We start from the raw sequence: 247532 nt of genomic DNA on the forward strand, positions 1-247532 counted from the left end.
TGAAATACTCAATCCCCCAGCAGTACTTTCGATTTATTGCCCGTTCGTAGATGTAACCGTGCCCTGGAGGAGCCAGGAGTGCTGACGAACACACACCTTGTGATAGTCGTTGTCCAGCATCCACCAAGACCAAGCCGAAAATCAACACCTGCCCGTAAAAATGTGGCGTAGTGCCGGTTGACTGCAGCTGCTTGAGGTGCCTGACTTTGTATTTGCAGCGAAACGGACAATTTTTATAGCAACGCGATTACAACACTCTCAGTATCAAAATAACTGCTTGTACATTTTACATTCGATAGTAAACTGTAGTATGGTGACAGCGCAGCGCATACGGTGACATATTGTTTCTATAAAATACATTTTTGCTGTTCTGCCTGCTGCTATTCTGATCATGGCCAATGTATCTATTCGCGTGTGATCGTTAGTTCATGTCCTAATATGCTGTAGGCTAATGTAATTTGAAAATATGTGATGTGTGTATCATTTGTAAATCCTCACTCAAGTGACAAACGCCTGTTTGGCCTCCTGCCATAATTTGTCCCCGGCTTCTGTTCAAAACTACTTAGCCATAAGAAAAATGAAAATAAATGTTCATACGATGGCGCAATTATTTGGGTTCCCAACTTCCTACATAGAACATTTTAGGTATAAGCGACCGGATATGTACAGTAACTGCCTTCGTAAACAAATACAGTACAACTCAACCTCTGGTGAGCAATATGTACTGTATAGCTCAACCTCTGGCGAGCAATATGCTTTTGATGATGATTTGATTACAGCATAATCATTCAGATTGTTCAAATTGTTACAGTTGCACTCATCTGTATCATTCATTTCCTAAAAATAAGACAAACTGTTACGATTTCCCCTTCCTAAAAAGAAAAAGATTGAAACTGTTGATGTTTCATTTTAAATCCCATGAATTGTGTTCCAGTGTGCACAAAAGCTAAAAAAAGGTTTTCGGATTTTGTTACTTTATAAACAAGGCACATACCAAACCGTGATTTTTGGCACACCGTTACATCCTAGAATTTAAACAATTACAACTGTTATAGCCGGCCCCCTGAGAACACCCAGTGGGATCCTATGATGTGTTTCATAATGAAGACAAGTAGTTTGACAACCCAGTATGCCCTGACATTTAAGTTTGAACATCCTGAGACGCAACAGTTGATGGTGACAGGACCTCTTATGTTGTTAAGGTAACAGTGATGGCAGAATTAAGGATGTCTCTGCCACTGGCTGTCATGGTGGTGGTTTCTGTGCTGGAGCTCGGAGCGATGCACGCTGGACCAGAGCTGGACCCATATAAAACCTTGGGCGTCACTAGAGGTGCAAGCCAGGTTGAGATTAAGAAAGTTTACAAGCGTCTCGCTAGAGAATGGTGAGTGTCTTTGACACAAAATCAGCATTCGCTTGCTGACAGCTGTCTAATAAATATGTTCTTTTCCAGGCATCCTGACAAAAATAAAAACCCGGGAGCTGAGGATATGTTTATCAGGATTACCAAATCATATGAGGTTAGTGGGGTTGGGAAATTGAAGGGAAAAAGTCAATCTACAATATTCCCCCGCTATATCACAGTTCATCATTTATGTCCCTGCTGTATCGCTTTTTTTCAATAATTTTTTATGCCTTTTTATAGTATTATAGTACTGTAATGCTTTGCATGTGGAAAATGAGAGCCACAGTTGCTGATGTACTAATCAGCCGGGTGAACACTAAAATATCCGAACACAAACACTTAGACAGACTCGGCTCACTTCCAAACACACACAAGCAGACTCATAAACATCACACGCCACCCCACCAGGCACCGCCTCTTAAAGGAACATGCATGTACACAGACACACGGACACTGTACAGTATCTTCTACACATTTTATGCTTGCACTTTTTTTGTGCTGAAATATATTTACAATTTGTTTTGAAAGTGTGTTTGAATGAGTTTAAATGTGTTTAAAGCAAGGGAGGGGTAAAATTGTAAAACAAAACGATTTTTATGTCGTCTCTCTATGTCATGTATTTTCACCTACTAGGGGTTAGGTTTGGAACGTACACTTGCGATAAATAGGTGGTCATAGCATGTTGTAATCTGGGAATGACAAGGCAATGTGACCACACACGTTCATGGGGATTTTTGAACAAACACATCCATGTGTGTTTCGAGAGTCATCGTCCTACTTCTGAGAGTTCTTCCAATAGTCACAGAAACCAATGAACAAAAAAACATGTTTCACGCACTAGATTCTATCCAGCGAGGACAAACGTGCCAACTATGACCGCTACGGACAGACGGACGACACCCAGCCGTATGGCAGCGGCCGCTACAGTGGTCACCGCCACGACAACTTCAACTTCGAAGAGTCCTTCTTTAACTTCCCATTCAACAGCAAGAACCACCGGGACTTTTCCGACAGCAAGTACTCGCTGCACTTTAACCAGTATGTCAACGACGTGGTGCCTGACAGCTTCAGGAAACCGTACCTGATCAAGATCACCTCCGACTGGTGCTTCAACTGCATTCACATCGAGCCTGTGTGGAAAGAGGTGGTGCAGGAAATGGAGACAATAGGTTTGGAATCGACATGTTATTGAGCAGCTGTGAGAATTTGAGGTAGATTGTGAAAGCCAAAGGGCGTGCATCTCATCCGCGCAGGTGTCGGAATCGGTGTGGTGGATGTTGGCTACGAGAGACGGTTAGCCAATCACCTCGGCGCTCATCGCACGCCATCCATACTGGGAGTCATTAATGGCAAAGTGACATTCTTCCATTACGCTGTAGCTAAGGAGCACTTGAGGCAGTTTGTGGAAGACCTTCTTCCACAAAGACTCGTGGAGTGGGTAAGTATCTCCATTTTGACTATACTCATGGATAACAATGTGTATGTAGATGGCAGCGTTCATATCAAATCCTAATTTTATTTTGTCAGGTCAGCGACAAGAACGACAAGCAGTTCTTGAACAGCTGGCATGAAGTCAACAAGCCACACGTGCTCCTGTTTGACCAAGTGCCTGTTGTTCCCTTACTTTATAAAGTGAGCCTAGGACTGATGTCACAATTGCCTTCACAGCGCAAATGTCTTCATTGGTTTTAATCTCTCGCTTTTCATAGCTGACGGCTTTCGCGTACAAGGACCACATGCAGTTTGGCTACGTGGACCAGGGCCTTTCAGACACGGTCAATCTGCAGAGACGGTTTAATATCAACAGCTACGCCCCGACCATGCTGGTTTTCAAAGAGAACACAGACAACCCGGCTGACATCTTACAGGTGAATGACTAATCAGGCGCCTAACGAAAGGAACAAGCTGAGTCTTTTTGTAATCAAGCAAGCGATAAAACATGGCTGTCGTTGTTGTTTGCAGACTAAAGGAATGAAAAAGCAGATTATCGACGAGTTCATGTCAAACAACAAATTCCTCCTGGCACCGAGGCTGGTGAATCAGAAGCTCTTTGATGAGCTATGTCCTGCCAAGCAGTTCCATCGACGAAGGAAGTAAGACAGCGTCTACACCCTCAAGTCCCAAACGGTATGCTTCATCACTGCCTTTTATCCTCCCGTCAGATACTGCGTGCTGCTGATTACAGGCAACGACGAGAGCTTTTCTTCAGGGAACCAAGCCTTTCTGTCTTTCGCCTCGAGCAACACGAAGGAAGTTGTGAGATTTGCTTATGTTTACCACCAACGACAGCAACCGCTTTGTAACATCCTGATGACCAGCAAGGACAGCACAAAGACACCACTGCCACCGCAGGTATGTCACTCTACTTAGCCGTCCATTCATGCATCTTTCCAATCCTTCCATGATTTTTTTTTTTTTTACTTTGAGATTGACCTTTGCACGTGCGCATGTGCCTGTGGGTTTACCTATTCTCCAGGTGGTGATCCTGGAGAGACGCAACGCTGCCGGGAAGGCCTTTTTCAAGCCAGTGACTCCTTGGAATGGCAGTGAAGAAGACAAGCAGCGCCTTGTGGAGGACTTGGAGCGACTCCAGAAGGACCCGTCCATTCTGATCCATGATGCCATGTTGCCTGAGCTCAACAATGAGTTTGCATCTGTATGCTATTTGGCTGCCCAAATCAGCCAAGAATGTGAAATTTGTTGGAAGCATTTTTGCTAATTAACTGAGGACTGTCTATTGTCTCTCTGCAGATGTTTGTTATCCAATGGATCTATGCATTTTATGATTACCTCTCTGAAGTCATCGATGACATTCTACACAACAACTGGTGGGTACAAGTTTTTACAATCTTTTACGAGATGGGAGTGCACGCTTTGGCACACTGTGGCACTGTAACCCTGATTTGCAGGCGTGAGATGATGCCTTTGCTGTCCCTCATCTTTTCTGCCTTATTCATCCTGTTTGGAACCGTGGTCGTCCAAGCATTCAGGTGAGCTTGGTTGTGCTCCAAAATCTGCTTTACCTCGATGCGTCCCTAAAGAATCACACCTTGGATTATATTCACTGTTGTCTTCAGTGACTCAAGTGATGAAAACTCCCCCAAAACAAAGGCAAAAGATGGGTCTAAAACAGAAAATGGATCACCGGGGAGTGGGGGTCCGTCAAGGTAATATGTATTCATTTGGATTTACTAATATTTGCAGCGAGTGCAAGATCACCATTAACTATGATTTACTAATTTAGTCGGCCTCCCAAGAAGAACTTTGTGGAGGTGACCGAGTTGACAGACATCACCTACATAAGCAACCTGGTGAGGCTGAGGCCAGGACACATGAACATAGTTCTTGTGCTCACGGATGCCTCGAAGAACATTCTGCTTAGCAAGTTTGCCAAAGAGGTCTACTCTTTCACGGGGTATGTTGCAATGGTCATTTTTCATCCGTGGAACTTGATTTGGCCCACGTATTGGTCATTTCTTTCTTTCCATCTTCCTTTCTTTCTTTCAATTATTTCCAGACATGTCAAAAACCACTTAAAACTTAGAAACAATATACTGTAGGCATACACACCTATTAATAAACACCATACCAGGAACAATATACCGGTAGTGTAGGTATACACACCTATTCATACATCACATACACATTGTCCTTTTCAACCATCTAAATGTAATTCCACATCCACTAGAAGGTGGCAGTGGTGCTCTCATTGTCAGAGTGCACAGGGAATATTAACCCTTAAGTGTAGTTGGTTTTTTTTTCTTGCACTTAGCATAATGCAAATACAGCACAGAGCAGGTGATATGAAATGCACTGAACAAACCCTTAAGAGACAACTTGGAAAATGATGAAATGATGAAAAGAAAGGTAGAGAGGCTAAAAAACAATGCTAAAAAGTTATTTGTGAATAATATTTGTAAAGCGCATTCCATAATTGTATTATTCCTTCTAAATGGTATGGTGGCTTCATTCATAAGAAGTACTGATGACATATACACTACTCCCAAACAGCGATATTCAGCTTCTTTCAGGATGAATATAAGACGCACTATAACTTTTACATGTTAACCTAATTTGACCTTCACTAAACATTTGGATGCACATGTTCAATTGTTCAGTGTTTTAGTACTTTTTACACAAATAACTGTTCTCTAACAAGGAACTGAATGGCAAAACATGCTAAAAAAAGATACAGAGAGACTGGGAGGGTCACAGAAAAGCAAAGAAGTGTGCGTCCTTTGAAGTTTTTCCTCATTCTTTACCTTAACTCGGAAAGGGCCAATAACAGCAGGAATGTATGTATTAAACACAGATGGCACATTTTCTTCTTTATAGTTTATTTTAATTGAGTTGTCACAATCAGTTTGAAAACATTGAAAAGAAACAATATTGTCCTCGATACATGAAACACATTTAGATTGTCATTACCATTAGTTCCTAAACCTAATTTAAATAAATAAGGAAAAGTACAGGTATTGATCCTACCAAACAAAATAACCATATGGCAGAAACAGAAGCTTAGCTAGGATAGACTAAAGTTAGGCTAACTCAGATGTTACACTAGCATGAAGACAGGCCATTACATTTGCAAGCCACATGGTACTTAAGCACTGAGTTAGCAATTAGCATTTAGTATTAGCATGCCAAGATAACTGCTTAGCTAATAGCTAGAGTATCATGAAACTATCAACTAATTCCAGAACTACTGAAAAATCACAAGAGTTTAGCATGTTAGCAGTAGCATGATGGCTAAGCTAGTAGCTAGGTTACAATTTTTGGCTAGTGTAACATTCAACAAACATTTGGAAATAAAGCATTGGGCTTTTGCATAATAAGATGAGCATGTAGACAGTTAGTCAAACTGAAACCCACCAATGGTATTCCTGCAGTTTGTTCAATGAGGTTCATCTTTTTACACTTGGGTAACAATTTAGTTTCTTTGGGTTTCTTGAACCAGTGACTCATACAGTAGCCTGTCTGTTTCATTTCGTTACCTGGATTGCCACTTCCTCTTCATTTTGTCTCTTCCTGAGAGATCTACTTCCTGTCATTTCAAAATAAGAGCTCATACCTATCGAGCAGTTCGCAGCAGCTTGAACTTGACAGCACAGCCGTTCAGCTCCTTGTTGGAAAACAGCAAGTTGTGTAAAAGATATCATTGAACAAACAGTTGGACACGTGCATTCGAACATTTTGAGAGGGTCACATTACACTAAGTTCCCCTGTAAACGTTTTAGTGCATTTTGGGTTCATCCTGAAATTTCACCTAAAAACCCAATATCACTAACTTGTTGTTAGTAATCTAGTGTAAACTTTAAGAGCATGTGACCTTATTTAAAGTCATTGTTTTTCAGAAGGGCTTGCTGTGCTACATTATTGTAATAGGCAGCAGTTCTTGTGTACACAACAATCCTTGTTTTCCATTTGTTTTACATATTTATTTAAGAAAAGTACCTTAGTAAAATTTTCTTCTATTTAGATAATGATGATGAAATAAGACCTGTTGGCACTTTTTTTGCTCTGTTTGTTGAAATACCCTTACTTGGGAGATGAAACAGAATATGTTCTGTTTTTATAAGTCTAGGTTCACGCCGCAAGTCTTAATGCTCAATTCAGATTTTTTGAAAAAAAAAAAAAAATCAGATTTTTTTTGTTTAAGCGTTCATATTACATTATAAATGCGACCTCGGTCTCTGGCATGTGAACACATGTGTCTCCAAAGTGACTCGCATGTTCTGAAGAAAAGACGACGTCGCTCACGACTTAGTGTTTACAGAAGTAAATGTACATCGTATCGGGGCATTTCTACAGTGAAGCGATTCAGTCTGAGGTAGAAATACAGTATTTGGGGGAAATTATTTCATGGAGACGTCACTAAAGATGATGTCATGTCACAACCGTGCGTAAAAAATGAATTAATCTGAACCGTGGCTAAATTACTGCTATCACCCTAAATGGCCACTTTACGATTCGTGTTTTAAGTGGGATTAAATTAAAGTAAAATCTAAAGTTGATACTGTTGCTCAAAATCAACATTGCAAATTCGATCTCCCGCTGCCAGCACTTCCCCTCTGCCCGCGCGGAGCACAGTTTGAGCTCCGGATGACATCACTGTCAGATATATGCGACCACAAATGAAAGTGGCCCACGTCGCATTTGAATAAATCAGAATTGAGCCGTTCAGACTGTCATTAAAATAATCTGACACGGGTCGCATTTTCATGCTGATTGAACCTAGCCTAAGTGAGTTTGTAAAAACGTTGACTAGTGTCTTTACATCTAACTGATCGTGGAATGGGATTCTTTGAAATGTTCTAGGAGCCTGACACTGCATTTCTCCTTCCTGAATACGGACAAGCACAGCGAGTGGATGCGCACGCTGCTAGAAAACGCACAGGACGCCGCACAGGTCTACGCATGCGAGGACGACGAAGCCAACGGCAGTATGGACTACACTGGCTACGTGCTGGCACTCAACGGCCACAAAAAGTACTTCTGTCTGTTTAAGCCCGTCTACACCGGGGAAGACCCGGACAGCAAAACGCCCGAGGACGAATCAGCCGCATCGGTGAGGAGGTCGAGGGCGGCGTCACGTGACGATCACCCGCCACGCAAATCGGCTCGCTCTCGCAGCACGTCCACCCTCCAGATCCACCACAAGCTGGACCGCTTGGGCTTGTGGATGGAAAGGCTCATGGAGGGCACCTTGCCTCGTTACTACATCCTCGCCTGGCCAGGACTCCAAAAAATCACCTCCAGTAAATAGACGGAGGCGGGTTGGGATTAGTTGAAGAGGTCACGTTGAAAAGGCTGTTTGAATGTCATTTTGTTTTGTCTTGCACTTTTTGCGTTACAGCAGGGGTGTCCAAACCTTTTCATCTTTGGACCGCATCGAGAAAAATCCAAAGATGCAAGGGCCACTTTGACTTTGCATCTTTAGTATTTTTTAACATGCAAAAAACAATCTATTAGTGCAGGAAAAGACTGGCAATATATATTATTCAGTGTGTATAAAAGGTCTACACACCCCTTTTCAAATGCCATGTTTTTGTGATATAAAAATATGAACCCAAGGGAAATAATTTCATTTCAACCTTTTCCACCATTATTTTGACCTACAACTTACACAATTCAATTAGAGGAAAAAAAAATTCAAGTGAGGAAGTGGAAAATAAACAACTGGGATAATGTGGCTGCACAAGTGTACACACCCGCTTATAACAGGGATATGGCTGTAAAGAATTAACCAATTGCAAAGATTTATCTTGGTCTCATTTTTTAATGTAACAAAAACACGGCTTTTGGGGTATTAAGATTTTTTTTAATGTCCATTTGAGCCTGGTGATGAAGCAAAAAGTCAAGTTCTTCTTCATCCTCTTGTCTTCTTATGAAGATCAATTTTTCCAAATGAAATGAATGGAAATGTAATTAATCCATTACAAAAAAAATCCCAAAGGTTTTAATGTGTCTTTTTATAAGAAAAAATGCAATCTACAGTATTGCACTGTAAGACATTATAAAATAGAAATTAAAAGAAATACCTGCACAGAAACACAAAAAATGTAAGCACAAACACAACCTGCTATACTGCTTAATTTCGTTTGTATAGTATAGTTTTATTTTTTTTCTAATCTGTTTTTTATTTATTTATTATTCTCGATAACACAAACCTAGAGTTAAAACCCAAATCTGTTTTATCCGTACCATTAGAATTACTTTTAGGCAAGGCAAGTTTATTTGTAATTTAAGGCGCCACGATATATTTTATAGGCTGCTAAAAAATACAGTGGGCCTGAAATGGCTCCCAGGCTGGAGTTTGGACACCCCTGCGTTACAGGCATGTTATTTTATTCAGCCACATGCTCTTCCTGCTGCTACTACTGCTGCTCCGACCTTGTGAATAGAACCAGAATATTGAGACCAGGTAAGTCTTGACCGGTCATCTTAAAGAATTCATACTGGCACACTATGAATATTAATGCATGTTTTGTCTTTTGTTGAAAGATTATTACTCTGGATGCTGACTGGCTCGTGGAGTATTGTGTACTACTGTTGTCTTGTGACAGCGTAGTTTTCCTTTGAGATAGAAAGACTGGTTTTGTTTCATGGAGTCCGAATTGGTTAGGAGTCAGCTGTGTTAGCCAATGTAGCAATCAAAACCCACAAGTAGCTTCATGTAGCCCAATGACATTTTGTAGTTCGTTACGTTGTGCTTGCTTGTTTGATTTTTTTCTGGCACTGTGAATAATGTCAAGATTTAACTGTGAACAAGATCTTTGGTGTATGTTTACAAGTTTTAGTGTACTATATAGACTTCATCACAATTGCACATTACAGTCAAACAATGTTTGCTTCTGTAAGTTCACCAGTGGAGGTATCTATTCGTTGGGGGGAAATAAAATAATTTATGTTTTTTAAATAGTGTCTTTTCAGCGGTCTGTTTCTCATTTAATGGGAAAAGCACGGTGACAAATTTCTGGTGGTCTCAAAAAGCAGGGACATGTAGTAAGCTATACCTTTGATAAGACTATTGCATTGTGATTACTGTTGTGAACCTTGATTTAACTGTCAACCCAATGAGAGAGAAAAAAGCAGTCAAGACTTTGCTGTGCATGCTAATGATTATTTATAGTTATGAAGACAACAGAATTGATAACAGAGTTGTTAGTAGATCTTTCAGCCCCAATCACTGTTTACAAATAAAAGGCCTGTCTTCTCTGCAATCCTGGTCATTGAAACGTTCTGTGAAAAAATATCAGGGCACTTTGTGATTATTTCTCGCTCTCAAAGGCTTACATCTTCAGGGTTTGCATGGATCAGTCAGTAGGCTAATATATTCTACAAACTAAAAAGAAATACATTTTACATGTGATTAAATCTAGTTTCCCACATCACCTCAACCTCAAGATGAATGTGAAATCAATATTTACCCATAAAGTTTATCTCCATACCATTTTCTCCATCTGGCTGGTTGTCTGCCCAATCAAGTTCAACAAATTTAGCACCGTCTGTCCATAGCCAAACATCCTCCTAAAATCAAAGTGGATTAGTTCAAACTTACAAAAAAAAACAAACAAACCAACAAACAAAAAAAAGACTTCAAAAAGAACCTCATGATATGCTGTGACAAAAACCCCAAATAATAATTAATGAACAGTATATGTTAAGCAGTGGTGTTTTGCTAGCTAGACAGTAATGCTAGCATCAACATTCGTGCTAATACAACATAAGAAGTGTCCTGGCTGGTTGCCATGGCAATGAGAGACATTGCTCTTCCCATGGTATGTCGGTCATGTTATTTGAACAGCATCTCAATAACAAATAACTGCGTGAATGACAAAATCACCCACCCTTGCATGATCATGGGCCCCAACCCAAGTACATGGATGATCAGTAGTTGCATCATAGATGAGCTGCTGTAGCCATTTCAGCTCACTTACGTCATGAAATGAGGCCAAGTTGCCACCTTGGCTAATGCAGAATAGCTAATAAGCAAAGCGGAAGATGCATTTTACAGTCAGAAATATACAAGAGTATGAGAACGCATACAGCAGAAGTGACTTTTAAACTGGTGATGATCTCATTCATCCTGTTAACTGTTGAAAGGTTACAGGCTGAGCTCTTTAAATAAATGTCTATGTTGGACGGCATGCTTGCATTAATTAATGTCATAATGATTCCTGTATTTACATTTGAGTTCAGTTAGAATTTAGAATGAAAAAGGCATCTCAGAGTCAAGCCAATCCTTTTTATCTGCAAAGAATCTGTAACAGTCATCACCAAACTTTGTTCATCCTGAAGTGCAAGATTCTTGGAGAAATGTGAAAGAAAAATGGATAGACAGACAAATTGCTTGTCAATGCATGAATAAGACAGGTAATGAAAACACATTTTGAAAATCAAATGATAATCTGTGATTCTTTTGGCATACCAACCTGTGGCCTGGACCTGTGAATGTTAAACAACAACAACAACAACAACATGATTACCATCCATCTAGGGCTGTTCGATTTTGCCTAATATGAAAATCACGATTATTTTCTCTCAAACCCGATTTTACGATTCCGATTATTACGACGTATTTCGAGAGCGAAGAAGAAACGAGAGAGAGAGGTGAATTAGAGCGAGGCTGTTCATGTCTGAATAAAGGCTTAACCAAATTCTGTCCTGCCGTGCCGGTTGTCTTTAGCAAGGAAGACGCCAGAAGAAATACATAAAGTCAAATTTATATTGTAACCCACCAAACCACGGCCATCGAAGATAAGGAAGAACAACATTTAAGGGTTACATTACCAACAACGTATGTCACAACTATTACCGGGGCGGGGGGACTCAGCCGTGTGTGAGCCGAGCAATTCGTCCTCTTCGTCAATATTTTGAAGCAGATGAAACGCCTCCTCTACTCTAAAGCTTTTTTTATTTTATTTTTTTAATATACATGTATAGATCATCGTGACCAGCAGCCTTTATCTATATTGCATGGAGACTCAACTTGAATGTTCTTCAGGGAAAGATGAAAGAGGCAATCAAAGAGGAAATCTTGCTATATTTGTCCGAAAATGATAATAGGGAAGTATCCCCAACTATGTCGTGGGACGCAGGCAAGGAAGTTTTGAGTGGGAAAATTATTGCAAAATTGGCCTTACAAAAGAAGCTCGGACGGGAAAAAAATTGAAAACCTAAAAAATTACATCAGTTAGAAAGCCAACATAAGAAAAATGCTCAACCGCATGTTGTTCAAGAAAATATGGAAATTAAAAGTCAGATAAAAGATGTTTATGATATGGACGTTCAGAAAAAAGTTACTTTCTTAAAACAGAGTTATTATGAGGCGGCTAGCAAAGCGAGACGAAAATTAGCGTATAAATTAAGGAAGCAACAAGCAGAGAGGGTGGTACATAAAATGAAGGACCCGATTACCAAACAAATGAAACATGACTTTAAAGATATTCAAAGTTGTTTTGAAAGATATTACAAGGATCTCTATTCTCAAAGGGTCCCTGAAAGCGGGGGAAGACCTGATGCTTTGCTAGCGTCGCTCAATCTCCCAATGGTCTCTGGAGACCAGAATGAAGTTTTAATGGCTGAGGTGACGATGGGTGAATTACGGCAGGCAATCTCTCGACTAAAGCCGAACAAACGCCCGGGCACAGATGGTTACCCATCAAGAGTGGTACAAGACTTATAGTGACATTTTATCTGCACTATTATTGAGATTTTTAATTGGATCAGTGAATGGAGTAATCTCTGATATCAAAGGGTTTCAGGGAAAAGGGAGCATACAACCCTTCAATCTGGATATGTTTTTCAGGCTGGATAGTCTCGGCTCATGCTGACCTCGTCTCAATTAGTCCACATCAGGTTAGGCTACAACATAATTCCACACTTTTGGGAGAAGAGTACAAAGATATCACAAATGAAGTAACTTATTGTATCGAAAAAGAAATGCTACCAATAAGCACGGTTGAAAATAAGGGAATCAAGTGGTTGATAAAATCAAGTTTGGACTCACGTTACCATGTACCAGGCCTTGAATAGGAATTGGAAAACCTAAAAGCGTTTGCCTGGTCACATTAAGGATTTTATTTCATTTAAAATAAGTATTTTAGGGTATCCTGAAAAGTACTACACAAGCGTCATTGTTAGTAAAACCTGCAGCATTTCATGACCTTTCCAACAATTGGAACAGATTATTATTATTTATTTACACAATTTCAAATGAAATGAAACAAAACAAAACAAAGATTCTAAATTCCAACAAATAGGAGGTCGCCCGGCGTTTGATTGCATTCCACCACAGAGGTTCCACTCTGTATTTGCAAATATAAAGGTGGTCCAAGTTGCATATTAAGAACTGGGTGGGTATTTAAAAATGTAAGTAAATGAGTGTGGACTTTTCTAACCTCTGTTGACACATGCAGTCAGACATGATTTCCATATTGGCAAGGACATTTAAAAGAAAGAAGACAAAGCTTGAAGAAAATGAAAGCATGTGAAAATCCAAACATTTATTTGTGAATTCTATGACAAAACACAGTGGGCAGTTACAATACAAGCTACATTGGGTCTAAAAAATACAGAGAAAAAAAAGACATTTTAAAAGCCCTCCTGGGATGACTATGTCTATATTTTTATTATTTTGTGTGCGTGTGTTTTTCATCCGCTTCAAAATACACATACACTATGTACAGAGGAAATGCTCAAGTGTGGTCAGTAAAGGGAGACAGCTACATATTTCCACAGCGACCTGCATCTACTGTAGATCATCTGTTGACATTCAGCTTTTCTCAAAAACAACAAAATAACCTATTGAATCTACAATATACTGGAATTGGTTTCCTTTTTTTTCTTTAATGTAGCTTTCATTGCATTCTCCTTTTTCATGAAGTATCACTTTAAAAAGTCAAGCTTATGGTCCATAAAATTTCTAGCTAATTTACAATCAGTGTTTCAGGTATATGCCTAAATATTAGCTAATATTATGAGCAGCTAAGAAGTTATTGTACATATTGCCAATAAATGTGATGAAGACAAAAAGTTTAGGTCGTTTTCTCAACAGCTGGCAAATGAAAAATTATGACACTTGATTGAACAACGAGACAGTTGACCTATCCATAACCACTTCCAAAATACTGGGAATGGATAGAAATGGCTTGGAGGATGTAATGGAACAATTGATGCCCACACTTCACGTTGTCGCATTTATTAGAATAAAGTAAAGGAAGATAAGGAAGATAAAAATATTTCTAACATGCATTTTTTTTTTTGCCATTTTATGTTCCTGTCTTCGCGCAACAACATTGCGATGGTGTGTAATAAGGCAAAATGTGCTTCATAGGGATGCGATGCAATTGAAGCGCAGACAAAAAAACACACATACTTGACATTGCGTAATTATTAATTATTAGCAACAATCCCACTAAATAGTATTTTAATTGTACTTAAATGAGGTCTTTATCCAAGCAACGTCATTTGCTATGGTGGCATGTGATATGTAACTTTCCTTTTAAGAATAATGGCCAATTACAAAAAATTGGATAAATAGTGTATATAAAGAACCAGGTAGTATACCAGACCCCCCCCCAAATAACCGTATATATAGATAATATATATATTAAAAACAAAAACCTAAATAAAAATAATTTATTTCCAGAAATAACATTAGTATAAAACGTGTACTAGACATTCGTTCCTATCCTAATCCTTTGTTTGTTGTCCCTCTACTGTGGTGCATACAGTACTTAAGTGTAGCTTTTTGTGCATAAAAACAATCTCAGTCATTGAAATAAAAGGCCTGCTGTGTTTGTTTCAACATAAGAGTCCGCAGCCAATGTGACAGGCACTTCAATTATACTGTATTATCAGCTGATCTTCATAATGGAGACGATGCAATGAACAGCAAAGTATTTTGTAGCAATGCATTTTCAGTTATTCATCATAATTTGATGACAATGATCTGCACCCTTTTTGAAGAGGAAAAAAAATGAATATGAAGAGAAATAAAATGACAGTATGAGTAAATGAGTGCCTCAACACATGAAAGTTTTTGATAAATTTTTTTGACGGTAAGGCCTTTTCAGTGAAGTCGAAATACAGTAATTTTTTTTTATGGAGGCTTATTCTAATTTTAGTATTTTAAATGTTCTTGATCTTAAAGAAAAACGATGCAGGTTTAATATTTCATTTTGCAATTTTGTTTTTTTTTCAAATTTTAAATGTTTTCTTTTTTTAAACCAAATTTAGAGACTTTCCCAGTGTCACATCCTCACTTTACCTTTATACTACTATTACTAATACGAAGTAAAAAAAAAAAAAAAATACTGTTTTTCTCAATTAGTAACCAAATTATTAAATACCCTTATAGGTAGTAGTAAGGTCGTTGTGAACAGTTGCGCATAAGGTAGTTATGCACTTGTTAGTGATTTAATAAAAGGGACAAATTATGCTTCCCCCTCCCCAAGGGCGGAGCGTCAGTATCAGCACAGAGGGGGCGGAGCATTCTCGATGGGCCCTTATGAGAGTAAAACAAACAGACGTATCGGGCACCACTCGCAGCGAGTCTGCTACTGCTCCTCGTCCCCCACAACAATTTAAAGCATTTCCCAGGTGTCTTAAAAAAAAAAAAAGGTCTCTTAAACATCTTACTTAAACACACAGGATACATGGAAAAAGAATTACGCTTAATATCCACTCTGGTTGAAACGACTCAGTTTTGTGGAGGGTTTTGTCAAATGAGCCTAAGCTCTCCCTACCCCCTGTATTGCTGGGCCACTGCAGAGCACGGCTTTCGTTACCATGACGACAAGGGGTGGAGCTACAGACTTGCAGCGAGACAAGCGCTTACTATACTAGCCCAGAGTGTGAAGGAAAAAAGGCAAGCGCACATTCGAAGATGGACTGTATTTTCATTCATGGAGGCAGCACTTCACCAAGCCGCCAAAGACAGTACACTTATCAATTTGTAAACCGTGCATGTGTCATCATGATTGAGAAATGGTGAGAGCGACTTGTTTACGGACACTTATTGGGAAATATGCAGGAAAAACCTAAAATTTTGTCAGTTGTTTAATTTCACACTTAATGTGTTGGCAGGCTGTCCAGAGACACACATTATTTGTTGGCAGTCTATTAAAAAGTATTTTTTTTCCATAATATGTCCCCTTTAATTTAACAAACAGCAAATAGCTTTGCTCTGAGAAAAAAAAAATGCAGCAGAGATTGTCTGACATCATGTGAAAAAAGGCATAATGTTTGCATTCCAATTAACTTTTATCGGCCTTGCGTCAAATCACTGCAGTGGTTATCTGAGCGCATTTTCCAATGAATGTCTCACGAGGATGCACTTAAGCCACAGTTGGCATAACCAGCCGCATTACTACCATTTCTTGGCTCGAGTTTTGACATCAGCGGAGAAATCAAACAGGCACTTCACCTGTTGTGGACACATTCAACAAAAAAAAAACAAAAAAAATCTCTTGCAGTTAACAGATGGTGTTGTGTTCCTTTACAATCTACAAAGACTTTGTTTTTACATAACACAATAATGGTCCCATGTTTGACGGAAAGAGTCCCAGGATTCCAAGTATTTCTGAGGTCTTCAACGGTAGCAATTTTTTAAAACGGGTCGCCTTACTTAAGTAGTGAGAACAATGTCTTTGGGGCATAAAAAGGGTTTCCTCTGTGTGTTTACTGTACAAAAGCAGCACATGCGGGTGGGGGTGAGATAGTTGGGGGTACTACATACTTTCGTTTCGGCCCCCCCCCCCCCCGAGACTGCTGTAATAGCTCAGTGGTGTTAACATGACACGTGAAACTATTGAGGGTGAGGGGTTCATTAGGCCCATAGTGGTATTTATCAGAATGTCCTGCTGGTAGTATTGAGATTGTACAAACGGGTATGATGGCCTAAGGACTACTGACACTGAAAAATGTGACCTGAATGTATGCGTTTGTGCGTGTAACATGAAGGTGTGCCGAGCAGCGCGTGTCATGTTTGGCAGTGCACGTATGCGGCGTGGTTAGGTGATGGGGAGCGAATGCGTTGGCGGTGTTAGAGAGGAATCGTGCGTGTGTGCATGTGTCCGTGTGTGTGGACAGAAGCGGTGAAGTCACTCCGTCAAAGAGTCTCCCTTCTCCTCGACGGAGGCCGAAGACTCGTGCGGCCGGTGTTTGCAATGCCCTGGCGAGGCGCGAGAGCCTCGAGAAGGTCGGGCGGGACAACTGGACGGGGCGATGCAGTCACAGGGTCCATCCTGAGACATAAAAACATCATCTGTCATTCGCTCGCTAATGCAAGGGAAGAGTTTACCATTAGCTACGGTGAGAGGGATTTTTTTTTTTTTTTTAAATGAAGATATTGTACAACTACGGTTTCTGTTATTGTGCTGCCCCCTGTTGGTTTGGTTTGGTATAACAGCAGCTTGTACACATAGCTTGTACTCATTGTTATTAAATCACACTAACATTTTTATCAAACTGTCATGGTCTGTACTGCAAAATGCTGTTAACTCACTTTAAAAGTGACCAAAGATTCATCCACTTACACACTGTAGCATGCTTTGAGCAACTATTGAAAAAGTTCAAGTGCTTGAAACCAAAGTTTTTTACCTCTGTCCCGGGCCCTGCTGAGCCGGAGCTGCCGATCCCGTCCTTCCCTCCTCCTCCCATGATACTGACCATCTCGTCGCCGGCCGTCTGTCTCATGAACCGCTTGTTAACAATCCTGGTCACATTGTCGTTGCCTCCGCACAGTCCGGCCAAGGCGCCGAGACCTCCCACGGCAGCAGGCAGACATTCAGTCTTGAGCTCATCCACGCAGTTGAAGCCTCCGCCAACAAGGGAGTCTCTTTGCATTCTCTCAGTCGGCAGGGCGACGCCTCCCTGGCTCCGGCCGCTGCACACATTCTGTAAGAACTCCTGGACGAGGCCTCCGAAGCGCTGAGTGCTTGGGTCAGATGCACAGACTGATTTACCCGCGCCATGAGGGAGTCGCGTTGAACTGGCACCTAAACACACATTGATCTTCATGAGTTATGATTGATTGACAGGTTAGCTGAAAATGAATATGTGTTGTTTTACTCTGGTAATTTATTTGATGATGCTTCAACTCTCTACGAGAAAGTTCGATTTCAAGGTTTTGCTATTTACCTACAAAATACAACATGGCTTAGCACCTTCCTAGCTCGTCGACTTAATGATACCATATGTTCCGTCCCAAAACCTTCGGTCACAAAATGCCGGCCTCTTAGTGATCCCGAGAGCCAAAGAGAAGTCCGCAGGTTCTAGAGCGTTTTCTATTAGAGGCACCACCTTAGTAGAAATGTTCAAAACAATAATAAAGACTTATTTGTACGCTTCTGCATTTAGTTGAACTGTTTGTTTTGGCCTCTTGACTGTCGCTTCTATTCCTTTCCCTGCCCCCTTTTCCCAGACTCGGGAATTCTGTGATGACGACCGAATTGGAGGTTATTTTTTCCGTCCCACAGCAACTGACCGCTACAAGATCGGAGGTCGACCACATCCTCGGAGGCGCCGCTATGCCGACTGGGCAGGGACCCACTTCACCGAACTCATCTACCTGCAAGCACTTCATTTGATTAACTTTCACGTTATTTTAACTAACACTGTATAGTATCATAATATGTGTTCAATGTTGCCCACTCGGCATCCATTGCAGCCTGATCATCCTGGAAGGGGGATTCCCTCATCTGTGGTCCCTTCTCAAGGTTTCTTATTTTTCCCCAGATGGTTTTATTTGAGTTTTTTTTGCCCTCCTCAGCAGATGTCGTTGAGATGTTGTCAGCTATGGGCATGTGAAGCCCTTTGAGAATTTCCTGTGATTAAGGGCTACATAGATAAATTTGACTGGACTTGACTCTATTCTTCTCTTCCTTTTGGTTAGATTGTTCTTGAACGACATTTTTTTTACCTCCGCCAAGAGTGGTTACATTTAAAATTTTACCTGTGAGCAGGATTTGATAAAAAAAAAAAAAAAAAAAAAAAAAAAAAAAAGACAAGATGTACAATTTGGTACAAAAGTATCATTTGGCCTTGGCAGAGGTCCGCACTCTTTTTCCGTCTATTTAATTAGATGAATTATTTGTAGTTTGTAAGTCATGGATGAAGAGCGTACGAGCTCTCACAACACATCCTTGTGGAACACAACTTTCTTTTTAGAGCAATTGCTTATGCATATCACTGTGTTTGGAGTCCAAAAGGTGTAGCTGACCTGCGTCCCCCCTCCAGAGTGTCTCAGTGCTTCCCGAATGTTCCACCACGCTGAAGAGGCTGGAGAGGCCGTCGGTGAGTCCGCTCAGCACGGGGCTGTCCCTGGTGGTGGTTGAGCGGGCCCAGGCCGAGCCTCCACCCCCACCGACGGCTCTCTGCTGGAGGCTCCACAGGCTGCGCTCTCGAGACGTAGGAGTCCCATCCAGTCTGGAGGTGGAGCCTGAAGATGAAAACAAGATGGATCGCACTTTTTTTTTAAAGTTGATAACCACAGGAATCATGACAACGGTCTACTACGCGTACCCGAGGACACGCGGCGCTGGAGCTTCGGGGATCCAAACTTGGGTGAGCAACAGGGTCTGTCGATTCGGCTGTGAACTTTGTCCAGAGACGTTGATATTTGCCTCGTTCGGGCTGACGCTAGCGGGGAAGTGGTTGTAGACGAGGGCCGGGGTGACCAGGCTTTGGCGTGCAAACCTGCGCCCCTGCTGCCGGTGAGGTTGTCAGTTTGAAGCCCGATGCTGACGCATTGTGCAGCTGTTTGCGTGGACCTGGTGGACATGCCCACCGCCTGCAAAAGGAAGGCAAAAAGTAAAATGGGATTTGAAAATCTTAATCCCGTTTTATTTGTCATTAGAATTGTCTGATCTAAGGCTGCCCCTAATGATTTTTTGATAATTGATTATTCTGTCAATTATTTTGTTTAATAATAAATGAATAGATTTCAATAATTTTTAATTGCCATTCTTATATTAAAAAATAGGCCACAATTGAAATTGTCATATATTGTCACGTAATTACGGTTCAGTAACTGGTGATGTTTTATTTTTATTTTGATTCAACACAAAGATAATAATTCTGCTTTCATAGAGGGCTACAGAAATCTGAGAATATTTACTGCTGAGATGCTGAAATTTGATTATTTCCTGATCAATCGATCAATTGTTACATCTCTAGTCTGATCACTTGTATAGAATGGATCAATATTTTTTTATTTACATAAAACAATGAAAGAGAATATTGCTCAACAAACTAGTCTTATAAAGGGCACTTATGGTACATATTGTAGTATTCGTGTTGAACGTGTGCAGGATTTACTTTCACTTTTGTCCACTAGGTGGCAGCAAACAAAACTTGAACGAATAAGAGAAAACAGGAAATGTTTGAAGATCAGCCTACTTTTTGATGACGAGATTAGGGATTATTGAATGTCTCACTCCTCTCCTGTCGTGAATTTTACACCAACAGAAAGCACTGGCTATGGGTTCATTTTATAATGTGCATCTTCATCAAGCATGATTATTGATGTATTGTGAGATGATAAATTAAGTCTGTTAGTTTGGAAAAAAACGATTTTTTGACTGTAAGCATAGAGGAGTAAGTACACTGTTTTGTGCAATATTTTTGTCTTATCCATTGCTCTTTTTGATCTTTCTCAATATGTTGAATGTGTTTGTATGACGTATGTTTAGAAACCTTAAAATGTACAGTAAGTGTCAGAAATGCTTTAAAAACACGCCTAGGTAGTATTTAAATAGGGTACCAATGAGTTGACTTACATGTTCCTTGCCAGACTTCCTCTCCAGAGATGAGGAGCGAATGGCTTGGCGCACACAGTTGGTCATCTCTTTCATGTCATCGCTCAAGTTTGCTGAAATCTCCCCTATTTCCAAGTCGTGGAAGGCAGATGAGGTCATCCCGTCAACCGCGCCGTTAGCCGAGCCATTGCTGGCCAAAGCGGTGACAGAAGCCGAAGCGCTCCTGCTCTCCAGCAGCTCTCGATGCTGCTTGGACAGCGAGCTCAGCCACTGCTCGTACGATGACGAAAAGCAGGACGAGGGCTGCTGGAGCTCAGCCGGGCCTGCCTCGGAGACGCTCAGCCCGAGGGCAGAGCTCCCGTTGGGGTTCCCGCGCATCTCGTTGGCCTCACGCTTATTCCGTTGGTGTTCTTTGCGTCGGACGGCGGGGGGGCTGTAGTACATCCGGATTCCGGTGCTTTCTGGGGCTGTGTGGCTCCGCTGGATGGATTCCAGATCCAGCTGTGACCCCACTAAGTTGCCGCAGGAGACACTAGCGCTGGGGCCATCCCACGTTTTACAGCTTTCCCCGACATCTGGAGTCTGAGAAGATCCATATCAGAGAAAGTGATTAGAAAGACCTCCACACTTGCATCCTTCAATTCACATACCACAATATATTTTTTAATGAGCTAATCTGCTCAAAGTGCTCTCTTTCTGGTCTACTTTAGATCAAGCGACCCCAAAGAAGATCTCAACTGGGTTTACATGCGCCAAATTGTGACAAATGGACCGTTTGTACCGCTGAAAGAGACTGGGGGTATTTTCAACAAACTGAACTGACAAGTAAAGCAACAGAAAAACAGGCTTCTTTTTAGATTCATCATGTAACAGGTTCATTTCAAAATGTTCAAGTTTTATTCACATCCGATGAAGTCATCCTCACCCATTTGGTGTTAACATTTCACTGGTTCGAGCCTTTTAGCTCATTTTGTTTATAAACCCCATCAACAGAGAAAGCAACCTGCAGATGTGGAAGCCCCATGCCTCAGATTGATTTATTATTCACATATACACAAAAATGGTGTTATTATGAACCTCATCAGTCAGACAGGTCCAATTCTTCTTGTTGGAGTCACTCAGCTGTGGACAAATCAAGGGAGGTGCGGCTTCGAAGTGGATCAAGCCCCTCAGGTCAGCTGTAGTCCGAAACTCTGGGCCATCGAGGTCTGGTGCGGATTTGGTCCTTTACATAAAACCAGATTGTGATTCAAATATATATTGCTCATAAACTCTCTCGGCGTATTGATACTGCCGCGTGTTTACCTTGGTGTTCCTGTTCCGTTGGTGACAAGCGTGTCTGCAGAGGACTCAGCGCCTGAAGACTTTGACTGTGGAGATAGAATAAAAGACAGGCAACCCGTTTACGGTGTACCCCTCCTCTAATCCAAAATCAGCAGAAACTGGAAGAATGAATATTTAAATGAGCTCCATAACTGTGTACACCTTTTGGGAAGCAGTTATTTGTACAATATTTGTACTCTTGTATCCCTACACATGGGCACCCTCTATACTTTTTTTGTCATGAGCAAATTTTTTCCCTCTTTTATGATCGGTGAAATACACATATATAAACAAACATCAACAATATATTACATATGCACATAATCCCCCCGCAAACCACCCCTTGGAACTCAACAATTACTGTAAATATAGTAAATAAATAAATAAAGACATGCAATTTGCAGCAAATCATGTTAATGTAAAGACCTCTTCCAAGTTTGGTTCTAATTTGCTCAGCTGCCAGAGTCCATAAGGATTTTTTTTTCTGTTTTGCATTATGGAGCTGGGCCATAGATAAACAATATCAAGAAAAGTTAAATACCAATGAGAAATACAAAGTGTATGTGTAGGCTTTCATCGCACTGTACAAATGATTATTTTTTTGCTGCTACATGTGAGACCAGCCAATAACCATCGTTTTTACATTGTGATTTAATAATATTTAAAATAAACATTTGAGGACTTAAAGCGGAAGTCAAGACAAACATATTTTTTTCAATAATATGTTCCCAGCAATCCCACTAGTTGAAACACTGCATTCTGATTAATTTTGCGTTTGTGAAATATAAGTTAAGCAGCAAAATGCACACGTTTTTAGCCATCTCTGGGGGCGGCCATTTTGTCTTTTGTCGACTGAAAATGACATCACAACTGCTCACAACGACCAATCACGGTTGACCTGTTGTCTGAATCTGAGCCGTGATGTTGTCATGTCATTTTCAGTCGACAGAAGACAAAATGGCCGCCCCCAGAGATGGCTAAAAACGTGTGGATTAACATTTATTCCACAAACGCAATATTTATCAGAAGGCCCTGTTTCAACTCGTGGGCTTGCATAGAACATATTCTTGAAAAAAATGTTTTCGTTGACTTACGCTTTAATGGGATAGTCTGTGATAGTATTCATGATAATTCCGAAGCAACCTGCTGCCCAAAATTGGCCACAGGTTTGTAATCCCAAACCATATGTAGAAAGGTCCCTGCTTTTTTCGGACATAGTGTGCATAAAGCAGTGTTTCTCAACCTTTATTGAGCGAAGGCACATATTTCACATCGGAAAAAAATTCACGGCACACCACTTAGCACAACGATTCACAAAAAGTGGATATACAGGTTTAACTCTAGTGGAAGAGCATTTAATTGTTCTTCCCGGTTGCTATACTTTTTTGGCATTATGAATGAAATAATTACCCCCCGCAAAATTAGAAAATTATGTATTTTTGTCCACATAACTGACGTTGGATAATTTCCCGCAGCACAGCTGACGATCTCTCACAGCACAATGGTTGAAAATCATTGATAACCTGAAGGGTTATCAAGAATCTTCATACGATAAAGCTTGCAAGGTGTTAAATAAGTTCCGTGCACAAATTGATAATGAATAAGACGATGATGTGGGTTTCTCAAAGGTGATATTGACATTTTCAAATTCTAGCCTGGCTTGGTGTAGAATCTGTACTCGTGCTTAGCAAGTCTACTGCAAATTAGATATTGTGATATTTTCACAACTGCCTTCTGGGGGTTATGGCTGATGTCATGAACAATTGCTTTGGGGGCTTCATTAGCTCTCAAAATGTTTTTGGCTTCAACGGCTGCTGTTTTCCTCTACCTTTCCGACCTTGCTTAACACACCAGCGGTTTCGCTCTTTCTTTCTTTCGGATTCATTTTTCACCTGCTTAAATCGACACATCATCAAAACGTATTGTTTGAGCAATGACGGCAACGGGACACACCTTGGAAGCAAAACACACCTGTAAGGCACATGCACCCATTCTTTTGCACACATGAATTATTCGATTGAATCGTGTTTCCCATCCAAATGTAAATGCCTTGAAATTAGAGGTGAAATCTTTTGTTGTCAAACTTAAAGGTTTTGAGTCACACTACTTTATTTCTATTGAGTGCTCAGCACCTAAACTTGTGTCAAGGACAGCAGGATTGGCAGGAATACAAGTCTGCAACTTGGCAACCGTTTTTCAAGTCGCTTTTCTTTGCGAGCAAGCCAATCAAGGTGTGCCGTTAAGATCACTGAAAATGAAATACATTACAAACATTACATTAAACTGATGCAGCTGACCCGTGAGTTTTAACGGTGCAGCCTCTCGGTATTCCTAGTGTACATCCACGGGGCTTTGGTAGGCTTGAATAGAAAAGGGGTTTTCCCGAACCGTTCCCAATAAATCGGTTCACACAATTGACAGAATTATAAACCATTAATTAATTGTCGAGTTGAAAATTCCTGTGTAAGGATGAAAGCTGAAAGAAGTAATGACTCAATGCGAGGCTTATTCAGGAGTCTAAGGACTCTCCAATGGTGTCTTTTTCTGAATCTTCACTAAATCATCAAATATATATATCCGGGGAACTGATGTGAACCATGACAGAAACGCATCTGATGAAAGGACTGCCAAGAAACTCTTATCACCGATGCACGCCATCCATCCACTTCCATCATTTCAAGGCACTCACCCTTCATGTCTTTAACTTTTTCTTCCTACACACACACATACACACATGCAAACGCACACATACCTTGGTCTCTCTCAGCCTCTGCTCCCACTGCGCTCGCTCCTGGCTGAACCGCTCTAACATCTCCAGCTTCTCCCTGCCCCAATTCCTCTCTCCGATCTGAAGCTGTCATGGCAGAGAGACAACATTTTTTTTTTTTTTTTTTAAAAAGGATCATGGAGCGACATGCCCTCTAAGTCGTCTGTCGTTCATCTAAGTAACACCCCAATGCATCTACCTGTTTGGTCAAGTCCATCACGGCTGCGTAGGACTCAGCCAGAAGGTGCTGGTGCTCCTCACGCTCCCTCTTCAGTGCCACCTTCAGGTCAGGCGGGTCCATTGCGTCGGCAGAGGACAGAGAGGCTGCTTTGGCTGATTTGGTCTCAAGCTAGTAAAAAAATAAATAAAAACGAAATAAATCACAGAATTGTAAAGATGTGGTAATCCATCCATTTTCTTTGGCCAAGAAGTGGGTTACACCCTGGACTGCTCGCCAGCAAATCACGGGCAACATGTAGACAAACAGCCATCTTCTTCTATGAACCCAACATACATATTTTTGAGTGTGGGAGAAAGCCAGAGAAATCCAACACAAACACAGGGAGAACATGCAAACTCCGCCCAGCAAGGCCAGAGAGTCAAACCCCGAACCTCAGAACTGTGAGGAAAACATGCCAACCACTCGAGCTCCATGTTGCCGTCACAGTAATCACGAAGAAGAAATCCCGAACTTTCTTGACAAGCCTACTTTAGCTTCTTGAAGTTTAGGGAAGGCCCTTCTGTGTTACCAGTGCACAAAAAAAAAATGCCACGATTTTTTTTCTGGTACCCACCCAGAGGAGGGTACTGAAAGTAGCGACTGCACCATATGCATTTCCTGTTTTGTACAGTCCTAATGCATAAAACGTGTCATGCTGCCTCTGGTGTTCCCTTTCCCTCTCTTTCTCTCGGGGAATATGACATGCGTGTTTAGCCCGGATTCTCTCCCCTGTGGGGACAGAGTGATATTTGTTGATGTTGAAGGCTGCCTAATGAAGCACCTCATCCAAACACTGCCGACCCGTAAACAAGAGAGGCTATTTAAATGAACAACTCGAATTTTCCCATTTATGAGAAGCAACTCGCTACACGCCATTTAGCTCAAATTCAATTTGTGCTACCTACTCAACTAAAGCTCACACGCAAGGGTGAAGAACAGCAGCAGCAACAGCAACAACGGAGTGTTGTAATAAAACCCAGCAAGATTCAGGTTCATCTTTTGATAATCTGTTGAAGTGGTGTTCATTTATTTGAAGTGGCATTTTGGAAGCAGTAATTTGAGACTGCAATGCTTCAATAATGTATCAATCAGCCATCCTGACTGGTTACAATGTTCTTAAGATATTTCTTTTTAACTGGGGTTTCTTTTTACCAAATAGTGCCGCTTTTAGATATACATTAGCCCGTTTTGAAGCGTTTTTTCCCACGGCTTTTTTGTAACACCCTTTCGAAGGGTTAGCACTTCCGATTGCCCACCTGGGTGATGAGGCTTTTAAGTTCGGTCCTCTCCACTTCCCATGACGCCTTGGCCTTGGCAAACTGCTGGGTGAGTTCCTGGGAGCCTTGCCGCTCCTGCCGTAGCTCGCCGCTCAGGTCCTGCAGCGCTACCTTCAGGTCCGCCAGAGTGCTGCTCACAGCGCTCAACTGAAGAGTGGAAAACCCATGTTGAGAGTGTGTGTTGACAAAAAAAGGTTAGCACGTGTTTTATGCATATGTGCCGCCAACCTTGATTGCTGGGCCAAGCGCTTGTTCGTCTCCTTCGGCCTTTTTGCCGCTCAAGTGCACGGGGCTTGTCAGGTTATCTTCCTCCAATAAAAGGTAGAGGTCCTTTAGGTTGTTCATCTAGATGACCAAACACAGAGCAGGATTGTAAATCTTTTCATCTGATACTCCACATTACAATCTCATGCCTGAAAAAAGTGCTCAGAGATCTGCTATTTTTTTCCCTTCCAAATCTAATATCGATGGAGCAATGGCGCTGTAATGGCGTTGCCAGGAGAAGTTTGTACCTCCAGGATGTCTTTCCACTCAGTGTCCTTCTTGCAGCCCAGCCTCCAGTGTTTGAGGAAGCAGCGTAGCTTGAGGCTGAGCAGCAACAGCGCTTGTTTGAGGTGCTGCGACTCCTGCACCAGCAGTGTCCTCTCTTGGCCCCATAACTTGTGCTGGAGCCGAGCCTGGAGGCCTAAACTCTGCAGCTGGAAGTCCCGGCGGAGAAGAGCCTTCTGCTGCTCATCGTGGAGCTGAGGGATTGACAGAGTCGGAAAGCTACCGGACCGTGTCCCATGCTCGGAAGAATCTGATTCTCTAGTTAACTGACCTTCATTTCTCGCAATAGTAGAACATATTTGCAAAATGCATGCAAAATGAATTTCGGTCAATAAGGCATGTACATTAGGATTCAAATTCAGTGACGACGAATCATATAATGCCGATGCATATTAGGATTATTTGATCTTGATGGAGGTCTGAGTGCCATTTTAGTTTTTCAGTGAATTATTTACCTGTGTGTGACACATGACTGACCTGTGAGAATTTCAGTGTCATTTCTCTCTGCGCCTTCGTCTCCTTCTCCGGCTCCGCTTGAGCGGAACCATCTGCTTGGCACGGCTTGGCGCTGGAATCACTGAACTGGACAGGTTCGGGGTAGAAGGAGTTTGGATGCGGTGGTGGGAAAGGAAAAAAAAGAATGATGCACGATGGGGGTTGACAAAGAAGCAAACAAGTTGGCAGGTAAGCAAAGTTGGGGAATAAATAGAAGAGTGGAGGAGAGTGTGAGAAACACATAATGATCCCTTTAAACGTGGCATGCCACTCTTATGATTACACACATGCATTATTCGTAAATACTACTACTCGGCACTCATGAGTAGTTAGCATGTCTACCCCAAGGTGCTAATTTTAGCACTTGGCTCTTGCATGGGTTTTTTCCCGGTAATCCATCTTTCTCCCACGTTCCAAAAACATGAATGTTAGGGTAATTGAAGACTCTCAATTGTCCTTAGGTGCGAATGTGAGTGTGAATAGTTGTTCATCTGTATGTGCCATGCCATTGGCTAGCGATTAGTCCAGGGTGGACTCAAAATAACCAATGAGCTCAAAGCCAAGGGTACATGTTTTCTTGCTCACTCACTCAAGTGCATGCCATGACACCTGTCTTGGTCTCCCCACACACTAAAGGAACTGAACCTCTTGACATCTTTCCAGTACATGTAGTAGTGAAAAAGAAAGCGCCATCTGCCTGATCTAGTCGGGTACTGCTGGCTTTGCCCCTCGCTATTTCAAGTAGTACTGTACTGTGTCTGAGAGTACAATGTACATAAATTGCTATCAAAAGCCACTTTCAGACTACCCATCAAAGCTGGGTGAAAGACAAAAATGTCCGCGCGATTCAGAATTTGTCAAGCCGCTTGTATTTGTGCATTTCTCTCTGATGTGGCGAGTTGAATTGTTGGCTACAATAGGCAGTCAACTTCTGAATTGGCGGGTAAAGATATCTGGATAACTCAGCTTTTAAAACATCACATTCCTAGAATATGATACATTGATTTAACTTTAGCCAAATACTCCATTCATAAATTATGATGGCTTAACGTACAACTAATGAATTATGCATCTGTTTTCTAAAGCGCTTGTTCAAGTGGGGGAGTTCCCAAGTCCCCGGTTTGCGTTTTCACGACGATCAGTGCCAAATGAGTTGAAGTTCCACTCACCATCAATAAAGTGTGCAGTCACCCCCAAATAACCGTGTTTGCGAGTTGAGGTCCAGTGTTCTGTGGTTATAGAAATGCATTTGTCCGAATGCCCCACCAAAACATCAGGCTTGCTTTTCTTTTCAGCGTCATAAATCTTACTGATTTTAGTCATCACTGCAGTCCTGCACGGTGGTTTGTATGATGGGTCATTGGACGCTGGTTGAAACACCGCAATGAATCCCTTGTCTTCAACTATGTTGATCGACCTGCAGTTTATCACTATTCACTTGGCAAGAACTTTCATCAGCCCGTCGGTCGCAGACTTGCTCATACGCTGGCTGTTCTCAAGTTTAGTTTGGCGAAGAGCTTTGCAATGGGCCGTTTTTTTCGCGGATGGTTACTTTGCATTTATGTGGTACGCTTGAACTGCTTCTTTGGTCAGCAAAGTCCTTCTTACAAAGAAGGCATATCACTTTGCCTTTATCAATAGTGCCGTCAGGGCATTTTAAAAAAAAATTACCATTCATCAGACTAACAACTTTCCCACGCTCCTCCATTTTCACGTCTTATCTCTGCCCTCCCACCTACAATAGGAGCCTAGCAGGTTATACCAAACACAATAACAGCCAATGAGCGTCCACTTCAGGGTGTGACATTGACCATTGTTTTTTACACCCGCAACAACTCAAACACAAGTCCCACACATCAAAACGGATCTCATCATCATGCAGAAACAGCAAAGTTAGAGATGAAAAATTAGATTAATGTGATTAAAAAAATGAACGCTTTAACTCGGACTGTAATTAATTGATCGCAATGAATGCACTAATTTGACACCCCTAGTGAAAATAGAGCCCTATTTTTCCCGGCTGGCCTGGGAATGCCTCTGGGAATTCTAGAAATAGTTCAGCGCTATTTCACTCAATGTGAAAGTCAGACCATCTGTACCGTTATGCCTCTAAAGCAAAAATTTTGCAAAAAGGCAGTGTGAAAGAGGCTAAAGTACCGAAACAACAAGCATCCTGTTTAGCACAGGATGCTTGTTGTTGTGTTACTTACCGGTGCATCTTGTGTTGCTTCCTCATCCTCCTCCGCTTGCTCAGTGTGCTTTTTTCTTTTCTCGTCGTCGTCCGCATGACCGTTTGCCGCTGTTTCGCCTTTGAACCCTGGCTGCAACTGGTCCCTACAATCAGGCTGCTGCATTCATGCGTGGGCAAGTCAATGAAGAAAGAAATGAAAAACAAACATATGAACAAAGAAATCATGGAGAACAAAAAGCGAGGGGAGGTGGAAAAGCAAGCCAAAACACAAAATTAAAAAATAAATAAATAAAAAATACAAATAAAAACAATGGGACAAATGCAAAAAAATAAAATGAAATAAAAACAATTGCATATACTCAACAAACGCATACAAAAATAACAATTGGTGGTTTTCACATGACAAAAAAAAGGATATAGAGGAAAAAGAGCTTGGTCAGAGAAGAGAAGGAGAGAGTGGAGAAAAAAAAGAAAAGCAAAACAGAGGAAATAATGAAAGGCTGATGGGGAGGATATCGACGCAGAGGAGCAGACAAGAGAGCAGAAAGGGGAAGGACGGGGAGAGAAAGGACAGCAAGAGAAGGAGTACGAGTGAAAGGTCAGAGCGAGGGACACAACACAAAGCGTTGGAACAAGACAGGGAAAAGAGATGTGAGGTGTGATAAAGATGGGAAGGGCATGAAAAATGGCAGAGGGGGCAGGGGGGGGGGTTAAAAAGAGGGCAATGGTGGGTGAAAGACGAAGTGTTATGGTGCCCGTGCAGAGAAAAGGACAACAGGAAGAGGGGGAAAAGGGAAGAAAAAGGAGGGCAGGGGTGTTTGGACTCAGAATTGGCCTCTAATGGAGTCTAAAAATTATTTCACATAGCTGGAAAATCACAAGTGAGTTGAAGGGAAAAAGGTGAAATGTGTTTATCTGAAGGGCATTTAAGGCAAATTGTATGAATTTTCCCCCCCACCAAGGTACTGTATTTCGAAAACGGCTGAAAATACTACATAATAAATATAAAAACAAAATACCGGTAGTTGTACAAAAATGGGATATTTCTGTACTGTTCTGATGTCAGAGAGAAAAACATGGCATGATGTTTTTTTTCATGGATCTGGTGATTACTCGATTTGGATTTTATTATTACCATCGTCAGCTGAATGCATCACTTAATGCATTTTACGATAATGCTACTAGATAATAAATAGTAGATAGAGAATTGGCGTCGGGCCGAAACCTCCCATGTCCAAATTCAGTGAATTTAATATTTTTCCACAATTAAATACTATTGCTTACTATTAAATACTATTATTTAAAAAAAAAAATATTGATCAATCTAAATTGTTGAAAATTGCTTGCTCTCATTGATGATGCAATATTAATGACTCAACATGGTGTTTTTTGGAGTTTCCTCAAAAGTGATGGTTTTGGATTTCGCCCAACACCAGCGATATGTAGTAATCATAGAGAAACACCTGTAAATGTGATTTAAAAAGAAAAACTTCCTACACATAAAACTATTTCAATTTAGATATATTTTAAAGTCGCATTCAAGAGCTACAGATTAAATTCACAATAGGATGCTTTAAAATAAATCGGGTATTGTCTATTTATGAAGTGCCACATGCAGTACATAAGTGAATTGTATATAATATGCTATATTACTATGATTACGGTATAATGGAAATCCAAAGTCCCAATTCAGACTATGAAATAAATCTGAAAACAATTTCATGCAACAACAACCAGGCTCCATTTGAGGCCCACAGCAGTCAGTGTCTACAATTGGGTTAGGAGGTTGATCCAACTGCATGCAGAGGCCACAGAGGGAGGCTTACATTAGCAGCTCAATTCTGACTTTTTCCAACACATCTGATCCATACAAACCCTTTTTTTAGGACATTGGTATATCCTAAAAAAATGTTATTACGATCATGAGTCAGATTTGAATATGCATAGTAAATCCAGTACAAGAACGATAGGATTGGGAATGGTAAAATCAGCCCAGAAAGTAGGATTAGCAGAGTGCAGGAAAAAGAAAATTAAAAAAAAAAAAAAAAAAAAAACATTTAAAAAAATAAATAAAGAAAATAAACTGAATGAAAACGAATGACGACGAGGAGTGAACGTCATGTGTTTTACCTTCTCTTCCGCAGTCTTGAGTGCATCATGCTCGTCTTCGGCGCAGGATAATACGTTGACCGATGAGGTCAAGGAAGACTGACCCTGACCAAGCGAGGATTTACCCAGGCTGTCGACACGCTCCACAAAGACCTGCAGCTGGCTGTGCAGGGCCTGGAGCCTGCTGGTCAGAGCGCCAACCAGAGGCCTGTCAGCCAAGTGGGAAAGCTCGGAGATCTATTGGAAACACAGACGGTAAATGACACTACTTGTTATGCAAGTCAAGTCAGATATGTCACTTGAGAATCTGAGAGGCCGGTCGTGTGGGCGCTGGAGGAAAAAAAACAATCATTCATCATGCTTCTGTGTGAAAAAAGTGCACCTTTTTTTTTTTAATTTAATAAGTGCGGTTCAAAAGATGGAATTATACAGATGTATGTGCAAAGCTCAAAATGTTGCCATTCAAAAGACATATTTCTGGAAATAAAGTGTTACAGATTCCATTTTTAATGGCCTTATGTTTCACTGTGGGCATGGTAAATTTGACAGTGGCAATTAACGGTGACATCATGACAGTGTGAAGCTATTATTGTAGTATAAAAAGGACAATAATGAAGCATATCGAGCATTTTGTATTATTTATTTGACTCAAAGATAAGCTTTGTTGTCTATTGAGTACTATTCGTGTCATTACTTTGGTCACATAATTGTGCAAAGTGTTTAGATCCACCCCAAATTTAGGGTGCCAAAAGTGATGTGGAAATGATTAGTGATTTTTGTACCACTGTGAAAATGTAACTATGGTTTTGTATTCTCAGTTGCACTGCTTGGAGGAAATGTTTTTTTTTTTTTTTTTTGCTGTTGGATTTAAAAGGGAAAAAAAAAAAGACCCGGACCTGGCAGTGAGATTGCGCTTTCTCCAGGTCACAAGATTCTGCCTCCTCGTTGCTGCAAACGTTGTGATAGATGGACGGCGAGGACGGTAGGCAGTTGGACTCGGGGGCGGTGAGGAGCTGTATCGCCGTGGAAATCAGGCGAGCCTGGTCCCTCATTGTGAGCAAAGCATCATGGTCCTTGAGCCCAAGGAGGCCGAACGGTGGCCGGGCAGCTTTGTCCACCTTGTTTTGTTCAATGCTCTCCAGTGGGGCGTTCTCCACCCCTAACGGCTCTTTGCGTTGTGGTGAACTGATGGAAAAAGAAAGACAGGATCTCCATAATATAGTACTTTCTGAGAACTGTGAACTCGGCGTGTTGTCTTTGTCTTTTTTACAGAAAGGTGAAACGGTGAAAACGACTAATAATACGGCAACCTGCCCAATAAAGGGCTACAAAAAAATGATGAGCAACTACTGCTAATACTTAAAGTACACGGCACTTTGCACTACCTGGTAGGGAGACACTCGGCCGAATCCCCAGCCTCTTCGTCCGTCTCTAGGGCCACTCGTAAAGATGAGGAGGAGGACGGAGGCTGGTAGGAAGCAAGGTCACACCGCTGCAAGTTGGACAAGAGCACTCTGTTCTCGTACTGCAGCTTTTTCACCTTCCCCCCCAGCTCTCCAATCTGAAGACGTGCTACTCGAAGTTCTTCCTCCTGGGGGGACACATCGGGGCTGATGAGCACAGCTCCCTCCTGCACGGAGTGAAGCGATCCATCGCGAAGCAGCCTTTCCGACAGAGACGTCACAGAGCCGGCAGTGAGGGGCGCCGTGGGTGGCGGCAGTTCGGATTTATAGCGGTTGATTTCATTCATCAGGAGCTTGTTCTGTTCTTCCATCTCGATCAGGGACCTCCGCAGGAGCTCCGCCTCCTCCTCCACAAACTGGAGGTGTCTCTGAAGCTCCATGACGCTTTCGGATGAAGCGCTTACGCAACCGACTGGCCCTGCCCCCGGACCACCTCCAACGCCACTAAGTTCTTGAGGCCCATCTAAAGAAGAGCAGGAATGATATTACAAAACAGTGGGGGAGCCAAAATAGTCCAAGTTAGAAGATGGGTGTTATCAGATATCATTCAAAAAGAGAGTTCTTACTTGGACATAAAGATAGACGAACGACCACAATGTATTCTGTTAATAATAGCACGAATATAGTAATGCATCATATACTGTATATATTATTCATGTTCTAGTATAGTGGTAGTATTCATGATTTTTTTCAATTCAATGTTGATAGCATTGCTGGTAGCCATTAGCTTAGCTGCGAATATATGGAGAAACAGAAGATGTGTTGTTACAATTCTGCAGAATATTCTGGATGCGGTTCCCATTCGCTTCTGAATATAGTAGAGATTAATACATTTACAGTTTGACACTAAACGTCTGCATAAAGTACAAAGTATTAAGTATAAGTACTTATTACTCCCCTCTAATCTTCTAATGAAAAAAAGTAGGCTACAGGAAGTGATGAAATGTTTTACAAAGACAATATAGCATTGTTGTTTATTGTGTCTACGCTATTTGTTTGGACCTCTGAACAACGGACTTATGGATCGTGTGTCAGTTTTAAAAAAATGATTGCTGCTTTCATTTTGGAAATCGAATTTAAGAGCTTATAAATGAAATGACAAAAATAATGTGGGACAAAGCGCTACCTTGTGGCCCTTTCATATCATCCATCTCAGCTCGGAGGCCTCTGTTCTCCACCTCCAGCTCCACAATTCGCCGACTCAGCAGGTTGGCCTCCTCTTCCACAAGCTTCAGGTGAACTCTGACCTCTGCCTCACGGGTGTGGGGGGAGTCAGCAACCTGACCAGAGTCAAATAAAATGAACTGACCTTTTAAGATAATGAACTGACCTTTTAAGATCTTGTTGAAGGGTTATGTTGTATTTTTTTCAAACATGAACATCTCTCTCTCTTTCTCTCTCTCTCTCTCTCTCTCTCTCTCTCTCTCTCTCTCTCTCTCAATAATGAATACCTCTTCTACAGTGATGGAGGCGTCAACGTCCCCGTAAAGGGACCTGTATTTGGCCAGCTCCTCCTTCATGGCCTCGCTGTCCTTCACCAATTTGGTCAGCTTCTTGCACATCAGGGCCGATTCCTCTTTGGCGAAGTGGAGCTGACACTTCAGGTCTGAGCTGTCCTCCTGTGGTGATGGAATAAAAGACAGGGAAACAACATAGTGAGCACTCAATCCCAGTGGCACAGCTGCTTGTTGCAGTTTTTTTCGTTATCGAACAAACACTTGCAGTTTTTTTCGTTATCGAACAAACACTTGGAAAGATTCCTATACCAATTCTTTTGAAAGTCTTAAGAGACTCCCTTTAATTAGGATGACTATAACATCACCTAAATCACTCACAGATGGCATTCTTTTCACAAAGTGCAGTTCTACAAAGAGTTCATGTGAAGGTCATTTAGGAAATAATGGTTTTGGAGCTGGAGCATATTTACTTGGCAGTTTGGAGAAGATTTTCAGCTGTACATGAATATGTTTTCATGGCAGGTTATGACATGAAGAAAGAAAATAGCACAGATCCTAAGCCATATACAATGTGTATATATATATATATATATATATATATATATATATATATATATATATATATATATATATATATATATGGCTTAGGATTCATTTTGGTGAATTTCATATTTCACCACATTTCATCAAAGATTTATATACTCTTGGTCAGTCCAGACGCATGGGTGTTATTTTTACACATATTCGACCAATCTAAAGTGTTGAAAATGGCTTGCTCTCTTTCACGATGCATTGCTAATAGTTGGGTTTTGGCCCAACACCAGTGAGATACTATATATGTATACGACACAGCAAGTTTTGTGGACCTTGAATTGTATCATGATGTGAATTTCAGTCCTATTCCCAATATAATTGATGAAATTTAATTTGGAAAGTGGACCAAAGGGAACTTTGAAGCACCACTGTGGTGCAGACAAACATTTTCATATGACTTGGTACTTACCCAAGGTGGCCCAGTTCAACCACACCCCCCTGGCAACTAAGTGGGAGTATTTGCTTTACCGCCTCTGAAGCGTTTCCAAACACATAAAAGTGAGATAAAGTGGGGCAGCACATTTGCGACCATTTATGGTACGCACTTTGGACAGGAAGCCTACGAGAACAACCAATGAGAGGATCATCTCCTTCTAGTCTTGACATGTAAAGTCTGTATCTCGGTTAAACGCTGGTTTTATCTCCGCAATACAAAGAATGTAAAACAATGAGTTGGGCAAAAATGTGCACAAATACCTACACAGACAAGATGAAGGGCAGGAAATTGGCAGTGATTCAGTAAACACAATAAAGAAAACAGGAGACATTGATTCATCTGCTCGGGCAGAATGGGTCACTTGAAGGACAAAACATGCACATTTCCTCATAAAGAACTTGACGGCTTCCGTGTTACAGTGCGTGGTGGACTTGCTCATGTGTCGGCTTAAAAATGGTGCAAAACAAGAGCGCAATGATTCCCACTGTATAATGCAAAGTACACTCATCATCTCATATGACCTTAACTGCAATCAATGAAAGGATACACAACTACTTTGCAAGTATGGTGCACTGTATATGTGAATCTGTTCCCACAAGAATTTAGTAGGATTTGGGATAAAAAGTTTTACGCTGTTTTTGTAGCAGTTTTGGGGGTAATGATCTGATTACTATGGAAATAAGACGTGTCAACTAACATTGATCTGTTTTGAAATGAAGGCAAAATGGCACATTTTCAGTACAGCTTGTCCACCATATTTTGTGGAGTATTTCATTCACCCTAGAACACTAACGTCGGGGGATTTTGTTTTAATTTGATATTCTGCAGTGGGAAATTAAAGAGGCCAACTTCCAATTTGGCATATAGTGTTGTACTTTTATATAAATCGATGAAAACTGTATTTTATCCGGGATATTATATCATGTTAAATGTACTCAACGTTAGTGATGGTGTTACTAATTTTAACATTAGTGTTCTAGGGTTAATCACGCCAAGGGTATGCAAATTTCAACTTAAAAGCAGCCTCCTGCGCTATTTTCATCCACATGCTACTGGGAAATAGTCCAGTCGAAATGTAAGTTTTTTTGTATGATGCCGTACTATTTTTCCGACTACTTGATGCCACAGTTTCTTTTACAAAGTGATTACATTCCACAGTGTTCAATTTTAGGACCACCACTTACTTTTATATATAAATGACACGAATAAAGTGATAAATCAAATCACTCCCAGTATCACATTCGTGCTGATGATACAGTTTTGCATTCCTTTGCTCCCTCTCTTGAGGCTGTGGTTTCAAACTTTCAGTCTGATTTAGTTTCCTTGCAGCAAGCACTATCATTATTATTACATGAATGGTAGGAAAACCTAAGCAATGTCACTGCAATCGAGGTCAAATGTCTCTATCCCCTCAATTTCCACCCTTGATAGTACTCATATTGGGTTTGTTGAGGCGAACAAATACATCTCGGCATCTGGCTTGACAACAATCTAGATTTGAAATATCATGTCAATGCATTAATCAAGAAATTCAAGTTCAGTGTTGGTTTTTTTTGTAGGGAAATATCAGGCTTTTCTCCTTCTTTTCCTTCTTTCTGTCACAAACGGATTATCATGAAATTGTTTATAGATTTCATTGTTCCACTGCTAGCTAAACTTCATCCACTCTATCAAGCAGCTCTGAGATTTTTGACAAACCCAGCATATAGGATACATCACTGTAATGCTTGAGGGTTGACTTTTGTTATCGTTTTTCATCTTTAGTCTTGTGTGCCCTTTTTATTGATTCTGTCTATTTGTGTGTTTTCTTGGATTTGCGGACAGCTCTCTGGTTGACTGGGTTGTTCTTATATTGCTTTATAAATAAGGTTGGATTGGCTTGGTAATATTTCCTCTTTTGTTGGTTGGGCATCACTTGGCTGCAACACTTCTACTTTTATATGCAGTGTAAGGATATTCCCGATAAGCTTTCTTGTTATATCTGCTCCAAGTTTGTGATTGAAAATTCCACAAATCTCCGATTCAGCGCCTGGTCGTGGCATCTGTGTGGACTCAGGCCAGTAAGAGAAAGCCAATTTTACTTTTGGCCCTCGGTCCTGAAATGACCTTCAGAGTCGACTCAAAGTGGCCTGGTTGGTCTCTTTGGATTGTTTTCAACTAAAGGTTGCTGAATGTCTTGACACATACCAGTTGACACACAGACAGACAGTTTTCTGGTTGTAATTGAACTGTTTTATTGTTATGACGTGAATTGTGCTCCGCCTCCTTGGCCAGATCGCCCTTGAAAAAGAGACCTCAGCCCCAATGGGTTTTATTTTCTGGTTAAATAAAGGCTTTGAATGACTGATTGACATTCTATGCCTTCTCAGGCCAGGCCAATAAATCAGCTTGTCTTCCTGCTCCATTTATTTTATTGAGTGTTTGAACACTGTGTGTGTGTTTGTGTATGCTACCTGTGGGGAGAGCTTCTTGTCAGGCTTGTTGTTGGGTCGCGCTCCTCTTTTCTTCTGGGAGTTCTGAAACACCAAAGACCCACGTTAGTGAGAGTGGCAAAATGATATTCAGACTTTCAGCATTATATTTTATGTTTTCACATGTTCAGCAAAGCATTTTTTGTACATCCGACTCGTTTAATTGAAAAGTCATAGTGTGAACTGCATAATGAATACAATACTGTTCCACTCCAGTCCTGTAGGTGGTGGTAATGCATAACACAGAACAGGGTGCCTTTGTCCCTGCAGCCCCATCTGGTTGACTGGCCCACTTTGCTTCAATGCATGCAAACACTAAATGACCAATTCAACCACGTAACTTATCAAATTGAATATTTTACTCAAAGATAACCAACAAATTTAACAATTTTAAACTTTAAAAAATAATTTCAAAAATACTGTTACCAAAAAGCCATTTATTGTGTTTTCAATTCATGTTAAAAGTCAAACACGCAGCCACGAAAACACACACCGTGCCGACCTTCAGTTCTACTGCCGTCATTGCTATGCATATAATCATCGCCACGGTGGTGTTTATCACCAGGGCAACACTGTTAGGAGCAATAACATGACACCGTAGAGGCAGGAGGAACCGCAGCTGTATTGCAGTCTCCCTCAGGATCACTGCTTCAATACAGTTTGAAGTGGAGGGAGGAGAGAAGATTAAAAACAACAACAACAAAGAACGCATATCAAAGCCAGATGAAATCCTGCAAAAAGCTGGTTCACGTTGCTAATGAACTAAGAGAGACACCAGCCTGCTCAGCATACACACTCATAAATCATCATCTCGCATTCACTCCAGCACACACACACACACTGCCAAGCAAGCTTATCATGGCTCTGTGTGTTTCCATGGAAACAAGCTACTCTGCAGTGGACAACAACAAAAGAAAAAAAATGGGTGGAGGGAAGGAAGGGGAGGACAGAAAAAAAATGAGGTTTTTTTTTTCAACCTTATGCGTTTTCCCAAATGATTTGCTCCAAGTAAACGTTAGACGAGTGTAACTTTAAAAACCTTCAGCCTTTAAGGCATTGCCTCATTTTTCTTTTTTTGTCTGATGAGCCCCTGCCTTCCCTCTTTGCTGCTCATTCTCTGCCCTTGCCAAAGGTTCATTTCTCCTTAACCCTTCATTGTTGTTTTGGCAACATGCTGACCTTTTCATTTTTCACATTGCACTGTTCTTCCCTTCTAAAGCTTTCCCCAAATTTTCCCTTGTCTTCTGTGCCCCCAAACCTACTTTACGATATATTTATCACGGCGCTGGCAGTCTATGGCTCTTAAATGGCTCATCAATAAGCCTGCCTGTTAATGGAATCATCGATTCTGGCTAGGAGTCGAACTGACGTCGGAACTACAGTACTTGATCAGGCTTTTGGCTGAGCAGCGTTAGGGCACATTACTCCACACAAGAGTGGCATCACAGAATGTCACACACCAGTTTTGGACTTTCAAACATCAAGTCCAGTTGGCTGAGCTCTTTTAGTTTGTGCAACACAAAAGAAATTCAAGCAAATGCAGATCACGATACTCACTATTGGTACTGTGGATAGCAACTTTGAGAGGCTGCAAGAATACCTGCTTGTTCAGCAGTGGCAACATTTGAAAGGGGAATTTCCATGCACTTGAATGGATTATGCAATGTATATATAGAACATCTTCAAAGGATGTGCAAATCATGTAATATTCATATCTTGGGGCAGCAGTAAAAACTAGAGCGTATGTGCATATAAAGCGTAATATTTCCATGGCAAATTTAATTGAAGTTAGTCCATCATTTAAAATGTAATTAAATGATACATTTTAATGGGATGCTTTAAGAGACTGGACACCTTTGAATTCTATATGGAATGTTCTATGGCACATCTTTCACCATATAAAAAAATATATATGAATATCTTCACATTCGCTGTATTGCATGTGCTGTATTTGAATACACCCGTCCCATTCCTTCATCTTTTACTCACTTGCATTCTATATTTAGTCCACGTAGTTCTCACTTTTGTAAATTAGTCTTATTTTTCCCATCTCATTCAAGATCATTTTCAGTTTTGTGTGTTGATCTTCACATTTTTTTTATCTACCAATGAAGGCGTATTCATGTCTTTTCACAGTCCAGCCATTCAATCCAAGGAATTTATTTATATATTTTTTCAATTTTTTTCAAACGTTAGGGTAAAAGGGGGTCTAAAAATGTCTGGTACTGAATGAGTTAATTATTCATCACAGAAACACACAAACACATTTTCAGTAGGTGGTGACAACATGCTGGTTCTTGCTTTGCCTCTACAAGTGATGAAGACAGCTGGATTTACATGCTACTTGATAAGGTCTTTTCCTTTTTTTTTTAAATTCTCAGCAGTGCCCGAATGCCCTCTTGTGCTATTTGGCAATATGTCATCACAGTACAACTGTTTATGGTTTGTTTATAGTTGTGATTGAGTATCCCACTGGACCGACAGTCCTGTAATAGTAGGAGAGGACCACCATTAGTCGTGTGGATGACTAAGCAGAAATGTTGCTTCTGTTGAGAGATATTTAGAGCTGTTCATGGTTTTATTTTGGTAGGTTACTATTTTTTGTCCAGGGCGTAGTCCGCCTCTGTCAGTCTCTGTAGTCAGCTGGGGTAGGCTTTGGCTCCTTAATGAGGATTAGCAGTATATGAAATGGCTGGATGGAATTGAGACTTCTTACACTGTACTTAACTACAGTTTGGGAGTATTTCATATGGTGATTTTTTTTTTCACTCAGTTTAATACAAGGATCAGATGGGAAGGAGGAAAATAAGGAGTGAAGGTGTGTAGATTTATGTCAGAAAAATGTATGCCAGGTGTCATACCTCGTCTCTGCACAGGCTGCACAGCATGTCTCACAACACATTGCATAACCAATTGTGCGGGAACTGTGTCACCATCGTTTTGTGTGTCTGTGCGCAGTATGGATGGGATGCAAGCACAGAGAAAGGCAGGGGCAATGAGAGAGGTGAAGAACTTAATTAGTTTGTACCAGGGCTGCGGACAAAGGACAAACGATTTGTGAATCATTTCATTAACGAGGGCAGACAAACAATGAATATTTATATCGTATTTTTGTTCCCTTATTGCTTCATTATTCCTCTCATGAGATGAAGAAACAATACTCATCTATATTATCATTGACTTTCCTCCATTTGCTGTCTACAGCAACGGAAGCAGTATGTGATATCATTTTAATGTCATCTTTTTACATGAAATTTATACTATGTTTCCAAAGTCAAATATTTAAGCATTTTTTCAGGCACCTTCAAGGTCAGTTTTTAAGGCTTCAAAGTAACTTACATCCGTGGTAAATTTGATATTTTGTGATTATATGTAATGTCCGCTGATAGTGTAGTGGTACACACGCCTGAGTTGTGTGCGGGCAGCGTGGGATCAATTCCCGCTCAGTGACAGCGCTCCACCTGGGGACTCCATCGTTCTGCTGGGGGACTTCAATGCTCACGTGGGCAATGACAGTGAGACCTGGAGAGGTGTGATTGGGAGGAACTGCCCCCCCGATCTGAACCCGAGCGGTGTTCGGTTACTGGACTTCTGTGCTCATCACGGATTGTCCATAACGAACACCATGTTCAAGCATAAGGGTGTCCATATGTGCACTTGGCACCAGGATACCCTAGGCCGCAGTTCGATGATCGACTTTGTAGTCGTATCATCGGACTTGCGGCCGCATGTTTTGGACACTCGGGTGAAGAGAGGGGCGGAGCTGTCAACTGATCACCATCTGGTGGTGAGTTGGCTCCGATGGTGGGGGAAGATGCCGGTCCGACCTGGCAGACCCAAACGTATTGTGAGGGTTTGCTGGGAACGTCTGGCAGAATCCCCTGTCAGAAGGAGTTTCAACTCCCACCTCCGGCAGAACTTTTCCCACGTCCCGGGGGAGGCGGGGGACATCGAGTCCGAGTGGACCATGTTTCGTGCCTCCATTGTTGAGGCGGCCGATCGGAGCTGCGGCCGCAAGGTGGTCGGTGCCTGTCGTGGCGGCAATCCCCGAACCCGCTGGTGGACACCAGCGGTAAGGGATGCTGTCCAGCTGAAGAAGGAGTCCTATCGGGCCTTTTTGGCCTGCGGGACCCCGGAGGCAGCTGACGGGTACCGGCAGGCCAAGCGGAATGCGGCTCTGGCGGTTGCTGAGGCAAAAACCCGGGTGTGGGAGGAGTTCGGGGAGGCCATGGAAAATGACTTCCGGACGGCTTCGAGGAAATTCTGGTCCACCATCCGGCGTCTCAGGAGGGGGAAGCAGTGCACCATTAACACTGTTTATAGTGGAGATGGGGTGCTGCTGACCTCAACTCGGGACGTTGTGGGTCGGTGGGGAGAGTACTTCGAAGACCTCCTCAATTCCACCGACACGCCTTCCACTGAGGAAGCAGAGCCTGGAGACTCTGAGGTGGGCTCTCCTATCTCTGGGGTTGAAGTCACCGAGGTAGTCAAAAAGCTCCTCGGTGGCAGAGCCCCGGGGGTGGATGAGATCCGCCCGGAGTTCATAAAGGCTCTGGATGTTGAGGGGCTGTCATGGTTGACACGTCTCTTCAACATCGCGTGGACATCGGGGACAGTGCCTCTGGATTGGCAGACCGGGGTGGTGGTCCCCCTTTTTAAGAAGGGGGACCGGAGGGTGTGCTCCAATTACAGAGGGATCACACTCCTCAGCCTCCCCGGCAAGGTCTATTCAGGGGTGCTGGAGAGGAGGGTCCGTCGGAAGGTCGAATCCCGGATTCAGGAGGAGCAATGTGGTTTTCGTCCTGGCCGTGGAACAGTGGACCAGCTCTACACCCTCAGCAGGGTCCTCGAGGGTGCATGGGAGTTTGCCCAACCGGTCTACATGTGTTTTGTGGACTTGGAGAAGGCGTTCGACCGTGTCCCTCGGGGAGTTCTGTGGGGGGTGCTTCGGGAGTACGGGGTACCGAGCCCCCTGATAAGGGCTGTCCGGTCCCTGTACCACCGATGCCAGAGTTTGGTCCGAATTGCCGGCAGTAAGTCGGATTCGTTTCCTGTGGGCGTTGGACTCCGCCAAGGCTGCCCTTTGTCACCGATTCTGTTCATAACCTTTATGGACAGAATTTCTAGGCGCAGCCGAGGTGTCGAGGGGGTCCGGTTTGGTGGCCTCAGTATTGCATCTCTGCTTTTTGCAGATGATGTAGTACTGTTGGCTTCTTCAAGCCGCGATCTCCAACTCTCGCTGGAGCGGTTCGCAGCCGAGTGTGAAACGGTCGGAATGAAGATCAGCACCTCCAAATCTGAGACCATGGTCCTCAGTCGGAAAAGGGTGGCGTGCCCTCTCCAGGTCGGGGATGAGATTCTGCCCCAAGTGGAGGAGTTCAAGTATCTTGGGGTCTTGTTCACGAGTGAGGGTAAGATGGAACGGGAGATCGACAGGCGGATCGGTGCAGCGTCTGCTGTGATGCGGACCCTGTATCGGTCTGTCGTGGTGAAGAAGGAGCTTAGCCGAAAGGCGAAGCTCTCAATTTACCGGTCGATCTACGTTCCTACTCTCACCTATGGTCATGAGCTGTGGGTCATGACCGAAAGAACAAGATCTCGGATACAAGCGGCCGAAATGGGTTTCCTTCGCAGGGTGTCTGGGCTCTCCCTTAGAGATAGGGTGAGAAGTTCGGCCATCCGGGAGGGTCTCAGAGTCGAGCCGCTGCTCCTCCGCGTCGAGAGGAGCCAGTTGAGGTGGCTCGGGCATCTGATTAGGATGCCTCCTGGACGCCTCCCTGGTGAGGTGTTCCGGGCATGTCCCACCGGCAGGAGACCCCGAGGACGACCCAGAACACGCTGGAGAGACTATGTCTCCCGGCTTGCCTGGGAACGCCTTGGGATCCTTCCGGAAGAGCTGGAGGATGTTGCTGGGGAGAGGGAAGTCTGGGCTTCCCTGCTGAAGCTGCTGCCTCCGCGACCCGACTTCGGATAAGCGGGAGATAATGGATGGATGGATGACAGTGTCTATGTGTGCCCTGCGATTGGCTGGCGACCAGTTCGGGGTGTAGTCTGCCTTCGCCCATTGACGGCTGGGATAGGCTCCAGCAACTCCCCGCGACCCTGTATAGGATAAGCGGTTTGGAAGATGACATGACATGATTATATGTACGTACTCAAAATGACTAGGGATGTTCGATACCACGTTTATTCCCCAGACCACTAGCAGTACGAGCATTCAACTTGAGTACTCACCGATACCAAGTAACTGATACAACTAGTACTTTTGATAAATTACATTTCTATGTATTAAACCAATGACATATAATTAAAAAAAAAAGACCTTTCTATCCCATTGTTTTTTTTTTCCTTTCTGGCAATTTTGTATTATATTTTTTCCCATTTGCTCATTAAATACATATTTTCTAGAGAACACACAAAAAATGAATTTGAATAAATAAATAAATAAATAAACTGAAGAACAAATACCCAGTGACCCAAGTCTGAATCAAAATATATTCATTTCAAGGGGAAGTCAATGCAAAAATGTTTTTTTTCAAGAATGTGTTCTATGCAGGGTGGCACTGTGGTCGACTGGTTAGCACGTCCGCCTCACAGTTCAGAGGTCGTGGGTTCGATCCCGGCTCCGGCCTCCCTGTGTGGAGTTTGCATGTTCTCCCCGTGCCTGCGTGGGTTTTCACCGGGTCCTCCGGCTTCCTCCCACATTCCAAAAACATGCATGGTAAGTTGATTGGACATTCTAAATTGCCCCTAGGTGTGATTGTGAGTGCGGATGTTTGTCTTTGTGTGCCTTGCGATTGGCTGGCAACCAATTCAGGGTGTCCCCCGCCTACTGCCCGAAGACAGCTTGGATAGGCTCCAGCATGCCCCGCGACCCTTGTGAGGATAAGCGGTATAGATAATGGATGGATGGATGGTGTTCTATGCAAGCCCACTAGTTGAAACAGCGCATTCTGATAAATATTGTGTTTGTGGAATAAGTGTTAATTCACTCGTTTTTAGCCATCTCCTTTAACATCGCCGTAGGCATGGGCATGCATGTCTACCCATTGTTCATATCTATGACAGTAAAGCCACTCGGTGAATGTATTGCGTTTGAGTTATAAGGACGTTGATCCTTGTCACATATGTGTATGTGTTACTAGTAGTTGAAATGTGTGTCATATTTAACCGTGACATTTGTTTGATTTATGCTGCACAGTTTTTATTTTATTTTATTTTTAAACAAACCATGACTTTAGGTTTTGTGTAAATTAGTGTATATACATATATATATATATATATATATATATATATATATATATATATATATATATATATATATATATATATATATATATATATATATATATACATATATATATATATATATATATATATATATATATATATATATATATATATATATATATATATATATATATATATATATATATATATATGTATATACAGAGCTGGGCCCGGCCGGATGCCCATTTTTGGGGCGGAGGGGTGGGGGGTGCCAAATTTAAAAAATGGCTGGACTAAGCATGGCCGGAAGTGGATTTTAGTCCGGCCCAATAATTGACCCTCATGCGTGTGACGTGCTCACGAGGCCGCCAAATTTCATCTCAGCCTACTCTGTGAAAGGCTTCTTTTTAGGCTTCTTTCAAAACAACTTGTGTCCGGGAGTATGTTCAAGCTGCGCGCAGCACTCAAGTATGGCACATCATGCACTTTCCTACTTCCGGAAATACGCCGTAACAAAACTGTTGTGTAGTGGTTTGCTGGTATGCTTTTATTTTGAAGGCGGGGAAGTGTGAAGGAGGGGAAGTGTGGAAAATAAGTAACTTGTTGAATGCTTGCAGACTTGTCGTCTGTTGGAGCCAAATAATAAAAACAATACGACAAAACCAACCCCAGGGCTCGCAATGGAAGTAAGTACACGCAGCTAGGTAAGTACGTGAGTAAGAGGCATGGCCACAGCGGGTTTGAATAGTAAGTTAGCCAGCTAATTTACCTTAAATAAACCTCTTCCGTTAGCATCTCTCTCGCTTGAGAGAAAATGGAATAAGAATAAGAAGGCCTTTATTTATCCCACAGTGGGGGGATTTTCAGTGCTACAGCAGCAAAGATATAGGTCACACAGGGACGGCGGCATAATGTAGCCATTAATGCATAACATTAACGGCAAACTATCAGGATCAAACCTATGTAAATATACGCAGTAACTATGTGTATATACACATGTATATACACACCAACATACATCTACATAAAAAGTATGAGGAACACTCACTTTAGCCTGTACATAGTACAGAGGAAAAATACTCTTAAGTAAGTGACAGTGCTGCAGTGCTGCAGTGAAATGTAAGGAACAGCATTGGATAAAAATAAAACTAGACTAACAGTAGTGGGGAAATTGGAAGCACTTTTCAAGACATGTGAAATGTAAAGACTTTAAAGCATCTGTGGGTAGCCTGTCAGTAACATTACATTTCCTCACCTGCATGCAAATTCAGCGTCATGCTTGTTGCCTCTGCTGTAACCTGCTAAGCAACAGCAGCACTGTTAACTACAAATCCCGTTGGTTCTGCTTAGTAGTGTGCATGCATGCCGCTTACACACAGTGGGAAAACAACCACTAGTGCTGAAGTGGGAAATAAATAGTTTTTTTTTTAATACTGGCAACAAAGTCTGATTGTCTCCTGGAACATTGTAATTCTTGCAGATGCAGTTCCAAGCCAAAATGCCAGAGACAATTTAAGGAGTATATTGCTACTCAATAGATAATGAGTCACCTTGCATTTCTCTTAGTTTTTCTCAGCTTTGGTACATTTTTTTGATCAGAATAAAAATTTGCAAAACAGGATGTGCATTTCTCAAAACAATTTCAACAAATAGCAAAACATTGTGGTTCCCATGCAAAAGCCATTTTCTTTCTCAAAATCTCAAAAGTAAATATGTCACCGAACATGTCAATGCCATCAGAATGACAAGTCTTTGTGTCATTGTGTATGAATAAGACAGTCAAATTACTTTGTCATGTTGTCAATATAACAGTGCAAGGGATGTTCAGATGTTAACTACGGCTCAAGTTTTGATGACTATTATTCTACATTGTAAGTAAGTTACACCTTAGTGTAGATGGAAGACTCACTGTAAGAGACCGGGAAGATTCACATTTCACTTTTACTTTCCACTGTAAAGTTTTTGACAAACCATCTCATTGTGATACAGAAAGCAAAGTTTTTGACAAACCATCTCATTGTGATACAGAAAGCAAAATACAACATTGCATATGGGTAAAAAAATATTTAAAGAAGTAGAAATGTGAAGAGGGCGGCACGGTGGTCGACTGGTTAGCACGTCCGCCTCACAGTTCAGAGGTCGTGGGTTCAATCCCGGCCCCGGCCTCCCTGTGTGGAGTTTGCATGTTCTCCCCGTGCCTGTATGGGTTTTCTCCGGGTACTCCGGTTTCCTCCCACATTCCAAAAACATGCATGGTAGGTTGACTGGTCTCTCTAAATTGCCCTTAGGTGTGATTGTGAGTGCGGATGTTTGTCTGTGTGTGCCCTGCGATTGGCTGGCAACCAATTCAGGGTGTCTCCCGCCTACTGCCCGAAGCCGGCTGGGATAGGCTACAGCACGCCCGCGACCCTTGTGAGGATAAGCGGTATCGATAATGGATGGATGGACGGATGTTAGTGGAAGACAAACACACACTTTACTAAGTTCCAGAAAAGAAATCTATTGCTCTGATAATATTGGAGAGGCCACCAAAAACAACAAAAAAACAAAAAACAAAACGTTTGGTGAATTTTCACTCCACTTCCTCTTGTGATTGGCTCCAAGTCAGCCCTTAGATCATTTGAGGCTTTAAAACTGCATTGCATCAATACACTATACAGTATGTTGTGTTATGTTGTGCTAAAACTGGTTTCAAGAGCAGAAGAGATCTGTTTCTCCCTGCATGGACTCCATGCATCTCCAACTTTCTGCTTCCCCAATGTCAAAGATTCTATGTGCCTCTCCGGCACTGAATTTAAAGGGAATGAGAGAAGTCGCTTCCATTGGCCAGGAAGAAAGCTGGCTGTGTTCACTCCCACAATAGCGCAAACGTCCCTTTTTAACTGCGCCCATCTGCAGATATACGCACAGCGCACAGCGCACAGCATTGCGCTTGACTTGCACTTGGCATGAAAATAGGGCCCTTGTGTTACGCAGCAGTGCCAAGAAAACACTGCGTTTCTGTCTCATCATTTTGCAGAAAAAGTCCATGACGCAATTACATTTGTAAGAAACTAAATTCATGGCAATGAAAATACACTTACAATATCACTGGAAACTGTAACCATGTAGGAATAACGACCACACTCTATATTTAGTAGAAGTAAGAAACCCTTAGACCCCAAGATAGTAGCTTTTTGAGGTGGCCGTATATCAACTGAATACCCAAACGTTTTCATCACGCTCACTGAGATGGATTTTCCTTTCGAAGATCTAGTGCAACACCAATGAAATGCCGATGCTTTGCAATACAAATCATTTTCCTGCAGGCCCTAGTAGGAGCTATACTAATATGCAGACTCGCATTACAGTCCTGTTGAAGAATGTAAAACTACGGTCTCCACCTACAATAGTGCAAATGCTGCGATGATACAGTATAGCACATTGATTACATGCTGCCTCCACATCTCTTAAGCAAAGTCATGGCCACCCTACACTCAGCATGATATGCACGCTACCACACGCATAGCATCCCTCCGATGTTTGCTTTAGTTTCTCTTTAAGCGTCCCCTTTCGCTTTCCGCCATCGATAATTATCACAGTTGTATTTTTCAATCGTGCTCTTTCACAACAACTACAGCACACAAATATGAACAAAAGACACAAGCGGGAGTCAACGGAGAGTGAGACAGAACAAAGGAAGCAAGGGGTTGGGGCCAAAAGAAAGGATAAGGAGGGAGTACTGTAGTTGCAGTTCTTTGTTAGCATAGCTCGGCTCACTTTCAACCACTTCCATTAGAGACAAGCTTGTGTGTGTGTGTGTGTGTGTGTGTGTGCCTCCAGACACTGCTTAATAAGGCACTGTGTTAGTAAGTGACCTTGCACAAATGAACAGTCATTCCTACAACACCGACGTAGCATATTGATCGGAATTCTCTCCGTCTTTCATAACTTGTCTCTCACTTGTTTTAATGTGAATGATTTTTGCTTTCTTGTGTGCATGACCCCTACTGTACACCTATAAATGCAACAAAACAAAAATGAGCAATGAGGAGTCAGTATGCCCCGCCTTTCTTCTTTCAACCTCAGGGTCCTATTACACCTTAATGATCACTGCAGGGAAGATAGTCCACTAATGCAAAACATTTTGGTTTGTTTGCTTGTTTCTGCAAAGAGTTACACTTTGGGTCTCAGTGGCCTAATGACTTTGGATTTAATCCAGTGTTGGCCTAAATATCATATTCGATGTTTTGCAATGTAGACACAGCCTTAAAATTCATTCAATTCCAATTCAGACGAACACTACCGCCAAGGCTTGTTGTTTTATAGAAAAATCACGGTATACCATTAGATACTATTCCACTCCAGCCCCGGAGCCACTACACATTACAAAGTAATATACCACACACTTCTGGCTTTAAACTAACTGTACATCATAAGGTGTTCATTCAGTTCTTGTCTACCTATTTATAATTTTCTCATCAAATGACATTTTTTGGATGATCTTATCTCAATCTTAAAAGTTATCACCACTAATTTGAACAAGCAGAGCATAATGCATTATTATGCCAAAATACCATTATTGGACAAGACGTGGGGGTGATTTGTTACATTTAATGTATTCCATTTGTCCTTTTCTATATTTTCTGATACACTAAATATAGATCATTTTAAGAATGTGATCAAGAAAATGAATTGAAATGAAAGAGTGAGGAGGAAGTGTGAAACAGCGTCCATTTAAATTCCCAGCAGCCGTGCACCCAATACGTTGCCATGGTGATGGCATCAGAAACCTGTCACCAAGCCACCCGACAGCAGCATATTAATGAAACAACACAGAGGGACAATAAGGAAGAGGCAATGAGATGGGAGAAGAAGGCCGTGGAAATGATGCAAGATAGGAGGATCAAAGGGGCGGGATTAGTAGGCTCCAGCTTGTTGTGCCCTTCAGAAAACACGATATGAAGAACTTCAAATAACCAAGCCCTCATAAAGTAATCCAGTACATAAATTGGGAAGGATGTCCTTTTATGGGCATACATGTCAAAAATCTATACCTGCCAAATTAGTATGATTATGGAGAAAAAAAAACAAAACAATTAACTACCCTATTATAACATAACACTTTCAAGTTATGGCGAATTAAATATTTTCACAGTAGTTTTGTGTAGTGATGCTCATCTTGCTGTAAAATTGTCCACATGCAAAGATAATATAACACTTGAGCTTTTATATGATTTCCTCCTAAATTCTGATGGGAAATATAACATTGTTTTGCAATGCTCTCCATCATTCTTCACTCCCACTCTTGTCACGGCAGATGCATGAGCTGCCAATAAACTAGATGTGAGGGACGACATCGGAACACAACAAAAGCTTTTCCAACAACATAGAATCTCCATCTGCCCGATGTGGATACGAGTGTGTCTGTGGTTGAGCCCGCTCTGATATTCATCACTTGATTGAGGGCAATGCTCTCACACAGCGCCCCTGCTGGTTGCAGTATAGTAATGCACTCCATTTTGCATCAGTTGTTTCAGGTACAATTAATTAATAATCAATTTCTATTAAATTGAACGTATTACCCACATTATGATAAGACGTAATAGCTCACATTTTCCCCCCTTTTGCTAATTGATGTTTTTTTGTGTGAGCAATTGCATTCACTCAATTCATCCATGACATTGCAATTTAACAACAGTTCCATTTAACTTTACACGACAATCTGTAAAGACGCTGCTCCTGTCAGACGTTAATGACGTGAGAGCAGAACAAAGGGCAGCTCCGGACGGACCTGACAGGCTACTGGCAACCTTTGGGTGAACGTTTGATCTGTGCGTGGGGCGTGCACCTCTGCCTCATTCAGAGGGTCCTTCAGCAGCTTTATGGGAAACGATGGGAAGATCTCGCTGTTCCTTCCTATGCTAATTAAGCTGAAGCGACGGGCTTAACAGCGAGAATCCAGTTGTTTTTCTACAGGGTGTAGAATATAAATCGTAGTATAATTTCCCGCAGTAGACAATGCAAGGGAGCTCTGGCAGGTTTATTCCGAGTAGCAAGACAAATATGGAGGAATAAAAGGCCAACTCCCTGCCTTGGCATTTATGAGGTATGAGACTTAATTGAAACGGACACCAGCAATCAACATATCATCCCGTTATTTGAATTACTGTATCACAGTGTGTGATTACCTGAACCAACTCAAAATAAGCACTTGCTGATGCCTGATGGTCTCATCATTGACTGATGGGCTAATACATTTGTTAAGCACTTTTTGTTAGATACTCTACAGTAAATGTCTCACAATTTGATATTATTATGACACTTTGCCAACAATATCAACTGCACGTGCAATAATCGACATATGCTAATGAGTCATTGCAGCTCTGTTGCTGGGAGGTCCTCTAATTGTGTTTAAGTATCAGTTGCTTGAATGTTTATATGTAATTACCACAGCATTGGTGCTACTTGTTGCTAGTCCGTGTTTCAGATTATATGTCAGCATTGAGCAAACAGACTTTATGTCATTATATGGTTTGGCTGAAGATTTTGGTGTTTGATGTGTCATGTGTCATCTTTCACACCGCTTATCCTGTACAGGGTCGCGGGAAGCTGCTGGAGCCTATCCCAGCTGACAATGGGCAAAAGGCAGACTACACCCCGAACTGGTCGCCAGCCAGTTGCAGGGTACACACACACACACACTGAGCGGGAACCGATCCCACAACTCAGGTATGTGGTACCACTACACCATCAGCGACCCTGGTGTTTAATGTACATTGTTTAATTCTTTTTGTTTTAGTATTCGGTTTGCGAGGTGTAGTGTATCGTGGATTTGACTTTAGTCTTCCATTGCTGCCTCAGGTGGTGTCCCTCCACACTTGCTTGGGCCGATGAGGTGTTCCAAATTTCGCTGAAAATGTGGTATTGTTGCATTTTTGACGGTGTCGATACATTGTCCGGCACTGAGTAATTTTATTAGCGGGAATCTATCTGACTTTGTCTTAATACGTTCCTGCCGATTCTTCCTGCACTGTCTTTGCTGTGTGTGGCAGTGGCTACCACTGCCCCAGGTTGTCAAGGAAACAGCAAAGTAAGCAAGACTAGCCTTCCTTATTGCTCCTCAGTGGTGGGCATTTGTCTTACTTTCCTTCTTTCCTTTACTTTATTTCACATTTCGCAGCATGTCTTGAGTCTGATTGGATGTTTGAGAGTTGCTTTAGAACTGAATGAAAAAGAAAATGACAACTCATCTTTTGGCACGTATTTTACCTATTATTGAAAATGACATCAAAATTGTGAGCCAAAACAAACATAGCACACCCAACTTACTGTGACCTGAACCGACCTACTTACAGTCTAGCTGTGGCCCAATTGCAGGGAGTCAAAATAACACAGATGCTGGCCCGCAACCACACGCAACTCAACACTGGCCCATGTGTGTGTAAATCAACTTAATGTGCTTTAAACAGGCCAGAGTATTGACATGCTGTCTGCTTAAAAGACTGCGAAAGTGGGAGACGTAAAACATCACCAATTAAATACAAACAACACTAACAAACATGTTATGTGGCTGTTAATGGGTGTGAAAGTGGGAGACGTCCACAATTCTTCAAAAGGGAAAAAAAAGGTGATTTTAATGACTGTGAATTTTTAAAGAGATTAGATGCATGGTCAGCTACAAACACGATGCATCTCACCTTACAGCTTCTGAATACATAAGCAGCACTAGTAAGCACATGGAAACTTGTCATCTGTCTACTTGGTAGGGAAGTTGGCGAATAATGAATAATAAAATAATGAATAATTAAAAATGGCAAAATACATACATTTTCAAAGTAGAAGAAGGAGCAACCGTTTGGGCTTAAGATGAAGCAAGCAAAAAAGTATAATACAAAGTAGCGCTGCACAATACATTGAAAAAATATCGATATCGCAATATTGGCCCATGCAATATGCATATCGCAAAGACTCACAATAATTTGTCTCATGGAATTGTATGCTTTTATCTGAATTTGACCGTCAGACGCAAGCTCAAAGCTGGATCGCCATTGAACCTTATCTAGGGTAATTAATTCCAATGAATTAGCTAACAATACAGTGAGCTTGCTTATTCTGCTGCATGAAAAAAATTGTAATTCTTTCACTAGTACATTTTAAATATTGCAATAATATCGATATGGTTATATTCAACAACCATATTGCATATCGCAAGTTTTTCCAATAATTGTGCAGCCCTAATAAAAAGCAAGCAAAAAAATAAAAATGATAATTAAATGATAAAATTTAAACATTGGTCTCAACTTCTTGTGGGGATAATAGAATGTCTTTCAGAAAAGGAAAAGCGGTATTTAGCAATCAAGACATATTTTTCCGCCATAAATAGGCCCAATTACAACTCATGAGCACCACTTGTGTCAATACAGCAGTTTTTGAAAGACACCATTTTAATTTGGGACTTTCAAGTTTTCCTCTCATGATCACTTAGGTCCAGCTAGAAAAAAAAAAAAACTTAAGAGTGGGAATACTAATTCTCAGTGCGTCTCACTATTAATAATGTGATCCCTATGGAATTGACCTGTTGTCATGGTCCAGTAGTGTCCTCTAACAGCATTTGAAAGGATATAAATCTCTTTTACCTCAGGATTAGCGAGTCATCCACTCAACTGAGCACATCGGCAACGCACCTCACACACTCTCTCTGTATACTGTAAATTGCAATTGTGATGACAAGAACCCCTTTTCAAGAACATTGAACTGCTGGAATATATTTTATTTAATGTTCCTGCCTTGCTAGGATAAAACCTTTTTTAACAAAATATAGAGAGTTCAAAAAATGTGTTGTATCATATTAGATCCTTTTCAAATTTTGTGACTAGGGACCCAAAAAGAGACAAGCAAACGTCCAGGAACATTTGGGATTTTCTGATGAGTAATGCCGAATCCTAACAGAAAAATCAGTGTACATAAATGTTCCAGTTAAGCGGTGCATTCGCTCTTCCTCCTGATCCAATCAGAGCAGACTGTCGGCACCAGTCAGCATCTTTCATATAATCTGGTCATCCGTGAGATGAGAGTTAGAGCACAGAAATAGAGGACGAGGGGCATGGAGAGAACAGTGCTTTTCTTTCGGTCGTTTTTTTCCCTTTTACATAATTTAACAATTAGGTAACAAATGGAAGCCTGTACGGTAGAGAGACACATTTAGGCCATCGATAGGCTGTTGGATGAGAAATGTGAAATTGAAAAAAATTTGGACACAACTTTGGGACCTTCAAAAATAGGCACTAGGCCTTTCACAACAAGACATTTTTCAGGATGATATATTTTCCCAGAAACTATCATGATAAACGATAGTTTTGTTTACTTTTTTTTCTTTTATTCCACTGTGATGATATTAGAGCAAAAATAATGAAACAGGATGTCAAGTCCAAACTGATCTTTACAGTAAAGTGTTCTACTGAACACTGTATTTTGATTACTATTGCGTTTGTGGCACAAGAACAAAGTAGAAAAATCCACCTGTTTTATGTCTGTTTTAAAATCCACCTGATGTCCAAAGATGCAAATGAGAGGTGAATATAATAAGAAATGGACCTCTTTCAAGATCAAACAATCCTGATATGAACAATGTAGATACTGTTTGTGGAGGGAGAATAATTCCTGGGTGCGCACCGTTTATCTGGACTCACACCAACATTTTGTGCGTTCTTCATTGGTCCATCATCCATCCCGCTAAGTAACAAACAAAAATCAATAAGCACATCTCGTTTGGGGTGAAAAATATCCAAAGGAGAAACACACCGCCAAAACAACATCAATCCAATCTACTAAACCACCACAGAAAAGATAAAGAGGTTGTTGAATTATGCAATATTGCATTGAATTAGAAATTATTCATGGCGAACCCATGTGAGCTCACGAGCGACTGGGCTGCCCTTTGCTGTTCTATAAATCCCGCCTTTAAACCGAGCCTATGGTACCAATACAAACCGAATTAACTTCACTAAAAAGTACACTCAAGATCCTATATGACATCACTTAAAATCTGATCTGAACTTCATACCAAAGCAGCATAAACAATCATTTCCCAGTGCCAGAGCGGTTCCCCTGCCAGCTGCTGTGGGACATCACACTGCAAGGTAACCATAGCAACACACGACACCGTCGGTGTAGTCTTAGTAACTGGGCAGCTGCCATACTAGCCTTAGCCGGAGGTGCCAGCGCCTCTATTTCCACGTCTCCACTTCCTCTTGCCGACAAGAGACGGCCGCGTATTGATGATGTCACAAAGCTTCCTTTAGAAGCCAGGAAGAGGGCAGCAGTGAGGGGAGGCGATGGATGCAAAATAAAAGAGGGGGAGGGGTGAAGGGAGAGTTGGGGAAAGAAGACAAGAGCAAGTGAGGGAGGGCAAGGAGAGAGACTGGAAACAAAAGGGGAGCAGAAGATCGAAAAGGGAGCAAAACGAATGCAGTGTAGAAAGTACATTTTAAAAATCTATATAGCACTAAAACAAGAGTGTTCATCCATTAACAGTGCATCTTCATCAATCATTGGAATAAAATCTTTTCATCAAGAGTCAATAACACACATGCTGTAATGATAAATAATGATTGGGATGTATCAGATTACTAAACACTGGATACGTTTACATGGACACATTTATTCAGATTAAAAGCCTGATTGAAAAAAAAATGCTTCATGTACAGACCCCATTTGGAATATTCTGACCCGATCAAACCCATTCGGATCAAGATTTTATTCTGAACGAGAGGGGTGGTTTATGTTGTCTGATAATCCGATCAACGCGCATGAAAACTCGTATTCAGAAATTTCGTAACAAACCGTCTTTACCGCCCATGTCTGTGACGTCGGTATACGCGTTTCTGTTCTTCCCGGAAGCTAGTAGAAGCAGAGCGAACGAAAGACGTGAACTGGTACTTTTGCAGCTCCATTAGGAAGTGTTAACTCGACATGACAGCGCAAACGGGAAAGACACGCTAAATAACACTAACGTGTAAAGCAGAAAGTCATCTTTTGTTGACACGGAAGTCACTACGGCTCCTTCTTCTACAATTTCCGGTGTATTTGGTCAATCTGTGCCCGATCGAAAGTGTGATGCATGAGTATGCAAATCCTAACCAGATCAATATTTTTAGTGTCCATGAAAACAGTGCATTTGATCAGAATTTTAATCCGAATTTTGATCGGATTAAACAAATTTTGTCCATGTAAACATAGCCAGTGTCGACATTTTTCACCTCCACCAAATTGTACCTTTTCCATTGCATGTGATCTTCTCAGCTTGGTAGGCTTAGCACAAGGTTTACTCCACAGGAACTTTCTTATATTGCTAATTGATAATGATCAATTAGGCGCATCACATGCACAGCCCCCACTTTAGCCTAAGAACAACACGAGTTGTGAATCCATTACATTTAAGAGCGTGCTTTCCTTTTAAATACTGCAAATGTAGTTGCCGATTTGGCTCTATCGTCCTTAGTTTATTGTCACAGAGAAAGCAGCAGTAGAACCACAGATGGCTGAAGCATCTTATGGACAAATCAGCCTCTGGCGTTAAACACCAACAGTGATGATGTAAAGCTATTGAGTAAAAGTAATAACGTATCAATGCAATAAAACAAGTCTATTCACATGCATACTACAGTATCATGTTCCTTCTGGATCATGACATTTACAGCACATGCAGGCCACCCATCCCGTCGGCGAATGTGATGTGCAAATAGCAGCAGCACACATTATCACACGTGCATTCGAGTCGAGTGCTGACTGGCAAATTTTCAAAAAACCCAAAAGACAAAATTTCATGCACAATACTAAGGCACATTATGAAGTCTTAAGGGGAACAAATTGGATCTGTACTGGCTATAATTATCCCAATCAATAAACCGTCACTTTATTCACCCACGGGGGGTGTACTGTAAAGTGTGCTAAACCCATTTTAGTGTGTTTGTGTGCGTGCGCTCAGCACACACAATAGGTCCATAAGGAGACCAGTGTGGAACCTTTTAAGTGAGTCCATCTGTCCTCCCACAGGTGAGGTAATCTGCACTCCAATCATATCTTAATGGCTACATTATCAAGCGCGTGTGTGTGTGAGTGTGTGTGTGTGTGGGCGTGTTTTTGGGTGTCTGTCCACATATCTGTGTGTGTCTTGTTGCAAAATATCTCAATATCATACAGTATATCACTACACAACATTTACATTTCTATCATCGCATGTGACAGGCCTTGATAGTTTAGCCCTCAAACTAAAAACAAAAACAAAAACTAGGGCACAACCGATTAAACGGCCACTCGATTAAATCGGCCGATGATGGACCTTCAAACATCGGCCAAAATAATCGGCCGGATTGTCGATGTTTCCAAATTGTTTTTACCTTTATGTACTCTAATCATTTACAGCAATTGTACATAAGTAACACTGGTCTCATTATTATTTATTACACATACATCTATACCACAACCTTGAATGCATCCTAAAATGTATATGAATGAATGAATTTTGATGATAAGGTCATTCTATGGATTTGTCATCCAAAACAAAGCAAATCTTCATTTTTTTTTACAAGCAATGCTTAGGTGAGCAATGCAAGTTGTGCAAGGAATTGAACTGGATGCCACATATGTCATGTTTAACACAACCTAAACTCAGTTGGTTAAAAAAAGAGAAAGAAAAAAGCAACATAACATGTGCAACATAAATCAAACATAAATGTGTTAAATATGAAAATAGGTCCAAGGCCAGCCCGCGAATAGCGAAAATTTGTGGATAAGTATTGAAAGGCGTTGGGGGAAAAAAGATAATGTGACCTTATGCATTGTATATTTTTTTCTTAATTGGCTGATTAATCAGTAGTCAGTATTTTTATCTGTCAAAAACTGGCATCGGCCTCAAAAAATCAGTTGGCCTGTGGAAAAAAAACCTTCATGTGATCTATAGTTCTCTTGGTGGGAAGTAGACTACTTTGAAGCCACATTCCTCTGTTCTGCTTGGACCTTCTTTAATCTAATCAATCACTCACTCTAATCCAGTTTAAGTTCAGCTGCTTTGATGCGCTGACCCATTTAACAACACGCGTGCCTCTGGAGGGAACGCAAGCACAGATTTCATTGCGGGTCATGAGAAAATATCACTTGTGTCATGACCTGCATGCCGCAGACCCAATAATATAAGGGAAAAAAGACGAGAAAACAACCAAGTGAGCCGAATATTTAATAATATCTATTCAATCAACACAATCATTACGTAAAAGCACACAACAAAGTCTGTAGCTCTCTTCTCCCTACATCCCTCTACTCGCTCCGAAACAATAGGCAACACTTCCTGAGCCACAGAAATACCAAGGAGCAGTTTCCTTCTGGAATAAGTAAGTTGCCGAGATGCACTTTCAATAAATTGATGTAGAAAAGCATACACTTGAAATTTGGCTAGCGCTAAGGAAATCTAGCTAATCAGAGCAGCGTAGAAAAGGTTTTCATAGAGGTTCAATGCTTTCCGAGTGACACTCTGGTTTAAAGGGTACTTGTGGTTAAACGACTTACCCAAGTGACACATTAATCCAGTGAGGTTGAAGGGAAATATTTCCAAAACACAAAGCTAACTAACCCATGTACAGTACATGTGGTCAACATTACAGATCGAAGCACACGATATGAGAAGACCCCATTACAGCGCATCCAAGGATGAACACGGAGACTGTTTTTTTGTACCACATACTGAACATTTGTTTTAAATGGCGTCGCATGGTTGTAATGCATAATGCCAGCGTGCCATATTATTCATCCATCCATTTTCTAGGGTTTCTTTTGTAGGTTTGCGGGTGAGCTGGAACAAATCTCGCCTGACTGGGCAAGAGGCGGGGTGCACCCTGGACTGGTCACCAGCCAATCGCAGGGCATTCACACTCACGTTCACACCTGAGGACAATTTTGAGTCTTCAATGAACCGAACATGCATGTTTTTGAACGTGGGGGGAAGCTGTCGTACCCAGAGAAAAAACTCACAAGCATGGTTAGAACCTCAGAATTGTGAGTGGAACAAAAACGACAACAACCAATTAAAAAGTGTGCCGTATTTGTTCGCATTTAAGACAGTTTCAAAGATTTAACCGCACAAGTGGTTTTATTTTTCTTTCGCTTTTTGTGTCTCACTTAGCCTAGTGATAGAAGGTCACATGTATCAATGAAAACTGCTCTTGGCAGTTACGTTATTGGGATATGGTGAAAGAATGCAGCATTACCATGATATACTCAAAGATGACCTCATCGTCAATGGATTTATCTTAAATCAACATACTCTCTCTCTCTCACACACACACATGAACTCATTCACCTATTGCAAGGGCACACACACACACACACACACACACAGGACGACACTTCTTCAACGACCTTCAGCTGAGTTATGGTGATCATATGCAGAGAGGTAGCGTGAAAGAGCGGATGCATGAAAACGAAATCCTTAAATGACACGTAGCATTTTCTCTCTAATCATCATGGATTATTTTTCCAATTAAAATCACCCAGCCCTCCTGCCAAGACCCCACCTGCTACAGCCCCCTTTTGTCTCCCTTCTCCTTGCCCTGTACAAAGCAATGCCCTTGTCTTTGTTTACAACCTTGTCTCAATTTTCTTCCCCTCTCCTACCTGGGCGAACTCTTGCACTTCACACAGCCAATAAAGGAGCTGTGCATTGTGTTTGGTTACCTTGAGGCTGAGGGGCGGCTGCAGAAAAAAGGGAAAGGTTTCGATGGAATTATGTATATAGAAAAAGTTTCACTACACGTGACACTACACAGGTTCGCCCGATAAATTGTCCAGAACTGATTGCTGAGCAAACCTATTGAATGGCGCACAGCATATTAACTCATGACATTGAAAAAATGAGGGCTGGAAGTAATGATTATTTAATAATTGAATAATATGGGCATTATTTTGTCAATTAATCAAGGAATCAAATTTTTTAAATGATCGTTTTCCATCCCTTCATTCAAAAACATAATATTTCAAATTAACAGTGCAGAAAATCCACAAACATAAATGAAGATTAAAGTCACTAGTTTGGTCCGTAACATGTCAGAAAATTCTCAAAAATGTAATTGCTTACCAAAGTAGAAGCATTTTTTTTTTATTTTGATTCAACACAGATATCAGTCTACTATAATAGAAGACAACAGAAATCAAAGATTTACTGTAGAGAAGCTGAAATCTTGAGCATTTGTACCATTTAAAATTTTAAAAAGCATCTAAATGATTATGTAATTGATTATCAAATATAATTATCGATTAATTTGATTGTTGATTTGTTGGCAATAAACTGATTAATTATTGCATCTCTTACAACAACAGAATGAAAAAAAAAACCTGAAATGAATTTCTCTATTAATCAAATCTTCATCACAAGTTAATTTAATTCCCATGTGTCTTCAATCAATTTTCTCAGATTGAAATTGATTTCCAAGGTCCTCTGCATTCGGAATAAACAGTCCTGATTGTTTCCCCCTAGTGTTGGTGACGCACGTGAAAAGTCATTTCCTTGCCGAATCACCCTACATGTCTACTATTGCAAATCCCCCAAACCCAGCCTCATTATCTCCCCAGCAACCATCTTTTTCTCCTCTACACCTTCAATCAATCTTTTACTTCAGTCAAGCTGCTTCACCTTCAAATGATGAAACATTCTCAGAAGATGCAATCCCCTGCAGCCTCTTTATCCTCCAAAAATTGCAGACACCCTCTTTGTCTCGTCTCTCCTCCCAAACCAGCAGCCTTCACTCTATAACCCTCCCTCAATCAAATGTGACCTTGCTGCCTTCCGATGTCAAACAGCTGGAATGGATCGAACATTTTGGAGACAGGTGAAGACAGAGATTTGAGAGGTGGGAGCATGAGGGAGCTGGGAAAAGAAAAGAGAGGGACAGCAAGAGTAAGAGAAGTGAAAGAAGGGAGCGTGGAAAGAAATGCTCACATCAGCATGACTTTCAAAAGCCAAATCAGGACACATGAAATCAAACTAGAGGGAAAAAAATGCACGTGGGGGCGAACCACTCACGACTATGATACAGTGTATGCCGTTTGTCTTGGTCAAATATTATTGTGAAATTAGATATGAATAGTTTTAGATATTCTGCTACAGGAATCACTATTATACTTTAAGCATTCGGGCAAAAACTGTAATAGTACCATGACCATAGTGGACCATAACCCGGTCTTGAATTCCATTCATACCACCCAAGGTGAGATACAGATGGGCGAGACATTCCAGTGTGAGTAAGTGCAAACACAAAGTTGCCTAAATCATATCAGCAATGTGAAGAATTTTCTGCGGGGTTGGCATAGCTCATCACAGCACAGCCAAACATGAAGCCAGGTCAGCAAGTCAGAGGGCTGTCAAATAGCCAAAAAACCTTCAACAGCCTCACGTGTGCTGAGAAAATCACACCTCACAACAAATGGTCTTGCTCCTGCACTAAAGGGAATCGTTAATAAATTGACTACCGGTAAAATAGAGCACCACAGAAAGGACGCAGGCATGCACTGGAATAAACTTTAACTACAGTGCATAAACTGAATAAAAATGCCAACCACAGTAAATCACTACTTCTGGAGACAAAATTGCATGGTGGTATAAAAAAATGGCACAAATCAGGTTTGAACCCAATTCAAACACCAGCGTTATCTGGAACTCAATGAAAGCATTTTGGGGTGACCCTGTGGAACAAGACCATGTTTAAGAACAAAAACAAGGGGAAACAAATGTTTGTTTTTACTCTGCACTGTGGTCCCATCACATAACATTCTTATTCATTCGTAATTAGTTCAATAAATGAGCAGATATTGTGTGATAAATTGCACTGTATACAAAATGATCCCAATAGAATATTGGATAATTTTCCTAAAAGTATACCAATTTTTAACACAAGTACTCTGTACCATGTACTTTGCCTAACAGTAAATGACCGGGCAGTGGCTTATCATGTTCGACGAGAAAAAAAAAACAAATCTAATTTTGCTGAGCTACAAGTACATGATCTCTGGCGCTGGCCTTCTTGTGTGGAGTTTGCATGATTAATGTGATGGTTGATGTAATGATTTGTATGATTAATTCAAGACTTTAAATTGCCCATAGATGTGAATGGTTGTTTGTCGATTTGAGCCCTGCGATTGCTTGGCGGCCAGTTCCGGGTGTAATCCTGCCCAAAAGTCAGCTGGGATCGGCTCCAGGCCACCCGTGAGCCTCGTGACTATAAGTGGGAAAATGGCTGGAAGGACGGTTGTTAAAATTGTACTTCAATGTGAAGTCATAAAATATAATCCATCAATTATTCTGTTGTCTCTTTTTTTCATACCACAGCAATTGGAAGATCAATCGCAATTTAAGACAGCAAGAAAGAGAACTGGTATGTTGCCAACAAATGTAAAACCACCACTGTACCGACCCATAAAAACCAAGAAAACATTTCGATAATATGTCAAAAACTAGCCAGGAGGTTGCAAACAAACACAAAAATAAAACAAAACATGTCTATTTGCATCAGAGAAAAGACACTTGCATTCACTTGAACGGCCTCCCGGGGCATGAAGGCAAAGTGATTCAATCAGCAGTAAAGCCTCATTAAAGTCAAGTGTCCACCTACAAGTGGACATGCAGTGGGGAATGCAGTATTTTGGTCAGCATCATCTATTAACAAAAGAGCGCAAGTAAAATTGAATAACTTGTCAAGTAGAATACAAGCACCCCCGCAGGTCTATGTAATTAGTGAAGGAGGAGGACACCAAGGGAGCTTTCTGTCTCCTCTCCAAATGCACAGCCATATCAGGCAAGCGGTCAATCGATAGTTGGCCAGGAGAGGCATGAAAAACACTGAGACCCCCTCTCAGACATCCCCAAACCAGCAATTTTATTGAGGGAACGTAGGCCAGATCCCCTACATCGGGTCTTGGGCCGGCACCAGAACTCTGAGAGCCCGATCAAACATGGCGGAAAAAAGACAAAGATCAGCCTGATCAGCATGCTCACTGCGAGGCCTGGCCAGATGACACTTTTTAGCACTGAAAACATTTGGCGATTTCATTTGTTTGCCCAGTTTCATTTTCGCTTCGCTTGGCCAGGGGATCAAATTGTGCCTTACTGTCCTTTCAAAGCTTTACTTGCTCTCTTGTGAGGCATCGAAAATGAAAGAAAAGAGGGTCAACAAGAAAAGTGTACAGTGGCTGCCCAAAGACTTTCTTTTATGGACGCCGCAGTTATGTTAGCCGCCAGTGTGGTGTCACATATCTGCTTTTAGCATTGCCTTGTTAGCGCTCAGAGAAATCGAGGCCTACCTTGTCAACCTCCTGCTGCAGGACCTGCTTGGCAACCTCCAGATCCTGGAGTCGGACTCTGAGCTCCTCATTCTCCTCCTCCAAACGGGCCCTCTTTTTCTCCCCGCTGTCCAGCTGACTGTGGAGACGGATGGAGACGTCTTTTGCCACCTGGAAGCAGGAGGAGTCGGATGCACAACTCAGTCGTGTGATTTTGGTCTTTCTTGGCTATTTGTCCATTCATGTATTCATCACAGACTGCAGGTCTAAAGGAAGCAATAGATATCTCTGGGTTCCGTTCATTCTTGCAGATATTGGACCCGCTACGTTGTGCCAATTCACATTTTTTGGGGGGAATACTCAATTCATGAAAGGTATCTGGAATAAAAAAATCCTTCATTCAAATAAGCTCCACAGTGAATATTTATAACATTTTCCCTGGGGTTAAAACCGTTTGTAGATTCAAATATTGAAGCAAATTATTTAGGCCAACTAACTGATGATGTCGGATAAGAAACAAGCACAACTGGACCGAGAAAGTTGAGAGAGAGCGGAAATATCTCTAGTGAGTCAGTCAGTTACGGCAGGTTGCCTGATGTTTTATGTGACCGGATATTGAAGTGAAAGACATTCAAGCACATCACTTTGTTCAATAACATTCAAAGCCATATATATGCACACAAAAAGAGAGAGCAACGTTAGTCTAATTTGATACAACTCTTTGAATATTGCAAAACAAAACAGCCCAACATTTATTGAAATCCTTGATTCATGAAAAAATGACTCGCGTAAGACTGTGTACAAGTCATTAGCTTTAAATATGAATCTGACAACCCTGTTTTCAGTTTGAGTACTGTTTACTTAGTGCTCGACATGAATAAGGATGTCGACAAATGGCCAAAAAATAAACGTTTTAAAATTCGTACTGAGTGAACTGTATTGCATTGTTTTTGTTTGTGCATATGTGTGCCTATTTGACAATTATTTTGTGTGTCAATAACAGCCACAATAACTAACTGTGTGTTGAATGTACATGTGTCACTGTATGAATGTTTCGAAACCGGTGCAAGTGTGCAGCTGCGTGCCACAATACTCCAATTGACCACCCACACCACACAATAGCCCCCTGAATCCTCCATCACAGACAGTCCTGTTGTGTGCGCACGCAGGCTTCTCCGTCGTTCCTTGCGTAAGCCTGTGAGCGCTGATTGAATTTGAGAGTGACAGTGAGCTCGTTTAGTTTTAAGGTGAAGCTGAGGTCACCGAGGCCCACCGCACACTGAGCCATGCGGCCGAGCATTACTGAACTATTGCGGAATGTGCAGGTTCTACAACTAATTCCCATAAGTGGCCGGACGACGGCCACTAGTTTTGCTACAATTGGAAATTGTAATTGCAGGTGAAGCAAGTGTTTCCGGGTATTAAGATGACCCCATATAATATACAGTATACAGCACGGATAGAGAACCGGCCCCTTGATTCATTCGAACAAAACAACAATAAAAATAAAACATGGAAAAGAAAAAGTTTACATTTTCTTTTCATTTACAAACTCCCCAAATTCTTCAAAAAATGCTGATAAACATATACATTTTCCAAAAATGGGGTAAGTGCGTGTTGGGGGATCCTGGAATAAACGTGAAAAATCCAAAAGATGAAAAAAAGAAAAAGAGGATCCATGATCCTTGTACCTGTTGCTAAAAGGTGAAGTGTAGAGAGTCTCTGCCGCCAAACTACAGCCGTATGCCCCCAAGCTGTACCAATACTTACGGTTTGGCACCCACTGATGTATTCACAGATTTTTTCAATATTCTTTTTACATTTTTCATTGTTTTGGGGGGGGCGTTTTTTCCCCCCAATGCATTCATTATTGGTCTCAACTATACACAGATTTTCACTCTTTGCGAGATGGTACTCTCCCTTTTCCGCCAGGGCTCTACTTTATACATGTTGCTGAAAATAGTAAAGGTCAGAAAGAAGCAGCCAGAGGGCAGTCAACGCACAGGTACGCACAAAACAAAAAAACGAGATGTAAGCGACAGACGGTGGAGTAAAGGTGAACCACCACCACCACATCGGCTCGCAATTGGGATAGTGAAGAACGAAATGCAACACTGTCCTTGTAAAGGTGGCTAGGTGTACATCATTAAAAAGCAAAAAGAAACTTTAAGTGTTGTAACCAATAGCACATACAGTAGCTAGCTTCGTTAGCTTAGCCGGATAAGATTGTCATCAATAACAGCTGTTCTGTGCTGCACTGTGATTACCCAGGTTGCATTACTGGTGCATGGCTCAGTGACAAGGTTTACAGCCTTTTGGCAGACAAATGTCCTTTCTCTGGTTATTGCTCAAGGTGTATGTGTGTGTTTCGAGTGTGTGTGTATGTGTGTGGGTGTTTCAGAGGACACACATCTATAAACACAATACAACTGAGAACAGATGGGTACCCATAGGCCATGGTGGCATAATTCATGAAGGTCCTTGGTGATGGAGGGGACCTTTTCAAGTTGAATGTAAGGCCAGGCCAAGATAAATGTCTCTTATGATGGAAGCATCAATGCGTGTGGTGGTGTGTGTTAAAATACTAAACATGCTTAGTATTCATAGTCTCTCTTAATTTAATTTGTTATGCTTCAATTGTTATGTAGCAATGCAGAGTATGCACATATTAGCGGTCATATTATGACCTTCAAATAACAGCTAGCTATTTCTAATTTTCAAAAGTATCGTGGTTATTAAACTGTGTTGCCATTGCAAGCAGCCATTGCTGTTTTCCTCATAAATCTTCATTGAAGAGTACAAGAATAAGTCGGACAACAAATTGTTAACTAACATTGTAAACTACTCTCTTCTGTGCTTTTTTATTATTACTATTATCATCCCTTAAATTACTATACTATACAGTGTATTATATAATGTATTTTATGACTGTGTTTTTTTAGACAACTGGTATTATATGCTTTTTGTTGTTGTTGTTGTTGTTGTTGTTGTTGTTGTGTGTAGGATGTCTACAGTGGACCAACCTGGACCCCTTTTGTGAGAATGAAATGAATAAATATACAGTGGCTTGCGAAAGCATTTGGCTCCCTTGAACTTTCTGAAATGTTGCCACATTTTAAGCTTCAAACATAAAGGGGTAAAAGGTGATTTTTTTTGCGAAGAATCAACACCAAGTGGGACACAATCCTGAAGTGGCACAACATTCACATGATATTTAAAACTTTTTTTAAAATAACAAAACTGAACATTGAGGTATGCAAAATCATTTTGCCCCCGAGTTAATAATTTGTAGAAGGCCCTTTTAATAATAATAATAATAATAATAATAATAATAATAATAATAATAATAATAATAATAATAATAATAATAATAATGTATCAGATTTATATAAAGATTTTCTGGACACTATTGTTGTGATTACAGCTTTTGGGGCATGTCTCTATCAGTTTTGCACATGTTGAGATTGAACATATTGCAAATTCTTCCTTCCAAGTTCCAGTTTCAGTTCAAGTTCAGTAAGGTTAGATGGAGAGCATTTGTGAACAGGAGTTTTCAGATCTTTCCACATATTCTCAATTGGATTCAGTTCTGGACGGACTTGACCATTCTAAAACCTGGATATGTTTAGTTCTGAACCATTCCATTGTAGATTTTTCTTTATGTTTCAGATCATGGTCTTGTTTTGTTGGAAGGTAAATAGGTGTTTTTCAGACCCCAACAGGTTTTCTTCCCCCTGTATTTGGCTCCATTCATCTTCCCATCAACTCAAACTATCTTCCCTGTCCCTGATGAAGAAAAGCAGCTCCGGACCATGATGCTGCCGCCACCATGTTTGACAGTATGGATGGTGCGATCAGGGTGATGTGCAGTGTTACTTTTAAGCCACGCATAACGTTTTGCATTTAGCCCAAAAGGTTTAATTTGGGTCTCATCTGAGGGAAGCACGGTCTTCCACATGCTTGTTGTGTCTCCCAAGTGGTTCAGCAAACCTCAAATAGGATTTTTGGAGTTGTCTTTGAGAAACAGATTTATTCTTGCCAATTTGTGCAGAGTGCGACTAGTAGTTTTCCTCCAGACAGATTCTCCCACCTTAGCCGTGGATCTCTGCAGTTCATCCACAATGATCATGGCCGTCTTGGCTGCATCTTTGATCAGTGCTCTTGTGAAGCTTCTGAAATCTTTTCATATCCGAATCCTGCTTTAAACTTCTGCAAAGATTTATCCCGGACCTGCCTGGTGTCTACCTTGGTCTTCATGATGCTGTTTGCTCCCAAATATTCTTTTAACAGACCTTCAGGTTAAGTTAAGGGGACATCGCACTTCTCACTTTTTTTATCCCCCCAAAAATTCAATATATTGTATGAGTTTCATTCCACTTCACGACTGTGTCCTACTTGATATTTTTTCTTCACCCCCCCCAACAGATCCAATTATATATTTTTATGTTTCAAGCCTGAAATGTGGCAAAAGGTCAAACAGTTCAAGGGGGCCAAATACATTCGCAAGCCACAATACGTAATGCAGTATTGTTATTCTTTGTGTATTTATACACTCAATAGCATCAAAGACAAATTGGCAACATTCCTAATGACACTTTAAGTGAAGTTTTATGTATTTATCACACTGGTGCCTTCATTGGCTTTTCCATTGTTCTATTTTCTTCCTCCTCCCTTCACTTGGAGAATTTTCTCTTTTGTGAGCCATTCAGTGTGTAAATGCTGTTTTGTCCCTCTACGTTCAAGAGTATGTGATGGAATTTACATCCATTGGAGATTCACTATAGGATTTAATTAGCATTCACTAAAGGCTGCTGGTGAGAGAGGAGCATGTTGAATTTAGTAATTTAGTGTGTGTGCGTGGGGGGGGTGCGTGTGTGTGTGTGTCTGAAGTCAAGAGGGAAGGGAAAATAAACTGACAATAGCAGGCAGAGCAAGTTCTGTCTCAACACACACACACACACACACACACACCCACACACCCACACACCCACTCACACCCAAAAATAATTGTACCAGAACTAGAAGGATGACTGGTGGGGGGTGACATAGGAACAATACTTTTGTTAGTTGGGCACACACAATTCACAACCACAGAGTGTTGTGTCAACTACAAGATTACTAACTGCCATTTGTTGACCGAGAAATCTGTTTGCCCTGTGGGCGTGTGTGTCTGTGTTTTTGTATATGTGCGTGTCTGGAACTACCGGTAGGTTGTTTTTTGGTTCTTGGGGACTGGCAATAGATAGAAAGATGTAAAAAAAAAAAAAAAAAAAAAGTCTAGTTTTAATGTGTTGCAGGGAGGAAAATTGATTGAGCTGACAAAATAAAAAACATCAACAATAATTCTACCACAAAAATCTAAGAAGGCTTAAGTGTAGGCCTCGCCCCGAAAAGATGATGAAACATTAATGATCCGTGTGAAATAATGACAGCTTGGAGGATGGATGTGGATATTTTTGTTTTTTGATGGGCTGACAGGGTACATATTTTCCCTTGGTTTCGGTTCAAGTAATTCTGTTTACAGTATGAGCCATGTGTTGCATCATTGTTGTTTTTGTGCTATGACTACTATAAAGCAGAGCTGGGCATTGCCTCACCGTCACGAAGATCCCGTCTGCATATTGAGCCGACCCACGTGGGCCCAGTCGGTCCGAGTCAGACAAACGGCATGGAGAATGGACTTAACCGGTACCGCATCACACGCAGGTGCTGCACTCCTGACATGCTGCCAAATAAATAAACAATAAAAGTGTTCTATACCTTTGGGTCCCACAGATGCAATGACATGTGCACCATATTGTTTTGACTTCACCGATCAGCTGCTGTGCGTGTGTGTGTCTCTGTTGTTTTTATTTGCTATTTTTACTTTGGCGACGGTAGTCCGCTGATAGTGTAGTGGTACACACGCCCGAGTTGTGTGCGGGCAGCGTGGGATCGATTCCCGCTCAGTGACAGTGTCTATGTGTGCCCTGCGACTGGCTGGCGACCAGTCCGGGGTGTAGTCTGCCTTCGCCCGTTGACGGCTGGGATAGGCTCCAGCAACTCCCCGCGACCCTGTAAAGGATAAGCGGTTTGGAAAATGACATGACATGACTTTGGCGACGTGTCTGCTTGTGCGGTGCCTGCGTGTGACGTGTACATTAAGTTCTTGACGCCGATTGGCCGTCGCCGCCGAGGGATGGACTGGGACCACGTGGGTCGGCTAAATATGCAGACGGGAACTTGCTGACGGTTGATGCCCAGCAGTTTTGTAGCTCAAAAAATCATTTTTCTGGTGGAAATGGACGTGCACACTGTTATGTGCAACTCTGTCTTTAAAATCTTAATCAATCTTTAAAACAGGGGTGTCAAACTCATTTTTGTCACCATAATTGTGGTCGTTACGACTGTGAACCCATACAAATGTATGATCGCCTTTAAATCAGAAGGCAGTAAATAGTTTGTTCAACTGTTTTTCAATGTATTTCAAAGGAGGGATTTGTAACAAATGCTTGCAATATCCCGTATGTTGTGTTAACAGTGAAGACAATTTCAAAGAAACACAAGTAAATATACATGATTCGCCTTCGTGGGCCACATAAAAAGATGTCGCGGGCCGGATCTGGCCCCCGTGCCTTGAGTTTGACACCTGTGCTTTAAAACAACCACTTTAAGAGAGGTTTGTTTGTAAGATTAATTTTGCAATTGAGAAACAGGAAAAACAGAAAACTAGATATTTTCACAGAATTGCACCTGCCATTATCATAACAAATAAAGGCAAGTGCAAAGTAAAACTTGCCTAGTAAATTTCGATCCACAAGACTCTACTGTGGGTTTTACAGGCAGGTTTCATGGGCAGCCCTGGTGTTTATGTTCACTGGTGACGGTCGTTGACCTTTTTGACATCCGGCTAACACAAAGTCCTCTCGTCGCCCATTTACAGGATGTTACATCATGACTAATCTGCCGCAAGTCTATATATAAAACCATTATGTGTGAAAGAGAGAGTGAGACGCTGGCACGACAGCTGTTCCTCTGACCCATCTAGCTTTGGATAGGATGCAGAGGGATGACGATGAATACTGAAAACCAATGCATGTTTTGCTACATCCCAAACGGCAAGTAATACTTGACTATTTTGAGAGATGCTAGTAGATGCAATTCAGTATCGACTTGAACCATATTTCCTACTGTCAGAAGGTCTGACACTCATGTTGAAGATTTACTTCCTGCATTGGGAAACTTGCAAACACCCACAAAGTAAAAACATAACGAGCTGAGGCTGTTCAGATAGAACTGTCTTCAATTTATGAATTATTCATCGACAGATCTGCGGTCCTCGCACTCCGACAAAGGACCAGTAATGTTAGACATTGAAGTGAGGACATGAAGGGGTTTAAGACCTTTAGCTGACTCTCGGTTTTCTTAACGGTAAAATAAGGATTTTCAAGAGAGTGGATTTAAGGAAAGGTGATGAGTATCAAAGGATGGAAGTGTGTGTGTGCATGTGTGTGAGAGTTTGAGCTGCACAGAAGGTCCTTTTAGCGCGCTCATTTTTAAGCAAATAAAGTAGTCACATAAATGAGGAGGAAGTGGATAGGGAAACCATGTAAATGAGTCTCAGTAAGAAAAGTGTGACTTCATTTATAATGATTTGCATACTCAATGGTGACAACATTACAGGCACCAACATTAAGCCTTTCATACAAATCAACTTTTTAAAAAGGCACCCCTTTCAAGAGTTTTGAGTGACAAAAGTAAAAATAAATAACTTTTTAAAAAAAAATACATATTTTTTTTTTCCAGTTTTAATGTTTAATTTATTCCTTACGATGTCTTGGCATATTTTCACTATTGTAACCAACAATAATGTAGTGGCAGTTTTATTTACAGAATGAGACATTACAAGAAATATCGGTTTTAGTGATATTTAACCGAGTTACTCAAAAAGATTTCCAAGTCAGCGAAAACATGATGCTCCAATTAAATTATAATATAGTTTCTTGCATAGATTTAGCCCAGACCATTTTCTTTTCTGCAGCAGCCTCGACAGCAAAATATATTTGCCTGATAAATCTAGGGGTGTATGCCTACTCAGGCTGATGCCTGAGGAATGTTAACATGACAAGCGTGAAAAGGTATAATGGCTTAATCGATTTAGATGGATATAATTCAAAATATTTCTGGTAAAAAGCAAGAAGGTGTTGAATTCATAATATTGTATTGATCATGAAATTTGTACTGGGCCAGTCAGGGCAAGATAAGTGGTGGCCCAACACCGTGCCATATTAGCCTTGGGCCAGCGGGCTAGCATTAATGTCGGACCCTAAATTAGGTACACCTACACACGAAAATGTCCTTGAGAGTTTTAAAGGGACCGGAGAATATCTATTAGTAGTATTTTAGTCTGTGTTGTTTTGAGTCGAATGTTGCTTGGAGGAGTTAACATTGAATTGAATGTAGCTCAACTTAGAGCATTATGGTATAATTACTTCAATTCAAACACGCTTTTATAACAGTTAAATAAATAATGTTAAAACCTTACCTAACATTACCAACAGTTAAAAAAGATTTTAGTATGTCAACCACACTGTGGCACAGAAGATTGTGCAATCAGCAGAGGGTGCTCTGTCAAGAACAAGGCAGCAATGTGGCGCTACAAACAAACATAAAATACCGATGGGGAAATACCATGTTTTGATCGTGGGCAGAGGGACCACTTGCATCATTTCCAAGACTTTAGGATTAGCCAAGCGTAGGTGACTCATGCTAGCTGTACTTTAAGTCTGATTGGCACCAATAATAAATGGGATTTTGGTTGTGCTGTTATTTTGGAATGCTCGAAAACAAACTAGGATGACCAAAACAATACAGTACCTTTGACCTACACATTTTCACACCTGACAGAGGTAATCAAGCTGAGTTTTGACTCTGTATAATAGTCAGTTGAGCCAGTAAACATTCTTACTCTAATTTGAATGCTCTGTGCCTGCAACACGTCATACTACAACAACAGCAATAAATATAGTGGTCAATTCTGCAAATTATTATGAATGCATTTGTTCATAATCTTGCGGGTGGAGAGTGTAAGCAGCACACGTATTACGTTATGTTACATCATAAAGGAGTCTCGCTTTTAGGTCACTGCTAAAGTAGGCTGCATTCTCTCCTTATTTGGCACTAACTTTGAATTTTTGCATTGCCTCCAGTTAGTGCTGAGCAACAGTCACTAGTGGAGCATGCACTTAACTGTACTTTGTTACTTCCTCCAAAATGGGCTAAAATAGATAGACAGACAGATTTCTAACAAGGGAAAAAAATTCTACTCTCTGAAACGTTGCTCTGCGTTGACTTCATGGGCAGCGTAACTAGCTACATCCTGTGTCTACATGCGTCGATGTGTCCAGATGGGTGCAGCTGTCTGTGGGAATGAGAGCAGTGTGTGAGTGGGACAGGAAATGATGTCAGGCGTCCTCAAGGAGATTCTGCTTTGTTCTGGGAACACACTTGCCGAGTCACATGGCTGACACTCACACACATTAGAAAACAAACAGACATGTGATGTGTTTAAAAATAACAGTCGCCTGACTACAACATCTACAGTACGCCTTTCATCTATAGAGTAGTTTTCACACTTTGCCAGGCTCAAGAAACGAAGAATAAGATGGAGGAAGGGAGCGCGTTTGTGTGCGTGCGCCTTGAAGCATAAGCAGGAGTTAAGCCAATTTGGTAAAGCAGATCAGCTCAATTTTGTGGAGTTCAAGAAGTTAAGGTCAAGTCACGAAGCAAAATGCTGACTTGACTGGACAACAGAACCAATATTGTCCAACAAGAATTTGGAGCCCTGCCTATATCCGCGGTTCGGTACCAGTGGATTTGCATGTTGTTTAAATAATTTTCAAGATATTGGAGGGAACATTAAAAGCCCTACACTGAATGTACAGTATAGAGAATGCTTATGATGGAAACAGAAGCATGTGGGAAAAAAAAAAAACAGCCTACAGTACACTCTGCCTGGCTGGATTAACGTAGGCTACTGCCCATTTATAATATAATAATCAAAATTAAATATTACAAACTTTAATGAATTTAGTAAATAAAAATGCAATTCCAATTCTTGATGGACATTAATATCTTAGCTGACCGTTTTGCAGCAGTTGAATTAGTGTGGCCAATTTTCCAGTTACAGAGTCTGTGATGAGAGTGTCTGCCTGTAAAGACAACACTACCTGAAGAGTGAGTAAGCGGTGTGTGCACGCACACACCCACACACACACACAAGCAGGGACAGACACACATAACACAATGTGGCGTAACTTGACCCCGGCCAGTGTTTGCCCCTGGCAGCAAGGCGACAATCACTCATATGTTGTGTTGAGGGACACACAGCGATGTCAGCTTGTATCTCCCACCAGTGTCGTTTTTCACCCATGCTGTGTATGTTCTACTGCGGCCAACTGCTGCTCTAACTAAAGCCGTCTACATGTTTCTTTTTTAAAGAAAGAGTTCCCACACATCAGTCCACACCCATGCATTACATTTTTTTATCCACTTTCACGGGGTGTTAAGTCGGACGCTTTCACGCCCTATTGGCCATTTCAGTCAATGAAGAAATTCATTTGTAGAAAAGGCACAATGACAACAGAACAATGATAAATTGTGGAAGAGGGGATTCATACACAGTTTAGGAAAGTATTCACCCTGGCCCGTTTTCCAAAAATGTCTGTTTTACTGTTTTGCAGGTTGCACACACATGAAGAGTTAAGAGCACATACAAATCATACTACTTTTATGGTCTTGGTATGAACAAGCCTTGTCTTTTTCTTTAGCATTTTTTAATTAGCATTTAAACTTTTCTAATTCAAATTCAAGTCAGCTCTTATTTCAAATCAACTCTATTAAAGTCACGTAATCCCTCTACGTAGTCTTGTCCTCTTTTTAGTTTCCCCCGCCTCGCTGCTTCATCGCTCACTCTGAGTGGCTAATTTGAATTTTCAAACAGTCACCAGTTGCCCCCAGCTTTTCCCCCTCACACACAGGATGTACACTCATCCCTTCCACTTCCTCTTTCCATCCTTCCTTTTTTCAGGACAACCAAATGGTGAGACAGCAGCTGAGCCACAGACAGAAAAGGCAAGCGGGGGGAGTTTGAAGTGATATCACACATACACACAAATAGCCTACACACATATACACACGAACTATCTCTCAGGGTATAACACTTTCTTTTGTTCTCCATTACTTGGAAAATTTTGAGGGGAATCTGATGATGTCTATCCACATTCCAGGGACAGACACACACACAAACACCGCCCCCCCACCCCCCGGCCTGACATCCCCCCCACCACACACACACATATCCTTGCGTTGTACAATGGTACATCTCCTTAGGAAATTACCGATAATTGGTTCTGCAAGAAATTTCTTAAGTAGAACATTTTGTAAGTAGGGACACGTTTTCCATCTAAATGCAATAATCCGTTCCAAGCCCCCCAATAATCAGACATAAATGTTTTATAAAGCATAAAAATGCATGAAAACATGTAACACATGTTACAATTAGATTATTGCTCAATAAATGAGAGTTGTGCATAATGTAAAAAAAACAAAGAATAGAGTAAAGAATAAAAAAGATGGTTGTTTACCTTTTAATTGCCTAATCGCTTTTTGCCCTCTTTGGTTCATGTTCTCTCTCAGAAGTGGTTTTTGCCTGGCGTTTTGTAAAGAACTGATTTAATAACGTGGCGACTGTCGATACATTACGGTCATATTCTTTGGCGAGATCAAACAAACGCATCCCCCTTTCATACTTTTCTATTATCTCTTGCTTTGTTTGTATGGACAAAAAGAACGATTTTCTCCTTTTTTTCTTTTCCTCGTTTCTAATTCGGAACACCTCATGGCCTGAGGGGCGAATGACGAGCATGGACCTATCTATCACATATATATCTATCTACCTGTCTATCTACACACATAGACACATGCGGTAGAGGTCCCTCTTAGCCAATGGGATGCCAGGAAGATGCTAGGCTAGCCAATGGCAGAGCAGCTATGAGTATGTTGCATTCAGGAAACTCCGGAGGTGCGACTGGCAGCCCGTACTGTATTTTTACCTTTCGTATCCTGAAATTTCTTTCGTAACGAGAGGCAATATTTTCCTGTTGAGGCGTTTCGTAACTTGAAAATTTCGTATGAAGAGACGTTCGTAAGTAGAGGTACCACTGTACTGTTATGTCTGCAGGCGCGCATGCATATGCAAGTGTTCGTGACAGTGTGCATGTGAATGTCATTGAGGTCAGTTTAACAGAAGTGTGGTTCACTGTCCTTAAAGTGACAGTGTGTAGAATGTTTTGATTTTTCAATGACCATTCATTTTAGAAACCCACTACTCATTTCAACAATATGCAAAAAATATGCTCTATCACATCAACTTAATTATTTCTATATAATCATAGGTGAAGTAATCCATCCATCCATTATCTATACCGCTATATCCTCACGAGGGTGCTGGAACCTATCCCAGCTGTCTTCGGGCAGTAGGCGGGGTACACCCTGATCTGGTTGCCAGCAAATCACAGGACACACAGAAACAAACAAACATACACGCACACAAAATCACACCTAGGGGCAATTTAGAGTGTCCAAATAACCTACCATGCATGTTTTTGGAATGTGGGAGGAAACCGGAGTACCCGGAGAAAACCCACGCAGGCACGGGGGGATCATGCAAACTCCACACAGGAAGGCCGGAGCCGGAATCGAACCCACGACCTCTGCACTGTGAGGCAGACGTGCTAACCAGTCGACCACCGTGCCGCCCTAGGTAAAGTAATCTCAAATTATATTACATAGGGCACGCCTCCCCTACAGGAGGCTGCCATGTCCTGCCGCCATCTTTCTGCTACGGGTACCGAAGGAGACAAACTTAGCGAACGTAATTCCTCCACATCATGACTACGGCATGTGTAACAAATGCATTGCACTTACTTTGTCACTTGAGGGAATACTAGAAGTCATTTGTGATCAAATTTTGCTTGTACCTCTGCTGAAGAAATTGGTGGTAGGCTTGCGACGTGTGGTCTCTCAGCGGCACCGTAGTGCATACGCTTTAAAATGCACGCACTTCGAGCTTAGGTTGTTGCATTCTGTTAGTTTGCAACTGGATGGATGAAAATGCATTACAGTCTGTTCACAAGTTTGATGTCCCTTGGATGTATGCTTGATGGGTTATCAAAATTCACCATTCACCAAAGTTCATATCTTAATTTCATATCAGTAGACAACGGTTCTTAGCAACATAACTCTTGAATTTGGGGAGAAGCTCTTAAGGCCTTCTTTCAGTTCATTTGGTTCTGTTGGATACCCAATAATGCATTTCCATTGACAAAAGTTGCGAAGGATAACTTGTATTGCTGAACTGAATTGGAACACTACTGGGCGACGATTAGTGAGGTTATCAAAAATTGGAAGCAAACACTTACTTTGACATCTTGCTCCAGTGTTCGGATCAGTTCGCCATCCACTTGCCCAGTTTGGGCCACTCGGATGGAGCGCCGCTCTGACTTCCTCAGCCGGTACTGCAAAATGCGGCAGGTCTTGTTCGCCTGTACATCAAAGACACACTCAGAATCAAAACATTTTTCAAAGAAATCATTTCAAAAAGTTGTGAGTGGATTACGATGGAATTTCAAGCAGAACTTCATTATGAAGGACAAATCGAATGTAGTCAAATACTTATGAGGTTGAACAACTTTTGAGAACTAGAACTTCAAAAATCACAATAAGTGCCACTGTCATAATGTCATACATATTGTACTTTAGAGGCATTTTTTTTCCCTGAAAATCTTGAATCCGAATTAGAGGTTCCACTGTATTCTCACTCACACGGCTTAAAAACATTCTGCAGCACTCTCTGATTCACCCCTTTGTTTTTAAAGTAAGTGAACAAAGAAAATGAGGTTCAGCGAGAGGCTGAGCTCCCATTTAGTCATGCCTCCCTGCACACACGCAGATAGACACACACGCGCATACACACCTGTTCCAGCTGTTGGCGCAGTTCCTGCAGCTGGTAAACGTCGTCCTCCATATACATGTCCCTCATCTCCAGCATCTCGGATCGCAACTCTTCCATCTCATCCTGGAAACACAGCAGAATACACGGGAGTGAATCATCCATCCGTTTTCTACTGTTTAGCCTTTTCCGGGTCACAATTGATCTGGAGCCACATATTTGAGGCTATCAGAGGGCACACGGAGACAAAGACCCATTCCCACTCACATTTACACCTATGGGCAATTTAGCCTTGGTTTCCACTACAATGCAATATCCCCTGTTGTCATATAAAAGAGGTCATTTAATGTAGAGAACAAGTTTTGAGTAAGGAATAAAAAGTGCACTGAATAGTATGATAAGATCTTGTATTGATTCTTCCATCCCTCCAGTAAGGAGGTAAAGGGTCAGTGAAAGTTTATTGGATTCTCTTTTGGAATACTCGTACAGTCACTGTAGGGAAATGTAATCGTTGCAGCATCATTTAAGAGCAAAGCAAAGGAGAGTGCTCCACTGAAAACTAGATACAAAATAAAATGTGACAGAGGGGGGACAAGTCGAGTACATTCTTCTACATAATAGGAATGAATTATTCATTGCAGTGGCGGAGCATAAATTATATCAGGCCACCGAGTTTACAATTGCGTGCCTGGCTCTAACAGAGATTGGGTCGCTTGCTTTTGTGGGACACCGTTAAAAACAAGTAGAGTGATTCCCACAGTCTGTATGTAGCCAAAAAAAAAGTGTCTGCAGTAGTAAAAGTGCTGTCATCATTTACTACACTGGAATATGTGGGTCAGCAGCTACTGCTGAAATCCAACCGTAGCAACAAACACTCTGCGTGCGTGTATAATAAGACATAAAGGCGGAGCAGCTGTGGGCAGGGTGTGTCTGCACTTTTAGAATATAAACAATGAGCGTGAGGGACGATAGCTCAACACCAATAAAGATACCTTGAATTCAAGCTACTGTAACAAATTAAAATATCATCCAAGATATTGTCTAGACACGTTTAGATTTTGATTGGTTTGAGTTTTAGACTCTTGTGACAGCATCAATATGCAGATTTGATGGGATCACCCTGGGAAGTATAGCCTGACATCATAAAAACATCTGGGTTGTGCATGTCTTAGGCCGCCATTTCATTTTGTTTTTAGAACACACAGGAAAAGTAGAAAACAATATGGACCAAAATATTCTCTGATCTTACGTTGCGAATAAATAGTGCAACCACTGGTGTTACTTTTCCACTGCACAGTACCAACTTGAATCAGCTGAGTTGTACTCTTTGCTGTGCGGGGCATGCCACTTCAAAACATTATGATGGAAAATGACAAATTCCACGGCACATGGAATAAAGACGTAGGCTCGAGACATGCTCACAAACAACAATTAAGCGGGAGAACAAAGCTCTACTTCTCAGCATATGCCATCTAGCTATGGTAAGGAGGCACGTTTTATAAGAAAGGAGACTGAGGGTAGCTCAAAATACAACCTGCTGGAGATTGTGAAATGTGGAGAACGATACTTCTGCGTCCAAAGCTAAACTAACGTTAGCATGTGTGTTTTTTGTTGTTGTCATCATTAGCCTTGCATCCTCAAGTCTTGGTGGCCTCAGACTTTTTGAAAGTGCTGCATATCTAACACTGTAAAGAGGAAGTCACTGGAATATAAAATGAATGATTAAACTCAAGCATATGGAAACATACTGACGTCAGTGTAGGAGCGTGTTGAGGGAAGACGGGTGCTATTGTGAATCAATTGGCGCCACACTGTCTTGGGAAGAACAGAGAGGAAGAAGTGAATTAAAGGCAAAAACAGGAAATAGTAGGCCGAAAAGACCGGAAAGGTGGGGAATAGGAAGGATAAACAGTAACGGTAAGGGGGAAAGGTGAGGAAAACAGAGCATGAAACACGTGCAGACGGTGAGGCGGAGAAAACATGACCGCGGGGAACGAAGATGAGGTCACGGAGCTGGGGAATCACAAGTTAATGTGCGGAGAGAGAAATGCTCCACTGACCCGCTTTTCACAGCTAACTAGGAAGAACAACAGGGAGGAGGTTTTCTCAGTCATGTGATCAGCGAGTAAGTCAGGAGAAGGAGATGAACCAATCAAAGACCTGATTGCAGTCTCATGTTCAAAATTAGAGCTGTGCAACATTTGCTCTAATTGTCCTGCTGGTACACAGTACACACTGAGAGGAAAATAAAATCTCATTAAGTCATTTCCCAAATTTAGGATTGGATGAGTTTGAGCTTCTTCTTGTAGACACTTTTTTAATACTGTTTCAAACTCAAAAGGGGAAATGTTGTTTTCATGTTGCTGTATTATGTTTATGTTGAATGCATTACACTGCAAAAAGAACCAATTCACAAGCAAGGTATTAGACATGGCACACCTTTGTGCAGTCAGTTATTAAGTGAAAATGGAGAAAAGACAATTTAGATATTCTTTGTTGGTAGGAGATTTTTGAACTTGCATCAGTCCACTTTATGCAAAATATCGACACAGTAAAAAATTTTAGGACGGGCAGGTGAGGATGATGTTAATAATATGATTGTCAAAATGTATCTTAATATACTGATACTTATGATTACATTCATAAATGAAAGATTTAGTCATGACAACATGTTGAATATAGCTATATATTAGCAAGACATGTTTTTAATGGGATAGCAATACATAAATATTCTATATAAATCTTCTGGTTTTGGTGCTCAGTTCATTTGCACCAAGCAGGTGTTCTCACAGCTGCAACAACAGTCGCCATGAGGCTTTTTGGCGGGGTGGGGCGGCTCATGTAATCAGTAATCGCATATTGTGTCCAAGATCTAGGTTGGTTTTTAAAAAGTCGAGCAATAATGCAATTACACTATAAATAATTTTAGCCGCACTGACAATCAAACCACATTGGGTGTATAAATGTGTGTGTGAAAGGGTGAATGTGAGCCTGCGTAAAGCGCTTTGGGCACTGTGATGATGTAGATTAAGTGCTATATAAATGCAGTCCAGTTACCATTCAACTGACAGAATTCATCGGATTACACGAGGGAACACAACTTTGTTGAGTTAGGTCGAATAGCTCTTTTTAACTAACTTTTGTTTGCGGAATCAAATTGATTTGTTTTTCTCTATCACATCAGGTTTTTCAGCTAGGATCTCCATTTTCTTGAAAAAAATCTGAAATAAATGTGTATGTATACAAATAAAACACAAAGATGGAATAGTTACAAGCTTTGAAAACAATACCAAAAAAAAACAGCATAAAATGATATAGAATTTACAATGTATGCCCATGGTTACAAGGTGAAGAGAAGAGCCAGCACTAATCCGCTTAATACCTGTACCTGCTATGCAAGCTTTCTATTTACAGATATTGATAGGACTGACCTATTAGGAGCTGCGCACGCCTCTCATCGCACTGTCTCAATTGTGACTGCACAAACAAGTTCCCAAATACTGTAGCTGTAGATGAGTCCAGTGTAATCAGATCTTCTTTCCTATAGTCTTACAATAGCTAATCAGTAGAATTCTGCTTTTTCTGGAGGGTAAGATTTGGAGAAAAACACAATGACGACGTTCTAGAAAAAAACTAACTGCAATTTTGGAATTAGCATGCCAATTTTAGTTTAAATCAGCATCAAAATCTAACTCAACAGAACAGTTTTTTAATTGTTCCCCAGTATTACAATGCCAATACCAATGTGGCATGGATTAAGTGCAATTATGCACTCAAAACTAGGGCCCGACCGAGTAATCGGCCAGCCATTTAAATCCGATGATTATGGCCCTTCAAACATGGTCTAAAATAATCGGCCAATGTTTGTCAATAATTTTTATCTTTACCTGTATGTGCTAAACATTTACAGTAGTTGTACACAAGTGACACTGGCTTCATTATTAATTACACACAAATCTATACCATAACCTTTTGTCCTTAAATCACAGATGTCAAACTCAGGACTGAGGGGCCAGATCCTGCCCGCGACATCTTTTTATGTGGCCCGCGAAGGCGAATCATGTGTATTGACTTGATGTGCTTCTTTCAAATTGTCTTCACTGTTAACAGAATATATGAGATATTGCAAGCATTTGGTACAAATTCCTCCTTTAAAATACATTGGAAAACAGATGAACAAACTATTTACTGCCTTCTGAATTTTAAAACTAGTTATCCATCAATTTGTTGGGTATATGTGAAAGGCGATCATACATTTGTATGGTTTGTAATGGCCCTTGGAGGGACACCACAACTATTATGTGACCCGCGACAAAAATGAGTTTGATACCCCTGCCTTAAATATACTTATAATGTAATGAAATTTGTAGATAACGTCATTCTATAAAACTGTCATTAAAAACAAAGCAAATCTATATTTTTACAAGCAATGCTTAGGTGAGCGATGCAAGTTGTGCAAGGAGTTGAATTGGATGTCACTATTTTAAACACAACGTAAAGTCTGTTTGACAGTATATATATATATATATATATATATATATATATATATATATATATATATATATATATATATATATATATATATATATATATATATAGTACTTACAGAAATTGCATCTTATTGAGTAAATGAGAGGATTGACATGGATACAGTTTAATTGGAAAAACGTTCCATCAGCCATGCATGCAATTTAGTTCCTGATAATGATACAGCCACAAGATGGTGCCTTGGTATCGGCCACCTTCGTGAGAACCTGGTACCTTGAAATAAGGTCGGTACTCGCACACCCATAAAAATGACTGTTGCTCTTTATCATGTTAAGAAGATGTTAGGCGATAAACAACAATTTAATTTAGAAGAACAGAAGGACATCACAACACTCTAACAATCTAACAAGCAAACATGTTCACGGAGATTGCTCTTTGTTTCAGGCAAATACTTCACTTCATAATTTCAAAAGCACAAATTGGAAGACTTGAAATGTAATGACACACATTCAACTACGGTAACACAAATGCACATATATGGCAAGTAGTCCTTAAAACGTCATCAATTAAATAACATTGCACCACGCAATGCATTTTGGGAACTGAAGAGGATTTTTTTTAAACAATATGTTTACAGTTGACACCGCCTATTCGTAGGGAATAGGAAGCAGGCTGGCTTTCGCATTGAGAAGATTTGCATATAATTGACGCGTACTGAAATGCATTGAGGTGAGGAATTTTTTTTTTATTTTATGCATTATTTTTTCTGCCAAAGTCATCATTGGCCTCAAAAACTCCATGTCAGTCGAGCCCTACAGAAAGCTCAATGATTTACCACACAAGCTACAAGATAAATCAATCGCGTTCTTTCCCATTACATTCAAATTTAAAATGGTACCACAAAAACACTGTTTCCATCACTTTCATCCGATCAGACACAGCAGATACCTGATGTGTCTCACTGTTGTTGTGTCTCAACAATACTGTAAAGTATTACTGATGTTGAATTTTTGCCATTGTCGATATCTGGAAATTTCAGACATCTGTTGAATGAGACTGCACAAAAGCATGATGCCCTTAAAATGTTATTATGAGTAAATTTTACTTTAAATGTGATGCTTGATTTAACATCCAATGCTGATAAAATAATATAGAATTGAGTGGAAATGAAGGCATTGAGCAAATCACTACTTTTGAGGGATAAAAGAAATGTTCTTCAAACTGGATGCATTAATACAGCATTCATAGCAGCTCTTTATCTGCAACAGCTGCTGATGTGCTACTATTCAAAACATGCCAATGCCGTGCTACTTGTAGTCATCAGCCTTGGGTTGCATCCAAACAGAAGACGCATGTCAGAGTCAACTGTGCCGTAAACCCTAAAGGCACATTAGGGAGCTTCCCTGAAAGCTAGTAGCTTTTTGGCTTCCTTGTAACAGACAGATCAATAATATTAAATGGTCAGTGTTGTGATATTAATGGGCGCAAATACTGTAACTCTAGCAGCTCCCTTGTGTGGCTGGCTCAGGCTCAATAATGGGAATTGTTCTAATTAGCTGTATGCCGCTCTTTAAGATCATATGCTAAAATCAACCAGAGCAGCAACATTAAGCAATTCAGATATCAACAAATGACAAAACCCATTCAGATAAACAGTATGTGACTTACTTTGAGGTAATCATTCTCAGATCGGAGCTCCTCGATTTCCCTCACAAACTCCTCATGCATACCGTCCACAAACTCCTCAGTGAGGTCAGAGAAGGCCAGAGATGTGCTGGCTGGCATCCGGCTGTCTAACGAGGTGACCGAACGTTCCTCAGCCGCAGACGCGCTCTCCTCGCCGGCCTCAACACCAATGGATAGTCGGTCCTTCTCGCCCTTCTGCGTGGAGCTTTTAGCAGCGGCTCGGTGTTGGCTTGTTCCATTCCCGAGCGGGTTGTCCCCGCCACCTCGGCTGCTCCTCGATTCGGTGTCACTGCTGGGGGCGTCTGAGGAGAGTTTGTGCTCCTCGGAGGCGCAGTCAGACAATTCGGAGCTGCTGTCGGTGGGAGAAAGCTTCCCAGGGGCGCAGCCGGAATCCTTGGACAGGTCATCCGAGCCTATGCTGGCGTCTGACACCCTCCTCCGTGCAACGCTGCTACTTTTGGCCATCTTGGCGCCCGAGTTTTTGGACGACGCGTTGGCAGAGGAAGAAGGCGACCTGCCCGCGGGTTTCACACCACTTTTATCGGCTTTAACGTCTTTTCCACTCAAACCTCCGATGGGGCTCCGCCTGGAAATGCGGCTCCCCAGATGAATTGCTCCCGGCTTCACGCTCAGACTGGGGGCTCCGATACCACCGCGGATCTTCGTGAGGGACCACCCGGGTACATCCTTGGGTCTGGCCGGTGACGGAGCGCGATTAATTTTCTTCTTCCCGCCCTGGGCTAATAGTAGAGCAGGCAGCTCCGCGTGCTGCGCTTGCCCGCTGTCCGAGCTCTCTCTCTCGCCTCCGCTTTCCATCTTCTGCCGGAGATGGAGTCTCCGTTCCTTAGGCGAGGCGAAGGAAAGGTGAGCCGGACTGCTGTGGACATCAACCTCCTTTGACTTTGTCATTCATTCCTTTGGAACCGAACCCGGGAAACAGAAATGAAAGCTTTTGTTGTTGTAGGGTTGTTTTCCACCGTGGGATGTAGAAGTTCAACTGAAATGAATAAACAACAGCGCACAGACAAAAGGAGCGAGATCCTCGCTCTGGCTACAATGAACAGCTCACGATGCAGAAAATATACGCGAAAGGATCCGATGAAGAAAAAAAAGTGCAATCTTCACCGTGTTTAGTAATGCCTAAAATAACCTAAAGGCTTTACACATATAAAGATACATTTCCACCCGAAACCGCAGCGGTTGTCGTCCTCCGGCGTCTGCCTTCCAGGGCGAGTTACGCGTGAAGAATAGGAGGCGGAGAATTCGCCTTCTCTCCCCGCCCACATAACGGGTCGTGCGGCAGGAGCAGGGAAAGACGCGCTTCAATAACAACAATGTATGTAGTTGTGAAAATAAAAATAAAACAACAACAAAAAAAACATCGTATCCAAAACGAAAACATATTGGCCTCGTGGTCCTCAACATATCAATTAGGGCCTGAGCAGCGAAAGCTGCAAGGACCCTATTGTTTTCGGTTGTTCTTGTTTTTGTGGTTGTTATTTTTAACAAAAAACAAAATTGTAATAACAACAATTCACAAAACAATTCAGAACAATTTCACCATCAAATAATTGGTCAACACATTCTTATTTGGACCTTGTATTATGCCTACTTAAAAAATGGAGTATTTTATAAATAAACTAATAAATGTTTATGTCAGTCATAATCATTTAGAAACAGGCAAATATTTAAAAGAGATGAAAAGGGGCCCTTATCGTTTACATAAACCTTCATGTTTTATTTTGTCAATAAAAAAGACAAAAAAGAAAATAATAATTATAATAATACAGGAATAATAATAATAATAATAATAATAATAATAATAATAATAATAATAACAACATGTTGTTATTGTTTTATTTAGAAAAGAATTTCCCCCCCAAAAAACAACAACTCAAACTCCTTTTAGCATTAGAAATGCAAATACTTTTGTGGGTAACGTAATGAGCTGCGACTCATTGGACATTTCTGCAGCTCTATTTCGCCACCTGGAGAAGATTATGAGACGTTACAGAAGAAATAGTAGAACTAGATAGATAGATAGATAGATAGATAGATAGATAGATAGATAGATAGATAGATAGATAGATAGATAGATAGATAGATAGATAGATAGATAGATATATAGATAGATAGATAGATAGATAGATAGATAGATAGATAGATAGATAGATAGATAGATAGATAGATAGATAGATAGATAGATAGACATTATAGTAGTCCGTGGGGGCAGTTCTCTTTCTAAGACATATCATCACACCGATGAGAACAAAAGTATTGTGGCACACAACACAATAAGCAGGGCAACATCTTGGCCTACTGTATTTTGTCTTGAGTTGCCAATTTTCACCAACACTTTACACAACATGAGATGAAAAAAATGTGAATGACTGCTACCAAGATGTCTATATGAGATGCAATAACACGGCATTGGACCGTGCAAACCAATATCTTGACCTCCTATACGAAAGCAGGGGGAAACGATTTTGTTCTAAATGCAGTGTAATGATAGATTCATAGTTTATAAAAGAAAGTCATCCATTGACAAGCATTACATGACTGTAACGTTCCAATTACATGTGAAAAGTTTTGGAAGAAACATGCACTCTCTACAAATACAGAGGGAGCACAGAACGAATTAAGGTGATAAACTTAGTTATATAAAATGTGTATGTGAAACAGTGAATAATGTGCTAAGCCTAGTCTTGGGTAATATGCTGACATAAAACAATCATTAAACCTCTTTAAATGTGTTAGTTGAAGTTTCATCATCAGTGAAATTTTAAATATGTGCAAAATTATCCACTGAAGAAGTAGCACTAACTCCCTTGAGTACAAAATGTTACTTGTGTACAAAATCATACTTTATTATAACCACACTAAAAATTATTGCAATGATTGTATTACATGTTTTCACATGCTCCTAACAACATTCACAAATTGTTTTGAAAATTTGAGATTTTGCCCACCTGTAGTTATTTCACAGTACAGGCTGATAATGTGATATTACATTTTATCAAGGCACACAGTTGGGGAAAAAAAGTCTAAGAGTGCTAAAAGTTTTCACTTTCTTGTCAGATCTGTGAAGCCATCAACATCCCACTGTCTGTTAGTGACCACCAAGCTATGAGAAGATCCCTGAAAGACAAAGTCATCAACAGAGGAGCCATTCTGGCTTATCATCATCTTAAAAAGTATATACATTTAGCTGCAGTCTAACAGGAAGAAGAGGAAGCACTGAGGAGTCACATTGAGCAAAAGCCTCTTGCCATCATGTTTGATTAAACTTTAGATGCTGAGAGATCTGTGCCAAATATCCTTTTTCAATAAAGAATATACACATTTGTAAATAGTTGTTGCTTTGTCAAACATCTTTTGTAAAAATCCACTTAAAATTATAAACAAACGAGATTTTGAGCCCCCCAAAATTGCAACTTTTATTGCAACTTTTAGGAAAATTGCCCGCGAAGTCAGGCATTTTAGAGCGCAACAATCACAAAAAATGCCAGCGAAATCCTGGAGGGTCTGGTAAAGTTCACAAACAGTAAGAAGTTTATTAAATTAAACATATAATTTTATAAAGAAATAGCTCCCTTTATTTTATTGTATTTTTTTTAAAGAATCAGCATCGAGAATCCTTAGGAACTGGAATCGAATCGAAGAACCGGAATTTGAATTGGAATCATTCAAATTCAACCGATGCCCAACCCTAATGCTGTGTATTTTTTCTAGATTCTATTTGACTGTGTGTCTGCTTGCGCTGCATCGGCGTGTGTCGTAGTAAGTAGTACATTCTCAACGGTGATTCGCTGCTCTAAAATAGTGTTGATGAACTGTAATTTAGCGATGATGGAAGCATGGTTAAAACCGATGACGGAATGACAGACTAATGATGACAGATTGTCGGGCCGGCAGCTGGCGACTGACGAATGATGGACTGCGTTCTGAATGAGCTGCAGCTGTGTGATGCTCTTTGAGGGAGTCTAATGAGAAGACCATTACAATAATAAAGTCTACTGGAGATCAAAGAATTGTTATGTTTGCCCTGGTCTGCTAGCAGAATGAAACACTTCAATTCGGTTATGTTTTTCAGACGGTAAAAGGTTGCTTTAGTGATTGATTTGATATAATTGCTGAAAGTCAGGTCCGTGCCTATCGGCATCCTATGATTTCAGGCTTGGGGCCCTATTTTCATGCCGAGTTCAAGTCTGGAGCAAAAAGCAGTTTAACTGTGCACAAGGGTGGAATTTTTCTTTTGGTATTTTCTTGGACTTTTTGCAAAGGTAGACTTGGGCGTAAGGGGGTGTTTTCGCCATTGTGCACCTTTGGGGGATGGAATGGAGCCGACTCCCGGCCAATCGAAGCTTGTCTCCTCATTTCCATTCGAATCAGGGCGGTCAAAGTACAAGCAGTGCTTGACATTGCGGAAGAAGAGATAGACACTGGCACGCAAAGTGCGTTTAGACAGATAAACTGCAAGATAAGGGGCAGAAAAAGAATATAAGCAACAGTAAAGCGGACAAAACAAACATTTCAACTAAATGCACAATCGTACAAATAAGTCTTAGGTTGTGTTTTAAACATTTCTACTGAGGTAGTGCTTCTAATATCCGCAGGTAGGGCATTCCAAAGCATCGGTGCCTGAATAGAAAACGCTCTGGAGCCTGCGAACATCTTCTTGGCTCTAGGGATCACTGATAGGCCGGCACTTTGTGACCGAAGGTTTCTGCTCGTAACATATTGTATCACTAAGTCGACGAGATAGGAAAGTGCTAAGCCGTGCAGTATTTTGTAGGTAAGTAGTAAAACCTTGAAATAGCATCTCAAGTGGACTGGGAGCTAATGCAAATTGGCTAATATCGGAGTAATATTGTCCAACTTTCTCGTCCTTGTCAAGAGTCTTGCTCCAGCATTTTGGACTAACTGCAGACTTTTAATACTAGACATGGGAAGACCAGAGAGCAAAACATTACAATAATCGAGGCGAGACGTAACAAACGCGTGGATTAAAATTTCTGCATCACTGATCGACAGAATTGAACGAATTTTAGCAACGCAGTTCTAGTAAAATTCTTAATGTGCATTTGAAAAGACAGAGTTGGGTCAAATGTAACACCAAGATTTTTTGTTGAATCACTTTGGGTAATAGTACATTTATCGAGCCTCAAAGTGGTGTTTTTAAATAGGTGCCGATGACGAGCAGGGCCAATAATCAACATTTCGGTTTTATCGGAGTTAAAAGAGCAAAAAATTGAGAGACATCCATTGTTTAATCTTGGCAAGGCAAGCCTGTAAATTACAGCAATTAGCCGGGTTTGTTATCTCGAGCGGCATACATAATTGAGTATTGTCAGCATAACAATGAAAACTAATGTTATATTTACTTATAATATCACCAAGTGGAGGCATGTAGATGCTAAACAATAGGGGTCCTAGTACGGATCCCTGCGGGACTCCACATGTAACTTTACAAAACTCAGAAGTCGTATTGCCATGAATTACACGGTGCGTCCTTTCTGAGAGTTAGGAATTAAACAAAGAAAGTGCTTGGTGACGATGAGCTGCATCAGCAATGCTGCTGCTGCCACAATAAATGCAGCTGAATACACTTTCCCCTCCCTCATTGCCATAATTAGTTTTTCTTTGAATGTATTTTTCTATAATCTTTGTTTATAAAATATGAATTATTAAGCCGTTCCTCTAATTCCTCCAAGAGTAAAAAAGACAAAATATGAACATTTCAGAAGTTTACATTTTACTATTAAACATATGACTTATATGACCCGGAAATCCCTCAGGTTTACAATGCCTCTTGGCAATTTGCAACTTTGATGTATTAATTATTGCTGCCTGTTAAAATAATATAATAATTTTCCCCTTTAATTGCGTTGTTTTTGGAGCAGATTGAACATCTGTGCATTTTTCCTCTGAGAAAGATCCATGGGGTTCTGTAGCTGTCTGTGTGACTCATAGAGAATTGTTTCCCACAAGATGAATAAGTCTCATGTGGCCTGCTTTATCTGGAAACACAAGTTTGTACTCAGTGCTCCATCCCTTAGTGATCCAGATGATAGCCTATATACTGTAGTAATGATAAAATATATACTGGAGGGATTCAGTCCGATTACAGAGGAACACCAGTTGGACTATACAGTATAGGTTCGATTAGGGTTAGACCTTGGGTAAGGGTTTTATGATTCCCAGGTTATAATATGAAAACAAGATCTTAAGAGCTTCCACACAAATGACATTTGCAAACCTATAATAGAAAATACACCCGTTTTGGCCGGGCAGCTAGTAAAAAATTACATGTATTCTCAGATTTTTCTGCTAGAGTACAGAGGAGTGCCACTTTCCCACATGAAAGCTAAGCAACTGAAAGTGTAGCTATCTCGCATTTTAGCCACTAACTTTGTAAACAAATATAGTGCAGCTCAGCATCTGGCTAACGGACGTAGTGGCGATTGAAATGCTTTTGGCCGAACACCAAACAGCTTTGAAACTGTTCAATCCTTCATACGTGTCAAGCTAATTTTAATCAAAACATGTTCTTTCTTATTGATAATGTCTATAAAAGTGGTTGCAGTCCCAGGCTGACAACAGTTGAGAAACACTGGTATAATACGCTATATGATTACGGCGTTAAGGTCTTCATGGGTTGGGTTTAGCCAGGGTTGATGGGTTTGGGTCAACATACCTCTGATTTAATATTCACAGTATTATTGAAGAATTATATTGGCCGTTACTTGCAGTTAAGATTGGAAGAGGGTGCGGATGCTGCATCCCAAGAAGCCCCTCTTCATGCTGTGAATTATCTGCCTATCGTGCTATATGCAAAGTCTATAAAATTAGAGGAATTGTCATTTTTTTGGTCCAAACTACTTTTGCTTCTGGAAAAGGTTTCACTTGTGTAATAGTCCATGTGTGTCTGTGACTTCGGATGTTGGTCTCATTAAAGTCAAGTTCTTTAAATGTACAACTGTAATCGTATCCCTCCAGCCAAAAAATCAACCGAATGTGTATCAACAGTCACCATGACAGTAATGAAAGTATTGTTTTTTGTACTAAAATTCACTTTGTGGCGCAACCGGGAAATCTTCCGTGATGCAACTAAGCTCCTGGGATGTTTCACAATAATTTCAGACACACCTTGGTGACCCAGCTGGCTGTGATCAGGATGACTTGCATCAAGGTAGCACACTATGCCACTCATCCCCCTTCTCAGCCAGAGCCAACATCTTTTTCAATAGCTTCCATGCTGTCCTTTTCAATATCATAATTCCAGAAAATCCAGATAACAGTAGTAAAAAAGTGTCTTAAGAGCATGAAGCGAGTATGGCCTCCTCCCAATGAGTCATGAAAATATTGGCATGCACAGTTGCAAATTCAAGAGTTCAAGGGTTTGGGGGGATAACTAACTGGCTTTTGTGTTGGTGGCAGTGTTGCAAGATCCTGCAAGCGGTGCCGTTGGTCCAGTCCTGTGTGGAATAGGTCATTCGGCCTTTGTTGCGGGCAATGAAGTTGTTAAACTCTGTTCTCTCCTTAAGAGGGTGATCCAAATCTCCGCCTATCAGAACTCACTCTCCCTCTCTCTCTTCTCTTCCCCCTCTCTCTCTCATTTTAGTCATTCACAATATTTTAGTCATTCACAATATTTTTTGCATTAAAAGTACAGGGTTGGTGTTAGCATCAGGGCGGATTAGGCAGGATCCTTTCAGGTTTCGAATTAGGGTTTAAATCCATCTCTTTTTCCTAAACCAACATAGTTCATAAAGATATTCATACGTCCATAAAAGTAGAATATAGTACTTAGTTTTCCTGATTGTAGTCCTGTACCAATTCCAAGGTCGAGTTGCCTATTGTGTCCCAATGTTATTATTATTGTCTTGTTGGCCTTGCAGCGGCTTGCTAGATAGAATATTATTGTCTGGAGCAGTCTTTCCCAACATTTATTGAGCCAGAGCACATATTTTACAATCGGAAAATCTCACAGCCCCCAATGTAAAAATGTCGAAAAAAAGTACACATAGCTACTGAAATAATAACAATCTTGCATCAATTTACTTACAAATCTACTTACTCATTGATAGTAGGCTAAGTTGAAAAAAAAGCTATTATTCTGTTGAATGATTGACAACAGGTGGCTGCACAAGTTACCTTTTAGCATCTAATGGAAGAACAATTGATTGTTTTTCTCAAACAAATGTACAAATACAAATTATTTGTGGTAACAAAATAGTAATATTTTTTTCTGTGGCACCCGTGATGACCTCTCATGGCAAACTAACAGTCTGGCACAGTAGTTGGGGAATCACTGGTCTAGAGCCAGTGTTGTCCCCTGTGGTTCCATCTTGTGGTGACTATTGGATCTTCAGTATTAACAGTGAGTAAATGAACTTCGTATAAACTTCTTTGTATAATACAGATGGAAGTATATGCTTTTCAAATCTATTACTCAAGAGGCATACTGTTGCACATTGAAACATGTATGTAAAGACAGATGCTTAAAACCTACTAATCACTCGTAATGATCCTCACGATGCAAAGAATACAGTATTTGTCATTTCTGAGCATGTTTTTGTATTATGCATGCTTGTGTGAGCATCTGCAAGTAATGTGTGTGACTGCCTCTTTGTCTCTGTGAGTCTATGCATGATTCTGAATGGAGACCATTTATTCCTCTGCTGTCGCCTAATGTTCTGTCCATCACATTCTCTGTTCTCTTTTCATGTCTTCTCATCACACTGTAATGGTTATTATATAACAGTTGTTGAAAGAAAAACACAGTTTGTATTTCCAATGCTGCCTACAACAACATTAAAGCATTACATTAAACAGCAAACTCACTTAGATAGCACGAGGTACAATGTAGTATATTTATTCAACCATACAACTGCAGCACCAACAATTTAAAAACATGGATGAGTCCATAAACGTGATCAACCCGTCAACATAAAGTTTTTAGCTCTAATCTTATAAAGTAAAAAAATATCAATGAGATTTGTTTTAAAGCAGGACTTTATGGATATATTAAAGACTTAAAATAAGTAATGTTGGTCTACCATCCATCCATAGTCCTAAGTGTGCGAGTAGTCAGTTCAATTAGAAAGTGAAGGCATTTCAAACCACTGCTAAAAAACATCACAAAATGTATGTGGTTCTACAGTATGTAAATCAACTTGTCATTTAAAAAAATAATTCCCCAGGCAGAAGAACAATTTAGAGAAGGAAGGCAGAAAATAAACTGACGCCAAGTTACCTAGTATATTGTAAAATACAAAATTAAAGATCCCATTTCAGTAGGCCATACCCAGTTTTTAATATACATGTGCTTCATGTCCAGTCCCTGTCAGGCTTTTATTGCTAATGATAGGTTAAAAACAAATTAATATCCTAGTTGTTCATAAGAAGTAAGCCTCTGCGAAGTACAAATGCCACAAATACTTGCTTACATGCAGTCTTGTATAAGTTCCATAATATCAATACTTGAGTAAAAGTAAAATAAGATTAACAGAAAATAACTGGTGGAAGTTAATGTCACCTATTAGAGTATTACTTTAGGTAAATTCTTAAAGTATGATACTGTCTCTGATATTTGCTTTAATATTTTCATAATTTATTTATTTATTTAAGTAAAATGAAAGTTCACACAAGAATAAATAACAAAGTACAGTACATGAACATTTTACTCAAGTACAGTAACGAAGTACATTCCGTACAAGACTGCGTGTATCAATAATATCAACGAGAAAGGGTAGCGCACATGTTCCACTTTTTATTTAGTGATAAAAAGCTTTTGGAGTAAGGTTTATCACCTTCTACAGAACGTCTTGGAGCTTGTCAGTACCCCTTGACCTGCATACTGTCCAAGGGTGTCAAACTCATTTTTGTCGCGGGCCACATCATCGTTGTGGTGTCCCTCGGAGGGCCATTACGACTGTGAACCCATACAAATGTATGACCGCCTTATCACATATACCGTACAAATTGATGGATAACTACTTTTGAAGTCAGAAGTCAGTAAATGGTTTGTTCAACGGTTTTTCACTGTATTTTAAAGGAGGGATTTGTAACAAATGCTTGCAATATCTCGTATATTCTGTTTAACAGTGAAGACAATTTGAAAGAAACACATCAAGTCAATACTCATGATTTGCCTTCGCGGGCCACATAAAAAGATGTCGTTGGTCGGATCTGGCCCCCGGGCTTTGAGTTTGACACCCGTGCTGTATACATTCCATATACGGTGCCTCCCCTACCCCTTCATTATGTTCTTGCCGACGACTTGCATTGTCATTGGACAATGTACTCCCACCCTCACACTTGATTGGCTGTCAATTATGTTAGTCATTCTTCCATTCCCGTCCCTTCGGCTAGCCACTTCCGCTTCTGTGTCAAACCCAAAAGCTCAACTGCAAGTTCCTTTTCTGGACTTGTCACAACATACACAGTGCCCACGCTATCCAGGTAATACATGTTTTCATGACGTCTCTTTTCTGTGTTTCTATTTTCATAATGGGTGTAATGGCTGAGCATTTTAATGGCTATTTTGTCACATGGAAGGGCTTCTGTGCTAGGTAGCTCTGCTGACTGTTAGCCGCAACGCTATCATGAAGGCTAGCTGTCAGTAGGATGTCCTGTCACTATTGGATCGGACATCTGGGTGTCCCATTATCGTTATGACGAACAATAAAGCTCCAGGTTGTTCGCCGGAATTAAATTTAACGTAGACGACTGCAGTTTGCTCAGAGTGATGTGTGTTAGCCAGATCAATTGTTGTACAATACGTGCTAATGATAGCAGCCAACTCAGCATTTGGGACAGTGCCCCTTTTTTTTTTTCTTTGGCAACACTGAATGAGGGTAGTTGCCTGCTGTTAATAAATCGAATGATGATACACACACACACACATCGGCAGATCCCAACTCCTATAAGTTTCCGTTTTGATCCGTTCAACGTCGAGTTTGAGATAAACCCGTGGACCACAGCCAAGTTGGAAATGGGACAGAATGTACTATTGATTTATGTAGATTTGCGGGAATCGCGCAGATCCCCGTGAGAATATCTCTGTTATCATCACAAAGCTCCGTGTTGGTTAAAGTTCCCTCCCGTGGAATTTAACTTCCTCAGCAATGCCCCCATGCCTGTTCAACTTGTGAATGTCTCCATCCAAATCTACATCTGACCCTCAGGAAACACATTGTTTTGCTCTCTTAGGTGGGTCATTATGGGTCATTGGCACTGAGGTCCATCAAGGTACATTGGGAAGCTATTTTACCGTACCTAGAAATTTGCTAATGCTACCGCAAAGCATTATTGGCTAGTGTGGAAAGGGTCATATAGGCAGGCACTGGCGTAGTTAGCTCCGAATCCTTTTTTTTTTTTAAACAACAAAGCAACTTTTTTTTTTTTTAAACAACAAAGCAACAACGCGAGTTGCTTTGTACTGCACTATGGCATATTTCTTCATGTAGTCTGTAAGTTAATACAGGGTCTGTGGCATCTAGGGCAGTCATTTATTCTTACAAATGCAGTTTTACAAACATTTGAATGCTTATTTATAATTTATATGATTTATATTATATTCAAAAGAAGTTCCGGATATGAACCTTATTGTTTGGGCTGGGCGATGTGGCCTAAAAAAATTACATCATGGTATAAATGAAATCCCTCTACGATATATATTTCACAGTATTAAGTGGCAATGTATATACTGTATGTTTAAGAATTTTAATGGGAGTATTTGTGAATGAGTAATAGGTTTAAATTTAACTCATTCACTGCCAGACATTTTCAGACTCCCTTTTACCCTAACGTTTGAAAAAATCTGAAAAAAATATAAATAAATTCCTGGAATTGAATGGCTGGACTGTGAAAAGACAAATAAATACGTCAATGGCAATGAATGAGTTAATTAATGTTTAAATTATAATTGTAAGAGCATTTATCGGACAGATCTCAAAACTCACTATTAAAACACAGTACTCTATGGTGCAAGATAGAATAAACACAAATACCACTGCTGTTATTCTAAACATTTAATATACTGAACCTGAAACCAACGGACAGAAAATAGTGTTCAGTCCAATCAAAAAGCCCATTTGTACAGTAGCTAATAAAGTCTGTTAGTTCCAGAATTGGCTGCAATAGGCTACAATGCCAGGAAATGACTTATTCTTTTGGATTAACAGCAACAGTTGGATACACCGGTTGATTGTGCATTTTGGCAATAGAAGAACATTTCATTTTTTTGCCTGTCAGTAAACGCCACTGGAATTGGAAAAATATATATTTCAGATTAGGGGTGGGTGATATGGCAAAAATACCATATCACAATTTTTAAAAAATAAAATCAAGATCACGATTTTATCATGATTCTTTTTTTACATCGTTTTTTAACATTTCTGACCATTTTCCTCATGTTAAACATATAAAGCATATTTAAAATGTATATAAAACTCTAAAGAACAAAAATGTCATTTTAAGACAGCTAAGCTTTCTGAACAGGTTTTAATTTGAACAGTGACAATTTTTTATCAAAATGTGCAGTGAATGTAAGGTAACAACATAAACATAAAAACACAGCTCGTAATGCAGGTCTAGTATTTTGAAGAGTCTTTAAAAGCCCTCGTTTTCCACTGTTTTAATGCGAATCATGTCTTCAGCAAGGTAATAAGTCACTGCCTCAATTACTTCTTTACACTACTTGCTTGTTTTTTCATATGGAGTGCGCTTGCTAAATGACTGTGTTACTGTGGGTTGCGTTAGCTTGGAGCTAGCGGCTGCCTCTGGCTACCATGTCTGATCTCCGTTTGCTTTGGCTGTCGGCGCTGACGTCCGAACAGAGTCCCTGCAAACTTTGCAAATAACTGGTTTGCGCTTTCTCCTCCGAGGAAAAGCCAAACCAAATCGACACTTCGTGGTGACTTTCTGCTGTAGCCTCCCGCTATACAAATAAACAGGGAGGCGGGGAGTGTCACGTACGGTGCACTGTGCGTGCTGTGATCGGTTGGTCGGGTATACGCGTCAGCTTTGCGCCGCTATAGAGCTAAACTGTTTGGAATGTGCCATGTAGGCGATCAAACGATCTTTCGGCTTTATGAGATCGTGAACACGTTAAACCGCTTAACGATCTAATATCGTCATCCCTATTTCAGATTAATTAAAAAATATCGAAAAAACACTAGCAATGATTAATAACGCTGTGAACTTAGTTCCTCTGTCTATCCTTTAACTTTTAACCAAAATTCGGACTTTTGAAAGGCCGTATCAATTGCCAAACAAGAAAACAAAACAGATTTCGCAAACAGCCTTGTACAACGGCACATTCTGACAGACGTAAAAGACATCTCATTTTTCTCTGCCACTTCAGATATGTGGTTGAAGGTGTTGTTAATATTTGTTGAAGTGCATTTTTTGTCTTGAGTCTTTTATTTATATTTTTGTCATCAAGATATCTTTATTCTACATTTCAATGTTCTATATTAATGAGAAATTGAGAATTAAAAGTTAATTTCTCTTAAAAAGAATCTACTTCAATTATTTTTGCTCTAATATTATCACTCCATCAGTGGCATAAAAATCATCACTACTATCGCTGCAGGCCTAGCCATATGTCACACAGTGCCTAGTGCCTACAGTAAGCAAACTTTCCAAGTAAGCGACGTTTCCAGCCGGCTAACATACTCATAGTTTAATTAGCGGCTCATACATTGATGTAGAAGGCAGCTAGTAGCCGCGAGAACTAATGTAAATGGCATGAGGTATTGACCATCAACACTGCATATTTACGGTTATGAGGGGACCCACTGGCTGCTGCGCTCCCTGCCTCCCAAGTTCCCCTCTTGGTGCTAAATTGAAGTATTTTACGTGATGGAGGGAAAAGTAAAGCCCTTCGTATCGGGACAACTCTGTTTTAAAACAACAACAAAAAAAAATCTGGAATATTCAGCGTTATGGGCATACCGAGTTGGCATTCAATGATTTCCGTGACATTCGGCAGCCCTGCATTATGCCACATAAATGGCCATTTGCACTTTTCCTTTTTTAATGTGTTGGATTGAAGTGCAAAATGTGAATTATTTTTGACTGACAAATTGTGATTCGAATGTCCTCCATGTCCTCAAGGCCACATTTCGACAGATTTGAGAGGAATGTTGCAGTGCCTAATGGCCATGTGTGTGACAGAAGTCTCTGCCATATATTATGAAATAAAATTTATTCAGCCAGTCAACTTATGAATGGCATATGTGATTGAAGGGTGCCTGGCTTGAATGCCAGGAAAAAATGCCTTGAAAAAATGAAATTTGCTTTCCGAAACAATTTTATAAAAACTAAAAGCACATTTTCACGAGCATTCTGCGTGTTTCATAAAATTGTCGCTGAGCTACATTGTACTATTTGAATACAAATGATCAGAGAGTCGCATAATGTATTGAATAATATCTCTCCATTCTTCTCAAATCCTATTACTACTGTACTACAAATCATCCTTTCAACCTTTGAGCAGGTATAGTTGGTATGCGCCAACTCGTTCTGAAGTTTGTGTGTTTTGTTAGTGTACAAGTGTGTGCGCATGTGTAAGCACCCTTTTCTCAATGAATTGATATCCTTCTGAGTAAGACTCATGACTTGAGTCGAAGGAAGCAACATTAAGTAACTTTGACTAAACCCCCGAGCTGCTTTTTAGCATTTAGTTATACACTGTAAAAAGCTCGTCTCGAAGTAATTAGTCTGTTTCCTGGAACAGTACTTAAAAAGGGACTACAAAACCTGATTATTATTTTTGTTTCAGCCTTCTTCGATCCTGAGCAAAATTAGTTTGTTGTTCAATGCATGGTTCCTTCCGGAGGGACAGGATGTGCTTGGAGTTTTATGTCGGTTTGTTTGAAGCTTACCTAACAGTCCAACTCTACCATGTGAGTTTTAACTCTTAAATTGTAAATGTGCTTTTGTCTGACACTGATGAGCGATCACAAATTTATAAGATTTTGTTGTTTTTAAAAAGGGGGTGAAGCTAAAAAAAGCCCCTAGCTTTTATTTCCATACATGCAAATTGATAAGAAACACTGCAAAATCAAAACATAATGGGGCCAAAAAAAACATTTTTAAAAAGAATATTCAGCTTTTCAAACAATAGCAGCTTATCATTTTTTTTCAAAAGTCAAGTCAACCCCAATATTTTCTTTACAACCATATGTTCTATGTGCCTCCACTTGTCTAAACATGGTATTCATATTAATATTGCATTTGTGGAATATGAGTTGAGCAGCAAAATCCACCCGTTTTTAGCCATCTCGGGGGGGGGGCGGCCATTTTGCTACCGTCCTGTTGCCTGAAAATGACAGCACAGTTGCTCATGGCTCAGATAACAACTATAACAGGTGAAGCTGAGCCATGTAGTGTTTCCGCGATACCAAAATTTTGAATTCGATACTATAACTGCAGAAAGTACCTCGATACCGGCACCAACCGGCTTTTCAACGAGGAGCGGAGGGGCAGCCAGCGCTTCTCTGCTTGAGGCCATCTTCCTTTTGCACGCATGCAGGAGGCATGCCACTTTCGGCGTTTCCCACATGTCGGAAGACAGGCGCTTTTGCGTGAATGTACACTTGCCTTTAAGACGGAGTTGGTGAGCGTGTATGTGTGGTTTTTTTTATTTTTATTTTTTTATTTTATTACCGGTGTTTTAAAAAAAAATTGGCATTGAACTGTTTTTGATGCCGAAAAGTCACGGTACGGTACTGGTATCCTGTGTAACACTAGAACCATGATTGGTTGTTACCTGATCCCTGAGCAACTGTGATGTCATTTTCAGTTGACAGTAATTGACAACATGGCCGCCCCTGAGATGGACAAAAATGGGTGTGCACATGAGGTGCCGTCGGCTCTGAGGGTGGTTAGCTTCCAAGAGCAGATGGTGCTGTTCTCCCCAAATGAAGCGCCATTGGCCTAGCTGCTTAAAGTTGTTGATCACGTGTTTGGGATCAGATCATGTGACCATTGAAGACGGCGACCTCTGAGTTAGATTCAAGTAATCTCGAAGCAGAAGAGTTGATGCATGGCCTTGTCGTGTTTGCGCTTCTCCTTTTAATTTGGGGACCTGAAATAGTAAAGGCAGGTGTAATCTTGCCAAAGATCAACTAATTTAACCTCCTGGAGAGCCTCCAAAATGTACTGACGCGGTGCCGGCATATTCGGTGTATGAAAAGCACATGTGCCATGGATAATAGCTGCTGTGCCACGCACACCTAGTGGCGATGGCACCTCAGTGCCGAAATTATCAAACATGTTTGATACTCGGCGCCGATGGCGCAGCTCCATCTGTGCTAAAAAAAAATGCGTGCGGATGGTGAAATATCGAGCGCGGATGGCTACGAGTACCGATGTACCGCTCCATGTGGCTTATCAAATATTCGACAACTGCTTCACATCTGTTTTGCATGGAGTCGACCAACTTCTGTTGCCCGTGAACTGGTGTTCCAAGACATTGGAATATGTCCCACACTTCCCCTTTAACACTAGGACTGACAGGATTTTCAAACTATTAGAACTACAAGAGCCGTCATTTTGACGAGTTGCGCTCTGACAATGACGTCATCGCCTATAATGATTATTACATGCTGCTGGAGTGCCTAATTAGGGTGTTTTGTTTATTACAATTCTGTTGTGTGTATCTTTTAATGGAAATTCTGTCATATAAATGAATCAGAAACAGTTGGAGTGCCTATATTGTGCCGTGGCCCTCTCGCATGTGTCAGCTGGTTTGGAGCTAAAGGAAAAGAGAGGCGTTGCAGAATTTACTGCACTTCTCTTCGAAAAACAAGAAATAAATCGGAAGTACGGCACACATGACAACTCCGTCCCGAGTGCAACGCACCACTCTTTTTCCATGGGGGAATTATGTCAACGAGCATCACAAAAGCTCATTATTTTATTTATTTTGACTTTCTGACATGCACTACCCACAATGTCATGACTAACACATTTAACAGCCTATTTTACCTCACGTAACACACGGCTTCTCTTGGCCGGGGCACATTCACTCTTTTACTTGGACTTACTTGTGTGTCAACAGAGCAATTCATTCTCAGACTCGTCAGTATTTTGAAGCAGCTGTAATGCCTTCTCTCCTTTTTTTTTTTAAAATAGATCATAATGACCAACAGTGTTTCTCAATCCAGCCACTGGTTGCTATGGAAACATGGTGGCATCCTCCCAGTGCAACGTGCGTAAGATTAAATTTGCAACATGCATGTTGCATAGGCTATTATCGCTATATCGATATTTTTCTCAATATATTCTGCTATCCTTACTTGCTTACTAGTTTAGCTTTGTTGGAGCTCTATGATAAACACCTCGCCTTCTAGTTATATAGGATCATAACATTGCTAAAACAACAAATCTGGTGGCCCAAGACTTTTGTGTATGCAGGTAGGTATAGTATCAAAGTGAAATTTTGGTATTGTTGTATGGCAAGTTGTAGAACGGATTATTATAATAATGATGCATCAAATTTATATAGAGCTTTACTTACTTACTGTTGCTATTATTCAGAACAAAACTGTAGGTACCAGTCTATTTCTCTTTCCATTTGAGTAACTCTCGATTGTAGGGGTCTTCCAAAATCATAAACTTAATCTTATGATAGTGGGTTCAAGACCTGAGGTCGCACTGCCTGGCACACTTGAGCTGTGGGCTACTGACATTTAAATTGTCTCCTTACAACTCTTGTGATTTTGCTGCTCATGGGAAATGGACTTGTGGTATGTTTCTCCATTTGTAAGTGTGTATGCGTGTGTGTGTGCGTGCTTTAATGTGAGGAAAGATGCGCGCATGTAGTGTCGTTAGTCAGTATTGATTGGCCCGAGTATGTATTTTAGTTCTTAGCCTCTTGATTGTTTCTTCTTGTTGCTGTCTTTTTTAACAGCACAGAGAGAAGCTTAGTTTGGTCTATACTAGATTTGTTGGAATTTGTATTATCCTTGGTAAGTTTGGCAATGGGGTTGCCATAGTGACCAATCTCTGTATTACTAGAAGGAAATGAGTAGGTGAGGCCCACAGAGTCAGGGGAATGTTCGGTGATGATGATAACAATAATGCTGATTATTTGAATGACTGTTATAATGATATTTATCAGAGCTGGGCACTTGACCCTTGACCTGGGTACCCTTCCGGCCGCGACCCCCCCGCCCTTATTCATAAAAATTATCACCCCCCTGGCCCCAAAAGAAAAAAAAAAAAAAAAGTGTTCGTGATTGACGCCGCCGCAAGAGAGATGCTAACGGCAGAGGCTTTTTAAGGATCATTAGCTGGCTAATTTACTATTCAAACCCGCTGTGGGAACGCTTCAAATACACTTGCGCCACTAGTACTTAACTACTTACCCTACTGCGTGTGCTTACTTCCATTGCGAGCCCCGGGGTTGGTTTTGTCATATTGTATAATTATTTGGGTCCAACAGACGGCCAGAAGTCGCAGTCAACAAGTTACTTTTTTATTTTACACACTTCCCCCCCCTTCACGACCTTCAAAATAAAAGCATACCAGCAGACCACTATACACAGCAGGTTTGCTACGGCGTATTTCCGGAAGTAGGAAAGACGCCAGAAGAAGTGCATGAACTCCACCTTGATGTGCCAGCGTCATCCTTGAGTGCTGCGCGCAGCTTAATATACTCCCGGACACAAGTTGTTTTGAAACAGTTGAATTCCAAGTCTGGGTGGCGTCGCTTCAAAAAGACAGTGACAACAATGGATATCGTGCCTGCTACAACCATTAAGGGACCGAGATGACTAGACTATGTATTTAATGTTATTGCCAAACTAGTTTGCTTTGCAGCAGCAACATGCTGCATGCTCTCCTCTCCGTGTGGGAAAATGTATGTCATCGCAACATGTGACATAATGGACCGATCAGAGCAGCAACAATTCCTGATGTGTGCGTGGCATGTGTCGCAGACCTGTCGCCAACAGCGCAATGCGTCGGTCATGTGAATCAATGTGGCAGTTGCCGCCGACGCGGGAGTAGAAAGAAGCCTAAAAGAAGCCTTTCACCGAGTAGGCTGGGATTAAATGCATTAGGGCCGATTAGTGGGCCGGACTAAAATCCATTTACGGCCATGCTTAATCCAGCCATTTTTAAAAATTTGTTAGCACCCACCCCCCGCCCCAAAAATGCTGCGCGTACCCTGACGACTGCCACGACGGCAAATTCCCTCTGACAATATTTACTTTACGGCGGCGCCGTCATGACGTGAGAATGCGTTTCCAATAGAAGAGCGTCTGGCAAGCGATTAACTGCTATTTTGGCGGATTTATTTACCAGTAATAGCATGAAGACAATGGGGGAAGCCTTGCTAAATAAAGTTCATTTACTGGGTTCTTACGGGGTCTCCTCTTTTTAACTTTTTAAAATGAGCAAAGACTGGGCTTTCTTTTGTAACAATTAAAGATGCATTTTGTAAACCAGTGAGAAAAGCCTCACTTTTTACTTCCTGGTCAGCTGCTATGTCAGCATTTCCAAATATGGGCACGCTGTTGCGTTGCTCGTATGATTAAGGGCTTGTCCGAACGTGGCGATTGAACAGATTACACTCGGCAAGTGAGGTACCAGGTACGGTTCGTGCATCTCACCCATACACTTTTTTGCAAATGAGATCCAGAGAAAAAACGTTGAATAGTGTTGCCTACCAAGTTCACTTTCAAAATTGGAGGGAAAAAAATCAGAGCATAACAAAAATGTGAAGTTCATCACAGGACGTTTTAACACCGTTTCTGTTGAATGTAATGGCAACACCACTAAAAAAACAAACAACAAAAACAAAGCTACAGCTACACGAGCACAATTACACAGCAAAACTAGCATATATTGTGAGCTCATATGCTGGTCAATGCTTGGAGGTTTTTTGCAGGGTCATTCTGCCTCATATGTTTGCCATCATTTCAGCAAGGCTACATATCTTCAGCAGTACTTCAGTTCCTGAACTTCGCAAGCACAAGTTGCTCTCTTTGAAAGGTCAGGCACTAAAGTAGACACATTTGTTCCCCAAATTATGAATTTGTTTCAACTTGTGTTCACGTTTGAACACTGCATAGGCCTAAAAAGCAATAGAAGGAAGGAGATGTTGTCAAAATATGCAACAGAGCTAGGGAGTGAGGGGACGGCATGGGCCAGTTAATGTGCGCCCTTATGCATAATGCAGCTCTTTGTAGTAACACTTTAAAAATGGTGTCTCTAGTTTTAATAAATATATTGATAAAATATGCAGTTAATAAAGGCAGCTCCGTGGTATCGCAGAAGAGAACAGTGGTGTTACTTTTTAAAAGAATCCAACAGTCAGTCGGTACTTGATCCAGTTAGGGAGAATCACAGAGATGGATGAAAACCCACTTTCTTGCTGAGTCTGTACTTTTTAAAAAAACTTATTGTCCTCCATCCTACGTCCCCAAAATGACGATGCGTTCCATCCCTGAGACCGAACGCCCATCTCTGGTTACAATGTTACATCAAGCTTAGGCCTGCTTGCAGACACGACCGTCCCTATATCCGTAATGGGACCAAGCATCAGCCACAATGGGCTTGCCTTTTCTTTCACCGTCATGCTGCCATGAAGACAGGTTTGCATCACATTAAGTATATTTTGTGAAATGCCCTCAAACTTTCTGACTCTGTTGCTAACTCCAGTTAGGCATGACACGAACCACAGTGCTTCTGGCTACACGACCCGGATTGCCACTACTTTGCATATGCGTCACAGACGGCAGATGTCCAGCAGCAATAGTGGGAGACGAGACAGTTGAGACAGTCTCTTGAGGGTTCTCTTTTGAGGTCAAACGGTATTTAATTTTTCACTCTAGGAAGTGTTTTACAAAACAATCATTCACACTGTTTATTGATTTCATAAAGGAGGAAACATACTGCTCTCGTTGTTTTCCCTTGGACATGGTCATTTAGGGTAGAAGTCAACTGCCAAGAATTTTTTTTTTTTTTTTTTTTTTGTCCTTCTGATAACTTTTTGTGCCCACCTTTACAACAGTATTGACGTCATCATACAGTCACCATAACTTGTGGTCAGAATGGTTGTGTAAGGAGTTTCTCTGTGAGAGTTTCATTGGACATACAGTATTTGAATGAAGATCTCTCATCATTTAAAGTGAAAAGGAAGTGTCGTATTGCTTAAAAATACAGATTCTTGAGTGCCACCACTGCCATTGCGTTATGTGATAAATGATGAGTCACTATCAGTAAACGTTCCTTGTATTTACCGTGTAGGCTGTGTCACAATAAAAATGTCATGCCACCTGTTTTGTTTTGTTCCTTTGAGCATTAGGGAGGGAGCAGAATGTTTTCTTTAGATTGTATTGTGTGGTTTGACTTGTGAACACCTGTGATTGAGCCACGATGACCATTGAATCCCATTGTCAGTTTAGACGGTTGCAGTTGGAGATGAAACGTAACAGTTAATATATCCTGACTATAGTGACCAAAATAGCACCGTTATCAAAATGATGATGATTGCGAAAATAAATGTACACCGAAAGTGTTGTGCTGCACCTAAAGCATTAAAGCAAGTTTTTAGTTCTACCATAAAGCATCAGTAACTATATGCACTGTTTGCACGTTTGAACATGTAAATAGCAGCAACCAGAGTGAATTTTAATGAACACGAAAACCGAAGAAAGTGAGTCTAGTAGTTCACTTTCACTGTCTGGTCCAAATCCATTGACAAATTTGTAAACTGTTTCTGTGTCCATTTTGGTTTGGTTTGTACTAATGCAAAAATTTGAAGTGTACCAAAGTGTGTCACAACAAACCATATGCCATGACACCCTTTACTTACTGATGCACTTTACAACTACGATTCAAGCACATCATCCTTGTTTGAGTTGTAAAAAGTGCTACTATTGCTATCACGTGTCTAAAAAAGGAGAGGCAGCCAGTATGGAGCATGTATGAGGATGCTAACAGTGAAATCAAAGATGTAATGCAACCCAAATCCAACCAGATTACCTATTAAAAATCACTGGAACATTTGGGGTTAATATAAAAAATATTGAGAATCACTAGTTATTTTTTTCCTCCTGTGAAATTAGTCAAGTCAGACAATTTGTTTTGTCATGTTGCTTTTGAACAAATTCTTGTGTCTCCACGTATTTCTAATTTGAATCATCAAAAAGAGAAACAATGTGTCCAATAACAGGGCATCAACTAACATCCAGCTTTGTCTATTTGTCAAACAGCATTTGCTGGGGTCCTTCTTCTTCCTCCGTAACATCCAACCTAAGCATTTTGTGGACACCAAGCACAAATACTGTGCTGTTGCTGTGGTGACGATCCAGTGGGGGAACCCTGTCCAGGTTTCTGTCCAGAAGAACACTTTGAGGTTGTCATCAGAGGGAACATGTATTAGAGGTTGACCAGTCAACGGTCAGATTTGTCAGTGTTGACTTCAGAAGATGAGCAATGAGGATGAGTTCTACGATGCCGTTACAGGTTAGTGCTCGATGTTTTTATTTACACGTCACAGCAAAACTGCATCACATGCTCTGTTTCATAGGCCTGGATTCGGACGAGTCATACGAAGGGGTGTCAGAGTCCAGTTACAAAGATGCACTGGTGTTTGATAGCAGCAAGAACAATGGATCAAAGCCACAGGAGAACGGTGTCAAGAAACACAGGTGATGCTGCATTCCTGAAACACCTTTCACACACTGCTTGTTTACATTCCACCAGAAATGATTCACACTCTGAAACAAGCTTTACTTTTTCTTTTGGGCATGATTAGAGTTGCCAAATATATACATTAAGATGTCACCATAAGAACAGTTTTTAAGAAAGTAATAGTTCATTCACTTTCACTGGATAATGCAGAATAGATGGATAGATGGAGATGCCTGTTGTTTCATATTTTGTGTTTCTAGTCTGTCTCAGTCCAGTGATACCAAGATACAGTAGCAGGTAAAAGTTATGGTACACAGTTTCATGTTGTTTCCCGCCTAACAGACAAATAATCTTCCTTTTTCTGATAGCAGACTAGTTGGACAACATGTTCTGCTTATCTACAAAATATGTACTGATGCGTTCTTCAGACTTGAGAGTGCTCAATCAGATACATTTGCAGGAATACACTAATCCAACGCCTGTACACATTTTGTTGTTGTTTTTGAACCTATCCACTTGTTGTGCACTTCCTATAACTCTCAAGATGCCACCAAAACCCTGTCTGTGTCGGAATTGGTCTCAGGGCAGTATGTGAAAGTGATGCACTTGGACGTCAGAGACAAGCTTCGATTGGGGGATTATTTTTAGGAGCATCTTTCAGGGCAACGTGCATGGAAACATGCACTTCAGGTGCTTTTTTTTTTTTTTAAAGAAATCAGAACCGTTAACCATTCTTTTTTTTATGGTAGGATAAGTTGACACTTTTTTTTTGTCTCAGACTTGACTCGGACTTGGCCTTTGGACTGGCAAAATATTTTTATGGACTGGACCGTGTACATCCTGTGTTTTTATTCCTGACAATAATTAATGTTGTCCTTATTATGCCATAAGAGATTGCATTACTGGTACTTGTTTATTATATATTCACAATATCTAGGTGGGAATCGGGGACCGCAAACTCTGCTGCAGCGACACGAGCATGTTCGTTCATTCAATAGCTTTGAGTTCAGTTCAGTTTGCTGCTCCCCAGCGCCCAATCTCCTCCTCGTCTCTCCCCTAAGGTCAACCACCATTAATGAAGTAACATTGTTTTTGAAATTGTTTTAGTTTATATGCACACACGGTTAATAAACCAAAGGGCACCACGCCGTATAAGCAGAGTTTTGAGCAAAATGAATTTCCTCTAATTTGGTGGTCGCGAAAATAGTATTTTTCTGTGTTAAAGTTTACTCTTGATCTCATCTGGACTTGAACTTGGACTCGGACCTTTGTGACTCGAACTTCACCTGGACTTGATAAAGGTGGACTTGGCTGCAGCCCTTGTCCCTTGCAACGATAGCAACAGTTTGGGGTGAAAGGTAGTTGCACAACGTGTATTGCTTAAAGCGGGAGTCTACAATCCTGTTCCTCCAGGGCCGGTGTGCTGCCAGTTTTCCATCTCTCTCCCTGCTACAATACACATCTGATTCAAATGATCAGGATCGTCATCCAGCTTCGGCAGACCTTGCTGATTATCTTTTTATATGGTTGTGTTATAACTTTGGTTAATGCTAATTGCTATCTTGGTTGACAGTTCAACAGCTGTGAATAAATCAATAGACTCACTATTATCCAACCTTTTTTGCTTGGTCCCAGCAGCTATTGGAAGCTGGCTGTGTCGTTTACCTCGCACAGCTGGAAGTGCCTAGCTTGTTTGGTGTGACCGCAGCATTAGGCTAGTAGGACTACATCTCCCATAATCCTTAGACACAGAAGCAGGAAGTAATTCCAGTATGATGAAAACAGACACCTGCTAGCAGTTAGATGCGGCTCAGAATGAGAACGCGAACATAATAGAAAGGATTTTGAAATAAAGACGACAGCTGAAAAGCTGATGTCTATTCACAAGGTGTGCTGTATTACAAGGTGCACTGTAGATTTTGGAGAAAATTAAAAGTCTTAAAATGTGGCTTATGGTCCAAAAAATACGGTAGTCTACTAGTCTTGTCCACGTTTCGCTCAGTATCTGGTTGAATGTACAAAATGGGTACAGCTGTAGAAAATAACACTCCTCCAAAGCTTGGGGGTGGACTTCATTAGTGTATTTTGTGGTAACTACCTGGAAAAGTCCCGGGAAGTGCTGGAAACTAATTTCAAGAAAGGAGTGGGAACCCTGATCCAGCCGTTGGGCAATCAGTGAGCATATATGGGACACGCATTTTGGGTAGGGGGCTTTCAATTGCTCACAGTTTTCACTATTTCCGATAGGGCAATACAATATATTCCAACAATGCTGTTCACGGAAGCTGTGGTATGTCCCAGCTGATTCAGTGTAAAAGCCTGCGTCAGAGGCCCAACACTTGAAAACCCTTCAACTTGGTGTGTTTATCCCTAATTTAAATTGTGAGCTACTATATGATACTTAGATTAGCTGTAACATTCTATAGATGATCTGCCTCCTTTTTATTCTGTTTTCTCTCCACTCACCTATGGTCTTTCCATTTCTTTTTTTTTTTTCACTCCAGGACGTCATTACCTGCACCAATGTTTTCCAGAAACACTATTAGTGTCTGGAGTATCCTAAAGAAATGCATCGGAATGGTAAGGATGCAAATTTATCCTATCTTACTCATTTACTTTTTCTACTGTATATGCTAGTCATTGCCAAAGTTTTGTTGTTGCTGGTTCCCCCCCCCCTTTTTTTTTTGTATATAAAACTTGTGCACACCTGCCCCGACCGACTCCCTGCCCCCTAAACCTGTTGACTAATCCAGCCCACCCCCCAAAGTCCCACCGCTAAACCACACAGCACATTATAAACCCTCCCCAATTTGCAAATCACTATTTGCGAACTCAGCCTCTCGTGTCTATGTATCTTTGTGCTCTTTCTGTAATGCCCTAAGGTGCTGCCCAAATACCCTCCTCCTTCTAAGTCGCCATTTTGGCAAAGTTAGAGCTAGCATTGGTCACCAGTTATAAGCATTTGTGGCGAGTCTTGGTCCCTAGCCCCTGCTAATGGCAAGGCTTCACGTGTGGGGTTGTGTATAAAATCATTTATTGGACAAATTAAATGAACTAAACTAAAACTGTAAATAATATACACAGTATTCCCTATTGATAATGAAATAAACAAACAGCAAATTACATGCGCAGATTTATTTTTAAAATCCTGACTGCACAAGAATGAACTTTCTGACGTTCAACCCAGTTAGAGGCAATTGACTTCACACATGCTTTTGCACTCACAGCTTGTAGGTAGCAAATAAGCCCTTGTCATCTGTCAATGTGAAGAAGAGGGGGAAGAAGTATTCTAAATGTGAGTTGCTAAAACCTATAGCAACAGCAAAGCAACGTATTTACCCATATTGTAAACCTTGGGAAATGATATGATGATGATTTCATCATTGACATGATTGTGCTTTCTATTTGACAATGCAACACTGGTAGTTGTAGCAATAAACCGAGTGGTTTACAAACTTCATGTCTTCTACTTTTTCAGGAACTCTCCAAGATCACAATGCCTGTTGTCTTCAACGAGCCCCTCAGCTTCCTGCAGAGAATCACAGAATACATGGAACACACTTACCTCATCAACAGAGCTTGCTCGCTGTCTGACTCCATCGAGCGCATGCAGGTCAGACACTGAGACTGCCTTAGACAGTGAATTGACTGCGTCAACAATAACACATTACAACCCCTTTTCTCATCTGCATGAGACGGTACGGCCCGGTTGCTTTTAACAGGACTTTTTAAATGGGTGACAAGTGTGCTGTAATTCTTGACCCATGTTTTTGCTGTTGTTGATTGTTTATACTACAGCATGTCACAGACATACTGGGTTTTAATTTGTGGTAAGAAAAAACAAAAAAACGCCACACATTGTTCCCTCGCCACTTTGTGGCCATAATTTCATGTATTGCAGTTTTGCCTCGCTATTTTGCAGGTTTTCTCAATGGCATTTTTCTTCCTTCTAAATCGGACCAGTCAAGAAATGTCCTTTTTTTTTTTTTCTTTTTAAGGGGAATTTGTTTTACAAAAACCAAGATCATGAACATTAGGAATTCACTCTTATGCCATGTCATTGTTAACGCACAGCGAAAACTACAATTACAACAAAAACAACAACAAAAGTCAGCTATCAGCTAGACCAGTGGTCAGCAACTATAATTACTTAAAGGGCCATTTGGACCATCTCCAACAAAACCAAAACACTGAGCGCCACAAAACCCCTTTGACATTGAAAGTGAGGATAAGACTGCATAAATTTGAAATATTTATTTATTTATTTTGCCTGTGTGTTTAAAACCTATAGTGTGTTGAATTTATGAAATCAATTAACTGCTACGGAGAACACAAATCGTTTTGTTGTGGGTGGGGTGTGCAGTCAGCTGTCAACATGAATTAAAAAAGACAGTTTCACTGAACAAAGTCAGATATATATTTGCAAAAAAGTAGCCAGGTACGAATATTTCTTACCTGCTTAAAGTGATTTTTGCACGTGAACCTCGTTACATCAGGGCTGTAGTCGTCACCTTCACATTTACACAACATTGTAAACTGTCATCTGTGAGGTTTGAGTGATGTTTGTTTTTAACAAATGTGTATAGCATGTAATATTTAACTTTCTATTTCCTTCAGAAACTTTTCTTCCCTTGGGTGTTTACCCACCGGCTCTCAAGCGGCTCAATAAAACTTGGTGCCAGGAGTCTCACATTGGCAATTGTGATGCAAATTAAAAAGTTGTATTTTAATGTTACGAGAGCACCATGATCTTAAAATTGAAACATCATTTGAAAAACAAAGTAACTTTTAACCTAAACACTCATCTGTTTTCCAAAGTCACATCCGCGGGATGAAAGAGCCACGGTTTGCAGAGCCCTTAGCTTGGCAAAATACTGAAAGCTGTGAGAGAAATGCCTTTGAAAAAGCATTTACGTGAGTGACGTGAACATGAAAAATAAAACACACTCATGCTGTCCGTAATTGTTCCTTCAGGCCGTCGCTGCCTTTGCTGTGTCAGCAGTTGCGTCTCAGTGGGAGCGAACTGGAAAACCCTTCAACCCTCTACTCGGGGAGACTTATGAACTCATCAGGTACACACTCGTACATCTCCACATACTGTATGTCTTTTGAACATGAATGCGTTCACCCTTGACGCTCCTGCGCGTGGAGACAGAGAGGATCAGGGCTTCCGGCTGATTGCAGAGCAGGTCTCCCATCATCCACCGGTGAGTGCCTTCCATGCTGAGAGCCTGGCAGGAGACTTTGTATTCCATGGCTCCATATACCCCAAACTCAAATTCTGGGGGAAGAGTGTTGAGGCAGAGCCCAAAGGGACCATCACTCTCGAGCTACTTAAGTAAGTCAAACAAATGCGATGGTTACTTTTGCCATTCGAATGCAAAGGTGATTCCTGATTCACGGTTGTCTGTTGTATCTTCTCATCATGTCTTTTCCTTCTCTTCTATCCAAGGCACAATGAGGCATACACATGGAGTAACCCTCACTGTTGTGTGCACAACATCATCTTGGGCAAACTTTGGATCGAGCAGTATGGCTTAGTAGAAATACTCAACCACAGGTAAAGTCTTCTCACCTTTAACGCACTCGATGTAGTCGTCCTGCTCCTTCGTCCTCGTTGGTATGACTGCTGATGCGCTCAGTGCAGCGTGGTTGTCGCTGTTACCCCTCCCTCAATACGATACAGAACTGGAAAAACGACGTGCAAACGTCTCATCCAAAATGCTTCTCAAAACAATCTCAGTCAATGCAAGTGCTTCTAATCGAACATTTGTAATCCCTGGATTGCGTTAGGAGGCTTTTGTTATCCCTGAAAAACTCGCAAACAATTTCATATTCACAGCCTGCATGTTTTTTTTTATTATTGGTGACGTACTAGGTTTGATTTCTGTGTGTGTAATACTTAGGTCGCATACAGTTCGTCATAGTTTAGGAAGAGATGTTAAGTGCTTACACTCTTGTCTACACAGCACTGGAGACAAGTGTGTGTTGAATTTCAAGCCTTGTGGGATGTTTGGCAAAGAGCTGCACAAAGTGGAGGGATACATCCAGGATAAGAGGTTAGCCTTCATAATTGTCTTTGTCAGCCGTGATATGATTTCTCATGTATTGTATCAAGTTTTCCGACTAATCTGCCTTTGTAATCGAATCCTTCTCTCGTGCCGTATTTGTCATTGGGCAGTAAGAAGAAGCTGTGTGTCATCTATGGGAAGTGGACTGAGTGCATGTGGAGTATTGATCCTCAGTCTTACGAGGCTCACAAGAAGGCTGAGAAGAAAGGAGACAACAAGAAGCACAAACATGTAAATGGATTAATCCAGTCAGAATCCCGCAAGTCTCTTGTGTTGTGTTGACGCAGCCTTCCTCATTAGCACATTCTTGGTAGAACGTGTCATGTGAGTTCTCAATCCATTTTAATCCCCCTCCCCCAGGAGGAGCCAGTAGGATCGGAGAACGATGATGCCGATGACATGCCAGAGGTCCAAGAGACGGTATCGGTCATACCAGGAAGTACTCTGCTGTGGAGGATAGATCCTAGACCAGCTCACTCTGCTCAGGTATAGGAAAAAAAAAAAAAGAAAAAAAACCATCTCCTCACACATTGTACAAAGGCAGCAATGTGCACAAACTCTGAACAGATTCTTGTCTGTGTTCAGATGTACAACTTCACCAACTTTGCAATGTCTCTCAATGAGCTGGAGCCAGGCTTCGAGGCCATTCTGGCCCCGACGGACTGTCGCTTCAGACCTGACATCAGAGCCATGGAGAATGGCAAAATGGGTAATGGCAGTGTCTACCACCAGTGCTTTGGGGCGCCCTGTAAAATAAATACGTCTGGGTTGGAAACCCTGCTCCAGCCTTCCTGTGTGGAGTTTGCATGTTCTCCCTGTGCTTAACGTGGCTCCCTCCCGCGTTTTAAAAACATTCATGCTATCTTAATTCAAGACGTCCATATGCCACTTGCAGATCACTGGTGACCACTTAGCATTATTTACACATTATTCTTACACCAGTCGGGGGTGGTCACTGCCCCTGCCATAAATCAGCTGGGATAGGCTCCAGCTCTCCTGCCACGCTCGCAGACACGCTCTGGTTTAGATAATGAACCGCTGTCGCCATCTGCTGTTTGTCTCTGTAACTGCCTCATGTGAAAGACCCAAACGGCGTCCATTGTGCCTGCTGTGGTTTTGCAGAGGAAGCAAGCCAGGAGAAGGAGAGGCTGGAAGAGAAACAGCGAGCAGCCAGAAAGCAGAGAGCCAAGCACGAGGAGGAGTGGTCGACAAGGTTCGGAAGAGCTCTCACTGGATTTCGCTTTCACTCAGTCGCTCTTTCTCTAACACTCAGTCTTTCTCTCACTTTTTCTCTCACACCGGAGATGGGAAGTAACGAAGCACAAATACTTTGCTACTCTACTTGAGTAGGTTTTTCCCAGTACTTTGTAATTGACTGAGTATTTATTTACTTTTTTCCGTTACATTTTAACACCAGTATCTGTACTTTTTACTCGATACATTTTCAAAACAGGGTCGTTACTTTTGTTCTACATGACGCATGATGATTAGAAAATAGATTAGACCAATGTTCGTTGGCTCCGCCAATCATATGGAGGGTTACACCCGGTCCTGGACATCCCAGCTGTGATTGGCTCTATCTCAAGCTATAACATCACCCGAGAAGACGCTATGCAACCCACTACAGATAATTTAATTGGAAGGTGAAAAGTAAAATGATCGACGGCGTGGAGTGCGTCGTCAAACAATTCTTGGCAAATGTATAGTGCCTTGTGTGTAAACCTAAAGTCCACAAGCTTGCCGCCTACAAGAATTCCCCGTCCGATCTGAGAAAACATGTCGTAGTAAAGCTAAATGATTATCCTTTCATTAACTTGGCCCTGGTTAATGACGTTAGTTTAGCATGACATGCTGTATTAGCGTGGTACACCATTTTGTTCCATTTGTTTGATCTCAGGAAACCTTGAAATTTTGAAGTTTGAGAACTAAAAAAACAGTCCAGACATTTAAGGGGTGTTAAGTGACGACCTTTTAAATTTAATAGCCTTCAAATTATATGACATGAAGAGGAAACATCTGGTAAACGTACTTTTCACTTTTACTCACAAGTACATTTCAGAGCCTGTACTTTTTTACTTTTACTTGAGTAATTAATTGAAAGTAATTCTACTTGTACTCAAGTACAGAATGTCAATACTTTTCCCATCTCTGCCTCACACTAACTCACTCTAGCTAGCAACATGACATGTGGCCACCATCTTTGTGGAATTTTCTACAAAAAAACATGTAACGCCAGTGTGCCCATATTTGAAAGTGCTGACTAGGGTTGGCCGATGTCTCATTTTTTGATCGAAATCGCAATGCCAGACAATACCAAAAGCTTTGTTTTTTGGCGCAGAAGCAGCATGTTACTTGTTGACCATTCATGCACACCACTCGCGAGCTGGGGGAATGAAAGTATTCTTTTTCTCCAGCTCTGCAGCGCTTCCCTTGAAGTCAAATTCTGTTCTAGCATTGTTTTATTTTATTTTAAAGGTGGTTCCAAATGGGCACCAACCCAAGCACTGGCTCCCAGGACTGGAACTACTCTGGTGGTTACTTCAGTAGGAACTACCAAGACCTGCCTGACATCTACTGATGAGACTGCTTGCCTTCACCCTGTTCCCCTTCCAGCTCTTCCACACACCTTGTCATAACTTGGAGGGACGCACTTAAAAATGTAACCCCTTCACCATTGCACACATCCAGCGCAGATAGGAAAGACTTACACAGAGGCCTCTCTTGAACAGTTGCTTCATCTTGACTTGCTCGCTTCTTTCTTCCCCATCAAGGGCTTGACGTCAACTTTATTTGTGTGACCTGTAAATGTTTTGCCATCGCTTATTGTTTCTTCCATATGTCACTATTTGAATGGCCCGTGATGGAATGTGTGTAGTATTAGTCATTAATGCAACATTCTGTATAAATGGGTTTGAGCAACAGAATGATGAATTTAAAGTGTTGGTAAAATATGTCCTTTCCTACCATGCTGTCAAGAAAATACACCTGACTGAATGTTTAAGATGCTGAAGATTTGCAAAATCCCAGATTGATTGGTAAAATATGTCCTTTCCTACCATGCTGTCAAGAAAACACACCTGACTGAATGTTTAAAATGCTGAAGATTTGCAAAATCCCAGATTGATTCCAATCCAGTGTCAAAAAATTGTGACTGTATTGGTATGTAAAGACACGTATGACTGTCATCGTAACACGACTAAGAGAAACACCTCAGTCAGGTGAGGGTAATATAACATTCCATGTTTAATATTCTTTACATTTAGATCAGTTTTGCAGCAGACCACCAGCACACTGAGTTTTTATTTTACTTGTCTTGATTGTTGCAAAAATTAAACAAAAAATACCTCAGCTATTGTGCTGACTGTGGTTGTAATAGTGCAGAAATTCCAAATATCTCAACCAAGAAAATATATGGACTGCGATTGTTTTTGTTTCAGGATTACAGATTGTAAAAAACAAACGTATGAATTCTGTTGAATCGTGGCCAAACTCCATTCCCCCCCCTTCCCCAATAACCTTCTGTATGTTTTTTTTAAAGCACTTAACCACATACACCCATTAGACTTATTTGTACATGTTGTCTCTGTGCCTGTTACATCTGCCAACTTTTTTTTTTTTTTTGCAAAGACCTATCTATGTGATGTGTAGACAAAACACTAAAGTGGGGCGCAGTGTTGGGATGCACAAGATTTGTATGAAACACAAAACGGTACAACGCTGTCATCTATTAACAATTCCAACAAACGGGCCATCGAGGTCAAATCCTGTGTGTTTGTTTTTGTTATTTCTCCAACAAGTCTTCTGTTGAATTTTAGCCTCCTCCTCTTGGACTATCAATGTGGTTGTTGTTGTTTGTGTACAAGTGTTACACAGAGGTAATCACATGCAAAATGAATGACACATTATTTTGTGCAATTGATTTATTTTTATAGTATTTAAAGCATTTTCTTTGGTGAGACCGTACCACCAGATGTTTTATTTTTTGGTGGGGGACTGTATAATAGGCATAGGCTACTGCGAACAGCTTGATAGACTCTTGGACAGGAGAATGTCTACTAATAAAATCCTTAATTTCAGTTTTGGATGGTTCCTTTTTTTTTTTTTTTTTTTTTTCAAAACAAAATTTAAATAAAAGAGCAAAGAATATTTATTTTTCATGTTTAAACTGACATTTTGCATCTAATTGAATAGATGCAGACATTCTTCTTTATAGATTGATTTTCAGATACTCAAACAAATTTCTACACAGTATATAGGCCTACATGTTATAAGAATCATTGGTCAAGTATTGGTGACAAAATACAGCATTCTTTTTTTTAATCCTACTATTAACTTTTGTTGAACATGTTCAGACTGAGCTAATGAACTAGAATAAAATTGTGAAATTTTCAGGTTTGGGTAAATGTCGTTTTTCTTACAACAATCAAAATTGATTTAATGTGTTTTGCAGAGCTCTTCATAGTTGTCCTTCACTTACATCTTACAATGATACTGTTGTGATATTTCATAACAGTGTTTTTCAAACTGCCGCGAAATATTGTCAGGTGTGCCGTGGGAAATGATCTAATTTGTGTGCCTGTGCGGTCTAGCGCCTGGCAGCGTAATCATGTCTTTACTACATTATAGTACTCTTCCATACCAGCAGGTGGCAGCAGCAGGTAGCCAATTGTCTTTGTTTAGAGACAAGCGAATTAGTGACGCATGTTTATCCAAACAGGCCCATGTTTCACATTATCAATATGAAACGTTATAAAATACTTTGTTCTTTGTGTTTATTTGATTCCTATTCAAGGCGTTATAATATTACGTCACACTTCAATGTTAAAAATGCTTATATATAACATCTTGTTAAACTAAGCTTTTTTTTCACAATTTCAGCTGCTGGTGTGCCGCGGGATTTTTTTAATGAAATAAATGTGCCTTGACTCAAAAACGTTTGTAAACCATTGTTTCATAAGTTAATTAAAACTATTAAATGCTCCATAAGAACCCTTAAAAGTGGTCCAATAAAGCAATACAATATTATATGGTAAACTAACATAACGTGGCTGTCCTGTGAAAAACACTTATGCCCAAATTTGGAAAAAAATTTAATTTTCACATTAACGCGATGTCTGTAAACACCATTCACGTAAAAATAATAAAATTGAAAAAAATGGACATGAGTGTTTTTCACACGATAGCGACGATAAGAGCTGAATGGACTGCAAGAGTATGATAGATACAAAGTCAAAACAGTTTTTTCGTTTCCTGAAGCCCCAAATTCAGAGGGGTACATGTGAATGATGGGTCAACTTGGGCGGACGTCCACGTTTAACGCCAGCAAGGTGAAGCTTTTTACCTTCATATGTAGTAAACATTTCGTTAGGGGCCATATGGTGGTACAGATGACAATCCGACCGATCCCTTGCTACTTCCCACTATATCGAAGAGATAAGCCATCATTTCCATCATTTTCTTTTTTTTCCCTGCCTGATGTCAATGAATGACGCGGAAAAATATAAATGCAGACTGTTTTGTACTACTGAGATGCTCCAGTGAACTCCCCAAAATTCCCATACAGTGCTAGTTCTCCGCAACAGTGCACAATCTGTTCAACTATGACATGTTTTTTGGGGGGATTAGTGGGTGGTTAAGTGCGTTTAAAATGCTAGATGGACCGACTGATAGGCGTTTACTATTTGGTCCGGCCGGACAAAATGACGGACCGCAAATTTTTAGTAAAATGCCCAGCTCTGTTTTTTTCTGTTAGTGTAGCCCCCACCTTTTTTTCCATGTTATTGCCCTGGGCGTTTTCATGGGCTACCATGGCTCATTCTATGGGAATATTAGAATTACAGTGATGTGGATTAAGCCCGGATCCTGCCCAGTCTGATGTAGACTTGAGATGAGAAGCTAATGTGAAGGAACCGCCATTTTGCCTTTGCTATACATTCTCACAGTACAATGCATGCCAATTAAAATGTCCACTGCAGTTTCGTATGCATTTGTATTTTATTTTTCCTGATTGAAATGTATTTTAAAGTCATAATTTGTCATTCATCACATTACATGGCATGATGCACCAGGTCTACTACACCCATTTACAGGAGGAACACACGGAAACATACACAAGGTTTTACAATGGGGAGAACAGGAAGTTTAGCTCATTGCACTTACAACAGTGAACGTTGTTGTTATTATTAGGCTCTTTTTTCATCTCCACCTTCATCACTTTTTTTTTTCAATATATAATTATGATTTTGACACTTATTGTCCATTTCCCCTCCAAATGTCATCTGCCCACCCCAAATTTACATGGAAGCCAGAAAAAAGTAACCCACCTTTTGTTTTGAATGGCATCTCATTTTACAAACACAACATTTATAGAAACTCTACACAGACCAATATGTTATGTTTTTCCATATCAGATTCCAAGTTTTTTTCTCAAATGATAATAAAACAATCGGCACGAGCCAGCCACACACACAACGCGAATGTATGTCCTTTAGACATTTAACTGATCTTCAGCTCTCTTTGTTGAAGTTGTTTTTATACACAATTAAAGCACACGTTTGGCTATAAGGAGGCTCAGGCTTGCATACGCTCCAGCTTTTGTTGCCATGTGGTGTCCAAAGGTCCCCCACTCGTGCCTGCTTGTGTTCATCATTGCTGACATTTACATGTTGAAAAGAACATGTCATGAACAGCCACGATTGTGTCGAGTGGACTGGCTCTCATTTGCTATTTACACCGGGAACAAACCAAAAAAATACGGCAGCTCGTGAGGTGGAATGTCGACGAGGCTCAAAAAGTCAAGGGAATTGGTTGGGTGGACTCTTTTTGGATTGCTGGGGCAGGTGTCAATTCATGCATGCCATTTTACTTAGGATTCTTTATGTGGACAAACAAACATAAACACTCCCATAAAATTTTATAGCTTGTCTTAGTTCCTCTCCTTTCGACTCCTGCTCACCTAAAACATCTCTTCATAAATATCTTTATTTATAATACGCAGTATATTTTAATATCTTTCTCTTGTCATGCTTCCCTATGTACTACTGTAAAAACGTTTTGACCACTCACACAGACTGGGGAAAAAAAAAATCTCTGAGCGACATTTAAAACATCTGTATTTTTTCACGGCTGCAAACATATCGGTAAAAATTGTTAAATGCAGAACTTTTACATTAGTCTTTTTCATGGCTGTAAAATCATGAAAATAAAAGGTAATTAAAAAAATGGAATAATGTAAACATCGTTTTAAAATGCATTCTAGGTAAAACTGGTCACTTATTGCTGAGGCTAGCCAGAGACAATATTACAAATGAAACAAAAGTTTTAGTGACCGCTCACGACTTCAAAGTATAATAAACACTCCGAACGATTTTCGGTTTTATTTTTTCCTTTTGCGCATAAAGCAGAGTTGACGTGGTCGTAGAGATTTTTTTTTTTTTTAATCCTTTTCATGTCCAAAGGATATTTAATGTCAAAATGTGAATCAACTGCAATATATGTGTATTGTTGTCTACATTTGTGCTTCAAACATGCCGTGGACTGGTGATTTTCACTCTCAAGTTGAGTCTATTAGATTCCTACAAATAGACAAGACACCGACAGAGTGCAGACAAAGACTGCAGAGCTGCTTCAATGGCTTTCTTCGATGACTAGTATTATACTGGAGAATAAAAGCCCTTGCTGCGATGCATATTTAAGTCACCTTGAGTGGCTGATTGAGACAAGCAAATGTGAACTCTTAATGGTGGCGAAATTAGGAACTATAGATTCTTTAGAAGCCATGTGAAGATCCTATCCGTGTTGTAAAATGTTGAGAATGTAGGTTGATGACTTTTGACATGACAAATTGAATGAAGTCATCATAACTGAGATTCTCACATTCCGATTTGAATATTGAAAGTTTTGCCTTCATTCAGCTGTATATGAAATATTACGTTCAACTCGATCACATTTTTTTAACATTAGTGTTCAACGTCCTCCTGTCTGAAATCCCCAACCGTACAACGTCCAATTCAATTATCATAAAATAAATTCTTAAATAATCTCATTCATATTTCACAAAATATAGACCTCTTTAAGATGACTGATTTGTACTCTAAACAAAAATAGCAAATGCGTTGTCTCCCCCAGCGCCCACCCCCTCATTCTTGACCTAATACATTTAAACCTCCTGTTATGTTATGGGTCAAATTGACTCATTTTGAAGTTAAAATGTTTTGGTATGAAACTTCTGCTCATGTGAAAACAACACACTGAATTTAACTGCCAGTCGAGTTAATATAACTAGATACTAACCAATGTTTATTGGGATTATTCTATTCATTCATTATCTGAACCGCTTAAGGAACATTATTGCTGTTCCTGAGAAACCACATAACAAGTATAACGTATAATCTCTCTCATGTGCCTTTGATCTGATTTTTTTTTTTAACAATCCCTCGTAAACATTTCTGGTATCATCAAGTTTTGTCATCAGAAAAGAACAAAACAAATGCGATGAACCTTTCTGTTTCACCTCTGAGCAGCCATGAAGCACATTTGGGAATAGACGGTAATCTTTATAGAATCTCTCTCAATATATATGAATTTCTTGATACAGTATATCTCTTGAGAAAACCTCTCAATGTTTCTACTTTTTCTGCTCATGCTCACTGCATGTTCTGCTGTCAGCTTTGCCTTTCTAGCTCTATTTATCTTTCTACTTCAACCATACCAGCTACCCTTTCTGAAAAGCAGATTTCTGCCAAGTTAACCAAGACTTGAAGAAATCTGGGATCCACTGCTAATGCCTGTACGTGTTCGGCTATCTCTTTTTTTTGTTTACCTCATCACTTGTTTTAACCCTGCTGTTACCTTTAAATTCACTAACATTTGGTATCCTTAGGGTCAATTTGACCATAGCAAACAATTTTGAAGCTTGTTTAATTCCTAAATAGCCCTAAGTATATCTTACAGGTGCATCTCAAAAAACAAAAAATATCATGGAAAACAAGCAATTTATAAGTGAAACTCAAACATTATATACACACCGAATGAAATATTTCTTTGTTTAGTCATAATTTTGACGATTATAGCTTCATGTCTAATACAAACCGAAATCGTACCTCTCAAGAAATTAGAACATTATATAAGAAAACAAAGATAAAGAGGTTAAGGAGAAATTGGCCTTTAGAGGTTTTTTGGGGGTTTTATGACTGTGTATAAGGAGTTCGACCGTTTGAATTAAACTAGTACAAAAAATGTATTGAGATGCACCTGTATTTCTAACAGCCCAAGCTAAAACTAACACATGAGGCGTACAGGTACATCATGTGCGCACATAAATATACTGCTGTCAATTTGACCCAGTTGTCCTCTTTGAAGTGCATGGGGTTAAATTGTCCCCGCAACTATTATGAGGGTTAAGAGCTTCCTTAAATGCCACAAAACGCTCATCCCAGCTCAACACACTTTAAGTAAAATAAGCCTTGTTGGTATTATTCAATGACAGTGGCAAAACCCTAGCGTTTGGCAACAAATGGTGTCCCCCCCCCCCCCCCCCCCCCCCACTTGTCTTGCTCATATTGGTACCGTTTCCAAATGGGATTCATTGCATAGAACGAGTGGAGATGAGAGGTCGTCTTTCCTTTTAGCCCCGTACCGTACCTGTGACGTTTGAACGTTTTTTCTTTTTATGTTCATCACTGGCGGATACATATGAACACAACTGCCACACTCACACACACATACGTACAAATTTTAGGAACAGAACAATATAGAGGTGACTTTGAGGTTAGTCTTTCTTTTCCTTTTGTTTTTGTCAACACCGGGCAGCATGCGAATGTCCCCGGCGAGCGTTCACACGGACAATATACAACACAAGTGTCGGTTTCTGCTCGCCGCGTTTTGCCTCGACAGTACGTTTGTTGTTGCTGTCATGTGGCGGATAGGCAAAGCACGGATCCCACAATGCACTGCAGGAGCGTCATCAGCAGGAGGGAGAGCACTGACCTGAGTAGTTTCCATGACAACTGAGAGGTTGTAGGTCAGGGTGTGATAGAAAATGAAAAATAAAAAAAGTGATTTTTGGTTCCTTTTTTTTTTTTTTCTCTCCACTTTTGACACCATTTTGAAATGTGCTTTCATGTCCGCCGTACACATTCGACTTGAGTGAAGACACATGCTGATGCATACTGATCACGTGCGAGGTCTGGGCTCGGGAGGAGGTGGAAGTGTGTGTGTGTGTGTGGAAGGGGGAGGGCGGGGGCGCGGCTTGTCCCAAAGTGACTCCAAGACCCAGGTTACGATGCCAAGTCCGGGGTCTGCTTTTTCACTGCCTCCCTGCTGGCCTGCAGTGCTCTCTGCCGCATCGGTGAATCGTGACAAGAGATGTGCCCCCCCCCCCCCCACCCCCGTGATCGGTTGCAGGTCGTTGCACCGTATTAGCGTGCCACAGCTGTAGCACAACATTGAGAGGTTGAGGTTAATGGATGGGGATGGGGGGGTGTTACGTTTCCGCATAGGATGATTGGTGAGCATCGCATCACTAATAATTTAGACAGACGGAGGCAACACATATGTACTTTTTCAAATGACACACCTTTGTGCTCTTGACCGTCCGTCTCAGCTCTCTTGATTCTATTGCTTTGATATAGTTCAAAACTCTGTGAGTGCTAAAAAAAAAAAAAAAAAAGATAACAAAGGGAGCTTGGCAATATGAATAGAAAAAAAGTGACAATAACAAAGAAAAATTTATACACGCGAATAAAGTGTGTTCTCATTATGTTGTAAATAAAAAAATAGTACGCTTTCACATCAAAATAAAATATAAATAAATAAGGCTGTGCTGGCAACTGAACAAAATAAAAACTCAAACGTGGGAAATGTAGAACAGCACTGACGGAAAATGTCTTAATGGCTTCCAAATGGCTGAATCCAAGCGGCTTCCCTCTGAATACCAGATGATTTTTAGTATCCCATTTCCATTTTGTTCCTGTTTGTGTAGTCGAGCTCCGATACATTTGCCAGTGTCTTGATGGCCTCTGCTTAATGATGACCGACAGTGTAAAGGTCTTGGATATGAAGTTCCATGCGTTCCAAATTCTTCTTCTCACCCCCTCCACTATACACTTCTTGAAAGACAAATTGACGAGCGTTGGGGTGGGAATTATAAAACAGAATTGGACGAAGTGCGGAAGAGGAGTCACAATCTGGAATGTAGATAGAAAGAGATCGCCCGCATAACGTCGTCGTTGACATTTGTCAACGATGCGTTTCCGTGAACTGGGCAGGTGAAGAAACAAAGAGGTGGTCGGTACCAGAAAAACCTGCGCAGCAATTTTTCCACATCCCATTCTCTTCCTAATTCTTCAGAAGAGAGGACGAGGAAGAGGAGCCAAGCTGCTTTGTTGGATGAGAACCAAGCATGCCAAAGTCCCCCAGTAGCACAGGATGGAGTCGTCTGCATACTTTGCATCATTCATGTTTGCTGCTGTGTTGGATCCACACGATGGTTGTACGTGATCCTTCTCCCCTACTCGTTCTTCAGGATTGTTCTTGATGTTGGGCCACCGGTTCGCTGTTTTGTCTTGAAGCCAAGGCGAACTGTTGCATTCAAGTTTAAACCACTGGAATGACCTGTGGAAAAGCACAAGTCATTTAGGCAAAGGGCAGCAGTGGATAGCACTTCTGCCTCACACTTTTCAGGTTCAGGGTTCAAATCGAAGCTCCGGCCTTCATGTGTGGATTTGTATGTTCTCCCCGTGTTTTCATGGGTTTTCGCCGCGTACTCCGGTTTCCTCCCCAATTCCAAAAACATGCACATTAGGTTCATTGAAGACTTAAAGCGGAAGTTAACCCAAATATATATATTTTTTTCAAGAATATTTGCCCTGTGATAGGCTTGTGACCATGCAGTCAGCTGGGATCGGCTCCAGTTCCCTCATGACCTGATGACATGGATAATGGATTCTGTTTCTTTAAAAACCTTTTTTTACTGTAGAATTGACTGCTAGTAGTTGGCATTTTGTTACAGTAGTTTCATTTGAAATGTTTCACATAAAAGAGCAGCAGTTTTGTTTTCTTACTCAACCGCATGCGAGCTTAACCATGACCCTAAAACCAACCTGTATGTAGTGTACTGTGATTTTTGGCATGACGTAAATACCTTTTCATTCTATAACATCTTTGTTATCATTACTTTTGCATTGATGGACTTGGAAAAACCCCACATGATTCGGCTGCCTTATAGTAATGGATATGGCATTTATTTTACTTCATATTATCAAATATCCAAATGTTAATCCTTATTTATGGTGCTATATATGTCATACAGTGAATGTAAACATTCTACACACCAGTGGACATCCTTCCAAAACTGATGAAAAGCCTACTAGAACCTCTGAACTTGCATGTAAAAATGACATCGGTATTAAAATGCCTAAAAAGGTGTGTAGACATGTGCAACCGCATTATTTCAGTTGAATATTTATACTTTTGCTTTTTTATACCACTAAAATCTGGTATTTGAAGAGTGGTTTGTACAGTACACTTTAATATCCACTGCACATACTATTCTGATTAGAAAATCACATTGTATTCTCACAAATGGACACATTTCACATTTGTGCCCAAAATGTTGGCCACTAGATGGTATGTGAGTTGAAAACATGATGTTGTAACTAACAAGTGCAGTCAATACGGAATGAAATCAACTCAACTGAATGATTCCTGCAATTGCACTTGCACGTGGCAAAATTCACACTCAGCTTCAAACACAGTAACTTGATGAGGTTACAATTTCTCACTCACACAATCAAGTGAGGTCCAACATAAATGCTGCATTACAAAAACTGCCTTTCCGGAGCTGTTTGATTGACAAGGAAGTATGAATTCAAGAATATGTTCACGATGGTGCTTGTTGTGGATGGTGAGGGTTCAAAACAACTCTAACGAAGGTATGGTCCTCAAACATGCACTTAAACTCGTTCTACTTCAAGTTGCATTTGATTCTGTAAAAAATGTAAGAAATTATGTCTACTGGAAGTTGGAGCCCATTGTATAAAGTATGCTTCAGCTTTTTTTCTTCTAAGTAGTTATGTTTTCCACAGGATAATAGATCAGGACAGTTTGAGGCCGCCTATCTTTGTCGCAAGCTAGGAATAGCTATCATCCTTTTAAGAATCTAAAAATAAGCCTTGATTGTGTTTTTAACTCGAAAAGGCACTGACTGATGTCCAAAGGCATCACATTTCAAACAAGAGTGGCTCAAAGTGACCCATTGGGACCAACTTCATTTAAAAGCAGCATGTTATCGAAAATTGAAATGATTAAAATCTCTGCCTGCCTGCTCATTCATTAAGTGTGAAATTAAACAACCAAGTAAATCTTTTGTTAGCTCTCCATTTTGGAAAATGTGTCTGTAAACGAACTGTTCAGAATTGTGATGTCAGAATGTGGCCGATATACAGTAGATAATAACTCGCCCCAACACCAAATTTTTTCCTAGGTTTCGGTATCCTGGGTAGGTGAATATCCGTCACTCTTAGGTGACAGCCAGAGTCTGCAGAATAAAATGGACCAGTGGTGACATCACATAAGCACCATTCGGTTGCAGTTTTTGGAGGGGTGAATATCTCCTGCTCTGGAGAGAGTCACAAAGTTTCCAGAAGTCTCCAATAACACCACAAAAAGTCACTAGATTTTTTGCTTGGCACTTCAAAAAAACCTTAGTGAGAGGGGTCGCAGAAAATGCTAGGTTGCCAATACTGACTACCGGTAGATGCTCGCTTTGTCACACACTCTAGCTCCGCCTTCCCAGCTTGCTAATAAAAGATGTACTCAGCATTTACGCTGCCCTCCATAATTATTGGCACTCCTGGTTAAGATGTTTTCTTTAACGTCTAATAAATTATATTCTTCTGAATAAATAAATAACAACATTTCACATTAATAAATAATTCTTTTACTCCTGATGTTAATACTTTGAACAAGCCCCTTTTGCCAACAAAACAACACCTCCTATGTTTGACAAGATGAGGAAATACAGAAGGAGGCGACTTTGACCACTCCTCTTTGCACAATCCCTCTCAATCATACAGCATCCTGGGTCCTCCCCTCTGCCCTTTCCTCTTTAGCTCACTCCACATGTTCTCAATGGGGTTGAGGTCTGGGGACTGAGGTGGCCATGGGAGGAGCTTGATTCTGTGTCTGGTGAACCATTTCTACATTTTTCAATATGGGAGAATGCTTCTGCAATAAACACTGATTTTATTTGAAAACTTTTAACACGTCTTAACCAGGGGTGCCAATAATCAGAACCACCACTCCCAAAACCGAGTGATTTCAAACAGAGTGTGAAGTGAATATTTAATGTCTTTCCCTTTTTGTATCTTGACAGAAGAATGTAGACAACTGGGAACTGCTTTAAACCTAGCGAACCTTGCGCCCTCATCATATGTATTATCCCTAAAAGCCTGGATGCAGCTTTGATAAACTCAAGTACTCACTTGCATGCTTGAGTCTCCACTTTGCCCGCTCCTTCTCTTTCTCTCTCCCAGGGAATGAAAAACAAGAGGAACGTTGCAGGTTTGTCTGGTATGAGGTCTCATGGCTTTGAGTTTTTACATAGTCCTGCAAAGGCACACATGCGTTATGTCAATTTTCTTATGTCAGAATTTGTTAGCCTAAGTATCGGTGGCTGGTATCAGCAGACTCCATGAGTACAGATACCTTAAAATCGGGCTGGTATCGGCACCAATAATAACTGGGATCGGTACTCGCCCGTACCTATCTATAAATCTCTAAAAGTGTTCTTCTACAACATTCCTAGGAAAACAAAAATGCACCATCCCCGGTAAACGGTTTTAGAGGAGGCGACTGTAGGCCCTGCTCATTTGGTCCCTTGTGCCTCAGAGTACGGGCATGTGGATCATGGTGGGCAAAGTTATGTGCAAAGGAGCCACATTAGATTTTTAAAATTAACAAATGGGCCAGATCATTTGTAGATTAAGTTAAAAAAAAGAAAATCCATATGTAAAACAAGTACATTTGTTTCTACAGTATTTACAATAATTAATGAGAGTGGATTGTATGTGACCGTATTTTGGCCACCTTGACCACTGGAGGCATTAGTAAAAAAGGTCAAAATAATTCCAGGCTGACTTGCTTGACTGCGCCCCCACTCGCCCCCTCACGACAGTTAATGTTTAACTAAGACAATTACAGTGGTACCTTGAATTTGAGGAAGCCATCAGTGCACCTCACTCTAACTCCCCGACCAGAATGAAAGGAGTCATTTATGTATATGGCGGGTTTTTTTTTGGGGGGGGGGGAGTGGGGGGTTATCATGACAGTAAAGAAACCGTTCTCCGTGCGTGAGGCACAATGACACTGGAGAACAAGCGCACGCCATCGCCACAATGAGACAGCGCTCACACACTCCTTCGGGAGAACACTGTCTAAAACTGTCTCAATATCCTCTGCTGTCGATGAAGGAAGCATCCACAAAACACTGCAGCTGTCAGACAACACCCCACGAGACCTCCAGCCAACAGAAGTTTATTTTTTTGAGCTACTGATGTCCAATTTTGTTCTTGGTACACAATTCAGACTCGCATAATGGCAGTCATGCATCTTCTAATAATGTTATGCACAGTTTAAGAGTCGTTTCTGTCATTTCAATTATATCTCAGTTGCTGCTACAGGAACTGTTTAACACTTTTTATTTTGTTTTCTGCTGTACTTTACTTTGACTGCTGAAAGCAGAGTTTCCTAAACTGACACATATTTTATATTGGATGCCAATTATCGTCCTGCATGTCCTCTTCCAACTGTTTTTTTTTTTCAATGGTTCAGTCCAAGCTTGGTTGGAACTCATGGCGGGCGTAGAGCGGGCCGCGCATTCTTGAAAAACAACTGCACAAGGTACGAAGATGAAGAAACACAAATGCTATTCTCTTTGTATTACCATTTCGTTCCTCGAATTTCTATTTTGTAATTCTTCATTTATTGTTTGTATAATTTAGACTTGATTATAAAATGTTATACGTTTATATTCACTCTATCCTCTGAGGCTCTTTTGGTCTAAATTCATTATGTTGTTTTGCTATTAGTCCAAGTTTCTAAATTGGGAAAACAAAAATTAAACTGAAAATGTGATTATTAAATACATTTCCATTTTTTTTTTTTTTTTTTTTACAACAAACACACACAAAGTAGAGAAAATTGGTACTGCTGAGAACCAGTATCGATTCCCATGAATGGAATCGAAACTGAACCAGTTCAAATGTGAAAGGTACCTATCTTTAATTATTTGTAGTAAATAAATGATAATGTTGGACCAATTAAGTTAAATTGGATAATTTCCTGCAGCATACATGATGGTCTCTCACAACTTACTTACTATAATATGCTATGGCAGAGAGGTTGGGAATTCCTGACTCAGATTAATGTAGTAATATTGCATGTGGGTAAATTTAATTCATTTTATCTATTTATTTTTTTATTCATTAAGATTTGCAGAAGGAAACCGATGATCCTAGATAACAGGACTAAAAGAGTAGCTTGCTTTAACACCGTTTACAGTGCATGCGCAAGAAATTAGGAAAACAAAAACACACACCTTCAATTTAGCACTTTAGAAGAAAGAGGTGAACTTCTTGCCAAATCCGGATATAGCTGGGAATAATAAAAGACAATATAGGTTACATTTGAAGAACGCTGTGATTACATCAAATCGAATGCTTGTGAATGTGCTGTAGTGCAATGACTTGTTAAGGACACCTTCTCCTAGTTTTCCAGCCTGCTCGGCAGCCCCGCCTGGCAGGATCTTGGACAACACGCTGTCTCCCTCCATGCCCGGCTGACCTGCTGCCGCACTGCCTATGCCGCCGGGTCTCGGAGCAGCTTTGGAGCCTGCCGGAAGATGGTGATTGAGAAGATGAGAAAGAAAGGAACTGATGGATGAAGATGAGTCAATGAGCAGCAGAAAAATCTAATGTGTCTTTATTATGTTTGGCTCAGGGTTTTAGCTGCCTTGACCCAGTATGCGGATTAGATCAGTTTCACTGCATAAACCACTCCAGTTTGATGTAAATGATATCGTATCTTACCTACAACTTATTTGTATACTTCAACTATTTGTTTTGGCCTCTTTACTGTCGCTTTCATTCCTTTCTCTGCCCCCTTTTCCCAGGCTTGGGAATTAGGTGATGGCGACCGAATTGGAGGTTGCTGTTTCGATCGCACAGCAACTAATCGTTACAGTATCGGAGGTTGACCACATCCTCGGAAGCGCTGCTATGGAGATTTCTACATTGACCAACTGGGCAGGGATCAATAAACAGATGTCATCTTCCTACATTCATTTGATTAATTTTGACATTATTTTTAACTAACACTGTACAGTTTCATAATGTGTGTTAATGTTGCCCACTCGGCATCCACTGCAGCCTGATCATCCTGGAAGGGAGATTCCCCTATCTGTGGTCCCTTCTCAAGGTTTTTCATTGGATGTTTGTATACCGTGTTTCGTCATGTTATCCACCACGATAAAAATAACAAGGAAAAGAGTTTGCAACAGTAAACAATACATTTTTAACACACCGTTTGCCGAGATTCTTAAATTTCTACTTTTTCTGTGCTTTTGTATTTCCTGGCAGCCTTGATGCCTTGTGGCACTCGGTTTGGGGAAGGAAGCTGATCATGATCTGAGGGTGATGGCAAATCCAGGTCCAGAAAGTAAAAACCCTGTCACAGTTTTATCTTTAGCCAACAGGTGCTTCCACGCAACTGGCAGGTAAACGAGCTCATTTGAGTAGAAGCACCTGTGGCTCAAGACAAAGTGTTGCAGGGTTTTTACTTTCAGGACCTGAATTTCCCATCTCTGTGATCTGATCCATTTTGTGTGAGTGGTGTGTTGTGCACCACACACTACAAGAGCAGTAAACATCATTCCTCATCAAAGGTGGGGTCTCTAATGTTTTAAAAATCCCTTCAGATGTTAAAAATTGGCATGCATGCACCTGGCTTTAGGTAAAGAGTTCTCCTATTTTACTTTACATTGTGTGTGCAGTTAAAGGAGAAGTCAAGGCAAACATATTTTTTTCAAGAATATGTTCTATGCAAGGGTGGCACGGTGGTCGACTGGTTAGCACGTCCGCCTCACTGTTCAGAGGTCGTGGGTTCGATCCCGGCTCCGGCCTCCCTGTGTGGAGTTTGCATGTTCTCCCCGTGTCTGCGTGGGTTTTCTCCGGGTACTCCGGTTTCCTCCCACATTCCAAAAACATGCATGGTAAGTTGATTGGACTGTCTAAATTGCCCCTAGGTGTGATTGTGAGTGTGGATGTTTGTCTCTGTGTGCCCTGCGATTGGCTGGCAACCAATTCAGGGTGTCCCCCGCCTACTGCCCAAAGACAGCTGGGATAGGCTCCAGCACGCCCGCGATCCTTGTGAGGATAAGCGGTATGGATAATGAATGAATGAATGAATGTTCTATGCAAGCCCACTAGTTGAAACAAGGCATTCTGATTAATATTGCGTTTGTGGAATAAGAGTTAATCCACTCGTTTTTAGCCATCTCTGGGGGCGGCCATTTTGTCACTTCTGTCGACTGAAAATGACATCACAACTACCCAGGGCTCGGGTAACGACCAATCACGGCTCAGCTTTAGAAAACAGGCGTGCTATGATTGGTCATGGCAATGACAAAATGGCCGCCCCCTGAGATAGCTAAGAACAGGTGGATTTAGCTGCTTAACTCATATTGCACAAACACAATATTAATCAGAATGCCGTTTTTCAACTAATGGGCCTGCTGGGAACATATTCTTGAAAAATATGTCTGAGTTGATTTTCACTTTAAGAAAGGCTTCATGATGGGGGCAGTTTGACATGGAATAGAATATTTCTTTTTCAGTGATTTGTCATGCGAAGATTTGTTTCCAAATCAGAGGTAAACCAGCTCCCCAGAATTCCGCTTTATACAGAATAACAATAAACTAACTACATTAATTACACAAATAGCATTAGAGCGGTTGATTGATACATGCAGAGAAGATATGAACGACACTATTCGCACATTGTTCTCGACCCCAGTAATCTGCAGCATGTAAAAATGTGTTTGCGTGTGTGCGTGTGTACATCACCTATGCCTGTGAGTGGCGGTTGAGCGCCTTTTGAGGCAATGATGGGTGCCGCCTTTGCTCCGATGGCTGTCGCCGGAGGTGTCTCAATCTTGGTCTGCAGAGAGAGAACGAGAGAAAGAGCTCATCACTTAGCAACATCGCCAAAAACAACAGGGGACAAATACCGTCCGCCATATGGACCCAAGTACTGTCCGAATACTACAGCCACAGGAAGTGAAAACTGAAGCTATTAACAGCTCTTTGTTCATTCGTCCAGAGCAGGGGTGCCCACACTTTTTCAGCATGCAAGACTTATAAAATGACCAAGTCTAAATGATCTACCTACTTTACTTACAAAGTATTTATTTATTTAAAATATACTTAGAATCCTTTATATGCATTTGCATAACTGCACATTGAACCCATATATAGACGTGGTGAGGCATGCAAGAGGCGAATAATTGGCTGCCCTGTATGTCAATCAAGTGACACGTTTCACAACAGATGACAGGTGAGAGGCTATACTGTTTTTTTTTTTTTTCATCATACAAAGTCATTCACTGCCATTGACAGGTGGCTATATTAATACCATACAGCTGGGAGGGTTGGCAATGATTGAGCTAATGCCACGAGAGCTACCCACAGTGCCTTCACGAGCTACAGGTAACTCATGTTTTTCTTCCTCTGAATGGCGCCATTTGATGGGATTAAAGGTCAGGGCTCAAGTCAAGTTCTTCTACACTAAACTCATCCATGCAGGCCCTCACTTCATGCACTGGGGTGGGAACGATCTTGCCCATATGGACGATGGACGCATATCCAAAATGACTGCATTGAATAAAAACATTCAAACTCAAGGGGTACATATGTGATTTCCGACTTCTATTTAATTAACTAATCGGTTTAAAGTGTATCAAGACTTTGGTCTATATAGTGCAGCTCCCATACGCACCATGCTGGCATGGAGCAACAACGTTCAATTCTATCGATTTCTTGAAACACAAGGGATGGAGCAGAGAGATAAGGGAAGAGGAGGGATGCAAACACAAACAAAGAAGATACAATTCTTTAGAGAAGAAGATACTTGAGGGAGACAGACGGAAGATGACAGAGTCAAAGCTGCTTCTTTGCTCTTGTGTTGTGACAGCTCGCTAAAGCGGACAGAAGGTGAAGTCAAAGCAGCAAAATGTCTGCTGAGTCATGAGAGCTGTTTGGTGTTGTGTATTGTCACAATTTCCAGGCTGCTTTTTCACAGCATTTTAACGCAGATCTTCTAATATCCTATTTCCCTGTACTACACTAATATTTTACAATATTAAAAACTGCACTACTGGGGCTGCAGTTTTCTGACTTTGAAACCGGAGGGTCACGATTCAATTTCCACTAAATGCAGAAATGGCAACTAGTTGTTGGGAAGATGCGAGCCTGCTTCCTGGCTACTGTCAAGGTACCCTTGAGCAAGACACCATCCCAGCACCGCCCTCCCCCACCCCGCTCAAGAGGTGCAACATTTATTGTGTCTTTTTCACTCTGACATCGCTCCCTGCATGGAATTTGGTTTTATATGTGTGGTGTACAACACTAAATATAGATGTAAGTTCAATTTTCGCTTATTAGAATCAAGGTTGAAGATTCTAAATAGGCGTCTAGAAGCCATTGGCTGGTAACCAATCCAGTGTGCACCACACCTCTTGCCCAAAGTCAGCTGCGTGGCGAGGCTCCAAGATAATAATAAGCACTGTAGAAAATAGATGGATGGTTATTTACATGTTCAGGAGACTCACTGTGCTTTTCTGTAGCTGCTGTCTGTCACTGGTTTCACCTTGTCTCGTCAACTGACTTTGCACCGCCCTTTCGCGAGACAGCCAATTAGCTCTTTACCCTTTTAACAGCTGCATCGTTAGCTTGGGTATGTTTGAACCCCAGGCTAGGGTTCAGTTCTTTTTGATTCTTGTTTCAGTTTTTTTCTTGTGTAACCATCTTGTGGTGAATTAATCCATTTTCATCTTAACTATATTTGTAGAGCACTTTATCAACTGTAGCTGTAGCAAAGTATTGTACTTAAAAGTAAAATAATACATAAGACTAATTAATAATTCATTTTCTAACCACGCACATTGACCAAAATGTTGTCAGTGTTGTTTTGTTCCTGTCCAATTTTTTATTTATTTATCCATTTAAATTGTTGGTCTTTTGATTTTTTTTTTTTTCCTTCCACATTTGTGGGCCTAATTAGCTTCACTTGACACTAGAGAATCTTGACCAACAGAATAGTGGCTAAATATTTTAAAGGAAAACCCATCCAACATCAACAACTTACAACTTATTAAAATACTGTCCTCTGTAAAATGCAGACAAGTTTTCTTTTGTTAGCGTATTTGTTATACATTTGTCTAAAATGGGTTGTTTATTATTTTGTGCCAAATGTTTTAGTGATAAGTGATCAGCTATGAGTCTTGATTGCTTTGTCAGTGATTGAGTGCTTTGGTCTCATTCCAACAAATCATTGTGGGATGGATCACTTGCATGTTTATTTTTTTGTCCTATAATTCAGATCAGTCTCACATTAAAAAAAAGTGTTGTATTGGGTGTTTGTCATGCTATTGTTACATTGAGTGACTTACAGTGAATATAAATTCTTTTTTTTTGAAAGAGGCCTGCTAGTAAATCAAAATGAGATCAAATCTGGCTTCTGAGTAACCCAATAATGTGTTAATAATCTAATAAAGGTAAACGTGTGTGACAAAAGGCTCTGTAATGTGAATATTATAGAGGGTGGAATAATGACATCGAATCAACTAATATAATGTATTAATTTAGGTCTGACTTCAGGTCAGCTACAACACAATAGAAGGTATCACTATAGATTACTCAAAGCACCTCAGTCGATGCTTTTAATTACACCATGGACCTTGCATGAGGTTAAATAAACGATACTGCATGTGCAATAAAATTATTTTACTTAAACCTTTCCTGCCAGATGCACTGTACTGCATAGAGTATTCCACAATACTTGTGTAAGTCATACGACAGTTTTTCATTTTGCTATCTTGTTGATATAGGGAGATGGAAGGAAATGTGTTGTTGAATTGTTGGTGGGACATACAATGCAAGTTAAAAGGCGTTTAAAAGAGTATTATTTATTTCAAAAAAAGAAATGTAAATATTCTCACCATGGGGGCAGTTGTTGTTCCAGTGGGACCTGTCTGCCTGGCCTGTCCCATAGGTCCACCCGCTGCTCCCATTGGCCCAGGTTTGGCTTGGCCCTGCCCCACCCCCATGCTTTGTCCTTGGGCCGGGGGCTGTTGCTGAGCACCAGTGGTAGTTGGGGGCCCTTGCTGCCCCGGCCTTGCTGTTGAAGTCTGGGCTTGCTGCTGGAGCTGCGTCCTCTGTCCTGGGACACCGTCGTTCTGGGAAACCTGGCCAACCTGCCGCCCTGATCCTGTAGGACCACCTGCAGGGCCCTGCCCCCTTGAAGAAGAGCCAGACCTGGAAGTACCTAGATGTTTTTTTATGGAGAAAAAAATGATAAGCCCCATGTTTAATTTGAATCTATATGTTTCACTGAAGCCGATTCCTGATTGATTTGAAGTGAAGTTTGTTTTTAGACTGTTAACAACTGTAACGAACACATGAAGCAGATGTGGAAGACAAAAGTATATAAAAAATGAGATTGAGCAAAAATCCAAGATTTAATGAGTACATGACTAAGAACACAGCCTCACTGATGCCATCAGGGAACACATTCCTCCAAGAGGTTACGGTTGATAGATTTAATTAAAAACTGTTGATCCCTGTGGGGACATTTGATTTTAAAAGACAGCCAAACTGCATCCGAACAAAAGATATTAAACATTTTTGTCTGTTTATTAAAATAAAAGAAGTTTAACTTTCACTTAGTTTTAAAGTTTTAATTATTGATGTTACTGATTTGTGAGATTAAAAACATACAAAATATCCAAATTCAGATTTTGGGGAACTATCTCACTGGGATTGTCATAGATAGAGTTTTTTCTGGCTCAAATTGAGGCAGAGATGGTACCACCTTGACCATGCGCCATGGCGTGCGTGTATTCTGTAATTGATTCACTTTCTTTTACAAGCAACATTTTTTATTTACAAGCAACATACTTTAAGAGTTCCAATAAGAATGACTATTATTACATTAAAGCATTCATTTATTAAAACTAGAGCCACAATTTTTAAAGTGCTACTGCAAAGAGGAACATTATACATATGGGCAAACTTTTTTGCCGGTCAGACCCCAGCCCTCCGGCAGCGACCTGGGTACCCTTCCGGCCTGGACCATCCGGCCTTATTCATAAAAATTATCAGCCCCGACCCCGTTCCGCAGTTAAAATACGTTGCTGCTCCAGAGGGACATCAATCGTTCAATCAACACAGCAGGAGCTTTACGCTGTGTTGAGCAATATCATTTGCTGTGGCTGGGGGCGGTATTGGCTGGAGGCGGCCGCCTCGCAATTTTGAATGCCGGAAAAACCCTGATAGAGTATGTGAGCATAAATCAAATGTATGTTGGACCATTTTATATTTGCTTGTATAGATTTGTTGTTTCAAAAATGTGTTGTTTGGAGTATATTTTATCATTGCCTATAAAGCCACACAGGTTTGTGAAATAATGCATCCATTCAGTGGGTGAAAAAGTCTAGCAACCTGGCAGGTAAAGAGTTCTCGAGTCATTGTAATCAACTGACAAATATAAATCAATTCAACAATATGAGCTGACCAAAACTAAAAGATAAATCCATCCATCTATTTTCTATATTTAAACTATTAAAGGTTACAGGTGAGCTGTAGTCTATTACACTTTGGCCTGGTTACCAGTCATTCACAGGACACAAGTAGAAAAAGAATGATTCACACTCACGTTTACACCTATGGACAATTTATAGATTCTTCTATTAACCTAAGTAACTGCAATACCTGGAGAAAATCTACACAAGCACAGGGCATAACATGCAAATTCCACACTGAATGTTTCAAGCCATGACTGCAACCCAGAACCTTTTTGAGAGGGACCTGTTGGCGAACATTTCATCCAGAAAATTATGCCGTGAAATATTCTTAGAAATTACTTTTAATTTCAGAAAACTTTTAAAGTAAAAGGTACAAAATTCCCCCCAATGTACCTGGTGGCTGGCCTTGCATGTCGACTTGTTGCTGAGACTTGCTGCGTGACGAGCGATGCGGATCCCCTTGCCTAGAAGATCTCTGACTATGATGGTGGCTAGACGGATCCCGAGAGTAGTCCGACGAGTGGTAGGCTCCAGACCGTGAATCACCACGTCTTCCCGATGATGAAGACCTCCCTGAAGGGTCGTGCCGTATGGACGGGTCTTTTGGGTGGCCCTTAGATGACCTCGAGGACCTTGGTTCATCTGAATGACGCGAAGAGGATGAGTGCCGACTTGAGCTGCCATGATGCCGGTGGTCACGGGTGGACGAAGAGTGCCGTCCTCCATGGCCGTACTCATCCTGAGGCCACAGGTCCTCCTCAGGAGGCTCATCATAATCGTGATAGGTGTGTTTGACACCATGGCGACTCCTTCCAGACGAGTGGCTGCTGCCGTAGTGTCGAGAACTGGAACGTGGCTTCTCAAACCAGTCTGTCTCTTCCTGGCCCAGATGGTAGGCTTTGGAAACCGAAAGCAGATCACAGTCAATCTCCATGTCGTTCGGAGACAGCGGCATGCAGGCTGAGAAAAAGAAGGAAGACCACGCACATGCCAAAGAAAAGTATAAGAAGGAGAAGACACAGTAAATCAAAATACTACATTTATACCCATGCAGAGTACAATTTACTTCACTTTCACGATACAAGAATGTAACTACAGTAGATAAAATGAACACTGCAAAAATGTCCACTGTGAAAACTATATAGGTGTTATCTTTTCATTACCAAGGATAAGCCAATCATGTTCAGTAAAATCAGGTCCTGAGTATGTAACATTTACATTTGGCTGAGGTTGTCCTTCCAACAAGATAATTAGACTATTTTGCAGTGCAACCAGAATTCAGAAATGAAAACATATATAAAATATCAATGCAAAAGACAAGACTAGATTACGATAAAACCCTGTAAAACAATTTGCATTGGTGACGTGCAAAGAAGACCTTCCAAGGGAATCAGAGTGGTGCGAACGAAGAAAACGACCACGCCGGAGAACCATGCGTGTACTGGACAAACAGATGACCAGACGAACAGGCGGAGGGACGGACAGGCAGGCAGACAGACAGACAGCAGTCCACTGAAATGAGAGCTCCAAGTGACTCTCGGGAAGAAGAAAACATTGGCATGCAACAGCTAGCTCTGCCTCATTTTCTTCTCTTTCTCGTTTCTAAGCCTATCCATTGGGTGGGTGGGGGACGTTTAGATAAATGGTGGGGGCAGTAGTAGGTAGTGAGACCGAGGGCATTCAGCTCCCACAATTACCTTCACTGTCTGACACAGCACAATGATAATCGTCTATTATGTATGTATCATCCGACTTGTAGACATGGGTCCGGGGTAGGTCCCTTATGTGGTCTTGCACATCTGGCAGAGAGTGACTGGAACCATATTGGCCATAATAGTAATGGTATTTACTGCTGCGACTGTCATATGGGTCGGGACCTAAGCTTGATGATCGGCCAGAGCCCATGAATCTCCCCAGGGGACTGAGCGGGCTTTCCTCTTCAGAGTACTGCCTGGTTGGTTGGCGTCCCCGACTATAGCCAGATCGGTAGGAGCGGTCATCCCTTTCATAGGATCTGCTGCGGTACCCAGAGTAGTCTCTGGCTGTGATCTTGTCCATGCCATAGCCGGTGGAACGTGAGCGGCCAGTGGAAGTGTAGTAAATCCGGTCGTCCTCCTCTCCCATGGAGCCAAAATATCGACTACCATGGGTGATGCCACTGCCAGTGTCGTAAGTATTCCTCTTGAAGCCGTAGTCCTCTATCAGCTGACGCCCGCGGATGTGGGCGGAGGAGTAACCTCCAGCAGCTGCTGAAGCATAGGAAGCCAGGTCTGCCTCTACATCCCGAGCCTCCTCAATGGGAGAGAATTTGGAGATTTTCTGCTCCATACTGCCCAGTTTCCTGTGCTTGCTGCGTTTGGTGGACATGACAGCAGGAGCCAAAAGGCTTCTGGGGGATGACGATTTCTGCACCCCAGATCGGAAGCTGCCATGTTTGTAGTCGTAGTCATAGTAAAAGGGGGATCCCCCACCCATGCTAGTGCTCACGCTGCTGCTGCCCCCTAGAGGTCCGTGTCTGTAGCTGCTCTTACCCCTGCCATGGTGGTCGTACAATTCTTCCTGCATCGCTGCCTCCTCCTCGGGTGCCCTGCCGTACATGGCGCTGCCAGTTCCCCCACGCGTCGTGCTGCCAATGGTGCTGCTGTGACCATGGGTGTCGCCAGGGTAACGTCCCGTGCCGCTGTGATGCATCATGTCGCTTGTTGTCGTGCCCAGCCCGTTTTTTGCCGTCAGCTCACTTACATCATCAATCATCATGTAGTTCCTTGGGATGCTTTGTTCTAAACCAGGTGGCCCATACATGCCATCTGCTGTACTGTAGGTGGAGGGGCTATCCACACCATGGCCGTAAGCATTGGAAACTGTCGACGTGTACTGTCCATATGAGCTGGCTGTTGTTGCTGTGTAGCCATATGCATTCGCAGTGGTTGTGGTATACTGACCATACGAACTAACTGTGGTTGCTGTATACTGTCCATAAGTGCTAGGTGGAATGGTAGAAAACCCACCGTAACTACTGGACACCGTTGCTGAGCCGTAGGGTCCATAGTTGGCCATGGTTGTTGTTCCAGTGTATTGACCAAATGAGGCCGCTGAACTGGAATAGGTGCCGTCTTGTGCCGTGGTGGTAACCACGACTGTAGGGTTGCTGATTGTCTCGTAATTGGTGGGCATCTTGTGCTCCAGATCAGCCAGCGAAGTTTGCCTGGGCCTTCCTTGATGTACTGTTAAAATATCAGTTTGAGGTTGCCCAGGGTAAGGGCCACTCTGGCTGGGGTAAGAGGACACAGCACTCGGGTAAGGTGAGCTGTGGGTGGGGTAAGGGGGCTGACCGGGTGGTGCAGGCCCAAAACCTGTGTGCCCTGGTTGGGGCTGAGGTTGCGGTGCACCTGGCAACCCTATGTCTGTTTGGGGATAGGGGGGTTGATTTTGGGGGTAGCTGTGGGAAGAGTATGAGGTTTGAGATTGGTAGGATGGTCCCGAAGGGTGAACATGGCTCTGGAGGGGAGCTGGCTGTGGTAAGGCCTGGGACTGAGACACTGAGGGATAAGGAGTCTGGTTGAATGTTGAGGACTGGAAGGGTAAACTTGATTGAGCTGGTGCTGCTGGTTGGCTCTGGGGGTACTGAGAGTGGAAAGATGATGTAGGCGTGTACTGAGCTGCTGTGTTCAGATCGTTGCTGAACTGGCTAAGAGGAGCAGTACTTGGTCTTGTTGTCAATAGTCCATTGGTCTCATGTGATGCAGCTGCAGCTGCCAGTCGTAGGTTGTTTAACTCGCTATCAGACATATAGTCCCGAGCATCACCCATACACCTCAGATAAGCAATATCCCTCCTCTCTCTCTCCTTGACCAGTGTCTCTTTCCTTTGGTGGATCCCTAGCTCAAGGTATCTCAGCTTAGCATCAATCTCCTTCTCCTCCTCCTCCAGTTCAGCTTGCTGCTTTCTCAGCTTTGTTGATTCTTGCTCCACTGCCTTTAGCTCATGGGTGAGGTCTTTCAGAAGGCTGGCTTTGGCGGCTAGGCCAGACCTGGAGCTGGGCTTGAGGCTGGGCACGGATGGCAAGTAGACCTGTTGGAGGGCAGGTGTCATCAGGGGCAGATGAACTGATGTAGTCGTCTCTTCTGGAGGAGGGCTGGGCAGGGTTCTCTTGACCTTACGGAGCAGCGAGCTCTGATGAAGGGCTGCCAGCTGTAGGACGAGAGAAAGGTTGGGGTGGAAGAGCAGTACAATATGGGGTGGACAAAGGCAAAATATGAAAAGAAGGAGTAAAAGAAGAATAAAATGGTGTCATTAGGATGACAGGTAAGTTGTTTGGCATTTGGTAAGAGATAAAATGTCAAGAACATAATAGGGTAAAAGCATGTAGGAACATCAAAAGAATCAAATTGGAAGCAGAAAATAAACAATGTGAAGTAGTTCAGTGTTGTAGGAGCATGCCAAGGGAAAGAAAAAGGACAATTAATAAAAGTGGGGCGTTAGAGGAAAATTGATTACAGTGGTAAAATAAATTAGAATAATGGAAACAAATGTACATCACATGTACAGGGAGAAGGGAAACTCGAAGAAAAGTTTAGGGAAATAAATAGAAGGAGACAAGGGAGACGTATAGACAAGAAGATGACAAGGACAACAAGAAAAAACAAGGGGGTTGCGTTAGAAGACATGAGAAATGACCTAATATTACCAGAATAAAGGCATATTTGTAAAAGAAAAAGCTTGAACGTTATAATGACAATGAAGTAGTGACGAGCAGCAGCAGCCATATCGCACTACAATTCAATTTTAGAGTGGCTGCTAATTTATTAGGATTATCAAGATAACTAAAGCATTTTGTAAGATGCTGTCAGAACCTTGTACTGTAATTTGTCCTCTGTCAAAGATTAGCTCCAGTTTCTTAGGCTTGCTTGCTTCTCTCAGGGAAATTAAGGGTTCTAAAGACTTTCTCATATAAAGTGCCTTTTCCCTGGTCGACATTATAAGACTTACTGCAATGAAGTATCATCCGAACAATGCTTTGGATGGTGAAGTAACATCAATTGTCAATGCTTAATTTGCTTCTCATCCAATGAGACAAAGCTGGTTCTAAATTAGTATTTTCTTTTTGCATCATAAGCATTAGATCAAGACATATGGATTAAAACTATATCAAAACACACAAACCTCTTCAAATCAAAGACTTTTAAAAATCTGAAAAAGTGTGATATTTGGCCTAATCTGTTCCATTTGAATTGTGCATGCATTGAAAAGAAAGAAAGAAAGAAAGAAAGAAAGAAAGAAAGAAAGAAAGAAAGAAAGAAAGAAAGAAATAATAAAAGAAAGAAAGAAAGAAAGAATAAAAGAAAGAAAGAAAGAAAGAAAGAAAGAAAAAGAAAGAAAGAAAGAAAGAAAGAAAGAAAGAAAGAAAGAAACTGGCAAACATGTAAAATACATTATACTTCATTGTCTGTAATTCTGACATTATTTTCACCTTAAATTGAACAACTTTACCTGGTTCTGGAGTGCTTGTTGTTGATAGAGGGACAGCCTGGCCTTAGTGTGCTCATCAGTAGTAGGACTAAGAGATTTGGGGTCTGACATGGACCTTTGGGTGGTCTTGATTGGTCTGGGCATGGAGGGATGTCGCTGGGGGGACTCTGCAGTGTATGCTTTCTGCTGAGGTGTGACATGGGCCTTGTTCAGCCTCTCACTTGACAGTGAATTTTCCAACAGGCGATGAGGTGACACCGGGGAGACAGGTGAGTAGAGGACCTGTGGGGATTTTGGGACTGTCTGCTGCTGCCGGATGATGCTGGAGAGGGACTCATTGTGCAGGTGGTTGTGGGGCTGGTAGTTTATGTCAAGCGGGTCAGGGCGTCGGCGCTCAAACTTGGCTGCATTTGCTGTGATATGCTGCTGCTGGCGCTGCTGTGTCGAAATGTCAGCGGAACCAGATTGTTGAGTTCCGCTGCTGGTGGAGGAAGAATATGGGCTCACTGTGGTTGGTATGCTGAGCTGGGGAGCGACAACACCTTGTGACTGGGCTTCTGGGTCAGTCTGGCATGCTAGCGACTGTCCCTTTTTTGTCCGTTCAGGTCCTGAGATGTAGTGCACGATCTCTACTTTATTCGGGTCTGGCATTGTCACATGGATTGCAGGGGAAACTCTTCCCAGATGCTCCACTTCGGTTTGACAGGACATTTCCCTGATGGTTTGGATGGCTATGCTGGAGGAAACCATTTTAGAGGTGCTGGTTTTTGTGTCAGAAGCAGCCGTGCTCGAGGCAGTTCCGCTGCCAGTGGCGCTGGATTCGGAATGTCGAGAGTAACGAGAGCGTCTTCGGCGGACAGGCTGCCCTGTTTCAGCCTTGTCCTCATCATCATCTGTCTGAACAGAGCAGTCCACGCTGCGACCGCGCCGCCTGGTTCGATGACGCATCATATACCTTGTGATGGAGAGAAGAATTCAACAATGTTAATTATATTTTATAGGAGGCATTTTTAAAATGGTTCCCAAGTGTCTTGTCATCAAAATACCTGTAGGATCAAGACTAACGCAATGCTTTACAACCCTTTTTTTTTTCTTTTAATTTTCTTAGCTCACCCTGTTTTACTTATCTTGTCTTGCCACACGCAAATGAGCCACTGCTTACCTAGCCCTACTCTACTGCTGGGCTAACTTTAGATACCATGACAACTGGGGCAGTGTTAGGGCGATGTGACGAGGCTGCTACTATCGGTACTATGCCATTGTGAGTGAAAAAAGACAAGCATTTATCATCATAACTGTAGTTGTGAGAAACAGTTGGAGTTAGGTAATATTCCACCTATGTTTCCAATGAAAACATAAAAATTGTTTTAATTATACATATTTGCCCTGCTCGGCTTCATTGTTATGAAGAATAGTGGATCTGTTTGTCTTTTTATTCTGGAGCAGTTTTTCTGTGCAACAATTGAGTTTGAAATATTTCCTCTGTGGTTGTTCATATTGAGGTATTATCGGAAAAATGGGGTATGAAGAGAAATGAGAGAGCAGGACAGAAATGAAAAGAAAAAAAAAACAACAGAAAAACACCATGCAAGAATAAAAGGGTATAAGGCTACGAAAATGTTACATAGACGTCACAATCTTATCCTTTCCTTCACAGATAAGATTGTGACTTCTATGTACTCCCTGTTTATATATTTATGATTATTAAGTTTTAAACAATAAAATACAACCACACCCCTATTCAGACACACAGAAACATTCCTAAATGTATATACCTCTCTTCCCCATCTTCATCATCTGTCTGCACACAACTATCCACATTCCTGCGAGGCGAAACATGGAAGACCACGCCTTCTCCGTCCAAGCTGTCTCTGCTCAGCCTGGTCATGGAGCTGTGTTTCCTCATGTTGCTCTGGTTCTCGACTTGCTCCTCATGGCTCCTCAGACACATCTCTGAGGAGGAGTTGGGGAGGGAGCGGGATCCAATTTGATGGTCAGTATAAGGATGCAGAGGCTGTCCATTCACATCCATCTGCAACAGAAGATCAACGGTGGTCATTTGCCATCACTTGATGCAAATTTTACAATGGCCACAGACTTTCCTCACAATGTCAGACATGTAGTGTAGTGTAGCTTTATAAGTGAGAATTCTCATTGACCTTTCTTTAAGTACCTCTTCAAAGTTGCTGCTGACCCTCACCTGCAAGTTCTGGACCGCAGCGGCTGTTTTCTGTCTTTTCTGTTCTACAAGCTGCTGCTGGAGCTGTTGCTGTAAAGACTGGATCTGGTCAAGCTGGGACTTTTGCTGGGCTAGCTGTTCCCTCTGGACAACAAGTTGCTTCTCTCGTTCTTGCTGCTGCTGTTGTAGAACCTAAATTGTAGAAACAGCAGCAATCATACACGGGTAGGAAGTAGAAGTTTTTGACAAGTACTTATGAACGAGAGTTGTATGATAATGAGGTTAAGGGGAGAGGTTAATCAGAAAAGAATGAACTAAAATAATATAAGAAAAAGAGTATAGCGAAAAGCAGTCAGGGTTTCTTTCATCTGCACATCTGGTTGAATAAATGATGATTTTAAAAAAACACACATCACAAGCCTCCTGAAACATACTATGGCATGGAGTTAATTTGGATGGGGTACAATTGGCCTAAACTTTTATGTATTGCCAGAAAACAAGAATGCAAGTACAACACAAAGTACAAAATCTGCAGGATTGTTCGAGTGCCAGTCATGTAATGCTTGTAAGAAAATATTTAATGGAGTTTCTTCAGTGCATAAATGACAGGCTGTTGCAAATAAAAGTGCTCAGGATTTTGCTGCTACTGGAGGCTATGGGATGCAGAAACATTCTCTTGCTGATTTTTGTATCAAGCAAAGCTTCCACACCTGTTTAACAGAGTTAACTTGAAAGATTTTCAACTGCTTGTTCTATCGAAAAAGAAGACAATTATGTTAGCGCTTCTGTTAACTCAAAGCAAAGCAATAAGCTTAGTGAGAGGTAATAAAGGCAGTTATTTAGTGACAATCTAAGACATTCTACTATTTCACCAGTGTCAATTTTTATTAACATGCTGAAAATTAATATTATATTATAGCACATGGACCACTTTAAAAACCAAAAAATCAACATCCATTTCGCATCACACGTTATATAGACATGCATGATCCTGTATAAGCATTGACACATTCAGAGGAAAATTGTAAATCATACAGTGGATATGACATTTCAACAATGTAAGTTATGACCCCAAAAAACAACACTAATATGATTGTTGGTTTACTATATGCAGTTGCAAACGTATGCAATCACATAAGTTTGGATAAATATTAATTCTACTGACATTTTCCCCCAGTAAAAATAAAACAAATCAGGGCGGGCGGTTAAAAAAAAAAAAAAAAGAATACGGGACATTACATTTTCCCTATTCCATGCAAACATTGTTACAGTACCGTACAATGCAATGGAGTACTGTGACAGGGACTGAATGAACTTAATTAAAAAAACAAAACAAAACCTTTCAATTACAAAACACCTTCACTCAATATATTCTGCTTCCTGTTTTTCCTTATACCTGTTCCTTGATGTTCTGCAGCTCCTGTAATTCTCTCTGCACCAGAATATGCTCCTTCTCTCTGTGCAGCTTCAACTCAATCCTTTCTCGTTCCAGCTCTTCCTGGAGGCGCAGTTGCCGGAGTTTCTCCAGCTCTACGCGCTCCCTTTCCATCTGCAGTAGCTGCTCCTGCTGCCGGTGCAGCCTCTCTGCCTCAGTTTCACCCTCTTTGCGCACAGCACCAGGTGGGGGGAAGGGCGGTAGACCCCCTGCTATTGGTAAACTGGTAGAGGAATCTGGAGGGCCGGCTGATGTGTAACATTGAGCAGTTGTTGCTTGTGTTTGTTGTTGTTGTTGACTGTTCAGGTGCGCTTGGGACATGTTTAGTGGTTGATGCTGTGTGTCAGCTGATGTGACCTCTAAGGATGAAGAGGATACAACAGCCCCTTTACCAAGGTAAACTGGTTCATCTTGGGCTGTAGAGGGGGTAGCAGTCATGGGAACAGATACTGGGGCACTCGCTGGTGCTAAGGTTGTTATTGTATCAGCAGTAGGGACAGAGGTTGATGTCGTTTGGAGAAGACCTGGTCCAGGATAACGGATTGGAGCTTGTCCAGATAAAGACATTCTGGGAGTCACTGGTAATTTGGTGAGGTTAGACAGGGGCACAGGTGTCATGTTTGGGGATGGGTAAGGCCTGTAAACCCCTCTCAGTAGTGGTCGAAGAACAGAAGCAGGCTGAGTTGTAATTGGTAAGGTAGAGACAATGGGTGTCTGAATGGTGGAGTAGATCATCCCATCCGAGGAGCGAATGGCTCCAGGGTACATGGCTCTAAGACTGGCCTGTCTAGCATTGATGAGGTTAGTGAGTGCTTGGTTGTGGGATAATGGCTTCCCATCCAATCCAAAAAGCAGATTTTGTCTCAAGCCAAGGCCAGCTGATAGTCTAGACGTTGCCGGGCCGGTTCCTCTCCCCAAACTCCCAAACTGCATCAGGTCTGGGTTGCTTCCATAGCGATCAATTGAATTGAGTGCAGCACACATTCTACTGATCTCTCTGGCAGTTGTGGCGCTGTACTGAGCTAAATTAGCTTCCTGGAAATTGGCAATGTCGCGAGCAGAGTAGCCATAGTCTGAATTGATGTTAGACAAGGAATTGTATCGCCGTATAGGCAATGTTGGGGCAGGAAGTTCTCCTCCATGACGCAAATCCGTGTATGAGCCATACTGCATCCCAATATAACCCCCATAGCCATGTTTTACAGCATTTACATCCATTGCAATTTCGCCTTGGGCTTGAAGATGCGGTTCTAGTTTAGAATGGTAGGATTGTAGGCCTGCCTCAGCCAGGTTTGTATCAGACATTGAAGGCTGAAGCCTTCCAGGATAGGGCAATGTGTAGGACTTGTGTCCTTCCACTGGATATTCACGATATCTTCCAGACTGTCTCTCTTGATCAGAATCATAGGAAAGAGGTGGTGTGGAAGGAGGCCTTATGCCCTCTTTCTCGGAAGCACCAACGCAGCTTCCGCCAAAAGGAAGTCTGTATACAACATCACAGCAAGCTGGTTGGTTGTCGGGTTTTATCTGGCCTCCTGACAGATCTGCAGCATCCTGTCCTTCCTCTACTTTTATAAGCTGGGTCACTGCCCTGACCTGCTCTTGCCCACCCTCTATCTGTACTACCATACTATGTGGTGTTTTCCCGCCTGTAATCATACCAGGAGGACTGGGCTTTCCTATCAGCTCAATAGGGCCAGTACCGTACATCTCGGCGTTAATGACTGGTGATACAGCACTGACAACAGCGGAGGCAGTGCTGGTCTGGCTGACCATCAAGTCTTTTTTCAGCAAGGGTGAAACCTGGCCAGGAAGGTTGTACCTAGCTAAAACAGATGCCTGTTGCTGTTGTTGTTGCATATGGTGATGTTGCTGTAACTGCTGCTCGAGAAGCTCTTGCTGCATTTGTAACTTCTCTTGCTGTTTTTGTAGCTCTTTCTGTTGAATACTAAGGTCTTCAAGTTTTGCATCAATTTTTGGTATTGATGGATCCAGTGGAGGTGATAGAGGGGGTTTGTTCTGGGAAAAACACACAGCTGAACCCATGCCCTGACCTAAGTCTACTCTATTTTGATAGGGATCGCCATAGACCATTGGTTGTTTGGGCTGGGACATGAACATGGAAGCCGCCACAGTCACACTCACAGTGGTTGGTGTGATGGTTTCCTGGGCGTTCAGATTCATAATCAGAGGTTGTACAATTGTTGACTGTCTGCTCCCCTCTGATCCACCATGGTATTTTCTGCTTTCAGTGGCTAGAGAGGTGAGATCCATTCCTTGATCAGTCATGATGAATGGAGCAGGTTTGGTGGCTGTTCTGAGGTCCACAACACTTCCACCTTGGATCATATGGCCCTGTTCTACCCTAGAAGTGCCTGGGACTGTAGATATGCGGCAGAGGGAGATATTATCCATAGAAATGGAACCTCTTGTATAAATGCTGGCTGTGGTAACCATGCTTGTTCCAACATTGACCTTTTCTATTCTTTGTGTTCTGTAGAAGCTCCGTGTAGGTGAATGTTGGTAAGGTGGCGTATCTGGAGGGCTGCCACATGGTGAATAAGAATCAAATGTAGATTGGCGGCTAAATCGTGTGGGTGAAGACAGAGGGGATGTAGCCGTGTTGACAGTCATTGGACGAGCTGGACTTGGAGGTGGAGAGTATGGCACATCCTGGGATGACTGCTGCCGGTAGAGCCGTGGGGAGACCGATCTATGTGAAGTTTGGGTTCCCTGCGCCATCACTGGAGATGTAGGCCCAGAACCTCCAGAGTCCATTCGTAGTGCTGAATTGAACGTCTGTGTGGAGAACTCAGCTGTAGCCCTCCTGGAGGGGGAGCGCGTAGGACTTTGTGGTGGTGGGGATGGAGAAAGGGGAGGGCTGGTGCTCCTGTAATAAGTTGTATACTTAGGAGAGCGTGGCTCATTGATTCGCTCATTAGCAGTTGTTGGGCTATCTCGAACCGTGACACCTCGAGTGTCACCTACTCTTCTGGTGATGACCTCTCTTTGACTATAGGCTTGGGTAATCTCCGCAATCTTGCTGCATACACTTGAGACTGTAGCTGAAGACGTGGCAGGACTTGTGTGTCTGCTATACATAGAAGACTGTGTGGATGTTATAGTGTTGCCTGTACTTGTTTGAGAAATTGTTACAGCATCTCTAGCATAAACTCCATAAGCTGCTATTGTAGTGGCAGCTACTGTTGGGGTAATTCCATTTTTCCCCGCTTGGTTTTTTAATCTGTCTTTGTGTCGGTCCTTTGAAGCAAAATGTTGAGTTACTTTAACATCAGGGATGCGTCCTCCTGTTTCAGCAAATGAGACAGGAGCGGAGATCTGGGTGGGGCTGGTTCCTGGAGTTAAAAGGGCATTGCTTTGCTCCAGTAGTTTTGCAAAGGCAGACCCTGTGTCGAGAAATTGCTTGTCTGGGTAGGAGCTCTCAAGCTCTACTTGATCATCAGTGGCCTGCTGCATCTTTGTGATGTTCTGAGATGTTTGCCGAATCTCCTCGTAAATATCAGCTTCCATCTCAACTGTGTCATTGTCATATCCTGTTTGATCTTGTTCATAGTCATACTCGTCATCATAACCTTGTCCGTTAATGTCTTCTTCGTAGTACTGACCGTGTCTTACTGGAGACTGCTGCTGCTGTTTCTGTTGCTTTTGAAGCAGCTCTGCCTTCCTCATCATCTCTTCATAAACTTCCTCAGCACTCTTTAATGGCTTGGAAGTGCTTGATGGCGCTATTGTGGTTGTTATTGATGATTTCTCAATTGGTGAGTAAAGGGACATGAAGGTAGGAAGGTTGTACTCACTGCCTGACTTATAAAGTTTTGACTCATAGCCCTCAGCTTCTGAATCCAGACTTTGAGGGGAGTATTCAGAGGCAGAGGAACGATGGAGTTCTTCCATTTCGGCAGCTTGCCTCAGCTCCTCGGTCGGAGAAGCATCTTCAATGGGTGAAAGATTACTGGGTGGTGTCTTGGACCTTTCTCTACGTCGTTGAGCCCTTAGCTCCTCTTTATCCCTCTTGGTCTTGCGTGCTGTGCTTCTGATTCTTTGTTGTTCAACCTCTCTCATCTTCTCCTGTTCTCTGAGTAGTTCCTCTTCCTCTCTCAGTTCATCTTCTTCTGAAGAGTCTTCAATTGTAGGAAGTAGAGGGCCGTGAGAACGATGCCGTGCTTTTCTCTGTTGCTTAGCTTCTTCCAACCTTTGTCTCCTGCTAGGGCTACTGTCACTGTCCTCTTCCATTGATGAGATAGATGTAGGAGACTGACCTGACCCGTAAGAGGATGCGGAAGTTGGTGGAAGAGTGGAAGAGTAGTCTCCACGAGAGCGCTCTTCAGGAGAGCCAGTCAGACTTTCCATCTCCAGTTCAGGTTCTCGATCAAGGCTCAAGTCATTTTCGTTACTGAGCTCAATATCTCGGCTGTAGCTGTTGGTGTTATTGAGTTCAATGGTTTTAAAGCGCCTTAGACCACCTTGTGATGCCATCAGGTCTTCCTCACCCTCTTCCACTGAGCTTTTGTAAACATCAGTGGAACTTTTCGTTTCCTCCTCAAAACTGCTAGAGTGATGCTGTAAGCGGCGTTTCTCTTTTGCTGTGTCAGATATGATGTGCTTATGGTGGCTTTTCTTTCGCTCATAGCCATAGCCTTCATCTTCCTCATCTTCATCTTCCTCCATGTCGTCCTCCTCATCATTTCCCTCATCAGCACTCATCTCCATTATCTGTCTCCTCATGAACTCTTCATCGGTCATCTCTGTGGGCTCAACTTCCTTTTCCTTCTTCTTCTTTTCCTTCTTCTCCTCCTTTCCTTCTTTCCGTTTACCCTCCCAGTCTCCTCCATCTTCTTCTTCTTCCATTATGTCTTCAAGTTCCTCATCTGAGTCATATGCATCTGGCGGGATAGACAAAGAGCGTGGGCGCTGCTTCCCTCTGTCATCCATGTCTCTATCCCTGTGCTTCCTTCCTCTTCTGTCCACTTTGTCTTCGGAAAGGCTCTTCTCTAGCAAAGGCCTCATGGAGCTTTCCAACTTGGTAATTTCCGAAGGGCTTGGTGGGGAGCCCCGCCCGCTGATGCCCCTCTCACTCAGTTTCATCTCCTCCTCTTGAATTAGTCCTGTGATTTCACTGTGGGAGCTGGAGATGCCGTCAGAGGAGTAACCAGTATCACTGAGGCTCTGTGGGCTGCGTGACAAGTCATGTGTGCTGTTTTTTGTTTCCTATAGAGAGAGACAAAAAAAGAAGATTTTAAGGTCTCAACGGGCTACACTTTGCATGCAATATATGTCACCTCCCATCCATCCATTTCCTCAACCACTTATCATCACTAGGGTGGCAATATTCACTAATCTTATTGGATCCAATTCTAAAACTCCTCTACAAATACAAGTATAATCTACGTCATGTTTATCAAGAGTTTGCAATTATATTAATCACATACACTTGCATCACAACTTGCATCACATGACCAAGATTTATTGTCATTTATGACAAGATCTTAGCGATATTATTTGATGGCCTCAAAAATAGCTAGCATAGCTAGGAAAGAGGATTGCTACGGTTGGACAGCATTCTTACAGACCCCCCCCCCCCCAAAAAAAAAAACATCAACACCCCCACCTATTGCTTTTTTAACCATTAACATTGAATTGAAAAAGTATTTTCAAAGAGAGCAAGACATTTTAAACACTTTAGATTGGTCAAGAATAAAAAAAAAAAACATGTGAGGACTGGCCACTGTTATAGATTTGTGTGAAACTATGAAATTACCACCCAACAGTGACAATATAATGCTTTGGAACATAAATAGGAGCTATAAATTATTCATTTCAAATTCATATTTTCAATATACATATTTAACAGAAGCATGCATTCTTTAGTTATTAATTGTAGCTTTTCAGTAATAATCAAGATTTATTCATGAGCTCTATGTACAGTATGTGGCTAGTGCTGAATTCTTCATAACTGATCTATATAACGTAATATTGCAATTGAACAAGAAAAATAAAGTGAATTTTGATTTACCAGTAGATAAATGTAAGGTCTAAATAAGACTGCAATGTTAAAAATGCAACATAATAATTACTACAAAATTCACTAGTGGCTGACTAACTCCATGCAAATCAAAGATGTCTGGCAGCAACTAACATGGTGTAATGAAATTGAAAATGATTGAAACAATGCAAAATACAGAATGAAGGATTATGCAAATCTTAGCAAATGATGCAAATCTATTAACAATTACATTGCGTGAATCCCATGATTGTGAATCACATATATTTTGTCCTTTTATAATGTGTCAACACATTATAGTAATATACTACTGTAGTGTTTAATGGACACCATCACCATCCACTGTTTCCAGAAAATACAAAGGTCTGGAAAAGTCAAGTCATGAAGGAAAAACAGATTTGAAGTTGTTGACCAGTTTACCAACAGAAATGCCATACAGGAGATGTGCACTTCTAGTCGTTCTACCTATTTATTGTTAATAATGTTGAAATAACTCTTAACAGTGCATTAGAGAAGCTCTCACTTGACCTGATTTCTAACACTAATGTGCATGTTCCTTGCATTTCAAAAGCTCACAGAGCTGCATTATTTCAGTGAACTGCCTTATTGATTTAATGTTGTACGTACATGTTAAAGAATATCAAATAAACATATATCTGCAGCCAAGTAAGAAGAGTCCCCATCCAAAACCCATGACTGCTTTTAGTGTGTTTGGCAACGTCAGCATTCTGCCAGAAGGAAATCCATAGCTTGCTTTATAAGCAGCTTCAGACCCTCAATATTGGAGGATGAAGTAACTGTTCCAACCTTCACTTCACACAAAGAAAATTACTATCAAGAATTGTGATAGTTTATATTGAGAGTTCAAAGTCTTCTTGGGTGTGGAAACAAATGCTACAGTTTTTAAATGAAAAATACAGGATTCCTTGACTGTCCGCAACATGACATCGATGAACAGGCCAAAGATGCGTTGTTGGTGAAGATATGGGCCCGATTTTGGTCGACTGGCGCATGTGCGCTCGGCATAAAAACGGGCATAACTTGATTTTCGCTAAGTCTAGTCCACCATGTTTGGGGCCGTGTTGCATCTCACGGTCGTGCTTCGCCCGACAATTTGGTAACAGAAAGTAATCTGCCCTTGACATAAATACGGGCGCATTGTCATTTTGGTGCCAGGGCAATGATCTACTTCAGCATGTTTGTGAATTTGGTATATGATAATGTTATCATAATCATAATGATTCATTTAATTTATGACAGAATTTAGATTTCGGCAACAAATCTCAAGGTGCACAAGCGTGACCCATGCCGACAAGAGTTATAAGTCCTGGAAGGAGAAGCAGTTTATGTGTATGTTGATCTGGTAACAATACGGACATACATACAGTGTACTCTGTCATTAGGTAATCAGGTCCATTTGAACAGGGATCGTTATGACAACAAATGCATGCGTAAACTTAGCTGCAATGTAAAAAATAGAATAAAATATGGCCTTGCTTATTAAGTACCAACGTACCCTTAAAGGTACTTCTGGAGACTTCCTATAGTCAGAATAAAAGGCTTGATCCTGAAGTCATTGCTTCACTTTGATTCAAAGTGACAAAGAAACACAATGTAATATTGACGCTGTCATTTTGCATTGGGTAGATGTCAAGAAATGACAATGAGGAAGGACTACGAATAGTACAGTTGCTTACGTCATAATGCCTTGTCTTCTTAATTTCCTTGATTGGTGTTATTTGATCTCCTTTCTTGAGTGTGGTTTTGCTGTCTTTGGCAGTTTGGCATTCTGGCTCCATCTTGAGCTTTTCATCTGTGGTTTTCACCTTCTTCTGGATTTCTGCTGTTGGTCCAGTTGATGTAGCTGGTATCGTGTTCTTGGGGTCTGTTGGTAGCTTGGCAGTATTCGGCCCAAACTGTTCGCTACCTCCAGTTCCCGACTGCGGTTTCTGTGTCTGAGGCTGGGCTGGCTTGGACCCTTGCTGATTGGTGGCTTTATGGAAAGGACTTTGTTGACTAGCTGGAGCCTGGTGGCGTGGTGAGCCAGAGGGCTGATGTTTTGGGGACGGGTGAGGAACTGGGAGAGGAGGTTCATCGAGACCTCCTCCGGACATCAGCCGCTGGGTTTGGCAGTTGAGACATAGCCACTCTTTTTTCTGAAAGACAGCACAAATCATGACAATTGTAGTAAACAACATTTGAAATGATTGCCGTAATATGTTTGGTGAAATATGTCTGCCGGTATTGCGGTACTATCTTCCATTCATATTTTCTGCATTATATGCCACAAGAAATTTGGGCAGCCTGCTACTGAATGTTTGGAATCAGGAAAGTCAGTTTGATTCTCGGACCTAGAGTGACTCCACTATATTGATCACTATCTCATGCAATATAAGAATGACGATCGTCCAAATTTGAAATGTCGTATGACCTTTTTTACTCATTTGACTATAGAGGTTAAATTTAATTTGTAACATCACTCATGTCAAGCCATTAGTATACATTGTAGGTATGGATTCCATCTAAAAATACAGTGCTGCTCTTTGTTACATTTGCTTCGTTTGTGACCAGTTTCTATGCTAAATAACTTCATTAGAACTCAGCAAGCTATTTCCTTCGTCTTTCGCACTTGTGAGCATGATCACTGCTTTCATTGCATCCTCAGCTTTCTCTCTTCAAGTGCTCTCACACTCTCTGCTCCCCTTTTTTCCTTTGACAGTGAGAGCTATTTTTACCCAGAATTGCATTGTTCTGCTTGAGCATACATCTCCCCCATCCTAGCTGTTGCTTTAGGCTGCACTCTCCTGCACTGTACACTCATACTTACTTGCACACACACATGTTCACCCGTGCACATTTCTCATCAATGCAAAATGGAGGAAGCCTGTCAAGTTGAATGCTAACCAAGAAGTGAGTGATGACAAGCAGAGGGAGGCTGGGGAGGAAGGATTGGAGAAGAGGAGGAGGCCAAAGGGTGCAATGAGGGTCGAGTGAGTGATAGCACACGTACATGTGAGGCATGTAGACACACACGGGCATGCACACACACACACATTAATTGAACACTTGCCTCAAAGTATGTGCCTCCCCGCTGAGGCTGAAGCAAGTGGAGGAAGAAACTAGAGCTGCAGTTAAAGTGGGCATCAGGAAGCCACTGATTATTACGGTGCCAAAGGTGCTTCAAGACAGTTTGAACTCACAATAGGGGTATCAAGGGGTATGCGCATGTGTGTGTATGGAGTTCACTTTTAAAGGCTGACTTGACGAGCATGGAGAATTTGCACCCTTATGTTTTTTCTTCACAGCAAAACCTTTCCCCTTCTAGTGTATAATTCTGTATGTGGTTTTAATGCTAAAGCACTACCACTAAGGAAAACCTTATGAGGCTTTTATTACATATACTCAATATTAGTTACACCTCCATAAGCTCATAAAGCAGCAAACCCCCCGCCCCCCCCTAAAGAAACCCCGCAAATTTATGTCACACCATTTCAAACTACACCCACATTAATAAGCATATTGTTAGTTTAATACCACTGACAGGATTCATGAAAACTGAACATATATTTGAAAAGGCAGAATTCTCATGAAGTCACACAGATGCCCCTAATATTACGGCTGTTAAGTCATATCGTGCCAGTATTAGTTTTTGGTTGAATTGAAAATGGTAATAAATCCGTTGGGTTCGTTTTTCATACTGTAATGCACAGAATTGAAAGGCTGCTGCTTTTGAAGTGGAAGTACAGGTCATGGCACAGAAGAAGATAACAGCAGTGTGAGTGAAGTGTACAGTGTTGGGAGCCCAACTTTAATACTAGCGCTGAGGGGGAAAAGCCTTCATGACTACAATTTAAGATCTTGGGGAAGTCAAGAGCACACACTTGTGTGTTCGGGTAATGCAAATCAGGGCATACATCTGGTAACTTTACACAATGAAGAATATCCATTTTTGTGATATGCTTTCATGTTAAGAGTGCAAACATCAGTGATGAGCCGGGGAGGCCAGTTAGGCCCTCTCAACCTGCCTAAAACACTTTCAGAAGCACTGACCTACACTTTCAACCTAAATTCCGCAAAATTTCATTCATCTGTTGCCAACAGCCCACCTCCACAAAATATGCCGGTAAACAATTTTAGTTTTGAAATGGAGTTTCTCCCAAAATTGAAGCAGTTTATTCCTCAACTCCTCTGAAGTTGGACGGTGCAATCATTGATCTTTTCACATTAAACAGGTGCTTTGTCCCATCACCTATTTATTCTGACTTGAGAAGGCGTGTGGCAACCGCGAAGTTGACAGGTACTTGAATAGTGAGTGACAAATCTGTCACAGTGATGCCAAAATCAAATCCAATTGTTTTTGCAGTCCTTTGCCTGTCAAAGGCTATTTGCACGCAAACTCTAAATCACAAAGGCATCAAACTTAAACCATGTCCCAGACTCATTTTGACCAATGTTATGCATAAAACAGTGGGAAAAAATAGATTCTGATTGCATGTGACCTTATAAGGCCTAGATAGACCAGACCGACATCAGAGGTCGTGAAGTGTCATAGAGTCTGAAAGCGCCGTCTGATTGGTGGAGTGACCACCGTCGTAGTGTCATAACTCGTCAGGAAGCATCTGGTGGGCGTTTACGCATGTTGAATCGGCGTCGCCAGTGGGGACATTTGGTCACTCTGATTGGCTGTTAGCTAGCAAATCAACGCTCGGAGCACCAATGGGAAGTGACAAATCGGATAAACAGTGAGCACGCCTTCACTGCCTTAATCTTCTTACAAGTACAAGAGCGAGGGTTGACAATTTAAGTATTTCACCAACACTGTGTCAAGAATGTGATGATTTACTTCGCATGGGAGTTCATCGTGAGCAAAGAACATAGCTGAATGCATTGTTAACGTTTTTATAATCCGCCCCCAGCCAATAGCTTTTTTTTTGGATTTTTCTAACAATGAGAAATAGTGACTACCGCCGCCGATGGTATGGAAAGGTATTACATCTCACGCATGCGCAGATGGTACTTTAATGGTCAGCGTCGCTGTCTGTCGTTGCAGTGTATTTTTCCAGCATGACGTGCCGACAGCCGGCCTGACGCCACAGGGGGTAAGCGTCTGTCTGTTGGCCAACATCGGCTTGGTCTATCTAAGCCTTTAGGCTAGGTTCACACCGCAGGTCTTTATGCTCAATTCTAATTTTTTGAAAAAAATCAGATTTTTTGTGTGTAAGCGTTCATATTGCATTATAAATCCGACCTCGGTCTTGTCTGCTGTATGAACACATGCGTCGTCAAAGTGGCCCGCATGCGGCAGAAGAAGAGACGACGTCACACCCGACGTTGTGTTTGGGGAAGTAAATGTGGTCCAGCGTGTCGGGGCATTTATACAGTCAAGCAATTCGGAAGAAGGTAGAAAATAAATACAGTATTTGGGGGAAGTTATGAGGAGAGGCTTTAATATCTCATTTCATGGAGACATCACTAACGATGACGTCACGTCTTAACCGTGCGTAAAAAATGAATCTATCTGAGCCGTGGCTGAATTACTACGATCGCCATAAATGTCCACTTTATGCTTCATTTTTCAAGTGGGATTAAATTAAAGTAAAATATAAAGTCTATAGTGTTACGCAAAACAACTTTGCAGATTCGATCCCCTGCTGCCAGCAGTTTCCCTCTGCCTGCGCGGAGCGCATTTTGGGCTCCGGATGATGTCAATGTCGGATTTATGCAACCTGGCCGTTCAGACCGCGAACGCATTGGAAAAGGTCGGATACGTAGCCGATCTAGGACCACATATGAAAGCGACCCAGGTCGCATTTGAAAAAAAATCGGAATTGAGTCGTTCAACCTGTCATAAAAAAATCAGATACAGGTCGCATACGGGCAAAAAAAATCCGATCTGGGTCGCATTTGCCTGCGGTGTGAACCTAGCCTTAGTCCCACTGATTTCAATCTACAGTGGGTACGGAAAGTATTCAGACTCCTTGAATATATGCGCAGCCATTTGCCAAAATAAAAAAGTTATGTTTATTCCTCAATATAAACCCAGCACCTCATTTTGACAGAAAAAATCTGAAATTTACAGAAGAAAATTTATTACAAAAGCAAAACTGAAATATCATATGGTCGTAAGTATTTACACCTCGATGCAATCTATTGAGTAGAAGCACTCTTTGGAGCTCGTACTGCCATGAGTCTTCTTGGGAATGATGCAATAAGTTTTTCACACCTGAATTTGGCCATCCTCTGCCATTCTTCCTTGCAGACCTTCTCCAGTTCTGTCAGGTTGGATGGTGAACGTTTTCGGGTCCCTCTAGAGATGCTCAATCAGGTTTAGGTCAGGGCTCTGGCTTGGCCAGTCAAGAACAGTCACAGTCTGAGGTCCCGAGCACTGTGGAAGACGTTTTCCTCCAGGATATCTCTCTACTTGGCCGCATTCATCCTTCCTTCAATTGCAACCAGTCATCCTGTCCCTGCAGCTGTAAAACACCCCTACAACATGATGCTCCCCACCACCATGTTTCACTGTAGGGATTGTATTGGGCAGATGATGAGCAGTGTCTGGGTTTCCCCACACATACTTAGAATTAACACCAAAAAGTTCAATCTTGGTCTCATTTGCCCAGAGAATCTTATTTCTGATAGTCTGGGTGTCCTTCATGTGTTTTGCGGGCAAGGCTTCCGTCGGTCCACTCTGCCATAAAGCCCCAACCAGTGGTGGGCTGCAGTGATAGTTGACTTTGTGGAAATTTCTCCCACCTCCTTACTGCATCTCTGGAGCTCAGCCACAGTGATCTTTGGCTTCTTCTTTACCTCTCTCACAAAGGCTCTTCTCCCACGAATGCTCAGTTTGGCTGGACAGCCAGATCGAGCAAGAGTTGTGGTTGTCCCAAACTTCTTTTATTTGAGGATTATGGAGTCCACTTTGCGCTTAGGAACTTTGAGTGCTTCAGAAATTATTTTGTAACATTTGCCAGATTTGTGCCTTGCCACAATTCTGTCTCTGATCACCTTGGGCAGTTCCTTCGACCTCATGATTCTCAATTTCTCTGACGTGCATTGTGAGCTGTAAGGTCTTATATGGACAGGTGTGTGCCTTTCCTCATCAAGTCCAGTCAGTTTAATTAAACACAGCTGGACTCCAATAAAGGAGCAGAACCATCTCAAGGAGGATCAGAAGCAATGGCTAGCATGTGAGTTAAATATGAAGGTCGCTGCAAGGGGTCTGAATGCTCATGACCAGATGATATTTCAGTTTTTCTTTTTTAACAAATTTGCCCAAATTTCTACATTTCTGATTTTTTTTTCGTCAAGATGGGGAGCTGAGTCTACATGAATGAGAAATAAAATGAAGTTTTTTTTATTTTGGCAAATGGCTGCAATGACACAGAAAGTGTCACAGAAAGTTTCTGTACTCACTGTATTAGGAAGTGCGTGTGTATGTGTGTGGGGGAGGGGGTATACATGTGTATCCATTGTTTCGATAATTGTAAGTACAGACTAGTGTCACACTTGTTGCTCAGTTGAGGACCCAAAAGCAGGGGAACAAGGCAGGAGTGCAGAGATCGAATGGTTTAATTTAAAGTAAAGGCAAATGATGTTCTGGGATGGGCAAAAATACTAAAGTCCAAAAACAACAAGGATCAAATGAAACAAAACGCTACGCCTTGAATTTGATAACCGACAGCAGACCATTGACAACAAACCGAGAAGGACTGAAAGAAAGCAGGGAACTAAATACAGGCAAATTGACAAGACAACGAAGAACACTTGGACAAGACACAAAGGGTTGGAGGGAGCTGATTGGCTAACACAAGGGACTGGAATGACAAGCACAGATGGACTCAATATCCTAATGAGAGACAGACCAAGGAACACAAGGGAAAAACATGAAACTCATTTCAAAACCCAAACTCAAAAGACAGACTATGACAGACAAAAGTCCAAAATAATCAGCTACAGACACTAACTTGTAATCAAGCAATAAGACATGGAGTGTAAATCCTGAAAAGCTTGAATAATGTCCTGTACTTTCGACACAAAATGTAACAACGACTTCGCCAGAATTCTTGCAGCTGCTCTCTTGTCTTGAAATCAGTCCAATGTTATTCTATTTATCCACAGAGCTGCCCCCAAATGAGCTCTGCTGGGATAGCAACAGAAAAAAAGTTGACCAAATTGAAGTTCTTGCCTTGCCGCATATACCCTGCTGGGTATTAGAGTATTAGCCTTGGTGTAAGGCTGTGAGAGACGGCAGCCTTTGAAGTGCTGAAGTGTGGACTTTGAAGAACAGGAAGCATTACTGCTGCTACTCCCCTTTGAGGCTAGGAAGTGATCAGACAGACGAGAGGAGGGAGGCTGGAAAAATCGAAATGAAGTTGTGATTGATGACTGACATCAGTCAAGATGGAGATACAGTACTTCTCTCTTGTCTAGCATATGGAGAACTTCCAATTGTGAATCTTAGATGGGATGATGGCTTGTTGTTGTATCTTTCTAATCCTATTCATTCTATAGAAAATGCTTGGGAAGAAAGAGCGTGTATTAAAACTACACTACTCCACTTATTTCACACAATTTTGTGGACAGCTGGTGCAAGTGCCTAGGAGAAGCTGTAAATTCTCAGGTAAAGGTGTGGATCCAGGAATTTATTTACTCTGTGAGTCCCAAATGGCCTTCTCACAAACAAAGAACAAAATATGATGATTCACATTGCTTTCCCACGCCTTTGTTCACACGTTCACTCTGCTGAGTAATATTCACATTTTTCTTATTTCACTCTTGGTATGAAATATATCAAATGAAGACGCATAACAACTATAAATACCAGAAGCTTTGTCGTCAACACAAAACTGCACAACACAGTTCAATGAAACGGGAAGAATAAAAATAACCCATGTGTATGTGTAACACTTTTTATTACAACATATATAGCATAACATATTTTTCCTGCATTGGAGGATGCGTGCACTTAATTGCTGCTATTCTTTTTTCTATTCTATTTTCCTGTGGTGTGTGGCCATTTTGGGCAAATGCTCCTCCAGTACTTGCAGATGAGGAGAAAAGGAAGAAGTTCACACAGCAGCCACGGAGGGATTGGATAAGAGAACGAAGCTGTGGAGGTCAGGCGTCGGGGGTCAATTTGAGGCGGATGGCGAACGTAGAATATTGGGCGAGGAGTGTGAAGGAAGTGTGAGCGGAGGAGAACAGCATAGACGATAAGGACATTAGTGAATTAGTGGAGAGAAAAGATGTGAACAGTGGAGGGAAGAACAGAGAGGAGGCGGAGGAACAAAAATGAGCAGTGAATTAGTTCTGCTTCATGAAACGGGCACTTCTAGCTGAGAAGCTGCTTTGGGGCCCTTTGTGTGTGAGCGTGAGGAAACCCTGCACTATTTCCACTGAGTGGGAATGGCTGTCTGTCTCAGTGTGTCAAGCGTTCTAATTGACAGGGCGTCTTTCCAAGATAGCTCTTCCTCTAACTCGATGTTTGACCTTTTTTAGCCACTATACTATTATCAGAATGGGGCAGCAACAATATCGTTGTTAGATTATCCTGCTGTCACTTTGTCTGTACTCTTCCCATGGCAGTATTTTTTTAATAGTACTCAACATATGTATGATCCACTTTCACTTGAAACGCTGATATGAATGTCTGTGTAGACATATTTATTAGTCAGACGTCCTCATCTGACTCCATCAAGCAGTGGCATCTGCCCTTCACAGCGCGACTCATGTCACCAGTGTTTTGCTGCTAGGTCGGAGCTCCCTCGCTCTCTTCTGTAAGCGAGCATGTGTGTGTGCACTCCCACACCCAATTTTTGGACTGTTTGTGTTGGGTCAAAATTCTGTGTTATTTCTTAAAAATCAAATTAACTATATGTTGGGTTATATACCAGTAATGTTTGGTCAAAAATCAACCTTACAGGCCCTTACACAGGTGCCAGATGTACAATTTAATTAAGTACGACTGCCGGCCATGACAGCCACAGACATACTGTTCATATGTCTACACACGCAGCATCATGGTCAAGTCAACGACACTTTTGACATTTGGATTTCTTCAGTTATCACACTGTTTTGGTAAGTACTTCACACATTGTAATCTTTTGAAAACGACTTGCCTTGTAAATGAGCGTGTGTGTGTTGGACAGGACGAGTGCTGCAATCGTTTAAAAAAAAAAAAAAAGGCATTCGTCTGCCGCCATTGTTGGATGTGACATCTCACAAGAACTGTGCGTTCTCCAAATAATGTTCCATATTAACTTTATGTGTTTACTGTAATTGTAATTTAAAAATGTAAAACTGCCCATCATCCCCGACTGTTATTGTTGCTGAAATTATGTCAACATGAAGAATGAAGTGCTTGAAGATAAAGGCACATTTTTTTTAACTTTCACTTGTTGTTATTAGTGCATTTTTGGGGAAGGGGCAGTATCCTTAGCATTATAAATAAAATAAATAAATAAATAAAATAGTGGAATAACCCAAGTATTTGCATTGTTTTGACCCAATTTCTTGTGTTCATTATCCCTTAATTTTGGGTCAAAATGGAATAATGAAAATGGAAGGGATGGTTCCTTTCCAAATATCTAATAATGGTTTCCAATATCTGGGCATTAATATCACAAGGAGCATGCAAAAACTACCAGGAAAATTTCTTTGCACTACTTGGTGAAGTTGAATCAGACTTGAAAAAATGGAGACCACTTCAACTTTCCTTAGCAGGAAGGGTGAATTGTGTTAAAATGAATGTGCTCCCGAAATGTCTTTACCTATTTCAATGTATCCCTATTTACCTTCCTAAATCGTTTTTTAGAACGATCGACAAAGCCCTCACTTCATTTATATGGGATGGGAAAAGACCTAGACTACGTTTGGATCTACTACAGAGGCCTAGACTAAAACGCGGCTTGGCACTTCCAAATTTTTGTTCTTGTTCCGGTACTTCCAGGTCCGCCACTTCCTTCAATATAACTACCCTCATTTTCCTAATTATACCTTCAATGTCCGTTTTGGACAAACTATTGGAAAGCACACTGGACCCAAATAAACTAATCTAAAAAAATTAAAGTTTGTATATCCTCACTCAAAGATATATCTGTTCAAAAGGTTATAACGGACTGGGAGAATGAATTGGGAATAAATTTGGAGGGAATATGGAACACTACGCTGCGGTTGGTGAACAGAGGTACTTCATGTGCAAAATTAAATGTAATAGAATTTAAGGTCTTGCACCGCAGTCACTACTCGAAGGCAAGACTGGCAAAAATATATCCGAATACGGACGCAAGTTGCGATCGGTGTCATTCCAGCCCTGACTTCCTACTGGTCTGAGATTTTTGGCATGATATCTGAGGCACTTTGCATCGATTTCCAACCCGTTGCGGCGACGGCCATATTTGGTGTGGCAGATGGGAATTGCCCAATGAATAGAAAAAAACACAAAACCATAATTGCCTTTGCGACACTGCTTGCACATACAAGGATATTGCTTCATTGGAAATCCAAACACCCGCCAAAATCATCTTTATGGGTGTGTGATCTAATGCAGTTTATCCAACTGGAAAAGATAAAATACTCACTCAGGGGATCTCGGGACAAATTCTTTTCTGTATGGAACCCAATACTGTAACACTTGAATGGACTCAGAACTATGCCTACTTGATGAACGGAGCGGTCAATATTGTTGTGTTACCTTAAGACACGTGAATCAGTACAGATTATACAGCTATGTAATGTATATATGATATTTGTTTCACTGTCATTGTATTTCAAATCTCTGAGTATTTTGATTTGTTTTTTTCCTTTTTTTTTCTTATAGTCAAATGTCTCCTCGTGTTCGTGGGTCGGGGGGAGGTTTAGCTATATTGTAAAATATGGGCATTATTCTTTGTATTGTTGTTGTTTTTTTCTCTCTCTTTGTATTTGTTTACAAAGATACAAGACATTGTTTGTGTCATATAAATGATGCTCAATAAAAATAAAAAAATTTTAAAAATGGAATAACCCAATTTGTTGTATTCATTCAACCCTAAAACTGAATAACCCAATTTTTTGGTTCAAATTGACCCAAGTCTGGGTCGGTCCTTTTTTAACACAACAGTTGGGTCAAATTTAACCCAAAAATTGTTATTTTTGACCCAACTGTTTTTAGAGTGTGTGTGTGTGTGTGTGTGTGTGCGTACATTAACCCTGACACCCAACTCTGTGTGCTGATTCAGCCTCCACACATGTGCCCACTTTCTTTATGCAACCACTGCAGCCAAATGACATCTGGGTCATTCGGCATTCACTATTCAGTGGTTTCATTTGCTTGTTTAGGGTAGTTTGGCAGTACCCAGTTGTTCAAGAAATGGATTACAGTTCTTGTCGTGTGACTCAAGTTATAGTTTGGTGTAGTACACTTTGTAGTATTGTATCGTCAGAGCTGGGCACTTGACCCTTTTTTGCCGGTCCCAGCTCTGCCCAGCTCTGCGTATCGTATTGTACAATAGTGTAAAAGAACATGAATTGCTGTAATATCAAAACAGTTATAAGGGGACAAATACAGTGTTTTCATGAATGCAAATGTAAAGTTAAGCAATTACCAAAATGTAACTTTGATGAAAATTTCCGTGCATTCTATAAAAAAATCACTCAAAATGCTCAAGAAAACAGGCTGTCTTGGTATACAAAGTGTCATCATCGATGTATTTTGTTATTGTTTGTTAATTTGATAACTATGCCCCACACAGCGATGCATACACGTGTGCCTTAAGATAGAGCAGCATGTGGCTCAAAATAAAGATTTTACTCGCTAGTATGAAGCACACATACAGTAGGGCTCTATCTTTTCATACCTCATGGAAGAGCGGCACAAGGTGCGGCCAAAATTTGCGCATGGGCGGGAAAAACAAAGTATTTTTGCAGACCCGTACAAGCGGGCGTAGTGTGGCACATTTTAAAAAGGCTGTTTGCGTCGTTGTGGCCGTGAACACAGCTGACTTGATTCGCTGCCAGTCGAAGCAGCTCCTCTCAATGCCTTGAAATGTGTCACATGAGAGGAGAGTTGATAGTCCAGAAGAATAAACTGATTTGCTTGTGTCCTGTGACAGGTCAAGGTGCATAAATGACATTTATACGGAACTGCAAGCAGATCTTCTCGGTTCTAACACAGATCTGTGAAGAGGACACTTGGATTCACCTATCACCCGGATCAAATATTTCTGAGTGGACCCCTAAGAATGCTTATGTCAAGGGTGTGTATGAATGAACTGATAAAAAACAATGATACTCAACATATTGAAGAGAATGAATATAAATCATATAAATAACAGGATATTGACTGAATTCAGTCGCTTTGGCAACCCTTAGAAAGAGCAAATATTATTACATGGGTATTTCCTCAGGTCATAGCATGTGAAAATGACAAAACCATTGCTCAGCCTTTTTTCATCATCCAAACGTAGAAAAGCTGCTGGAGAGATTTAGCTGCAGCAGCAAATCCGCAAGGTAGTTGCCCTGAGGCCATGGACCGGTGTGTATACAATCACATCGAACATCATTCATGGTTTGTGACAACACAGCTGGGAAATGAGGTGAGCGGTCAAAGGTGAAATGAAATAAAATGATGTACATCACGGGAAAAGATGCAGTGACATTAAAAAACGCTGAAAACTGTAGATGTGGATGTACATACAAACATACTTAATCTGCACGGCACTATAGAGTAGTTCTCTCTACTTCTCTTGACTCTGTCCATTGGGGCAAGAAAACTATCATCAAATCTTCTGGAGATTTACTGCAGCTAAACACCACACATACACACACTTTATTGATTAGTGCCCACAGGAGCACCCTCATTTTGAGATGGAATCCAAGACGGCTGGAACAAATAACAAATGGTTTCTACTACTAGTGGTGTACTGTAAGTATTTTTGCAGGGTAAACAAAAGAACTCTGTTGAAAGTATTTTTACAGATGAGTAGCACAACAGTAAAGAAATCAAGACTGCATCCTTTTTTGCAAGTACAGATAACTTAAATTCTAGAATTGTGAAGACTTTTTATGAAGACAACAACCACAATAGAATATGACGCAGACCATCAGTGGTCATCAAAATTAGTAGCTAGTAAAAAAGTAAACACGTACTTGGGCTCGGATTGATTTCTATAAAAGTGGCTCACAACATCATGACCATGACAACATGTTGCAAACCTCTGACCTTGACCTCTTTGTTTCGTGAGTCTGAATCTATGCATCATGGGCAAAAACGTTGACCCCTTAGACAAGACAAGCTTTTTGAGAATAATGAGATATATCATAAAAATTTGCATGCAAAGAGACGGTAGAAATACAAACGGGATGGCTGCGACAAAGAAGTGTCTTACTATTCCTCCTTGTGTGTATATATAGCCGTCCATCCATCCATCCATTATCAATACCGCTTATCCTCACAAGGGTCACAGGGAGCGCTGGAGCTAGGGTTGCCAACTCTCGGAAAAATAAATAAGGGACACCTCATCGGCAGGGACTGCCGACCTGACTGCCTTCAACTAGGGATGGGCAGATTGATACCAAAATATTGATATTCCCATCCAGAGTGCTCAATTTTAAGTATGGATCCTCAAGCTAAAGTATTGATATCTGCAATTAATTCATATATAATATTTATTAATCCATAATTTAGAAGGTTGTATTGTCATCCAATCTGAATTTTTGCTATGTGTTGCCAAGGGCAAAGAGCTTTCTGCCTTGGCAGAACCAGACTGCTGGCTCTGGTCCCGCCCACCAGAGCTTTGTAAACAAATTTGATTGGATGAAGAACGATCATAAAAGCAAAATAAAACATTTTTTTACTGTTTTTCTACTATATTTATAATTAAAGTGTAGTATATAGACTGCCTGTACAGTAAAAAATATGCATATCTGTTTGAACTTGGAATTAATGTAAGGCTGTGTGTGTGTGTGTGAGTGTGGGGGTGTGTGTGTGTGTGTGTGTGGGGGTGTGTGTGTGTGTGTGTGTGTGTATTCTTTAGCTATTATTCATCAGTGTCAATCAATCAATTAATTACCTGTCTGTTCAATGTACTTGTTTATTCCACCACAAAATCATTATGTTTGTTATTATTATGTTACACAATGCTGACATTAATTGCACATTCCCATATTAACCTTGATCAGAGGGTTAAAAAAAATAATGATTTACGTACCGTACATACCATATCTAGCTCTGGCGTTACCTGGTGGACAACAAATTTGTCTCGGGTTCCCCTAGTTTTGTTGAGCCTTCCGTATGTCTCCACCGCTGAAAGCATGTTTGTTTGAGGTCAGTCAGTCCACCATGGACTATGGAAAAAGTGGGCCGACAAACAATGCAGTGCACTTGATACATATTTTCTCTCACTTTTTCGACCCATGTGTTTTCTCTGTATTTTTGCAATCATTTCTGCGGAGGACTAGTGGCAGGGGGGACTCAGCCGTCCATGTGTCAGCCGATCAATTCATCCTCATCGTCAATATTTTGAAGCAGATGTAATGTAACGCCTCTTCTACTCTAAAGCTTTTTTTAAATATTTATGTATAGATCATGGTGACCAGCAGACTTTATCATTGCAGAATGCAGCCACTAATTGCTCTGGAAACCTTAATCATACGATCCAAAAAATTTACGATGTCAAATGGGGGTTGGCTTAATGCAGAAAATAATGCGCGAAACTGACACCTCTAATATATATATATATATATATATATATATATATATATATATATATATATATATATATATATATATATATATATATATATATATATATATATATATATATGATTCCACTTTTAAAAACAGCCTTTTGGGGGCAATTGTTAACCATGCTTTGTAAATAAATGCTCTGCTCCTGACAGCATTAAAATAATAAAGTGGAAATCTGTGCACAGTCCAGAATATGATCATTTGAGCAATGGACGAGAAGTGTGCTGCTGTCTCTAAATATAGCGCTTCACAATGGATACTGTAGGACGCTCAAGCCACACTTTGACAGGTGCAGCGGCTCCTGTTGTGATACGCTTTTCATGTTCCGTCCGAAATTTCTGTTTCACTTCTCCGGAACAAACACACTGACAGTCAGTCTGAGTTGGGGAAATGCATGCAATGTTTATTTGATTAGACAGTCAGCGAATTGTTTGCTAAAAAAGATGATGGATTTACTTTGATGCAGCTGGAGTCATTAGCTCACTTGCAGCTCAAGACATCACTCACTTATAGCAAATTGGTGTTTGTTCAAAGCAAAACCAAGTGACACTATGCAAGACTTTCTCTTTATCCAAATCCTAGATTGACGGAATGGATTCAGTGAAAATGCCCAAGCAACTGCAACCTGTTCCTTTTGCAATTTACAAAATAAATATTCCACCATAATTGTGGTAATGTGAGATTGCAGAATTACAGTTTTCAAAAATCCTTTGGGATCAGTAAAGAATATCCTTAAACCTAAAAATGACCATTTAGAAAAGTACATGCAAGTGGTAATTTAGTTTATTGTTTGCATACAACGTGGTTTGTATTAATTGCAAATTAAATCTTGTTGATTGAGATCTCCATCTTTCCATGTTCTTTCGTGCTATACTTATTAGGGTCGCATGTGAGCAGGACGCTATCCCAGGTGATGTTGAGCGAGAAGACTGGATACCAGCCAATTGCAGGGACATACAGACAAACAACCATTCACGCAGTACGCTGAGAACACCCACCCAAGCACGACAGGACATACAAACCCTACACAAGAAGGCCTGAGCCAAAATTCAACCCCCCAGCTGCTCCCACTCTGCTGTAATTATGATTAAATTAAAAAAATAAATGTTCATTAGTTTTTATATAAAGTCTAGTTTGAACACATGACACTCAAATGTACTTTTGATTTCCAATCAAAATTAGTATGCTATGAAAGTTCCTACACCTGTATAGAGTACATAGAATTTAATGTAGTACGTTAGCTCACATCAGCACCATGGAGAGAGGCAATACACTGCCTTAGCTACCACATCTCAGCAGCAGGGGGACAGCTGCCCTGTTCTTAGATTGGACTCTAGTTTGGGATTGGACCAGTGAGCATAGAACATACATGGAGGAAACAATTTCACAGTCGCATGTGTGAATGTGTGTGCGTGCGTGTATGAGGCAGGAAGTAAAATCTAAATAAGGAGGTGCAGAGAGAGAGAGAGAGAAAGTGAGAGCTACAGTACTGAGATATGGTGAGAACAGCAGCCGAATACAAACCCCTGCCGGCTTCTGGTTGCAGCTGGATTTTTCTAGTTCTACACGTATACTTACGCGCATGCACACACACACGCCACCCCCCAGGGGGGGCAGGAAAACACCAATGAGAGTCAAACCAATTAGGTCTGTGTGATCGTGCATAGTCATCAGTTGTATGTCCCTGTGTATATCCCGTGTTGATGTACTTATAGTTGCATCTAATGCAAGCTATATCCTTCAATTAAATACATACATGTTCACTTAAGTCAGACATGCACCAACGAATGAATTAATGAAAGTCAAATAGCTGAAGTCGGTTCAACTTATCATCAACACTCTCCCCCTGCATCATGGTAAGGTCCAATTCAAACATTTTTGCCCCCTCCTATTTCGAGCTCTCTCAGCATCAATCACCGCAACACTTCTCTCCTTTCGGCTTCTTTCAACCTTTCTCTCTTGGGGTGCTCGTAAAGATCGCTATTGCTCCAATTTGTCCACATGAATAACAGTGTGGAAAGACGTGTCTGCATATGCTACAGTAGGTCATACAGTTTGCTCCTATTTATTTCACTTCCGTCTACCATGCTGCTTGTATATATTGCAGGACATGTTATTAGTGAGATTTGTCGCATGTTTCAAATGAATTGCGGTGCCATCAAACCAGAAGGGACGTTTTTGTTGGTGTTTTTTTTTTTAAATTTCGCCACATTTGCCACCTATAGAGAGATGCAGGAAGCCCAAATATTTGTTATCAAGATGCTAATGATTTGATGGGCCTGCTTTTACTCTAAAGTTTAGATTGTAGTATCCTACTGTATGTGGGCTGGGCACCTCATTGCTGCAACTTTATTGACACCCTAGGGGAAACATGTTGAATTTAGCGCTGCTTTGTCAAGAGCAGATTAATCATTTGTCTGTTGGGGATGTTACAGTTGGTTGAAAATGTATTGATCAAGTTAAATGTCCATTTCAATAACTTTCAAATGAAATAATGGTCAAATTATAATCATAGATGTCCCTATTCCAAAATTAAAATGGCACCCAGTAAAGTGTCAACCTCTACCAAGATGAAAATGTATATCAGTATGACATATTTTCAGTTAATTTGTTATTGATAGTTCCCCCACAGGAGTCTATTTTCAAAGACAATGCATTTGGTCGGAGGATTCAGGTTTTCATATCAGCACAAGGCTTTCTGAGCATGTGTTTACCAATTTGGTCGTTCTCTGGGCAGGCTGGCGCAGCAGAAGGAGTGTCTTGGATCTGTGCTTTTTGGAGTGACTATGTCATGTTTCTGTGTTCTGTAGCTGGTTTGGGTGTTTTTCCAGTCCTTGTGCGTGGCATATGGGGGAAAGGAGACGTTTTGGTTGGCCATGATTGAAGTAAGCTGTGACCACTCCCAAAGCTGCGCAGCACTCCCTCTCTTAGGCTAGGTTTCCACAGGGAAAAGCGACCCAGATCGGATTTTTTTGCCCATATGCGACCTGTAACTGATTTTTTTATGACAGTCCGAACGGCTCGATTCCGATTTTTTCAAATGCGACCTGGGTCGCTTTCATATGTGGTCCTAGATCGGATACGTATCTGATCTTTTCCAATGCGACGGCGAACTGATCGGCCAGGTCGCATATATCCGACATTGACGTCATCCGGAGCCCAAAATGCTCCACTGTAGAAATGCCCCGTCATGCTGGACCAAATTTACTTCCGCAAACACAACGTCTGGAGTGAGGTCTCCTCTTCTGCGCATGCGTGTCACTTTGGTGACACATGTGTTCATACAGCAGACAAGACCGAGGTCGTATTTATAATGTAATATGAACGCTTACACCCAAAAATCGGATGTTTAAAAAAAATCAGAACCTAGCAATAGATCCGCCGTCCTGCGCTCGTCTGTGAATTTGCCAACATCGTGTCTAACACCTTGGTGCAGAGTGGCGCTGTGCGTCACGCAGAATTTACACCAGTCACAAAAATACAGACAATTATGTTTAATTTGGATGATGACACATAGAAAAGTAGTTCCTATTTACTAATTACAATTAACTATCATAAAAAAAAAAAAAAAAAGGAAGACTTTTTGAGGAGTCAATCAATGAGGTATCAATATACAATTACACCATTTGGTTTAAATATGTGCAAATGGGAGAAAGAGAAAATTGATTTCCCATTCCACATTTACTTTAAATTTTCTCCAAAATGCAATGGGCTTTTTTGCTTGGCCAGTTAATCAGTCCTCCACAAGGGTTCCCGGAATTTGGTTGAGTTTTTTGCACAAATAACAAACCAATCAACCAACTAAGACTAAAAATCTTTCACCGTGTTCCCTCACTTGGCAGGTAACTATAAAGTCAATGCTCTGTGTGATGTATGTTCGGTTTGATCTTCTCTTTTTTTCTGAATTAACAGTACTGTATGCAATAATTTGACTTCAAAATAACAGTTCAAAGTCAGTGGGATGGTACACGGCATTGTCATTTTCTTCTATTGCTATGGCAAACTCTGGATCACCAACTGGCTTCTAATTTTGGTGAACCAGCCAGGACACCACACGCTGTGGAAACACTCAGAGCTGGCCATTCCGCTTATGTGATGGACCGGTCTCGGTCTGTCTATCTGCCTATGACGGACACCCATTTTGTAGGGGATAAACGATAGATGGGCAACTTAAAAGTTGGACTAAGCATAGTCGGAGGCTCATTTTTTTCCGTCTACGTAATCGTCTATCGTGTATTTTAGAGGTGAGGCTTCAATGGCTGCGGCAAGGCTGTTTTTGTATAAAGAGACACAAGACAGTAGTGTGCGTTCAGTAGACTGCCTCTCTTTTCTCATTCTGACTTCACATACAAGCTGCCTTCCTGCAAACATAGACCACTTTTAAATCTAGCAATACGTATAAAATCTAAGTCAGGTATCTTCAAAGGATGAGTAGTTTTACTCAAATTGAGTTTTGTATTACAGTTGGGCAGATGTCAACATTTTACTTTAAACATTGCCTGTGCAGGTCATAAACTTTATATGCAGGAAATGGATGACTTTGCTTCTTTGTTATGAGAATTTAATGGAAATCGAAACTTGGAGGTCAGAGGAACAGCTTGTCGATAAGATGTGGTAGTGCAGTGGTTCACTCGACTGACTTCTATTCATTCCCCACTCGGTGACTGATTGGGAGTGTGAATGGTGAATTGCTAGATTTCTTGCATATTTTCGTGGTCACGCTAGAGATTTTAATGTAATGTGTAATGTACTCATATCGCCATACGTTATACCGTATGTCAACGGACGTCAACGAGACTGAAGCAACAGTTAAGAGCGCTGTGGTAAACAAGCAAGGAATGCATAGGAATCATCCACTCAATAAGCAGCAGCGCAGCTAGACGAAGACACAGGAAATAGATCCAGCCGGCTACACCCCTCAAGTTAATCTTTCTCACTCTCTCTCTCTCTCTCTCTTTCTCTCTCTCTCATGAGTGATCCCTCGCTGCCAGACCTCTGAACTTTTCTCTGACGCTCACTCACTGCCTAAGTAATTAAGCTCACTCTATCAGATTTGCTCTGTGTCGAGTCATCGTGTGAGTCATCCGCTTGATTTCTCTTTTTTCTTATTCCTGCACTTTCAATCTCATCCCCCTCCATGGCCGCCAGCTGCCGCCAAATTTAGTGATGGACGAAACAAATGGGTGTCATTTTCACCCAGTAGAAACATAGCGCAGTGCTATACTCCTAAAAGTTTCAAAACCTACACTGTTAAAAAGAGTTGGGTTAAAAATAAAACCATTTTAGGTCAAAAATGGACCAATCCACTACTTGGGTCAACTTGATCCAACTCTCTGCGTAGTAAAAAAAAAAAGGTAGTTTTCTATAAAACAACCCCAAAAAGTGGACTGTTTTGTACAAAGCAACGCAGGAAAGTGGGTCAAATTGACCCAAATAGTGGATTGGTCCATTTTTCACCCAAAATTGTGTTATTTTTAACCCAACTGTTTTTGGAGTGTAGGTTTTGAAACTTTTTATACCAAGTACCACCTCAAAAATTACTTGGCTCTACAAGTACAACTATAATGACCAACAATAAAATAAGGGTAGCATATTAGGGCCAAGAGTTCATCAAAATCGAGACACATGTATTACACCTAAAAAGTGTATTTAATATTATTTTTAGCCCTGGTAACAATATACACAGTTCGAACATTAACACAGTGTTATATAGGAAAATGAAAAACTTTACTGAAAAAAATTATTCAATTATAATGTTGGATAAAAGCAGAGTTATTGAAAGTTAAATACAAATGGGTACACTTAAACAAATGTGTTCCAAAAAATTAAATGCAAATATACAGTACTTAAAGCGAAAATCAACGCCAACACCTTTTTTTCAAGAATATGTTCCCAGCAGGCCCCCTAGTTGAAACACTGCATTCTGATTTATATTGCCTTTGTGGAATATGAGTTAAGCAGCAAAATACACCCCTTTTTAGACATCTCCGGTGGCGGCCATTTTGTCACTTCTGTCGACTGAAAATGACATCACAACTGCTCAGGGCTCAGGTAACCACCAATCACAGCTCATCTTAAGAAAACAGGTCAGCCATGATTGGCTGAGATGGACAAACGGGCGGATTAACCTCTTATTCCACAAACGCAATATTTATCAGAATTTCTTGTTTCAACTAGTGGGCTTGCGTAGAACATATTCTTGAAAAAAATATGTTTGGATTGACTTGCCCTTTCAAAGTTAAGCACAACTGAAATATTCTTAACAAATATAATGTACTGGATTAAAAAAAATGTTTAAGCCACTATAATACTATGCAGAGTTTGTAATTCTTTTGTAATTCAGTGATTGTTTTGCATACCACTAGAACACAGGTGTCAAACGCAATGCCCGGGGGCCATTTCTGGCCCGCGAAATCATTTTATGTGGCCCGCGAAGGCAAATCATGTGTGTTGACTTGACATGTTTCTATGAAATTGTCTTCACTGACAACACAACATATGAGATATTGTACGCATTTGTTACCAATCCCTCCTTTAAAATACATTGAAAAATAGTTGAACCAACTATTTACTAGCTTCTGATTTCGAAACTAGTTATCCATCAATTTGTTTGGTAATGTGATATGGCGATCATATATTTATATGGGTTCACAGTCGAAACGGCCCTCCGAGGGACACCACAACTATAATGTGGCCTGTGACAAAAATGAGTTTGACACCCCTGCACTAGAAGGAGCCCACATACTACTCACAGTGATTCACACTTTGAGATACACTGATGGATAAAGGGACAGAATACAATTTGTCACAAGTGTAGGTGTGTGTGTGTGCGTGCGTGCGTGAGCCAATTCTGCATGTTAGTTTTCTCTACGTGAACATATGCTTTCCTCTTGCAGTGTGTATGTGTGTGTGCGTGCAACAGTTTATTAGCTGTCAGCAATGTCAGGGATGGCCAGTATACAAGGATCTGACAGGTGATTGGCAGACAGTCTGGCAGCATTCGTCCTGGCAACCACTGGCGACATTGTCAGACTGTCAGTGTGAGTCCATTCAGCCTGACACACCAATGCGGTACAAGCAGGTCATGCGGTTTATAAACTACTTCAAAACAGTAAGACAAAAATCCTTGTGGAACTATATTTGTATTAATTGTATTATTGTTATTATGTATTAAATGTTGTTCGTACTGAACCATGCACACCCCCGTGAGGAAGTGCAAGAAGCAAGCTGGCAGATAAACATAATTAGCTTGGCAGATTAAAGGGACAGTGTGTAGAATTGAGTGCCATCTAGTGGTGATCTAATAGAATGCAATGACCTATGTTCGAAGCGCATGACAGACAATTGATTTTCGTGACTTTTCAAAGAATTTGACTTTGGGACATATGTCTCCAAATAATTAGGTCTCTGGTGTGCCCACCTATATATGTGTGAATGTGTCGCACATACCATTGGACACACCGGCACAACAAAACACGAACAGGTCTGTGGTCATTGGTCTCGGCTCACGCACACTGACGCGCTTTCCTTTGACGGCGACAGTGACAGCAAATGGGCTTGGTGGTCGGAAACCAGGAAAGATATATGGACATACTTTCTGTACAAGCCAGCAGAAGGAACAACATGATTTATGGTAGACAGCGGTAACGGTGAATGTGGCCACAAACTAGGTGGAAAGAATACGACAAATCTCAAGTGACATCTGAGGGCTCACCACGCTGATATTTTTTCGCAGGTACGTCCCAATTCGTATAAAGATCTGAAACGTTTTTATTTTGTTTACCTATGTTGCTTTAAGTTAAATAATGCCATAACAGTTGCCAAATAAAATGGTTTTGGTTCTCGGCTTATTTTGGAGCAATGAGCATTGATTCCACTGTTACCACTTTATCTGTTTGTAATGCATAATCCTTAGTAGTCGATCAATAAGTCTTTGCTATTGGGTGGAAACCTTGTATGCCTATCTTTAACTAAAATGGACTAAAACCGTTTTGAATTTTCGTCGACTAAATTTACAAAAAATAGACTAAAATTTTATTTGAGTTCTCGTCGACTAAAACTAGACATAAAACTATCATAATATGAATGATTAAAGGTCAGGGTACAAACAATTTTCAGATTCTGTTAAAATTCATATTCTCATTGGTAATAGGTTTTATAATATATACAAGTCACTTCCTGCAAGTTGTCAACCACAGATTGATTAGAAAATAGGTTTTACTTATTCATTCTGAGTGTTCCCGAACCTCATGGAAGCTCGAGAAATTGTGGCTCTAGTCACCGGAAGTGACGTAGACATAGCTAAACCGCTCGCTACACCATAGACGGTACAATTTCCCTGCGCTACAAACACAGCACATTCAGTGGCGAGCAATGTTTTTGGAAAGAGAGGATTTTGAAACACACGAGCCGGCAGAAGGGGGCATTATTAGACCGTTCATGATCACTGAATCTTCCGGCTACTGTGACGTCACATCTCCGGAAAAAGCCGAAGATGGGGGGGAGCGAGATTCAAACGGCAGACGACACATTCTGAATTGTATTTAGTAGTTAAACTGCTGTCTACCAACGACATAATCACATTTTAATTACAGTTATGAATTATAAAGGGGGTTCTAGAGGGCTACAGAAAAGTTTTCAATGTTTGCACCCTGACCTTTAAATGTGACGAAAACCAATAAGCATTTTTGTCCAAAAGACTAAGACTAAATCTAAAATGCCTGCCAAAAACAACACTGGTACTGAGTGAGTTAACATCCACATATTTTGCCTATTTACGAAAATGTGCAGCCACATTGAATTTTTCTGCCCATGACTTGGCAGCTGGACCGGAATATGATGCACTGTTTTCAAAAGCAATGCTGGAGTCCATGCCAGTGGACTCTACGGACAGAAGCACTATCAATTCAAAGTCAAAAGGTAAGCAGAGTTTCAGGTTACTTTCGCTAAAATTAGTTTGCACTTCACTCGGCTCGGCTCTGTGATGAAGTTCTCAATCCATTAGTGAACATACCATCTTTGTTTTTTCCTTTATAGGAGCTTGCTTCTCTCGTCAGTCGCAGGGCTTCTTTTGGACAAATAGCTGTCCACTGATTTCAACGAGCCACATTAGGGGGTGAAACGTGTACTGTAATTCTTGATCCTTGGTTTATTTTGACGAAAGCATTTCGCAGACATGTGAAGACACCTGGGAACTGTTTTCAATTGGTAAAATGCATCTTCTTTGATATTATATTTTCCGGGAGGGGTATTGTGTTGATCAGCGTTTGTTGGTTTGACTGCCTGCCATGCATGCAAGCATAAATTTGACAGTATTAATCTGAGACAAGTGGTGGAAGCAGATCAGTTATAGCTGCACTTACAGAACTGGATTAGCACAGTATGAACATGAATGTCAAGATTTTTTATGTTTACAAGGGGGAGAGGTCTGCACTCAGCTATTATGCTTTGTTATAATTTTCATCATCGTGGCACTTTTCTTTCATGGAGAAATTACAAATCTACAACAGAGGTATGTAAATTCCACTTTAAACTTCCATTTCTCACCAGAAAGGGTTAAACATTTACGTTGTTTGCCAGATTAGATGAGTCATTTACCGTTTTCATTCAGTGTTCTGAGTCACCACTGTGAGTGCGTTTTCATTTAAAGATCAGGCTTCCTATTTGTGGCATGACGTACGACATGGGTGAAACCTTTTAGATACACGCACGCAAAATTCCAGTTATGACTCATTAATTCATCTGACTTTCAATACTGCTTTGAGAAGAAGAAAGACAGATCAGTGTGTTGGCTCTTTGCTATGAACACCCGCAGGGAGACAGGAAGAGGCTGTGTGGGGGCAGAGACACAAAAGACCACGGCAGCTTTTGCTTTTTTTTTTAAAAAAGCACAATTTAGTTCAGTGCTGTGGCGCAGCGAAGCGCTTGAAGTCAATCCAGCTGCTGAATTTCCCACTGAGCCGCCACAAAATGTCTGCTGCGCTCAGATAGAGAACTTTCTTGAAACATTTTTATTTTGTCTAACCTGCTGACGGAGTACATAAGAAGTTCAAGGGGTTCCATACACCAAACTAGGTGTATGACTGGTATGAATAACACCAATGTTTAACTGAGCCATATTATGCCATTTCCCATTAGCTTTTGCGTTACCATGATGACCACTGGCGGCGTTAGGACGTGGCTACTACTTGCAAGTCATGGACTAAGGCCCTAATTTGAGGGTTCTGCTTTCAAACAAAAAAAAAACACTGCAATGCACCTCAGAGTAAAACTACGGGTATGTATTAGGTGGTGGTTGTTTATTACCACTTCACATCCGTCCATGTTGTACACGTCACCAAACGGCAAGACCAAATCAACGTCATCGTTATAGAATCTCATACATGTTGGTTTAAACACTCGTACCTAATGTATATGTGCGTGCAACCAGTGTTGTCACAATTACCTTGAAAAAGTACTTGATTATTAAAAGGGTTGGTAAATTACATTACAAGTTCATTTCTTAGTTCATTTCAGCAGACGCCGACAATCCCGCTTAACAAAAAATGATAGCTGGTTTTACCAATATAAATTTATGGTATGTAGAGGAGATCAGCCCGCACAAAGTACATTTAAAAGGAACTGCATGAACATCTCTACTTGCGGATGATGTAGTGTTGGCCGCTGTGGAGCGAGTGCTGCCTTCTAGCCACGATCACGCGTTCATGTGTGACACCACCTAACCCCGCCCATAGGTGTGCCACGGTCAGGGGGGTGCTTTCAGAAATATTCTTAAAATGGTTCTAATAATAATTTGCTGAGTGAACTGATTTTTCCAGTGATTGGAAGGGATTGTCCCACGCTGCTCTTGGTGCTCAGAATCTGTTTGCCTCTTCCTTGATCATATGCACCAAAATCGGGTTACACCACCTGTACCACAACTTAGACCATCTCATAGCTGGTCCATTTCTAGTCTGCCCTGTCACCAAATTGTCAGGTGCGCCGGGGGCGTGTAATGAAAAACGCCCTCAGTCCAGAGAGGCACAATGCGGTCTGGCAAACTCTCAACGCTGCCAGGCACTAGACCGCACAGGCACACAAATTAGATCATTTCCCACGGCACACCTGACAATATCTCGCGGCACTGGCACACAGTTTGAAAAACAATGGTATAGGATATACAGTAAGTTACTTTCTTACTCTGTTTCCTTTTCATTTTATTCAATAACTTTGGCGATGGATGAACCTTTGTTTGTATTTATTCATCTCTGCTTAGGTTTGGGTTTTGACATGATAATGATGTCTTCCAACCGTCCCTTGAAACCGTCCCTTCGCCCAGGCAGGAAGCTGCCGAGTCACTGATGCAGAACGTCGTATGTCGCGTCATAACCAGTTAGACCAACATCTGAGCGGCTCGCTTTACATTATTTTGGCATACGCAGCTCACAAAAGGAATTATTTGGCCACACTTGGTGCGAGGACAGGTGCTCCAGAGAGCTATTTGTATACAAGAAAAGCGAATATGTCTCCTTGACTTTCAAACTCAGCTTATCGTAAACGAGATCATGCACGCTGTTTGAGTCATTTCACCTGAATCACCATTGTTATTATCATCAGGTCATGTCATGTCTTCTCTGCAAATGACGTTCTGCCACAGCCAGGGAACCTGTTTAAGGTTATGGTTCTAGTCATACTACACACTGAACATGTGTTTTCATTCTCCTGCATTCAGTTTTAAGATGTTTGCCTGAAGGTATGCTAATACTGTGTACAGTGCCTGATGTTGCGGTAAATGTGATGAATGAGAACCATGATACGTCTTTCTGATTTGTCCTCATTTATTTTCACTCATGTGGGGTTTGAACCACAAACTACTATTTGATCATATGGAAATGTCAAATCTCCCAATGTGATATATTATGGATTATCTCCACTATTATTATTATATTTTTTAAGTCCTTTCTTTTGAACCTGCTCATCATCCATTGTGGCAGTTACCTATTTTGGGTCACTTAATGCTCTTCCAGCAGGATTTGCAGTTGCAGTTACAGGACGCTGTTAGTCTAAAGCCAATAAACAGGAGATTAATGAAGCATCCTGAATCAGCATTTATTGGATGAAGTCAAGGCTACTCAACAGCTGCAGCCATTCAAAAACAATAGAAAAACTGTGTTTATCCCCTGAGTTAATTTACTTCAGAATTCCCATCAAGAGAATTCCCTACATTCCTCGGCAGCATCGTCTTTTCACCTTTACGATTCAACTGTCTCAGAATCACACATGGTGTTCCTGTGGGGATCTGCCATTCCTTAGAGTGTGGTTGGGGCGGGTGCGGGGGGGGGGGGTGCATTTAATCATCTACATAGCCCAGGGCATCTCTCCTCCATGACCCACTTAAAGTCAAAATGACGAGGAGAGTGAGAAATGGGGAAAAGTGGGACATTAAAAGTAGACATCTTCGAGGTACTGCACGCACACACTTGTCATCACACATCGTGTTCACAGTAAGTGCATTATGGGCCTTAAGTGATCATGAACTCTTTATTTACCTTTTAGAGCTGTTTGCGATGTCTCCTGGGGTCTATTTCACAAAGCAGGTTCATCAAACTCTCCAGTCTAATCCTGAAGGCTGAGTTGATCTACTCCGGTTCCAGAATAGCTGATTTGAATCATTTTTTCCAACTCAGAGTACCTTCACCTGGAGTTAAGCGCATGCACCACAACTATGAAAAGACAGCATGAATGGAGCCCGATTCGCTGAGTCACCATGGCAACGAGGGAAGGGTGTGGGAGAACATTGCTGCTCAGGTCAATATATGCGGAAGTTTCAAAACCTTTGCAATCACAATAATATAAGAGAGGAAAACTGCTTGCTTCTGCCTATTTAATTCATTTAGGTGCAATCTCACGGGGGAGAAGTGCACTTAACAGGTGATGAAATATAAAAACATTGTTCAAACAGTTAAGACCTCAGTATAATCTCATGGGGGTCCACTGAAGAAAACGATGGTTGAATTTACTCAATTATATTTCGTAAAGTGGTTGCACAAAATGAAATCATCCCGAGCCAGATAGTAGCCTAATCATCTACTTAAAAAATGTATATGGATTCAGATGATTATATTTCGTGTAAGCACGTTGAAGAAATAAAATAGAGTAAATGCTCAAAGTAAACTTATTTCAGTGTGTGTAGATGATGGATTGTCACGTGAAACGGTACTGCTCAAAATGATAATTTTCTGGAAATGCTAAAACATCACTGAACAGTCTGATCCCCCAACGAATATTTAATTCTGCACCTTCATCCACATATGGGATCATTTTCAAAAGGACATGTCACATTTGTCTCCACTTACACTGAAAAAAATGGTGTTGAATGTACTCACTTTTATTTCGGCAAGTGGTTGCACAAAATAGAATTATTTGGATCCAGATATATTTATTTAGTCTACTTTGAAAATGTGAAATTTAAATTGATCTTGATCCAGATGACTATATTTCGTGCAACCACTTTACAAAACAAAATTGAGTAAATTCAACTGAAAGTTTTTTCAGTGATACTGTGCCTCATGGACTTCTCATATACTGACTCCGATGTTTTTAATGACAGACAGCAGAACTACGCTACCACAAAACGGGCGAACTGAAGGAATGAGGAAATGAAAAGGAGTGTGTGGCCCAGAAAGGGGGCGGAGACAGAGCAAAACCTGAGGTTCATTGAGATAACCCTGGTCCTGACCAGGTTAGGTTCAGAGAGTCTGTTACTGCGGTAAGTGACCGAGAGCTTACGTTACCACTCTTTCTGAAACCGGCTAGAGTTACCCCTCTTTCTCTGGTTTGAGTTAGTAATATTTTTTAAATGATTATACAAAAAATAATGAATATGTATAATAGCTTTTATTTTTCAAATGACTGTTCACATGAAAATACATTTAGAGGCTGTGTATACCCCCCAAAAAAGTGAGACAAACGTTCCACTAACTAAAGTAAGGCAGCCATTTTAAGCTATCAGAAGCCAGAAGAAAGTCATTTTTATAAAAGGCATGACATGGCATGATGACAATAATGATGGTGATTCATGTGAACCTAATCAAACATGACTGATGATCAAGGGAAAGAGAGAATCATTTGTGTGATGTGACAGTGAAGGTACTCCTGAATATATGACATACAAGTGAAAGTCCAAACGGGTTAATGTGAGGAGATAATAGTGAATACTGTGGTGTCCAAAAAAATATATACAATATACTATGTTAAAGGGCAGCGCTCAGTAAACCGCATACCCGTTGTCTCTGCCAATAACAGAAAAATAAGTGCACATGTGAGGGGGATTTGTTTTTTCTAAATATAAAAATGCCCTTCAGATGTGGAGTCACAAAAAGAGCAGAAATACTGCTTGAATAGTAAAAGTAAGTGTAGGAGAATGATGATGACACTTTAGAGAGCTCAGAATTTATGTAGAGATAGAAACAATTTAAGTAGAATAGTTAAAAGTACTTCAAGGCTTATAAATAAATAAATGGTGCATTTAAAACAAATCCAAATAATGCTTGTTTTAACCAGATTTGTGTCTCATTTGAGCAACCTGAAATGACATTTTGTACTGAGCACTAAAGTTAAATAAATTAAGTGCATCTTCTATGCACATGTCATCTGCAGAAGCTGGTTTGAGATGTAGACTTGGCACGCGATTTCAGATGTCAAACACATGCTAAATATTTGAACTTAACAGTGCAACGGATCTGAGACGGTGGAAAGAAATTTAGAAAAGTGACTTGAGAGATTGAGGTTAGCAGTACCAAATTGTCATTCTCTGTTTCCCTAAACTAACACGAAACAGCATTCAACAGCATTAAATTATTTGATCTTTCATCTGAAATGGCCACTGGTGTGTTGGGTCTTTGTTGTGTCACTGCTGGAATTGTATCGACACCTCACATGTAGCATACAACAACAACAACAAAATCCTGCCAGCTTCCAAGTAGCTATTGTATAAGTTCTTAAAGGGAAAAAGGAATGTGCTGACTGAGTAAGCGAACAGAGAACATAGCAACAACTGAAAGGAAGAATTTTCTTGAAAAATGTGGAATAAAAAACGGAAAACCTCAACTTTAAACGCCTTGAAGACACAGCGGAGGCACTGCAGGAGTGTTTACACGTCACACATTGGATTTGTTTTTAACATTTTTTTATACAACACGATTTTATATATGCACTGTATGTATGTATATATGTATGTATGTATGTATGTAGTATTACTATTATTATCTTATCATTGCGTTATGATTTATGTTCAATCTTTCTACAGTACTTTAAGTTATGATTGTTTTTTTTTTCTTTTTTTAAGTATTCTATAAATAAAGTTGCGTTGTGTTGAGTTGCATGGAAGGAGAAGAAAGAATGTGGAGTCGTTGTATTATTAATTGTAGCGAGATGTCCTGAAGTAGTGGAGCGAAGCGTTGGTCCATTAGGAACGGGTTCCTGCTCTTGCTCCCGTTCGCTGTTTTCTTTTTTTTTGTTCTGGTTTCTTTCTAAATGTAGGTGCGTGATTCACCGCATTCTGACTTGATCTATGTACCTCTATTTAAAAACGAAAATGATGCTTTCTTTTTTAGTTAATTCCCACAACACTTTTCAAAAGTTTTTTCCACTTGATCCATGTCTATGTTGCACATCAGTTGCTATATGCTTGTATGTCATCCCAAATACTGCCACTCACTCTTCAGCTGTTTTAAATTCAAAGCAATGTCCTCAAAAACCAAGACGCAAGTCCAGAAGTGCAGCATAAGGAAGGAATATCCTTTTTAATAATGCCTTTCTTTGTCTTTTGACATTTATTTGTCATTCAAAGACTTAATTGAGTGTGTGTTCATGCAGTATTGTCAGGAAGCGGAAAACATGTTGGGACTTGGTGGATGTATGCAGGAGAAGTTTAATGAATTATTTAATTGTAATGTCAAAATTTCAGTGGTGCTTTAAGGAACCGTATGCATTTCCAGGACGGTGGTTGGTGATTGGGGGAGAACCAGGAAATAAACCTTGTGCATGATTGCAAATGTAGCAAGCACTAGCAAGAAAAAGATCGTGTTTTGGTTTTGCCGCACATGGAAGCGTGGAACTGCCAATGTGGAGTAAACAGTTTTGATTGGGATATGTTGTTGGAATGTACTGCAAAGTGGTTCATACATCTTTATCAAGACGTATGAACATATTGGTAAAATGTAGGCCAACAAATGCTAAAAAAAAGCATTCCAACCACCCCCCATAATGTTACAGGGTATTGACATGTGCAATTGTGCACCACAGGCACTCATGGCGTTCACAGTTGGACAGGAGTTGTGTGCGCAAACCAATACCTCATGGCATTATGGGAAAAAAAATGTGATGTTTTTTGTTTGTTTAAGGAGTACGTTCGAACGCACTCCAAAGTGGTAGCCCAGTCAAAACTGTTTCCTCCACATTGACAGTTCCACGCTTCCGTAGCCACAAATAACGGACAATGCTAACTTTTTATACACATTTTTTCAAAAAAAAAAATTTTTTTTTTTTCATAATTATCTATTTGCAGGTTGTGCAACAGGTTGCACATCTTATTTCTGGGTCAGTTGGAGGTGCCAAAGGGTCAGTGTTTGAGCATGGCAGATGCACTATTGAATATCGATCGGCAGGCAAGGGCAGCAAAGGATCTTAAATTTGACCCATGCAGGACTCTTCCACAGCCTCCCGCATGCTCTTCATTTTTGCCCATTTCATTGAGCAGCCATACCTAATTGATAAGATGATATGCCACATACAGTTCACATGCATTGAGAAAACATCCAGGTAGAGCTGGTACAGGCATCATTGGTAAGACGGCACCAGCAGCAGCTGTGAAAGCTGGAGTGACAGACTGGCCCATACAAATGGCCTCATTCAGTCAGTCACCAGTTACCTGCTTATGCATCGTTTGTGTGTGCGCCGGGCACATGCATGCGTGTGCATCATCATTTATATTCATCTTTCCATTGACATCTGTACATCTTCTACGATTGCGCTGAATTGTGCCATTAAAGGTCATGCATTATTTACTGGGAATGTTTTTTTGTAGTGCTTTGTTTACAAAAGTGAAATGATTCCTGGATTCTTTCTTGGCTCATGCACACCACCCCTCCATAAAGTTAGTGGAAGTTTTTTTATTTCCTTGTTTGCATAAAACTGCTAAAACATTCTAAAGTCAGAAATAAGGTCTTGAAAGCCGGCCAAAGGAACCACAGTAAACCCGGTGACTCTGCACTTTGCTGTTTCAGGAGACACAGCCACCTTTTAAATATTTAGTCTTTCCCACTATTTATATTTTAAAAACTGCGATCAATTATTGAGAAACCAAGTGCAACCCTTCGTGTTTGGCTGTCACAGTGTTCTTGTCTTTTGCAAACCGCCAGTCATCTGAACTGTCATCTTAGAGAGTTATATTTTTTACCTATGCCCAATAATGTGGACAGCAAGATACTGTGTAGGTTTATCACAACTATCATTTATTTTTTTAATTGGCGCAAATAATCTTCCCTCCTTTCCATCTAGCTACTGGCTGTCTAATCGAGCTTTGACTACCATGTGTAGATTTGTGTCTTAAATATCCATCCATCCATCACCGAAAACAAATCCGTCTCAATGCGGACCAAACTCTGACATCGGTGGTACAGGGACCGAACAGCCCTTATCAGAGGGCTCGGTACCCCGTACCCCCGAAGCAGCCCCCACAGAATTCCCCGAGAGACACAGTCAAACGCCTTCTCCAAGTCCACAAAACACATGTAGACTGGTTGGGCGAACTCCCATTCAGTCTCGAGGAGCCGATAGAGGGTGTAGCGCTGGTACACTGTTCCACGGCCGGAAAACCACATCGCTCCTCCTGAATCCGAGATTCGACCTCCCAATGGACCCTCCTCTCTGGCACCCCTGAATAGACCTTACCAGGGAGGCTGAGGAGTGTGATTCCTCTGGAATTGGAACACACCCTCCGGTCCCCTTTTTTAAAAATAGTGACCACCACGGTCTGCCAATCCAGAGGCACTGTCCCCGATGTCCACAGAGGAGCTTTTTAACTACCTTGGTTACTTCAACCCCAGAGATAGGAGAGCCCACCTCGGAGTCTCCAGGCTCAGTGGAAGGCGTGTCGGTGGAATTGTGGAGGTCTTCGAAGTATTCTCCCCACCGCCCCACGACGTCCCGAGTCGAGGTCAGCAGCACCCCATCTCCACTATACACAGTGTTAATGGTGCACTGCTTTCCTCTCCTGAGGCGCCGGATAGAGGACCAGAATTTCCTCAAAGCCGCCCGGAAGTCATTATACATGGCCTCACCCAACTCCTCCCACACCTGAGTTTTTGCCTCAGCAACCGCCGAAGCTGCATTCCGCTTACCTGTCAGCTGCCTCCAGAGTCCCGCAGGCCAAAAAGGCCCAATAGGACTCAATGTCCCCCGCCTCCCCCGGGACGTCGGCAAAGTTCTGCCGGAAGTGGGAGTTGACCCTCCTTCTGACAAGGGGATTCTGCCAGACATTCCCAGCAAACCCTCACAATACGTTTGGGTCTGCCGGATCGGGCCGGCATCTTCATCCAACATCGGAGCCAACACACCACCAGGTGGTAATCAGTTGACAGCTTCACCCCTCTCTTTACCCGAGTGTCCAAAACATGCGGCTGCAAATCCAATGATACGACTACAAAGTCGATCATCGAACTGCGGTCTGGGGTGTCCTGGACAATCCGTGATGAGTACAGAAGTCCAGTGACAGAACATCACTCAGAGCGGAGGGTGCCGTTCCTCCCAATCACGCCCTTCTAGGTCTCACTGTCGTTTCCCATGTGAGCATTGAAGTCCCCCACAGCAGAAGGATAGAGTCCCGAGGGGGAGCGCTCTCTAGCACACCCTCCAAGGACTCCAAAAAGGGTGGGTACTCTGCACTGCTGTTTGGTGCATAGGCACAAACAACAGTCAGGACCCTTCCGCCCACCCTAAGGCGGAGGGAGGTTACCCTCTCGTCCACCAGGGTAAACCCGAAGGCGCCATGCCGGGGGGCAATAAGTATGTCCACACCTGCTCGGCGCCTCTCTCCCTGGGCAACTCCAGAGTGGAAGAGTATCCAACCCCTCTCAAGAGGACTGGTATCAGAGTCCAAGCTGTGTGTGGAGGTGAGCACGAATATATCTAGTCGGAACTTCTCTGCCTCACACACCAGCTCCGGCTCCTTCCCTGCCAGAGTTGTGACATTCCATGTCCCAAGAGCTAATTTCTGTTGCCGGGGATCGGACCGCCAAGGTCCCCGCTTTTTACCGCTGCCCAGCTCACAGGGCACCTGACCCCTTTGGCCCCTCCCACAGGCGGTGAGCCCATGGGAAGTAGGAGTGTGACAAAATCTCGATATGGTGATACATCATGATGTTTTGTCTTCCGATCGATTATCGATACGCCTCCACCAAGTATTGATATTTTAAATTAATATACTGCCGCTGTAAAGACTCCTTTATTGTTCATGCTTACTGGGCAATTACTTGGCAGTCCATTAGGGGCGCGCCGCAGAGGAGCGGCGGGGAAGTGGGCGGAAGTCGTCAGCCGAAGAAGACAAACAAACAATGGGAGGGAACATGGCTGAAGCAAGCGAAAGACTTAATTTAAAAGATGCGCCGGCATCATACAAAAGGTGTGGCTGCATTTCGGACTTTACAGTAGTGCGAATGGAACTATGCTGGCGAAAGAATTTACCATGTACAAGGACTGTCTCACAAAAACGTAAGGTGCGCTGAAACACGGCGAATATGCACAGCCACTTACAGCGGCATCGCCCAGCACCAGTCGCAAGCAAAAAAGCCACCCAAAGACTGTTAGATTTGCCTCCTGGCCAGACCAATGTGGGTTCTCTACTGCAAACAAAACTCGCTTTTAATTCTCCCGGGACAAAGTCGATCACGCACAGCATCTGTGAGTATATTTGCAAGGATCTGCGCCCGTATAGCGTAGTTGAGAATGATGGTATTTGCTACATGATGCGCACTGGAGAGCCACGCTATGGAATACTAAGTTGAAAACGTTTCACTGAGAAAACAATTACAACGACCAGGGTTCAGGCATTGAATGGGAGGGACACACTGTCTTTTATTGCCACCACCACGCATTTTATCAGCGATTGGGAACTCAAATCAGACGTGCTTGAAACCCGTGAATTGCATGAAATCCACAATGATGCTCACATTGCAAAAGTTTGTGTGGATTTTACATTCCTTATTAAAGTTATTCTTTGATTTTCTTTTTTCCCTGTAAATCTGCAGGTAGAGGCTATGCAGTAGATTTGCATTTTACAGCAATGTTACATAACAATTGACACCATTTATAAATAGAACAGAATGGGAATGTTCCTGACATGTTGCACTATTGTACAATAGTGCCATGCCATCTTCCAAACCGCTTATCCTATACAGGGTCGCGGGGAGTTGCTGGAGCCTATCCCAGCCGTCAATGGGCGAAGGCAGACTGCACCCCGAACTGGTCGCCAGCCAGTCGCAGGGCACATTGTACAATAGTGTCTAACTCATTTTTTCAGACCCACTGTGAAATGAAATATAAATATGTCATTGGGATAGAATGAGTTAAGACACTGATTTTGTTTGCAAAACTGTTGTAATAATAAAGTGTAAGGAAGATTTATTTATAAAAAATTCCACTTGAATACTATTATTCAGTAATGGTACAAAAAAGATTATTTTCTTTTAAAAACATCCATTTTTGAATAGTAGTATCGTATATTATCGTGGATTGTTTTCCTGACCAATATATCGATAATCACTGTATCATCATATCGTGAGATAATCGTGAGCCTTGTATCGCAAATCGTATCGTATAGTGAGGTATCCAGAGGTTCCCACCTCTAATGGGAAGTGTCTTGAATATCATTTATCTAATTATCAACAGCAGGGGTCACCAACATGGTGCCCACGGGCACACATAGTCCGTAATCTAAATTAAAGAGGGGGAAAATGCACTGATTGCCAGTGAGCTTTTTGTTACTTTTCTTTTTGGAATAACATTTGCATCTGTGTAAATAATCAAGAAGAAATACAGAGAAGCATAGAACTAATATTAAAAATAGTGCAAAAGAAGCGTGGCAATAATAATTGTATATTTCAAAGGTCAGTATTGCAGATGACCAAGCCACAGCGTTTGTGGAAACGAGTGTGAGTGCAATGTCAATGAGGAGAGGATTTACTCTAAAATAATTTGCGAGTTTAATTCTGTGACATACAGCTTCTGTCTGCCTTCCCTTTTTACTTCTGTAGCTATACAACACACAAACACAAGCACACACACACGCACAAACACGCACATTGAAAATGCACACATTTTTTCTCGGTCTAAATAACATTAGCAGCCAGCAGTAGTAGCTAAATATAACCCAATGCATTATCTTTAGGTCCATCTCCAGGCAGTAACAGTACAGTAGCACGACCAAGTGTATTCCCCGAAGACCCTGAAGGGATCATGCCGCCTCAAAGAAAACGAGTTGTTTTCAATCTGCCTGTCTGCACGAGTTACCCGCTTCCTCTCTCAATTTGGAGTATTTTTTTTTCCCCATCAGTTGATGATAGTACACTGAGGGCGTACCCTTTTGCTGATCTTCGCCTTTCATTTTCTCAATGAATGCATCCTTTCTTTAGTAGCCCTTATCTTTCTTTGCTACTTCCACATTTCTATTTCACCGACATGTTTTGATGTACCCAATTGTATTTCTGCGTGTGGGTATTTTGTGCAGGCTGTACTGCTTTCATGTGTCGCTGTCCTTACCTCAACCAGATGTGGTGTAGGGTTGAAGCCGCACAGGTTGCACACTTGAGTGTGGCACTGCGTACATGAGTTGTAGTTGGGTGGGTCGGAGCTGTCAATGTTTAGCTCTGTTTTACACAGAGGACAGTTCACTTTAGGCTTCACTGCCTCCGTAGCCGCGGTGGTAGTGGTCGCAGGCTCCTGCTTTAGTTCTGCCTTCTGCACATGTGACGGCATTTGTCGGTGTTGCTGTCCTTGAGGTTGCTGTGGATCTTTTTGTTGAAGGGAGGGCATTCCTTGTTGTTGGGGTACAGTCTGCTGCTGTTGCTTTGGTGCATGCTGCCCTAAGACCTGGCTTGGTACATGTGGACCCCCCATTTGGCTCGGTGCATTGGGACCCCCCATTTGGCTGGGTGGATGGGGGCCGCCCATTTGGTTCGATGCGTGAGGGCCACCCATTTGGTTTGGTGCATGGGGGCCACCCATTTGTCCAGGGGCATGAGGACCGCCCATGGGAGTTGGACCATGAGAACTCCCCATGCCAAATGGTTTGGCACCTGAGACACCTTGTTGTGCCTGCTTGTTTTCAGGGGTCGCATTACTGAACACCACCTTGCCTCGTGCGGGACTGGGATGAGTGGAAGAGGTGGGCAAAGGGTCTACATTGATTAGGGTACTCGCTTGGTTGAGCAAGGAAGCTCCAAAGCCAAATAGTTTGGTCAGTCCATCTTGGGCAGGAGGATGGGCCTGGGTCTGGGGCTTGTGAGCTGGAGAGGAGCCAGCGCTTCTGGTGTGGTCATGGTGCCGTGGCAAAGATTGATGCATGGGAGAGCCACGACCTAAATCAGGCTGAGAGGGTGCTTTCGTCAAGCCAGGGAGGGGTACAGCACCAGGGTGGGGGATCCTTGGACCACCAGGTTGGTTGGGGCCTCCTGCAGAACCTCCACCAGCTCTGGGACCTTTCTGGGAATATGAGTCAGATCTCATACCCTGGTGGGAGGGACCCGTCTGGCTCTGGGGGCCACTGGAAGATGTGTGACTGTGTAAGCCTTGTTGTGAACTATGAGGCTGTGTCTGGGGCCCTGACTGGGACTGTGGATAAGGTTGCTGCTGAGCCTGTGGATACTGCTGAGTCTGTGGATATTGCTGACCCAGGGGTCCAGACTGCGACTGTGGATAAGGCTGCTGCTGCTGACCCGAGGGTCCGAACTGGGATGCAGGGTAAGGCTGCTGCTGAGCCTGCGGTCCAGACTGGGACTGTTGATAAGGCTGCTGTTGAGCCTGGGGTCCAGACTGGGACTGTTGATAAGGCTGCTGCTGAGCCTGGGGTCCAGACTGGGACTGTTGGTAAGGCTGCTGAGCCTGGGGTCCAGACTGGGACTGTTGGTAAGGCTGCTGCTGAGCCTGAGGATACTGTTGAGACTGGGGATAATGCTGAGACTGTGGATGCTGCTGGGAATGATGGTACTGCTGGGACTGGGGATACTGCTGTGACTGTGGGTGCTGCTGTGACTGTGGGTGCTGCTGTGACTGTGGGTGCTGCTGTGACTGGGGGTGCTGCTGTGATTGGGGATGCTGCTGGGACTGAGGGTGCTGCTGGGACTGGGAGTGCTGCTGGGACTGGGGGTGCTGCTGGGACTGGGGGTACTGTTGGGACTGGGGGTACTGCTGTGAATTCGGGTACTGCTGGGATTCGGGATACTGTTGGGACTGGGGATACTGTTGGGACTGGGGATGCTCCTGGGCCTGTGGATACTGCTGGGATTGAGGATACTGCTGGGATGGCGGGTATGACTGGGACTGGGAATAGGTCTGTGATTGGGGGTATGCTTGGGACTGTGGATATGGCTGTGACTGAGAGTAGGACTGATTCTGGCCATAGAGTTGAGTCTGCGGTTGTTGCTGCTGCTGTTGCTGGGTGGGCTGGCTCTGTGCCAAAGGTTTGGGCTGTGCTGCAGTCGTCGGCTGTGTTGGCTGAGGTGCAGCCTGCTGAGGCTGGACGAGAGGTTTCGCTTGGTGGGACGGCGAATGGATCTGTTGTTGGCTCTTCGAACGAGGTGTGGTCATATCAATGCCAAGAGCCCTCTGCATCTGACAGTTGAGGCACAGCCATTCCTGGACCTGCAAACAGAAAACAAAAAGCCGGCTATTTTAACTTAGCCCTTCATCTCAGTTATTAACCTCATCCCATCCATTTGCTTTTACTGCAATTGAGGTTAAACAGAACTCACGTGGTAAAATATGAAAAGGTGAAACTGTGGCATTTTATATGTGCTGCATGCTGAAAACACAGTTTACTGTTAAATGTTGGTTCTATGTTTACAAAGCAAGTGAATGATTGAGTTTATTCATGTTGTTTTTGTAAATTCAGTTAAAACAATGTTTCTGGTCTGATTCAATAAGTAGACCAGTTTACCTGCTCCTTACACAGTGAAATCCTACTAAGTATATTCTCCACCGGCTAACCAATGGCAATATTAACCAATCAATTTACAAATTACCTGTATGAGATTTGGATGGATTGTTGGATGGACAGGAAAGATATAAAATATCACACGACTTACGACATTATTATCACAGCAGATTCCAACACAAGACACACCTTCCTCTTTAACATAAACCACATGAATACTACAGTATCAATAGATAGCACTCGAAGAGAGAGGGAGTGCATTTGGACAACTTCACATACTGAACACCATCTTTGATTCCTGTGAAAACTCAAACCACAGAGAACATTTTGACCAGAATTTGAAGCTGAGATCGTCCATAGGCGGCTGTCGAGAGATCACCGCAACTTGGCTGAGAAGAATTTTAGTGTCGCACACATAAATCCATATGGTCACGCACGCAGATAGACAGTCATAAACGAGACCTACACAAATATAACGAGAACGATTATGAAATGAGCCTCACCCTTCAACATCCCTCAACATCACCTCTCCTCTTCCTCCAGATGACAGCTGATGTTTAATTAAAGACCTGGCTTCCCCTCGCCTATGTCTTCTGACTTGAAAAAAAAACCCTCCTCTGTGGAAAACCTCCTACGTGAAGTGTGTCGACCTGCTCGTGTTGCGTCTGTCCTCACAGCTTTGCAACAGCCGCTAATGCTCAGCCACCATAAAGACTGCTATTTTAGCATCTCTGCAGCTTGAGCACAGCACTGTAAATCTCTTCACATTGCTCCCATCCCCTTTCGTTCCCACAATGCAGTGCGCAAACATACAGCAATCTAATAGCCACCCTCTCCACCCTCCACTGCCGAATCCCCCCCATAGTGTTACTCCAACACAATCCTCCACTTTGAGAGGATGACATAGAACGAGAACACAAGATTATGAACACTGCAGAATCTAATCATGTCCAGTGTTAGTGTTATACCAAAATGGTAACTTTACAAAAATAATAATGCTCGGTTTTGAGTCATTTACCAATATGCTTATTATTGTAGTTGTAGTTTTAGTGGTGTAGAAACTGTACTGCATCAGTCTGAGAATTGAATTGAATCTTCTTATAGCTAAGTGGGTAACTAAAACGTTAGAAACAGCTCTCAATAGGGGTGAGAACCATATATATTATATATATATATTATATTTGACAGTAACAATAATTGAAATAAAGCAGGGAAAAAAGCTGAACAGTACAGTACAGAACACTAGTTAAAAACAACAGACAATCCAGCATCATGAAGTATGTTAATTCTTTTAATCTTTCAAATTTCAGCGAACTCTCAATATTTTTACCATTTTAAACAAAAGTGTGTAATTTCAAAATCAATGCAGAGATTTATACACAAATTTAAGACAGTGCACTCGGTTTCTCCGAGAAGTCAAAGTCAATCGTATTTTATTTTGAACCACACAAGTAAATAATAGGTTGCGCTAGTGTGTCTTCTTTTTACATTTGGAAATTCATTGGTAATCATAAAATTGCTATGTTTTAGGTTTAGGAATTGATTTTCATAGCGTCTACATACCGGTGTATTAATCATTACAGAAACATGACAATTATTTTAGTTATTATTGTGTAAGGGCAGCTGTCACAAAAACTTGACATGGAATGATGGTCTGATAAATTTGTTCATCACTGTGTAGGACTGAAACAGAGAAAAATGGTTTCCCAATAAGCATCCAAATGAAATCTATACAAAATAAAACATTTTCTCTCTCATTACCATGAGAATATGGTGGATTGAAAAGCTGCGTTATTTTCCCATCATTTTCTTTTGAAGCATTTAGCATTGTCAATCTCAGGACCCTTCTCTTTTCCAGACATCTGGTTTTCTTGCTTTAACCTCCCATAGTCATCTACATCCATACCATTTCCTATTTTTCCTTTTTCTCATCTGCACTTTATTTTTCCTGCTCTTGCTCTCGCTGATCAGGTTCTGGTCCTTATAAAGTTGAAGAGGAAGGTGATTTGAAAGGCATATTTTTTGCTATAGCGGCGTCTCCCATGTTGTGCTACCATGATTGTACGTGAAAGAAAGAGGAGGACATGTAGATTGGACGTACAGGAACACAACTCGATGCCAAATTAATACTTTACTAATATTTTATAACCAGCATGACATCGTGCTCTTGAAGTAATACCAAATAGAGCCTGGGATGGGAAAGTGTGAGGAGAAAGTAAACCTCGGAGGGAATCGACTCAGCAGTTAGTTAATCTGGTTGTGGTCTAATAATGTCACGCTTCATTAACAGCCCAGCCCCAAAGACTATCCACTTCTACTCCAAAACCACATAATCCTGGACTTCCAGAGATGGGGTTCCCACAGGGACATGTAACCCTATCAGAAACTGATGTGAAAGAAGGTGCTCAAATTCTTATTTAAGTGGGGAAGGAGCACCTCATGTCGGACACCCAAGTATGTCACTGGATGCCATTTTAGCCAACCCCCCAAAGAATAATCAGGAAAACTGAAATTGTGGAAAAACATTTTGTTTCTTTCTCTCAACAATTCAGTACTACATAGTTTTCTCTGCATTTGTACTACATAGTCTTTGCACATGTTTCCAGCAAGTACATTCAAATCAGTAGAAACGAATCGCAGAATTTACTTTTCTGGGACTTTAACCGTGTGAAAATTAATATGTAATTTTTGAAGACAAAGTAGCCCAGAATTAAAAGAGTGACACAAACTAAAAGACACTCAGACATGTGTGCACACACAAACAAACACACACATGCACGTACGCACACACGCACACACTCCCCTTTGCTGTGGTGATATTTCCACAGATTAGCAGCATTTCTGACAAAATTCATCAAAGTGTGCTCCGATTGTCACATCTGTCAAATTAGTGAATTCAATAACATGGAGTCTCAGCTGAGAATGGGGGTGGGAGGCAGAGTGTGCGGTCCATGGGGCAGAGTTCAGCGTGACTCTACAATCCAATTTGTCATTAATTAGCCTTCAGACATAAAAGGATATGCAGGAGACAGAAGGCGGATGGAGGAAGATCCAATCGAAATACCGAAGCAGCACAATGGAGGGGAACTCACTACAACTATTAGAACTCCTTTGATGCCATCCTCTCGAGCTCACTTTTCTTGCTCACCGCTAACAAAATGGCAATAGACCAATGAAAGTGATGTCAAGCATCGGTGCAAATAGAAATGTAATGGACTTCTGGCTGTGAAACAGTGTGTTGTTGTGGTTACAAAACATACTGTACACCACTGTGTACTGTACACTCACTTCAGTGGATTTTAAAAGTGCATGACTCTGAGGTCCCTATTTTGCGAGACGGGCGCCCATGCGCTTGGCGTAAAAAAGGGCGGAAATTCATTTTTGTGCCAGCGCAAGTCTAGGCTAGCGTCTTTGGGGTCGTGTTGCGCCCATTTGGCCTTTGCGCCGAATGATCCGACAATTTAGCAACAGAAAGTAGTTTGCGCTCAGCGTAAAAACGGGCGCTTTATCATTTTCATGCCAGGGCAATGGACTGATTCAGCATGTTTGTGAATTTGGTAGACACTCTACGCCACACTGGGTGTTTCTGCCTCGCCCCCCAACGCATCTGCAAATTTGGTGACACAAAGTAGGCTACATTTTAGACGTCTCAAAATCAGGTTGATTTTGCAGCACAAGTGGTCTAACACAATTTTAGTGTATAGTACTTAATAAAGGTGCAGGGTGACAGATTCGGCACCCTGCGGATGTGCGTGGTGCACGGCACCGGATTTCATTCATGAATATGACACCAGCGTGGGACTCTCCCTCTGAATCATTGTAGAAATCAATAAATTGAACGAATTCAAATCATTTTCATCTTAAAAATATTTTAATGGCATCACCGTCACCCATCACTATTGCAGGGGTGTGTGGTGGTTGTGTTTTAGAGTGGTTAACTTCTTTTTACACTTGTATAATGATTGAGAATTAAAAATATACGGTAATTATGATGATGTCATATGAATGTGTGGCGAATTTTGTTACAAATTAGTTTTTATAATTACATTTAAGGTTTTATTTTAACACCCATATGGAAAAGGACAGATTTGTTAACAATTTTACAATGTGACTTTAAAAATGCCTTTAGAATTAATAAAGATTCAGTTTGTACCTCGATTGGTTCATGTCCATTTTTATTATCCTGTACCAGGGATGTGACCCCAATTGGCTTGTGTTTGACCGGAGAGTCATTATCAAACATTGATAATGAAACATAACACAAAGGATTATCTCATGATATCTGAGTACATAATTTACAGCTATCAGTTAATACGGTACAAAAATTGTCTCGGGACACATTTTATTAGAAATATTTCCATGTGTGTTTTATGACATTTACCTTTATATTCATATGTTTACCCTCTAGCAAAGTGACCGCCTAAAGTGCAACCAATTGTTCCCTAATAAAAAGTTGATGTTCGCTTTTACAGATCCCGCAGTGCCTGGAAGAAGTAATGACATCTCACCTTATTCAATTTAAAGGTGGGCGTATAACTAATACTGGAAGTGTGATAATATTACACGCAGCCATGCGCGCACATACACACACACACACACACACACTGAACCTGTTACCATGACGCACATGCACGAAATGACAGCATACAGTCTTACTGCAAAGGGGGCATACATGCTGGAAGGTGTCCAATGCCTGTTAAAAGGTTGTGGTCCTATTTGTATGATAAATGCTTTACTTCAAGGGCAACTCAGCACATTTTAATGGCACCACATACATGAAAACCATCCTGCAGTTGTTACCTCATTCATTTGAGCAAGCCAAGACACGTGAATTTGATGATATTAGCACTCTAAATGGAAATAAGGGTCTCGTTTAATCAATACAAGAATGTCACTGTCAACATTTTATGTATAACGCATGTCAGAGCTCCCTGACTCTCACTCAGCCTGACAAAAAGCGGACATGGTTAGTCCTCATTGAGTCCCTCACTGGAGCATCTTTTCACTTGGGTTTCAATAGAAAGCATTGCTATTTTTTGCCGTCCTCTTTCATTTGGGTCTGCTGCTAGATTCGAGTATTTGTTTCGTAAAATTGAAATAATTTAATCTCTAACTGTTTATTCTCTTCATTTCCATGTGTTTCTTTTGGTTGCACTGTTAATAGTACGGGTATGCAGATGATGGATTTTTAGCCATGTCATTCCTATCTGCCCAGCGCCTTCAGAATCAGTAGTGCTGCCAATGGAACTTAAGCTATATTAGCAATGGGACTGCTTCCTCAAAAATCAGATTTTTATATTTGCCTGAAAGGGTCAGATGCTGTAGCTGGCCTGAAATAACGTCCATGTTTTTCTGTCCTCTTTTTGTATGTTTTTGTTATGCTTAATACATAAATATTGACTCTTAACTGCTCCTGGCGATGTCTGAGGCACTATTGTGTGCTGTTACATAATGTTTGTATGTATGAAGTAGTGATGATTTCTACTGTTGCGGCGTGATAGTGATTGCATTAAGAGGCGGATTAAGCAGGGTAAATCCCAACTGTGCCAAATGTACAGTTCACCACTGCATAGTAGTACAGTTTTTTTGCGGCCTACAGTATAATTATGATCTAAACTTGATTTAATGTCAATTGTGTTAAGGTCAAATGAATAGCAATTTCTGAACATTTTCAATAAATCAGGCCTATATAGCAGATTTACAAAGATGAAGTTAAACCAGAGAAATCAAATGCAAGGGATTCAAGAAGCAGATGTGAATTTATATCTTTCTAACATGTACATTAATCAGGGGAATGGAGCTGAAATACAGTAACCACTCAATGCTGTACTTGCGTAATTTAAGATAGTGGGGCACTATCAAATCAGATTAAATGGATGGCACAGCAGGAACAAAAAAAATATGTTTAATAACCAACGTTTTAATATGCACTGCAATTGGCTGGTGACCAGTCCAGTACTTCACCTCTCGCCTGAAGTCAGCTGGGATAGGCTTCAGCACACCTGTGAGCCTAATGAGTATAAACGGAACAGAAAATGGATGGATGGTATTTCGTACTTAAAGAGGAGTAATGGTGTAACCGTGGATATAATGTATAAAATAACATAATCCTTTTGTGGGTTTTTTTGGAGACTTTTATTTAGCACTTACCGGTTCAAGCCCTAATTATGTTCAGGTTGCTGAAGAAAGTATGAGAAGAGAAATAGTGAATGTCTTAAAAGCTCCATTATCTGACCGTTCAAAGCGGGTGGTGCAGTACAAGCAAGATTCTGAGTGGAGTCTTGAAAAGTAAGCAAGTCCGTTATAGCCGTTTTTGCTCGAGAGTGGACGTCCGGAGCGTTAACATGATAGCCCATTACATACTGTACAAATCTGACCCTGAACTGTATGTACACACACACACACACACACACGCACACACACACACACACAGACGCACCGTATGTATGAAGAACACTCAAGCACACACACTCACAATTGGCCACATCTTGTGCACTGCACTTCTCCACAGGCTCCCACAGGATCCATACATGCACCTGCATCTCGAGACACGTGCACAGCATTTACGTTAATAGACCTGTCCATCAAAGTGCTGTGTTTTGCTTTTTGGTTTAGGAAGACAAGGAGGCAGTGGAAAGTGGAGACAACTGATTGACAGACAAGGACTAGTCCAGTGTTATAATTAGCTCAACAGGCTTATTTGGATTTTTTACTTTTTCCAATATATGACTCTCTGTCTTGTATTTAAATATACAATGTGTATAATTATTTTTGTTATGTATTTAGTTTTACAGTCTCCAACTGGGGTGTCATTGAACAGCTCAGCACGCTCAGGGAGGGCACAACCACATATAAGTCACATGCTTGCTGCACAGGCAATACAAACTTGCAAGCACACATTGCCATTCGGCACATAAATAATTGTATTCTTCGACTATAATATTTTTTTTATAATCAAAAGAAGCCAAAATTGAAATCACAATTATATTTTCTTTTTTTTTTTTTACCGTAATATGTATTAGATTATACTGAATTTATTGTGGGCGGCACGGTGGTCGACTGGTTAGCACGTCCACCTCACAGTTCAGAGGTCGTAGGTTTGATCCCGGCTCCGGCCTCCTTGTGTGGAGTTTGCATGTTACCCCCGTGCCTGCGTGGGTTTTCTCCGGGTACTCCGGTTTCCTCCCACATTCCAAAAACATGCATGGTAAGTTGATTGGATACTCTAAATTGCCCCTAGGTGTGATTGTGAGAGTGGTTGTTTGTTTGTCTGTGTGCCCTGCGATTGGCTGGCAACCAACTCAGGGTGTCCCTCGCCTGCTGCCCGAAGACAGCTGGGATAGTCTCCAGTACGCCCGCGACCCTTGTGAGGATAAGCGGTATAGATAATGGATGGATGGATGGATGGATGAATTTATTATCAGTAAACAATTACAACTATCATTTGGAATCTTTATAGAGAGACATTTGTTCACATATAGCCTCTTTTCTAATCATTTTAACTCTAGGGCAGGGGTGTCCAAACTTTTTGCGAAAGGGCCAGATTTGGTGAAGTGAAAATGCAAGGAGACGGCCATTTAGCCTGACATTCTTTTTTACATCGAACACCAATAAATCCAACATTTTAGCAAACTAGTCTGCCTTTTGTTTTTGACTTTTATTTCAATATCAAGATTCTTAAACATGTCTTTTGGTCCATTTGAAACATGACATATCATTGGCAGATAAATGTTCACTGAAATGTTTTATTTAAAACTGAGAAATAAGAATAAGTATTCACCGGTGCAAATTACATTTTAAAACATCAATAACCACTGGCAATTAAATGTTCTCTCAACATTTTAATTCTCTGACAGAGAAATATTTAAAATATACATATATATCATATTCACCAGTACAGGTCAGGGTTCATTTGAAACATGGCAAATTGTTGAAAATAAATGTTCACTGAACTTTTAGCTTTAAAAACAGGGAAATAGGTAACAGGCTGCACTGGTCGACTGGTTAGCACGTCCGCCTCACAGTTCAGAGGTCGTGGGTTCGATCCCGGCCCCGGCCTCCCTGTGTGGAGTTTGCATGTTCTCCCCGTGCCTGCGTGGGCTTCCTCCGGGTACTCCGGTTTCCTCCCACATTCCAAAAAACATGCATGGTAAGTTGATTGGACACTCTAAATTGCCCTTAGGTGTGATTGTGAGTGTGGATGTTTGTCTGTGTGTGCCCTGCGATTGGCTGGCAACCAATTCAGGGTGTCCCCCGCCTACTGCCCGCAGACAGCTTGGATAGGCTCCAGCACGCCCCGCGACCCTTGTGAGGATAAGATGTATGGATAATGAATGAATGAATGAAATAAGTAACAGTGTCTTGGCAAATGAGGCAGACACAGTTGTTGCGTATTTCAGTGAAAAATAGTCCAATTTCCTTAAATTGTCGGCCCTCGTTGTCAACGTTCCCTTTTTTTATTCATTGTCGCCATTTTAGAAACTGTCAGAAAAGGGTCACACAGGGTTATGGAGTTGGACAGAGTGCTGCTGCCCTCTTGTGTCTAAATGTGAAATTGCATTTAGAGTGTATTTTATACCCTTGCCAAAGGGGTTACGGGCCAGACGTTATTAATTCTATGACAGAGGGTGCGGGCCGGATTAAATTTGACTGGCGGGCCGCATTTGGCTCCCGGGCCGCACCTTTGAACATGGATGCTTTAGGGCCAGCAGCGCCCAAAGCGACAGGGCTGAAACTGACTGAGCTGTCACCCGCTGTGTGGGGTTCTGCCACTAGTTTTCATGATAGTTAACCATAGGCAAACGAACTTTGCTGCGCTTCAAAATTTGAATCATCAGTCAATGGTGTTACAAAGTTGCAGACGTAACAGCCAATCAAAAATGCACGAGCTTTCACAAAAAAATATATATAGTACAGTTATCTGTACATTTCTGGGTCATAAGAGTAAACAAGACAAATATCAATAACGAGGGCAGCCATACCAATACAGATTGTAAATAATGCATATGTTATGTTTTATAATAATGCTAACTGAATCTATAATTTCATATGTACCTGTGGCTAGAAAGCAAAGTGCAGAGAGTCCGAAAGATGCAGTTAATCGCAAAATATCCACAGTTTCTCATGAATATTGTCCATTTTTTCTTCTTTGTGGCTTTCTTCTTCTTGACAATTGTGGAATGTTTTTTTGTTTAACCCATTAAGGCCTAAAGCGCCTGGCTCAACAGCTTCCCAAAATCGGCGGTCGTCTTTGGAATTACCCTTGAAAACCTGAGGAATTCAACACCTACAAAATTAATATCTGAGCCCCTGTAGCAGACAGAAACATAATTCCAAAAGAATTTGAGAGCTTAGACGTGTGGCTTTCACACAGACTCGAGTTTATTCATCTTTTCTGATTAAATCGAAGAGGTAAAAATAAAGTGTCAGTGCAAGAGAAGCACTACGTTTAATTTTTGAGGAATCGAGTAGTAATTACTCTATTCTGATACAAAGACGTCAATATCGTCATTGTCTACAAAGCATATCATATCACGTTTGACTGGTTCCACTGGTTCAAAGTCCACAATTGCGATGTCTGTATCACCTTTTCATTTCAGAACTCCCGCGATCAATGTTGTCAGCCATTACTGCTCAAAAAAATTCCGGATATCCTCCGATGACTCACAACACCGTCACATGTCTATTCTGATGCATTTCAATGGTTAAGAGACTGAAAATTAAATAATAAATAAAAAATGACGTACAGTATACGCTCTCCCGGCTTTAAGGGTAGAAAGATGCAAAAGCGCTCCCGGCTCTAGTGGTAGAAATGCGGTTAAGTGCTCCCGCCCTTAATGGGTTAATACAGAGTGCAGTATAACGTATGTGAAGCCTCAAAACCTGACACAGGGTCACAGTTTGTCTCTTGGAGTCGGTTGGTATTTCATCAAGGGAAAACACTAAAGAAATGACACTGCAACAATGTAAAGTAGTCAGTCTGCAGCCTATACAACTCTAAATTTACTGTGCCCTAAAAATAACTCAACACATAGTCATTAGTAGCTAAACCACTGGCAACAAAAGTGAGTACACTCCATTGCTCCAAAACAACAACAAAAAATGTCATACAGTGTCATTTGTTGCCCCATGTAAAGAAATAATAAAAAAATTACAAAAATGTGAGGGTTGTACTCCCTTTCGTGATGTACTGTATAGTGTAAAGTATATTTGGACTAGAAGTCAATGAGTAGAGGCTCTTATGCAGAATGACTCCAGTGAGAGAACAGTTTGTCTTACTGGCCCTAGACTAATGCACCGATCAATATTCCACACACTGGAAGGACGTTCCTGGAACCTTTCCTATAACGAAGCCCGTTATGAAAATTCACACAGACATTATTCATCCTTACATAATTTCATGTGACCCCCTCGATTAAGTGAAAACACACACACACGGTGAAGCCAGTTCTTTCCGACTTTCATCCATCAATTGAACACTGTTCATGATGTGGCACAGAAGTGGATTTTGCAAGTCGTGCGTGGCAATCGCACATTCAAATGTGGGAGACACACTTGGATGTTTGTGAACTTGACTGCCTCACACACATTCAGACACACCGCGGAAATAATAGCTGAAATAATAGCAAGGCAAAGCGCGATCAATGGACCATAATTGGCGCCTCGCAGGTGCTGCGCTCTCCAGCTGTGTGCACAACACTCTCTCCATCTTCCCTCGCCTCCATAGCAAGCAGCAGGAGCCACTGACACAATCACACACACCATATTGGGTGTATTCTAAAACATCTCATATGGCAACGTGTGCACCTTCACTCGCTGGCAGAGCAGAATGTTGTACTGTACAACATGGACCCCGATAATGGGCACAAAAGACTCATTTCAGAGCATTTGCACACACACAATTTTATAAATCATCTTCCGATCAGGCAGCATGGTGACCGGTGTCATTGAAGACTCTAAACACTGTAAAATGTCCACAAGTCAGAATGCTTAGTTGTCTGTGTGTGCCCTGCGATTGGCCGGCGACCAGTTCAGGGTGTACCTCACCTGCGGCCCAAAGTCAGCTGGGATAAGCAACACAAAAAATGGATGAGTAGATGCACATCGCCATTATACGCATCATCTACAGTTTGCACACCAAACACACTTACACCCACACTCTTTCCACTGAACACCCTCAACTGGTTCAATGGTATTGATTAGGATGGCATCGTACCGTTTCCTAATTAAAATCTGTCTCAGCACTTTGGAACAAACCCAGTGTGATCGCAGCCTGCCTGCCAACCGCATGCACACACAATCAGTGGGCGTGGACACACAAGCTGTGAGTAGACAAATAGGTTGTGGCTGCATCGACGGACGGCTCTGTTATAAAGGGAGGTGTGTGGGGGGAGGGGGTTGGTGTGCACATAAAAAATGTTACGTGTAAATGCAAATCAAAAAGTGCTGTTGAACTACTGTAGTAAATCAGAGAGAACAGAACAGATGATCTATGATAGGATTGTAAAATTCAGTAAAGTGTTAGATTAATTAAAAGCGTCTGTATTCAAGCAGTTCATGAGGCTGGATGGTCTTTCTTTGATAGGTGGGCTAATCATTTTGTTGAGGGCTGTACCTATAAAGTTTTTCCCTGTCAGTTCTAATCTTCCTCCACCACAAGTATTGCTCTTCCACAGGATATATATATATATATATATATTTCTTTTTTTTCTTTTTTTTTTTTTATAATCTAAACAATACATAATCATCTAGAACTGTGATACCCAACCATTGTACTACTGCCATACAAGTGCGCTGTGAGAGATCATCTGGTGTGCCGTGGGAAATGTTACTTAACTGATCAGAAAGTCATTTCTTTACTACAAATAATATATCTTGTTTCATCTATCTATGTCGCCGACATATAATGACAGGTAGAACGATTTAATGCTCTTCCATTGGATGTCAGAAGATATATGATTAATCTGTGCATTGACTTCCTGCGACATTTTTGTTTACCAATTTAAAATATTTGCCTTATCTCCATAATGATGGGAAACACTGATCTTGAATATATTGGCATATTTACAGCAGATGGAAACACACAATCATTTACACAAATAAAGACATGATAGCTCAATTACAGGAGAAAAAACATCACTTAAAGTGGAAGTCAACCCAAACATATTTTTTTTCAAGAATATGATCTATATGTTCTATGCAAGCCCACTAATTGAAACAAGGCATTCTGATAAATGTTGCGTTTGTGGAATAAGAGTTAATCCACCCCATTTTAGCCATCTTTGGGGGCAGCCATTTTGTCACATCTGTCGACTGAAAATAACATCAAAGTTGCTCAGGGCTCAGGTTATGACCAATCACAGCTGACCTGTTTTCTGAAGCTGAGCCGTGATTGGCTGTTACCTGAGACCTGAGGGTCTGTGATGTCATTTTCAGTGACAAAATGGCCGACCTCTGAGATGGCTAAAAAGGGGTGGTAACTCATATTCCACAAACGCAATATCAATCAGAATGCCGTGTTCTAACGCATGGGCCTGCTGGGAACATATTCTTTAAAAAAAATATGTTGATTTCCACTTTAAAATAAGTATACCATGTGAATTTCAGCATAGCATGTCCATCATGTTGGTATTATGTTGCAAGTTTGTAATGCAGAGATTGCTGGAATTATTTTTGGACTTTAGTTACTCTCCTCTCGTTACACCATATTCCTGGTTTGGTAAATGCTAAATATTGTGATAATGGGTCCGTCCTTGTTATGTTGTTATTCTTGAAGTCATCAGCCGGCCTTCTTGTGTTAGCCAATCCGCTCCCTAACCTTTGTTTGTGCTAACTAGCTGTTTCTCATCTGTGTTCTTAGTCCAACTCTGCTTAGTAACTGAGATTGTGTGCAGTGTTCTTGTACTCAGTGTAGTTGTGTGTGTGTGTGTGACTAATTAATTTTGTGCACTTTTTTTTTCATGTGGTTGTTGCTTCCGTTCTGTTATTTTGTGTTCAAATGCCTAAGAGTATCATTGGTTTGCCACAGTTTTTTTTTTTCCTGCCTTTGGGTCCACCAGCCTCCACCAAATGGTGTCTGTAGTGCGGTAGAAGGAAAAAACAAGATAAGACATCTCCCACCCTGCGCAGACCTGTTTGCACAGCTCAGTCAAAACAGCGCGTTATCGCGCTGGGGCAGCAGCCAGCCAACCTTTGGAAATCCTCCTGCAGCCTCTGTCATGCCGTTCTCTGCCACCTTCATGTCCCCCCTGTGCTGTGATGTGTGATCAACCCTACATTATTACTTTTACCTGTGATGTTGGAAATAGGTTGAGTCAGGCACAGTCGAGTTATTTTTATCGATTAATCCTAGGTTTTTTTGCGGGGTGGAGGGTGCGAGTGAAACGTCAGTCAGACTCGACGACGGACGGCCGTTTAAAATTAGAGGCGGACTGGCCTATAGACAGGTACTATTTTTTCCCTCCGTAAAAAAAGGCAAATGGCGGATGATGGAAGGGTACCCACGCTGCAGGCGGGTGACGAATAACGAACGCTCAATTTTTTGTAAAATACCCAGCTCTGTTTATTTCCATCTTGCTTTTTATCCTGAAGCACATTGTGACTCTGCGAATTCCACGGTGCCAAACCGCTAGAAGGCAGGATTCCCCTGTATACATCTGCATTGGGAGCAATTAAGAATTTGGAAAGATTTTGGTTAACAATAAAGAAAGAAAGAAATACATTATTAAGTGTCCCATGACCGTTGTGATGATAAGCGGTAAAAAGAATGGATGGATTTTTAAAAGTAGTTTAAAAGTAGAACAGTAAAGTTTTTAGAAAGGTTTTTTTTGGGGGGGGGGGAGTTTGTCTTTGAGCTCTTGGGAGTTAAGACCAGGGGATTTTGGTCATATTTGTCAACTGTGGGCATGTGAAGCCCTTTGAGACGTTTCTGTGACTAAGGGGTGTGTAAATAAATTTGCCTGACTTGACTAGAAACACACTTTATTAAAGAAGAAGAGGAAGAGAAGACTCCCAACTAAACTCCAGCAATAGTCGTTGTTCCCACAAACCAGAGAGACCATGTGCTTGTGGGTAAGATTGTGTTGATGTTCAGTGTGTGTAAAATTAGCAGTTGTTTGAAAGTTTATAATTACCATAACATTAATACTAATTTTCATTTGTCCGCCTATGGTGTTTCATGCTATACACTCGCATAAAGCTAGCAGTTAGAATGACATGGTTTGATTGAACAGTTTGAGATATGCAGTGTTTAATCCTCTTTTCCTTTATGCGTCAGTTTTACAGTAAACTTCAACTGGGAGCGCAATCAAAAGATTTCAGTTTATTAGTCATATGATCTGTATTTTCGTTTTGTGATGGTGAAGCTGCAGCCCGGCCGGCTCAAAGCCGCAGCGCCACGCTCCCATCTGCAGCCATGTGGGTGCCAGCAGAATGCATTCATCATTTAAAACGCCTCATTTGGAATTCCTCCGCTTGAACTGCTGGGTTTGCAGCTGCATCCACTCCGCGTGGATATGTTCAAGTCGACGCATGTTTGTGTATTTGTCGAAGTACGCGTAACGACACATGACATGCATTTTTTTTTTTTTAGTCTTCGTGTGTGTGTGTCCAGGTTTGTCCTGCTTGACTAAAGGAACTTTTCATAGTTAATGCATGTGAGGAGAGAACCCTCATCTACCTCACCTTCTCCCCATCTTCACCCCCCCCCCCACCCCCCACCTTCCATCTCATCCTACTTTCCCAGAATAGACCTGATCCTCTCCATGCAAGAGGAAAGATAAATCCTCCTCCCCCATCTCTGGCACACAGCTTGGAGGGTAGTTTGAAAAAAATCAGTGAGGGTGTGAGGAAGGGCGTGAAGATAAGTGAAAGGAGGAGAAGTCGGAAGATCACGATAAAGAGCCATGAGGGCACCCTTATAGCCTACTCGAGGAAAGGGGAGCGGAGAGGCCAATAAGTGTTAATGTAGTGCCCCCTAAAGGTTTTAGTCAATGTATCCCCACTCATAGACTGAAAATTCAAACTATGTTTTGACATGTTGACAAATGATCAATGCTCTGTAATGTTCCTAAAAAGAGGGATGCCCCTGAGGTCGTACGATTTGGAAATGAACCAAAATTTACAGACTTGGCAGAAGTTTTACAGAAGAGGCACAAACCCATCCGGCCTTTTAGTTCAGCAAGCAGGAAAGGCTTGACTCGGTGTATCTTGCTTGCTCGTTGCCGTTTTGTGTGTCAAGAAAAGGCGTTAGTAGTAGCGTGGCAAGATTTCCTAAAAATGACAGCCTGCCAAAATGTTTCGTCTATTTAGAATGGCCAGTTCAACATAAACACAATGCACCTTGAATTTTGAAAAGCGAACGATGGAAAAAAAAAATCGCTTTTTAGTGTAATGTTTTTCCGTGATATCGCCTATAGAGAATCTGGCCAAAAAACTCCAAACTAGAATAAAAAGCTATAACTGCATTATTTCTCAATGTTCCCCTGAACTATTTCATTTCATCTTCAACTGGAGGAACTTTTTTCTCCGACTTGCTGACAAGTTTCAGTTGAGACTATTGGCCAGTTGCTTGTACAAGCCAAAACAGAGACATCAATGGGTCACAATGACTGTGATGTTTCAAATACTGATGCTTGCCCAAAAAAACTCAATTCATCTAGCGCAAATAGAGGATTAAGGGGAGAAAAGCAGTGTGGACAGTCAAAAAAGACCATGTACAGTACTTCAGCGGTCAGTAGTGTTTTTTGAAGAATTTATTTGTTATGGAGGATTTTAGAGGCATATGAAGTACTCATACCATGCCTTTTTTTTTTTTTTTTAAATTCCACAAAGATGGTGGCCACTTGTCACTATGGGTGCAATGGATCTAGAAACTCAAGGTTCGGATTTGAGTCAAGGGTCGAATCATTTTTTGGATCAGCAAAAAAAGAAAAGAAAAAAGAAATAAAGGCAAATATGCCCTATAAAATATTTAGATTAGATGAAGACAACTTTAACTGCAATATAAGTCATGATACCATCTTTACAGGAGCATGAGTGAAAAAGACCACTAAGTTAAATTTAAGGCACGTCCTCTTCCCTGAAACATGGAAAGTGATGTAGGTCCACATAATTGGGACAGAAAAAAGAAAGCAAAGAATACCTGAGCTTTAAATTTTGCATGATCCGTTGAGACTGGGATGGGTCTCTGTGTCCTCCACTCAGTTACTGCTTCTGGCATTCCTGCGCCAGATTTGTGCCTATGTGACTCTCACAGGGGTGTGTGTCCGCAGCATGGGGTTGATACAGGTGCAAATAAGATATGGCATCTCACCTGACAATGAACAACCAATTGGTTTTCTTTTTTTAATCAACAGTTTTTCTTACACTTAAATTGTGCATAGCAGCAAACTGTATTTTCTCATCAAGAAACATTAGTAGGTGAGATTTGTCTGCACCACATTCACACTTTTGCCTATAAGCCTGGTTTGTTCAAAATGTATCGACAGGAATTGCAAAAGTTTCCGGCTGTCAGCAATTTCATCAAACAAGCCACAGACAATGTGCGTGGTGAACCGTGGTGCGTTATCCGTACGTATCACGGATAACAAAAATGATCCATTGTACCTCTACTTGTCATGTTGCTAGTGTTAGCAAAGAATGACCAAAGAAGAAAAATAATCTACACTGAAGGTTACGTGAAGCAAGATGAGGTGTCTTTAAAGCATGCAGTAAGGCACCAACCTCACTTAAGAAATTCAGGGCACAGTGTTTAGTTTTTCCACGCTTTACAGTGCTTAACCTACCGTGCATGTTTTTGGAATGTGGGAGGAAACCGGAGGGCCCGGAGAAAACCCACACAGGCACGGGGAGAACATGCAAACTCCACACAGGGACGATCGAACGACCTCTGAACTGTGAGGTGGACGTGCTAACCAGTCGATCACTGTTTGGTCATTTTAACTTTATTCATTTGCAAATCTGACAATTGAATACCTGCACCCAGATTTTGCTCTCCAGTTTTTTTTTCTTAAAGGGTAAGTCAACACAAACATTTTATTTTCAAGAATATGTACTATGCAAGCCCACTACTGTAGTTGAAACAGGGCATTCTGATAAATATTAGTGGAATAAGTGTTAAGCCACTCGTTTTTCACCATCTATGGGGGCGGCCGTTTTGTCTTCTGCCGACTGAAAATGACATCACAACAGCTCACAACGACCAATCACGGCTCAGATTCAGAAAACAGGTCAGCCGTGATTGGTCGTTGTGAGCAGTTGTGATGTCATTTTCAGTCGACAGAAGACAAAATGGCCACCCCCTGAGATGGCTAAAAATGAGTGCATTTTGATGCTTAATTTATATTCCACAAATGCAAAATCAAACAGAATGCAGTGTTTCAACTAGTGGGTCTGCTGGGAACATATTCCTGAAAAAAAAAATATTTGCGTTGACTTCCACTTTAAGAGTGTGATAGATGACATATGGCTGGACAGGTAGCTTTGGTCACACCCCTTAATTCATTAATCGATGGAAAGTTGGATTATTGATCTCCCGATCCTAATTGTTCATCTGACCACGACATTTGGGATAATTGTACACGACTTAATGGAAACAGTTTTTATGAAAACCATTTTCTGTTCCAGAGCACAAAGCAACGTACACCAAGGCATGTTTGGATGTGTTTGGTGTGGAAGTGTCATGATACAGCATGATGCAAAGGCGCGGAGGACCCAGATGCGAGAGAGAGAGGCAGGAGGACAGTATAGATTTTAATTAAATGGAATGGGGTGCAAGGAAATACAAATGACCAGGTACTGATACTTGGCGCGGTGAAGAGACTGGGCTCGGTACGGCTTGACAAGATTTGGCGTGACCGAGAGAGAGGTCTTGGCGTGGCGAAGAGAGTTGACTAGACTTGACGACAGGAAACTGACACCATGACAACAAACCGACAAGAACTGAAACGAAAGCAGCGGACTAAATACAGACATACTCACGAGACAACGAGAAACACCTGGACAGGACACGGAAAGGTGGGAGGGAGCGGATTGGTTAACACTAGGGAGTGGAAGGAGCACATGTGGACACAATAATCATAACGAGACAGGAACACTAAAAAACCCAACAAGACGGGCAGATCATGACAGGAAGAACCTTTCGAGAAACCTTATTGCATCCAAATCGAAGACACTCGGGATGCACGATAGCACTAGATTGACATATTGTTGCAATTAGAATGAAAACACAAATTTGAACATAAAATGTGTTTGACAGGAAGTGAAAGCCCACTCTGCAAATTTCTGTGCAGAAACCAATTAATCCCTTCTTTTCTCCGCCCTCTTTCACGCATAGCACACACACACACACACACACGCACGCACGCAAGCAGACACACATTTCTGTCAGCAGCCATGTGTGCACACTGAGTCTAAAATTAGCATGCAGTTTGTTGAACAACAAACAGGCTGCAGGGAAGAAGACGTGCTGGCAAAAGAGTCTGATGACAAACGGCAGTTAGAGCGAGAAACGGAGAAAGAGAGACAGAGAGTTGAGTGACTGCAGTTATGTCGGAAATAGCAACAAATGACACGACCGCATCATCAGCTTGATCATTTCTTCATACACACAAAGGCCAAATTTAGTTTGTGCGTTTTGTGTCATTTTAGCATTGTTTTAGAGCATAATCAAACATATTTCAATGATACTTTTAGAGTCGCTGCATTTTTTCTTTATAAATTCCATTACAATGATATTTCATTCAATTTTTCTTTGCTTTTAGCTCATTTTTGAGCATTTCTGTCTATGCCATAGACACTTTCTGACTCCATAGACTCTAGGGAGTAAGAAAGCGTCATACAACATGGTTAATTAATGCCAAGCAGCATGTTCAGGCATTTTCATTGCCTCGCTACATGCTTAAAAAAGCCATACACATACAGTACATAAACTGCACAACACAGAACACTTTTGGCATTTTCTTTCTTGTCCTTCATGAGTCACTAAAAAAACTCGTCAATGTGCATTTTTGGTGTCCTTTCTGAAATTCCACAAGATGGTGCCAAAGCACTGCCTAATTAGGAAAGTAGTACACCAGATGGGCAAAGGAAGCATGATGAAGTGATGCATCTCGGCTGAAAGACAAGCTTTGTATGTTGGAGCGAAGCCAAGGAGATGATTTGCTGCATGTGCATGTGTATGCATACTACTGGTGCATTTTTTTAAATCAACTCTAAGTTAATTTATTTGTAAGGGTAATGTTGGAATGTTAGTTTGAAATAATATGAATCGTTTCAGCATCATAGTTTGTGAGCTTTTAAGGGTAGGCGTGAATTACTTGCAAATAGTGTGTGTGGTGGGGGAGAGGGGTGCGTGTACTGTACAATAGACCAGGGATGGGCAACTGGCAACCCACTTGCCTTGATTAATTTAAACTGGTGGTGAAATGGGGTAGGGTGAGGGTTCTCCCAGAAAAACTGGGGAATATCCTAAATATGAAAAAATGTTAGGAAAAAAAAGAAAAATTTGCGAATATGCAAGTCCTTGGGTGCCGAATTGGTTTTTATGCGAGAGAGACCATTGCACTGGAAAAAAAAAAGACAGCATGTAGTTATTTTGTTGTTTGCTTCAAACCCTTTGCTGTTGGGTTAGGATAGTGAATCTTCTATACATGCGTTGAAAAATGTATTGTCAAAAATAAATTATATAAAGGGAACGCATTTTGAATATATTTTGTCCATCTTTCAAACAGCATTTTTGTCATACATCTGGTTAGGAAGTGCATAGTCCTATGTGGCCCCCAAGTAGCATTGATGAAAAATTGTGGCCTGCTCCAGCATTTAAGTTTTCTATCCCTGCTGTGGACTGTTGGTCAGTTTACGTTTGGCCAAAGATGTCTTAAGTTTCGCATTGTTCTAAAATATGCTTGATTGTTAAACAAAAGCAAATGTGTTTTTGTGGCACCGAAAGTGCTTAAATTGACAACATTTTCCTTTAAAAGCTTGAATATAGCTATTGTGAATTCATGAGTTGGAGCCCTGTTAAAAATAAATAACTGCATAAGGAGCAGAGTACGGAATACAGTACAAAGATTTTTTGACTGAATTCTGCTGTATATATTTTTTTTAAGTTTCCATGTTTATTCTTTAACCCAAATATGTTTGAATTGGGAAAACATTGCCTATAATGTATAACGCCTTGGATGAGGTCTGTGTGCTTTTTGGGTCCACATAATGCTTTAGTCATTGTAAAACTGCATGCACAAAGTTTCCATTTCCATACACTTAAGGCACTTTGGTTAAAAGTGGCCAAGCTTTTTGCTGGGCTGACTTTACTGATGGAGTGGGTGGGTAATATTCCCCAGCATGACTATGGTTGCTCAAGACACACACAAATATAATGTCATCAGTTTGCATTACCACCACTGGCTGCTAATGTGTTTCCCATCTCTGGTCCTAAGTGTTCTTTGGTTCCAAGTTAGCACATACAGAGTGAGTGCTCCCTTTATTATTGACTCCATCGCTAATGTGCTGCTCTGTGAACTGTCAAAATTCAATCACCTGGTTGGAAATACGAATTAATTTTTGCGCTGATTCATTTCTAAACATAACACCACAAATGTCAAACCTAATATAACATATGGATGGATGGAGACATATATATATATATATATATATATATATATATATATATATATATTATATATATATATACACACATATATAAATACATATATATATATATATATATATATATATATATATATATATGTATATATATATATATATATATATACATATATATATATATATATATATGTATATATATATATATATATATATACACACATATATAAATATATATATATATATATATATATATATATATATATATATATATATTTATATATATATATATATATATATATATATATATACATCCATCCATCCATCCATTATCTACACCGCTTATCCTCAGTAGGGTCGCGGGCGTGCTAGAGCCTATACCAGCTGTCTTCTTCTTTTTGATTAACTGATTCTAATGATTCAGTTCACTGAAAAGAACTGTCATGCCCATCACTACTATGGACAATTTAGTGTCTTTAATAAAAATAACATGCATATTTTTGGAATGTGTGAGGAAACCGGAGTACCTGGAGAAAACCAAAGCAAGCACGGGGAGAACATGAAAACTCCCCGGCCTTGTTTTTATACAGGAAGTCCTCGAATTACGATGTACGCAACTTACGATGTCTCGACTTACGACGCCCATGCCTTCTCCACCATTTTATCCCCAGCACCATAGTGACTACGTTTACATGCAGTCAATATCCGGGTTAAGGTCAAAATTCCGATTTCTGAAACATTCTGTATAACCCGTTTACATGATTGAGCGGACAGAGTAGCTCCGGCATTTGAGTAACTCTGTACGGCGACACACGGCGTCATGACTCTAATGGACGTCATTTCCGCTTGTTACTTTCAACTGTCAATAAAACACTTGATATTCATGTCACTCACCACATGAATGAAGCAGCCGGTTTCCTCCTCGCTCGAAAAGTGTGCATTTGTGCTGCGTCTCTGAGCTTGTTTACCTCTGCTTGCGTATTTGCACCAAACCTCGCACTTTCGCATACAAGCACTTTCTGTACTACAAAGACCAGCATTCCTTGCGGTTGAGCATGCATAGTGTGTCTCGATCGTGTCTGCGCTCCGGCAGTAGTTTTTCGCCCTCCTCTCCTTCTTCTCCATCCGGCTCTCAGCAGTAATGCTAAGTACAGCGTCTTATGCTTTTCATTTCAGTGTATTTTCATTTTTTTACACAAAGTATTTTGACTTGAAAAAATCCGACATACGCGGAAATTCGTGTTACATCGCCAGTGTAGGAACGGAACTCGTTCGTAAATTGAGGACTTCCTGTATTTAGTTTTATATTTTGTCCGTGATTACTTTTCAAGTTTTATTCAAGGAATACAATTTTTGGCTAAAAAAAAAAATCTGTCTTTTTCATTGGTCAACTAAAAAACATTTGCCAGTCCTGTAATAAGGGTGGGAATCACAGAGTAATTATCCTTCTGAATATTAACACAAAACAGTATTATGTATTGGAAAAATATCTACATTACAAACTACAAACTCATCATTAAGTGCCCAGCTGCACATACATTGGAGATTGAAGCATCACACCTGTTGTGGATGTGGGTGTTCAAGCACCTACACTTTTTCCAGTGAAAGGGGTCAACACTCACACTTTTCCAGCTGTTAGTTATTCAACGACTAGCTTGCACGGACGAGGTTTTTAAGCATCTTTTCCAGGTGTCATTTTTCAGCAACAACAAAAAAGAGAAACGCATATATATCAGGCCGTGTGGGCGTTTCAAAATTATTCATCCATTTTCATAAGAGCTGCGCGTCTCTGGCAAAATTTGATCCATTTTAAGTGCTAAAGTGACAAGAACAGCACCCGATGATGGAAATGGGTTCATGTAGTTCATCCATGTCTCAGAAGAGACAAGTGCTTACTGTAAAACACAGGTTTCATATTGATGGACAAAGTTGTTGTTGTTAACCTCCATATGAAAGTCCACACTATGTAATGCATGTGTGTCTATAGCATGTTGAACTACAATTCTGGGTCAAACAACTGAATAAAATCAAGCGACTCATGTCACGAATAAATGCATGCTGACATAATTAAAACAAGTGTAATCTCTGGCTAATCCTCCTAATTGGCATCATTCACCTCAGCTAAATGCTATCTAATGTTATGACGTGGCAGCTTATGGATGCAAGTAGCACTTACTAGATTGTAAAGGAGGGGGTAGGGGGGGGTTACTCACAGCAAGGATGCTAAAGGCTCTTTTCACATTTCCTGTAACTTAAACTAGCACTATACAACTCCCAATCAGGTTATACTGTATGACAGTAATGACTCACGCTGAATGACATTGTGACCAATCAATAGATTTTAATAAAAATAAATTATTATTATTGTCCATCCATCCATTATCTAATACCGCTTAACCTCACAAGGGTCGCGGGGCGTGCTGGAGCCTATCTCAGCTGTCTTCGGGCAATGGGCGGGGGACACCCTGAATTGGTTGCCAGCCAATCGCAGGGAACACAGAGACAAACAAACATCCGCACTCACAATCACACCTAGGGGCAATTTAGCCAGTCCAATCAACTTACCATGCATGTTTTTGGAATGTGGGAGGAAACCGGAGTACCCGGAGAAAACCCACGCAGGCACAGGAAGAACATGCAAACTCCACACAGGGAGGCCGGAGCCGGGATTGAACCCACGACCTCTGAACTGTGAGGCGGACGTGCTAACCAGACGACCACCGTGCCGCCTATTATTATTATTATTATTATTATTATTATTATTTATTCATTTAGATGTATTTATTTTGTTACAAATTTGCAGTTTTTACTTCATACTACGAATCACCAGGGCATGGCACAAATAAGCGTGACCTACCTCAGTGAGGTGTGGGTTGGGGTTGAATCCACACTGGTTACACACAGTGGCCTTACATTGGGTGCAGGTGTTATAGTTGGGCACAGCTGGTGGGTTGGCGAGTTCTGTGGTGGTGCACACGGGACACAGTTTGCTCTTTGGCATGGGCGCGATCTGTGGCACCGAGTAGGGCGAAGTGGGTGTCATGGCACGGTCCGGCGACGCCGAGGGGGATCGACCGGTCCTAGAGCCGCCCGAACTGTTGAAGTCGACTTGCAGATTTCGTCGAGAGGCGTGCTGGCCAGGACTCTGGCCTGCGTGGGCTCCCATGCCGGTACCAGCTGGACTGTGACTCATCCCGTGACTGGAGCCCTGCCCCGTGCCAGAACCCTGACCTGACTGCATGTGACGGGGGTAGGTTGGAGTGTCATGGGTGGCCAGGCGATAGGGTTCGCCGCTTCTAGAACCTATTCCACCTCCAGTGGCCAATGCTCCTCCCATTCCGCCTGCCATTCCTCCGCCCATCCCACCTCCTATGCCTCCCATTCCTCCCATCCCCCCTCCCCCTGGAACTCCTTGTTGCATGCCAGGCTTGGGGCTACCCATCTGACCCATTGGTCCCCTGGAAGAGAAAAAGAAAAAGAACACAAGAATTAGACATGTGGGCCTTTTTTGGTAGATTGGCACCCGTGTTGATTTTCGTACCGGCGCAAGTCTAGTTTACCATGTTTTGGGGCCATGTTGCGCCTCTTTGGGCATTCGGGCACACAGAGTTGCACCATCCCCGATTCATCCAACAGAAAGTAGTCTGCGCTTCCACCTCGTAATTTTCATGAAGATGCAATGGTGTACTAAAGTGTGTTTGTGAATTTGGTAGACACGATGTACACCTCACTGCATGGGCATTCCTGCTGTGCCCCCCGGCGCATTTGCAAATTTGGTTACAAATAGCAGACTACATTTTAGTCTCGCTAAAACCCACGTCTAACTGTGCTCGGGTGGTGTAACGCGATTTTGAGGTATCTGATCGAGGCGCTGGTCGACAAATTCTGTTTTCCGCGGACGTGTGTGGTGGATGTCACCAGATTTCATTCATAAATATGACACCAGCGTGGAACAATCCCTCTGAATCATTGCCGAAGTCAATTCATTTAACGAATTACATCATTATCATCATTATCATCTTAAAAATATTTTAATAGCACCCCTGCCACTATTGGGGAAGGTATGTTGGGGATGCACGCCCAACTACATCATCTGCAATGGGAGATCTTGTAGATCGTGCGTACTGCACTTCGACCGGCCTGATTTTAATACAAAAGAGGGATGCTGCCACGATTGGCTGGGAAACAGCTCATTCCATCCCACTACGGCACACAACGGCACGGTGCAAAAGCCCCATTACGCCCAATTCTACTTGTGCAAAGTCTAGCAAAATACCGAAAGAAAGGAAACTCCACCCATGTGCACAGTCAGACTGCACTTTGTGCTAGACTTGCGTTTAGAATTAAAATAGTGCCCATAAAGTCATTCATATATTGTGTAAGTACAAACCACAGTGGTTGACTTAAAACAAAATGCGTAGCATATACAGACCCAATCGTGTGTGAATGTGTGTGTATTTGCACGCGCGTGCATGCGTGTGCATGTGTGGTAATCCTTTTTCAAGTTTGTTCTGTAACTGTATGGGAAACTGATTCATTTAACGTAGTACTGGGTGAATAAGCAATTAAGATTTCTAAATGTCAATATTTGGTACCCAATCCCATTATCTTCTTACAACCAGACTGACAGAAACGGTATTGGGAAAAAAAACACAAAAAATAATTAGTCTGGGGTTCTGATGAAAGCTGGGTAAGGACCTCAAAACAACCACAGGCACCGAGCAATTAAAGTGGAGCATACCAGGCTATGCGAACACACAAAGGCCTTGTGCACATGTGTATTGCAGGCTGTAGGAACACACACCCACATACAGTGCATTAAGACTGGGGACACAAGCTGAAAGGTGAAATGTAATCTATTAATGAAGGTTTATACATGGTACACACACACACACACTATACCTCCCCAACACACACACACACATACACATTTTGCCAAAACCTTGTACCTCCAAAACAGTCACTTTTCACATAGCAAGTTTGTTCAACCATTAGCATTGCATCGTGAAAGAGAGCAAGCCATTTTCAACACTTTAGATTGGTCAATGATATTTAAAAATAACACCCACGCATGTGGACTGACCAATAGTATAGACTTTGGAAGAAAACTTTGAAATTCACCAAAATGTAACTTATGAGGTTTTTGGCCCGAATCCGATTTCAGCATCGATGTGTTGCCATGCACATATAATTTCGTCCAACACTTTCAGAACCTTGATTGCAGGCGTTGGCGACACTCACACCACTGGAATCGCCGGTTCTCCTTTTAGCGAGTCAGACTGTAGATTCACCTCTTTACGCCTTCTCTGCTGCTGGTGACGTGTGAGTTTCTCCGTAAAACACTTCCTCGACAATCTTGATTAAAAAGGGGCTTTGTGATAATTTACTAACCTGGAAGAATCCAGCGTTCTTTTTTTAGAAGCGGCTTTACGGCGGTTACTTTTAAGGGGTTTAGGTAAATTAGTTTCACCAGCTCATTTAATGAAGGTACTTGCTTATGTTGTCTGTTGCCACACCGGCCAACTGGAGTGACAATGCTTGGTCAGGCACAGATCACTCCATGCAAGATGTGAGTGTGGCACATTTTGCGTGTTTTAGTTGTATGAAAGTACAAACAAAGAACTTTGAACAAGTAGGACATGAAATAAGCAAATATTGTACTTGTGTGCACGAAAACATGGTAAGTGAATTTACATACACAAAACCAGGATCCGTCACGGCTACGCATGCTGTGAGACACCGTCGCATGTACGTATTTGATGTGGTGACTCAACAAGAACCTCAAAGCTCCACTGATTCAGGCAACAAGGCGGTGGTGGAAGAAGACTGACTAAGAAGCTTAAAAAGCTGGTGTTGGAACTGCGCTACAGAAGGAAAAGGATGAACTTCAGTGCAAGGCTGGAAAATAATGAATGACTAAAAATGTAAATGCTTAAATGCGACACAAGTTGAGATCCAATACAACAGCTAGATCATTGATTCTGCTGTTATTGTTTTGGCAATGGAGCTTCATTCTGTTCGGAGCTCTCAAGGCGGCTACAAGTTTGATGTGAGCATACAAACACAACGATGCCATCTTTGCTGTCTTTTTCTATGTGTATAAAATGGGAGAGGAAATGAGCAAGATGTTTATCTGCTTTAGTGGTGCTGCAGCTGCTTGAATTGATCTTCTCCATCTCACTTTGCTGCTGCAGCTGATTCATCTACTGGCCAGCGGTTACACAGCCAAGGAGGAAATAACCCATGAATTGATGTCAGTCTTGCATCTGTCTCACGTCTGTGGAACAATTTTATATATCTAACCGCTAGTTTCTTCTTCACTCTAATAACACTGCACCTCTTCAATGACTATTAAACCTTTGCAGTGATCATGGAAGATCAATTGGATGGAATGCAGTAATGTACTCTATGCACACTACTGATATATGATGCGAATGACATCATATCTTCTGAACAAAAACAAACACCGTGCGTAATTTGCGTAACACACACTTTCAAAGCCACCGGCAGCGACATCAGGGCACGTCATATCGCGTCAGCTTTGATTTTTTTGCCGTTTTTTAAAATCTGGATGTAGGATATGATAGCGCCAAGTCTTACTTTTCATTAGAACTCATGATTGTTGAAGCATTCCACAATAGCAGCCTTTTCTCTTAGGTATGTGAACATTGCAATGGTTGCAATGGGATCACCCAAATGGCACACTTTTGGTTCACCTGGACATCCCCTTAGTAAAACTTGTGTTAAATACAATTTTCTGTTGTATTATTATCAAATTTGAAATGGAATTGGAGGAGACTTTTTACAGGAGCTGCAATCCTGTTGTGTTATTTAGTCCACCACACTAATACAAAATTTTCCAGGCAGATTTTTGAAAGAAAAAAATCTGCCTTCTTTTATGTATTCAAACTTCCATAATTCAGTGCCAGTAGCAATTAAAAAGATTTTGACAGTTGAGGAGAAAAATTCAAAGTGTTATCTTCAAAAAGAGACCAAAACTATGCTGATACTCCAAATGGTTCAATTACAGCTTCAGTTTTACTTTGGGTGCGCCTTTTTAGGCTTTTAGGTAAAAATACCAGGAGAATTGCAATGGGCTAATTAGAAAAAGAAACACTACATTGTAACTAAGTCAACCCTCCTATTATCCTTGGGGTGAATTTGATCCCAATCAATTTTGATCATTCAAAAAGTAATAGTTTACTTTTTTGATTTTTCGTCATATTTCATGACCTTTTTCTAGTTTGATGGGGCACAACTGATTTTTCATAAAATTATCATGATGCTATTTTTTCAATGTACTAAACACATTTTGCATGCATTGGTGATCCTCAGGGGTCAATTTGACCCCAAGCTGTTTTAGCTGCAGTAGCAAACTTGTGTGTGTGTGGGTGTGTGTGAGACCTAACATCCCCTCACCTGCAGGTGCAGAGCTGATATTTTTGAGCTGATACACTACAGGGGGTGGGGAAAATAGCTATTTCCGCGACAACATCTATAGTTCTCACAGTGTTGGCATGTGGGAAAAAATTTGACTTGTGAACTCCTGCCAAAATGAGGAAGCCAATGTAGGCTTGTGAGTTGATCACTTTCCAACTACACATCTCCCCTCTAAAATTATTATCCATCCATCCATTATCTGTACCGCTTCTCCTCACAAGGGTTGCGGGGAGTGCTGGAGCCTATCCCAGCTGTCTTTGGGCAGTAGGCGGGGGACACCCTGAATTGGTTGCCAGCCAATCGCAGGGCACACAGAGACAAACATCCGCACTCACAATCACACCTAGGGGCAATTTAGACAGTCCAATCAACTTACCATGCATGTTTTTGGAATGTGGGAGGAAACCGGAGTACCCGGAGAAAACCCACGCATGCACGGGGAGAACATGCAAACTCCACACAGGGAGGCCGGAGCCGGGATCGAACCCACGACCTCTGAACTGTGAGGCGGACGTGCTAACCAGTCGACCACCGTGCCGCCTAAAATTATTATCTCAGGTTAAATATTTTCAATTGATAGTTATATGAAGTGGCGGCACGGTGGTCGACTGGTTAGCACGTCCTCTTCACAGTTCAGAGGTCGTGGGCTCGATCCCGGCTCCGGCCTCCCTGTGTGGAGTTTGCATGTTCTCCCCGTGCCTGCGTGGGTTTTCTCCGGGTCCTCCGATTTCCTCCCACATTCCAAAAACATGCATGGTAAGTTGATTGGACTCTCTAAATTGCCCCTAGGTGTCATTGTGAGTGCGGATGTTTGTCTTTGTGTGCCTTGCGATTGGCTGGCAACCAATTCAGGGTGCCCCCCACCTACTGCCCGAAGACAGCTGGGATAGGCTCCAGCACGCCCAGGACTCTTGTGAAGATAAGCGGTATCGATAATGGATGGATGGGTGGATGGAGTTATATGAAGATCATGTATAACAATTGTATGCCTTAAAAATGACTGACTGTGTGTCTGGTGGGACTTAGCAGTCTTAGCTGCATGTCTATCTTGTTGTTGAAGTGAGCAGAGGGGCTACAATTTTCTTCCTTTTTTTTCCCCCCAAAATGTTACATGGGGGATGGGGAAACAATAGCCCCTCTTAATCACGTGCAGACACAATCCCTTCCAAAAATGGAAAGATATTAGGCCTATGGTCCCTTTCCTCACTTCACCAGAAAGGGTAGACTTAGCGCTGCTAATATTATCAAAATGGTTCCATGCCCTACTAGATGTGCAATCAGCCATTTTGAAGACATCAAGTCATAACTTGAACCCTTCATGACACCATCGATTGCAAATACTGTCCTGGGGATCACCAATTTAGCGGGGAAGAGTGTGAATGGGGACAGTTGGAAAGACTTGGATTTGCTTGACTTGGAAGCCTACGTTACAATTTTTTAAAGATACATTAATTGTAATTTAAAAGTTTGGCCTGATGGTGGCGCTATAGAACAGGTCAACTCACTGATAAGGTCATTTGTTACATCTGCAGCTGTTGTGAAATGCACAACTAAAATTGTATTGTATTGTCAAGGGGGTATTCGTGTATTCAACAAATACATTAAGTGCCTGACACAAAGACTGTGTAAACAATTTTATGAACATACTTTTTGTAGGCAAATATGCCTGGAGTCAAATTGACCCTTAGGGTAAAATGTGTTAGTCATATTTGAGGATAATAGGAGAGTTAATAACAGTCAAGTCTTTATTTACGAATGACCTGGAACTCTCCATTGACAAACATTGGGGAATTCAACAAAACTTTGTGCAAATGAAGCATTTAAACGACTTCAAGTCATATGATTACAAAAACGAACAGCTTCAAAGTCTTCGGAGTGGTGAACTCGCATGTTGCATTTCCCATGCACAAAATAACATTTCTAACATTGGTATGGCAACCAGATCAACTTTGTTGGTCTATAATAATTGGCGGACCAGCCTGGACACTTCCCACATTACATTGGAGCTAAAGTTACTGTTCAGTGTTGTGCAACATTTTACAACATTTCAACAAAATTTAGGGATTATCCAAACTCCAAGGGCCCTATTTTCCTAGACTGGACCCGTGTGTTCGGTCTAAAAATGGGCATAACTTCATTTTCGTGCAAGTGCAAGTCCATTCGATTGTTTTTGGGCTGGGTAACGCTTCTCTGGGTGTTCCAGTACACTGAGTTACCTCGCCCCTGACTCATCGAACAATTTGGTAACAGAAAGTAGTATGCACTCGGCGTAAAAAGGTCATTTTCGTGCTGGTGTAATGGATGAGTTCAGTGTCTTTGTGAATTTGGTAGATGCACGATGCCTCACTGGGAGCCCGCAGCGCTTCTGCAAATTTGGGTACAAAAAGCATACTAGATTTTAGACTCACATAAAATAAAGCAGGTCTATCTCGTAGCGCACATGGTGAATGCAATTTTGGTATATTTGCGCAAGCAGACACATTCAGTGCTCTGCTGATGTGTGTCGTAGAGCTCATGGTGTTTCATTCATAAATGACACCAGCGTGGGACAGTCCCTGTGAATCATTGTAGAAAACAATTCATTGAACGAATTACAATCATTGCCATTTAGTCAGTAATGAGGGGAAAAGGAGTGGGGGTCACACAGGTGCAAGGCGGTCTCCAGCTGCCCACGGCGACTACATCATCCCCAATGGGAGACATTGCAGTTTTTGCAGTTTACCTGCCAATGTTATGCACGGACCCCAGCGAGTCTATTTCTGTTCCCGCAATGTCAAGCATGGTGTACTAGGGCGTACTGCAACTCTGACCGCCCTGTTTTTGATACAAATGAGGGATGCGGCTTGGATTGGCCGGGAAAAGACTCATTTCCATCCCACCACGGCGCACAAAGGCACAAACGCCCTGTTACGCCAAATTGTACCTGTGCAAAGTCTAGCAAAATACCAAAAGAAAGAAAACTCAACCCATGAGCTCTGTTAGACTGCCCTTTATGCTGGACTTGCGCAAGGCACGAAAATAGGGCCCCAAGTGTGTTTTCTTTTTCTTCGGCTCTTCGTATATTCATCTCTACCATGCACTAAAGCGTGAAGGTTAGAGGTATGATTTTCACACCTGTTAGTAACATGGATCAACAGCATTGCTCTGTAAAGCACTAGGCTGTTTAAATGAAACACTAAAGGCTGGCGATATCATGCCCTGTGATAATTTACTCCTTCCCCCCCAAAAAATACTATCAGGATTGTAATATTTAAACATTCTAAATTAATTCTAAAAGGCATGATTGAAAATAGAAGCAACACTTGCAGGACCATTCAGACACCCTGTATTAATTCTGAATAGTAACGAAAGTGAAAAAATGCATTGTAAAAGATGCAACCACAAGGAGTTACACATAATAAAGACATTCATTGAGACCATTCATCCAGGCAGCAATTACGTTACCTTGGAAAACAACATTTGTGCATTTGACTGCAGCCTGATGATTTACAACACAAACAAACAGGCTGACAATTTTGCTAGCCGGCCTTTCACAGAAAATGAATGAGCCAGACGGGCTCGAGCGGAGTGACTCAACCGCCTTGGACCCTGAAATGAAAAGCCATGACGAATGGAGGCAGGTGTGAAAATGATCTCAGTGAAGCGCAGCAGAGTGAAGAGAGGAATCATCTGAAATTATGATAACGCTTGGCATGCAACACCATACTCGAAAACGTACATCCCTGTCATTCTGTGCCACCATGCATCATCACGTTGAGTTTCCATCCATCCGTTCTCTTACGCTGTTCTGAGGTTGGGTCGTGGGGGCAGCAGCTTAGCCACGTCGTCCTGCTCCTCCTGGGGGACAGAGTCGCTCCAGCGTGTTCTGTGTCACCCCCACCCGGTGGGATGTGCAGTCAACACTTCACCAGGGAGGCGGCCTTGAGCCATCCTAGCAAGATTCCCCAGCCATCTCATCTGGTTCCTCTCAATGCGAAGGAGCAGCGGCTCGATTCAGAGTCCCTCCTGGATGACTGAGCTTCTCACCCTATTCGTAAATGAGAGCTTGGACACCCTGTGGAGTAGACTCATTTTGGTCGCTTGTATCCGGGATCTTGTTCTTTCTGTTACAATCCACAGCTTGTGACCATAGGTGAGGCTAGGAACATAGATCAACTGGAAAATCCCAGGTAAATCTTCACCGCAACAGACCTATACAGAGTCTGCATCACTTTCGCAGCACTAATCTGACTGTCGATTCTCCATTCTTTCCTCACTCGTGAACAAGACCTCAAGATACTCGGAGCAGGATCTCATTCCTGACCTGGAGAGGGCTATCCACCCTTTACTGACAGGACCATGGTCTCAGATTTGAAGGTGCTGATTCTCATCCCAACAGTTTCATATTCGACTGCAAACCACTCCTAATGATTGCAGCTTGATGTAGTCAACAGCACAATATCATTTTCATAGAGCAGAGACATAATACTGAGGTCACCAAACCGGACCCCCTCAATGCCTTAGCTGTTCATGGAAATTCTGTCCAGAAAGGTTATAAACAGAATCGGTGACAAAGGGCAGCCTTGGCGGGGTCCAGCCCTCACTAGAAAAAAATCCAACTCACTGCTGATAATACGGACCAAACTCTGACCTCAGATGTACATCTATCAAACAGCCCGTACTAGGGCATCCGGTTCCCTGTTCTCCCGGAGCACCTGCCACAGATCCCCAGCAGGACATGGTGGAACGCCTTCTCTTAGTCTACAAAGCACATGTAGACTAGTTGGGCGTACTTCCATGCACCCTCAAGGACCCATGCAGCCAAGGGTGTAGAGCTGGTCCACTGTTCCATGATCAGGACGAAAACCACATTACACCTCTTGAATCTGAGATTTGACTTCCCAATGGATTCTACTCTCCAGTACCCCTGAATAGACCTTACCAGGGAGGCTGACGAGCATAATCCCTCTGTAGTTGGAATGCACCCTCCGGTCCCCATTCTTAAAAAGGGGAACCACCACCCCAATCTGCCAATCCAGAGGCACTGTCCCCGATATCCACCTGTGGTTGCAGATGTGTGTCAACCAGTACAGTCCCACAACATCCAGAGCCTTTAGGAACTCTGGGCGGATCTCATCCGCCACCAAGGAGCTTCTTAACCACCTCACTGACCTCAACCCAAGAGATAGGAGAGCCCACCTCAGACACCCCAGACTTTGCTTCCTCTTGGGAGGGCGTGTCGGTGAAATTGAGATGGTCTTCAAAGTACTCAAGACTTGTACTCATTCTGCTGAATTTAGGAAATTTTACTTTAAAATATAATGCTTAGGAGGCACGGTGGTCGACTGGTTAGCACGTCCGCCTCACAGTTCAGAGGTCGTGGGTTCGATCCCGGCTCCGGCCTCCCTGTGTGGAGTTTGCATGTTCTCCCCGTGCCTGCGTGGGTTTTCTCCGGGCACTCCGGTTTCCTCCCACATTCCAAAAACATGCATGGTAAGTTGATTGGATACTCTAAATTGCCCCTAGGTGTGATTGTGAGTGCGGATGTTTGTCTCTGTGTGCCCTGCGATTGGCTGGCAACCAGTTCAGGGTGTCCCCCGCCTACTGCCCAATAACAGCTGGGATAGGCTCCAGCACGCCCCGCGACCCTTGTGAGGAGAAGCGGTACAGATAATGGATGGATGGATATAATGCTTAAAATTTAATAAGAGATCAACACAACTATGAAAAAGTCCAATAACTGAACTGGTCAACATAAAGATTAAATAAACACATTTTTAAACATAATGTGCTTAGTAGGGCACAATATAAGATTTTCATTTCAATCGCTATTGACAATGACTGATTTTTTGCTCCACCGATCTCGAAAGATCATGGAGGGTTTTTTTTTTTGCCTTGGGTCTTCATCCAGGGAGCTGCACTGTCGGGCGTGGCTGTAGAAGCCGATACGGGATCTGCAGGACCTGCCGCAGCCGCTGCAGATAAATTCTTCGCAGTTTAGTGGGGGTCTCGACAGTCTCTGCTGTCTGCAGAGTCTGTTCTCCACCAAGCGAGTGAGGCTTCTCTCCTCAGCCGTTCGGATGACATCCTGGGTGATGGCCAGTTTGGAGCGGACGGAGGTGGTAGACTCCAGGTCGGAGGGGTTGAAGCCTCCAGCCTTGAGGTCGCGCTTGCAAGCATCCTAGAATCGGAGGGTTGGACATCTTGTTCCAGTAGTCAGCTCCCCATATAGTAAGTCTTTGGGGATGCGAACATCCTCCATTTGGTGGACGTGGTCAAGCCACCGCAAGCGTCTCTCAGTCAGGATGGCAAACATATACTGGGCACATCTGCTCTGACCAGGACATCGATGTTGGAGACACTGTTCTGCCAAGTGATGCCCAGTAGTCTGCAAAGGCAATGTTAGTGGAAGGCGTTCAGCAGGAGTAGAGGGTTCATGCTTCACTTCCAAAATACAACATAAAATGAAGACTCCCTCTCTCCTTCCCAACATACACAGAGACATATCCACAACCACACCTGCACACACATACACACAACCTGAAGAACTATGCTAAACAAGACATGGCAAGTCACAGAGAAACCATATGAGAAAAGTTCATGCGATTTGTCCAAAAATAACTAGTTTTTTTTTTTTTTTTTAATGTTAAGAATCAGAATCAAGAATCGTTAGGAACTGGAATCGAATCAAAGAACCAGAATCGTCTAAATTCAAACGATGCCCAACCCTAGACACTCAAATCTTGCTAGTTGTTTAAAAACTGCAAACTTCCCTTTAAGTTAAAAATGTTCAAACTGTGAAATGTACTGAAGTCCCAAAATAAAACGTAGAAATGGTTACAGCCTAGTTTTCAGTTAGTGTGACTACTCTCCTCCATTCTTTCTTTCTCAGTAAGTGTGATCGAGGATGTCAAACAGAATCAGAGACAACGAACAGTTGGCTCAGTCCTTCCCTACCACCCGCCTGCGAAAAAAACATGGACGTGTTCACCAAAAGCACAGCAGCGCTGCAAGGCTTGCAGACAGCTGCTAGTTTTGCTGCAGAAACACTTGCCATTTTGCCCCATTGACAGCTTTTGCTTCTTACTTCTTAGTCTTTACGTCCAGAAAAGCATCTGCATGTTAAAACGTTCAGGTAAGAAGGGCATCGTCAAATAACTTCAACAACTAATGTTTAGTTAAAATAGGGCAGGGGTCACTAACATGGGCCTCATAAGTAGCCCACGGGCCTGTTCTAATTGTACCTCGCCAGTGATGGGACATTGTGATTTCCTAGGAATGCTGGAGAAGTGAATATTTGAAAAAGTGACCACTGGCAGAGATGTATAGAAAGTAGTGTTGCACGGGATAACGGCACCAGTACCATTCCGTGATTTATTTCAGGGTCAAAAACGGCTCGACACCATGCTTTTAACACCGGTATTAAAAAAGAAAAATGCATCTCACCAACTCTGTTTTAAAGGCAAGTATACATACGCGCAAACGTCCTTCTGCATGTGTGCTAGAAGAAGAAGCTCCGTGAAGTGCCCACTGCCCCTCCGCTCGCTGCCCCTGCGCTCCTCGTTGAAAAGCATGAACTTTGTGTCATATGGAACTTTTTTGCTTACATGGCCGAGACAAATGGCAAGCTGACCAACATGAAAAAGCCAGTCTGTAAGGCTTGTTTTAAAACTATTGTGGCTCGAGGTAGGAACATGTCCAATCTGGCCAAGCACCTTGCTGACCGACATCCAGATTTAAACCACCGTTTTAAAGGGCAACAGGTTGTGATGTATTTTTAACACTTCCCTCAAAAATTAGTAGAGTCAGAATTATTTTGTTCACAATTTGTATAATTTGCCAAGGCATTCAACTAGCTGTGAGCGGACAAGAGAAGAGTAGACACACACGAATGGACACACGCACACTCAAAGCAACATTATGTTGAGTCATTATCAATTAAATGAACAGATTTGCTTGACTGCAACGGTGCAAATGTATTGTCAATATCAACAATGGATGGCAAGAAATGCAGTCAAATAGGTCAGGTATATGGCATGTAATGTAGAAGCTTATAGTGAATAAGTATATATATGTACATAGCCTACCCTCCAAAAACAGTTCGGTTAAAAATAACACAATTTGGGGTCAAAAATGGACCGAACCACTAAAACAATCCCAAAAATCGTTAGTTTCATACAAAACAACCCAAAACATTGGTCTGTTTTGTAGAAAACAATGCAAGATCATGGGTCAAATTGACCCAATTAGTGGATCAGTCCATTTTATTACACAAAATTGTGTTATTTTTAACGCAACTGTTTTTAGAGTGTACATTGACATGTATACATTATGCTTATATAAACATAAATGCAGATATTGGTCTCATTATTTAAAAAAATGTTGTTCTTCAAATCAGAATTGGCTAATTCTGTGGCCAAAAAGCACAGAGGGTGTACAACTGCATATCTGGCCATGAAAATGATCATAACCTGCTCAATACTACATTATAGTAGATGTCACACTAATGGCTCTATCAATCTCTGTGCACATTTTCTACTAATGACGTTCAAAAACATACATACATACATACATACATACATACATACATACATACATAAACTAGAACTAGTTTTCTCAAAGTTTAATTCATATGTAGTCTATAAAATATAACACTCCCCCACATGTGTGCAAAATGTTCACATGCGTTTAACAATGTTTAAAATGTTATTTTCTTATCAAGCATTTCATAATATTTTGAATTAATAACACATTTTCGAAATTTTGGAGTTCTTCTGCCAGTTTTAATTTTGCTGCTTTTGCTGATTTTAGATTTTTGGCAAGGCACCGTTTCGGTACCGGTATCGAGGTACTTTATGAAGGTATAGTATCAAAGTCAGAATTTTGGTATTGTGACAACACTAATAGAAAATGTTGCATATTGATATTTATCTGTTTCCTAATTACTGTGAGAAATACTTAACATCGGCGGCACGGTGGTCGACTGGTTAGCACGTCCGCCTCACAGTTCAGAGGTCGTGGGTTCTATCCCGGCTCCGGCCACCCTGTGTGGAGTTTGCATGTTCTCCCCGTGCCTGCGTGGGTTTCCTCCGGGTACTCCGGTTTCCTCCCACATTCCAAAAACATGCATGGTAAGTTGATTGGACTGTCTAAATTGCCCCTAGGTGTGATTGTGAGCGCGGATGTTTGTCTCTGTGTGCCCTGCGATTGGTTGGCAACCAATTCAGGGTGTCCCCCGCCTACTGCCCAAAGACAGCTGGGATAGGCTCCAGCACGCCCGCGACCCTTGTGAGGATAAGCGGTATGGATAATGAATGAATGAATGAAATACTTAACATGATCAGTGCCTTTACAGAAATTTAAACCAATAATCAGACATGGGAAAAGTACTGACATTCTGTACTTGAGTAAAAGTACAATTGCTTGTGTAAAAAATGACTGATAAAAATACTCATTCAATGAATTACTCAAGTACAATTGTGTAAAAAATGACTGGTAAAAGTACTCATTCAATTAATTACTCAAGTAAAAGTAAAAAAGAACAAGGGTTTGGACACCCTGCTCTACAGATACAAGTTCATAAATGATTCTAACTACCAAATCCATTACACTCGTGTCTTTATACAATCATCCTGGTAAAGACATCCCATCGTTCCAACACTTTAACAAAGTCATACATACATATCTCAGAAATAACAGCATCATTTTTGCTGTCTGATGGTGTGCTCCAACAACATAAGGAGGCTCCCTCCAGTGACATTAACGGTAAAGACAGCTTGAGTGAAAAAGACGGACCATTTGTGAAAGAACCCAAAAAATATGCATTTGCGTTAGTTTTCATGGAAAAAGCATAATCAATAATAGGAGGAATATCCTCTGTATCCAAAATGTAATGAGCATCTTCAGAAAACATGTTGACACATGTTGCAAATCTGGAACTTTCATTTGATCCACATATCGGTAAAGATATCGGTCCATAAGCCGCTTATCCAATTTTTGCACTAAAAGTGTAAAACTTTTGAAACATTTTTCTTTGAGAAAATTATGACCAATTGAACGATAATGACTGTCAATGATTCTAATATTCATATCAGTAATTAATAGGTGTTCTAAATTAAATTTGGTGGAGTACACTATGTCTTTGGTATAAATAAAATTAAGCAAGTGTTATTGATCAAATTATATGTGCCGTATTGTTATTTTGAAGCTCGGGGTATTGTGTTAGCTCTGCTGCTACAAAAATGTATAGAGGTGGAAGTAAGTCAAATAAGTGCAAGTCACAAGTAAGTCTCAAGTCGTAATCTGTGTCAAGCAAGAACCAAGTTATTGTGGAAAAGAATCAAATTGAGTCGCCACCAAATTTCAAGCAAGTCAAATCAAGTCATTACTTGATTCAAGCAAGTCATAAATCAAGTCATAAAATCTTGCTTCGTCACATTGCTGGTATGATCATTTTTTTCAGTGACCATACTACAAAAAGGACATTACCCGTAAAAAAAAAAAAAAAAATGAAATTTTACATCCTTAAAAATGAAATGAAAAACCACTTAACGCAACTAAACTTTGACTAAAATAAATGTCTACACTTAAATTACCGTATATTTGGACCATAAGACACACTTAAAATCCTTTATTTTCTCAAAGGTCGACAGTGCGCCTTGTAATGCGGTGCGCACTATGTACAGTACAGGCAGTCCTCGTATTACGACATATGAGACCTACGACGTTTCGACTTTACGACTTCCGTGCCTCCTCCTCCATTTTGTCCACAGCACCATAGTGACTACGTTTACATGCAGTCAATATTCGGGTTAAAGGCAAAATTCAGATTTCTGAAACATGCTGAACATCCCGTTTACATGACTGAGTGGACAGAGTTGCTCCGGCATTTGTGTACAGCGACATACGGCGTCATGACTCGAATGGACATCATTTCCGCTTGTTACTTTCAACTGTCAGTAAAACACAATATTCATGTCACTCACCACATGAATGAAGCACCCGGTTTCCTCCTGGCTCATGTCGGCTTTTCAATTTGTCGTCTTTGATTCAAATACCTTCCTATTAGGTTTGCATTGTCATTCTCATCCGTATCTAATCACTAGCAGGCGTTTATACATGTTTGTCATGTACGAGCTAGGACTACTGCTTCTGTGTCTAAGAATCATGGGAAATGTAGTCTTACTAGCCTAATTCGATCCGTTTCCACAATTACAATGTGGGACAATATCATTGCGGTCTGTGGTACCGAAAGCTAAACCTTAAATTCCGTCCTATTTACTTCAACATTCATGTTTGCGTCGTCATTCTTATCCATATCTAATCGCTAGCAGGCGTCTGTTTTTGTCATACTAGAACTAGAAGTACTTCCTTCTTTCGTGTCTAAGAATCATGGGAAATGTAGTCCTACTACACCGGGTAGAAGCTGAGCTTTTCTGGCAGCATATTGCCAGTGTTACAATGCAGGACCCGACCGGCGCGAGGTAAACGATGCAACTAGCTTCCAGTAGCTGCCACGACCAAGCAAAAACGGTTGGATGAAATTGAGTGCATTGACTTATTTACAGCTGTTTAACTGTCGACCAAGACAGCATTTAGCATTAGCCAAACTAATAACAAAACCACTGGTCACCGGATTGACAAGCAATGTTCAAACTTGCACAAACATTACCCCGTTGCCAACTACGGTTCGGCGCATGACGGCCCGTCGATGGTAACGTTTCAGCACATGACGGTAACACAACAATGGTCGCCTTTTGCTTCAACTTTGTGCCTCATTCTCCAGGCACGACCAATCAACCAACGCTTAATCCACCAACTCGGCAACTCGCGGTGTGCAAGTCTTTTAGTCAAATTTCAATCCTTGCTTGAGCTTGAAGAGTAGAGCTGGCAGGTGGGTCAGCAGCCCAGGGTCTTAGCCTGCTGGTTTGCGCACTCTCAACCGGGGAGACAACGGTAACTTGGGTTCGAGTCTCCGGTACGACACACGCACGCCAAGGTAGATTGAGCTCCTGAGTTTTTGTGTGATGAATGAGTTTAGACATGCTACTCTAACATTGAAAATTAAACATGAATTCAAGTTCATCTAACTGGAGCAACACTACTACTTGTTTACGGCAACATTACATTGAACACAACAACAATATACATTATTGAAAAGTGTTCTACCAGATATTTGTGATATTTTTTCCACTGGATATTTGTGTTTTACTGTACTTTTGTCTTTTAAACTTTTCATATTTTTTCTGCATCAAATATGTGTTTATAAATAATAAAGGTCAGAGAAAATTGCTGCTCATTTCATGTCATTTCAAAAAAGTATAATATATGGCGATATACAGGGACTGTACATCAGGATATAAAATTACCTATATCAGGTCATAAAAGTTTGCCCAAGGCAGTACTTAGGCCTTTGCTAAAATCCTGTTGGAATTTTACGTCATCATACATATATGGTCATTTAATAGGTTATATATTATAATAGTGTTGTTTTGGAGTCTTTCTAGTGGTGTGAGAAATGAATGAAAAATGTTACTGACAAAATATTTACAATGTCCAAGAGGCGTCATGATAGGGGTTGGCAACTCTGCTTTCATTTCACTTTAATTAAATGATTTTACTATTATACTCATCATAATCCCTCAAGGGGAAAATTCTAAGTAACACTGCTGTCTATTTTTGTACGGTACACTCCACGGATAGCCAAATCACACACATGCAGCGATGCAGACATGCAAGGAGAGATGTCAGAGTGAAAGGGGCGCAAACAGTGTGGCATCTCTTGAGTTGGGGGGTGGGGACACTGCCTTGCTCAACAGCAGCACACCAGCAGTGAAGAAGCGGACTAGCATCTCTCCAACAACTAGTTGGCATTGTTTATGCCATGGTATTCAAATACAATTAGTCACATGTTCACTGTTTAATTTTCATCGGAGACAGTATCAATGTGAAAGTGTTAGAACAGAATTGAATTGTCAATCATTTTAACACAATCAGACAAGTCAGCATGAAGCTGCACTCTCTCTTGGGAGATGCTGGAGACAACTCGATTTCGTAGCGCAAACGGTGGAGCACATCCAGCAAAATGACCTATTTTTGAAAACTGCCATTTCCACCCCCAATTTCATGCCGACTACAATAACCTTCCATTTGTGTGTCTTTGGAGTTGCCAATCCTTCCACAGTAAACGGAGTCGTGAGAGGAAAGTGTCATTCTGCTGCTCAGGGACCAACTCAAAGTGCTCACAAATACTCTTTGTTGTTATTTACCCCAGCTTGAGCTTTGTGGACTTATTGTGCACTTTTGACTCAAGGAGGATGTTTTGTTGCATTTTCTTGCAGAGATATTTTGGCATGCAAGCCATGTACAGGCATTCATTAAGTGTATTGTAATGCTTCAAGTGTAGATGGTATGCTTGTGTGTGAGAAATCCTATGAGCCAAATCCATGGTCGTTTAGAAGCCACACTCCACTGCACCATGCAGTGGATTGCATCAATCACATTTATTTTATTAATACCTAAAAATTTGCATGGAGTGCATTTAAAATACAATCCAAATACTTGGTATTAAAGTAAGAAAGTATGAGTAAAAGAGTGGGGATTTTTTTTTTTTGTTAAAGACCCTAAAGTGCACATACAGTGTTTAAAAAATGCATTCGACCTCCCCCCAATGTAAGTTTTATGCCACATTGGCCTTAGATTAACATCATTTGTAATTATCAAAATATTTTTTGTGTTTGTATATTCTGTCGTGAAACGTAAGTATACATATAAAACATGTGCATATAAAACCAAAATATTTAGAAGCTCTTAAATGAAAATAACATGTTTAATGGTGAAATATGATTATCATTGTTATCCATGAATTTTCTAATTTTATTCTTATTATTATCTTTTACACAAAAAAAAAATGAGGACGACTTTGTTATTTCTTGATTAAGATATGCAGAACAGAAAATGAACTGAACAGAAAATGTTTTAGCTCACTCAGTGCCTTTTCTTACATATACTGTAAGATATTGCATACGAGGTATGGTATGGATTTAGAATGATTGAGACGTTGAGGTTGGTGGATGATTTTACTACCGTCTTTGAGTAAACCACAGTGAGTGATAAGAGATAGGCAGGGCGGCAAATTGGTGTAATGTTGCGGAAAAGCAAATAGATGCATCTGAAACTCCGTTGTCAAAGTGCTTCACAAAACAAGGCGAAAGGCTAATAGGAGTCAACACAACAAGCAGCATAGTGGTGATGTTAGTTGTGTAGTTTTCGAGCTATAACAAAGCGTACATGCATATGAACATGCGGCAAATTCTGGTCGACAACATAATGAGAAAACACGGCGTGACCTTCACAACTGCAGCAAGGGAGAAAAATAGCCAAGCACAGCATAATAGCCTCTGAAACCAACATGGAAGTCACAGGAAGTTGACACACTTCTCCATGAACACACTGTGCTGTTCATTTTCTGAGCTAAAGCAGGAACCAATCGCAAACTACATAAGTGCACGGAAATAGCGCCTGTCAACATGATATCACCAGGATGTAGTGCACCACAAGGGCCTTTGCATCAGCATCGATGGAATAGTTCAAAATGTTAAAAAATAACGAGCATATTAAATTAGGTGGTTTACTTAGTGTAGCAGAGTGCCACATTCAATCAATGTACAGCATAATGACGCAGGTAAAGCGTCAGAGAGAAAAACTCAAAATTCCACGAATCTTGACAACGACAAGGTAAATAGTCAATACATTTGTTGTGCGGTACGGATTCACAGGGATAAAAAAAAATTGAATTTTACCACCTTCGCAGCCTCTAAGCTTTTATTTTACTCACTCTCAGTTTACAGCAATGGTCTGTTTTTCAAAGCACAACCCTCTCATTCTCACGTCGCAAAGCTGTGGCACTACTTCCTGTATGTTTCTTGACAGGTTTTTCATGCCGGCACTTAGCGTTTGATGGCTAGCGCTGTCAACCAGCTGAAAATGTAACTGGTAAAACTAGACGTTCATTGAGTCAATTCTAAATCAAAAGACAGCTGGGTTTAAACAAAGCCTGTCAGGTGTGTATGAGCCTCCAATGGATATGTGTGTGTTCATCGGCGCTTGGCAAATCATCTTAAAGTTGCATTATCCTCACCAGCTGGACTGACAATGTGGTACAGGAGAACACATGGCAGAAATAATACTGTGTACTTATTATATACACTTATCTATATTAAAACATCGACAATGGAAAAACACAAAAGCAACCGCGTTAGGGTTGGTGTTGGAAGTTGAAATCGTTTCTCTTTCAATTTACAATGCAGTATTTATTTTTATTAAACTAAGATTAGTCATTCACAGGGTTGGGGTTAATCTTATATTTTTTCAGTAAATAACTTTTTATTCTTCAGGGTTAGGGTTAGGTTTAGAATTAGGGTTATCCTTTATTAGGTTAGGTCAGGGCTGGGCAGTTCCGGTCCTCGAGGGCCGGATCCTGCATGTTTTATATGTCACCCTGCTGCAACCCACCTGATTCAAATAATCAGGATTGTTATCCAGCCTCTGCGGACCTTGCTGATTATATGATCATTTGAATTAGGTGTGCTGCAGCTGGGAGACACAAAAAACATACAGGATACCGGCCCTCGAAGACCGGAATTACCCACCCCTGGGTTAGGCCAATAGTTAAGGTTTGGGGATAAGGTTCGGGTTAGGGTTGCGAGGTGAAATAGCTTTCTTTTGTTATTCTAATTTAAAATATACTGTGGTCTTTTTTCCCCCTAGTAAATCACAGTTAGCCCCTTGTAGGGTTAGGTTTAGTATTTTTCTTAGGGTGAGCTAGGCCTTCTGTTATTTCAGTTTACAATATGTTATTTTTTCAGTAAATGACCATTCTAATCTTTATTTCATAGAGTTAGGGCTAGATTTCAAGGTTGAAATATTTTATTTTTCAATTTTCATTATAGCCATCATCCCTAACCAGGTTGCTGTGAGTCACAGCATCCATCATTAGGAGTGCAGCAGGAAAAAATATTTTTCAATTATAACTCTATCTTTGTTCATCTATATATGTCAGGGGTGCATTGTGAAAGGCAGAACAACATATCTGCAAATTGCTATGCAGCTGTCGCATAGAGCCTTCAGCCGGCAAGAACAAGTTAGCACACTTGTACAATTGTTCTGAGATGCAAACGGCGGGTGTTATGGTGCTTTGTATAAAAAAGTGTACTTCTTGCAAACACGTACAAAAGCAGATTGCATAGAGCCATCAGTCATCAAAAACAAGTTAGCACACTTGTGCAATTGTGTTGAGATGCAAATGGATGGTGTTATGGTGCTTTGTATAAAAGGTATACTTCTTGCAAACAACTGAACAGAAGCCAACAGACCTCCTCTGGGTGCTGCGGAAAGCCAACATTGACTAGCCTAAGTTATCTTACCTGTCTTTAGACTTTGTTGCTCACAAACACATAGCTTGGCAAAAATAATAAAGATAAGTTGAAGAAACGAAAAGCAAAAAATGACATGGCTTTAGTCAGCGGTAGCCATGATTGAGTAGCCTAAAGGGCATACCTCATTGAACGATGTGTGCTTGCATCTTAGAAAATGTTGCGTTTCGTCAGGGCTCGAAAAGCATTGCAAATCTGCAAATCTATTTGCAGATATAGAGCCCTCTGTCGACAAAAAGAAGTGAGCACCCTTGTACAATTGTTTTGAGATGCAAGACCAAACGTCACCTTCAGAGCTGGGGATGAATCCAATCTGAGAACAGTGAGAGCCTACCTGTCCCGTGGTATCAGGAAAGCAAAACGAGACTACACCAAATGAACACCTCCAACTTCAGAAAGAGCAGAGATGCACAAAACGAGACTACACCAAATGAACACCTCCAACTTCAAAAAAGGCAGAGCTGCACACAGACTATGGCAGGCCATCCAGGTGTTGATTTCATCTAAGTTTCTCAGCGGCAATTCATGTAGTAACTCAATCAAAGACAAAGTGACTGCACAACTAAACTTTACTCCAAATGGGCTGGCGTAACCCCCCACCTCCTCCGTGTGCCAGTAATTGCCTAGTTTCCACAACAAAAGCGCCGGTTCACACCTTGATGTGGGATATTAGCTAAAAGCTTGGTGTAAAACTGACCGCTCTTAGGGCACTGTAGGTAGAAGTGATAAGTGACCGCCTTCTGGGTTTTCTAGTGTTAAATGCTCATCTATTCGATGGTAGAAGATACAATAAACTTTTGTATCCACCTGTTGCCATTCATACAACACAGCGACGCACAGATTTTTACGGGGCGTTGCTCCGTTACCTGTGTGAATGTGACATGCTTTCTCTTGCTCCATCACAGAATAAAAAGATATATATTTAGAACTCTTGTCAAGTCATTGCCACTGTTGAAAATGTATAGCACATAGTCTTTATTACAACACATTTAATTTTATTTTAAAAAAACGTATTCAAAATAATTTCCAACTATAAATAACTACATCGCCCATAATGCATAGCGCTATTGGATCACGCGCATAACGGCTCTCTGCCGCCTGTCAGTAACCCAAAGAAATGCGCTGCTTACAAGATTGCTTACACACAGACTTCCCTAAATACTTTGCAGTTCATGCAGCATTTACAAAAGATCCAATACACCACTGTTGGTACTCTAGTCGAACGTAAAATATCAGTTACTTATTTTTGTTACGATCGATAGCGTGAGCACCTTGATGCGCCCCACGTCCGCGAATCGCAAATATATAAACTCCCCATTTAATATTTATTAGTTGCCAGTACTGACGCAGACACACGGACTCACAATAGTAGATGCTAATGAAGGCATACAAATAGCAAAATGGCATGACAATCTGGGTTAGTAGATGCGCTACATACCAACGGGCTGTGTGCTCCTGATTTTGACGTTTCAGGTAAAATGACAGATGAAAAACAGTGGCCATTTGTCACACTTCTGCGCCGACACCACGGACATTCACAGAGCCATAAAAAAAGAATAGCAAATACTGTAAATGAAGCGTAAACATGTGAGACTTAATGAAACCATTGATTACGTTTAGGTTACAACAAATTATTGGCCAACAGCTCCATAAATTTGTCCATTAATTCAGAAGGCTTAACGCTGACCTATTTCACATCCGCTGCATTGACATATAAATAATGCCCGCTGTTAATTAATGCAGTTATATTACAACTCTCGACTCGCTTACTTCGTCTCCTTACACACATACAACCATCTCTCCCGCGGCATTATGCACGGACGCTTTTTGGGGGGGACGGCGGGCGGAACGGTGTCGGGACGAATAATTTTTATGAATAAGGATGGAGGGACGAGGCTGGAATGGTACCCAGGTCGCGGCCGGAGGACGGAGCGGCAAAAAAGAGTCAAGTGCCCATCTTTCGGTGCCACAAGAAGCCTTATGGAAGATGCCTTTCAAACGTGTCACTCTGCTATAACTACATTATGCCAATTCAGCAATTGGCGTGTTGGTATTGGTGTATCATGGTATGGTGTATGTATTGTATAAGACAGCCTATGACAGTATCGACATTTTTTGCATGATATGAGTTCAATTAAATTAGTTTGCCATATTTTCCATTTTTATTTTTTGCAGTCACCTTTTTTGATGTCACGTTTTGTGATGGGTGGCTCCTGCAATCTGGCCTTGTTAGTATGTGTTTTGAGTGCAGCGTTGCTCAAGGGCACATGGAGTGAAGTAGTCTTTCCGCTTCCATATTTTTCATCTACAGCAACCCTCTGGCACCCCATAAAACAATCGCGATCTTATGAAGAGCCAAATATTAAGCCGCAAATTTGTCATATCATTTGTAGAATGTAGTTCATATTTGTAATATACATTTTTCCCAGCTACACTCCATTATCTAAAAAACTAATACACAAAAGACAATATCACTCCATTTGGACATTTCTCCAATTTTATGCCCATTATATCCCAACTAGATGCCCCTTCAACATGCGCGTTCATCTGTTATCAAACGCCGACACAGTGACGTCGATGCGCAGAAAGACACTCTAGCAAAGCAGCCCCAGGCGATAACTAAGCCTCCACCATGTTTAAGAGTAGACACTGTATCAGGGGTCTCAAACTCATTTTTGTCGCGGGTCACATGGTAGTTCTGATTTCACTCGGAGGGCCGTTAGGACTGTTAACCCATGTAAATGTATAATCGCCTTATACACAACTAATTGATGCATCACTAGTTTTGAAATCAGAAGCCAGTAAATAGTTTGTTCAACTACTTTTCAATATGTTTTAAAGGAAGGATTGGTAACAAATGCTTGAAATATAGAAAATGTTGTGATAATAGTGAAGACAATTTCAAAAAAACATGTCAACACATGATTTGTCTTCTCGGGCCACATAAAATGATGTCGAGGGCCCCCGGGCCTTTAGTTTGACACCTGCTGTACATTGTTCTTTTGCTTCATTTGTGGATCAGTAAAGATAGAGCAGATGTGACTTTCCAAAAATCTCATCTGTAAAACATTTTGTGGCTTGTCACCATGCAGATTGATAAATTCCAGTCAGGTCATTTATGTTTGTGACCATTTTTTGCCCTTTTTTCTTGAAAGGAAAGATGCCAACAGTTTGTCCATGATTATATATTGACATAGCAGTGAGCTAGCCATCCATATACAGTAGCTCACATACAGGCATACGTGATTATACACAACAAAAGTACACATAAACCAGCCTGGCATGTGTGAGTTGAGTCAGATGGAACATGAACACGTGACGTTATCGCAAGTGAATGTTCTGCTCCATATGTGCTTTCTCTTTCTCTCTCTCTCCCTCTCTCTCTCCCTCGAAGTCTTTTTCATTGAGCCATCTGGACATTATTGCTCTTCATTCCCTTCTTCATTTTCTCCCTACACCAATCCAGACTTCACACATTCTTCTCATATCCTTTCTTTGTGCCTTTTATATATTTATAGCATGCGCAGCTCCCATTTGCAATAAATTGGGGCTCCATTGTTTCGGTTCTGTCCAAATTGCCACTGATTGATTGGACCATTTTATTATGAACATGTAAAATGATTAGGGTGGGGGGATTAAAAAAAAGCTAAATTACTGCTTCATTCATATTTATTGTGACTAAATTTAATGCATTGCATTTCCCCGATGAGAGTTGGAAAAGGGATACATATTCATCCTAACCAACTGAAAGTAATTTGCATTTGTGTGTAATAATATAGAGCACATTGCAGTATAACTTTATTTTTTAATTTATTACCATTCATACATTAAATATAAAATACAGTATATAATGCAAAACCTTTTATAAAATCGCAGCACATTATTGGTTATAAGCTATTTTATCGTTGTGTACTTGATGAGCATTGCAATTTTGTTGGATTCATCCCAAAAACATTGTAAACTGTCTTTTTGAAAATTGACATGAAATAATTGCTGTTGTTTTATTTATTGCAACAAACATAAGCATGAAGGAAAATATTTTTACACACCCTTTTTTGTGGTTTTGCGGCCAACGTTGTCCAGCATGTTTGTTGAGAGGATCTCTTTGTTTCGGAAATGTTTAGATCAGGGAATGGCGGTAATATTGGTCAACTGTGGACTTGTGAAGCCCTTTGAGATTCTTCTGTGATTAAGGGCTATACAAATAAACTTGACTTGACTTAAAGTGGAAGTCAACCCAAACATATTATTTTAAGAAAATGAAACACGGCATTCTGATTAATATTGCATTTGTGGAATATGAGTTGAGCAGCAAAATCCACCCCTTTTTAGCCATCTCAGGGGTCGGCCAATTTGTCATTTCTTTCGACTGAAAATGACATCACAACTGCTCAGGGCTCAGGTAGTGACCAATCATAGCTCAGTTTCAGAAAACAGGTGAGCCGTGAATGGTCGTTATCTGAGCCCAGAGGTTCTGCGATGTCATTTTCAGTCGACAGAAGTGACAAAATGGCCGCCCCCCTGAGATGGCTAAAAACAGGTGGATTTTGCTGCGGAACTCATATTTTAAATTAATCATCTTGCCTTGTTTCAACTAGTGGGCCTCAATAGAACATATTCTTGAAAAAAAAATATGCTTGGGTTGACTTTCTCTTTAATGAAGACATGTTATGACATGACATAGTGTTTAAGACTTTATTCTCTTGAAACCTGAAACATCCATCTAACTTCTATACTGCTTATCCTCACTGGGCTGGTGGATGTGCTGGAGCCTCTCCCAGCTGACTTGAGGCGAGAGGCGGGGAACAACCAGGCCTGGTCGCCAGCCAAATGAATATCATAGGACATGAAAAAGATAAAACTATGGTGTTTTTGGACGTCAAAATATACTACAGAATATATCCTTTGGCAATGTGGGTGATTTATTTATTTATTGTTTATTTTCCAGATGACAGTATGTCAGACTTTATTTTCAATGGTTACGATGGTTCCTTTTTTTTACTTTTAATGATTGGCCTTTGCATCCCTCTGTTCCTTTCACCCACCTTCCTCTTTTTTATGCCCTTTAGACAGTGGTCCGTTCTATAGCCTCATTCCCTTTTTTCTGCATTCCCTTTCTGCAGACCCTTTCAGCTCTCTTTATATCTCCATCGCTCTCCTCCATCTTTACATATTTGCACTTTAGACTGTACATGCCCCATTCAGTAGCAGGGAGGTGGAGCCACTTTTCGGCTGCCTGTGATTGGTTGAAAATCAGGGGTGAGGAAGAGTGAGGCTATGAGAGCATATGCACATTGCACTTATACCGGCAGTCTGAAACTGTGGCAACTGGATTCTATTGCACATAGACCACATAGACAAGTTTGTGTCGCATTGTCAGTTTTGTTATTGTTGCTGTACACAAGAACAGAAGTAAAACTTAGAACCATAAAATCCACCCGTCAGCAATCGATCGATCAATAATCATCAATTTGTCACTTCTGTCGATTGAAAATGACATCACAACTGCTCAGGGCTCAGGTAACGACCCATCATGGCTCAGCCTCAGAAAACAGGTCAGTCGTGATAGGTCCTTAGCTGAGCCCTGAGTAGTTGTGATGTCATTTTCAGTCGACAGCAAGTGACAAAATGGCCGCCCCCAGAGTTGGCTGAAAACAGGTGGATTAACTCATATTCCACAAACGCAATATTAATCAGAATGCCTTGTTTCAACGAGTAGGCCTGCATAGAACATATTCTTGAAAAAAATATGTTTGGGTTGATTTCAGCTTTAATAAGATGCTCTGAAATGTATACTTTGAACATGTATAAATATTGCTATGCTGACAAATGTTTTTTTAAAGGCTATTTTCAAACAATGCAATTTCTTTATTCTTCTTCACATCTATAAAAGTGGGTCGCGACTTTGCGGCAATATGAAAATGCGGGTCAGGGGGTAACGACAGTTGTGAACCACTGCAATGCGAATCGGTTGTTTGCCAAAATGCACCTGCGGCAATTAGTCCTGGGTGTATGCCGTTTCTCGCTCAAACTTAGCTAGGATAGGCTCCACCTCACAAGTGACCATTATGAGGAAAAGCGAGTATTTAAAAAATACATAACAATGGATGGATTGATATGCTAACACACAAGAGCTACATATTTCTCTTTCTGCTCCAAACTCCCATTTCATGACCACACAAATGTACAGTAGCTGGGAGGCTATGAGTAAAGCGATGGCAAGAAGAACAGAAAAGGGCATTTGAGCATCCTCTCTCCAGAAGGGCGCTCAAATGGAGAGAGGAAGGCCGGCATAAGGGGGGGAAGAGTGGATGTGCAGCGATTGCAAACTATAGACGAAGAGGGGAGGAGGCTGAATAGGCAAACACACTATGCACGTGATCATTCTATTCACATGGCCTCTCATTCCACTCTTATCAATACTTAATGTGATGTGCTGCACGATACACAAACCTTTATTCCAGCACATTTGATAGAAGCATCACATGCAGTCTCAAATGGAATAGTGCAGCCGAGTTGTCGGTTTTTAGAAGGCAGCTTAAGCTGTCATCATGCCTCCTCTGAGTCCGTATGTTATATAATGATGGATATGCCACGTCGTCGCTCCTATGTCTCTCGACTCTCACACGGGGTGACAATCAAACGTGCACACGGCGTGCCCTATGTACCATGAGTCAACTGTATGCTTGCCCTGTTTCTGCAATTATTTCACACAATCAGCTTGATTGTATAGCAGCAAGGTTTTTTTTAAATTGCATTTTACTATATACTGGGAATGCGATGTGATGCATTGCACAGTAGCTCATACGCATGCACATGAAAAATCCCGTGTTTCCATCAGCCATGGAGGCTGGAGGGATGTGCAAGCTGTTCGAGCCCCTAACATAATAGTACCACTATGACACACATCCTCAAACACACGCCCACGTATTCAAGGCAAGCCCGGTGGAGCACGCGCGCGCACATGCACACGCAAACACGCGACACGAGAATCACGTGTCCATCACCTCGAGAATAAAACAACTACATGAAACTGAATTTTATGAGTGATGTGCACGAATGCTGCATTTGATGGGAAACGACTAACACGGAGGTTCGCCTGTGCGTGCGCGTGAGTTGGTGCGGTCGCGTACACGAGCGCGCGCGAGCGTTTTTCTGCAGCTCGTCACGCCAAGTCCGTGCGACTCACCACGCAAGAGGGGAAATACTATCATCGCAGCACATGACACCGCGGAATACGACGGTAGATGATGGGGCTCGGGTTTTGGCTGCCATTGCACTCGCTTTCATTCTGTTTCACATGTATGGATTTAATGTGGGGTTTTTTTTTTCTTTGGGGGTGGGGTTGCAGCTAGTTCCACCGTGGTTGCGCTCACGCCACGCAAGGATGTCCTCCTTGTGCAACCTTCCAATTAGTATGTGCATTCTTCACTAGTCCCAAAACACATGTCGGACACCCATGTAGCCGAACCGCTGGCCCTACCTCGTCATCCCCATCCCGGGGCCTCCGATTCCCATCCCTCCGCCGGCAGCCGAGCCGTTGACGGGTTTCACGTGCTGTCCTCCCGGCCCTGCGCTCGCGGGTCCCCCGGCCATCACGGAGCCCATCATCCCGGCCTCTCCGGGCTGCCCGCCGCCCTCCATGCTCGCCTCGTTCCCCATCTCGGTCTCGGCTCGGGAGACAGGAGGGCGGTGAAGAGCGGTACCGCGTCCGATCGGTCCGAACTACCTCTGCTTCTGTGTCGCAAGATGCCCTTTTAATTTATGTGGTCCAAACTGGAGTGGACGGGGGTAAAAAAAAAAGGGGGGGGGAAGAGGGAGAGCGAACTCAGCGTTGCTCCTGTATCACCGCCATCGTCTTCATCCTCCTCCTCCCCGTCAGCCTCAGCACCAGTAGGCTGGGTTCTGACGTGTGACGGGAGCGCGCTTATGGGCCGTCCAGGCTGTGGGGAACAAAACCGACAGGCGGCGCAGGAGTGCGCGATTGGACTAGAATTACTGTACATGTTCAAGAGAGGTGGCTATAGGCTACTCAGTCAACACTACAACTCACACCGTGTTCTTTAGTTCAAGTGCAGATACTTCTGCACTGAAGAAAGAAAGAAAGAAAGAAAGAAAGAAAGAAAGAAAGAAAGAAAGAAAGAAAGAAAGAAAGAAAGAAGCCATGCATGTGAACTACAAGTAGGCTATACTAATTCAACTCCTGCGCATCACTAAAAAAATGATAATAATAAGTACTTACTGTGAAAATACACTTTGATGGAAAGGTAAACGAATTCATGTCAATTAGTTATTTAAAAAATGCATTTTTTTTGATAACTTGACACCACGAAAAAAAACCGGCACACAAAAGTTTCCCTCTTTCATCAATCATTTAAGTAATTCAAAAAAAAAAAGTGGCATGTTGTTAATAACTACCCTACCATTCTGTCTGGCAATTTACAGAAAAATGGATCCAAACTAATCGAGAGAAGCTTCATCATACAAAAAAACAAAATATACTGCCAGCGTAACAAATGACTTCATCAGGGGGTAAAAGTGGAAGGTCTTCGACTGGCCAAGTCAATGACCAGACCTCAACCCAATAGAGCATGCAAACCAAATTATGATCTAATATCATTTTACTATAGCATTGCATCTAATTGTTTGTCATATCGTTCGTCATGAAAGTCAATTTAAAGAGTAAACATAGATAGCAATCGAAGGTGTACAGGGGAAGAGGATCATGAGTGAGGAAGTGAAAGAGGGTTGTGTGTAGGTGTGTTGTGTTGGAGTTGGGGAGTCAAACTCCTCCCCTTTTTCTTCCTCGCTAGAGCAAGGGCACCAAGGCTAAACTGCACTGGGCGACTCATGTCTCCAATCACTGTAAACTCATAGACCTGCAGGGTGCTCTTGCTCATTCGCATGCATGGAGCCAGAATGGATAGAAGGAGCCTTGAATTGTCCCTGAAGGAGACATTCAATTCAATTTCACACATTCTCCTTGTCTTAAGTCAACCAGATGGAATGCATACATACGAACAACAGACGATACTCACGACCTCAAAACCAAAAATAATTCATCCTTTTTTTTCTTTTTAAGTTTCCCATTTATCGTTTATTGCATCCGTCATAGGCGGAATGCATACATACATTGTCTAACCTTTGTGAAAAAAAGACAATAGGCCAACTACAAAAAAGAAGCCATTGCAAACAAGAGTCCAAATTTGTCTGGATTATAGTTGGAAATTAGCATGTGTGTTTGCAATTTGAGACCATTTAAATTTGCCTTTCTAATTTCTTTTTCTTGTTTCAACCCTCCAGATGATGCTAATTTTCTTGCTTGATCATTTGAGTTTTACTGTATTTTTATTACTGTACAGTTTCCAACCACTGTGCTGCATCAGTTTAGTGTGTCATGAAGGTTCTGAAAATGATGAGATGTGTTCATTTGCTTTGTACTACAAATAATGTGTCTGTTATCTAAGACAGCAGCATATAATGACAGGCATAACAATTCAACGGTCTTCCACTAGATGGCACCTTTGTATCCATTGGGGCTGTGACAAAAAACTATTTGAATCGACTGAATTTGATGAACCAAATTGAATCATTACATTTAAAAATCATTACATCCATGAATTGTATCGCATTCCATGTATCAAAAACAACATAGGTGGCATCAAATTAAACTGCACTACTAAACTAACCACCGGAGGATACTGGAACTGCACAAATGGAAAACAACTTGGCCTTTTAAAGATATTTGCTGCTATAAATATTGTGACATTACGACGACGATATATCATGCCGAAGTCACGATATTGCCGATATTGTGACATCCCTATAGTAATGATGAATTACAAAGAAAAAACTAGATCATTTTGGGAACAATGAACTTAGTTCATTTATTATACTAACTCATTCAGTACCAGACTTTTTTTCAGGCTCATTGTGAAATGACATAAATATGTCATTTGGATAGAATGAGTTAACTATGAACTGAACAAGTTCAATAAAATATTTGTGAACTTTGAACTAGTTCGCAGAGCAAATCCCCTGGGGGACATATTATGGAAAATGTATTTTTGAATAGCTTATGTATAAATCTTTTGCCACCTGAATATTTCAGAAAATTTGTGAGCGAGACTTTCTACACTCGACAATTTGCATAATAGCCGCCCACCCACATAACCCATGACAATAATGGCTAGGCTGGGCAAAGATCCATAGTCACTTTCAAGTGACAGCCGAACGTGATGAAAGCATCTCACACACATGTTATTTAGAGACACAGGGATTGTTTGGTTTGTGAAAAAAAAAAAAAAATCATACGATGTCTCCTTTGAAGCTTCAAAACGTCAGGGTCAGATCTTCAATTCACATCGTTGCCGAGCAGCATCTCTGCAGTGTGCCATGTTGAAAGAACTGATCATTGTGGAATCTAGCATGCACTTTCTGATCCAACCTTGAAGCCTCAAGCATACCTCTAACCTGAGCACTAGCAGAGTCAATCACTTTGACATGATGGACTCATTGACCCGCCTGCAGGGCCGATTACTAAAAGAGATTAAAAATGAGCAACGTGCCAGCCTTCCACTTCACTCTGAGCAACATAAATCACTACTGGTCAACTGTAAATGCTTAATTGAATGACTGGTGGGCCGCACAGACCTCTTCAGCACTTTCACTGGTCAAGTCCTTTTCTTTGACTTTTGTTCGTCTCCACCAACAAGCAGCAAGAGAAGTCATGATTCTATTTTTCACTCTTTGTTAATGTAAACAAACGAGACTTCCTTTTGAAACTTTGAAGTGCATGCAAATGGAGTGCTCTTCAATTGCAAAATTGAATCTAAAATAAGGAAAATGGCTCGGTTTCCTTGGCAATACAAGAAGAAAAAAAACGTTCAAACTAAATGACCAAAGGAGAAATCACTACATCCAAAATACCATATCATTTTAACCTTTATTTATTCTCTTTTCATGTTGACCTTCTCAATACAGCTTAATGAAGTTGACATTTAATTAACAATAGATCCTATTCAACCAGTTGCTGCATAGAAAACCTTGAAAAAAATGTGTCAGCTTTTGTTTCCTCCAAAGAGTACCACAAAGGAATTCATCTCCAGTGTTTCACCACCCAAATGCAAAGTTAATTACAGCAATGTAAGATGTGAGAGATTCTGTTCTTGTTGCATTGTGTCCAGGCCTCGGAGGAGCACTTTTGCTGTCAGCAGCAGAGGAAAGGTGGTTTATTTTAAAACTTTACGCTCATTGAACTACAATAAGAAACGAGAGTGGAAGAACCAAGGGGAAAGCTATGAGATGGAAGGAGAGAGAAATTTTCAAAAGTGCAATGAAGCAGGGAAACACAAGTTTAAAAAAATGGGATGAACGTTTGATCTGATGAAAATAATGTGATGGAGCGAAACTCATTAGAAAAATCATCTGAGTGCATGGGCAAATTAGTAGGATTTTATATGTAAAAATCAAACATAAAATAGTAGAAAAATGTACATGTTTTCCCATCCACCCACCTCCCATAAAATTAGCGTGTAGAGACTCTAAATCTGTGAATCTCCAAGTGTGTTACGAGTATTGCACTAGTGGTACGCGGTCTCCGCCTAGTGGTGCTCAAAAGAATCACTGAATTAAATATTAATCCAGTACAATACATCTTTACTTACATAGTTTACATCTTTACTTATACAGTGCTTTCACAACAGCTTCAGCTGTAAGAAAGGACTTGACAGAACATTTAACCTA

The 247532-nt window shown here is 41.4% G+C and overlaps 4 protein-coding genes across 9 annotated transcripts in view; 2 read left to right on the forward strand and 2 right to left on the reverse strand.

Annotated features, from left to right (window-relative positions):
• The window catches only part of dnajc16 (DnaJ (Hsp40) homolog, subfamily C, member 16), a 10216-nt gene extending 88 nt beyond the window's left edge, over nt 1-10128 (forward strand). Inside the window, exons 1-16 of one of the 2 annotated variants that reach the window (XR_015089295.1) lie at nt 1-196; nt 1203-1384; nt 1454-1520; nt 2247-2574; nt 2659-2843; nt 2933-3037; nt 3115-3273; nt 3368-3498; nt 3568-3757; nt 3882-4061; nt 4157-4233; nt 4315-4395; nt 4483-4572; nt 4650-4820; nt 7724-9329; nt 9410-10128. The exon at nt 1-196 is cut by the window's left edge and continues 88 nt beyond it. Coding sequence is in view for 1 of the 2 variants with exons in the window: in XM_086049567.1 (XP_085905693.1) it covers nt 1212-1384; nt 1454-1520; nt 2247-2574; nt 2659-2843; nt 2933-3037; nt 3115-3273; nt 3368-3498; nt 3568-3757; nt 3882-4061; nt 4157-4233; nt 4315-4395; nt 4483-4572; nt 4650-4820; nt 7724-8171 (2385 nt within the window). In the remaining variant the exon portion in view is untranslated. Of the gene's footprint in view, nt 197-1202; nt 1385-1453; nt 1521-2246; nt 2575-2658; nt 2844-2932; nt 3038-3114; nt 3274-3367; nt 3499-3567; nt 3758-3881; nt 4062-4156; nt 4234-4314; nt 4396-4482; nt 4573-4649; nt 4821-7723 lie in introns of both variants that reach the window. The other variant, XM_086049567.1, reaches the window with a different exon arrangement.
• A 3265-nt stretch (nt 10129-13393) lies between these two features.
• On the reverse strand, nt 13394-84948 carry mtcl2 (microtubule crosslinking factor 2). The gene is made up of 24 exons (XM_086049596.1): nt 83705-84948; nt 77573-77674; nt 77019-77141; nt 63580-63729; nt 38005-38067; nt 34516-34683; nt 34191-34344; nt 32987-33527; nt 32498-32786; nt 31623-31838; nt 29512-29649; nt 27284-27388; nt 26770-27000; nt 26486-26602; nt 26237-26404; nt 24960-25109; nt 24746-24847; nt 21976-22040; nt 21748-21895; nt 20692-21252; nt 19436-19703; nt 19134-19352; nt 17513-17910; nt 13394-17157 (listed from the first exon to the last, which is right to left on the reverse strand). Exons 1-24 carry the CDS (start codon nt 84629-84631, stop codon nt 17014-17016), a joined length of 5547 nt encoding a protein of 1848 aa, XP_085905722.1. The 5' UTR covers nt 84632-84948; the 3' UTR covers nt 13394-17013.
• Nucleotides 84949-94048: 9100 nt separating this feature from the next.
• Nucleotides 94049-116565, forward strand: LOC147152625 (oxysterol-binding protein-related protein 2-like). The gene is made up of 14 exons (XM_086049606.1): nt 94049-94189; nt 105964-106216; nt 106281-106401; nt 108889-108964; nt 109863-109997; nt 111359-111456; nt 111540-111722; nt 111837-111944; nt 112354-112443; nt 112566-112686; nt 112816-112941; nt 113041-113164; nt 113578-113668; nt 114931-116565. The coding sequence occupies exons 2-14, from the start codon at nt 106180-106182 to the stop codon at nt 115031-115033; spliced, it is 1413 nt and encodes a 470-aa protein (XP_085905732.1). The 5' UTR covers nt 94049-94189; nt 105964-106179; the 3' UTR covers nt 115034-116565.
• Nucleotides 116566-118430: 1865 nt separating this feature from the next.
• bsna (bassoon presynaptic cytomatrix protein a) lies at nt 118431-243583 on the reverse strand. Of its 5 annotated transcripts, none has more exons than XM_086049640.1 (16): nt 243271-243583; nt 214793-215393; nt 188940-191039; nt 153115-153573; nt 145357-150624; nt 143982-144152; nt 143557-143813; nt 141803-142736; nt 138844-140503; nt 136706-137209; nt 134729-135054; nt 131577-131670; nt 129214-129345; nt 129053-129108; nt 126939-127062; nt 118431-124068 (listed from the first exon to the last, which is right to left on the reverse strand). In XM_086049640.1, exons 1-14 carry the CDS (start codon nt 243447-243449, stop codon nt 129068-129070), a joined length of 12726 nt encoding a protein of 4241 aa, XP_085905766.1. In that variant the 5' UTR covers nt 243450-243583; the 3' UTR covers nt 118431-124068; nt 126939-127062; nt 129053-129067. The 5 variants fall into 5 exon arrangements, with proteins under 5 accessions (XP_085905766.1, XP_085905751.1, XP_085905743.1 ...); XM_086049625.1 differs by having other exon boundaries at nt 136706-137272; XM_086049617.1 differs by having other exon boundaries at nt 138010-140503.
• Between the last annotated feature and the right edge of the window lie 3949 nt (nt 243584-247532).

The sequence above is a fragment of the Filicampus tigris genome, chromosome 1 (genome assembly GCF_054856515.1).
Source record: "Filicampus tigris isolate MCC_2025a chromosome 1, RoL_Ftig_1.0, whole genome shotgun sequence".
In the NCBI taxonomy this organism is placed as follows: Eukaryota; Metazoa; Chordata; class Actinopteri; order Syngnathiformes; family Syngnathidae; genus Filicampus; species Filicampus tigris.

Bases quoted from the DNA above. Each gene is read 5' to 3' on its own strand.
- mtcl2 (XM_086049596.1), bottom strand. From the start codon at position 84,631: ATGACAAAGTCAAAGGAGGTTGATGTCCACAGCAGTCCGGCTCACCTT. The intron at 63,730-77,018 runs GTAAGTGTTTGC...TCCTGCTTCCAG, and splicing joins CACTGGAGCAAGATGTCAAA to GTGGCAAAAGACGTCTCCAT. The intron at 33,528-34,190 runs GTAGCGCTTTGT...GCTCTTCTTTAG, and splicing joins TGATATGAAAGGGCCACAAG to ATGGGCCTCAAGAACTTAGT.
- LOC147152625 (XM_086049606.1), top strand. From the start codon at position 106,180: ATGAGCAATGAGGATGAGTTCTACGATGCCGTTACAG. The intron at 108,965-109,862 runs GTAAGGATGCAA...CTACTTTTTCAG, and splicing joins TAAAGAAATGCATCGGAATG to GAACTCTCCAAGATCACAAT. The intron at 112,687-112,815 runs GTAAATGGATTA...CCCCTCCCCCAG, and splicing joins ACAACAAGAAGCACAAACAT to GAGGAGCCAGTAGGATCGGA.
- bsna (XM_086049647.1), bottom strand. From the start codon at position 243,449: ATGGGGAACGAGGCGAGCATGGAGGGCGGCGGGCAGCCCGGAGAGGCC. The intron at 142,737-143,556 runs GTATATACATTT...CTCCATCACAAG, and splicing joins GATGAAGATGGGGAAGAGAG to GTATATGATGCGTCATCGAA. The intron at 131,671-134,728 runs GTGAGAATATTT...CTCTCTCTGCAG, and splicing joins GAACAACAACTGCCCCCATG to ACCAAGATTGAGACACCTCC.